At 49.4% G+C, this 284,744-nt stretch overlaps 3 protein-coding genes, 2 long non-coding RNA genes and 1 other non-coding gene across 11 annotated transcripts; 3 read left to right on the plus strand and 3 right to left on the minus strand.

The window, feature by feature from the left end:
- Positions 1-5,147: 5,147 nt before the first annotated feature.
- LOC116596199 lies at positions 5,148-7,911 on the minus strand. The gene is made up of 4 exons (XR_004288055.1): positions 7,814-7,911; positions 6,243-6,336; positions 5,355-5,564; positions 5,148-5,235 (listed from the first exon to the last, which is right to left on the minus strand). It is a non-coding gene; the product is annotated as an uncharacterized LOC116596199 (long non-coding RNA).
- Positions 7,912-17,437: 9,526 nt separating this feature from the next.
- On the plus strand, positions 17,438-37,159 carry PDIA6 (protein disulfide isomerase family A member 6). Its single transcript, XM_032353318.1, has 13 exons — positions 17,438-17,565; positions 22,882-23,023; positions 26,904-26,961; positions 27,406-27,532; positions 29,046-29,152; positions 30,533-30,663; positions 31,043-31,157; positions 31,837-31,977; positions 32,751-32,835; positions 32,964-33,036; positions 33,996-34,154; positions 35,486-35,582; positions 36,172-37,159. Exons 1-13 carry the CDS (start codon positions 17,547-17,549, stop codon positions 36,238-36,240), a joined length of 1,323 nt encoding a protein of 440 aa, XP_032209209.1. The 5' UTR covers positions 17,438-17,546; the 3' UTR covers positions 36,241-37,159.
- Positions 37,100-86,935, minus strand: ATP6V1C2 (ATPase H+ transporting V1 subunit C2). Of its 6 annotated transcripts, none has more exons than XM_032353313.1 (15): positions 86,856-86,935; positions 85,531-85,684; positions 83,272-83,339; positions 62,038-62,123; positions 61,103-61,132; positions 55,163-55,257; positions 50,739-50,830; positions 48,358-48,456; positions 47,739-47,807; positions 45,481-45,573; positions 45,275-45,368; positions 42,797-42,934; positions 41,887-41,984; positions 37,621-37,753; positions 37,100-37,357 (listed from the first exon to the last, which is right to left on the minus strand). In XM_032353313.1, exons 2-15 carry the CDS (start codon positions 85,657-85,659, stop codon positions 37,268-37,270), a joined length of 1,314 nt encoding a protein of 437 aa, XP_032209204.1. In that variant the 5' UTR covers positions 85,660-85,684; positions 86,856-86,935; the 3' UTR covers positions 37,100-37,267. The 6 variants fall into 6 exon arrangements, 5 of the variants coding, with proteins under 5 accessions (XP_032209204.1, XP_032209205.1, XP_032209207.1 ...); XR_004288054.1 differs by lacking the exon at positions 37,100-37,357 and adding an exon at positions 41,390-41,489 and having other exon boundaries at positions 37,667-37,753; XM_032353314.1 differs by lacking the exon at positions 61,103-61,132.
- A 22,746-nt stretch (positions 86,936-109,681) lies between these two features.
- Positions 109,682-196,040, plus strand: NOL10 (nucleolar protein 10). The gene is made up of 21 exons (XM_032353319.1): positions 109,682-109,872; positions 111,878-111,923; positions 113,947-114,045; positions 117,344-117,421; positions 118,556-118,593; positions 119,869-120,005; positions 120,736-120,801; positions 121,876-121,936; positions 125,907-125,992; positions 130,377-130,455; positions 132,121-132,270; positions 134,977-135,043; positions 142,232-142,284; positions 170,197-170,323; positions 172,248-172,327; positions 172,515-172,613; positions 174,416-174,505; positions 182,533-182,706; positions 182,968-183,215; positions 192,068-192,170; positions 195,230-196,040. Exons 1-21 carry the CDS (start codon positions 109,807-109,809, stop codon positions 195,347-195,349), a joined length of 2,067 nt encoding a protein of 688 aa, XP_032209210.1. The 5' UTR covers positions 109,682-109,806; the 3' UTR covers positions 195,350-196,040.
- On the minus strand, positions 112,702-112,851 carry LOC116596710. The gene has a single exon (XR_004288286.1). It is a non-coding gene; the product is annotated as a U12 minor spliceosomal RNA (small nuclear RNA).
- An 82,009-nt stretch (positions 196,041-278,049) lies between the features above and the next one.
- LOC116596584 lies at positions 278,050-281,343 on the plus strand. The gene is made up of 3 exons (XR_004288199.1): positions 278,050-278,078; positions 279,243-279,607; positions 281,180-281,343. It is a non-coding gene; the product is annotated as an uncharacterized LOC116596584 (long non-coding RNA).
- Positions 281,344-284,744: the final 3,401 nt, after the last annotated feature.

The raw sequence follows: 284,744 nt of genomic DNA on the forward strand, positions 1-284,744 counted from the left end.
TTCCTTTTGTAGGGAAAAAAAGATGATTGCTCTACTGCCAAATACAGAAACGTTTGGGTTCAAGAATCTGAGAACTCCCCCTCCGTCTAGGCTAACTTCTCATACAGACATGTCGGTCCTCAATGGAAACTTCCTAAAAGTGGCAGGTGTTTCTCTTCTATCCCTGAGCCCAGAGGGCAAGGTTAGGCCAACAGGGACGAGAGGTGTGGACTCATCCCAGGGACAGCTGGTGTCCGTTTGTCCTCCAGATGCTCTCCCTGAGGGTTGGTTCCTGGGGCCAATGCAGCGAGGTGCCCCAAGTGAGTGGTCTGAACAACAGATTGATGGTCTCCCAGCTCTGGAGGCTAGATGTCTGAGATCGTGGCATCAGCAGACTCGGCTCCTTCAGACGGTCCCTTTTCACAAGGACACCAGTCCTACTGGGTTAGGGGCCCACCTCCTCCTGTGGGGCCTCATCTTCACTAATTACATCGGCAGTGAATGACCCTGTTTCCAGACAGGGTCCTGTCCACAGACGCCTGGGGGTTGGGACTTCAGCATGTGAGTCCAAGGGGAAGGCAATTCAACCCACAACACCCTGCTTGTGAGTTATTTTCAGCCCCAAAATGCGCAGGCCGGCTAGCAGGGCCCCGCCCCGGAGGCCCTCTCTGCCATCAATGAGGGGTGCCTGAAGCCAGCCTCGCCTCCCTGTGGAAGCCAGGGCCAAAAGGGACACCCCGCTCCCATCGTGAGGAAAAGTCTCAGGATTCCTTGTAAGATGAGGAGCTCCCGTGTCGCGTGGCCGGTGCAGACCGTGGAGCATGTGACTCTTGAGCCCAGTCCAGAGTTCAAGCTCCATGGTGGATACAAAGACTAACTAAATCAACTTTTTAAAAAATGGGGCGTTTCCTCTCCAAACCCAGATCTGAGGATGCCGCTTCTTTGATTCTGCCCTATATCGGCGTAAATATTAGACAAGGTACCGTGGAAAGCCAGATTGGGTTGTTATTGTCCCCAAGGACTGACTGACAAATACCCATGATCATTTAATGCAGAACTCTAAGAAGTTCCCAAAATGGGAGGAGTCAGCTCCCCTCCCCCCACCCACCCCACCCCTGGCCTGGGCTCAAGTGACACATTTCTCTCAGTTGGCACCTGAGGGAATGGGGTCATCTCAGGCAGGAGCAGGATTGACGGCTTCCAGGCCACTGCGGACGTGACTTGTTTGAGGGCTGAGCCCCCCAACCATCCCATCTGGCCACCAAGCAAAGGCGAACTTCCGAGGGGAGCCCAGCCAGCGCTCCGCACCAGTTTCCTCCTGGGCCCAAGAGGTCTGCTTCTCATTGATGAAAACATGTTCTTGATTGCACAGGGATGGCTTTCAGCGCGTGTAGGCGCCCTGCTCCCTGTTCCCCTCTCCTTCCCAGCCTCAAGGCCCCCAACGCCGCCTCCTGGGCTCCCTGCAGCGACACCTGGAGGACGTTTCTGGCATTGCAGGTAGTTTCTGGCAGCCAGACCCAGCAAGGGGCTTCTAGGAGGGCTGAGAAAATGTGCTATAAGAAATACACCCAAGAGGGGCGCCTGGGTGGCTCAGTGGGTTAAGCCTCTGCCTTCACTCGGGTCTTGATCTCAGGGTCCTGGGATCAAGCCCCACGTCCGGCTCTCTGCTCAGCAGGGAGCCTGCTTCCCCCTTCTCTCTATGCCTGTCTCTCTGCCTATCTATGATCTCTGTCTGTCAAATAAATAAATAAAATATTTAAAAAAAAAAAGAAAGAAAAGAAATACACCCAAGAGGGGCGCCTGGGTGGCTCAGTGGGTTAAAGACTCTGCCTTCGGCTCAGGTCATGATCGAGCCCCACATCGGGCTTTCTGCTCCGCGGAGAGCCTGCTTCTCCCTCTCTCTCTCTGTCTGCCTCTACCTACTTGTGATCGCTGTCTGTCAAATAAATAAATAAAATCTTAAAAAAAAAAAAATACACCCAAGAATGAGGCCAGACAGTGATATGTCAGGAAACAGAGTCCCATCCATTCACCATGGGTCAGCAGGTCAGCAACACACGCCCCGGAGTCTGATGGCTCGGGTATGACATCAGCTTCACTCCCCTGCCAGCCCTGTGACCTTGAGGGGTTCCTGAACATCTCAGCCATCTCACGTCTACAATAAAAATAACCCTGCTCGGGTCACACACTGCAGATGAGGCTTACATGAGATAATCAGCACAAAATTATCAGTAATTTCTTGTTGCCCCAGGCCAAGACACTCACAAACCTGCGCTATCAAATTAGTTCATCCAACAAACACGTGCTGAATGTCCACTGTATGCCAGACACCAATGTCCAAAGAGAAGGGAAGAGGCACAGACATCTAGAAGGTTCTAGAATATTCCCTAGCCACCGAGCATCTGTTTCTCTCCAAAACTCACTGCTGTGGGCAACATCCATGGCCCACATAGAAATAGAGTTTCCCTTTGATCCAGCTCAAGATTTCCACCTTTCTAATCTCTCCCCAAAGGTAAAGCCTGAATGGACACCGAGTTGCTACCTCCCTTTGAATCATGCAGCCACTGGCACAGAAAACATAAAAATTCATTGGAGATTTTTCTTCAGATCCGCACTTCGCTCGCTGTGTAAGCTGTTGGGATTTTGCAACAGTATTTAGAAAATTTGTAATGCCAGGCTTAAAACTTCTTCAGAAGTTTGGGGGTTGGGGAAGGGAGAGGAATTTATTTTAGAATTCTGTTTCCTTGTGGCATCAACAAATGATAAGCGAAATAGAGAGAGAAGCAGTGGCAAGGACCAGGAAAAGGAGACAGTGTCTGTAATGAGAACCCACAACCTCTAATAAGAGTCCCTGGCTCCCGCTCGGGGACCCTGGTACCCCTTGAGTTGTGCTTCAAGACACTTCATGGCTTCTAGGCTGGGGACGTGCTCAAACCGTCCTGCCTTGACTCCCGTATCCACTCACTTCACAAATACCACTGGCGAGGCTGCTGTGTGCAGAAGCTTTTCCCAGGGAACACATTTGGGCTGGAGCACCCAGGCCGGCCCTGTAGAAGCTCCAATCTGTTATCAGAGTGGGAACAATGTGTCCTAATTTTAAGGGGCTTAAAAGGCCTGTACCAAGTATACTGGCATTTGAGAAACTTCTGGGAAGGGGCTCAGAAAAGTTCTGAGTAGATTGCTGGCCAGGCCAAAGTCAGGGCCCTCTGAGGACCACTCCCCTGGTCTGTGAGGTTCCTTGCTCACCCTGTAGGACTGATTGAAAGGTGGAGGGTGGGGGAGGTGATACATCTAAGGGCAGAGAAATAACAGAGGAAGAGCCCTGAGAAATTGCCTCCAGGACATCCTGGCCCCAGGAATTCCAGAACGAGAGAAGGTGGTGGCAGCTGTGGCCAGCCGTGGGCCCAAAGGAGAAGAGAGTAGGTGGCAGTGGGGAGGGGACCCTGAACCTCAGGCATGAGTTAACCCTGGGGCCAGATTAAATCTGGAGGCCAAGCTGGCATCAGTCCCTTCTGCAGTGGCCTGACCATGGGCACCGGGCTGGGTGTGACCAGAAGGCCACTTAGCAACCTGGATCAGCCGCTGGTGACACATCCCATCCAGGCCAAGGAGAGGCCTGCCGAGGATCCCTCCATGCCCTGTGTATACAGATGTCAGATAAAAGCACGGACTCTGCCGCTGGAAGCTGAGAGGCTGTGGCCGCCATGCCCCAGGAGGCTTCCCATCCAGGAAGAGCTGGCACCCTCTCTGCGGGCAGCACGACTGTGCAGTGTCTTCTTAGCAAGCTGAGTAGCTCTGCAGGTGGGGGAAAGCCCAGTCCAAGGACCCCCACAAGCCAAGTGGGTGCCATTCCCACGGACTACAATACAAGCAGGGTCTCTGGGGCAGGGCAAAGCTGTGGGCCTGGCCAGGTGGAGGGGGCGGGGGAAGGTCCAGGTGGGCACGGGGTGGGGGATCACAGAGCTAATCAATGGGAAGCCTGTCTGTCCCGCTGCAAGTCTAATTCTCATCGTCGTCCTCTGTCGCAGTGAGCTCATCTACGGGCAGCCAGGATCAAGCGCAAAACCTACCCCGGCTACCGCAAGTGCAAGGAGTCCCAGAAAGAAAGAAATCGGTGTGCGGGATGGTTTCAGCAAGGACGGGAAGCACGGTGGTGTCCCCTTCACTTCCAGAAGGACCCCAGGGTGAAGCAAGTTGGGAAGGAGCCCCTCCCCTCCACCACCATAGCTCAGGGACAGCAAGAGGCTAGTGTCTGCGGGGAAGGAGTTGTTACTGACCAGAAGAAATGGGGCCACGAGCTCAGGTCCGGAGCAACAAGATATTCTCCTAGAGAGCTGCTCCGAGTGATCCAGGCCCCTCCCCGCCCTGAGAAGACCAGGCCACCATCCATACCTGTTCGCCTCCTGACGACCAGCCAGCAAGGTAGTGCTGGGTCGTAGCCCTAGGTTCTAGTGTGTTCTGTGAAGGCGGACTTCCTGTGTGCCCAGGGGCCTGGCCACGCCCTCTCGGGGGGCCTTGCGGCTGCAGCAGGGGTGACCGAGGACCCGTTCAGGAGCAGTACAGCTGATACAGCCCTGAGCTCGGGCTGTGCTCTGCACACGTAGACTAATGTTGGACTAGTTTCTGCCTTTGGCTGAATTTAGACATCTTTAACAAAATTTCTTTTCCTCCATGGGCTAGATTTGGGATGTTAGAGTGAGCTCATGGGTACTCCAAGAAAACAACCTAGAAGAATCTTCAGTCTCTTGGAACGTTGGAACAGACTCTCCGGGCCCTGCAGAAGAGGCGGATTGTGACGGTCCCCCACGGGCACTTAGCGCCACCTGGTGGTCCTTCTGGTCACACGCAGGTGAGCGTAATCCCAGGCCGGCAGGAAAGAGGAAAAGGACTTTGGCCTTGGGCCGGAACTATGGCCTCCTCCCAAGTTCACCACGCTCCACCAACTCAAACAAAATCATCTAGGTCAGAACGAACGGAGAACTGATAAGGCACAGAGCCCTGCGGCATTTCATTCATTTTTTACATGTATTCACTGGAACCTTCACTCATTCATCCATTTCCCTGGGCCCCGGCTAGAAGCCGGGACGCAGCCCTGACCAAGTCATGGCCCTTGTCTTCGAGCTGCTCACAGAGCCCTGGCGGGGGTCAGACACAGACTCACCGTGCTGCAGGTCATGGTAAGAAGTCAGCGGCACAGGATACAGGCAGCAGGAGGAGGGTCCCTCAACCTTCTGAGGGGCACACATGGGGACACTCCTGGAAGGGAAAACACATGGTCTTAGACCTTAGAGGCTGAATGGGATCCGGTCAAGGGCAGGATGGCGGTCGGGCATTCTAGGCATAGACAGCCAGAGAGCAAAGTGTTCCCTTAAGACCTGAGGCTCCCCAGGGCGGGCAGGCGCACACAGGGTGGGGCAGGAGGCCTGAGGAAGTCTTCTGGACCTCACAGAGCTGCCACCTCGGCCACTGAAGCTTGTTTTGTGCCTTGGTGGGTGGCCGGAAAGCCCAGCTTCTAGTTCTTGAAGGAATCCACAGTCGGACGTTCAAGGCTATCTTCAAATAGGAGTCAACATTCAAAGGACATACTGGCAAGGGAAAAAAAGGGAGAGAGCTGCTGAAGAAAATAATGTATGTTAATTTAAAAAAAAAGAAAGAAAGAAATGCGTGTTGTACTGTAAAAAAACGGGGGATGGTCATGAAACTACTTTGGACCTGTGTCCTATCACCGGGTCAGACCATTTGGAATATACTATATTATTTTTTAATTCTACAGTTATAACTAGCACAACTGGAAAGCATTACATTTTTCACATTTAAAGCATTAATACTCGGTGCCTGGGTGGCTTCAGTCGATTAAGTGTCTGCCTTCAGCTCAGGTCATGATTCCAGGGTCCTGGGATCGAGCCCCGTGTCTGGCTCCCTGCTCAGCAGGGGTCTGCTTCTCCCTCTCCCTCTGCTTCTCCCCTCCGCTCATGCTCTCTCTCTCTCTCTTTCTCTCAAATAATAAATAAAATCATTTTTCAAAATCATCATTTTTAAAAAAATAAAGCATTAATACTGTGAAAAGCAAACATGTACAATGCATCATAACCTTGTAACCCGACCTTGAAATGTCTTTGGTTTTTAGTACGTCAAAAAATAAACTCAGGAAGGGGCCTGGGCCTCTCTCAACTTATGGAAAGATCTAGAAAGTTCTGGGGAAGGAAGGAATGGAAGAGAACCACAAGAAGGCAGAAGCCGGGGGCTGCTGTGGTAGTTGAGACCTTAGCTGCTGAAACCCGGTCCAGTCTGGGTCCATGCGGAAGGAGAGGGGGAATACTACAGAGGCTTCAAATCTGGCAGGATTTGCTGATGATTCTGTGAAAAGAAAAAAAAAAATGTTAATAATCCCTTGTGCCTGCTAATGAGGGCAGATCCTGGTAACTAGAGGACCTTTTGTTTGGAGAGCAGAAAGTCAACATCCTTGGTCTGCTGGCTTTTGGCCAAATCACAGGCAGTCTCTGGCGTGGGAGGCAAGGCACTGAGAATTTGCAGAAGTAGGAGGGACCAAACTACTCAATCAGGAGGGGACAAGGGATGTGGGACATTCCTGAGGCTGCAGGAGCCAGTGGTCCTGGGGGCCACCACGGAGGGTCTCCAACAGACAGGGGTCCCGGGGACTTCATGGCCCAGAAGGGACCTGGACGACATTTGGATTGGGCAGCCAAGAAGCCCCTTTGCTTTTTTTAGCATCAAACCTGTAACCTCTGAAACCCAAGAAAAACTGAGCAAGGTGACTTGTTCAGACCATCTCTGCTCTGGAGAAGCACTTCACAGCATGCTACCCATCACAGTCTAACCACAGACGGGGTGGACATAAGCCATGCCGAGACCCTGGGGTATTCCAAGATCAGCCCCAACAGGTCATGGGAGGCAGGGCGTAAAAACCGCCCACTGCCTACAGAGCAGCTCCAGCTAGAGACCAGCCACCTGGGCAGGCTGCAGAAGGAGAGCCCTCATCTGTGCCCACGAAGCTCTGCTCACCGTCCGTCTCCTGAGATTTGCTACAAGAGCAACATGTAGGGCACCTGGGTGGCTCAGTTCCTTAAGTGTCCGCCTTCAGCTCAGGTCATGATCTCAGAGTCCTGGGATCGAGTCCTGTATCGGGCTCCTTGTTCAGTGGGGAGCCTGCTTCTCCCCCTGCTCGTCGCCTACCTCCATCTCTCTCTCTCTCACAGAGACAAAAATAAATAAATAAAGATCTTAACTACAACAACAACAACAAAAAGACAGCAAGGTCTAACAAGGAAGGCTTAGGCCATGTCTCACTTGAACAGTGGCCGTGAGGCCCTATAGCTCAAGGGGCTGGGCCTGGTCTCGTAAAGCCCCTCACTCTTTGGCTTTAGCTTTGTCTAGAAGCCTCGCAAATTGTTTACCAAGGGAAAGCCAGGCCCAAACATATAACCAAAGGCCACTGGGTCAGCCGCTGAGCTGCCTGTCTGACTTGTCGGGTGGTATATTGGGTGGAGATCACATTGGTCTCTGAAATGCCTGTTTAGGAAGGCTTCCTGGAGGAGGAACACACCCCCAGTTATCTGTGTTTGCTGAACGACACTAAAGATCACTTATTATTGCCCTCAGCTCGGATCTTTAAGCCACAGAAATACTTATGACCCTGCAGAGGGAAAAGCCCTTGCATTTTCTGGTCGTTGGGGGAACATCGATTCAGATATTGCTGAATAAGAGGTGACACCCACCTGCACAGCCAGAAGCCCTCCCCGCCCCCTCCGTTGGAGACCTGGCCTGCCCTGAGCCCTCCTCCTCTCCTCTCTACCCGCTTCTACCTCTCACTTACATTTGCTTGTCCGGCACTCATTTATCGGGGCGCCTGCCTTGTAAGGGGCATTCCGTCTGGCCTCAGGAGCAGTGAAAATCGATGAAACCAGTCTTGCCTTCCACCTGCTTGCAGGGCCACCGCAGAGACAGGAAGCAAGAGAATTCCAACCTTCAGGAAACAGGTGGGGGTGGGGCGTAAGGCAGATTCCTGCAGGGATGAAAAGTATTCAACAGCACCAAAGGGAGAAAAGAGCGTTCCAGTCTGCGAATCGACTCCCAACTCTTTAATAACATAAACCGCTGCAGGTGCTTTTAAAACTTGGTCATAAAATTCTTTGGTACTCTTGTCGCGGAGACGTGGGTCTGTGTCCCTTCGCCTTGAGTCTGGGTTCTATTGCTGTTCAGCTAATGAGAGATTCTGTCTCTTCCTGAATCGTGGAGTGCTCACTCTTGAACCCAGCTTCCAGAGCAGAAGGGAACCTCCGCCCCCCGCAACATACACACACACAAAAGCCTGTGTAAAGAGCCCACGGGACAGAGTAGGTGTTGTCACCAACCATCCCAGCTGAGGTCCTAGCCAAGTCCCATCCACTTCCCGACGTGCGTGAGCGAGCTCGCAGAAGCTACCCAGACTGTGGCCAGTGTCAGAAAGCCGCAGGCCAGGAAAGGTATTCCTTTAGGAACCTTAGAAGAGAATTGTTGCGAGCACTTTCAAATGCTGCTGATAAAGCTGTAAATTGACTAAGAATAGCTAGGAGATAACTGGGAAATAGAAATCAAGATCTCTAAAAATGATCCTGGGCAGGTGAATAGTTGTAAGAAATGGCAAATCAGTAAATCGTGATTGTAGAACTTGGGGCGGAGGTGGGGGGGGGGGTTGTGAATGTTTACTGAAAAAGTCTTCCGATATTTCTAGGTGTTTGACATTTTTAATAATAACACATGGGGAGGGAGAGGGGCTTGTGAGTCACTAAAAGGGAAGCCTAAGGAAATAGTCAAGAGATGTGATTTTTAAAAACCGAGATGCCCTTGCACTGTTGGTGGGAATGCAAACTGGTCCAGCCACTGTGGAAAAGAGTGTGGAGGTTCCTCAAAAAGTTGAAAATAGAGCTGCCCTATAATCCAGTAATTGCACTATGAGGTTTTTTACCCAAAAAATAAAAAAAAAGAAACCCACAAATGCAAAGGGATACATGCACCCCGATGTTGATAACAGCATTATTTACAATAGCCACATTATAGAAGCAACCCAAGTGTCCATGGACAGATGAGTGACTAAAGAAGGTATGATATAGGGGCGCCTGGGTGGCTTAGTGGGTTAAAGCCTCTGCCTTTGGCCCAGTGGTGGTCCCAGGGTCCTGAGATCGAGCTCCACATCGGGCTCTCTGCTTGGCGGGGAGCAGGCTTCCTCCTCTCTCTCTCTCTCTCTGCCTGCCTCTCTGCCTACTTGTGATCTCTATCTATCATATAAGTAAATAAAATCTTTTTAAAAAATTCTAAAAAGAAAGAAGGCGTGATATATATATTCAATGGAATATTACTCAGCCATAAAAAGAACAAAGTCTTACCACTTGCAACAACATGGATGGCGCTAGAGAGTACTGTGCGAAACAGAATAAATCAACCAGAAAGAGACAAATCCTGTATGATTACACTCATATGTGGAACCGGAGAAACAAAACAAACAAGCCAAGGGAATCAAGGAGAAAGACAAGCCAAGAGACAGACTCTTAACTGCTGAGAACAAACAGACGGTTCCCCGAGGGGAGGTGGGTCAGGGAGGGGGGACGGGACGGGGATGAAGGAGCCCTTGTCCGATGGGCACCGGGTGATGCATGGAGATGCGGGATCCCGATGTTGCGCTCCTGAAACTAATGTAACACTCTATGTTAACTGTATCAGAATAAGAATTAAAACTTAAAAATAAATTTAAAAATAAAAATTAAAAATAAAAAAATAAATTTTTTAATAAAATAAATGGATATTCCAGAATGTCTGCAGTGAACACCAGTGGCCCCTCCTCTTTGTCTGGGCACCACCTATCTCTCTCCATCCCAGGGTGGGGGGCTGGTCGCTTCAGTCCTGTATCGGCAATCCAGTTCCATCCCACAGGCGTCAGGGATGGGACTGGGCACATGACCTGCACCGATCAAGATTCTGTCCCCGCCAAGTTGGGATCTGACATATAAATCTGAGTTTATTCAAATCTTGTCCCCAGGAAAGATATGTTGAAGTCCTAACCCCCAGCTACCTCAGAACATGAACTTATTTGGGAGTAGGGTCTTTGCAGATATGATTAGTTCAGATGAGACCATACTGGGGTACAGTGGGCCCTTAATGCAATACAGCTGGAGTCCTTTCAAGAAAAGGAGATACACAGGGTGTCTGGGTGGCTCAGCCAGTTCAGCGTCTGCCTTTGGCTCAGGTCATGATCTTGGGGTCTTGGGATCGAGCTCCCTGTTCACCAGGAAGTCTGCTTCTCCCTCTTCCTCTCCTCCCCTCTCCTCCCCAGCTCATGCCCTCTTTCTCAAATAAATAATAAATAAAATATTTAAGAAACAAAGGAAGAGGAGATGCACAGACTTGGGGAGAAGGCCGTGTGAGCGGGGAGGCAGAGGTGGGAGTGATGCATGGGCCATGTAGGAGCCCCAGGAAGACTCCAGAAGCCGGAAGAGGCAAGGGAGGATGCGCCTGCAGGTCTCAGAGGGACCACCACCCTCAGCGGCCTTGATTTCAGACCTCTGGTCCCCAGGACTGTGAGACGGTGCGTTTCTGCTGCCTTCTGTGGGGTAGCCCTAGCGACCACTGCGGGGGCCATCTTCCACCGGGAGAACCGAGCAGAAGGAAGAAGAAGGCAGGGCCGCCAAGGGAGTGGCCAAGGGGGTGACCCATGGCTCTCTTCTTCCAGGCTGTCCCGAAGGCCGGCACATCCCCGCCCTCCGGCCACTGGGGCAACGCCTGCGCTCACCCTTCAGTGCCCTACTCCTTTTAAGCCAGATGTGATTCTAAGCAAGTACGAATACCGAGTACCAAGGTCAGGGCAGCCCCTCCTGTAGCAGGGGAAGTAAAAGAGAAGCCAACAAAATGGCCCACCAAGAGGACCAGGGAAATAAGTGGTGGGACATGCACAAGAGAGGCTATTAAGTCGTCCACCCAGAATCACGACATTGAAGCTTACCGACTCCTGTGCTTTATACACATTTCGCCTGGAATAGGAGGCCTTTGCAGATTTGACCCCCGCCACCTGCAGGGGGCGCGCTCATGTCCCTGCCCTCCAGGTTCGGGGGCGGGGGGGCGGGGGGGGGGGCAATGCCTGCCTTCTTTGCCAGGCGGCACCAGCGACCACACAGACCTCTGAAGGCAGGAACAGCGGGGTTTGGGTCGTTCCCACTGGAACGCGGACCAGCCTCGCCAGGCCCTGGGAAGAGGCTCTTCTCAGAACGGCGGCCCTCCAGGACCCGTGGCTCTCTGTCCCAATTTGCCTGATGCTCTTGGAGAAACAGAGGCGAGTGGATACTCCCTGCGAGCACCTGCTGTGCTCCTGGGCTGCCCAATGCACGAGGGCTCCCCAGAGGAGCGCCTAGGGAGAACACTGTGCCTGTGGACGCTTCCAGAAATACACCAGGATGAGGGTCACTCGCTTCTTTTTGCACTAAAATAAAACACGTATCAGAAACCTAATGATGTCAGGTACCGGGCCACACACCATCACTGACCTGGCAGGACTCTCCGCCAGCAGAGCAGCAGAGAACAAAACAGTACATTATACTGATGCAGAGAACCCCCCGACACCTAACGTTCACATGAAATCACATTTACACTTGAACGATTTTCACGTGTTCAAGTCAGTGGCATTAAGCACATTCACACTGTTGTGCCGCCATAACCAGCAGCCACGTCCAGAACTTTCTCATCTTCCCCCAAAAAAAGTCTGTCCCCATTAAACGTCAGTTCCCCATCGCTCCCTCCCCCAGCCTCTGGAAACTTCTATTCTACTTCTTGTCTTTATAGATCTAGGTGTTTCATAGAAGTGGAAGCACATAATATTTGTCCTTTTGTGTCTGGTGTATTTAATACATATACCGTATATATGTTAGCATATATGCTTCTGAGATTCAGCCATATTATAACATGTGTCGGAAATTCATCCCTTTGTAAGGCTGAAAATTACTGCCATGTACGGATATACCACATCTGGTGTAACCACTCATCCACCCGTGGACATGTGGGGAGTTCCCACCTTTTGAGTCCCGAGAATAATGTTGCAATGAACATCAACGTATCTGTGTAAGTCCCAGCTTCCAACTTTTTTTTGGGGGGGGGGGGATTGAGTGAGTGCAGGGAAGGGGCAGAGAGACAGGGAAAGAATCTCAAGCAGTCTCCATGCCCAGCCTGGCTCCTGGCACGGGGCTCAATCTCACAACCCTGAGATCATGACCTGAGCCCCAGTCAAGAGTTAGACACTTCACTGACTGAGCCACCCCGGCACCCCCACCCCAGCTTTCGGTTCTTCAGAGTATCTACTTAGGAAGAGAATTGCTGGGTCATGTGGTATAATATATCTGTAGACAGAACCTCCACTGCTTCCACCAGCAGAGCACGAAGGTTCTAGTTTCTCCCCATCCTTGCCAACTCCAGGTATTTTCCGTTTTTTTAAATTGTTGCCATCCTAATGGGTCTGCAGTGAAGAATAATTTCTGAGCCGAGTTAGTCTGGAGCAATGCATAGAATGGCCAAGCAACAAGGGGAGAAGGAAGCCCCAGCAGAGCCAGCCGTACCTACAATGTCAGGAAGGTGTGAGAGTTCTGGAATGCCAAGGAGAGTGGGAAGAGTGGGGGAGCCAGGGATGAGGCCAGACGGGGTGGGCCATGGAGGCAGTGTCCAGGGGACCAGACTCTCCTAGACCAGCGGGTGGCCTGGGGGAGAGGCAGGGTAGCATGGAGTGTGGCCTGGAGGCAGACAGGACTGCGGGGAAATCTCTACTCTGCTTCTCACCTGTGTGTCCTCAAGGCAAGTCACTCAACCTTCCCGATTCGGTCCCATGACTGAGAACTGGGACCCCACCACTCTTCAGCACAAGACTGCTGCCAGGCTTCACTAGAAGGATCCAGGTGAGCTCTCCACACAGCCTCCGACCTGAGGCTGACGTTCCCTGGGTGGCGGCCATGATGGGCAAGGGGTGCTAATGAAATAATAACGTACACACATCTGAGGAAGACGCTGAGTGTGACAAGGTGTAGGCCACCAAGCAGGCAGCATGGAAGGTTCCAAGAGGAAGGAGGCGAGACTCTCTCCTCAGTGAGCACGTGATCTGTTGCAGGAGAGCCCTGAGGAAGGGCTTCTTGTTGGGACTCTGGCGTGGAGAGGCTGGTTTAGAATCAGGGGAGGGGGAGAGTATATATATTTCTGCAAAATGTTCCACTTCCCATCCCCAAGATATTCTTCCACAAGAGGAAGGGACATGTCGATATTACCAACTAGTGTTCCCTCAAAAGTCACTCAGTAAAGCCCTGACCTCCAGTGTGACTGAATTTAGATATAGGGCCTTTTTGGAGATAATTAAGATCAAAAAGGTCATAAGGTGAGGCCCTAATACAATACAACTATTGTCCTCACAAGGAAAGGGAGAGACAGCAGTGAGGCTCACACAGACCAAAGGCCACGTAAGAACCTGTGAGAAGATGGCCACCTACGAATCTGAGAGAGGCCTCAGGAGAAAGCAACCCCGCTAGCCCGGTGATCTGGAAGTTCCAGCCTCCAGAACTGGGGGACAAGAAATTTCTGTCGTTTAAGTGACCCGGTCTCCGGTATTTTCCTTCATTCCTTTATTGTTGTGAGCCGCTCAGATGAGGGGTCGTGTGTTACTACAGGATAGACTCGTCCATTCTGACGATCACAGATTCTAAGAGCCGAGGCTCTGGGAGCTTGGGTGAGTTGGTTCACCTCTCTGAGGCCTGTCTGCCACAGGGAAGAGTCCCGGAATGCCTGCCATGGAGGGGCCTTCATTCCTTCACTGGACGGTACTCACCGAGTGCCCTGGGGGAGTCACCACTGGATAACGGGCCCCAGAATTCGTTCATGTCCCAACCCCTAGAACTGGTGAACACGCTGCATTACATATCCAAGGGGAATCCTGTTTGCAGGCGGAAGGAAGGGTTGCTGATCAAGTGATCTTAAAATAGGGAGATTATTCTGAATTATTTGGATGGGTCTGTGTAGTCCCAGGGGTCCTTAAAAGTGGGGGAGGGAAGCAGGAGAGAGAAAACAGAGAGATGGGACATGAAGAAGACTCAGCCGGACATAATCCGTGGCTTTGCAGATGGAGCGGGGCCAAGAAGCCAGGGATGTAGGAAGCTAAGGAAACAGGTGCTCTCTCCTGGCCTCCAGGAAGGAGCCCAGCCCAGAGGAACCCCTGAAGGCAGCCCAGGCAGACCCGGGTGGCACTTCTGACCTACAGAACCATGAGATAATAAATTTGCATCACTGAAGCCACTAAGCTAGAGCTAACTTGTCACAATGGCCGTGAGAAAGGAACACAATTGCTGAGAAGGGGAAAACCCAGGGGCGTGCAATAGAAAACTGGGGGGGCCAGAGGTGCAGTACGACTTCTCCCTCCCTGACTGTCAGGGGAGGCGGGGTCGGCTGATAATCCAGTTCCTTCCTTGGGGCTTTCATTTCATTGCATTCACTGCTGAGCAAATATAACGATCATGACAGTCCCCCCAACATATTCCTTCTAACCCAGACCCATCTGCCTTTGTCTCCTCTCCTTTCTGGGTGGAAGGGGTGTTTTCGGAAGTCAGGGTGAGGGACAAGGGGAGACAGGCAGCAGCCACAGTAACCCAGCTGGGGGAGAGCAGAAATGATAGGGAAATAGAAGAAAAAGAAATTTCCACTTTATTCACCAACATCTCCACTCCCGACCCTGCTTTAAAAAATCTGGGGAAGGACGTGCAAAGCTATCATATGTTATTTATTATTATTATTATTAATTATATGAAAGTTAGTGGAAATCTGAGTTACTAATTCTGTTCATTGCCCTGGGGGGGGGGGCAAAAGTCAAGGTCCTGGACTGTCCTTTCCTCCTCCTTAAATCCTCTGGTTTATTCACTTCTGGTTGGTGATCAAGACATTGCAGAGGAGCCTTCAGAAAATATTATGGTTGCCCCATGAGTCTTTTCGGGAACCATAGCCCGGAGCTGGGGCTTGACAGGCTCAGCTTCTGACCAAGGCCAATGGGACTTTCTGCAACTGCCTCAAATCTTGGTCACCCAACTCTGGAACACTCCGTTCTTATTGACTGAGCACCTAAAGAACAATGCTGAATATGCACCCAAAGTTCTAGAATTCAAGAAAGCTAATCATGTAAAATGTTTTTGACATTTTTGTTCTTAAAACCCAGTGTTGCTTTAAAAAAAAATAATAATAACTGACCTGCTGTGTTCACTGTCTCTGTGGCTCAGTATAGCTTTTGAGACTAGTCTCAACAGCCCTGCTACGGACCGCTGCCCGCGAGTGACTGCACACTCGGTACTTTTCTACTTCTGTGCCTTTACTCACGAGCCCGCCCTTGCCTGGCTCATCCCTTCTAGCCTTCCTGCCATGGCAGGAAATCTCTTCAACATCAGACTCCCTCAAAGAGAACACACTGCTTGCTTACTATGTGATCCCATGGAACTTTCTGGATATTCCTTCACGGTAGCTTTTTACTGACCTGCTTCCTTCATTGGACTGTGAGCGTCTGTACCACCAGGAACATCTATTAACATGGAGTAACCCCCAGAACCTGGGACCATGCCTGAAATAAATGGACATTCAGGAAATACTCGTCAAGTGAATGAATGGAATGAGTGAGGGACAGGATCAGTGAATGAGTGAACAGTGAACAGATCTAAGCCTTTGTTTAAGAGACAGAATGTTCTAGATAAATTCATCTTTTGATGGCTGAATCTGTGTTCTCTAAATTCTTATGTTCTCCCCATAGCCTCCAGGATACACGAGGCCTTCGGTGCCTAGCTAGCTTTTTCCCGCTTTGCTCTCCAGTCACTCAACGGGAGAAGAACCAGTCAAGCACTCGAAGGAGGTTCTAGACCTGTGCTGTCCAATATAGAAGCCATTAGCTAGCGGTTGATATTGGCCACTTGAAATGTGGCCAGTCTAACCTGAGACGTGCTCTAAGTATCAAATGTACTCTGGGTTTCAAAGAGTTGGCATGAAAAAACAAGTAAAATAGCTCATTAATCATTTTTATATGATCATATGTTGAAATGATAACATTGGGGGTATTGGGGGTTAAACTCTATTATTAAATTTAATCTATTTTTCTTTTTCCTAATTTTTAATTCCAGTGTGGTTAACATACAGTGTTGTATTGGTTTCAGGTGTTCTTTTTACTTTTCTCATGTGGCTACTAGAGAGTTTTTTTTTTAAAGATCTTCCTAATTTATCAGAGAGAGCGAGCACAAGCAGGGGGAGCAGGCAGACAGAGGCTGAGCAGAGAGCCCGTTGTGAGACTGGATCCCAGGACCCACTGAGCCACCCAGGCATCCTGGCTGCTAGAAATGTTTAAATTTTGTATATGGTCGTGGCTGACATTGTATTTCCGTTGGTGTCAGTTCCCCCTGCTGGGCCTTCTTCACTCCCTTAGCTTCTTATGCCTGGATGACTTTCTCTTCGCCTGGGAAATCTTTCAGACTCAGCTGTAGTTCCACTTCCTCCAGGAAGCCCTACAGGCCCTCACCACTCCTGGACTCCACTTAATGCTAAATGCTTTGGCCAGAATCGGAGCTACCTTAGGCACTCAGCACTACAGAGAAACAAACCAAAATGCTCAAGTCCACTCCAAACACAGGACGGGAAATCAGAGGGGAAAGATACAGCATCTTAGTCTGCTACGCTTAAAATACTTAATTTTGCAAATTTTGCAACTGATGGCATTGCTAAGGCCCCTCACAGGGCAAGGAAGGAACCCCCCCGTACTGCGGAGCTCTGAGCCTGAAGGCCCACGGGCGTCCACAGAGAACCTGATCTATCAGCGACAAGGTTTTGTACTCAGGTGTCCCCGAGATGGCAACTTCTAAAGTAATTCCACAAGATAAGTACATGTTCACTTATGGTGTATACAGTACGTGCTTAGCAAGCGTTTGACTGAATACTCGTCCGGTAGACGAGAAAGATTAGAAAAATATAATTAATATGTTACTTAATTAGCTCCCAGATGTACTGAGGGCTAAAAAAGGTTACCCCCCACCCCCAGACAAAGAGAACAAGGGGTGGGGAGTGGAGGGGCAAGGGATGAGTGACGGGTGGAAAAAGGGGTCGCTAGAGGCCAGGGAGGGAAAGAGAGAATAAAGACCCTTAAGATAACAAGGACCAAACCCCAGACTCTACAGGAGGGACAGGAAGTCCTCAAAACCCAGTTCGGAGTTCGCGCAGGACCAGGGGGCCACCGAGAAAAGAGAGGTTGAGCCGCCCCGCCCCCAGCAAGTCCCTCCTTCCGCCGCTCGCTCCGCCCCCAATAAAAAAATCAAACCGGGAACCTCTACCCGGCCGCCTCCCATTGGCTATGCGAATGACCGAAGCCCGCGAGGACCAATGAGCCGTGGCCACGGCTTGGCGAACGCCTTCCGGCCCTTCCCCTCCGCGCCGCCCGGCGCCTGCCTCACAGGCCGAGGGCGGGACGTGGGGCGGCGGGGGCGCGGCGCGCGGAGCTCAGGCGACGGCGGGACTACACGACGGCCGGGGCGCTCGGCATGGCTCGCCTGGTGCTGGGTAGGCGCCGGCTTCCTGGTGTCGGGAGGCCGCCTGGGAGGTCCCGGCGGGGCGGGCGTGCGGCCTCAGCCGGAGCAGGGGTGGGGGATGGCGGGCCCGGCCGGCGCGAGGGTGCGGGGCCCTGCCGGACTCGGGGCGCGTGCGGAGGGGAGGCGCGTCGGCGGGGGCTCCCGAAGCCCACCCAGGGGAGCGTGGCGCGGCGGGGCGCGGAGCCCCGGGGCTGGGCGCGAACCCGGGGCCGAGGCGCGGCGGCGGGCGGGGACGGGAGCCGAGGCCGGGAGCTGCGTGGGAGCCGCGCGGAGCACCTTGATCCCAGGCGGAGGTTCCGGCCGGGGCGACCTGAGAGGGTCAGGGTCAGGGCTCCCTTGATCCGGGCCGGCTGTCCTCACGCCGGCCTGCGTGCGGCTCGGCCGCGGGGTCACCACCTGTTCTGTGGAATTGCCACTGACGAGGACCGAAATATCAAAACCCAGCCCTGGGATCAGACCGAAGAGTTGCCTGCGAAAGGGAACGGGGCCTTCCAGAAGCCCTTTAAGTGTGGTGGAACTTTCAGAAACTCGGTGGAACGCGGACTTCCACGAATTATGTAAATGCCCGTTTTAGAGACGACGGCGAGGGAGGTTGAGGATGATCCCGACCCTTTTCTGGCGCCCCTTGGTCCCAGCCCAGCCCAGCCCAGGCGCTCTCACCGGCGTTCCCGGGACGCCCTGGGCGCAGACCAGACCCCCGCCCGCCCCCGCTGGTGCTGGCTGTGTGACCCGGAGCGGGCCGCTTGGCCACTCTGGGCCGTTGTCAGGATGCATGAGTTCACTCAGGTCTCGGGGAGGGTCAGCGAGATACAAATACTTGCCGTGGGGCTGCGGAGAGAACACGGAGGAGGCGGGAGGATCCCAGTCTCTGTTTAGTTGCTCCCGGGTGAGTTCAGAGTTCGCTCCCGAAGAGTCCGGGATTCTCTCAGTTACCTCATGATTCGAATAATTGTAGTCAACCCTTCGGGGAGCCCTGCTGGTTTCTAGATGACCGCTTTGGGATCGGGTACTCTTGCTGGCAGGTGCAGGACAGAGATGTTGCTGATGTGGGTTTGTAACATCCCGAACTACTGTGGAGGAATAATGGGGAGCCACAGATGGCAAAACCATCTGCTCACATAGATTCTAGACACTCGGATATGCCAGTTTCCCACTGGTGCTCATTATCGGTGAGTGGAAATGCCATGCGAATTTCAGAAACAGAACGTTCATTAGTGGAGGTTGACCTACTTTATCATCTTAAGGGGTCTGGGGTTTTTTGTTGGTTTTCTTGAGGGTTTTCATAGGGGATAGTGACTCCCTTCTTTCTGCTGTTGGAATTTATGCATCTTTTGAACTGTTTTTTTTTTTTTTTTCTCTGAGTATTTCATTTCATTCTAACCCTACTAGGTTATACTGCCTTTTAAGGAATTTGGGTTTCAAATCTCTGTTATCCAGGTATTTCCCCTGGAGAGCCATTTAAAAGAAAGGGGAGTCCCTTGTGAGAATCAGGCAAAATTTAAAGAAAATAAAAACTCCAACAACATGGTTAGAAGAAAAAAAAAAAGCCTGAGTCCGTGTTACACTGATGTCATGACCATTTTTGTATGGAAAGGAAGCACATTCCCGAGGTAAAAATCATGGCCCATCCCTGAGGTGACTCCAGCCTGCTGTCCCTGATTGATGGAGAAGGGAAAGAAACCAATTCTCCTACCACAATCTACCTAATGACCCTCCTTGGGATTATATGAATGCAGTCTCTAGTCCTTTGGTTAAAAATCTGGATTGCGTAACCATCTTTCTAATGAGGTGGCCTTAGGCAGGTTACCCTTTCTGTGGCTCCGTTTTCTGGTCTAAAAATGGGCATGATGATACATACCACATAGATTTCTCAAAATGAGTTAATATATCTTAGTTGTTTAGACAGTTCTGGTGTGTAATGTCCTTTAAGCATTATTCATAGTTAACATGTCAGTGTCTGGAGAGTAGTTGGACAGATACATACATCAAAATATTAGCTATTCCCCATCCCTCCTGTAAGATTATCTCTTAAGGAAATATTTATATTTATTTGGGGGAGAAGGCAAGTATAAGAATTTTCAGCTTTAGTCTGTTAATTGTGACAAGTTGGAAATAAATTCTGTGGGGGTAGACTGGCAGCGTGATAGAGCCATTAAGAATGGCTATGTAGGGGGTGAAGGTGATCCATAACTACATAGGAAATGTCTTTAACTTATTTGGAGTGAAAAAAAATTATGGAAAAGAATGTGTAGTAAGATCACATGCATATAAATAAAAGTTTTAGACCTCTAGATTACATGGAGATGTCGGTAAGAATAGTCACCAAAATATCGCTCATCCTAGTGGAACTGTTGATGGGTTTCTTTTGCATTTTTGAAAATTCCACAGTGAGCTCAATGTAATGAACAAGTGTCAGTTCGTGTTGATTTTACAAAAAATGATAAACTTTAGAAAGTAGAACTCCATGGAGGATTTTCCAGGACCAGTCTTAAGTTCTAAGCTTGTTCAGAATTAAGATTCTCTCTGCTTAGGTTCTTAATTTACTTGCTTTGTTAAATACGTCAAACTCCTCTTAACCTTTCCTGCAGCAACAGAAAGATTAGTGAGCAATGCAGTCCAGTAGAGATAATAATGCAAACTTTATATCTGATTTTAACTACTCTAACAGCCTCGTTTAAAAAGGTAAAAGGAAACAGGTGAAATTAATTTTAATATATATTTTTCCAGTGTATATAAAATATCATTTTAGCATGTTATATCAAAAATACTAAGAAGATGCTTTTTTCCCCCTACCCAGTCTTCAAAATTTAGTGGGTTTTTTTATACCATCAGTGCCTGTTGGGGCAGCCACATGTGGCGGGTGGCTGCTGTATTGGACAGCAGCAGTTACCAAGAGAACCCCACTTTGGATGGCCTGATCTCCATCCACATGCACCCTTTCCCATCTTGGGAAGTGGGAAAGGAGGTCATCCTGTCCCAGGCTGCTCCCATCACTGGCTCTGGTTCCCTCCCTTCCTGATTCCAGGCATTTTGTTTCATGATTCCTCCACTTTTTCTTAGTCTCTCTCACTCCCCATATTTTTTCCCTTCACGCTCAGATCACTCCCCTTTGAAGAGAAACCTTCCTTCCACCCCACATTTGCTTGCCTTCTTGTGCTCTTCATAATAAGTCTTGTTTTAAAGACTTACCTGTTGTTTCCATCAACTTGTTCCCTCCTACACTCCAGCCTTCTGCAGATTGGCTGCTGCGTATTTTCACTACTCCGCCATAGCTGTCCTGCGGCGGAGGACAAGTCCTGCAGTTAGTTTTCAGTCTCCTACTTGACCTCCCAGTAGCGTGTCTTACTGTTGCGCATTTCAACTTTCCCTGGGTTTGGGTGATACCACTCTCCCACATTGCAGCCAGAAAACTCTCTAGAAAACAAATCTGGTCATACCCCTCTGCATGATAGCCTTTTATGTCACATAGTAAAGTACACAGTTGCAATATTCTTTTTTTTTTTTTTTTTTTTTTTTTTAAAGTAGTCTCCAGGGGCACCTGGGTGGCTCAGTCAGTTAAGGCTCAGGTTATGATCCCAGAGCCCTGGGATCGAGTCCCACATCAGGCTCCTTGCTGAGCAGGAAGCCTGCTTCTCCCCCACTTGCCACTCCTCCCTGCTTGTGTACGCATGTGCTTGCGCTCTCTCTCTCTCTGTGTCAAATAAATAAATAAAATCTTAACAAATAAATAACTAAAGTAGTCTCCATGCCATGTGGGGCTTGAACTCCCATCCCTGGCATTGAGAACAGCGTGCTTTGCTCTGCTGACTGAGGCAGCCAGGCACCCCTGGGACGCAGTCTTCTTAAACAGTATGATTACATTGTTCCTTCATGCCCACGACCTAGTGAACCATTTTCACCTGAGCAGTAAAAAGACAACAGTGGTTTAATGGGAAGAACTTGGAAAAAGAAGTCAGAGGCCACAGATGGGCCACTGGATGTGCCTTTGTTTCCGTATTTATTAAAGAGGGATTATCCCTGCTCTTTAGTTAGTGTTGCTGTGAAAAACCCAGTGACCTACTGTGTTTGAGAGTGATTTGAAGATTCAAAGTGCTGTGTAAGTAGAAGATGGAAGATTTAGCAGTGGAGCAGTTAGCACTGGTGTACGCACCTTCCTGGAGAAACTCTCCGTTGGGTTATTCAGCAAAGCTCGGTTCAGAGTCTTCCAAATTCTGTCCACAAGGCTTAGGAAAATGTGACTAAGATGGTGCGCGCCCATGCTGCCTCAGAGGACAGGTCGGTTTCACAGTTTGGTACATCAGTAGATTAAAAGAAAGAAATTATATGATCATCTTCATAGATCCTAAGAAAAGGTAACAGGAATTTCTCTAATATCATCAAGTTTATTTTTCAACCCAAAGCCAGCAAATGAGAAAATTAAAGTCAAGAATAGTTCATTATTAAGCATTATTAAGCATATTGTATTAGATGCAATGCAGTTGGAAAACAAGGAAGTCCTATATATATATTTAAAAGGAGGAGGTGGACCTGGATAGTACTACCAATTCAGAACTTTTGAGTTCTTAAGATATTTGTAAGTCAGTTCAGAACTTGTTTTCCTATATAATTGTTAAAAATTACATTTCAAGTCCTAGAGTAGCTAGCAAAATGCACAAGGTCCACAATGTGGCTAAACTGTGCTGTTAATAATGCAAGACTCCATGCTCGCTTTATAACATGGATGAGAAAATTCTTTGTAAGCGCATCCAACAACATTTTAAGTGCCTACAGATTGCCATGAATAGTGTTAGCAGAAGTAAAACTGTTTATAAAAGCGGTTATTGCCCTTGATGTCCCAGTTTAGTGGAGGAAGCAAGTGATTTTTCCTCCAAAAGTAGTAAAGGTAGCGTGCTAATATCACAACTGTGTGTCACAAGAAATAAATGCTGTGTGCACTGTCCGGGCTCACAGGGTGGCCTCCCAACTTCTCAGTGTCCTCTCCCATGAAATGGCCGTAGTAGTAGTACCTCCCAGGGTGATTGTGAAGAATGAAGATGTTCGTGTATAATCACGAAGCAAGAAATGTTTTGTCAGTTGCAGCTCGAGAGGTGAAAGTGTGGCCTCTGTGTCCTTGTGTCCTGCGCCAGGGAGAGCGAGATCCCAGGGGCTGCAAGGGCGGCAAGCAGGGGGTGGGGCTGGGGGTCTGAAGGGCCCTGCCCCGGGAGCACCTTGGGCTATTGACTCCCGTTACTGAGTTGGCTGCCAGAGCCTGAACCCTTTCACTCATGTTTGCTTTGTGTCGCCGCAGGTCTGATGAGCTGCACCTTCTTCCTGGCAGCGAATGGTCTCTATTCCTCCAGCGACGATGTGATCGAGCTGACTCCATCAAATTTCAACCGAGAAGTTATTCAGAGTGATAGCTTGTGGCTTGTAGAATTCTATGCTCCCTGGTAAGTAGAAAGTCGTTGTGGGTTATATATGGTACTCCATAAAGTTAGAGAAAATACTATTTGAAAGTGTGGTTTTATTCAGTCATCTAGTTTATCTAGCTTACTGCTTGTTTAAAAGAAGTAGGGAAGTGGGAGACTCCCTAGAGTGGTGTGAGTTAAAGGCCGTGGAGATTGAGTCCACTGAAAAAATACGGTTGAAGCAGCTAACTGTTGCAAAAAAGAAGAAATAAAATCCTTCTGATTTTAAGAAGGTATATTTCAATGATGAGGCAAGTGGGATCTTGATGGGAGGGAAACACGTTTATACTGAAAAGTACTGGGCACAGGAAAGGGAAGATAGATTCCATTCTGTTTCTTGAAGAGTGTTGCTTCCAGAAATAGGTCGTTAAAAACTGGTTTAATTTAAAAATTCTTCTCTTTCCTTACATGCATTGCGGGCGATGGGGACCCTTATGGGGTAAAGATGCAGTTATTGTTGAAATTAATGGTGCATGATTATACGTAGTCAAAATACAGTATTGCACTAATTATTTATGTAGTTCAGTCTATAATGCAAACAAAACAGAAACCCAACAAATAGGCAAGTGTAGAGACAAATGAATGGAAACTGCAAAATGTGCTCAAGGCTGTTACTTCTGTAATCTAGCAGACCGTGAGTACCCTTAGGAGACCTGGGTCCCAGCCAGCTGTGTCCCGCAGATGATCTCAGGAAGTCCTTTTATTTTTTTATTTATTTTTTTTTTTTAAAGATTTTATTTATTTATTTGACAGAAATCACAAATAGATAGAGAGGCAGGCAGAGAGAGAGAGAGGGAAGCAGGCTCTCTGCTGAGCAGAGAGCCCGATGCGGGACTCGATCCCAGGACTCTGAGATCATGACCTGAGCCGAAGGCAGCGGCTTAACCCACTGAGCCACCCAGGCGCCCTCAGGAAGTCCTTTTAGATGTGAGCTGCGCCCCCTATCCTCACATAGATGTAGTCAGTGAAATTCTTACAGATTCTTACTTGGCTTGAGAAGGGTACATTTGAGGATATACCTGATGGAAGGTTTTCCTTTATTGCTGTAATTTTTTCCTTTGCAAGACCATGAAACTGACTTTTGGAAACTCATTACCAGTCCTCATGGACTATTTCAGTTAATGTCCAGTGTAGCAAATTAAGGTAAAAACCCTCTACTTTTATGTTGCCACATTGTGAATACTACTTATCTGAGTGCCTTTATTATTTTTTTTAAAGCCTCTCTTTTTTTGTTAAATCCAAATGAGCATTCTGTATGGGTTAATTCATTTGTATTAGTAAATGTACAGATTGTAATTGTACAAACTGTTCTGTTGTTGAATGCTTTTGTATGCAGTTTTTATGTTAGATTTTTTTTTCTTTTATCATTTATGGCATGAGTAACTGACATTGTTTTGGGGAGCTACTATATAAAGATAATATACCTCATTCCAAAACTAAACCAAAGAGCATCATTGAGAAAGCCGGATCTGGACCCTGTAGTTAATGGTTAACTGTTAGTGGCAGTTTTGCTTCCTAATGTTCTGGAGAACAGGAGGTCTCATTAGAGCAGGTATTTTTTCCCCTCTTCTTGTATTGGAACTTGGCAGCTTGGTGAAGGCTTTGAATTCCTTCCAGAATAAAGATTTTCCTCTTTTGCGTGTAAAATAAAGCATATAGGACTGTGTAGGGAACCTAAAATATCTAAATAACATCAAAATATTAAAATAAATCTTGATGTGGTTATGTGGTACTTGTTCACTGGGACAGTAAATACCAAGATCTGGCAGCAGCTCTAACGCCTAGACACCATCGTCCCGAAGTAGTGATGAGCATAGGCAAGGCTAGAAGAGAAGTGTAGCACTGGGGCAGGGATCTAAGAGTAGGCGTGTGTAATGTTCATCGTTGAAGGAAAGCCTTCATTTCCATTACAAGTTAGCAAAATAGAGGTGTCTCCCCCCCATCAGAAGTTCTTGAAGCCCCTGCATTTTTGTCTACCAACACCTTCAAGGTCTGTGGACCACAAGTGAGGAACCCTTGGGTTAGATATATGCATATCAAAACTGAAGGTAACATACGCTCTTGACAATCTCTGATTTGAGTCCTTTCATAGTATAAGCTGAAATTAAAGAGACGCAAAGTCCTATAAAACTTTGACTCCTGGACTTCTAAGCAGGAGCACGTGGACAGCAGGATATTAGATAGAAGTATGTAGAAGCAGCATTCCAGGACATTTCCCAGAAGATCCTGACATACATTCATTCATTCATTCATTCATTTAAAGATTTTATTTATTTATTTGACAGAGAGACAGTGAGAGAGGGAACATAAGCCAGGGAAGCAGGGGAGGGAGAAGCAGGCTTCCTGCCGAGCAGGAGGCCTGACGTGGGGCTGGATCCCAGGACCCCTGGATCATGACCTGAGGCCAAAGGCAGATGCTTAATGACCAAGCCATGCAGGTGCCCCAAGGTCCTGACTTCTAAAATATTGGATTAAGCTTAGGCCCCTGTGGAAGGTGATAGTACATAGTGATTAAGAACGTGGGACCTGGAGTCAGAGACCTATCCAGCAGGTCTGTCACTGGTCCGCTGTGTGATAGTGGACAGGTTTGTTAATTTCTCCACCTCTGTCTCCTCATCTGGAAGATGAAGATAACAAGGCCTGTCTTCACTATCGTGCCGATGAAATGAAGTTCTGTGTGAAGGGCTCCTCACGGTGCTGGCACATTGTATTTGCTCATTTGGTGTTTAGAAACCTAGATAGGAGACTTGACTTTGTTTTTTCAAAAAAAAAAAAACAAAAAATAATCACCTATGCGTAAACTGGTTATGGTATCTTCATACAATGAATGTTACTCAGCCATAAAAACAATTTAATGTCTGCAGGTTCGATAAAGGGTATAAACATAACAGGTTTGTGTATGTATAACTTTTTAAAAGCACTCATCTGTATGTGTTATGTTTTACAATAATTTATTTCAGATATTGTTCCCTACAAGATTAAAGTTGTTTTTTCTTGTGTTCTCATCTGCCTCTCTCTTGCCCTTTTAACTCCCCACCTTGTGGTATCGAGGACTTTTCAGCTTGCGAGGCTTATAAATTTGGGATTACATGTACATTTTTAGCTCCACATGCTGCTGTGGGAGCCAAAGAGCATTGAGATTTAGGCTCTAATATTGATGGCCTCATCTATAAAATGAAGAGGTTGGATTAGATCAGGGAATATCAAACCTAGTGGGCTTAAGGATCACTAGCTTATCTTACTAAAATGTGGGTTCCTGAACCCCTTCTATAGGCATTCTAATTTTATGGCGCCCAAGAATCTGCATTTCGCCTGGCCTTACAGAACTCAGCCAGCCACACACTGAGGTACACTTGACCAGAAGAATGCTAAAGTTCCTACCCAGGGATAGAGTTACAGGGAACAGTTTAAACTCTTCAAATATAATTTGATTAAACAGTAATTTGAAAACTTTTTAAGTTAATATATAAAAAAGGATTATTGTAAAGTCACTTAAAATGGCTAGTTCCTTCTCGTCACCAATCAGGTTTTATAAGTACATGTATTCCCGGCAAGCACCCGCCCCATGCAAGCCACTCCGTAGACTGCTGGTGGAGTGTTTTTTTTTTTTTTAAGATTTTATTTATTTATTTGACAGCAAGCACAAGCAGGGGGAATGGCTGGCAGAGGGAGAGAGAGAAGCAGGCCCCCGCTGAGGAGGGGGCCTGATGCAGCACTTGATCCCAGGACACCCGAGATCACGACCTGAGCCGAAGGCAGATAGACACTCAATGGACTGAGCCACCCAGATGCCCTGGTGGAGTATTTTTGAATTGGGGATTAAAGACATTAATTGTTGCCATGTGTTTTCATCTCCTAAAAGGTGTGGCCACTGTCAGAGGTTGACACCGGAATGGAAGAAAGCAGCAACTGCATTAAAAGTAAGTTTCTGAGACATCCACGTTCCCCTGTGAATGTGTAAATCAGTATGCAGCTGGGCTTGATGTAGGATTGGAAGGTCATTTGCATATTGAAGCTCAGAGCCTTTGTTCTGGTGCCAGAACCATGTAGGGAGCAAAGGGATAGCATACATTTAATTTTTATGTTGTCTATTTTTGTTAACTCGGTCTTCCAGATGAGTGACATGATGATTCTTCATCATGTTGATTCTGGGAGCTGCCGAGTTCCCTCCAGGGCTGGCTTCTGTCTCACCCATCATTCCATGCAGGAAGGATTGTCCAGGCTAGAGCCCTCATTAATTCCGTTTGTCAGCCTAACCCTGCCCTTTACCATCTTGTCCCTGAGTCTACAAGAATCGAATGGTGGGTTTTGTGGAATCTGCTCCAGCTGAAAGAAAAGTAGCTAACGCTTTTCTGTTTTCACAGGATGTTGTAAAAGTTGGCGCAGTTGATGCAGATAAGCATCAGTCTCTCGGAGGCCAGTACGGCGTTCAGGGCTTTCCTACCATTAAGATTTTTGGCTCCAACAAAAACAGACCAGAAGATTATCAGGGTAAGGACTTTTCCTAACGCCTCCATTCCCCTGGTTGGAATTCTAATTTGAACAGGTAGGTCAGAATTAGGAGCAAGGGCATGTTTGTTTTTGTAAATAAAGTATTTCAAAACACAGTCACACCTGTTAACGTATTGTCTGTAGTTGCTTTCACGCTCAGATGGCGGCATCCAGTAGCTGCTGCTGACAGGGAGGCCTGCCCAGCTGAAAATAAGTTCTTGTTTGGCCCTTCACAAAGAGTTCGCCAGCTCTTGGTCTAGAGTGAGAAAACCCTCTCTTTCTTGGTAGTACCTTTCTTAATTTGGTATATTCCCAGGTAGATTGGAGGAAGGGGTGCTGGTTCAGAGGGTGGAGGCCTCTGGAGATAGAGAAGGAACAGAAGGCTGTGGTCTGTTCAGAGCTTGCCCTTCGGTGTGAGGACCTGTCAGCCAGGGCCATGGAAGGACACACTTGGAACGTGTTCTAAGTGGTGTTATACTGTATTTGTTTTGTGATGTCAGGTCTGAAAGTGTTGTCAGATGTTTTTCTCTCTTCCTTGGCAGTTTGATAAGAAACTGTTTTTTTAAAAAAATGAAATTTTCCAGAGATTTTGTTAGAGTTTTGCCTTTAAACTTTGAAGATAACCTCACGGCCTATATCAACCGCGCACTTCTGAGTCCATTACGAGCCCCCTGACTTTTTCTTGAGTACTGTAGTTTCTTGTTTGTTAGTTTTTTGTTATCTTTTTAAAGATTTTATTTATTTATTTGATAGAGATCACAAGTAGGCAGAAAGAGGAAGGGAAGCAGGCTCCCCAATGAGCAGAGACCCTGATGCCGGGCTCTATCCCAGGACTCTGGGATCATGACCTGAGCTGAAGGCAGAGGCTTAACCCACTGAGCCACCCAGGCGCCCTGAGTAATATAGTTTTTGATGAAATTTCTAAGGGCTGTTGTCATTATTGAGTTTCAGTTACAGGGTTTAATATTTCTTAGATTAGGAGTAAATTCTGCTAGAGAACCTAAAAAAAAGCCCAAGATAACTGTGTCATACACAGGGTAGAACAAAGAGGCCTGGACTGCTTTCTAGTTTCTTGGCTTCACATATTTCATATCCTTTGTCCACATTTTTTTTTCTCTCTGTTATCATAGAACTAGTTTCTTCTATTTTTCTCAGTTGGTAATTTGCTCTCTGCTGTGGCAACTAGATAATAAGTTTCTTACTCATCTGTGTCCATGTTGCACATTATGTAAACATTTGTGAGTTACTTTCCTTTGTAGATGATATTGATAGGTCAACGGGAAGGTGTTCTTATTCACACTAGTAATCTAAAACTGAAGAAGGGGATTAGGTTTTCCCAGTGAAAAGTCTAGTGCAAAAGGCATTAGAGGGAGAACTTGGCCCTTTGTTAAATACACGTTCGTATTGTTGGGTGTGTTCAAACATCCGATAAAGCTGACAGATTGAGGTAGTGTCCTCTAGGCACACAGCTCACCGCCACCTGTCCGTCTGATTGTCCTGTGTCTTCCTGTAGGTGGCAGAACTGGTGAAGCCATCGTAGATGCTGCTCTGGGTGCTCTCCGCCAGCTCGTCAAGGATCGCCTTGGGGGAAGGGGCGGCGGATACAGTTCTGGAAAGCAAGTAAGGCTGTATAGTGTTAGTTTTTGATGTGTGTAATGATTCTGATGCCAGAGTATGGATTCCTTGTAGAGGATAGGTTTTTTTGTTGTTGTTGTTTTACTTTTTTTAAAGTCACTACTACTATTGTAGGTAGTAGAACTTTCGGTTAAAAACAGGTTAGATCAGCTAATGCCAGAGGGAGGCAACCAACCATCCTGTTCGTTTGACCTCCTCAGAGGCAGTCCCAGGGCGGCTTGCCACAACTGTAGGCCAAGAACCAGGCCACAGATGGGCGTCTGTGTCCCCATGCTAAAATGGAACAGTTTGAGCTGTAGACCGAGAAAGAGCTCCAGGCCGGGGGAGCCAGGCTCTGGGGTCCTATGGCCGCTGTAGTTCTAAAGCGGAAAGAGAAGAGACCAGGTGGACTTTGGGCAAAGAGGGGGGAAATTTGAATGATCTCTTGGCCTGTATCTGGCAATCAGCCTGAAATCCTGGAAAACGCGTATGAATGGACAGGAAGAAGACAAAGATGTTCTTGTTCCATGGATTGGTATTTTAGATGTCCGTGTAGGAGATGGGATGTTTAACCATGATGTACTTACGTTCTCGTGAAGAGGCCTTAAATTCTTACAAATAGAGATAAAATGGCCCTTGACTCTTAAAGAGACCAGTACAGCTAGCTCCTTACACAGATGAAGAAGTTACCCAGAGACTCCAAGCTCTTATCCTTTATTTCAATCTCCCAACATTTAATGGGCATAGTTGTCTCCCTACTTCCATGGCTTTTGGCCCAAGCGCCAGTAAGCAGTAAACAGAACTGACTGCTTCTGAGCCTTGGTACTCAAGAAAGTTCTTTGGAGGCACCTGGCTGGTTCAGTTGGAGGAGCGGGTAACTCTTGATCTTGGGGTTGTGAGTTTGAGCCCCACACTGGGTGTAGAGAGGACTTAAATAAATAAAACTTTAAAAAAAGAAAATTCTTCGAAAAAAGGGATTAAATGTTATATTTAGCTTTCTTGAGTGATAGGGATTCTATCTATGGAAAGGTAGCAACTGTGGTGCATTTAACATCCTGGGATGAAGGAGCAGCTGTGCCCGGTCTGAATTAGAGTAGTGTTACTGGGCGGTTCTGTGAGCAGTGTGGGGTTTCCCTTAACAAAACAGCAAGGACAGAACTCAGGTGTGTGCGATAGCTTATACTGTAGGAGCTGGTAATTGACAGTAAACACCTCTTAACACGCGAAAATACTGTTAAGGAATGCCCCCAAACTGAGTAAGTTTTCACTTGAAAGAAAAGCTCCAAACCTCATTAAGATGTGGGTGAGACTGTTAAATCTGTTTGGAGCAGGAATAATGTGCTTTCTGGCCACGCCTAGTTTAATGTTCAGTGTCACCTGTGACAGGGTAGGAGTGAAAGTTCAAGCAAGAAGGATGTGATTGAGCTGACGGACGACAGCTTCGATAAGAATGTCCTTGATAGTGATGATGTTTGGATGGTTGAATTCTATGCTCCTTGGTGTGGACACTGCAAAAAGTAAGCGCTTTGTACCAAGTTCTGTGCGTCACGGTGCTTTCAGTACGGTCACCTCGATTGCTTCGAGGAAGCGGGCCCAGACCTAGGTAATCCCCAGGATCTCCAGAAAAACTCTGGACTCGAAGTGATGGTTACACGTTGGCATTAGAGTCTTCTGTTGTGTTTTCAGAGATGAACAGGGAGCCAGCGTCCCAATTTGGGGAGGGCAGTGACAGAAGGCCCGGGAGGGAAACATGGAAGGGTGGTGGTGCTTCAGGCCACACTCGCGCACAGCGTGTGTCCAAGTGTGCTTTCACAGGCCTGGCCAGACGTGCGCACCTCAGCTAACGTATCTGTGCCAAGAGTTAAAACGCTTTAAGGTGCAAATATTTTTCTGTAGCCTTGAGCCAGAGTGGGCTGCTGCCGCTACGGAGGTCAAAGAGCAAACACAGGGAAAAGTGAAGCTCGCCGCTGTGGATGCCACCGCGAACCAGTTCCTCGCCAGCCGATACGGGGTGAGTGTGTCTGTAAGGCTCGTTTCTCTCAGAAATACACCGTGTTTTCAACTCTTACTTCAGCCAGCGTTCCAAGCCTCCCTGTGTGGTAGGAGGGCATTTGTAATGAAACTAAATGACTTGATTGTTAAAACTATTAAATCTTCAACTCAAGACTATCAATTTTTTTAATTAATTAATTTATTTTCAGCATAACTGTATTCATTAGTTTTTCACCACACCCAGTGCTCCATCCAGTCCGTGCCCTCTGTAATACCCACCACCTGATACCCCAACCTCCCACCCCCTGCCCCTGGAAACCCCTCAGATTGTTTTTCAGAGTCCAAAGACTATCATTTTTTTTTAATCCAGTATCTCACTATTTCTGCTGTGTGCTTTGTGCAAATATTCAGCTTGCCCAGGCTTTTACAAGTCGCTAACATTGCTTTCAAAGTCGGTCCATTTGTTCTAGAACAGATGTGTTGTATGAAGTATATAGGCGAGTTTTGAATGAGCCTTGGCTAAGCCTGGTGGGCAGACTGTTAAAACCACCTGGTTAAGAGACCTTTGTCTCATCCCCGATCACTGATGTAGGCTGGGACATTGTTCTGTTAAATGACCTAGAAGGTAGTTTTAGAATCCATAGAGATTATTTTATTTCTTACTAAATGTTAATTTGATTGTCTTTTTTTTTTCATAGATTAGGGGATTTCCTACCATCAAGATATTTCAGAAGGGAGAGTCTCCTGTGGATTATGATGGAGGGCGAACGCGATCCGACATCGTCTCCCGGGCTCTGGATTTGTTTTCTGAGAATGCGCCACCTCCTGAGCTGCTTGAGGTAAACCACTTCCTTCACTCGAGATAGGAAGCACTTGTCCAGGCTGATGGCGGGGGCTCTGCCTCAGTGATGACTCTGATTTTGTCTTTTCAGATGAGCTCTTTCCCTTCTCTTCTAAAGCGCTCTCTTGGAAGTGATACTGTACTTCCAAGTGGGGAAGATCTGTCTGATAAATTGTTGCGTCTTCATAACTTTCAGCACTAAAATAGTTACACTGCAGGGATAGATGTACCAGGCTGCTTATCAACAGAACGCCTCCAGTCACGCTGTCCTTGTTCTTCAAGTAATAGCTGTTCTGTGCAGCTAAGCATGTAGCGGGCATCGTGTGGGTACGTTGATGTCTGTTCCTCTCAGTTCCCACACGAATGCTTAGAGGTAAATATGCTTTTACCTCCGTTTTACATTTTTAAACAGAGGCACAGAGAGCCTCAAGGGCTTATGCATATATAACACACGTCTCTCTCTGTCTAGCTAATGGTTGTCGGAGCCAGGCCGCACCCAGGCTTTGTCACTCTAGAGACTGTGTGTGCGTGATGTCTGCTGGCACCCCAGAGGGAGGGCTAAGGGACAGATCACAGGAGCCCGTCACAGAGCAGAACTGCCGCTGGTGCCACAGTATTTAATGAGGCTGTCATATTCAGGAGGAGCCACTCGGTCCCGTGAACTGCTTTCCTCTTTAGTGAATGTGACAGGGCCAAGTCTTTGTTGTCACACTGACCTCTGGGTTTCGTGTCAGTGGCCTTCCAACCAGCCTTTGTCTTCTGGGCCCACAGATCATTAGTGAGGACATCGCCAAGAAGACGTGTGAGGAACATCAGCTCTGCGTCGTGGCCGTGCTGCCCCACATTCTGGATACCGGTACGATGAGCAGAGGGTCCCTCACCGTCTCCGCTCCGCGCTCCCGGCTCTGAGAACGCGTGCTCGGTTGATGAATGTGACGGACTCCTTTCTCTTTCCCCTGAAAAAATTCTGTCTGTTTCAATCAGGAGCGGCTGGAAGAAACTCGTACTTAGAAGTTCTTCTAAAGTTGGCAGACAAATACAAAAAGAAAATGTGGGGGTAAGTTGTCATTATCTCAGTAGGATTTGGCTGGAAGAGCTTCATTGCTCCTGAATTTTGGGTTTCCACTGTGTTCTCTGTCAGATGTGTCCTGTTTCTCTCTGGCTTTTTTTTTTTTTTTTTTTTTTAATAGGTAAATAACAATTATCCTCTAGAAGGAAAAGCAATCAGGATTCTTCTTTATATAAAAGACACTCATCTGTGCCACGGTGTACTCTTGCTCAGAGCAGTCATTTTAAATGGTGTTTGGGGTCCCAGCTTGCAAGCAAAAACCCTGTCCCCTAACTGCACTCTGGTACAGCTTTGAGGGCTAGATGAGGCAGAAGTAGAAGGTTGTTTTCTTACCCTTTTCCAAGTGAGGGGGTAGATACAGGCAGATTTCAAGGCACAGTGTGTCTGCCTCCTGCTGGACATTTTTGCTTCTCGTCCTCAATACCTCTTGCCGTCCCCCCGCCTCCTGCCCCTGCTGCCCCGCTCAGGTGCTGAGTTCCCAGGATTGTGGCCCTACAGAAAAGCACTTTCCGGTGCCCCTTAGTCTTCACCGCTGTAGCAGTTGAGTAAAGAAACGCAGTCGAGCATGTTCGTAGGTCTGGAATAACAACATGTCAGTAAATTTTACAAAGAAGTCACACTCCTAGAGAGCATGTGTAACCCTCCCAGTGATCAGTAGGAGTTCAGGTAACACAGACAGAAAATTTACCAGATTTAGTGGATATTTCAGAGGCCGGGAGGAAAATTTTGTAGATTTGAGGGACTTCAGGAGGTACAGGGTAGGGCTTCTAAGAGGGGACTGGAGTTAAGAGCGTGTCTAGAATACATTATTTTGGTAAACTTTTTTATTTCTACCTCCCTTTCATTCCATAAAATAGTTGGAGTGTAATCATTTTTTCAATACCTGCTAATTATATTTCAACTAATTTGAAAGGGATCTTTACCCTGAAACCCGCCTGTCTTTCTAGGTGGCTGTGGACTGAAGCTGGAGCCCAGTCGGAACTTGAAAATGCGTTGGGGATCGGAGGGTTTGGGTACCCTGCCATGGCAGCCATCAATGCACGCAAGATGAAATTTGCTCTTCTAAAAGGGTCTTTCAGCGAGCAAGGCATTAATGAGTTTCTCAGGTAATTTCTTGCTCTCTCGAGTTGTTTTTATTTCGTGGCTTCATTCTGTGGTGGTGTGGGTTCACAACTGGGTTTGCACAGACCAGCCAGTAGCTAGAATTGCTTGGCATCTGGCTTTCCGTCGAATTACATGTTTGCGTGCTAAGTCATCTTCCTGTAAGAGCTGTGTTCTCTTTCCTGTCGAAGGATTCTACAGAGCGTTGGCCACCTTGCCGTTTTGTGCCGCTGGCATTGAACTCTTCCTGATCCTCATAAAAGTCTCACGTGGGCTGGAAGGAGCCCTTTCTCACCCATTCCCACCCTAGCGTGCTCTGCCCCTGACCTCGGGTATGATGGCTTCCGTTTCTGGCCATTAGCTCTAGAAGGTCATACTGTGGAAACGAGCTTACTTCTGCAGTGACTTCAGACAGTTCGGAGCTGTCTGTCGGCCCTGCTCCTCAGCTCATCCCAAAGTTGACTTCATCGCCTTCCAGCAAATAGAAGGCAGCAGCGCTGCACTATTTCGGTGAATGCGTCTCCTTATAACTGTGCCTTTCACAACGGTGAACCTCGTCAGCCCAGACCTTGTCTCTCTCCACTCGTGTAGAGCTGGTACTAAGCTCCGGGTAAAGAGCTGATGAACACGTATCTTGTAGGCTTTATGTATTGTGTACCGGATTCTTACACTGAAGTAAACCCCGGAAGAAGACGCAATTAAGAAAATCAGAGAAAATACTTTGTTACTGTAGTGTGAGAAATCTGTGTAAATGGACTCGCATAGTTTAGCCTGTGTTGTTCCGGGATCAGCTACTTAGAAAAATGTCAACCTTTTTCAGCGGCAGATCCCAGTGTCAAGAACCTTAGGAAATGCATGAGAGCGATAAGTAACAAGATTGAGCCCTTGGACTCACTGACTGGCAATGACCCGTTCTAACCCCAGCTTTGAGTTTATTCGTACTTCTTTTCAACTAGTTTTTCTTTTCTGGTTTGTTGTTGTTTGTTGAGTACAGAGGAGGTAACTAGTCTGGAACTGTCAGGGTTGCGCCCATGTTCTACACCACCTGGGATAGCTTTTGTGTACTTAATTTGTATTTAAGCAAAATAAGTTTTTCTTAATTACTGGTGATAACTGGTTTTACCTGATGCCAAGACCTGAGCAGTTTCACACCTGGTCGCTTTGCTGTCCTTGCTTGCAAAGATAACACCATGCAGGAGCGAGAGGTGAGAAATGCTTCCGCAGGCACCTAGTAGGCAAGTAGCTGTTTTAAAAGCATTGACGTGCTCGCGTGGGCGGCACAGATACTGAAAGCGTTGTTCATGCACGCGCACTCGCTTTGGTCCTTCCCCCGCAGGGAGCTCTCCTTCGGGCGGGGCTCGACCGCACCTGTCGGAGGCGGGGCCTTCCCCCCCATCAGCGCCAGAGAGCCTTGGGACGGCAAGGATGGCGAGGTGAGTCCCCCCGCCAGGGGGCCACGTGCCTGCGGGACTTGTCGTTGGGCTGCTTGTCCAGCTGCTTCTAGCTCTCCCTGTCCGTGTGCCTCTCTGCTGTTTTGTCAGCCGAGTCCTTTCCACCGCGAGGAAGCCTTGGCATGGGGTCACAGACGTCCTGCCCTCCGCAGCCTTTCAGGGCCGCATGGCACTGGGTATTCTTGACGAGACCGAGGTTTCCTTCCTGCGCATCACCCCAAAACTGAGCATTTAGCCTGGAATTCATTTACTCTGTGTCTGAGAAACAGTTACAGCTTTGGGATGAGTGTTTATTCTAGTTCACTTCTGCCCCTTCCTCCTCGGAAGGACCAGCTAAATGGCTGTTGCTGTTAAGGAGGTGGGAATTTGTTAAATTCATGCTCCACCCAAGTTCTCAGATTTTCCAGCTGACATACTAGGCAGTGTTCATGCAGGAGCTGGGTGAGGGAGGAACGGGCTCTCCTATCCGGGGCATCCCTAGAAATGACCGCTCCATGTTGAGCCCAGGCGCTCGGAGCCCCCCCCCCCCCGCCGAGTCCCTGCAGGGCCTCATGTTGTCGTTGTTTTACAGCTTCCCGTGGAAGATGACATTGACCTCAGTGACGTGGAGCTGGATGATTTGGAAAGAGATGAGCTGTGAGAGGCTTGGCACAGACTTCAGTTCGCTTTCCTTGGGAGAGTTCCCCAGCAGTGAAGGAACGTTCTTCACAATCAGATGAGTCTACCAGTGGCCTTTTTAACCAAGAAGTAGCACTTGATTGGTCATGTGAAAACACTGCACCAGTGAACTTTGCATCTCAAGAGAACAGTGAAAAATTCTATGAATTGTTGTAGCCAGTGAATTGGGTTGTATTCTGTCAAGTAATATTTTGAGGAAAACTGATGGGCTGTTGACATATTTTTCCCTCCCTCTGACTGCTGCTTGAATGTTCTTGGAGGCTGTTTCTTACATATTAAGTTTTTTTAATGTGATTCTTTCGTTTGAATATTAATGGCTTTTTTCCATTAAAAAATAAAATAATATTTTGGACAATGCCAATAAATGTATGAAATTAGTGTCCACATCATAAAATCAGAGTCCGATGTTTAGCCAGTAAATTAATATAACGAAGGGAAGACCCTGATGTCTTACCTCCCTATAAACCTGTGACCCAAAGGACACCATCTGGAGGCCGGCCGCAACGCAGATTTCTTATGTGTCCTGCGAGGCCAAGTTCCAGCTGTGAGATGTGACCTGTACAGCGAGTTTGTAGAAAGAAGGGTGAAAAGCAGTGGGCGGTCAGTTGAGAACTGCCCTTCGTGCCCAGGATTTTGTCTTCGGCCCGTCCCCAGTGACCGTGAGGAAATACGGCCGAGGACACAGCTCGGGATCGGACATGCTTCCTTCCTCCGGCCGCACGAGGTGGCCGTGAAGGCCCAACACGGCAGCCGCTGACCAACCGAGGTGGAACCCGTTTCTGTAAAGTGCAGTTCCAGTAATGTTAGAAGATAAGAGACCATTCAAAGGACTGAGCATTTCTTTATTGTAACTTAAAAAAAATAAATACAACTGTAACTAACTTTTGTGAGCAATTTCTCTAAAAGGTGAATTCCGTAGGGTCCTCCGGCGAAGGGAAAGGTGTCTGTAGGAGTCTGGAGACAGGAAAGCATGCTGGGGCCGCGTGGCTCTAGTCGAGGAGACTGAGGTCGATGTGGAAATAGACGTAGGGAAAGTAGTCCTGGGTGCTGAGCTGCAGCCCTGGGATCTCCACGGACGCCTGCAAAAGACGGCACATTGGCGCTCCATCTAGATGCAGACAGCACTCTGCTGTCCCGCCTCGTCTGCCCGTTTCAAGGTGGCTCTCTAGCTCTGACACACACACACACACACACACACACACGGCCTCTTCCCTGTTAGCCTTGCACACTTGTGAAACGTAGGTCTTAGCAAAAGGGTAATGTCCATCTTTGCAAAGTGCCTCCCACGTGGAGAGATGGACGTCTGTGCGGAAAGCCGGCGCTTTCTGGATTCTCTACCTACATCCAGTATGCTTGCGGCTGCTACTTGATCCAGATGTCTGAAGACGGAGTTCAGCACCTCCCGTAAACGTTTGGTGGAGGACTTCTTGTGAGGCTGGAGGAGCACCGCCTGGAAATTCACCGGAAGTCCGTACCTTCCCAGACAGACAAGACATGCGTTAAGTTACCTCAGAAGCAAGTGTGGGTTTAATACTCCCGACAAGAAACAGGAAGTTCTAGTAAGAAAAAGGCCTCAGTCAACATAGCTTAAGAAAATAAAACTCAGCTGAATGAAATATCTAGGGTCAGAGGTGAGACTACTTGGATTCTTCTGGATAGGAACATCGCTAGTAGAACACGCTCCCCAGCCATTTCTGGCCGTTCATGGCGTGGTGTCTGCTGACAGCGAGGTCGCCTGGACTCGCAGGAGGACACGTGAAGGAGGCTGCTTGTAACCACGCGTGCGCTGCTTTCACTGGAAATCAAGCCTACGACCTACTTAGTCCTGTGCCTTCGATGGACTCTGGGCACGCTGAACCCCGGTTTCAGAGGCCCGCCGAGGTCTCCCAGGAGGCAAGTGCCGGAGAAGCTGGCTGGCCCAGCCGATGGCCTTGTCCCTCCTCGGCTCCCTCTTCCCTCCAAAGCTCTGGCATTCGGGGAAAACGAGCACAGGGGCCGCCACCGTTGTACCCGAACGAGCAGTTTCCCTTCACGCCCTACCCCAGCGGCCCGCGCGCTTCGGAAACCTGCTCCAGGCCCGGACTTCACCGAGACCATCCTCTCCCCGCGCCGGCCGTCACTGCCGCCCCCGTCGGACTACACAGTCGCTGCCCCGCTGCTCTGGGAGATGGTTCATCCTCCCTCACGAGGACCGCGGTGCTGAGAGCTCTCCTGCCTTTCCCAGCCTGGGAGCTGCTGCAGGGCAGAGGCACGGGTCCGTGGAGAGCAATAGGCCCTCCACTGCTTCGTGGATGCTGGCGGAATGCAGCCTCTGAGCCCTTGGCCCCTTCCGCAGCCCACTCTTGACTTCAGGGCTTTTCACATTCTTGCCAGACCCTTCCAGTCCTTTCCCTGCGAACCCCGTGGCAGATCAGTTTAAAGGAACGCCTTCTGTTCTGCTCCGAATGTGCCTTCCAGGAACAGCTGGGTCTGCTCTGCTGCTCAGGGCCGCCCCCGCTGCTCCCTCCTGGATCGCTCAGGAGACAACCCTCCTCCCTGATCACTGAGGCCACTTGGTGGGGAGCCCTCACCGGTACCCTCCATACCGAGACCACTGTAGCCACCCCACACCCCCACCCGGCTGCAAGGGCGTCAGCCTTTCTCACCTGCTGCCCCCTTCCCCCGTCACCACTTTGCCCTGCTTAAAATAAACTTCCTCGGCTCCCTACGGCTCTCATTCCAAACCAGAGTATCCAGTGTCCTGTGTCACCCAATCATCCTTCGGCCACCACTCTAGCTGGTCCCACCAATGGCCTCACACAGCCTTTGCAGGGACACGTAGATCCTTCTGCTTCTCTCCCTCCTCCTGCCTCTGACTTCCTCATGGGCTTTTCTGCATCCACCCCTTAAGTGGTGGGGTTCCCCCAACGTGCCCTTTCATGTTGCCTCTATACGACTCTCCCTAAGTGAATGCACACGCACAGACACCAGTAGGGTTCCCTAACATTCCCCACCGGCACCCCTCCCAGGAGCCAGACTGACCAGCGAGCTCCCTGGCCGGCTCCTCCTGCCCGCTGGCCCATCTCATCCCGGATGACTGCGGGCCCCGGTCCCCTCCCTGAGGGGGAGCTAGGTGAGGGCTGGGTCCACTTCACTTTGGTTTTACTGAGCCCACGAACAGTCAGCATCTAGTCCTTGTCCAGCTCTGGGCTGAGTGACAGAGGTGGAGGGCGAGGACGAAGACAGCACCACGTGCCAAGTGGGGAGTCGAAGGAACGGGCCGGCAGGTGAGCCCCACCGTCTTTGCTCTAACAAACTTGCATGCAACACCTGTTTTCTTGGACTATGATCTCTCCACAGAATAGAATATGGAAAAGGCGTTTAAAAGGATCAGGTAGCGCCACACACACGGGTAAGAACTGGAAGCAGGTGAAAGAAGCTGCAGCACAGTGAGGGCGAATGATCCCACCCGGGGGCTGAGAAAAGTCTTGAAACCACGAACCGTGATCATCTCTGGGCCGGGGGACTGTGAGGAACTTTCTTCACGGTATAGATTTCTAAACTTGAATTTTTTTTTTAACAGTGTTCATGTATTACGACTGTATTCAGGAAAAATACAGATACAGTAAGAAAAAGTTCTACGCTGATAGTCTCATAAAGAATCATTCCTACAGCTAAGTGTGAAGTGTTAAGTGTCTGCCTTTGATTCGGGTCGTGATCTCCGGACACAGGGACTGAGCCCCGTGTTGGGCTGCCTGCTCATTACGTAAGGAGCCTGCTTCTCCCTCGGCCTCTGACTGCCACTCCCCACTCCTTGTGCTGTCTGCCAAATAAATAAAATTTTTGAAAAAAGAATTATTTCCACATATACTTTTAGGGGAAACCGTTTGATCCAGCTTAAGATACTGAAGACCTCTACCTCGGCTTCTCGAGCAAACGGGCATCCGCACTATGGGGCCTGAGAACCACTGACTTTGGAGGCAGGTAGGTCAGTGTAGGGCCCCAGACGGCTGGAACACTGCGGGTTAGCCTGCGTACACCCTGCGACCCAGCGCCACAATCCAGGCCATTCCAGGCCTCGGAGACGGGCGGGCGAGGAGCTATCGTGTTTGGACAAAACCACACCTGGCAGCCACCCTATTGTGTTTGGGCAAACCCGTGCCTGGCAGCTACCAGTTTGTTTGAACGAAACCACACTGGCAGCCGTGTGGAGCATGAACCAGAGGCAGAGAACCAAGTGCGAGCCCATGGCAACAGCTGGGCCGGGGAGGCCAGAGGCAGAGGGAAGAGAGAGCAGAGGCAGGAGGATGAACTGTTAAGGGCGCTGGGGGGCCCTGGGAGTGGGGAAGGGAGCGAGAATGCGGGAGCTGAGGGAGCTGAGCCCTCAGGTTTGGGGCCTGGGGACAGGGAGGATGTGAGGCCAGTGGCATTGATGGGGCAGCCAGAGGTTGGAAGGGAAGAGGAGCCAGATGTGCAGAGAAGCGGGTTTCCATTGAGCGGCAGAACCAGGAGATGCAAGAAAGCACAGGCAGGGAAAGGAGAAGCAGGGAACGGGGCCTCCGGCTGGGCGGTCGCCGGGCCGGCGGGTGAAGGGGCTGGGGACAGCACTCCAGAGGCTCGGAAGGCCGGGGGGCCAAGCAGCAGGGGTGGGAGCTTCTGGAAAAAGAGTGTCCAGCCAGCCGTGTCCGGTGCTACCAAGATCTGCCCCCTGAGCTGATGACATGGGGCATCTTCAAAACACAGGAGAAAAGCAGGCTTCGGACAACATTTCCTGGATGTGAGGGCAATCGGGCTGCGACATCTGTCACCCCACGGATCACCAGGGTTGATTTGGCTGATGTGGCTGGCTAGGCGGGTGTCCTCGTCCCCCCTCACGGCTCCACGTGTGTCCCTCCCAAAGCCGCACCCTCCGTCCAAGGGGACAGCCGTCTCGGTAGGGGAGGACTGCTCTTCGGTCAAGGGTATATGAGCAGCTGTGCTCCCCTTCTAGAACCTCCAAACCAGCTCTCAAAAAATATTTCCTATATAATTCCATTTTTGTAAAAATTAAGTAAAAAATGGATCTATCTATAAACTAGGGGAAAAAAGAGCAAAACAAGGACAAAAACTCCTAAAGCGGTTCACGCCCGCACCTGAGCCAGCAGCGCGCGCTCTCGGTGTCAGAGGTAGAGGTCACTCTCGCTCACTGAGCTTCTCTATGGTTGCCTCATTCTCCACAGCGAACCCACTTCGCTTTTGTTAAAAACAAGACAAAATTTTTCTCGTCGTTAATTCACTCTGCTTTAGGTTTTAGTTTTTGGGTTGCCTTGGGCCTCAGAGTCAAGGACGGAGGCGGTGTGGCGTCTCTTCCAGGAGTGGCCAGGCCCCGGCAGGTGCGCAGACCAGCACAGAACCTGCTGGAGAGGGGGCACGACCCCCACCCCGGGGCTGGCAGGAAACGGACGCGGAGCACAGGACCGCAGCGACTTGGGAAATCCTACGCAGGTCGCCAAGAGCCAGGAGCAGCACAGGGAGAGGGCGGGGGGTGGGGGTGCTGGATGGGAGAGGCGGCAGCCCCAGAGGCCCCCCGAGCTGGCTGCTCCCCCCGACCCCCGCAGGACAGCCCGGGCTGGGTGCCCCCTCCACGCACCTGAGCACAGACTCCACAAACACCCTCAGCGCCTTGATGTGGATCCAGGCGATGAAGGCTTCGCTGAAGTTCACTTTGAGCCAGCGCAGCAGTGGGCCCTGCGAAGACAGGGCAGCCTGTGATGCCCGCAGGCAGCGGCACCAGACGCCAGGCCAAGGGCGACACGGATCCCGGCAGAGCGAAGCCTCACGTGGAGAGACGGCTGGCGACCAGCAGAAGCAGCGAGTCAGCCGGCCCCGGCCCACGTTCTCGGGGCACAGGGTGCCCGGCAAGCTCAGCGGGCCGCCACCTGGCACATGCGTGGGGCCACCAGAGACCAGGCTGCGGAGGGCCGGACAGCAGCGGATGGGCTTCCCTGGACACCGGGCCACCAGGGAGCCCACCTCTGAGGAACGCATCGCATCCCCCCGCCCCCAGCCCCGTCCTGGCATCAGCCACCAGCTGCCGCTTCCGGGGGCTCCGCAGAGCCCACCTCCGAGGCCACAACCCCAGTCACCGAGGCTGGAGTGGCCAGTCCTCCAGGGGAGCCCGAGCACCTGGAGCCAAGGCTCCGAGCCCCCACTGATGCCTCCGCTGCCCACAAAGGTCAAGGGTGGGTCCAGCCAGCGCAGCCAGGGGAGGAGAGCTGAGGGGCCTGACCCCCACCAGCCAGCAGGGCCTGCCCCCATCACCAGCGACCGCCACCTCCAGGCAGGGCAGAGGACCCCTGGCCACCAAGCCGGGGGGCGGGGGGCAGCTCCGAAGACGCCTTCCACACGAGGAGGCAGGCAGCGTTCTGGGCTCCTTGATGGAAGCCCTCCCAAGCCACACTGGGGAACAGAAAACGCAAGGCGCCGTTTCCTCCGAAGATGCCTGCACCGGCGGGGACATGCGAGCAGGGGAGCCCCGGGGCTGCAGGGGTGCTGCTTACCTCGCCCTCGCCCTCACTCTCTCTCTCTCTGTCCGTCTGCCCCGCCGCGGGCCTATCGGGGTTACCTAGCGGGGTTACCTTAACCTTGTGGTCCGGGAAGGTGGAAGATCCCTTTTTAAGAGCAACACAGGAAGTTTGCTAAAGGCACAGAAATCATTTATTAATCTTTCAGCAAACACGCATCACAACAAACACACAAAATCCGCATCTCCGGGAAAGCGCATGGGAACGCGGGACCGCCCTCCGCACTTGCAGGCCCGATGGACTGGAGATGGGGCGGGGCGGCGGGGGAGCGGGGCTCAAACCTTCGGGGCCCCTACTGCAGGGACAGAGCCATAATGCCAGCAGCGGGGCGAGCTCCCGCATCGTCGCCCCTGCCTGGCCTTGGTCGGGAGCACCCCTCCACGGGCAGCCAGGACATGGGACCACAGAGCACCCCTCTGCCCTGTCCAGCCACGGCGGCTCCATGGCACTCATGGAGGCTACATGCAGAAAATGAGCCAGGCCCGCTGTTGGGACCTGCCATCCTTTATCCTCTTTTCTCTGCAGACAAGGAGAAAGCCCTGGAAAATCCCACCATGTGCTCTCCAAGGGAGCCGGAACCCCAGGACCTAGCCTGTCCGCTCTGGCTGACAAGTACCAAAGACGGTGCGGGATGCTGGTGAGACCCACCTTCCGACAAGCTAAAGGGGAAAGAGGTGCCTCAGAAGCCAGGGCAGGGCTGCCCCCGGCTGCCCCCTGCTCAATGGCACACAGCCGGAGCCTCGCATGGAGCTAAATGTTTCCGAGTTCGCGTGTCTCCTCTGGAGCTCCATTTCCCCTCCACCGAGACCCTGGCAGGGCTCCCGGGGCAGCCTGGGTGTGCAAAGGCCTCCACTTGCCGCCTTACACCTGCGAGGAAGCGCCAGCTGGCAACCTGAGCCCCAGACGGCAGGCGACAAGCTCTGGTGTGTCACCTTGCTCCTCAGGGGGTCTGTGCCAGCGCCAAGGCTGGTGCCAAAGGCACGATGTGACCACCTGTCCTGTGGGCAGGGCCTCCTGCCTGGACGTTGGTCAAATCTGCCACTGTCTCACCTCCCCCCGCCCCCCGAGACACTGGGTAGGGGGCCCAGGGCCAGGACCCAAGCCAGCAGGGATGAGGCTAGAGAGAGACCACGGGGCGCTCCTGGGCGATCAGGGTTTGGGGCGAGCTAAGGCCAAGGAGCAAAAGTCCCCGCCTGGGTGTGTGGGGTCTGAGGCCTCAGGGCCCAGCACCTCCTCACGGGAACAGCCCTAACCCAAAGCCCGGCAGATCTGGGGTCTGAAACGCGTGCGTTCACTTGGTGTGCACACGCACGTCCGTTCACATGCGCGTCTGCTTGGGGGCGGGTTAAAGCCCCCCACAGGCACCACTATAGGACAAGCTCCTGCCTCGTCCTCAAAGGGGATGGGCCCGTCCAGTAAGGCTTTGAGAAGCCCAGTTTGTGGACCCCATGCTGCTGCTCACTTCCGAGGGGGCGGCTTGTCTGGAGTCCCTGTGAAAAAGCCACTGACCAGAGAGGTCAAACCAGACATGCCGATTCCGCCAGCCCGAAGTCAGAGAAGGCCCGGGGTCAACACGGGGCCGTGAGGGGGGGACTTCCTGCTCTTCGCCTAAGCCCGTACTGGCAGGTTCATGTCTACACAACAGCTTTCTTCCAGAACCTGAAGTACATTCTACTCCTTCTTCGCTCCTCCCTACACCAGAGGCCAAACTGGAAGTTTCTGAGAACAGCACCCAGTGGGGATGGCGGGGAGAGGGGCCCTGAAGACATTCCGCCAGGGGGGACCCCAAAGCCACCCGGCTTAGGTGTCTCCACAGCAGGAGGATGCCACGTGTGGAAGGAGCCCCTCACACAGAGCAGCTGAGTGACCTTCCCAAGGCGACACTGTCACATTCCCAAACTCCAAGCCTGGTTTGCTCCCCCACGAGCTCAGCGGCGCTTGCTCGAGGAAGGTTTCTGCCAGGCTGTTGTCAGAAACTTCAAGGAGAAGCCCCCACTCTTCGCTGAAAGCATCGGGGGAATAAACCCAGGGGCTGACGACAGGGGGTGTCCCATCACGCCTAAGAACCACACTGAGGAGGCCAGCAAGGAGACTAAGGGGACAGGCCTGCCCGCGCTTGGCACAGGGACCCCTGCCTGGATCCCCGCCTGCCCTGCCTGGATCTCGGGGCACAGGAAGGTGAGGGGGGGTTCTCCTCTTGGGGGAAACGCTCTGTGACCTCCCAGAGCCTCAGTTTCTCAGGGGCACGTTGGAGCTCGGAGTCCCTTCCCGGAGGGGCAGGGTCAGGACTCGGGAGCTCTCCTAGGGACGGCGCCCAGCGCCCTAGCTCACAGCTCAGGTGTCCCCTGGGTGCCCCGCCCTGGCAGCCTCAGGGGACACATGTCCCAGGGCGCGTGCCCCCAAGGGAGGGGGACGCTCTAGAAAGTTGCCCGCCTGCCCATGTAGTCTACTCACATACTGTTGCTTCTTATCAGACAGCAACCTGCTCATCTCTTCCCTTTCCCTTTTTATTTCTTTCTCATCATAGTAAAATTCACGGACAGTGAACCTTAAAACAAGCAAACGAGAGGCTTTCACCAGGAAGCTTCCCGACGGAGCAGAGAGACCCGTCCAGTGGAAACAGCCCAAACCCAGAGAAGCCCACTGAGGCCAGCCCTTACTTGTTCTCTTTGGCTTTGGTTTTGAAATCCTCGATCACTTTTCGAAACAGGGTCACCGTGAAGAGGCCGCCCTCGTTGTCCTCAGCAATCAGTCTGGTGGAGAGAAGCATCTGGTCACTGGACGCCTCACCACAGCTGCGGTCGGAGCTGGGCTAGGAGCGGCCTGTTCCCTCTCCCAGGGGAGGTGGGTTCCTGCCAAGGGGCGGCTGGCTTGTGGGCAGGCAGGGCCCCCACCCCACCCCCACCAGCTGAGGGCAGGGAACCAGACGCCCCTCATGACTTCCTGACTCCCGGCCGGGGGGTGCGGGGCTCCACCACCTGCTGCTGCTCCCGCCCACGCCTGCTCCTTCCACCCCCGCACCGAGCTGAAGCCTCTGGGCCTCTGGATGATCTGAAGGCAGACCCTCGAGGGGAGGGAGGGGCAGGGGACTAGCTGCAGAGACCACCAGTTTGGCTCCAGTGTGTGACGTGCTGAGCCATGGAGCTCTTCCCGGGTCTCAGTCACCTGTGTGCGCGTGTTGGGGGGGACGTGCCCAGGCTCGGACGCGCTACGCTCAGAACGAAGCAGGACAGACTCCAGTCGGTGGAAACTGTCCCACCGTGTCCACCTCACGTTCAGTGTCCCCATGTTCCAATCGGCCAGCCTCCAAGGCACGCCTCAACACAGGGCCACAGTGGGCACTGTCCCAAACACAGGGGTCACAGCAGCCAGCGGTCAGCTCCTTTGAGCCGGCCTTGTCGGCCACAAGACCTCAGGGAAGCCCTCCGCCAAGACCGGGCAGGACTCACAGGCATGCTGGCCAGGTCACCTTTCCTGTCTCTGGGCCACCCCAGGCTCCAGAAACTTTTCCAGAATCACCTCTGCAGACCCTCCGGTGGCTCCTGACAATGCAGGGCCGGGGCTTCCAGTCTGAGCAGCCAAATCACCTACCGAGGTAGCCGGAGGGGTCCCCCAGCTCGTGGCCACAGCTCGTGGTCGCAGAGCACTGGCGGCCTCTGCCGAGCTGGCGGGCCTCAAGGACCAGCCCCCCCATCCGGCTGTCTGCCCTCCTCTCCCTGCGGACGGCCCTGGCTTCCTCCTCTGGCCGCCCCTCGTGACCTCAGGCTATGGCTGTCCCGTTCCCTGCACCCCTCAGTGTAGCTCCTGATCGCCGTCTCCTGTGAGCTGTGACCCCGGGAGAGCCACCCCGACCAGAGGAGGCCTCAGAGCGGAGAGGGGCACGGACAGAGCTGTCCTCAACCTACGCTGTGCGCCCAGAAGCAGGTGAATTGGTGTGGCTGGCCGAGACCCACCGCCAAATCTTTTTAAATTACAAACTACTTCAGACATACGAAAAGGAATAGAGACGGGCCCTGGGTGGCTGTTGGTCTGCCGTGGGCTCAGGTCATGATCTCCGGGTCCTGGGATGGAGCCCCACTTCCAGCGCCCGGCTCAGCGGGAGTCTGCTTCACCCTCTCTGCCTCGCCCCCTGCTCATGCACACGCTCTGTCTCTCTGTCTCAAATGAGTAAGTAAAATCTTTTTTTAAAAGAAAGGCATAAAGAATAACAAATACTACATATAGGCAGGCCCCACTTAACACAACTCTCACGTGGCAGAAGCCCCAGGCCACACTCTAGCCACATGTCACTCTCTTCTCTGAGGTCACCACTGCGCTGAGTCTGGCGTTTCCAATCCCCCGAATACCCCCTCAATTCTCCTGTGCACCTGCACGTGCCCAGATCACGTATGGTTTCGTTCCGTCCATTTCCAGGCCTTGAGTGACTGGCTTCACGCTGGGTGTCCTTCTCAGCCACTGGCCTGTCCTGCTCCACCCAGGACGGTGAGACCCACGCCTGCTGCTGCGGGCAGCCCCCTGCTGGGCTGGTTTTCCCCACGTGCGTGGTGATCACGGTTTGAAATATTCCTGTACCTCTTCTCCTGCCACTTTCCCAGCTCTCACCAGCCACTCCTGCTCTGACTCCAGCAGGCCAGATGCTGCTCCAACTGTCCCCACCCCACCCCACCCCTGTGGCCATCAAGGATCAGAGTGCAGTGAAGGGGATCTTCACTGGCATACAGCCAGAGGGGGCTTCCTGGAAGAGGGGGCAGCGAAGCGGCATTCTGAAGGATACAGGGAGCTTGGCGCGTGGCTGGGGGAGCGGCTGCAAAGAACTCCAGGCTGAGGGACTCTGATAAGCTCAAGCGGGGAGGGCTGAGGGTCCCTGTACCCTCACAGCATACTTGGTGCCTAGGTGCCAAGGTGGGGTTTCACTCACTTAGTCGACCGAGGGACCACCATGTCCGAGAGGGATTCATAGGTTTTTTGCCATTGTGCATAGCTTGGTCTGCAAGAATACGGATCATTCAGTGATTTCTGCAGAAAGGCTGGGGGTGTTCAAGTGTTTAGGACACTGGACACTTTTCCCAAGGGACTGAGATCAGCAGGCCTGGGCCAGAGAGCCCCAAGCACCCCAAGGACCTGCCATGGGCAGTGGGGACCCCCTCCCCAGCCTGGTCCTGGACCCAGCCTCCCAAGGGCGCCAGATGCCACAGACGGTTCAGGTGAAGGGTTCAGCTAGATATGTGGGGACCTGTCCTGACCCTGTGTAGCCTCGGAGAAGCCAACTGACCTCTCTGGCTTCTGGACAAGTGGGTCACAGGCGCCCCCGCCCCCTCCCCGGTTTATTGTGAGCAAAATGGGCTCCTGTCTAAGGCTCGTGGCACACGGAAGCTGCTCACTGCTTTACCTGTGGGCACTCACCCTGCTCCCATTCCTGCCGCTGGGGCCCTGGCCATGGAGGGCCCCCCTTTCTCTCCATTGGGCAGGGCCAGTTTCCTTCTGGGATCAGCAACATGGGCTGAGGCCCCCAGTAACCCCCTTCCCAGGCCACTTACTTGGGGACAATGACCAGAAGTGTGACGAGATACTCAGAACCCAACACGAAGTCTTCTTTGCTCACGATATCGCTCAGGGTCCGGGTGAAGAGGTTTCCCCTGAACCCGGGTGGGACAAAGGGGGCGGGATTAGCAGAAAGGCAGAGGGAGGTCGCGTGGGCCCGGGCTTCTGGGACGCATGGTCCCCCGCACACCCTCAACACACAGGCCCTGGGTCAGGAGGGCAGGCAGGAAACATGAAAGCTCAGAGGTCCCTGGGCTGAGTGTGCCCCTTGGTCCCCCAGTTGAGTGGCCAGAGCTGCTGGGGCCAGCGGGGCCAGAGGCCCCCTCAGCAGTCCCCCAAGGGGCGGCAGAACCCAACACCACCATCACCTGCGCTGCCCCTGGGGCTGCCGGGAGGGGACTGTGGGTGTCAGGCAGCTTGAGTTACACTGGTGTTAACACTTGGGCTGTCCTGAGCTGAGACGGGCCCAGAGAGAGGCCCGGGTCACTTTTCACACCTCCCAGGTCCAGCTGCCAGGGGACCTCACCTGCCATTGCTTGCTTCATGCCCAGCAAAACCCGGTCTCCATCGAGATCATGGTATTTTTAGAACATGGTTCAAGGGTATTATAGCAGCAAGCAGGCCAAGGACAGCTACAGAGACTGTAGCCTGGGCACCCGGGCCGTGTCAGCTAATACATTAGGAGCTGACACTTCCCTGGCCAATGGGTCTCAAACACTCCACCAAGGCCAAGGTCTTAGGTAACATGCCACCTCCAGCCTCACCTCTCCCACCTGCGCCTTCACTGCTAAGTCCCTTAGGACCCTCTCCAAAGGCACAGGGCTCGTGTCCCCTACCACACCCCCGTTCTACTCTCAGGTCTGCTCTGTCTCATCGACGCCTGTGCTCCGAGCACACAGCTGATTCTCCGCAGACACTTGTTGGGCGAGTCACTGGGAGCTCCCCGAGGGCAGAAATCCAATTTTCTTCTGCTTTGTTATCTTTAGGGGCTGGCATAAAGCCTGAGAGGATAGCAGGTGCTTACTGCACATTTGTTGGAAGAAGAATGGGCGAAGGCGGCAGAACAGCTTTACCCCTTCCCCTTCCAAGTGCTCTCAACAGATCAGCGCGGCGGTGAATCAGCTGAATGACAAGGCTGGGCCAGATGTCTGCTCAAGTCCCAAATGATTCTCGAGGAGTCCACAAATCCATGATGCGACGAGTAGATGGCCCAGCAGGCAAATGGTCGATGCCATGACGGCTCTAAGCCAAGGTCGCCATTTAGGGCGCTCTCTGCCATCGGCACGCTGCCCTTCTCCCATCTCACGCCTTCGCAGGGCCAAGAACGAGGCGAAACTCAGGGGATGCCCATTTAATTCGGATGCAAAGTCACGCAACCAACGGTGACCATTTCCAGTTGAAGTGCATCTCTCCCTTTTTGGTTTTAAATTCTCCGCTAATGTACCATATGCTTCTTTCACAAAAAGAAGACACCCGGCCCAGGGACCATCCAGAGGGAGAGGCGGGAATGGGAATGCTCAGAGGAGCAGCTGGTTCTGACCTCCCCTGGGCACTGCCCTTCTTTGGAGGCTCTTCAGACAACTGCCAACAGGATCAGATCCAGAACCTGGGACGCCTGGGAGGGTCCTGCATGCCAGCTAGGCCCAACTCAGGAGCACCTTCTTCCAGACTCCGCGGCAGGAGCTCATCTGGCCTTTCCTGACATGCCTCCCACGACAAGGCACTTACTCCCTTACGAGAGAGCTGCAGCCTGCATGACACTGGGTTTCTGCTTTTCTCCAGAAACCTCCCACCATCCGGGTGACTGGTGACCGCTGTCCGCAGGCCACACCGTCTGCTCCCTCTCTCTTGTGGGGGGTCCGTCACTTGAGTGCAGAAGGCTCCTGAGTCCCTGAGGATGGTCTGCTCTGGGCTGCAGCCCCCGCTACCCTGGGGGCCCTCCCAAAGGGCCAGGCTCGGCTAGTCAGGCCCCCCCACCGCCTTTGCAGAGAGGGTCCTCTGTTAAGTTTCCTCCAGGGGAAAGGTCTTAGGGCCCCCCAGGTGTTCTCAGTAACCTGGGGAGGTTGGGAGAGGGAGGGAAGGGGGTGGGAGGCAGCATGGTGTTCCTCTCTGGGCTCAGGCAGGGGGGTGCCATCACCCTGGCTCGGGCCTTCTCACCATGTGCACCAAGGCCCCCCTCCCAGTCCACAGCTCCCAGAGAGGCAGGAGGGCTGCGGCGTCTGCCTGTCTGGCTGGTGCCCTCTCTCTCTCTCTCTCTGACCCAGCATAGACCCCGGTTTACCCAGAGACCTGAAAGGCACACTCCTGGCCCACCCGGCCCCCGCCCAGCCTGGCCCCTGCCCCCGCCCTGCCCCTCAGTGCAGAAACTCAGACTCACATGGATTTCTTCTCCAGGTTCTCCAAGTTTGTCTTCAGAGTGTTGTAGGCGGCTGTTCGGGATTTCAGGTCAGTCTCGATTTGGGCCAATTGCTATTCAGAAAAGCAAAAGACAGGGCCCAACTTCTCAAAATGGCCATAAAGTGAGCACAGCACACTTCGGAGTAAGCAGTAAGTAATCAATGCCGCCCGCTTGTCCGGAACCCTCGTGTTTCCCTCCCCACCGCTCCCGCACACATGCCAGCATTTGGCCCTGTGTAGCCCGTGGGGAGCAGGGGACAGATTCACGTCCCCACTCTGCAAGACCCCACACGGGCACGGCTGTTCCAGAACCCCTCAGTGAGGTGACTCTTCTGATGGCAATCCCTCCTCACCCTGCCAGGCCAGCCCAGGCTGACCCCATCCTGGCTTCTGGGGGGCCCGCGATGGCTTAGCCCCGCTGACCCGCGGCCCCCTCCCACGGGAAGGGGTAGGTAGGCAGGACGGCTCCTTTCAGCTTGCATGCAGGTTACGGGTCTGGCACGCAGGACACCCGTTGTCCAATTTCAGGGAGGGCGTCCCAGACCCCCACCCGCAGCCGGCCCGGGCGGATATGTCGTGGGAGGAGGGAATACAGGCCGAGCCCAAGACCCACGGCCTAGCTCTCCTGCTTTCTGGCTGCCTGACCTCAGAGGCCCACCTGCTCGGCCAGAGGGATGATGTCCTCCCAAAGGCTGGAAACAGAAAAGGCAAATGCCCACCAGGAAGCCCTCAAAACACAGAGGGCTTGTCCAAACTCATGCTCGGACAGCGGAGTCCCATCATCACAGAACTGCTTCAACAAAGGTGGGCGCCCCACGTTATGGGACACGGCGTGGCCTTCCAGATGGTCGCGGGAGATTCCTGCACACGAAGGCCGACCCCCCAGCTCCTGAGGGACCGCATCCCTCCTCCCAACTCAGAGCCCCACGTCCTGAGCCAGCTCCCCGGGGGTACGCAGTCGCACCCCGTGGGACCCCCGCTCCATGCCAACAAACGCTGCTGACGTGGATACCCCTGCGTCGGCACGCGACAGCACGGAGGCCGCCTGAGGGACCGAACAACCCCGAGCTGAAATGTACAGATTTCGTTCGTATAGACACGGTCCACTATATGTATAGACACGTATAGACACGGAAGGATCCACTTCCAAAGGTTAACACGTCGCTCACCTTTTGGGGGAAGAGGAAAGACAGCGGTCTAGTCATGGGAAGCTTTTCCCGTTTTTATCGTTATACCTTGATACGTCTGATTTTTAAAATAAGATAGGTAATTTTTTTTACCATTAAAAAATTATTTTCCTTTAAAATGATGACAGATTTCATGGGAAATTACAAAAAGATGACACAGGGGACACCTTGCTGGCTGTTGGTACGGTATACAGTTCTTGACCCGGGTTCGTGGGTTCAAGTCCCATGTCTGGGGTAGAGATTACTTTAAAAAATGAGTAAATAGAGACACCTGGGTGGTTCAGTCAGTTGAGTGTCTGCCTTCGGCTTGGGTCATGATCTCAGGGTCCTGGGATCGAGTCCCGCATCGGGCTCCCTACTCAGTGGGGAGCCTGCTTCTCCCTCTGCCTGCTGCTCCCCCTGCTTGTGTGCTCTCTCTCTCTCTCACAAATAAATAAAATTTTAAAAAATGAGTAAATAAAATACTTATAAAAATCGGACAGAGATCCCATGTACCGATCTTACATAACAACAGTGTGCAATCATAACCACGAAACGAACTCAGGTACAATCCACAGTCTTAACTTTTAAAATCATATATATATATATATTTTTTTTTTTTTCAATCAAACAATAAGTCCCCGTTCAGCAAGGTGGGGTCCACCTGCCCCAGCCAGAGCTCTTCCAGGGAGCCGGGTGCCCCACCCAGTGTCTGTGACCCCTGTGTCTGTGACCCCCAGGAGGGAAGCTGGCACTGGCCGTGCTGAGGGCGTGCGTTCAGCTGGGCTCCGAGGTGGGGGGCCAGCTGGCCGAAGCCCCAAGAGCCTCGTGGACCCTCCTGCAGCACCCAGAGATGCTTCCAGTGGTGGAGACATCAGCCGCCAGCACCCAGAGGGGTCGGCATGGGCCCCCGACCCTCAGTAGCACTCATGCGTGCTCAGGAGTAAACCTTGTGCCGGGTCACACCGGTGAGGTCTGGGGGCTCTTCTGAACCGGCAGCATAACCCGGCCCGTGGAGACTGACACCACGGTGGGCTGGCACCAGGTGACCGCACGTGCTGCCACATGCAGGGTGGGGAGGGGGCAAAGCCCTCCTCACCCTTGAGCCTCTTCTTTAAGGGACATGTTGGGCTCAGTTCCCAGCAGTCGGGAGGGTCTGGGGCCCGGCCCTGACCACCTCAGCACAGGGCTCTTCCAGGCTGGGAGACCTCCCCGGACACCTGGCAAGTACAACTCGACACCCGGTGATACAGCGACCTCTGTGTCCCCAAGGCTCTCCCCAAGAAGGGCCTCCTGTTGGAGTAACAGACCTGAACCAGGGCTGAGGGCGTCACACACGGGATCCTGATGCAGGTCAGCCTCCAGGGCCAAAACTCAGAGCCTCAAAGAGCTGGTTCCCTGCAGCGGAGCTGGCTCGGGGCCTCCTTGGGAAGCCCTGTCTCTCTCTATGTGCCCCACCCCCCAACCTCTCTCTCTCTCTCTCTCTCTCTCTCTCACACACACACACAGCACAATCAAGACCTGCCAGGTCCTGGAGCAAGCCACTGAACCTCTCTGCCAGCCTCCTCCTCTGAGACCAGAGGAAGGGGTTCCACCTCACGGGGGTGACACGGGAAGGAGACCCTACCTCGCGGGGGTGACACGGGAAACAAGAGCCCAGTGTGGCTGTGGCACACAGGGAATGCTGTCAACCCCGGTGCCCTCCTCCCTGTCCCTGATTGCCTGCCAAAGTCACTCTCTGGGTCCCTGAACTAGAGAGAAGCCAACTTCTGTCCTCTACAACTGCTCTGCTCCCCTCCCGGTAGACATCCTGTCATGTCCCGGGGTCCTCACTGCTAGCCGGCACCCCCGGGACAGCCATGCCAGTGAGCCCCGTCCTGAGAGGACGCAGATCACGCCTGACCGCCTGCCTGGCTCGGCCTGGCCTCACAGAGCCCCGTGGGGTGCGGCCGGCCCCAGCAGCGACGGCGCGACCCCGGGTGGGTGGCAGAGGCACACAGGACCTCAGGGAAGCCACACCTGGCCCAGGTGCGCTGGGCAGCCCCTCCTCAGAGGGCTTTCCAGAATCACTGCCCAATTGTCCCAGGAGGGGCCGGGACCTCTGTGGCGTAAGCAGCGCCGGAGGAGCCGCACCCAGATTCCGGAGCCTTCTGGCCCCACCCGAGTTTCCACAGACACGGGCCGGGCACCAGCCCGCCATGGCGAGCACACAGGGCTGCACTCGGATGGGTCCCAGGGGCCCATCTCCTGCCCCTGACCCGCCCAGACACACCCGGGAGGCTCTGTGGTCTGAGGGGACAACAGGAAGGCTTTGTTCCTGGCCTGGCTGAGTCGCTCCCCGCCACCCGGGCCAGGAGGAGACACGGCCTGTGAGGGGCTCAGTAGATGGTGGAGGGAGGGGCAGTCCTAGGCCACGGGCGCTCACCCTCAGTGAGACAAACAGGAGTCAACAAGGCCACAAGCCCCCACAACGTCCCCAGAGACTTGGGCCACAGTCCTGTTACTTATGAAGAAAAAGGGGGAGGCTGTCGCTTACCGAGATGGTAGCACAGAGCCTGATGCGGGGCTCGATCCCAGGACCCTGAGATCCCACACGACCTGAGTCAAAACCAAGCCAGAGGCTTAACTAACGGTGCCACCTAGGTGCCCCTTCCTGGCCTCACTATCGTCACAGGTGCCTCCAAGCAGGTGCAGGCCCCGCTGCGATGCCTTCCGTAAACGCCTCCCAGGAGTCAGGGCTCCTAAGCCGGACTCTCCATGGAAGCAGATCGTTCTTGTCACTGAGGGATGTGTGGGGGCTTGCGGCTCTCGTGAGGAGGTCAGGATGGGGCTGAGCTGCTCCATCAGCACCTTCCAGAAAGTAACGAGCTGGAGGGAACCCACGGAAGGGGCACCAGGGGAGCATCCTGTGGAGGCCGCCGCCTGGCGGGGGACATGGCCGGAAGAGATGGAGGAAGGGCAGGTGCCCGCCTCAAAACCCCAAAGTCCCTGGCCTTGCCCAGGGCACAGAAGGCCACACCTGAGAAAGGCACCAGGCCTGGTCAGGGCTGGCAAGAAGCAGAGGGGAAGCGGACTCCGCCCAGGGTCACTCGGCAGAGCTGGGACCCACCCAGCCTCCCGACTCTGGCCTTCCAGAAAGTCCCTCTTGGCACCCCCGCCTGGGCCCCCAACACCCTGGTGGTCAGCAGCGCCCGGGCGCCGAGGTTAACTGTCCCCCGAGAGAAGGCCATCTTCTCACCTTTGCCAGAGTGTCCACCACGCTCACCAGCGGCTGCTTCGCGGGGTACTTCGCCATGTCCCACTCAAAGTGGGTCACAAAGGATGTTAAGTCAACTGGAAGGAACACATTTCAGCAAGTGAGTGGGACTCTCCTCGCCTCAGGAGACCAACAAGGTTGCCAAACCTAGAGCCAAGCAGCCCCACTGAACCCAAGGAAGCGATCAGAGAAACGGGGGGACAGAGCTGGGGCTCCGGGAAAGCACATGCTGCCCCCCACCCCCAGTGGAGCACTGGGCCAGCCGTGGGCCTTCCATCAGGACCGTCAGCAGCACCCAAGCCCCTCGGAAGAACCCACCAGTGGCCACACCTGTGCCCTGAACATGCTCAGACAGCTGCCCCCAAGGTCTGCCTTAGGGAGATCCTACTTCCCCATGAGGCAGAAGCAGGACTGGGAGAGATTCTGAGAGCCAGGCTCATTCCCCGCCTTTTCTGGTTGTGCTGGCCGCACTCCCCTGTTGGGTTATTGTTCTGTTCTGAGGGATCTCAGAGACATACCCGAGGGCCTCAAGCCAACCCCAAAGACCACAGAGCCTGGTACAGGCGCCACCTGCTCGCAAGAGGAGCTGAGCTGTCTTTCTACCGTCCTCACCCAAGCACTGGGCGGGGGCGATTTCAAAAAAGGCATTTTAGGGGCGCCTGGGTGGCTCAGGTCGTTGAGCGGGCTCCTCTTGATTTCTGCGTGGGTCGTGATCTCGGGGCCGAGGATCGGGCTCCCCACTGGGCTCTATGCTCAGAGTCGGCTTGAAGAGTCTTTCTCTCCCTCTCCTCGGCTCCTCCCCCTACTCTCTCTCAAATAAATAAATCTTAAAAGAAGAAGAAGACGACGACACAACGATGACAGTGGCAGCATTTTAAAATCTTGGCAAAATACTCGACTCTGCGACTGTGGTTTTTGGTACATGGCGAGGAGATGCATTTTTCAGTCCTTTATATAGAAGTCTATAATGAGTAGACCAAACCAGAGTTTTCTCAACAAAAGTTCCCTTTTCTCCTTGCTTTCTCCAAAGGCAAACCAAAACCCGCTCCCCTTGAGATGTTTCTGGTTCCCTGTTGGCTGCAGGCCGAGGAAGGAGCCCTGGAGTGAAGGCCCATGTGCCACACGACTGAACCGGGCCGATTCAGGACCCTGGGTCTCCAGCATGTAACTGGCCCCTCCGCACCTCAGTCTCCTTACCTGAGAAATGGGTGGGAAAGCAGGCCACACCCCTCTGAGTGCCCCCGATTCCATGCGCCCTGGAGCCCGCTGCTGCTTACACCCTGCCCCTCGCTCCCTGTACTAAGTCAGGTCTGTGCACGCGATGCTGGGGTGGCCCCCACCGTGAACCCGAGCCAGACCAGCCTTCCTCCACTGGGTTCTCACGCCACAACACGTGCACGCCTGCCCTTCCCAGCATGTCCTTGTGCACGGAAAGGGCACAGGTGGCTGCTCATTCAACGGTCGGGCACGTCCACTGAACCCCAGCTTGCCACCATGAGGGGAGCAGAGACCACAGCGCCTGGATTTCAAGGTGCTCAGTCACCTAGGGAGACAACCAGGCAAACCTCACACCCCGGCGAGCAGCAACAGAAGCGTGGCCTGGTGTGAGGGCTGGGAGAGCCGGTGCCCCACTCCCAGGGAGGGCGGGGAGGGCGACAGGCAGGGGCTGGAGGGGACAGGAGTCTGCAGGGGCTGGAGGGGGAGGGCAGTGGGTGTGAGCTGAGGACACCCAGAGGGGGTGTGCGGGGGGCCCAGGAGTCTCTGGGACAAGCCGATGGAACAGGAGGGCTATGGCAGGGTCGTGGAAGGCCGTGTCTACACTTTCTCCTGGGGGGATAAAGACACTAGGCTCACAAATGGAACCCCGCCCCCCATTATATGCCAGCAAGTGGCCATACATCGCTCCAACTCCAACAGCAGGGCTGGGAAGGTCACCAAGCAGGTTAGGATACCAAGCCTCTGGGGGCTGTGTGGTCAGTCAAGGACATTCGTGCACGGAGATTTCTCGGGGGCCAACGGGGGCTTTGCAGGAGAGAAGCTGGCAGGGGAGTGTGGGAGAGAAGGAGCAGCTGAGAGGGGCCCAAGCTCTGGAAACAGAAGGGGAAGGGCAGGCCCACACGGCTGCCCACGGAGGCTGCCCAAGGCACACCTGGATTTCCAGGTGGGGTGAGAGGGTGGGGGGACAAGCACTCGGCTGGGCAGCCACGACGGCAGCAGGAGGGGGCAGAGGGGAGAGGAGACGAGCTCAGCTCGGGACAAGCTGGAGCTCAACAGGGGGGCAGCCGAGTCCCCAGGACCCAGACGGAGATGAAATGGGGCTCAGAGGAGGAAAGCAGGCTGCTGGAGAGGCGGGCGCGCAACAAGCGGGAAGGACCTCAACCGATCAGGCAGGGGACGCGGACTGTTCCCCTTGGCCAGGACCCGGGAATTATTGCATTTCAACCCTACTAAGTGCTATCATCATCTCCATTTTCGAGGTGGGACCGGCACGCAGTGGTGGGGCGTACGGAGTGCCACGCCCCTTCCCTGTCCGCCCACAGACGGTCACGGCTACGGTGTGCACGGTGGCCCGTCTGCCCAAGAACCACGAGCTGACACGTCTGGCTCACCTGCCCTTAGAAGAGGTCCCTCGGGTTCCAGTGGGGCTGGAATTGACAAGAGTCACCAAGGGGAGGGAGCTGATCCGTTAGGATAAGCGTCCTTGTAAGGAGAGACGCCACGGAGCTCTCTCTCTCTCTCCCTCCTCACGTGCTTTCTCCAATAAAAGCCCCTGTGAGGACCCAACGCAGGAACCAGCCTGCGGGCACCTTGACCGTGAACATCCAGTGTCTAGAACTGTGGGAGCTCCGTGTCTGTTACGTCGGCCCCCCAGGCTGGTGTTTCGTTAAGGCACCTCGAGCCAATACAGACTTAGGTATAAATCTGGGATTACGATGGGTTTTTGTATGGCCACCCCTGCAGGGGGAGACTGCAGACCAGGGAGGAACAGAAGGAATGTGTGGATAATGGGGGTGTAGGTGGGGGTAGAGCCGGAGGCAGATCCAGAAGGTGGAGAAGGAGCCCTCCTATGGTGACTGATCCACTCACGGGAGCCCCCCACCTCCCCGCCACCCCCTCGCCCCCACTGCCTGGCCCCAGGCAGGAGATGCTGGCCAGAAGCCCCTCCTCCTCCTCCCCACTCTGCCACTTCCAAGCCTGTTGCCTCCCACCCCTTACTCTCCTGCTGCTTTTGTCCTTCAGCATCAGGACAGGGGCCACCACCTAAAAGCCTGCCAACTGATTGCCCGTCCCACGGTCTTGGATGTTCCCCTGTTCCCTGCCTCTTCCAATGCTGCCTGATCCCCCCCTCCCCCATTCTCTTGGCACTTTCAGGCTCCCGGAGGGCAGATGGCTGTTTCTGTATCCCCAGAGCCTGTCACGGTGCCCAGGACAGAGCAAGGGTCCCATATAAGACCGTCCCTATAACTCCAGGGACTGAAATAACTCGCAGGACATGGGTCGCTTAGAAGAGATACGCTGTACACTGAGCTCGTCCCCAGGCATTGTCACAGATGCTAGGGTCTCTGTGGCATTTAGATCAGAGAGAATGAGCTGGCCCTTTCCTCTAGAAGGGCTCCTGTCATTCCTGACAGACTCTGCTCATCTCCTTGGGGGGATTCCCCAGGCTCCTCTGGCATCACAGCACATGCGGGACCGCAGCGCTCCCCTGGCCAGGAGCGCTTGGAGAGCAGCCCCTCTGCGTGTTCAGCACCCAGCACAGAAGCTTCCTGAGGCCTTTGCTGAGTGACCCTCCCACCCCAGCTCCTGACCCCGACGCTCACCCTCAGCACACATCCAAGGGCAGCATGGCCCTGCCCACGCCCATCACCTTTGGTGACAACATGGCCTAAGGACAGTTCTCCATCTTAGAAAGCAGCAAGCCATTCCCTTGGGCCTGCCTGTCCTTCCAGCCCTGCCGCCTTCTCTCTGCCTGCCCTGGAAAGGACAGGCCTCCCCTCCCTCCCCCAGCTGAAGTCAGAGGAGCCTTGGACGCCTGGCCTGGGAGGTCAGACCATGACCCAGGCAGGCTCACTCAGAATCAAAACATGCAATAAACAGGCAGCTGCCCTGGAGTAACAGGAACCTTGTCTGAGAACCACAACAAGGCCTTCCTGGCCTTATATGGGAGCAGGACAAGGGACCTGCAAACACTCATGGGCCACGGCCCATCTCCCGCTCCACTGAACGTATCTCCAGGTGTTTATGACTTCTGTGCATGATCAAGGGCCCACTCCAAACCGCGGTATGTCTGCCAGGCTTCTGCTACAATCCAAAGCATCCACAGCCTTCCTTCTAGACTCAGAGCTCAGCTGGGGGCAAAGAACAAGCCAAAACAAGAGATGCCTCAGCAAGGCAAGGAGCCTGAAAAGGATAAAGTCCATGGACAGGGGAGAAATGAAGTCCACGGACAGGGGAGAAAACCAGGACCAAGAGAGGTGACCCGCCAAGGTCCAGGACCGGGTCTGACCTAAGGCAGTTGCCGCCACTGGCTGTCCCCATGACATGGCCCTGGGGGAGATAGATTAAATCCCGTCTACTGAGGCCAACCCGGAGCCCTCCAGTTCATTCTGTCCATTGCTAGCTCACTAGTTCCATGGATGCTCTGCAGAAGAAAAAGAAAAAGATTTCCCAAGCCCAATCTTACCAGGGAAGCCCCAGCCAAAGTCAGTATGACCAGGTCTCTGGACTGCAGTACTTTTCAGAGCCTTTATTGTGCTAACACGTATTGTGAATGTCAGGAGTCAGCGGCCACAGCCCTTGACCTCTGTGTGCACAAAGCTGGTTACAGAACAAGCCTTCAAAGCTCTAGTCTCGCCAAAGTCATGGGGCCCCAATTCACAGGGGGCCTGGAGGTAATGAAGCATATTACATAGATAAATACAGCTGAATCTCCTCCTCCCGAGAGGAAGCCGGGCTTCAGAACAGCAGCCATCTGCCCTGGGGATGGAGACCACGGGATGATAAGATAAGTCTAGCTTTAAGTAATGGGAATTTTGAGTAAAAGCAAGCATCCTGTTCGCTATTTTAACATGAGCTCAAATCCTTGTGGCTTAAAGACCAGGTTTTTATATGGCAAAGTAGCTCTCTGCCTTAAGCCAACCCTTCTGTCTAGGGCCCTTACAAATTACGGGCTGGGAAGGAAGATCAGTTGATCAATTTAACAAAATAATTTTTTACTAGCACAGCAAGAAATGTCAATGCCACTAACAGACTGCTTTTGGAAAGGAATTTTGGTTAAGTTCCGATCTGTAAAGACCCATGTTCCTCCTGAAAGGATTTGCTGGGCTTAAGTGTTTGTCCTAGAAGGATCGGCTGGCCTAAATTCCACCAGTTTGAGAAGGTTGGAGAAAACCTAAAGCAAATGGTTCCTCTGAGCCAGCAACAGCCTGTTGAGGCCCAGGGATGGCCCCTCCTCCCCAAGGCTCCTGAGAGAAGAGCCCTTGTGTGAGTGGACCCCAGCAGAGCCACACGATGCTAAGCCTGACATGTAAGCTGCCAGGGTCCACAAAAGCCAGACTCCCAGTGCAGGCAGGAAGAGTGGGCACTGAGGACAAACATCAAAGAGCAAGGAGCAGACCACAGCCGAAAGATACAGAAAGTCCACCTTGAACTCCAGAACCAGAGGATCACCCCACTTCCGGAGGCATGCGGTGCTGGGGGCGGGAAGGTGGGGAGGGAAGCAGGGCAGACATGAGAAAGAGGGAAAAGGAATACAACAGGTGATAGGTCATACGGCTACGGTGACCCAGGTCCCAGGCTGTTCCTCGAGAAATCCACCAGGACCCAATCACCACACCCCAATGACCAGACTGAGAGTCCCCCTTCCCAGGGACACGCAGGCATCACGCCAAGCACACTCACGGCAAACAACATACAACCTACTCTTTAAATATTTCATTTTTTCCTTCAAACCTGCAATGTAATAAGGAAGAGTTATTCCATCGCACAAACCCACAAAGCCAAGTTCAGATCTGGGAGCATGAGCAATACCCTTTTTCCATTTAAACAAGCAAATAAAAAAAAAACCTTCTGTGGTTCCCAAGAGGGAAAAACTATGAACTGACACGTAACGAGTGACAGAAATGTCAGATGCAGAATTTACACTCTCATTTTTGGTCTTGTGTACATGCGGATGGTCACACATTCTGCGACTTCTGCGGGGTTCAAACACCTGATTTGAAGTTTTCCAAGTCTCCAAGTTTGCGCCTTGCACATTTCCAGCACACTCAGATTGTATGTCCGCAGTTAAGGGGCCTGAGAATGTCTCTGGAATCTGGGGTCTCCCCTACCGCCCAGGAGAGACAGAAATTCTAAATGCGAACACAGCACAGAGAGCATTTTTGGTCTCTCTGGATTGACTGGGCACAACCTGAGACGTAAGTCTGAGGCTTTTCTCAGCCCCTGAAGGCGTTTTCCATCTTCTTCTGGGAGAGAGAAAGGAATGAATGGGGCTGGGTGGGGTGGGGATAGGATGGGGGAGGGGAACAGGTGGAATTTTCCAAGCAGGACAGAGCAGAAGCTCACGGGGAAGGCGGGCAGATCCAACAACCCCGAGACCCCACTGACCCCATACTCCCTGCAGGTTTCTATAGGGTAAAAACGTCAGATGCTCTAGAAATGCCACAGCAGGACCCTCCACAGGCCAAGGGGCAGGTCTTCAAACTAGAGGTCCTGCTGAGCTCAAAATGGGGGCTATAGCTCTGCCCAATGTGCCCATCCAGACGCTCTATGGGGCCTGTGCCTGCAGCCTTGACCGGGCGAGCAATGGGCTAGAACCCGCTGAGAGAGGCCTGGGTAAGAACACGCCAGTGACCTACCTCCGTTGGCTAGGAGGTTCTCCGGAACCTTCCCCTTGGCATCTTCCATGACTTCTACCACACTCTGGGCCATCTTCTTTATGAGGCTTTGGGAAAAGAACACAAGGCAGTCAGACTGGGAATGTGCCCTCCAAATCATCTGTGACATTCCATCGGGGGTGGGGGTGGGGAGAGATGGGCACTGCCCTTTGGGGACTGTGGCAATGTGGAGGCCCAGACTTCAAATGTGCAGACCCTTCAAACCAGTATTTCCACTTCTGGGAAACCGTCTTAAGGAAATAGGGTGAACACGAAAACCTCCCTGAATCAAAAGATGTTCTTCGTAGCACTCTTGCTGAGAGCAACACACTGGAAACCATGGGAAGGTTCAACAATAGGGGATTGTTGGAAGCAAATGGGATATCCGACTGAGGGCCTGCTGCACACGCCCCTGGAAGAAAGGTCTCCAAAGAATTCCCGATACTGTGGAACAAGGCATGTATTATCATGTTCCGTGGAAAAAACCCAAGATACAGATTTACAGAGACAGCACGGCTGGAACTACGGGGAGATGTTCTTCCCACTCTTTGTTTTTTCGATTATAATCCATAATGATGGGGCGCCTGGGTGGCTCAGTGGGTTAAGCCGCTGCCTTCAGCTCAGGTCATGACCTCAGGGTCCTGGGATCGAGCCCCACATCGGGCTCTCTGCTCAGCAGGGAGCCTGCTTCCTCCTCTCTCTCTCTGCCTGCCTCTCTGCCTACTTGTGATCTCTCTCTCTCTGTCAAATAAGTAAATAAAATCTTTTTAAAAATCCACAATGATGGGCACCTGGGTGGCTCAGTGGGTTAAGCCGCTGCCTTCGGCTCAGGTCATGATCTCAGGGTCCTGGGATTGAGTCCCACATCGGGCTCTTTGCTCAGCAGGGAGCCTGCTTCCTCCTCTCTCTCTCTCTCTGCCTGCCTCTCTGCCTACTTGTGATCTTTCCCTGTCAAATAAATAAAATCTTAAAAAAAAAAAAAATCCACAATGATGATTCAGTATTGAATTACTATGGAATATAATAATTCAGTATTGCTTTTATTATCAGAAAATCAAACATTTAAGTCTCCAGAAAGGATCCTGAGGGCTTCAGAAAGTATGAGGAAGAAGGGTGCGCTGACGAGCAGACAAAGCCGTCAAATCACGATGTTGTACACCTGAGACTGATGTGACACTGGAAGATCCAGAAAAGAATAAAACAAATAAACCAGAGGTTCCCCCCCCCTCAAAAAAACGAAGTATGAGACAAGAACGGGAAGGGCAGGATTTCAAGGGAGAAGGACTCAAATCCACGCGGCTCCGCCAAGTACCAAAGGTATCATTTTTGTTTATTTTGCTTTTGATTTTTAAGTGGGCTCCACACCCAACCCAGGGCTTGAACTCACCACCCTAAGATCAAGAGTGGCAAGTTCTACCAGCAGAGCCAACCAGGCACCCTTGCAGCATTTTCTTTTCTTTTCTTTTTTTCTTTTTTAAGATTTTATTTATTTATTTATTTATTTATTTATTTGTCAGAAAGAGAGAGAGAGGAAAAGAGCACAGCGCGGGCAGCGGCAGGGGCAGGGGCAGAGGGAGGAGGAGAAGCAGGGAGTCTCATGCAGGACTCGATCCCAGGACCCTGGAGTCCTAACCTGAGCCAAAGGCAGATGCTTAACCAAATGAGGCACCCAGGTGTCCCGCTTTTTTCCTTTTTTTTTAAAGTAATCTCACACCCAAGGTGGGGCTCATACTGATAACCCCGAGATCAAGAGCCAGACACTTCCCACTGAGCCAGCTAGGCGCCCCCAAATGTATGATTTCCGTCAAATCCATTAAACCTCTTTGTGCCTCAGTTCTTTTATCTGTAAGGCACAGATTATGTCCGTTCTGCAGGATTATTATAAATATTAATATAACTGATCAGGGCACCTGGGTGGCTCGGTCAGTTAAGCGTCTGCCTTCAGCTCAGGTCATGATCCCAAGGTCCTAGGATCAAGCCCTGTATCAGGCTCCCTGTTCAGCAGGAAGCCGGCCTCTCCCTCTCCCGCTCCCCCTGCTTAAGTTCCCTCTCTCACTGTGTCTCTCTCTGCCAAATAAATAAATAAAATCATTTTAAAAACATATATGTAACTGATCAGATTCCAAGGGCCTAGCAGCAGACTGTCCGCTCCTGGAGGGTGAGCACTGAGAAGTCCGGCTGGAAAACACGTCAAACCAGGACCAAAGTCGAAAGCTCTCAAGATCCAAATCTTTGCCTTAGGCCCTCTCTCGACCTAACCCTGGCCCCCAGGAAGGAGGCAGTGTTTGCAGGAAGCCTGGATCAGGTCACCGAATTCCAGATGGGAACATGGTCTTCTGCTGTTGTAGGGACCAGCCATACTGGCCACGCAGAGCATGAGGCCAGAGGGCTGGGGACCAACACAGGAAACTGAGGCAGAAGGGCGCTGAAAGGTCCCAGATTAAAGAAAGAGAGGGAGAACAGGACGGAGTCAGGCAGGAAAGGGGACGGAGGAAAGGCAGAGAAAGATACGCAGAGGAAGGAGGGGGGAGGAGAGGGAAGAACCGGTTTCCCATCAGAGTAAAATGCATTCATGACCAAAATTTTAAAAATACCCAAAAATGAAAACCATACTCCTCTGCCCAAAAGAACACACACTTTGCATTCTGCAATATTTCCAAAGCCTTAACACGTCCAGAGCTTATGTGAGTTTTCTTTTGGTAACACCTACCACGTTAGCGGAGTCTACCAGGTACAACATCTGTAAACATTACCCCACGGAATCCTCACAGACGACTTGAAAACAAGTATTAGCCCATTTGACGGATGAGGCCCAGAGAAGGAACTGGACCCCATCCACCCGGTCCATCTGAGGACTCCGAGGCCACGCTGCTGTCTACAGTCGCTAAGACCCAGCCTGGACTTAAATCTCGACAAATGTCCTGTCATTTCTTGGAACAGTAGCTCTGCATCACACTAATTATAATGAGTTATAATTATCCTCATTAGTGACCCAACTGATCTCATTCTGTTTCCTCCACTATCAAACGGAGACGGTCCTGCTCGTCTCCTGGGGTTCTTGGTGGAGTCTGATGCCATGCTCCTGCGGTTCCAGGCACGGAGTTCCAGGCACGCCTCTGATGTGCTCCAGGCAGCCCGGTGGACTGCATCCAGTGCTCGCCTCGCTCACGGGGAGACTTAATGGGAGACCAGGGAGGGTGGGGGACCCTGACTCTGGTTCCTTCTCAGTTCCCAGAAGCTTTCTGCGCTCTTCTGCTCCAACCTGCAGGTGTGATGACACTTCTGCATCTGCCTGGGTTTGCACACCATCCCTATTGTGGGTCACCTACAGCTCACACGCAACTGTCTGTCCCTTTATAAACAGATTCTCCTCATCTGAATAGGTCTTCTGTTAGCTGTTAACAGCTAACAGAAGACTCACTAACTTTATTTATTCATTTGTATGCTCATTCAGTCACCAAAATTCTGTATGTTAAGCAACTGGGTGCCCAGCACGGTTCACAGTGTTGTGAACTAAACAAAGTCCCGGCTCTCGGGAAGCTTCTATTCCGACACCGTCGGCAACTCCTCTTTATCCCTGGTCCGGTGGTGCACCTCCATATCCTCTGTGGTGCTTGCTCTGAGAAAATTACCTGTTTACCTGGAGGTAGCCGTGACTCTCACCCCCACCCCAGTGTCTGATGCACAGCTCAGGAAATGTTTGTTGAGTGAATACACGAATCCCGGCATTCTCTAGCACCTAAATGCCACCCATGCTTGCTTCCTTGTCCACGGCAAAGCAGAACGCACTCATCATCTTGTGAATGACTCTCTGCTGCTCCCGATTCCAGCCCATATGGAGCTTTTAGCCACAACAAGATGGCCGCGCATCCGGCCTCAGGCGTGTCCACCACCGTGGAACAGCGCAGAGTAACACGGTCTGATGAAGTTTAACCACCGGAAAGCTCACTTACTTCACATAACAAAAGGGGCCCGACGTAGCTGTGATGACCAACGACAGTCATCGGCCGACTGTGGTCTTACCGTGTCAGGATATTCTCCTCACCGGAAGGAACCTCAGGGACCACGTGACTCCACAGTTCGCTGGGAACACACTTCCGTGAACGGAGCTTCCTGGTTCCTGGGCTCTGTTGCCCTACTCATGGACATGTGGGTTGTTTCCCCCGTGATGGGATGTTGCAACGGTGCACATGTTTGGCCCACTTACGCAGGCAGAGTCAGCTGTTAAAGGATAACCAGTGGAATAAAGGGAACGAACGCTGATGACTTTTAACAAACAGGCCAAGCAACTCTCCAAACACACAGAGCCGGCGTACAGCCCCACCGGCCCTGGGCAAGAGGGCCTGCTTCCAGAAACCGTCGCCAGCATCAGGTGCCACGAATGTTTCATCTCTGCCGATCTGATACCTGAAAAACGCCATCGCACTGCTGCTCTGATTTGCATCTCTTTGATCCTCACGAAGGCTGGACATCTTTCACAGGCTCATTGACTCCATAAATGGTCTGTTTTCTTCTTCTGCAAATAGCATGCTCATGCCCTTCCCTGTTGGTTTTTCTGCTGGTATTGTTCCTTTTTTTAAAAAAAATTATTGACTTGTAAGGGCTTTTAAGGATCTCAGGAACACAACTCTTGAGATGGTGCTTTGAGCTGGGTCATATCCCCATTTGAAAGGTGAAAACATGAAGACTTACGTTGCTGAAAGTCACCCCGTGCAGGGGGACAAGTGTCAAAGCAGAGACTGATCCAAATCTACAGGACTCCAAAGTCCACGCTCCTCAGTGGTGGTTTAAATGACACGCGGCCCCTTCCTCTGAAGTACTCAGTGAAGATGTATACTGATCCGTAAGGGAGAATGTACAGATCGTATTTTGAGTTAAAAAAGCAAACTGCGAACACCGTGTATTTTGATCGAGGCCTTGGGTCCATCGGTGCCTGTCTCGCTGGTGTAAGGAGAGGAACCCTGGAACCTGCTGAAGGCTTGCAAATGCCGACCGAAGGCTTGCACCATTCACTGCGGTTAATCTGGGCCAATTTCAGTGCTCAGCACGGTAGCAGCGACCCCTTTCACAACCCTCAGACGCATGATGGCAGCTGTGTGCTCCTGGACACGATCTGCAGGAGCCGAGGTGGGTCTAAAGGATGCTGCCCTCGAGACACGGGGAATCTGTGTTCCGACGGCTGCTTCTGATCACGGGGGTACAGAGCCGGGTGGTCAGCGTTGTCATGCCTCCCCCCACCCCCTTAGCTACCCTGACCTCCAAGGGATTTAAAGAGCCTGTGTCTTTCTTCCGCCTTCATTTTTCTTTTTCCGCTTCGGGAGCCACACATGAAGATTAATATTCAAAAACAACTGCGCATACAGGGAAACGTCAGAAAGTGAGCGTTCAGATCCAGGGAAGGGCTGGGAAAAGACCTGAGGAGACTGTAAGTTTATACCTCAGGCTGATCCTTGGCACGGACACAGCCTACAACAATTCAAAATGATAATAATAAGCAACATTAATAACCAAAAACCAGCAAACCCAAAGAAGGAGGAGGATAGGATTTCCAGAATTAACACGTTATTAGATTCAAAGCCCAACGTTCAACAAAAAACTCACACGGCATACAAGAAAACAAGAGAGTATGGCCCATTCAGAGGAAAGAAAGAAAGGAATATAAACTGTCCCTGACAAAGAGATGATGGCAGGACTCCCTAAGACTTTAAAATGACTGTTTTAAAGGCGCTCAAAGAACTAAGGAAATGAAGAGAAAGTTGAGATAATAAACTATGAACAAAATGAAAATATCTATAAAGAGAAAGCCTTGAAAAAATACCCCCCCAAAAAATTCTGGAGCTGAGAAGTATAATAACGGAAATGAAAAATTCACTAAAGGGCTTCCAATGCAGATTTGAGCAGAAAGACCCAGCAAGCTTGAAATCAGGCCTTGGAAATGATCAAGTCTGAGGAACAGAAAGAGAAAAAACTGAAAAAAAAGTGAACAGAGCCTAAAGGACCCATGGGACACAGAAAATGCACCAATATATGCATTGTGGGAGTCCCAAAAGAAGAGAAAGGGACAGGAGAATATTTGTGAAAAAATAAAAACAAACCAAAAGCCAAAAGGACTCATACTTCTTGATTTCAAAACTTACTATAAAACTACAATAATGAAAATAGCGTGGTACTGGCATACAGACAGACATATGGACCAATGGAACAGAATAGAGATCCCAGAAATAAATACTTATATACAGCAAGTGATTTTTGAAAAAGGTGCCAACACGGTTCAGTGGGGGGAAGGACAGCTCTTTCAACCCATGGTGCTGGAAAAGCTGGATATCCACACATGAAAGAATGAAGCTGGCCCCCCACCTCATGCCATATATAAAAATGAACTCAAAATGGATCAAAGACCTAAATGAAAGACCTAAAAGTATAAAACTATAGAATAAAACATAGGGTCAAAACTTCCGCCCCTGGATTAGGCAATGATTTCTTGGATATGACACCAAGAGCACGGGCAAGGAAGAAAAGAAACTGGATCTGACAAAAGTTTTAAAATTCTGTGCATCAAAAATATCAGCAGAATACAAAGGCGCACAGAATGAGAGGGAATGTTTGTTACATACCTGATAAGGGATTCACATCCAGTATATATAGAGAACTCCTAAAATTCAATGACACAAAAACAAACAACTCCACTCAAAAGTGGGCATAGGGCTCAAACAGACATTTCTCCAAAGAAAACAAACAAAAGACCAACAACCACCTGAAGAAATGCTCAAAAATCACTTTTTAGCACTAATCGGGGGAGAGGGAGACTGGTAAAAATGCTTGGAAGGGAAACAACAAATGGCTCATAAACACTTAGGATAAAAGCTCAAACTCACTCGCTATGAAATATTTCTCACTTATCAGATTGGCATATTACAAAGCTTTATGACTTCAGCACTGGCAAGCACCCTGGAAAATTGAAACACCAGTGCCCTGTTGATGCCGTGTCTACTGGTATAGCCTAGTTACTAGAGAGTATTTTCAGAACAACTATCCAAAGTTTTTAACATGTAAGGTATTTCCACCCACAATTTCACTTTCAGGAACTGGTTCTTCTGATAATCCTTGCTCCCGTGCACAAAACTCCTACGCAAAGATGTGTCTCTTACGGATGGCCACGAGAGGCCGTACCTCTTGGAGTAAAGGGGGAAAAGAAAATTGTAAGTAGTATCTGCAGTTATGGTAACATTTTTGTAAAAACAGAAGACATAAAAATACATGCATTATGCATGGAAAAGTCTAGAAAGATTGGCACCATGGTGCTGAAATGGATTTCTTTGGGCAGTAGATTTGCAGAGGGAGAATCTGGATTTTAAAATTAACAGCATGTATTCATAAAAAAAAAAAGAAGAAGAATGGCATTACACATAAAAGAGAGCTATAAGTAAATCAAGTCAAGAGCATGCTACCTGGGCTCAGCTAGTTAGGATTTCTTTCAAATTAACTTTGCCCGTCAAACGGGGAGTCAGGGGGAGAAAGGGAGAAAGATGGAGGCCCCACCTAGGTGTGAGGCAGGGCAGGTAGGGAACTGATCGGAGGGCAGGGCAGGCCTTCGGGAGCTGGGCAGGCTGAATCCAGATGCTAGGAACCTGCGGGGAAAGGGGTCCGGGAAGAAGGGCTGCCTCTGGCCAGGTGTGCAATGACAATGCTGTTCATTCTTCCTGAGAGCCCCACGGGGTACCTCTCAGCACTGCTGGTTTTCGGACCCTGCGCTCCACGAGGGCCATTCCCTGGGGCCCTTGGGACATAGGATGGCTCAAGAGTTGAGAGCCTAGTGGGACAGGGACGCCTGAGATCTCTGTGTCCCTCTTATCCTCCCGCAATCCCACGCTCAGCAGGCCATCTGTCGTGCAGGGCCCCGGGGCTCTTCTAGGCCCAGCCCAGATGGACGACGGGTACACAGCAGAGGGCTCATCTCCATGGGCTCATCTCATGGCAGCGCCCCTGTCCCAGGGCCCCAAGCACAGACAGTTCTTCCTGAAGGGCGGCCCCACTGCAAGCACGCACAGCGAAGCTTCAGGTCTCCTCCGTCCAGTGCACCCCTGTGGACCCAGCTTTCCTCAGGGTACCTCACCCTGGCAGGCGGCCCATCCTCACCTGCCCGACCCCTTGCTTTGTGCAAAGAAGGACTGAGTCTCACACACCCAGTTCTCCATGAAGGGAGCGTGGCTGTCAGGTTCCCAGGCCCCAAGGGCATCCACAGGAAGGGAAACACGGGGCTCCCCACCTTCCCCTGGTTTTTTGGATGATTCAGACCAAAGCAGACGAATGTTGGTCTGGTTTCCAGAAATGACTCCAAGCTGGGGCGGAGAGGACCCACAGAGGCGGGGGGAGGGGGAGGGCAGAGGCCTTCCGTAGGGTCTGGAAGCAAGAGTAGCAACAGCTTTTATCTAGTGAGTTGTCACCAGACCTTGGGCACCTTGTGTACATACGTGTCTATAAATGAATGATAAACAAGGCGAGGCCACAGTGAGCTCAGGAAACTGAGGTTCAGAGAGACCAAGACCCTTGCCTGAGATCCCTTTGCTGGTGACCTTGACATTAATTAGTACCATCCCCATGCCTCGCCCCGGTGCAAGCTTCCTTCCACCACGCCAACCATTCTCAGCACTCCAGTGACCAGTGTGTCTCTCTCTGGCTAACCAAAACCCCAAGCATACCCCACAGATGGAGGGGCTCTGACCACCCCTCCTTCCTCTGCGGCCACACAGGAGCCCAGAGGAGCGAGGCCCAGCAGCCTCCACCTGACTCAAGGAGCCCCTGGGCACCTCACCCCGCTCCATGGTCCCTGCTTCCTCTTCAGCCAAAGGAAAAAGGAATCAACATGCCTTGCAGCAACTGTCAGGAACATGGGACTGGACTGTGATTCTGTGACTTTCTTTTAATAAAAATAAAAGTCCCGGGGCGCCTGGGTGGCTCAGTGGGTTAAAGCCTCTGCCTTCGGCTCAGGTCATGGTCCCAGGGTCCTGGGATGGAGTCCCATGTTGGGCTCTCTGCTCCACAGGGAGCCTGCTTCCTCCTCTCTCTCTGCCCTGCCTCTCTGCCTAGTTGTGATTTCTCTCTGTCAAATAAATAAAAATATTTATAAATAAATAAATAAATAAAGATCCCATGAGGACTCTGAGAAGGTTGCCCTCTCTGGAAGGCTCTGGAGGGTTCTAGAACAGCCTGGGATGACTGGGGAACTCTGGCCTCAGAGGTGCCATGCTTGGAATTCTGGCCTTGCTACTTAGAAGCTTTGGAAGTGGCAGGAATGGACTGATATTTCCGTCTTCAGGGGGATCCCCCTGCATACTGTGTGCAAAGCCATTTAGTAAAATCATCTGTCACTCAAAACAGAATTCACTTTGGCCAAATTGGCCTCCTGTAGCTCGACCTACCCATACCTCGGAGGGTCATCCTTGGTCCTCGTCAAAAGCCCATCTATCCTCAGAGAAAATTTGCCCCCGGAAAGGCTAGGGACGAGGAAGGCCCCTGGTTATTAAGTGTTACTGACATGCTCTGGGGTCCTGCAGGATTTTCTGGGTAACAGGGCAGTCCTCTGAGCATCTGAATTAGAAGGGAGACTAGAATTTAAGTTCTAGAGTGTTTTCCAGAAAAGTCAATCCACCAAGCAGCCTGGGGACTGGGCCCCACAGCAGGGGCCCCACTTGCACCGAGCAGGGCCCAGGGCACCCAAGTGAAGAGTGCCCCCCAGAGTTGTGTGACCTGCAGCCCCGCCCCCAACCCCAAACCAGAGGATGGACAGGCAAAGGCCAGAGCAGGCAGACCACAGAAACAGAATGACAAATGGCTGGTGAGCCTCTGAAAACGTGCTTCCTCTTGCTGCTGAACCAGGAAATCCACATTAAAACAGCACACGTCATTTGCATTCAGCCGGGTAAGCCCGCAGGAGTTTCTAAGGGCACCACACTGACAGGGGATGATGAAACAGCGCGGCCTCCCAACCTCACTGGAAAACAACTTAGCGATATGTACAAACAGTTGAAATGTGCCCGTATCCTCCGAACCAGTCGTTCCACTTTCGGAAATGCCGCTGTAGGACGTGGCCAACTTAAACCAGCTAAAGATTTAAGTGAAGCTATTTCTATAAGAGAATGGAGTGAGAGTTTCATTACCATGAGAAATCAAATGAAAGAAGCCCTCTCGTGTGGAAAGTCCTTGACATTAGAGTCATGCCTGGGAAAGGTGACTAGAATATAAGCCACTTACCCAGAATCACCAGTGGGAAGGGCCTTTAGAGACCCAGGAGAGGTGGGGAACTACCGGAGGTCACACAGCCCTTAGGCAGCAGACCAGGGCCAAAACAAGACCTCAACTTTAGAGTAATAAATTGAATTTTAAAACTTTTTTTTTTAAACCTCTCATTTAAATCCCTTGTCTGTTTGTACTAAGAGATCTTTTTTTTTTTTTAAATAAGAAGAAAGCTAGGGGCACCTGGGTGGCTCAGTGGGTTAGGCATCTGCCTTAAGTTCAGGTCATGATCCCAGAGTCCCGGGATGGAGCCCCATGTCAGGCTCCCCGCGGAATGGAGAGTGTGTTTCTCCCCCTGCCTCTCCCCCTCCTGGCTGGAGCCCTCTCTCTCATTCACTCTCTCTCTCAAATGGAGGAGGAGGAGGAGAAGGAGGAAGAGGAAGACGAGGAGGGGGAGGAGGGGGAGAAGGGGGGGGGAGAAGAAGAAGAAGAAGAAGAAGAAGAAGAAAGCAACAGACCCTACAGGACACGTAGTCACCCACCCTATAGGGGCCCCCGTCAATACACACACTTCAGGGCAAATCTGCAGGGAAGGTGAGTTTCCTCTCTTGCTTTATCTGAAAATATCCAGGCTTTCTATTTGCATGAAAGGCTCCCAACAGGTGAATCTACAGACTTGAATGGCCAATGACCAGAGGCAGGAGGAGTGGAGGGGTCGGGATGAGGCCGGGGGCCAGAGGAAGGAGTGAGTAGTGACTGACAGGCACGGCGTTTCCTTCTGAGATGACGGCCTCGTTCTGGAACCAGGTGGTAGTGAGGTAAATATAATGGAGACGGATGAACAGTGCACATCAAAGGGTGACTATTCCAGTGTGTGAATTCTATCTTAATTTTTAAAAACATGGCCCTGCCTTTCTCCTGGCTTTGAAGGTGAAGACCCAGCCTAGAGGAGAATGCCAAGGACGGATATGGCCCTTCCCACTGGATGTCATCACCTTCTCCAAAGTTCCCTGGCTCCACTCCCTTCTTTTCCATCTCTGCCAGATTCTCTAGTTACCGCAAATCTGTCCGAGCCCTGCCCTGGGTCACGGTCCCAGCCAGGCCGCACCATCTTTCTCCACGTCTCCTTCAATAGCCTCCTCTCTGCTTGTCCTGCCTCTCTTAATCTGGCCCCCTCCTCTCCAACCCGCCCACAGCATCCAGGCAAATCTCCGACACTACACAGCTTAGCAAGTCGTTGTGTTTAAACCAGGTCAGCGGTTTCCCAAGAAGTTCAAATATTGACGGTCTGGCTCCTTGGCAGAGTCTACAAGGAGCACATCTGCCTGTCCAGGCTTCTTGTCTACCCGCCTGCCACGGCCCTTGCCGCATCAGCTTTCCAGACCCACCTGGTGCCGCTCACCATTATAACAGGCCAAGCGCTCCTCCTTGTGCCAAGTCACCCCTAACAAACACAACACAGTGTTGGGTAACACTGCGCCCAACACATGTTGCTTCTTGCACTCAATAAAAAACATATTGTGTCCATGACGTACCAGGCAGAACCATCGGGAGACAGTCGTGAATAAACCATAATCACTTCCCTCGTAGGGCTTACTAGAAACTTCCCTCCACCACATCACTTACTATACTACCGTAGTGCTGGTTTCCTCATCTGGGAACTCCATCAAAACAAACAGATCTCTGAAACATTATTAATTGTACTACCACCAGCTCCTGCAAAAATACAGTGGTTCCCGGCAAATACACAGATGCCCGGCAAATGCTGCCTGGGGGGCATTGAGCCACCCAGGCGCCCCTATTATCAACTTTTTAATATACATTTAGAGACCCCGGCCTGAAGATCGAGTGCCCTGAAGCGCGTCAAGATTAAATGGGGTCATGGCTGGTAACAGTAGCCAGATTCCTCAGCATCTCCAGCCTGCCTGCCCAGAATCACCCTGAGCCCCCCAAAATGCAGGTTCTGAGGGGTGCCTCGGTGGCTCAGTTGGTTAAGCTTCTGACTCTTGATTTCAGCTCAAGGTCATGATCTCAGGGTCATGGGATGGAGCCCCGCTTCAGGCTCAGCACAGAATCTTCGTTAAGTTTCTCTCCCGCTCTGCTCCCTCCCCGTGCTCAGTCTCTCACTCGCTCTCCCTCTGAAATAAATAAATAAATAAATAAAATCTTCAGGAAAAAAATAAAATAAAATAAAATACAACAAAATAAAATGCAGGTTCTGGGACCCCACCCTAGATGTACCCAATCAGAGTCCCCGGGGATTCTGTATTTTTTTTCTAGTTCCCAGGCCATCAGATGGGCTGAAGGAGGCGGCCCATGACCTCCTGACGGGGCAGATGAGGCCCATGTGTTCAGTATGTATTTATTCAACTCCCACTATGAGTCAGGCCCGGTTCCAGAACCTGCTTTCTTGGGGCTTATATTCTAAAGGAAACAGATAAAGACAAAGAAGAAAAGTATTAAATAGTGGCATATGGAATGCAGGTATCAGAACAGGGCGACCCGGCAGGACGAGGCTGACAGCTGGGCCGGAGAAGGCCTCTGAAGGTGACATTGAACCTGAGATGGGGATGACAAGGAGGCACCCGCCCTGCGAGGGTGGGGGGGCTTCCAGGTCAAGGGAAGGTCGAGCGTGACCCAGAGCAGGATGGAGCCAGGGTGCTGGGGGGGGGGGTGCGCATAAAGGAAGGCCTGACTCATTAGGGTTCTGGAAGCCAGGGTCAAGAGCATGGATTCTATACTGAAGGTACTGGAAAGCCACAGAAAGGTTTTAAGCACCAAAGTCACGTGACAGGGCGTTTTGAAAAAGACCACTCTGGCTGCCATGCGGAGAGTGGCGCGGAGTGGGGGGCAGGGTCGGGGGAGGCGGGAGGCGGGAAGAGTGTGTTGCGGGAACACAGGCAAGGGCAGAAGGTGGCTTGCATGCAGATGTGGCGCGGGACACGCCGAGAAGTGATGGACACGGGCCAAGTTTGGAAGGTGGCACCCACAGGACTCTGTCCCTACTGGAGTGGCAAGTGGACCGTGGACCTGGAGGAACACCAGGATGCCTGGGCAGCGCGTCTGTGGGCCCACGAGCCATCGAAGGGCCCCACAGAGACTCCACATACGTACTCGGTCTCCTGAGAATGACATTCACTTAGGACATGAAGCCCATTCTAAAAAAGAGCCATTTAAAGCTGCCCCTTAAGCCCTTGAGAACGAGAAAAGTCAAAGGGGCTGCCGTCCAGCTGAGGTGTGAAGAGTCAGCGAGGGCCGAGTGGCCGTGGTCGGGCTGAGGTCCCGACGGGAATGGAGCCACGAGTCCCAGGAGCTGGTCAAGATCTCAGATGGAAGTAAGTGCCTCCTCCTAAATTTGGCCTCCAAAAGATTATTTCCTGGATTTCACAATGTTGCCTCCGGCTGCCCCTGACCCAGGCCTGATGCATATAAAGCAGCCGGCCCACATTCCTTCCCTCCTGGCCCGACTTCTAGTTGCCAGAGCTGGGCGGTGGGGGGAAGGAGGACTGTCAGGGCCTGTGTCACATCAGGCAAAGCAAAGAGTGTCACAGCAGGGGCTGAAGGAAGGGATGAAGGCGGGGCAGGCAGGCAGAGGGGGGAGCCAACTGCCATCTGCCCCCGGCCTCTGGCTGAGGCAGGGAGAGAAGCAGGCGGACCAGGTTAAGGCCTGACACACGCATCGTCGACACGACTTTGCCAAAGCAGCTTCTCTCGGGGAACAGCGATATTCTCATCTGTAAAGAGCAGATACTCACACGGTTCACAGGATGGTGGCGGAGATTTTGTGAGGAAACAGAGAAATGAGAAGCACCTAATACAGTGCCTGGCACACAACGAGGAATGGGTGAAAGGCCACCGCCAGTGTGGCACTCCGGACAGAAAACAAGACAAACAGGCACACACACCATCAAGTGACAATCCCCCACGGAGGGACAACTGTCATCGCCTTCATGCCTCCAGCCAGAGCAGAAAATACCATCACGTATGAAAGCATGGGTAGAGCAGATACGAAAATCATTGTAACTGTGGTTCCTACAGACACCTACCAGCTCTAGACAACGGGAACAGGAGAAAACACTCATCAGAGGCCCCCATGGGACACTCAGGAGAAGCCGCAGTAGAGGAGGTCCCAATAAATCTTCAAACACCCAAAGACAGAAACAGCACTTACTTCACACTGAAAATGCACATGTTCAGGCCCTGACTCAGCTGGAGGGGAAACCCAGGAATCTATTTTATTTTTAATGGGGGGAGAGAGGCAGAGAGAGAATGTTACACAGGCTCTGTGCCCAGCACGGAGCCCCATGTGGGGCTCAATCTCACGATCCTGAGATCATGACCTAAGCTGAAATCAAGAGTCAGGCCCTTGGGGCACCTGGGTCCAGGCTCAGTGGGTTAAGCTTCTGCTTTCGGCTCAGGCCATGATTTCAGGGTCCTGGGATCAAGCCCCGCATCGGGCTCTCTGCTCGGCAGGGAGCCTGCTTCCTCCTCTCTCTGCCTGCCTCTCTGCCTACTTGTGATCTCTCTGTCAAATAAATAAGTAAACTCTTAAAAAAAAAAAAAAAAGAGTCAGGCGCTTAACTGATTAAGCCACCCAGGCGCCCCTCCCATCATCTATTTCTTAATAAGTCTTCCAGATGATTCCGGGGCACAGTGCGGGTTAAGAGCCACTGATTTAAGTAGGCTGAACGTAGAATGCCAAGTGTGGTCTGTGGACCCGCAGCACAGGATAAGCGTGGAGCTTGTAAGAAACGCAGAGTCCCAGGCTCAGCCCAGACCCACTGAGTCAAAACCCGCATTTTGCCGAGATCCCCAGGCCGGTGTTTGAGAAGCACTGTCTAGAGCGCCAGCCCAGCGCGAAAAGAAATGTAACTGAGCCACATGTCACTTAAAAATTTCTAGTAGCCACAATAGAAAAAATAACAGTGAAATTAATTTCAATAATATATTTTATGTAACTCAAGATCAAAAACATTATTGTTTCAACAGCTATTAGAATTTCCCTTTTTTTTGTTTTTTGTAGTTTTTTTTTTTTTGGTACTGTTTTCGATATCTGAGGTTTCCTACGTTACCATCTCACTTCAAACGAGCCACCAATCAAGTGCTCAAGCCCCATGTGGCCAGTGGACGCCGCGTGAACAATGTGGATAGGATGGAGAACAGAGTGAAACTTCCAAATTCTTCTTACAAAGCTGTCATCATTCTTAAACTAGTATGTCTTTCTAATTTTGTGCTGTCACACAACTGACCCGTCTTAATACTGTGGTTAAAAATGAGGACTCTGAGGGTGCCTAGGTGGCTCAGTGGGTTAAGGACACTGCCTTTGGCTGAGGTCGTGATCTCAGGGTCCTGGGATCCCCGCCTCTCTGCTCAACAGGGAGCCTGCTTCCTCCTCTCTCTCTATCTGCCTCCCCGCCTACTTGTGATCTCCGTCTGTCAAATAAATAAATATCTTTAAAAAAAAAAATGAGGACTCTGGGGGCATGTGGGTGGCTCAGTTAAGCATCTGCTTTCAGTTCAGGTCATAATCCCAGAGTCCTGGGATCGAGCCCTGCATGGGGCTCTCTGCTCGGTGGGAAGCCTGCCTCTCCCTCTCCCATTCCCCTGCTTGTGTTCCCTCTTTCGCTGCGTCTCTGTCAAATAAATAAATAAATTCTTAAAAAAAAAAGAGGACTCTAGAGCCAGACTCCCTCTAACCCTAACCTTAACCCTTAATCCTGACCCTAACCCTAATTCTAGACGCTGGAATCAGACTCCCTGACCTTTCACCTTAGCTTCCATAAGGAAACTCAGTTAAGTTTGTGGGTCACAGAATTAAGACATGGAAATCCCCATTTATAAATAGTAAACATTTCAAGAAAAGATCTCATTTCTACTAGCAACTACATAAAAAATAAAATTTGGGGGGGAAAGAGTCAATGAGATACCGTGCTGGACCTTTGCTGACTGAAACGTGAAAGCGCTCTTTCCAGAGGAACAAGAAAAAGAATTAAGCCAACTGGAAGAGTCACCATGCTCACGACAACACTCAAAACGATAAGGATTTAATCCCCCCTAACTTCACTGTAATCTGCGATGAATTATCTATAGGATCCTTGCACCAACCATGTGATAGGTTCTGTCCTAAGTGTTTGGGATATATCTAAACTTAAAAAAAATCTGTGCTTTTAGATACCTCACAAGAAGGTCTTTCCAGGTTTGTAAATATCAGAGCAGGAATGTACGTGTATTTTTGTTTTGTTTTACCATAAAGGAGATATACAAAACCCTCCTAAGGACTGCCTATGGGGAGAGCTTCTGGAATCAACTGGAACTATTTCTTTTTTTTACCTCTGCATACCATTTGATTGTTATACCATTTAAATCTTTAAATATTTACAAATACTTTGTAAAATGCCAATGTTAATTATCGGAGCAATGAATAAGACAGGATTAAGACATACTAAAACTGTCTGTATTTTAAAAAAAAAAGAAAGAAAGAAAACAACAATGATTGATTGGTGGATCTGGGTCAAGGCTCTATTCTTCCTCTGCTGCCCTGAGCCCATCTAGCTCCTTCTGGGAGGGTCTCTCTGGGCATGTTTGTTTTCTCATCTAGAACACGAAGGGGTTAGATTCGATCTCTAAGGGTCTGTGCAGCCCTAATATTTCAGGATTCTTTCTTCCATTCATTCGTTCAGCTGGTTTTGGAGGGCCTACAATAGTACAGGTGCAAGGGATCAAAGTGGGCCAGTGGCTAACCTCAGGGAACTGACAGTCTAGGTGACAGGCTGGTATTTAAGCAGATGATCCAGCAAGGAAACGCACAAGGGCACTGTGGAAAGTGCAATGAAGGAGAAGCAAACCAGGACGGGGGAGATGAACAGGTCTGAAGGCAGGAGGGTTAGAAGAGTCTGGGGGAGTGGAGCAGCATGAGCAGGTGTTAATGGGGCCTGACAGGGAGGGGGAGGTTGGAAACACCACGGAGAGCAGGAAAACAGCAAACACCTACAGCAGGACCGCCCAGAAGCTTTGAGGAGTCTAGAAAGGCACACAGCATTAAGAGGCATTCAACAAATACCTGTCTAATGAACTGGAGAAATGTCACGCAGCTAGGGGAAGTTGTTAAATCATATTTTGCGTCTCTTCAGAATGCCCTTGGAAGAACCCACCATTAATCAGGCATCCACACTCAGATACATAATCTGTGATCCACATCTTCGAGCTAACCCTCAGTCAACTTCATGGAACCACGGGATAAAGAAAAGCCACCAGCTGTTCCACAAGCCGGGGGCAAGCGACAGTCACCAGTGTACCCCAGGAACCTGTGGGGTGTATCTGAGTGCAGTGTAGTTGAAATGTAGTATTTCAACCTGCATGGCAAAAGAATCGAAGATACTGAGAAGAACTCAAACACTGATAATGGTGTGTGTGTGGGGGGGTGCTTTTTCCCAAGATAAAATCATTTGTTTTCTCCCGTGTTCATGAATTACAGGGTAAGTACAAAGTAAATTAACAAAGGGAGCATGGGGGAATTAAAAAAAAAAAAAAAAGGCAGTAAGCAAAACCTGCCTTCCAGCTACATGGAAAAACACTCCAGTGCCCCGAGTAAATAAATAATAAAAGGATATGGAAACAATACACCTTGAAAACTCTTGTCCCTCCTCTGTGCTCCTGGCCAGAGGCAGTGCTGACAGGTTTGCGCTGCCTGGGCTACAGAACCGGCCAGCATTTCTTTATCTAACAACACTGGAGTCCCCTTTAAAGAATCAGGTAGGGCATTTCAAAGGCATGAAGCCCCTGGGTTAGTGTATCCCATTCCCTCACTCCAAGCCCCAGCATTAACTCTAAGACAAAGTACCCTGGCCCCCGGAAGTAAAGAAATGCTAGAAATAGGGGGAGCTCAGATCACACCATTTTCCTCCCCGCCCCCCACCACGGAAGGTTCTTGAGAATATCTGCCCACAAGGAAAAATAAAACAATGCACAGCAACTGCCATTCTCACCACACCTAGCCCCGGCTTTTGAAAAACACCTCCATTCGTATGGGTTCTGTCTGTTTCACAATGACAGCCTAAACCTGGCCGCACACATTTTTATATTATTCCTTAAACACATGCTATGCCACCAGTGCAAGCAAACTGTGCAACCGCTGGGGAAGGAACAGGACACGCATCAAAACAAGGCAAAACGAAACACAAAGGAAAAAATAAAGGTGGAAATAATAATGCAGGATCACAGAATTTTAGAGCTAGAGGAGGGTTTGGGGAATAAGAAACAGGCTCTCGGACCTGCATTAGAGCAGACAATCGGTAGCAAAGAAAGATCTAGAAGGGCCTAGAAAAGTCTAGGAAGAGAAAATGCTGATTAGCTGTCCTTTCTGCAATAGGCCGGGAAAGCCATCTCCTGCCGAGGGCAGTGGGCTGGCCTCCAGAGAGGCTGTCAGACCCAATTCCCTGTGGAGCAGATCAGCTTAAGAAAGGAGCTGACATTCAGGGATCAGGCCACTTTTTCTTGGACGTTAATTTTTCATAGAATGTGGCCTCGGATTTGGTAACACTTGGGGTAACACGATTTTACTCCCCTTCATTCTTCTGGAAAGCACAGAGATGTTCACTATTATCCCATTTTACAGATAAGAAAGCCAAAGGTTAGTTTTCTTTTTCAAAGACGGTGTGCTGCCCAGGACCTGGTGACCAGGACTGCCTTTCTGTGGTCAGAGCAACATCCCACAGGTAGCAAAATGTCACTAACAAAGCATTCCTTTCATGCCCAGGGAAGGGGGCAGGTGAACAGCAACAGAACCCAGGACACATTTCTAGCTCACAGCCCCAGTCTGCAGATGAAGGGTCCTCCCAGTGTGACCTCGAGGGCTCCCAGGAAATGCGTGAAAAAGGCAACTGACCCATCACATCACCACTGCCCTGAGCGTCCACAGGCCCCATGAATCTGAAACCTTCTACAGAGGCAGCAAGATCAATCCGTCGGCCCCGGGTCTGTGTCCTGGTCATGACCTGGCCTGCTTGGTCTGTTTTCCTCATCTACCCCCACTCTGCATTATGTTTCAATCAAATGGGAACATTGGTTAAACACCGCATTTCTGGATGCACCAAACTAAGGGTTATTTTTTTTTTTTAAACACCCAAATAAACAAATGATGGCAAATCCCTGTGGTGTAACACTTGTGGAACAGTCAACAGTGAGATCCAAAGATATGAAGAGAGGGGGCGCCTGAGTGGCTCAGATGGTTGAGAGAGCATCCAACTCTTGATCTCAGCTCAGGTCATGATCTCAGGGTCGTGAGATGGAGCCCCACGTTGGGCTCTGCACTGGGTATGGAGCCTGCTTAATGTTCTCTCTCTGCCTCTCTCCTCCATTAAAAAAAAATAGATTCCTGGGCTTCCCTTCCAGCTGAGTGGGGCCTGAACATGTGCATTTTCAGTGTGAAGTTTCTATCTTTGTGTGTTTGAAGATTTCTTGGGACCTCCTCTATTACAGCTTTTCCTAAGCATGGACCCTGCTTAGGATTCTCTCTCCCCCTTTCCCCCTACCCCACTCATGTGAGCGTTCTCACTCTCTCTCAAATAAGTAAGTATTCTTAAAAAAAAAAAAAAAGATATGAAGAGAAAGCAAGTTATAAAATATGTATAACATGGTATCACCATTATTAATGTACGCAAGCATATCTGTAGAAAAAATTGGATTTATCTACTGCAAATACAACATAACATCACTTGTAGTAGCATTCTCTAAATGGTGTAATTACTGGGGTTTTGTCTTTTCTTTCTCATGATTTTCTAAGAGCCATCAGTATTTTCCAGTGATTATGCACCAGATGGGTAACAATTTTTTAAAAATGATTTTAAGACTTTAAACGATCCTCATACGCACACTTTTTGTGGGACTGGGAATGGGAGTAATTCCTTGGAGAGGTGATGCGGGCATATCTGCACAGTTCACATCCAAATACTCTTTGACCCAGCATTTCAGTGTCTAATTATCCCACTCCAGGGCGTGTACAAAGAAATAGAAAAAAAGATCATCACTGCAGCATTGTTTGGAACAGCAGAAGACAGAAAACTTAAATGTCCATCAACAGGGAAATACTAGTAAATCAGGACACCTCCAGTCGAGCTAATACAGCCCAACAGAAAAATCCAGTTATGTGGGGTGCCTGGGTGGCTCAGTGGGTTGAGCCGCTGCCTTCAGCTTGGGTCAAGATCTCAGGGTCCTGGGATACAGTCCCACATCAGACTCTCTGCTCAGCAGGGAGCCTGCTTCTCTCTCTCTCTCTCTCTGCCTGCCTCTCCATCTAGTTGTGATTTCTCTCTGTCAAATAAATAAATAAAATCTTTAAAATGCAAACTATTTAAAAAAAAATCCAGTTATGGACTGACACCAGACTATGTCTAAGATACGTGATTAGGAGAGAAAAGCAAGGTGGGGGACAGATGCTATTATTTGTTCTCAACCTGCTTTCCAGAATATACTCATATTGGTGGTACACGTACAGGCTGTCTCCAGAAGGTGCCCCCCAAGTTGATAACAGTGTTGCCACCTAAGAGGGGAAGTTGGGGAACAGGAGAGAAGAAACCAGACGAGAGGGAAACTTCTTGTCATTCGATAGCCTTCCGTCTGTCCTTCGAATCTTTTATGATGTGCTTATATGACTACGAACACAAAACCAAACCAAGAACCTTAAAATACAAAAGCCTGGAGGGAAATGGCTCAATTATTTTCTAGAAGTTTCAGTACCTTATGCCACACAGTGTTCTTCATTCTGAAGGTGGCCCCCAGAAAAACGCTGCCTCCAGCCAAAAAAACAAAAAACAAAAAACAAAAAAACTACTCAAGGGCCCCCAAGTGCTGCTGTTGACCCGATGCCCTTATGTGACTTTTAGGACTGGGTGTGGACAAGATTGGCTCGGCCAAAGCAAGAGCACTGTGTCCCTTGACAACACTGTCCAATTCTCACTTGTATGCAGTAAATAAGAAATAGTTTACCTTTCAGCAAAGGTATCGAGTTTCCCCAGCTCGTCGGAGAGGCCAACAAGGGAATCCAAGGTCCCCACCTAAAAAGATCGTAAAGAAGTTAGAGGCTCACGCTTTAAGGCAGGGGAAAGTTAGGTCACTTTCAGCAACAGCAAAGAGTTCTCTAACCTCCATCTCCCCTTAGTTATTCTTGGTCAGTGGCCGAACTGGAAACTGGGAAGGGCTGTTAAGAGAAGCAATGAATTGGGGAATTTTTAAATTATTATTACTGTTGTTGTTATTATTATTTCTGCCAATAGGATAAACTATCTTATTTCTGCCAGAGGAAGGAGTGACCACTAGGTCACTGTGAGACCCCAGCTCATTTTCTTCTTAGAATGGCCGTCTGCTAGTCATGGGATTCATCCCCATAGTTGAGGAGATGGACCAGAAAGCAAGTTAAAGCTGCCGCCATTTCTGGGGCGCCTGGGGGGCTCAGTCAGTTAAGTATCTGTCTTTGGCTCAGGTCATGATTCTACAGTCCTGGGATGAGCCCTGCACGGGTTCCCTGCTCAGTAAGAAGCCAAAAAGCCTGCTTCTCCCTCTTCCTCTGCCTCCTGACCCCAGTGTGTTCTCTCTCTCTCTCAAATAAATAAAACTCTTTAAAAAAGAAAGAAAGAAATTGCTGTTTCTAAAGCCTTTCTTCTTCAAGATGTCCAACCAACCCCCGTCTCTGTTCTTCTCTGCTATTACTAATGACGATCTTGGGGGCGCAGAAAACCAACTCCCCCTCCCACCTACTCATTCATGCAAGTCCTTTTCTTTTCCCGTTACTCATAACACTCCGCTTCTTAAAGTGACAGTTATTAGAGTCCAAAACTGTATTTAAAGGTCTAGTCCACAGAACCAGAAGGAAAGGCTTTGTTTTCAGGTCATCAACCACCAGTCAGACATTAAAAAGCAATCAGGATTAACGCTGTGTGGGAGCTATCCTTTCATAAAAGAATATTTTTACAAAAAAATACTTTAAGAAAGGAAATTAGGAAATAAGAAGGCCCGGACATCTCTCGTAAATGAAGCTGCTTCTTTTCAAGCAACCTGACGTTAAGCATCTTTGGGGAGGGTCCTGTCTCTTTTCTTTGCTCCTTCCCGTCTGACACGCTGCCTTACACAAAGTGCTGAGTGCTCGCTGATTCCCTAACCTTCACAGCGGGGGTCACGGGACAAACAGGGCAGGTTTGACACAGGCAGCGACACATGGGTTCAGAAACAGCTGCTGCCAATTACCAGATCTGCAGCCCTGGTCTCCTTTCTCCGCCCTTCCTGATCTATCCCTGGGACTGGAAGGTTCCCGACGATGCGTTTAAAGTGGCTGGGCCCCAACCATAGTGCTCAGTAAACACCAGCAAATACAGCGGCATCCCCAATGTCTACGGTGCTGACGGTGTAGCTCCCAGCGCAGAGGGCAGACTGCGGTCTGAAAGATTATATGGCAGTTTTCGAGAAGAGCTGCCCCTGGTCAGTTGGGGCCATCCCTCCAGCAGCCACAGCACATTTGCACAGGTGTCATCGAGAAATGCCTCAAGCGCCTTCCTTTCGGAAACGTACAGTCTTGGGAAGCACGGCAACAATTCCACTCTTCTGAAGCAAAAGGACTGTGCTCGCCTCTGTCACATCTCTCTGCCGTCTGCCCACCGATCATTAAATTCCCTTCCTGCCTCCCCACCAGAACCAGAAGGATCCTTTTCTTTTTTTTTTTTTTTTTTTTAAATATTTTATTTATTTATTTGACAGAGAGATCACAAGTAGGCAGAGAGGCAGGCAGAGTGAGAGGGAGGAAGCAGGCTCCCCACCAAGCAGAGAGCCCGATGCGGGACTCGATCCCAGGACCCTGAGACCTTGACCCGAGCTGAAGGCAGAGGCTTAACCCACTGAGCCACCCAGGTGCCCCAAGAACCAGAAGGATCCTGAAGCTTCCCTCCCTGCTCCAGGGCGGGAGCACTACCACGGCGGAAGCTCTCCAAGCCTGCACGTTTAAACTGTACTGGCGGTCCTCCCCACCACACCCATCTCTCCCTGCTCCTTTCCTCCTGGGTCTGGAAGTCCACACAAACCACAACCAACTTCGGACGGTGGCATAAAGTCCCATCCAGACCACTGACGTGCCCAGTTCATCTTCAGCCCCAGGTTGAGGATCTGCGTCATTGTCTTTACCCTGTGATGTCTCCTTGGCTTCCCAGAAGCCACCCACCCCCAACCCACCACCTCCTTCCTCCCCTCCAGGAATTTTACCTTGAAGTCAGGAATTGAGAATTTGGTGTTATAAGACAGGTTGGACTTGGCGGTTACGGTGTTCATCCTCTCCAGAGCTTGTAAATTTTCCTGGTCGCCAGGGGCAGAAATTAACCAAAACTCCGACATGCTTCAGCCTTCTTTTACCCAGTTACTGACCAGAACCACAGCAACACACACAGAAACAGGAGAAGACAAGCGTCAAATATCTCTATTCCTTCACCACTCCCTTCCATAAGAATTAATCCTCTCCAGGATGTGTTGCGTTTACCAGTTTCCCATTCTTTCCCATACTTTGCCCCTTCGACCTTCCAAATTAGATTCTCCAGTTCCAAGGACACCATAGGCACAAAGCAACATGCAGTTTCTTATCGCCAACTCTGAAAGCCCTCAGGGCTCCATCCCTAGGGTGGTTCTGACTGGTTTTTAAGGGTTGGGGGACAGGGATGGGGAGAAGAGATGGGGAAAGGTGGCTACCCCTTCCTCAGTTTCCCCCTCTTCTCACACTATAATGCAAACGGGGGAGGGCCTGCACAGCGAGCCCCTGCGTGGGGCCCTCTAAAATACTTTCCTCCTCTCCACGTTGTACTTTCCGCGACGCAGAGAAGGATGGGGTAAAGGCGGGAATGAGACAAGGAGGGAATTTCACAACAGCTCGGACAAACCCCAGATCTTAACTGAGCAACCTTGAGAATGGTGCTAGCTTTAAAAACACTTCAGAAAAACTCCTCTTTTTCCCAAATAAGAAGGGTGGGGGGAAGCTGGTGGGGGAACTACTGAAGTTGTTTTTCCCTAAGAACAGGCGTCCACTCTGCGGAGGTGCGTTACGTGCGGGGCCTGGCAGTTTCTGTCCAGTGCCTGCAGCTTCCAAAGGCGATTAATTCTGCTCATTCAAACGTGCACGCGGCCGCACCGCTCTCCCCTCGGCCCGCTCCTCCCGACCCAGCGCCTCGCTAGGCGCTACCGAGGGCTCCGGGGAAAACAGGCAAAAACAGGTCAGAGACCCGTCCTGGAAGCTCTCTGGTTGCCCCCCACCTCCCTCCACGCAGAGACCCCCTTAGTCCCTCCTGACCCCGCGCACTGCCAACGCAGCTCCTCTGGGTCTCGCCTGCTGATGGCCTCGCGACAAACCGGCCGCACGCGCAGAAGCTGCGGGGATGCCACCTGCCCGGCCCCGGGAGGGCGCCGCGGAGGCGCGGGTTCCCTGGTCCCCACGGAGAAAACGCGGCCGGGGACAGCGCAAGTAGGCAGAGGCGAGCCGGGGAGCCGGGCCTGCGGGGCGGCTCGGGTGGCCCCGCGTCCCCCACCCCGCTGCGCGTCCTTACCGGGCGCCGGTGGCCGCGGGCGTGCAGCAGGCAGGTGCGGGGACGGAACGCTCGGCCGGCTCCCGGGAGGCAGCGGCTTCGGCGCGGCGCCCCGCCCCGGGCTTTTATCCGCAGCGGGGAGGCGGCCCCCGCCCGCCCCTCGGGTATTTGCATACGGGGCCGGGCTGTGGCCGCCCGCGAGCCCCGGGTGCACCCGCGGCGGGGTGGGGAGGTGGGTCCCGGCGGGATTCTGAGGACCATAGGGCGGGGCTGGGGGGGCGGGGTGGGTCTCCAGCCCACAACGTTGCAGAGTGCACGGGGCCAGCACGACCGAGAGGCACGGGCGAGGCGAAGTCCTCGGGCCGGGGACGCCCGGTCCCCGCGGCCACCGCCTCGCTCTCCACCCCCACCCGGCGGTGACCCGGCACGGGGGCTCGGGAATCTTTGGGCGAGAGCACTGATCTGTGGGAAGAAGCGCAACAGGTCCACCTATGTTTTTGGAATGCACCTGGGCAGAGGACCAAGCCTTCCTGTCCGTGTGGGCGTGAGCGTGCCCGGGTCGCCAAGGAAACTCCCGGTCCCACGCGCCCACCGCACCTTACCCCCCTGCGAAACGGCCCTGGATGTAGGAGGGATTTAAAAGGCAGGGTCTCACTACCGCGGTGTGCGATCCGTCCTGTTTGAAAAAAGAGGACGAACCCGCAGAAATTAACCTGGGAATGTTGGAAAAACAAAAGCTCTAAGAATTCATTTTCTCTGGAGTAAGAGGAGGAAGCGCGAGCATATCCTTCCCTGTGGACAATGTTTTCAGTGGTTTCTGGGAAAGATAAAAATCTCAGGATTATCTTTGGTGGAGGGTGTTGAAGAATTCCTTGAGAAATGAGATCCCCCTTACTAGATAAAACTGGTGAGACTATCAACCTACTGCCCAGAATGCTTTCAGATCTTTGGAAGGAAAGGTAAGGCGGAACTCTAGATGCTGGGATGAGAAGGCTCAGACGCAGCCCAGACAGGAGGCTTGTAAAGGTCACATGTCACACCGCAATCCTGTTGTGGGCTCGGAATTAGCAGTTTGGAACTCCCAGCACCTGCACGGTGCCTCATCGGTATTGGGACACTCGTGTGCATTATTAGTCAGTCCTTGCAACATCTTCCTGAGGGAGGACACCTGAAACCAAGGGATGAGGAAACTTGGTGTGTACAGGGAGGTAAAAATGGTAATTCCAGAGAAGGAGTGGCCGTCTTGGACCTTCAACCCAGGGTCTCCAATCTTGTACTTGACCCAATAATGACATTTCTTTCCAGCTAGGCAAAACGGAACTGTAGAGCTGGGCACAAACTCAATTACAAATGTGGGTAGGGAAGCCCCCAGAAGTTACACAAATTGCTGGGTGTCATGTCTCTGGGGAATGACGTGGGATCCAAGGGTCCTTTGTCCTGCTCTCAGCCAGCCTGCGGGAGAATGGGTGCTTTCCATTTCAGACAACATTTTTCTTCAATATTCTGAGCCATCGCCCTGGCTTCTCAGATGTTGGGCAACACATTTATTTATTTATTTATTTATTTATTTATTTATTTATTTATTTATTTATTTTGGGCAACACATTTAGAAGTGTCCCCAACTTTGCTTATGGCACCATTCTTTCCATAAATATGGCTTCCTCTAACACACTTGTTCCATGAAATAAAAGAAGAGTTCGACACAGAATAACATCTGGCTATCCGATTTAGAAGTTATTGAGGACCTACACTGTTCCTTGTCTTACTTAAAATCTTCCCACTCTGAATCTAAAATCTTTCTGATTATTGTACATCGTGAGCTTCTTGTTACCTGTTGGAATGTGTGATCGTTGATGGCTACTGCTGTAGAGGTAACTTGGCTGTTTCCAACTAACATTTTTCTGCTTATAAATGTAATTCTATGCTGCCTATAGAGAATTTGGAAAACACAGAAAAGTGTAAAGGAGAAAGTCAAAAAATCACCTGTATTTCCACAGTCTGAAAATAACCACAGTTAATAACTCTCTTTGTTACTTTTTAATACATATTCATATATACATACACAGACTTGGGCTTTGGGGCAGGACTGAGATTAGAAACTATTCATAAGGTTTGGCATCCTTCTGTTGCCTGTTTTTTCAAGATCAATAAATTATCAAGCCTATCTTATCAGTGAAGGATAATCCAAAGTCATCAGCAATTTCCTACAGCTCAGAACCGGAATCAGATACATTTGATTTCAAAGGCAAATAAAGAGATCTTGTTGGACAACCTACATCTTAAAGAAAAGGGGGGAGAAAAAAAAACACCCAGAGAAAGAGAGAGGGAGATGAAAATAGCACTGTCTTGCCCCGAGGGTCTTTCGATTTGCAGTGTTCAAAGGCAACATCTGTACTCATCAGTTTGGAACGGGCTTGTGTTATTCTTTCAAGTTTCCCTATAATCAATCAGCCTTTAACACAGAGAAATGAGAAATCCACCCAAAGTCATGGAGCCTCGTCCATTGGTAGATCTGGAGAATACAAAACATCATTCCCACCCTGTAAGGGAAGTGGTTCCTTTTCATATACCAGCCGGAAGCAGCATTTAACAACCCAGGTTCAGTTCCTCCAATTGTTCCCATCCTGCCAAAGTCTGAAATCTATACCTAAATGACCAAAAGTTTACGTGCCCTGACCACTGCTTTGAAAATACCCACAGGTTATGGAAAGTGCTTCATAGACACGACCTGGGTTATAAAGAATACTACCTCTTCCTGGGACTGAAGGTGAGGGAGGAAATGCTATCGGCCTGGAATCATCTCCAGCTTACTATGAATTTGGCTTTGACTGAAGAGTCCAGAAATGTTTCTGCAGTTGGCACTGGTTATGTATGGAGCCAGCTGGAGTCTGTGCAAGACGGAACAGTCCCGTCAAGTTTGGGAACCAGAAGGACCAGGCTGGCCTACTTGGTCTGCTGTTCTGCGGCCTCTCCCAGATAGTGCCCTTTGAATCTCTTTGTTACTTCGTGGAAAGAACCATTCACTTAGCACAGACACAGAATTCCACCTGTCAGTGGCTCAAGTACATTTTTCAAGGCTTCTCTGAGAAGAACCCAGGGAAGTTTCTCTATAAGGACAGCTCGCGCGGGGGGAGATGAGTATAAGTGGCGTTGTCCGCTGAGTCAGCAGGGTGTTGGAGAAACAGAGTAGGCTTTGGTATCGGGCGATTGGCTGAGCTGCTTCGCCTTGCTGAGCCGCGGGGTTCCCATCTGAAAACGGGGGACAATCAAGCCCATCTTTTAGGCTTGTCTTGCAGGTGAGAGAGAATAGCGTTGGAGGCTTCCAAGACAGTACTTGGAAGCTGCGGCGAGCTTGTCAGCGTTCCCTTCACTTCCTTCTCTTGGATGCTCTGTAGAAAAGCTTTATGCCCCAACCGTGCACCATTGTAATAATGCCGCCGTGATGCCAGCATCTTTCTCCATGAGCCCGACGTCCCGTGATCTACGTTTTCCCATTCAGCCAATACCCTTGTGATTTAAGGACAACCATCACGATGGCTTCTCCTCTGGTTGGACAAACCAAGGCCGTAAAGTCTCATGATTTTTTGATCAAGTTAAGGAGAAGGCTCATTTAAGGAGGGATTGTTGGTTTGTTTGTTTGGTTTTTTTTTTCAGTATCTGCAAGGCAGTGGGGGGGTGGGGGAGGGGGCGCAAAAATAAATCCGTTTTCAATCTAGTGATTGAGGAAAGCGAGTGTGGTCAACAGAATTTTAAGGTGTCCTAGCTCACTAAGGTATGAACACAGACCCGGGAGCAGGACGGGAGATGCATAAAATGAGGTGTAAATGATCAAGAATGCCCTGGTCCTTGTTTCACAGATGAAGAAGCAGCCCGAGGAGATTAAGTGATCGAATCGGGAGCGCAGTTAATGGTAGACCTGGAACTTGAACTTCATTCTTCTACCTCCGTGTGCGTATTGCTCAATCAGATCTAAGCTCCTCTCCACTGCCCTGTCCAAAGAACGAGTTAGCAGCCCTCCACTGCCCTGTCCAAAGAACGAGTTAGCAGCCCTCCGTCCGTGACTCTTATATTCATTCACCGAGTGAAACTGAACAAGTGACTTGACTTTTGGGGGGCTCTAAAAGAGAATGTAAAATGTACCTGTCTTCTACGATTTTTCTGGGGATTCCTTGATAAACGGCACAGTGACCCGCCCCTATTAAGTACCCGGTCCAGGTGTGCTCGGAGAATGAGCTTCCTTGGGTACTCTTGGCTTCTTTTCCTCCCTTTGTCTCTCTGTTCCAGGTGCCTTTTTCCCCTCAGAGGGTTCTTTTGGAAGACACTGATTCTGCCCTGGCTGGGGCTCATTTGTCACTCACACATTCAGTCACTTCAAACACGTCTTTGATGTACTTAGCCCTGGACAAAGGAGAGCACAGCAAGTGCCTCGGGGAGAAGCTGTAGAGAAGAGCCACACGGGGCTTTGGGTTCTGGCTTTGGAACGAAGAGGATCTGACCTCCTGTCCCGTTTCTGGCGTTTATTAACTTGACCTCCCGTCCCATTTCTGGCATTTATTGACTTGCCACATACCCAAACTCCTTGGACTCCACTTTCCTCGCCTGGAAAATGGGGACTTTGAGGTCTACTTAGAGAATTATGATAAAAATGGAAAGAGAGGGGCACCTCGGTGGCTCAGTCAGTTGGGCGTCTGCCTTCAGCTCAGGTTGTGATCCGAGGGTCCTGGGATCGAGCCCCACATTGGGCTCTCTGCTCAGCGGGGAGTCTGCGTCTCGTTCCCCATCTGCTTCTCCCCCCAGCTCATGCTCTCTTTCTGTCTCTCTCTCTCTCTCTCTCAAATAAATAAAATCTTTAAAAAAAAAATGGAAAGAGAGGATGTGTGCAAATATTCCAATGTGCCCAACCCCAGTGTGCTTGTGTTTTTACTCTAGATCAGGGGTTTCTGCCCTACTCACTGTCACGTTCTTGGTGTTGAGTTCCTGCTCAGGGAATATTTTTGGATCACCTAAAGCAAGGAGCTTAAATGCTGAGACTTCTTGGAGAATCAGGGGAAGCTAAGTGAGAATTCTTTTGCTCTTCTTAAATCGACTCTGTTTTAGAAATTTTACATGGCTTGACAAGGTCATGAAGATAGACTTCTGTGTGTGAATAGCGGCTCTGTATGTTAAACATTGGTGACATCCACAGTCATTTCATTATATTTATGAGACTGAAAATTAGAGACACCATACATGACCAACAAAGGGGAGTTGGGCAAACTAATAATGGTATAATCATGCTGCCACTGAAAATGTTTTAGAGGAGGGATGCCTGGGTGGCTCAGTTATTTAAGCAGTTGCTTTCAGCTCAGGGCATGATTCCAGGATCCTGGGATTAAGTCCCACGTGGGGGCTCCTTGCTCAGCGGGGAGCCTGCTTCTCCCTCTGCCTGCCACTCCCCCTGCTTGTGCTGTCTCTCTCTCTGACAAATAAATAAAATCTTAAAAAAAAAAAAAAGAAAGAAAAAGTTTTAGAGGAATATTAAATGACATTGTTAAGATTCCAACTGTGTAAGAAATAATATGTAAATGTAACAATACATGTGTCTATATCCCTCTTAAAAGGATATAAATCAAGATGTTAGAAGAGGTTATTGCTGGAAAGTGGCATGATAGGTGTGTCTTTCCCTTTGTTTGATCTTTGTGTTTTCAACTTTTTAAATAATAAACAAGTCATTTTTTAAAAGATTGTATTTATCTATTTAGAGAGAGACAGAGAGACAGCACGTGTGCACACACGCGTATGGGGAGGGGAAGAAGGAATCTCAAGCAGATCCCCTGCTGATCACGGGGCCCGACGCAGGGCTGGATGTCACGACTCTGAGATCAGGACCTGAGCCAAAATCAAGAATCAGATGCCTAAGTGACTGAGCCCCCCGGGTGCCTCTATAATAATTCATTCTTAAATTCCAGAAAAGTACTGAGCGATAGTAAAATCCACAGCCATCTAGACCACCAGGTGGCAGCCACTAAAATGCAATAATGCGCTACACATTCCACCTCCTCTTCCAAGCTCTGAAATCCACCGTCTTCCACTCGTCCTGCTCTACCCAACTCTTAATCTCAAATAGTCAAGGAGAGACGGAGAAATGGGAGAAATAGGTAGTTCCAGAGCTGGAATAGGGGGCGGGTAAAGAGACATAATGTCTTCAAATTACTCTTGAATTGTTCTAAATAATAATAATAATGTGTATATTACATATAAAGATATATGTATTTCTCACTTTTTACATAGGGTCTCCCCATATGTCTATATCTATGGAAATTCCTTGCGCTATTCTCGTTACTTTCCTGTCATTTTTAAATTATATTTAAATAAAAAGAAAATCTCCCTTCACAGGCCTGCCAGAAGTGGCAGTGAAGAGAGAGGTCCTGTTCCCCACCTCCGCTCACAGCCTGGCCCCACTCTGGGCCTCGAGGCCGATATATGTCTGTCCCTGTTCACTCAGTCTCCACAGGAAACCATAGCAGTCCCAGGTCACCGGTCCCATCTCACTCCTTCTGTCCATCTTCCTATCCCTGCTCAAGCCCTCAGCCCCTGTACCTGTGCCCTCGGCAACTCACAACCCTCAACGGCACATGCCTGGCGTTCCAACTTCTTTCACTCTCCCTCACCTTTTTGCGCTGACCTCAACCTGGCTTTCCCTGAGGCGGCCATTTTGCTCCCAGCTCTCTCTCAAGTGGAGGCTGCTTTTCACCCCCACACCTACTAGCACTGGGGCTCCAGTGGGAAATACCCTCCTTGCTCCCTCTTGCCACTTCCAGGTTCTTCTTCCTCCAACCCCCTAACACCTCTCCCCAGATTTGAATTTCTGCGGTCTCGTCCAGTGGAACTCCGCTGCATCCAGTGGAAAGGAAACATTTTCTAACTGTGCTGCCTTCCCTGTGTGGCAGACACTGGCCTTGTGTCTATCAAGCACTTATGGCTAGTGACCCTAAGGAGTGGAATTTTACATTTTATTTAATTTGTATTAATTTAAATTTGACTAGTCACACACGGAGGGTGGCCACCATATTGGACAGCACAGCTTAGACATACCATCTGCTTCCGCTTCGTATGGTGCTCCACAGACCCCCAAAGCTCAAAGAGTTTAGTTCCCCACACATCCTTTCTCTTAACACTAGGTGATGGCACCATATACTGAAATGATTCCGGCCATACCCTGGTCTCTTACTTCTTTGAACCGTTCTCCTTCAGGGATGGTGTCCAGCTGTCTTTTACTCCTGCGGTCTTAGCCTTCAATATTACCACTGACTGGGACCCCTCACTGGTCTCGGTACCCAGAGTCTGCTCTCTGACTACTGCCACATCCAAAAATAAAGGGACTGATCTTCCCCTATTGCCCCAAAAGAACGACATCTTCCCTGCCTCCCTTTCCTTTTAGTAGAACATTTGCTGGAGAAAAGAATGTTTGTAAATCCTACCTGTATGCTTTTGACGTGTCTATAAATCTTTTTTAAAACCACAGAAGCCTCTGGCTGATATTACAACCCAGAGAGGTCTTCCTTAAGGCTCCAGGAACCACCCCTTTGAAATGTAAACATCAAGGACCAAACCTTCCTGTTACTGCTTGTCATAGAAATACGAAAAGTTTTCTTTTTTTCTTTAGATAAAGGCAGTTAGCCAACACAGATGGCTAGCTCAGTAACCAGGGATGGATTATTTTCCCCCCAACAACACCCCCTTACTTTCCTAGTGCCCTCCCTGTGCATCCCCTGGGACCAACATCCATCGTCTCCTCATTGGCCATCACCCTGCCACGCCCTCACTTCCCTTCTTAAACTTTACTAGCCTTACTGATTCTGCCGCTTTGCCCGCCCTTTCAGCTCTCTTGACCCTTACTTGTTTTGCTTTCCTTGATGGCCAGAAAAATCCAGCCCTGGGGAAACCCACCTGTCGGCCTGTGATGTGCCTGTGTCACGCAGCTGTGTGTAGTCGGAGCAAACACAGGACCACGCTGATGGTCTTGAAGGAAACAGAGAATGTGTCAGGCTGAGATGCGCGGCTGGTGAATCCCGTCAAGTGAAAGTGTGGGGAGGAAAATTCTCCTCCAGCCTGGTTCACTCTCCGGCTGGACCCAATAATCAGAAGGGCATAAAACAGATTAATGGGAGAAAAGCACAGAAATTTTATTAAATGTTTACCTGGGAGCCTTCACAAGACAACGAAGACCAGAAGACCAGAGCAGAGCGGGAAGCTTTTATTCTCTTAGGCATAGAATAATCCATTTGTGAATTGATCAGACAAAGAGGTTTGGACTAGGTGTAGGAGGTAGAGAAGAAGTAACTAGGAAGATAAAGGCTAGTATAAGTAGGCTTGTTTGTACAGATTTCTTGACTCTACACTCCCCTCCAGTTTCCCTTGGCACTCATGACCGGGACCCTACATCGCACCTTTGATACAGTCAGTAATGTCTTCTGTTTCCCTCTTCCATTTTACCTTCCACTCTTCTGGACAAGTATTTCCAAACTCTCCTCTCCCCTTGTATGTTCAATTTCTCTTCTCCCAGCTCTGTCCTCGGCAGAGAACTTCGGTAATTCTCTGAGAAGAGGAAAACAATCAAAGGAGACGCCCAACACCATCTACAAAGATTAAGTTATAATCGATCACAGACCTCAGTGAACGAGTGGAAGCTATAAAGTCCTTAGAAGAAAGCAGAGCAGTCAGTCTTTGCGATCTTGGGCTGAGGAAAACTTTCTTAGGTGTGACACCAAGATGACAAATAGCAAAAGAAAACAAAATTGAATAAATAAAAACAAAAATAAAAAATAAATGACTTCTGGGACGCCTGGGTGGCTCAGTGGGTTAAGCCTCTGCCTTTGGCTCAGGTCATGATCCCAAGGTCCTGGGATCGAGCCCCGCATCGGGCTTTCTGCTCCGCAGGGAGCCTGCTTCCTCCTCTCTCTGCATGCCTGTCTGCTTACCTGTGATCTCTGTCTGTCAAATAAATAAATAAAGTCTTCAAAAATAAATAAATAAATAACTTCTGTGCTTCAAAAAGACTGCGTTAGAAACTGGAAAGACAACCCGCAGAAGGGCAGAAGATATTTGCAAATCGTATGCCCGATGAGGAACTTGTATCTAGAATTTATAAAGAACTCTGATGAACTGAATAATAGAAAGACAACTCAGTTAAAAATGGGCAATGGATCTGAATAGACAGTCTCCAAAGATGATATATAGAAGGCCAGTAAGCATATGAAAATGTACTCAATGTCATCCGTCTTTAAAGAAATTTAAAAAAACACTATGAGACACCACTTCATACATACTAAGATGGCTATTATTTAAAAAAAAAAAGGAAGAAAGGGGAAGGGGACAGAAGGGAAGGCAAGGCAAGTGTTGACAAAGACGTGGGCGTGTTGGAACCCTCATACACGGCTGGCAGGAATGCAAAATGGTGCAGCCACTTTGGAAAACAATTCGGCAATTCCTTAAATGTTATCCAGTGACCAGATGGCTCAGCAATTCCACTCCTAGGTACATACCAAAGAAATGAAAACAATGTCCACACGAAAACCTGGGCTCATGTGTTAATAACAGTATTATTCACAATAGCCCAAGACTGGAAACCACCCAAATGCTCATCAGCCAGCGAAGAGGTAAAGAGCCCGTGCTATGTCCATCCAGGGGACTCTTATCGGCCATGACAAGGAATGGGGTGTTGACGCAGGCTTTGCCGTGGACGATCCTTGCAAACATGGTGCTAGGTGAAGGGGCTAGGTGACGGGCTCGTCACAAAAGACCGTGTTATTATAAGATTCCTTTATATAAAATATCTAGAATAGTCCAGTCACTGAGGCAGAAAGTAGATGAGTAGTTGCCTAGAGTTGGGGGAGGGGAGGGAAGGGGAGGAGAGGGAAGGGTTCGGGGAAAAATGGAATGTGACTCTTCATGGATGTGGAGTTTCTTTCTGGGGTCGCAAAAAGGTAAACCAGTTGAGGTGATGACAGCACGATCTATGAACATACTGAAAAGCATATGGAATGTGAATTACATTTCAATAAAGCTACTGAAAAAAGGAAAGCACCTGCCAAGACCATGTACTTAAAAAAGGTCGCCTAAAAACAAACAAGTCCGCTCAAGCATGACCCGCCTGTGACACCCTTCCAGGTCCTTGTCTGGATCTACACCTTCTGATGTCTCCCATCCCTCTCTGCACGGCATGCAGTGTGTGAGGCTGTGGTCCTTGGTCTTGGTGACCCAACAAGGCGTCCCCACGACTGGGCTGTGAGGCAGCAGAGGCCACGAATCACACCTCACTCTTCCCTGTGTCGCCAACACCCCGCACAGCGCCTGGAACAAAGCAGGTTGCTGGGAAATGTTGGTTTAATAAGTGGATTCTCATAATTATCTTGAAAAATATTACATTTAATAAGGATACCAATCAGATATTTGATTATTCAAGAAACATATACTGTTCATTGCTGTGAATAACGTATCCTTGATTCATAAACTGTGGATAAACCTTGCCGAAGCCGAGAGCGTAAGCCCCTCGCTGCTCCCAGTAACTTCAGAGGTCAGGAATGCCAGTCTCTTAACACTTGACCTCCACCTTGACCTCAACCCTGCACAGCCAGCATTTTTGGGGAGCAAGCCACTGTGCAGATGGCTGGAGTGGCAAGCCTTGCCCGGACCCCTGCTGTGGTCAGCTCTGGGGATGACCCATGTCCTCTTTGTCTGAACCATCTCTGTGCCCCTGGTCCCCTCTCTATGGCAGTCGGCTGAACCTGTGCACTAAGTGAAGTAGTTCACACAGACTTACAAAGCGGGGCTTTCGAGGTGTTAGTAAAACCAGGGGTGAGATCTCTAGGCAGAGTCCTTGCGGTCCAGCTGGGTACGAGCCTGAGCCTTATGTCCTGTGTCCATGGGTTTGAAGAGGCCCTTAGGGACCCTCATTTTTCTATGACTAGCCCGTCCTACCCTGCAAACTTCCTGGTCATCCCAACTGCCCCCCCCCGCCACCCCCGTTCTCCTCTCTCTGTTCTTTCCAGAAAACTCTGTGTCCTCCCACTGGTCCTGAAGCCTCGGGGAGCCTGGGAACCATCTTCCAGGGCAAGCTGCCCAGCTGCGTGTCAACCTTCCTCTGCCTCCCACCGGGACCCTCCCATAAGGACACCTTTGGGGAGACTCGTGCTGCTGCCCCAGATGCCTCCAAGAGGGTGACTGGGGAGAGGCCCCTCCCCCTCGAGGCTCCTGACAGCCAGCTGACCGCCACCTTCAGCCCCTCCTAGGAACGGAGGAGAGAAAGGAGAGACATGTGTCCATGATGGTAGGTCCCCAGAGACTACAAGACCCACCAGGAAAAGACCTGTGGCTGGCTGCTTGGCTGCAGGGAAAACTAATCAGCAGGACTTCCTGAATGAATGAATGAGTGGATGGATGAATGAATGAATGAAATGTGACGAGTGATGCAAATGTCATCATCTGGTCCTTCCTCAGTGAAAATATCTCTCCAGCCGAAGACGGCATAGCTTGAGGGTCTGCATGGACAACGTCCAGCGCCTGCCTCCACGGTCCCCAGGTCCTCCACTCGGAGAAGCTTCCCGTCTTGCGTTGTGGCTCCGCTCCTGTGACCACTCCCCGCGCCTCGTCATCACCTGAAACCGCTGCCCCTCTGAGAGCTCAGCTGTCCCCAGCCCCCGAGCACAGCCTGCTGTCCTCCCTGCCGCCGCCTAACTCCCACTGCAGGGCACACAGCACACGCACACATGTGCCCACACGCACACACATGCCCACACGCACACGCGTGTCCACACACACATGAGCTCACACGCACGTAACACACACGCATGTGCGTGCACACATGTACGCGCACACACACGCACGCCTGCCACCTCGTGTTTGTCACCTCCTCCTGGTCTCACTTCTTTCCCTGCCAGGACCGATGGTCTGTACGTCTGTCTCAGTTGCGCGCTGGTTCTCTGCTGCTCCTGACGCATGCGAGACCCCAGTCCTTTGTGGTCTACGTGTGGCGAGCATTTTCTCCCAGCCTATTCAGCTTATTCATTTTAACCATGTTTCCTGATGGTCAGAAGTTTGTAATTTTGATGACCTCTAAGTCGTCAGTTCTACTTACATGATTACAGCTCTTTCTGTGTGTGCGGCCCAAGACCCTACCTTTCCCCCAAGTCACAAGATACTCTCCTGGGTTGCCTTTTTAACATCTTAATGGTCTAACATTGATGTTCAGATCTATGACCTAGTTTGAATTCATATTTTTCTGTAGGGTGTGGAGTAGGACTCAAAGTTTATTTTTCCCCATCTGGAGATCCAGCTGCCCTAACACCTTTTTTTGAAAAGAATTTCCTCTCCTCACTGGATTGCTTAGGTGCCATTGTTGGAAATCAGATGATTACATAAATTAGGGTTTACTAGTGGGCCTTCTATTTTCTTCTAAGGTCTGTTTGCCGATTCTTACTCTGGAAGCTGTCTTGATTACCATAACTTTATGGTATGTCTTGGAATCGGTAGTGCAGGTCCTCTAACTTTTTTTTTTCCCCAAAAGTGCTTTGGAAAAAAAACCTTTGTATTTCTACACATTTTCAGCTTGTCAATTTCTACCATAAAAAAAAAAAAGCCCACTGGGATTTTGATTAGGATTGCCTTGAGTCTATAGATTAATGTGATGAGAGCTGACATCTTAACTATAAATCTCATCTTGAATTATTTATCTCTCACACCCCTCCGCAGTCTGCTCTTACGCGATGTGCTATCATGCCTGCCCCTGAAGCCGGGAGGCACCCTGAATTTGGCCCTCTACCTTAGCCTTAACAACAATCACTGAGGCCTGCTGATTCTTCTCCCTGAACATTTGCTTGATCTATTTTTACCTCTCCCTACTGCTTTGCAGAATGCGGGCTTTCCTCAAAGCTAGCTGGCACAGCAGCCTCAGAGAGAATCTTTTGAAGATCTGGCCATGGATCTCTGGCTCAAAGCTCATTAGCCCCAGGGTGAAGTCCCAACTGCCTTAGCTTGAAATGCACCATGTTCCTGAACTGTCTCTTCCGCAGCTTTTCAGCCCCATTTCCTGATCTCCCCCATACCTTCCTCTTTCTGAAAGCCTCCCCATCCCCCAAATAAATTAGGGGACCCTCCTTGATGTGCCCATTATGCCCTATGCATAAGAAAGAGTATCCAGGGGCACCTGGGTGGCTCAGTAGGTCAAGCCTCTGCCTTCGGCTCAGGTCATGGTCTCAGGGTCCTGGGATCGAATCTCGCATCAGGCTCTCTGCTTAGTGGGTGTCTGCCTCCCCCTCTCTCTCAGCCTGCCTCTCTGCCTACTTGTGATCTCTCTCTCTCCATCAAATAAATAAATAAAGTCTTTAAAAAAGAAAAAAGAAAGGGTATCTAATGTGGGGGCTCTTGTTGAAAAATTACTAAGAATTTCATGATGGTGACAGCAGAGTGTTAAGCCAAGTATAAGGCTTTTCTGAGCACAGGGCCCTGTGTGACTGCATGGGTCCTTTGTACATCTCACACATGTAACTGTCTCTGTTTCTATAGAGCCGGAAGCCCTACAGCTCTGGAAGGCCCAGGCAAGTCATCCTGAAAATGAGTTGCTTTTTCCTAGAATCAGTGGCTTTTGTCTTTTGGTATAACCTGATCATTTTCAACACTCTTCAAAGGCAGAACATCATATTGTAGTATTGTAGTCAGGTTACTCGGGCCTCAAGACTAAGTCAACAAATAACTACGCATGAGACCCACTGAGATCAGAACATTGTGAGCTCTGACGGAATGAATTTGCTTGTGGCCATAATGCCAGCCGGCAACTCCGTCATAAGGAGAGGTCGTGAAAAGCTTTCAGGCACAGAAATCACCCGTTTGTATTTTGTGCAGTGTAATTAGCCTGAGTTCACTCTCAGTAAAGAGTTGTTCTTATTCAAAGAAGTCCATGCATTAAACACTCCAGCTATCCCCTTCCAAACAGGCTGGAAATACATGCACATTCGTATTTGCTATTCTTTATGCAAACTGTAAGTGATCGGGGAGGAAATATCTACTGAGATAGCTTCTCAGTCTCGGACTGGGCGCGGGGGATGACTGTGGTCTGGTTTGGGGCATAGTCCTAGTGAAGGTGTCTGCGATCAAGTGTAAGAAGTCTTCCCAGTCTGTTTTACTGCTCAGCAGCCCTGCTTTGATTTCTTCCTCTCCTGGTTTCCTTAGCAGTGTGGGCTCTCTCCTACGTAGGCTTTTATTCCTAACACACACAAGGTCCAATAAATATTTGGCTGATGAATGCCTGAGCAGGAGGAGGGAGAAAGGGGAAGGAAACGGGGAGACTTCAAGCCAGGATCCTATTGTCTCGTGGAAATAAGATAACTTCCTCCCCACCCCCATCACCCAAATCCAACAAGCAAACAAAACAACCTGACTTAATCTAAAGTCCAGCTTAATTTTGTGCTTAATGTAGGTAATAAATTATTCTGGTCCACTGGAGACCATGAAATGCCGTATTAATAATACTAATGAAAACAGTAATAAATTTACATCAATAACGTTTATGAAATGTTATTTTATTAATAATATGCATATAATAGAGCTTTCATCATTTTTTTAGTTTGGCTATTCATTTTTTTATTTATTCAACAGACGTCGAGTGCCTATTATGTGTCATAACCACGGAATAAATTTCCATGATCAAACATTCTGTAGTTTATTTTACCATTGGACATTTGTGGATTTAAACATTAAAAAAAAAAACCCACCAGGCACCGGGGTGGCTCCTTTGGTTGAGCCTTTGACTTGTTTCCAGCTCCAGTCATGATCTCATGCACTGTGGGACTGAGCACCGAGTGGGGCTCCACGCTCAGCAAGCAGTCTGCTTGGGATTCTCTTTCTTCTTCTCCTTCTGGCCCTCTCCCTGCTCTCTCTTTCTCTCTCTCAAAATAAATAAATAAATAAATAAATCTTATTTTTAAAAAGATTTTATTTATTTATTTGACAGAGTAGGTGAGTAGGCAGAGAGGCAGGCAGAGAGAGAGGAGGAAGCAGGCTCCCTGCTGAGCAAAAAGCCCGATGCGGGGCTCGATCCCAGGACCCTGAGATCATGACCTGAGCTGAAGGCAGAGGCTTAACTCACTGAGCCACCCAGACACCCTAAATAAGTAAATCTTTAAAAAACATTTAAAAAGTGAATCTTTCTAATGGTGAAAAAGTTAACTGTATATTCTTTTTTCTTTCTTGTCCAACCCATATGAAATGGCCAAAAGGCCTAACACAGGGTCATATAAAAATAAAGAAAAAAAATAAAGAACCACTGTGCATTCTCATTCCAGAAAATGTCACCATTATCCAGTATGCACTCTGCAATCTCTATCCCAGTTCAGCTCACAGAGAAAGTAATAGTCATGACCAAGTTTTGCATAATAATGTCATCTATAGGGCATTTTCTTATATTTAATTTCACTTGAAACCTGCCTTCTGGAAGCTTACAGCCTAGAGCAGACATATTGACAAATGTCTGAGCTGTGCCTGATGTGCAGTAACCACTCCATAAATATTTGCTGAATAAATGTAGGAATGAGTATGGTCATGGTACATGGGAACAAGGGTAAAGAAGTGTGAAGATAACACAAAACTACAAGAAATTTACAGCAAGTCCTCAAGGCACTTCAATTCAGTTCCAACATGGTGTTTACACATCGTAGCAGCTGAACACATGGTGTGCTTAACCGGATGGGGTTTGTCAAATCCTGGCTGTGTGCCAGGACTCAGTTGCACGGAGGGAGGAGTGACTGTCTCCTCCCTCGGCAGAAAAGACAGCTTGTGCCGGGTGGTGGCATTGATGGCAGTGGTGATGACTCTTCAGGTGTGGTCGGCGGTGATCTCAAATGACCCAGTGACCCTCACCTTTCTGTGATTCCTTCCCCTGTGCATTCGATAGGATATTATGGTATGTTACACCGCAACAGAGATTTTTGCAGGTGTAATTAAGGTTATTAATCAGTTGATCTTGCGATAGGACCTAACTTACTCACACAAGCCCTTTAGAAGAAGAGTTTTCTCTGTGGGACACAGGGGAGGAGATCAGAGAGACCTGCTCTGAATAGCCTGAAAGAGCACAAGCGACCATATAGTGAGCTGCCTCCGGGGGCCTCAGAGGAAGGACCTAAGACTGGCCTCTGGGAGCTCTGAATGGCCCCCAGCTGATAGCCAGCCAGGAAAACAAGGGATCTCAGTCCTTCAACTGCAGAAAAATGGATTCTGCTGACAAGAATAAACTTGGAAGCTGATTTTCCCCCGGAGCTTCCGGCCCAGAACTCAGCCTGGCCACCACCTTTGTTTCTGCCTTATTCTAAGTACAGTCATTCTGTGCCAGACTTCTGACCTACAGAGCTGTTGAGCCAATGTTTATGCGGTTTTTTTGTTTGTTTGTTTTAAAAAATATATTTATTTTTAATTAGTAAAAGGAAGTTCAATACTGATAGAAAGATGCAAAATTGTCCTTTCATGCATTTGTGGAGCTTTAACTTAGTGACTGTGATCCACTACCCACTCCCACTCCCCAACAGTTGAGTCTCTCCATGACAAGGCTGACCCTAAAAACTTAGTCTTCCTGTTCAAATTTCCCATCAAGGAACAAGTGGAATGTTTGAAGTCTTTCTTACAATTCTAAACCAAAGCTCAGCATCAGTGACCTAGCTGTTGGAAAACTATTACTTGGAACTGCCTTACTTTCATCATCCTGAATTAAGATTTCTTAATAACCTTACTGGAGATGTACCAGAAAGCCACTCGGTTGTGGTAGTTTGTTATAGAGCAAGAGAAAACTAATAGCATTTTTAAGATATGGAAATTTGTTCCAACCCTAAGTGATGATGCAGAGAAGCACGGAGATGGGCACGGGTGGGACCCCAGGCTCCCGGGTGGGGAAGGGCTCTGCTAGGAGGAAGAGGGGGCGGTCCACAGTCACTCACGCAAGGTCTGCCTCCTGTCTCTCATGCAAGTTGGGGCAAAATTTGTTTTAAACTTTCAAACCTACAGAAAAGTTGAGAAAACAGTATTTTTAACATATCACATACCCCTTTACATAAATGGAACAATTATTAACATCTTTTTTAATATTGGAAAATTAACTCTGCCTCCTGCACCGGTCTTGGTGAAGATTAAGAGAGGAGACTTATATAAGGCATTAAATTAGAATGCTTACCTTCCACACAGTGAAGTTGGTGACTTTATTCTTTTTTTTTTTTAAGATTTTATTTATTTATTTTGACAGAGAGACATCACAAGTAGGCAGAGAGGCAGGCAGAGAGAGAAGCGGAAGCAGGCTCACCGCCGAGCAGAGAGCCTGACTCGAGGCCTGATCCCAGGACCCTGAGACCATGACCCAAGCTGAAGGCAGAGGCTTAACCCATTGAGCCACCCAGGTGCCCTGATTTTATTCTTATTAATTCTTGCAACACACACTTAGCAGCGTCTGCACGGGGCAAGTCACTTTCAATTCAGCAGAGATCGGACGACATATCTCGCAGTTTAGGAATCCATGGAAATGTGGATAAGTAAATAAAAAGTTACAAATTTTTCAACCTTAAGTAATGAGCATTCAAGTAAGGGGATAAGAAATCTCACCCTCTGGGGCACCTGGGTGGCTCAGTGGGTTAGGTCTCTGCCTTTGGCCTCAGGGTCCTGGGATCAAGCCCTACATCGGGCTCTTTGCTCTTCGGGGAGCCTGCTTCCCCCCTCTCTCTCTGCCTACATGTGATCTCTCTCTCTGTCAAATAAGTAAAATCTTTAAAAAAATAAAAAAAAAAGAAATCTCACCCTCAGTATTGGCTTAGCTTATTTTTTAAAAATATTTTATTTTGAAACAATCTTCAACATGCAGAGAAGTTGTAAATGCACCACAGAAGGTTCCCACACCCCCCTCATCCAGCTCCCCGACACTTGTCGTCTTCCAAAACCACGGCACACTTACCAAGGCTCCGAAATTAACACTGAAGCAGTACGATTAACTAAACCACAGATTTTATTCAGATTTCCCTAATTCTTCCATTAACGTCCTCTTTCTGTTCCAGGATCCAATACAGGACACTGCCTTGCAGTTAGGACTTAATTTTTTTTTTAATGTTTGACTTGAAAGTGTAGAAATATACACTCAGCTCAAGTTATCTGTGGTTTTAGCTCTCGCGTTCCTATACACCAAAGTAAATCTATACGTTCTTTTCAAGCAAAGCATTAAAAGTCCAAACCAATGTAATTCAAATTAATCTGATTAATCTAATATAATACTGTTTTGATGAAAACCATTTGCCACTTTACTACAGGAATATATAGCACCTCATGAATTCTTTTGCAATCCCTGCCCCTCCCTGATCAAGTTGATTTCCTTCTTCCCATTGCTGTTCTCCATTTGAGAAACTGTAAAACCTTCTTTCACACAGTGGGCCATGACATCACTGGACTTTCACTTGGTTCAAACTTGTCCCTATCACGTTACTTCATACCATCCGCCTCTCCTTCTAATCACTGAGCCAAGACAATAAAAGTAGTGACACGTGGCACCAGTGAACTGTAAACGAAATGCAAACCTGGCGTTGACACTGAACTTCTTTCAGAAGATGGCCAGCCAGATAATCAGAGATGCTCATATCCCATTGATAAAAAGACTATCACTGAAATAAGAAAAAAACCCTAAAGACTCTTTTTGAGAATATAGTTGTAAACCCCAGTTTAAAAAAACAGTGTAATAAGATTATATACAATGTTGATGAGAACTTAGATATTTTAAGACTTCGGGAGATGAAGAAGGATGAATGGGAGTGACCGAGGTTTGCAGATAGAGGGAGTTGAAAAAAGTCAGGAAAGGCCAGAGAGGGAAGCAAAAGCAGGCAGGTATGTTCTTCCAGGTTTGGGGAAAACTGTGGAGTTTTGGGTTAGAGTCTGATGAGATCAAATTTTTCCATTAGAGATGATTTTTGTCTCCTTTGGGAAACAGAGACCAGGATTACAACGGGTCAGGCGAGAGAGGAAGAAGATTTGAACTCCTGCGGCAGTGGGAACAGAGAAGAATGAATCTGATATCTGAAAAGTAGAACCAGAAGGGTTTAGAGACCAGTTGGCGGTAGAAGGAGAGAATTCAAAGAGGAATCTTGGATAGTACTTGAAAGTTTTTGAAATGGCATCCCATAACAGAACATTTAAGTTATTTGGAGCCTACATTTAGCTCTTTTTTTCTTAAGCAGTTTAAAATATTTTGGTTCCTAGGGCTAAACAATAGCAATAACACATAATGCTCACCATGTCAGGCCCTGCTCTGAGCGCTCCAGCTCTGCTGTATTTTATTGAATCTAAAAGCCCAAGGGAGCATCTTGCTGGCCCAGTTGGTAGAGCACGTGACTCTTGGTCTCAGGGTTGTGAATCTGAGCCCCGCATTGGGCACAGAACTTATTTAAAAATAAATAAATAAATAAATAAATAAAAGCTCGTTAACTATAAGATACACCATTACCTCAAGTACCACTAGAGGAAAAAACTAGAGGCATGACACACAAGACACACCCTCATTTCAGGAATGTTAAAAATAGATGTCAGGACTGAATGATTTATGGCATATGCTCATTTTATCTTTACAACAGTCTCTGAAGTAGGTACTCATATTATCCTCATTTTTCAAATAAGGAAACAAATTAGATTAACTCACTGTATCTAGGTTCTCTCTGGGTAGCCAGTAGTAGAACCAGGATTGGGCCCCAGGCGATCTGGCTCTAGAGTCTGTTCTCCAAGCAGAGGCATTTAATAAGCACTACACTCAAAGTTCAGTATAACCTTGGGACTGTTTGTGTTATACACGATACTAGGAACACTGGGGAAACTGCGCCATGCTTTGCGGTTCTTTTTTTTTAAAATTTTTAGAAAAGATCTTTATTTATTTACTTGAAAGAGAGAGAGAGAACAAGCAGAAGGAGTGGGAGAGGGAGAGAGAAGACACCCCACTGAGCAGAGTGCCCAATGTGGGGCTCCATCCCATATGACCTGAGCTGAAGGCAGATGCTTAATGGACTGAGCCACCCAGACGCCCCGCTTTGCAATTCTGTCCTCAATGGAAAGCAACCCTAGAGAGCGGTAGGCCAAACCCTCAGGCCAGTGACTGTGGGGAGGGAGCTGTCTTGAGACTGAGGAACCAAGAACACCTTGTTTCATCTCGCAGAAAACACTGTGTTCCCTTGTGTATGTTTCCTGACTCAAAGCTCTGACATTTATCGTTGCAGACACAAGATGTAGAAATGGACATGTTTGAAACAATAATCATCTGGCATAGAGACATGCTGTTTTTAATATTACTGAAGGCCAAGATGTATGGACCAAAGAATTAGGACTTTGGGTCAAGATGAGCAGAGATAAATTAACTGATTCATTTTTATTAAGAAATACTTACCGAAAATGTGCTACATACTCGGCACTGTGTCGGCCCAGGGAACCCAGAGATGAATTAAGACCCAGTGCTCAGCCTTCAAAACAAGGGTTTGTTAAAAAAAAAAAAGAAGAAGAAGAAGAAGAAGAATCAAATACAAAAATAAAAGGCCCAGTGTTGCCACAGTGTCTCGATGGAGGGGATAGTCAGACAAGTACATTACAACCCACAAAGATAGTTGCCGCAGATTTACTTCAAAATCATTCAAAATAACCCAAGGATGAGAGAGTGGTGAGGGTATAACAGAAGCATGATGGGTCACTTGTAAGCTGTGGAAGTTGGGTGATACGCACATGAGTTTAATACCTTCAATACCTTAATACTTCAAATATATAGTAATAAGAAAGAGGAAGAAGGTAAAAGAGTGAAGGCCATGTACACAAGGAGACTGTCCCAAGTTTATGGGCTCTTGGAAAATGACATTTTAGTAAGCCTTGAGAGGTTGTGGTGATTTAAGGAAACCAGAGCACCTGAAGGAAACCTCTAAGCCTCGACTTTCAGGACAGCATTATATCCAAGTTCATTATTATTATTATTATCTTAGTAGGGTGTGTTAAATTACCGAATCTGTTGCTAACAAAAATCTACTAAAAAGATATAATTGCCATAAAGGTACTTATACAGTACAGTGAAAGCATAGGAGAATGAACAAGATATTCAAAAGATAAGTTTTGAAAAGTTGGTAGAATTTGGATATAAGGAGAAAGGGAGGGCATTCCAGAATCCAGATTAGTATGAGCAAAGATTCGAAACCACCATAACGAAACCAATGCTAACAAAAGAAAAGGCAAATTTAGGGGTTGGTGGGAAATAGGATTGAATAAAGTAGAGTGAAATGGCCTAGGGCCCTTAATTATCAAAATCAGTAGGATAGAGCTGCTTGGGTGGCTCAGTCGGCTGAAAGATTGACTTTGGCTCAGTTCCTGATGTCAGGGTCCTGGGATGGAACTCTGCCTCAGGCTCTCTACTCAGCCAGGAGTCTGCTTGTCCCTCTGCCACTCCCCTGCTGGTGTTCTTTCTCTCTCAAATAAATACATAAAATCTTAAAAAAAAAAAAATTAGGTCTACGTATCTATCTAACACAGAGCACTTAGTGACAGATACTTTTGTTTTACAAAGGGCTTTTACAATGCATTTGTGGAAATAATAAAATCAGCATTATTTGTATAATGGAAGGTTTCTTGGAAATCATCCTGCATATTTTGGAAAAAGTTTTCTATTTTTATGACTTGTTTAAAAGGTCTATTTTATTATTGCTAGGAAGCCCATGATCTTTCTACTGCCGCACACTGCCTCCCCAAGGAGGATGACGGTCCTGCATACTTGCTCAAAGAAGGTAGTATCTGGACTGGAACTCTGAGGACACTTACAACAAAAAGAAAATTGCTAAGCCCAGAAGTCCTCACCTTGCCATAAACTAATATAGCCTGTGCTCAAAATGACCCACCTCAGTTACATGTAAGGGACGTGGCACTATCTCACAATTTCAAAGGGACCCGTTTGAGTGCTGTTGACCTACACTTTCCCCTTAACTTTTCTTCTAGCCGGAAATTCTCCAGTCCTCACATCTGGGTAACAGTAAAGGCTGTTCTCTGTATAACTGGACAATCAGCAGAATCTGCGGACTTTCTGAAAACGATGTGTGGGACTTTCTGTCCCACACCCGTCTCAAAAGACATCAGCTGCAAAAGAACTTCGTCCTTGATCTCCACTCTTTTTACCACTTTCCTTAGTATGCTTTTTCTTTTCTTTCCCTCTTTAGTGGAGGAATGACAAATCCAGACGAAAGTAACTTTTTTTTTTTTTAAGGTTTTATTTGACAGACGGAGATCACAATTTGGCAGAGAGGCAGGCACAGAGAGAGGAAGGGAAGCAGACTCTTTGCTGAGCAGCCCGATGCGGGGCTCGATCCCAGGGATCCTGGGGATCCTGGGATCCAGGCACCCTGGGATCCCGAACTGAGCCGAAGGCAGAGGCTTTAACCCACTGAACCGCTGAGCCACCCAGGCGCCCCGAAAGTAACATTTTTAATACACTAGCTTTAAAGGGCATTCGTCTGTGATGTATTCTTACTGAAACACCGGAGAGAAAATAATACAACTCCACCCTGATTCGTGGCCGCCTCCTCCGCCGGCGTTCCCTGGACCCAGCCCCCAAGCTGTCCGTTCGTCCGGCCAGCGCCGCCTGCCCCACTCGGGACCGCGACACCTCGGCCAGGACAGCGACCCTCGGGGGTTCCTAATGTTCGGGGCGTGGGGGGATGGGGAGAAAGAACGGCTCCTGGCCCTTCCTGCCGTGAGCTCTCCTCGTCAGACGCCCACGCGTTTTCCTCCCAGCCTCTCTACTTCCCTCTTCCGGAAACTGGCGCGGTTCCGGCGCGGGGGCGACGTCATCAGCCGGCGCCGGCGCCGCACGCCGCCCAGTCGCGCGGGGGACACGCTGAGTTTCTGATGCTCGCGTGCGGCGCGGGGAGAGGGACCCGGGGAGGAACGCGGGTCGCCGCTGCTCTGCGCCGCCATGCAGGTGTCCAGCCTCAACGAGGTGAAGATTTACAGTCTCAGCTGCGGCAAGTCTCTGCCCGAGGTGAGGCACTTCGGGGTCCCCCTCCTGGCAAGGCAGCCGCCCTGTCCTCGGCCCTGGCTGCTGTGTCAGCCTCGTCCTGGCCGGCCCCTGGCTCGGGGAGGCCCGGAGGCTAGTGACGGTGCCCCGTGGAAGCTGGTCGGTGGTGGTGGACGAGGACACTGCTGTTCCCGCGCCAGAAGCGAGGCGGAGGGCGACGGGGGTCGATGAGCTTCGCTGGAACTTTTGTCACGTTCCCTAGAACAGAGGGCGCGTCTTTGGGGGCTTCTAGGGATGTTCCCAGCTACTCCACACAGGGGGAAAGCTTGGACAGATGGGTTACAGACATTTCTCCCCCGTTCATCGGCTGTTTGTTGGATGCCTACCGTATGCCGAGCTCTGGAGATACAGCCGTGAGCAACAAAACGCATCTGCAGAGTTTCTGGTGTGCAGGGCAGTATTTCTGAACCTTTCTGACCTTACCTTGACTTCATCCAGTCTTCGGACCTCAGAGTCGGAAGGGGCTGGGAAAATAGTGATCCCTTTACAGTCTTCTCTTATTTAAAATACGTAACGGTTCCAGTGATGTGAAGGATGGTTTATCCAAGCGCAGCCTTGGTTTGGTTTTTCATTTCTTGTAAGTCTTGTTCAAGCCTCTGTCCAAGCTCTTCCAGTAAGAGGAAACTTTTAGCAGGAGCTTATTTCCATTTTTAGATTACTGGTTGGATAGTGGTTTTAAAACTTGTCGTTTTATAGCATGCTGCTGTTGGTTTGACTCTTGCCCTCAGAAATCAGAATAAATGTAGCTCTTCATTGTCTGCCCCTGAAATATTTGGAGTCAGTGATTAGATTGTTCCTTTTCAGAATTCAGGCTAGATAATTCCTCATCAACCAGTTATTCTTCACACAGCGTGATCGTTCTCATTGTGTCCAGTGTGCGCATTTGTTGAGAGGTGACTGTATGCCGGCAGCCCTGTTCTGAGATTGGGATGTATGGTGAACACGTCCGATCAGGTTCCTTGTTGGGAAAAAGGATGAGTGAACAGACAAGAAGACACTTCAGATAATGATAAGTGCTTTGAGTGGTGTGTGACTAGAAGTGAGCATTGGGGCCAAAATGTTTAGAGAGAGAGTGTTTTGGATAAAGCCTTCAGGGAAGGCCTTTCTGCAAGAGGTGGTAGGAGCAGAAGCTTGGATAATGGAAAGGAGCCCATCATGTGAAGCTGGGGGAACAGTTTTCAGTGCTGAGAGAACAGAAGGTATACATGTTTCCAGGTAGGTGTGCACTTGGCATGTTGGAGAAGCAGAAGAGGCACAGGTGTGACTATATCCTCAGGAGAGAGAGTGGGGGTGGGTAAGGCTGGAGAGAGGGGCCCTGAAGGCTCAGGCAGGAGGTTAGGGTATTATCGTTAGTGCTTCTGGAAGCCATTGTTGGACTTTAATCTGGGCTGCTGTGTGCAAAGGACTGTAGCTGGGGAGAGAATGAGTGGGGATGAGGTAGCTAGGCCACCTGAGAGACTTGGGTTTTGGAATTACGCTGCCTGCTACGCTGAGCTACATTGATTTCAGAAGAATATTTGCTGTCAGGGAGTATGACTTAAAAGTGTCATTTCTGCATTATCCAGTATCAGCTATCTGGTTGGTTAATGATCTAGTTTTGTTCTTTCTAAAAAAAAAATAAGTTTACAAAACTTTCTCCTTTTAATGTTTTACTTAGTAATATTTCCCTTGAGTAAAGAAAGTTATTCCATACATTAATTGTAACCCATAACATTTGAGGATTAGTGCCTTCTGGATGAATTCATTTTCTTTTGTGTAAAACTTAGCGATTCTAAAACTTACTGTCTAATGTATAAATATATACCAGAAAAAAATCCAGAGGCTATGTTAACAGGATTGGATTACAAAATACTTTCACTTCCTATGTTAATATGTCCTATAAGGTTTTGATTTTTTAGTGTGAGCGTTTTTGTAAGCAGAGAAACAAAGTAAATATGATTTGAAGTAAAGTCTCTTCATTTTCTCTAAGTGGCTTTCTGACAGGAAGAAGAGAGCACTACAGAAGAAAGATGTTGGTGAGTATTATTTTTTCCCTCTTTGGCGACATTCATGATCCATATTACATGCTTTCGCACATTTGTTGTTATATTTAAGTGGAGGTTTACAAAACAGTGCAGTTAATATGCTGGAAAATATACTTTTTGCCCTTTTCCTTCCCAAGAAACCTTCTGTTGTGTTTGATGTGTTCCTGGTGAATGTGGGGTTTAATTCTACATACTTGGAAACCAAAAAGGTAGCCGGTTAGTATTTCATGGCTAATAGCAGAAGACATACTCTCCTGGGTCGGAGGTGAGGCACAGCAGATGGTTATGAGTGTCAGCAGATTACTGTCAGGTTCCCATGCCCTGAGTCCCCCAGGGGCACTCAGCAGGGCCCGGAGGGCTGCTGGGCACTCGGGGGCTTGCGTTGCGGCTAAGGACCACCACGCTTGGGAAAGTCCACTGCTTTTGTAGCAAGCAGGTAGCAAGCCTGCCCTTTGCCCAGAGGAGACCTGTCATCTTAGCCGTCAAGGTTCTCGGCTGCGCAGATAATGCTGACAAATAGTTCGGGTGAAGGCATGGCCACGGCGTTGTAGTCTTGCTGTACCTAGCAAGATGTACAGGAATGCAGGAGACGTGAGGAAGATCATCTCTCCTGGCTATGCCATAACTGCTTTGTTCTCTTTTGTGTCAAAATCTTTTTACTAAAAGATCACTGCAGAAGATACTGATTTTTTTTTTTTTTTTATGTCAGCTGGGAAAAATGTAAGATCAGTCTTTTTTTTTTTTTTTTTAAATTTTTTTTAAAAGGGGGCAGGCAGATCATGACTCCCAAGTATCCTACAAAATAGGCCAGTCACCTTAGGGGCAACCTTTACCTGCTAAATGATTCATCTCACATTAACAGTGAGGTTTTGGGTGTCACACCAAATTGTTACTTTCCTTCTGCATAAGTTTAAGGCATTGATCAGTTTTTCTTAAACAAATTTTCACTGAATATTCTCCATCACAGCTTGCCATATGTGAAAGATGATTTATCTTTCCTTATATGTTATTTAAATTCATTCCTAAAAATCAAAGACGAAGATGTTGGAGAGGTTTCTTCTGGGTGTGAGAGAAAGAGCCCAAGGCAAGCATCTTGGAAGAGAAGCCTACAAATAGATAGTACTGAAGTTAGATGAGAGAACTTTGAATCAAGGAAAACCAGAACTGCTGCCTTAGTAATGTTCGCTGATTCAGATTTCTTCAGAGTTCCCTGTCCACTCCAGCATCCTAGTGTGTAGGAAAACAGATCTGGATCACTTAGAGGAAAAAACTGTTCTCCGCTCTTTCTCTCGACCTGTCTCAAAACGATCCTGTGTCTTCCATATTGAGTGGGCCATTCCTACTGTGTTTGAATCTTATTTTTGGGTCTAATATAATGAACCAGGCAGTAATGTGCTATAGAGTCATAAATGATCGTTGCAGCAGACCCGTTGTTATGATAGCAACTAGCGGGAATGCACATGTTCTTACAGAAGTGAACCAGGTTTTGTGAGAGTCAGTTTTGATCCAGAGAAATTGCTCTAAATCTTACTCTAGCTGGGTCCTCTTGGCTCACACCAGCAGAGGCAAAAGTCAGCTTGGTACCAGTTTTTTTATATAAACTTTAGATTTTAAGCTTTTATTGAAGAGGAGGAAAAAAATGGTAAGATTTTTGTCTTAGCTGTGATTGAGCAGTGATAGTGCTGTAATGTTTGTTCTATTCGCCCTTCATCCAGGTCTTGAAACTTGGTGTTTGATACACCATTGCAAACACTTTTTTTTCAATTAGTGATGATACTTTTACTTTTTTCTTTATAAAAAGTAAAAATGAAATACTAATGTATAAAAATAATGTATGCGCTAAGAAAACCCCGCTGTGTGATGGGTGGGTCTGTACATTTGTGCTTTCCCAAGGCTCGGAAGCACAGGGACATTGTTAACATGTTCGTAGTGACTGCTCTGTGTGCCTTGTCTTTTTAGGAAATAAAATAAGCACTTGGTAGTTAAATCCGTTACTTATTTCCTCTCTTTGTAGATGTCCGCAGGAGAATCGAACTTATTCAGGATTTTGAAATGCCTACTGTTTGCACCACTATTAAGGTGTCAAAAGATGGACAGTATATCTTAGCAACTGGTAAGCATCTTTTTGGTTAATGATGTCCATGCATTTCATAGCAGGAAGTGCTAGGATGGGAAAAGTCGCTCTTTAAAATTACCTTAACATTTTACTATAAAAAAGTTCAAACATACAGAAATACTGAAAAAATTTTGCAATGAACTTTCCTTTGCCCCCCACCTAGATTCTCAGTAGTCTTTTGCTTGGTCTTATCTGTCCATCTCCAACCAGTCATCAGTCTGTCCTATTTTTTGATACATCTCAGAGCAGGTAGCAGATACCACTGTACTTTTCCCTTAAGTATCTCGGTGTGTATACCGTTATCTAGAGTTTACTTTTATTTGTGGTTTTTCTTTTAGGTAAATTTACATATGGTGAAATGCACAGCTCTTTTGAAGGAGTATTGACAGATGTATACACCTGTGTAGGCCAAACCGTAGTCAAAATCCAGAACATTCCTTTCATCCAGAAACGTCTTTCATGTTCCTCACAGTCAGTCCTGCTCTCACCCATGCGCAGGCAACCATTGCTCAGTGGTTTTTGTGTGTGTGTGTGTGTGTGGGTGTGTGTGTTTGTACCCGTGACAAGTTTAGCCTGTTTTGGAACTTTATGTAAATGTAGTCATACACTATGGATTTTTTTTCTGTGAGCCTTCTTTTCTTAGGACTTTAAGATTCATACATGTTGGGGGCGCCTGGGTGGCTCAGTGGATTAAGCCTCTGCCTTCAGCTCAGGTCATGATCTCAGGGTCCTGGGATCGAGCCCGCATCGGGCTCTCTGCTCAGCGGGGAGCCTGCTTCCCTTTCTCTGCCTGCCTCTCTGCCTACTTACGATCTCTGTCAAATAAATACATAAAATCTTTAAACAAACAAAAAAAAGATTCTTACATGTTGTTCTGTGTGTCAGTAGGTTTTTTTGTTTTGTTTTGTTTTGTTTTTTATTACCAAGCAGTATTTTCCTGTAAGAATATACTGGAGTTTATTTATCCGTTCTTCATATGATAGACACCTGGACTCTTTTCATTTTTTGGCTATTACTGATAAAGCACAACGAACAATCTTACCCAGGCTTGTTTTGAGGACATTGCTGGGTCGGAAGGTAGGTGTCTCTTTAGTTTCCTAGGAAGCTGCCAGACATTTTCCAAAGTGGTCAGATCATTTTATATTCCTACCATTAAGGAATGAGTTCTGAAAGGGTCACTTTTAACATAATTTTCTGTATAATGATATAATGGACTAATATTTTTTATGTCACGAAGATTTTATATGAGTTGATGTATCAGTTCCAAAAAGCCATAAAATATAGGAAACTTTTTTTTTTTTTTAAAGATTTTATTTATTTATTTGACAGAGAGAGATCACAAGTAGGTGGAGAGGCAGGCACAGAGAGATGGGGAAGCAGGCTCCCCGCTGAGCAGAGAGCCCGATGTGGGGCTCCATCCCAGGACCCTCGGATCATGACCTGAGCCGAAGGCAGAGGCTTTAACCCACTGAGCCACCCAGGCACCCATATAGGAAACTTTTTGAAGAGCATTACCCAGTGTGTGGTTTGGCTGAGATTTGGGCGCATCTGTCCTGTGTATTGTCCACATACTTTTTTTTTATTTTGCTGGATTAACATTATCCTTCTATATCTCTTTTCCAAATGCTTTCTTATTTGACAGCTTTATCCATCAACATGCCAGTCTCTTCTGTTTTATGTTAATGCTTGTCCTAGTGCTAACACTATCCACATTTTTTAGCCCACAGTTCATATGTAAGAACTACTTATGCTGTATATAGTTTTTTTTTTTTTAAGACTTTATTTATTTGAGAGAGAGAGATAGCTAGAGATAGAGCACAAGCAGGAGAGAGAGGGAGAAGCCGGTTCCCCACTCGATCCCAGGATCATGACCTGAGCCGAAGGCAGAGGCTTTAGCCCACTGAGCCACCCAGGCGCCCCTTAATACTGTTTTTAAATGAGTTCTCATTACTTTAAAAAAAAAAAATGCATTGTTTTTAAAAACCAGTCTTTTGGGGCACTGGGTGACTCAGTGGGTTAAGCCCCAGCCTTGGGCTCAGGTCACGATCTCAGGGTCCTGGGATCCAGCCCTGCATTGGGCTCTCTGCTCAGCAGGGAGCCTGCTTCTCCCCCACCCCCCTCTGCCTGCTTCTGCCTACTTGTGATCTCTCTCACTGTCAAAAAATAAATAAAATCTTAAAAAAAAAAAACAAACACAGTCTTTTTGGGGGCGCCTGGGTGGCTCACTCGTTAAGTGTCTGCGTTCAGCTCAGGTCATGATCCCATGGTTCTGGGATTGAATCCTGTAGTGGGCTCCCTGCTCAGTGGGGCGTCTGCTTCTCCCTCTCCCTCTGCTGCTCCCTCTGCTGTGCCCTGTCTCTTTCTCTATCTCTGTCAGTAAATAAGTAAAATCTTAAAAACAAAAAACAGTCTTTTTCTTTTCTTGATTGCAAACATGATACACTTGTAAAAAATGCAAACATTACAGAAATGCCTAAGATAAAATGTGAAAGGTCCTAAACTTGCCTTTCACAGAGATAAGCAGTTAGTGTGCTTGTTCTTCCAAGCTTTTCTGTACACAGTGCCTACATGACCAGTGTTCGGTTTATAAATACGCAGCTGTAGGCATCGCTCTGCAGCACTCACCCGCCTCTCTGTACTCTCTTTTACTTGGTAGTATGTTTTGGGGGCTTTCCCCGTCAGTTCAGGTCTGCATCCTCTTTATGAGCTACATGATGGTGTGCCATCATCTATTTCATCGTTTCCGTGTCCGCGGACATCTTACTTGCTTTCAGTTTGGGCCGTTTGTGAACTGCTGCAGTGAACACCCCTCACGTCTTTGGTACACTTGTGAGTGTGTTTCTCTAGGATAAATTTGTATAAGTCGGAGTACAGATTCAGGCTGTATAAACATCACATATTTTACAGATATTGCCGGACTGTCCTTCAGAGAAGTTGTAACAATTTATACTAATCACCAAGTGTGTGATTTTAGCTGCCCCTCCCCCGCATCTACACATCTGCACATCTGTCTTAATCTTTGCCATTCCAATGAACAATAACTGTTTTCATCTACTTTGTTAGATTATTTGTGAAGTTTATTCCTTTTTTGTATTTCATTTTCTGTGACTTGCTTGTTTGTATCCTTTGCCGGTTTTCTTCTTGGCATGTTGGGGACGGCTGCTTTTTCTTCCATGTGGTTGTAATGAATCCTGTTTGCCTCTGAACAAAAAGTATACTTAATATATCTTCAGGATATTGACAATGAAAAAAATGTCCTTTAGGTTTTATGTCACATTAATTTTTTTTAATATAGGAACATATAAACCTCGGGTTCGATGTTATGACACCTACCAGTTATCCTTGAAGTTCGAAAGGTGTTTAGATTCAGAAGGTAAGTAAGAGATGAAATTTGAAATCGTGAAAGTAGCTTTAATGTATGGCTACTTTTCTGCTTTTTTAAAATGGGAATGTGTCGTGTATAAGTTCTCTTTGCTGTGTAACAAATTACCATGAATGTGGCAGTTCAAAACATGCATTTATTAGCCAGTAGCTCTGTAGGTGAAGTTCATCCTGCTGTGTTCTGCGCTCAGGACCCTCCAGCTTTTATTCTGGGGCTTTGGGCAAGAATCTGCTTCGAAGCTTTCCGGGTGTTGGCAGAATGCAGTTTGTTGTGCTTGTGGGACCAGAGTTCCTGTTTCTTGCCAGCTGTCAGCCTGGGCCACTCAGCTTCCGGAGGCTGCCCACACCCCTTGTCACCTGGTCTTCGTCTGTGAGCCAGCACCTACTCACTGGGTCCTCCTCCTGGTTTGAATCTCTCATTTGAGAAAACCCTGATTTTAAAGATGTGATTCTAGATCTTCCCTTCCCCATCTGATGTGATAGGGTTACAGGAGCGTCCCATCAGCATTCATAGGCTCCGCCCACTCCGCGGGGAAGGCCGCTACCAGGAAGGTCAGGGAGGTGGAGGTCTTTCCGTCAGGGGCCTGGTGTTTGGGGTTGACCGAAAAGCAGTTAATGGGCTAAGTCTTCTTCAGGGGGTTTTACCCTTTCCTTTTTACAAACAAGTCAAACTCCACATGCTGCTACAACTGTTTTCACTCTAATGTGTAGCAGATGTATGATGAATGAGTCAAAAGCTACTATTGTCTTTTTAAAATGAGTAATTAAAAAAAGTTTTGAATGTTCTTTAATGTCTGTTTTATTTTGAGCTTCTCAGAAAAACGGAGAGTTTAGAAGTCATTATGTTTTGTGAGTTTATCTATTTAATTTGCTTCAGTTCTGGTTCTGCAGCAAATCTGTTTGATCTGTGTTGAGAAATTAAAAAGCTTTTAATCTTCCATTGGGTGTTTTGTGCCCAATTTAATATGGCAACTTTATTCTTGTCTCATGGAAGGACAAGAAAGGGGAAAAAAACCCATATTTGTATGTAATTTTTGTGTTGAGCCGAATCTTTGCATCAAGTTTGCATTGTTAGAAGAACATGGGTTAATAACTGTAGTTTTTCTTACTATTTCTTGTTTTTCAGTTGTCACCTTCGAAACTCTGTCTGATGATTATTCAAAGGTATGCTTGATAGTGTTGGTTGGTACTGGCCATCCTTAGGAAGTCATGATAAGTATTTTTATGATGTTCCCAGTGTTACATTGAAAATGGCTGCATAATAAAACAAAACCTATCATCTTCTATTAATATATTTTTAGTTTGACACATGTATGATACACAGAGTATCTTTTATTTTCTCTTTAATTTAAAAAAAATTTTTAAATTTTTTTTTTTCAGAGTATCTTTTAAAACAATAGTGATAGCCTTTGGCCAGTTTAATATCAAAATACGTTTTCTGTATCCTATATAAAACCTTATCTATATTGTCAAGAAATTGGTGGCAGCCATCCTTTTTAATCCATATTAGATTATAGATTTGTGATTTTTAATTATTTTGTTTAAATTTGTGTTATTTGCCATGTTGCTTTCATATGTGAAAAGTATAATAGCATTATTGTATGATTAGTTTTCTTAACTCTGCAAATAGTCGTGGAATGGTTCTGAAACAGTTTGAAACACAGCTATACATATTTTTTCTTTTCTTTTTCTGGTGCCATTAGTCCATCTTTCAACTCATGTCATTTTCAGTAGTTACAAAATTGTTAGTAAATTACTTTATTTTTTAGTGATGTCACCTTGAAGGAAAATTGAATTTTCTTTCTTTTTTTTTTTTTTTTTGAAAATTGAATTTTCTGAGCTGACATGGCTTTATATATTGTCTCAGTTCTGGAAACAATGGAATATAGTTTATTCTTTTGCCTAGAGTGGTCATTAATCGTGTGTTGGGGGACATGTAATTTTACAAGGTATTTTCTCTAGATATTGATAAATTTGCTGTTAAATACCATTTGCAGATTTTTAAGCTACTTTTGAAATACTTTAATGTTAAATTGGTACAGGGGGTTTATCAAACCTTGAATGGCAATTGTGAGATTATTAAAACATGTTCTTAAGTAAAATAGGAAATTACTTGTGGTTGCTGAGCAGAGCTCCATGTTGTCAAGTGCTGGTGCTAGATGAATGTAGGGCATTTGCTTTAAGTCTCTGTTCGAAGGCAAGAAGGACTCTTTTGGGTTCAGGAAGGTGTTAAGAAAGCAGGTGAGAGGGTTGACTCTTAGTCGCGATAGAGAGCTGTGTGTGCTTACGTGTGTGCTTACGTGTGTGCTTACGTGTGTGCTCCCAGAGAGAAGGAGGCCGGGAGGGGTCAGCCTGTTCTTGCTCCGTCCGTTCTAGTGGTGATGAAGTGAATGCTTTTCCTAGACACCTCAGCCAACTCATGTTCTTTTTCATTTCCAGATTGTTTTCTTACATAATGATAGATACATCGAGTTTCACTCACAATCAGGTTTTTACTACAAAACCAGAATACCCAAGTTCGGGAGAGATTTCTCCTACCACTACCCTTCCTGTGACTTGTACTTTGTTGGCGCAAGGTATTGGGTCTGATCGTTTGTTTTCTCCTTTCCGCCCCCCAGACAGCGTCTGTTGAAAGCAAGGAGAGGGATTAAAAGAAGAGTAAGATGTGATCCCTACCTTTCGGTTGCTCGAAGGGTATAATATAGTTCCAGAGTAACTAACTGCTCATTGAGGAATTGCATCCTTGACTTTAATTAGCATGGGACTCAGAATCTAGCACAGCAAGCGTAACCTGTGGGGTCATATTGGGGGCGAAGGTGTTTCCTTAGCCCCATTGCGTGGCATTTGAAAACTTTTCATTTTTAAAAGCTACCTTCTATGTGATGATAGAAATAATACATATCGATTTTAGAAAATTGGGAAAATATTAAAAAGTATTTGAAAAAACACCCACGGTCATGCCACCTAGAGGAAATCCTTATGGTATTTTGTTGTATTTCGTTCTAGTCTTTTTCTTCTATATACATATAGATCCATTTTGGATCTCGTATTCTCCGTGTTATTTGTAAATAATATTCTGCCTAGTAACTTCATAATATTTCCTTGGTTTAAATCACTTCTATACATGAACAGACTCATGAGGTGATTGTTTTTTAGATTGAAAATACATTTTGGTGTTCAGTTTTACAAAGAACAGTCATGCCCTGGAAGCAAGTGATATATGTATATATATCTGAAAGTTATACTTAATTGAAGTGAAGTTCATTGCAGTTTACCAGATTTCTAACTTTATTCATTACTTTGTAGCTCTGAAGTTTATCGACTAAACTTGGAACAAGGCCGGTACTTGAATCCTCTACAGACCGATGCCGCGTGAGTATCGGTCAGGATCGATTGTGGGAACGCTGCTGTATTTCTCTTGGCCAGGAGATGGAGCCTGACGCTCAGGTTATCAGATGGAGGGTGCATTTAAACAGAGCTTGGGGAAATTTAGTTCAAAAGAGTATCCTTAAGTTTTTTCTTAAACGTAAAATTCACTGAAAGACCTGGTGATTTCTTTAAAAATTTATTTTTTTAAAATATACTCAGAAATTTTATAACTCACTAGAAAGTTGTTTATTATTTTTTGCCCCGTTCTTTAAATTTTCATTTGGATTAACTTGGAGTGTTACTTTTTAAATTTTACTTTTTATGTTTTTGCTGGCAGACATTTAAGGGGTGAAAGCTAAGTTACTTCTCATCTTAAGTGTATAAGGAACTCGTTGGATTTGCCTTATTGCTTTGAACGGGTTTTTAAAGGTTGGAAGAACGTGTAGTGATAGAGACCAGATAAACTCTCAGTAATTTTTTCTCACATGTCCTTGAAATGCTCTTATTTTCTTTACAAAGACTAGAGGGGCTTCATGACGTATTGTTGGGGAATAAAGAGTTATCTGCCCTTTTGCTGCATCCGTTCCTGTCTGTATTAGCTCTTATGTGTTGTCTCGTAAGCTCTAGATGCCAGGCTGAATGTTTTGTCGTTTTTGTTTCCTCCTTACAACAACCGAAAGAGTTGGAAGTGTCCATTTGACAGGAAGAGAAGGTGAAGCTCTGACGAGTACCCCCATCTCAAGCTTGTCCGCTCTCAGGACTGGCTTAGTTAGAGCTTGTGTTCTTTCTGCCGTGGGCCAAGATTTACGGAGAAAGTAGAATAAACCTTTATTCTCAAGCTGGTAGGGTAGTATTTCAGAAGGAACGCCTTTCTGGTGTCATCCGCTGGCAGGCTGAGTGTCCGTCTGGGGATTCTTTCGTTTCTGGTGCTTTTCATACGCGGAGGAGTAGGGAAGAACCTGCCTGTCTGCTTTCTCCATGGGATTGGGTTGACTGTTCATTTAGAAAGTTCACCGAGTATCCCTCCTGCCTAAGGTAGATAATAATACTTTCTCCCTTACTGCTTTACTGTTTCAGCGAGAATAACGTGTGTGACATCAACTCAGTACATGGCTTGTTTGCCACAGGAACGATAGAGGTAAGCAAACGTTGCCTTTATTTTTAACTTACTTATTTTACATTTGAGAATATTGGTAAAGACAGAGTCGCTTGTTCCTAAGAGCAGAGAGCTAAAGAAGCAAAAAGCCACTGGTTTGCTTTTTGTGGGAACGCTGGTAATGCTGCACACGCGGACAGAGCCCTTTTGTTGCTTCAGACTGCCCCGTGGTGCCACTGGCCTGGCACGCTTTGACACGGATCATCTTTGACATTGATCATCAGGGGCTAGATGAGCGTCGCTGGCCTCCAGGGAGCAGTGGCAGCACGACAGCCAGTACTGTTCCTAACAGGAGGCCCTGTGTCACGCGTTCCCAGCTCTCTGATACTTACCAGCTTTACAACTGAATTACTGTCCCTGAGGCTTGGTTTCCTCATCCGTGACATGGAGGTGATGACAGCCTGCCAGCTTACAGAGGTGCTGGTGAGAGTCACACGGACAAGGGCACAGGGATCATGATCTAATGTCCTATATAGCACGATTCGAGAAATACAGAATGGTTCCCTTTTAAACTGCAGGACTCTTTTGTTTCCCTCCAAAGATTTTATTTATTTATTTGACAGAGAGAGAGAGAGAGTGAGAGAGGGAGCATAAGCAGAGAGTGGAAAAGGGAGAAGCAGGCCGCCTGCCGAGCACGGAGCCTCATGCGGCGCTCAATCCCAGAACCCTGGGGTCATGGCCTGAGCCGAAGGCAGACGTCTAATGACTGAGCCCCAGGTGCCCCTAAACTGCAGTGCTTTTGAATCCCTGTTTTTTTATACTTGTCGAGAATTATTCTAGATTTGTGGTTTTTTAATTACAATAAATACTCATAGTAAAAAATAGTTAGAAATGTATTACTGAAAAAGTGTTCTCTTGTGCCTTCCAGTCACCAAATCCTACAGCCAGGAGTTTTAACTCTGTAATTTTTGGGGGGTATATGCAAATATGCATATGTGTTAGTCATCTCCTTTTTTAAAGTGTTATATGAAAGTAAAATTATACTTCTTCATTTGCTTTTTTTAAACATGATGGTATATAATATGCACCTTTATACATTGGTACTTTTAATTACTTATAATGCTAAACTAATTTTTTAAAACTGATGGGTAGGATTCCATTTTGTGAATGTACTGTAGTTTATTAAACCAATCCCAGAGGAATGAAATTTAGGTCTCTACTCACATTATTTTTGTTAGGAGGTTAGGATTTGAAATGAGACACAAAATTGGTTTAATGAAAATATATAAAGCTGTTGAATGTATTATAATACTGTTGTGCCTAAATTGGTCCAATGAAGCATTTTCTTGGTAAGTACTTTTCTTGACATTACCAAGGGGAAGTTTTAAAACAGTTTCCTTGGGTGACTGGATGGCTTAGGTGGTTGGGTGTCTGCCTTTGGCTCAGGTCATGATCTCCAGGTCCTGGGATCAAGCCTCACACCAGGCTCCTGGCTGGCTCAGCGGGGAATCTGCTTCTGCCTCTCCCTCTCTCTCTCCCCCTGCTTGTGTGCTCTCTCTCAAATGAATAGGTAAAATGTTTTTTAAAATTAAAAAAAAAATAATATAGAACAGTTCCCCTGGAAAAGTAGTTTTGAAGTAGAATCCTTCTGGAGCAGTCTAACCCTTACAGGCGCATGCTCTGTCAGAGCTGTACTGTACCCGAGCAGGCTGTTCTCGCCCTAGCTGATTGAAGGCCAGCTCTGAGGGGAGACTAGACCCTTCTTGCATAAAGGTTGGGGTTCCTAAAATTCCTGGATTACTGGGAGCTTGATATTTGATAGATATAGTGAGACCAGACTGTAAAAATTCACTTCTACAATAATTTTTATAATATGTGTTGGATTTTGATTTTGTCTGTGACAGTTCTTATAATCAGTACTCATTATTATTGTCAAACCGTAAGGGCTTACATTTTGTGCTTTTTGAAGTACAAAAGCGTGCAGGCTTTAGCAATAGAAATATTCAAATTGCAGTCACAAAAAATCACTGTGGTTATAAAAAAGACTATTTTTATTTACTCTGGAATTTATCTGCATACCTATTTTTTGTTTTTGAAATGTGACTTTTCTTTTTTATGTCCATAAAGTCTTTTAACTCGTTTTGGAGACATGAAGACCAGACCATTTGGAATTACTTCCTCCTGGATTTCTTTCTTTTTTTTTTTTTTTTAAAGATTTTATTTATTTATTTGACAGACAGAGATTACAAGTAGGCAAGAGAGGCAGGCAGAGAGAGAGGAGGAAGCAGGCTCTCGGCGGAGCCGAGAGCCCGATGTGGGGCTCGATCCCAGGACCCTGAGATCATGACCTGAGCCGAAGGCAGAGGCTTTAACCCACTGAGCCACCCAGGCGCCCCTCCTCCTGGATTTCTAAGATTTCTTTTATTTATCTTTATGACAGACACATTTGTAATAATACTAAATGATAGATGAGGTTAAGCCTTCTAAGTATATTTGAGGTCTTACTTTTAAGGTGGTTAATACAGTAAACAATTTTTTAAAAAAATCTTTGCGTATTTTTTTTTTATCATAAGTTGAGTGATTCAGAAGAGTAAAAGTGAGAAGTGTAGTCCCTTCTTGTCCTGTCCTAGTCCTGTTTCCTTACATTTCCTGAACGCTGCTAATAATTTGTTCTGTGTCCTGTCGGGGTTTTCTATGTTGGCACAAATTTTTTTTTTTTTAAATAGACAGTGGGATCATACTTTTTTTTTTTTATACAAACTGCGTTTTACCTAGCAGGTTGTGGGCATATGTCTAGTACGTGTATGTCTAAGTCATTCTTTTTAATGATTGCAGAGTATTCTTCTTAAATGGGTTATGCCAGTCTCTCCCTTGCTCTTTTGCATGCAGTTTTTTTTTTTTTTTTGCTTTATTTTCTACCAGCTCTTTATTTTTATTTAATTAATTTATTTATTAAGATTTTTATTTATTTATTTGACAGAGAGAGAGAGAGTGAGCACAAGCAGGCAGAGGACAGGCAGAGGGAGAGGGAGAAGCAGGCTCCCTACTGAGCAGGGAGCCCGATGCGGGGCTCCATCCTGGGCCCCCGGGATCATGACCTGAGCTGAAGGCAGCCGCTTGACCAACTGAGCCACCCAGGCATCCCTCAGCATTTTTTTTTTTAAATTCTGAAAAGTTATAAATTTCACTTTCTGAAAAGTTGAAAACACAGTTCACTCATCATTTATATACATTTTGCACATTTGCTTTCTTCTTCTATGAAAATGTATATGTGTATGTAGAAAATGTTTTTTGCACCATTTGAAAATCAGTTGCAGATATTATGACATTTTAGCCCTCAATACTTCTGAGTGTTTTTCTTAAAAACATTTTCTTAAAAACAAGGACTTTCTTGTATAAAATAATTATACTCTTATCATCCTGAAGAAATTTAACACTGATACAGTAATGTTATATATTAAATACTTAACATTGTTATAGTAATATTTAAATATTCTCAGTTCTACCAAAATGTCTTTCTTTAAAAAAAAACATTATTTTTTAGATTTATTTATTTATTTGACAGAGGGAAACCCAGCGAGACAGGGAACACAAGCAGGGGGAGTGGGAGTGGGAGAGGGAGAAGCAGACCTCCCGCGAAGCAGGGAGCCCTATGTGGGGCTCGACCCCAGGACCCTGGGATCATGACGAGCCGAAGGCAGACACTTAACGACTGAGCCACGGAGGCACCCCGCAAATGTCTTTCATAGCTCCTCCCATTCCGCTCCACCATCCAAACCAAAGTCCAGTCAAGGATCAGGCATTGCATTTTGGGCTTCTTTTCCTAACCTGTGTTTTTTTCCTTTTAAAAACAAATTCATCTTATAGTAAAACATTTGACAGAATTAAAAAAAGGTATAAGGTAAAAACTTAAATTCTTACCCCCCCGTGAGATAATCCGTGTTACTAAGGTATTTGTCTGAAAATTTTCTAGCAGCAGCTATTATATAAAACCACCACGTTCTGTGTTTAGGGTCGTGTGGAGTGCTGGGACCCGCGCACTCGCGGGAGGGTCGGCCTGCTGGACTGTGCATTAAGTAGCGTCACGGCAGATTCCGAGTAAGTGGGAATTAATGTGCCTTTTATGTACCCATCTGCTGTGACTGAAACACCTATCAATAGTGGGTTAAAAATCAATTGCTAAAGGATGAAACCCCTTAGACTTGTATCTGAGGTTGTGGTTTTGTGATTTATGTAAAAATCCTTTTTGGGGAAAGGCCACCAAGTGGGAAAGCCAGGCAGAATTCGTCTCTAAGGTGCTCTAAGGTTGCTGTGGAATTTTATTAAAACAGGAATCCTGCAGGAATTTGTAGTTTCAGTTCTGTAGCGTCTCGTGCTAGAACCACTCCAGTTAACAAGCAAAGAGATGTACTTTGAATTTTACAGTGGAGGGAGGCAAGTGCTTCTGTTATCTTCTTGTTCCTGTTTGCCACTTCTTGGATTTAAAACAGTCCAAGAAGAATACACTCGGGGATGAAGACCTCTCATGCCCGAGTTAGGGAAGAAATACAGACCCCCTGTCCTCTACTCACCAGAGCGGTTACTGTTGCACCGGGCGGTGCGTAGGTTGTCAGACATTTTTGTGCTCATATTAGTACATATGCAGCAGCCTTACCTACACTCTCTTGGTCAGACTCTGTTTTTTTTTTTTTTAAAGATTTTAATTACTTATTTGTCAGAGAGTGCACGCACAAGTAGGCAGAGAGGCAGAGAGAGGGAGAGGGAGAAGCAGGCTCCCTGCTGAGCAAGGAGCCCGATGCAGGACTCGATCCCAGGGTCCTAGGATCATGACCTGAGCCAAAAGCAGCAGCTTAACCAGCTGAGCCACCCAGGCGTCCCTCTTGGTCAGATTCTTGACATGGGATTGTTTGCTGTAATCAGTTCAGAAACATCTTTTCCCCGGGCTCTTGATCTGTGTAGTAACGTGACTTCACTGGCATTTACTCATTTCAGTTGGCCAAACATGTACTTGTAGGTGTATCATGTGGGAGGGGGCTGTGTGATGGGTGGACTACAGAGAGAGTGTGAACCCTCTAAGTAATTGCTGATTTTATGTGATTTGCATTTTTTCTGGGGGATAAAAGAATTTATGTAGTTCTTTCTTTGGAAAAATCAGCTTATGTAAAGCATCCTTGACATAGAGAAAAGTTAAGAATGGCTGAATTGGTAGGACTTTTTTCCTCATGTATACATTTTTCCCTCTATGGTAAGTGAAGAGTAAGTTAATTTTTTTCATCCTTTAATTATGATGTTTAACAGGCACGAAGGGGGTGGGAGATGGGGTAGCTGGCGGACGAGCATTAAGGAGGGCACATGATATAATGAGCACTGAGTGTTGCATGCAACTGATGAGTCACTGACCTCTACCTCTGAAACTAATAATATGTTAATTGAATGTAAGTAAAATTAAATTTTAAAAAATGCAGGGAGCGTAGGAGATTTTTTTCCCTATTATTGAGCTTTACTAAAATAATACCAACGAACTTTACTACTCATCGTGTGGAGTATGTGGAAAATTTACTCATTCTACATTCATTTTGTTCTTAGAATTAGACATTTTTATTGTGAAATATAATATACATACAGAAAATCTCAAAGCACTAATGTGCAGATTACTGAATTATTGTGAAGCTCTATCTTTGTCAATAGAAGAAACCATTAGAAAATTCTTCTCAACATTTTATTATCTTGGTATGCAGGGAACCAAATCAGAGAAGTCTGCTTATTTTTAGAAACTAGGAAATCAGTTGTTAGTGGAAACTATCTTCCCACTCCCTAGGAAGCAGAAAAGTTAATTTTCTCTTACTTGTAAACGTTAACTGGTTTTTGAATTAAAGTAGAGAGACTTGGGTTCCACAATAATCTGTCCTTAGCAGTTTCTTCTTAGAAAAGTCATTTGAGAAGGCAGGCCAGCAGGAGTTCTTTGTATTATGTCTTATGGTTATTTTTATAGTAAATTTAATGTCTATAATAGATGCAACACTGTAGGAAATTTAAGGAAGGGGCGTGAAAAGATAATCTTTACTGTGGTCTTTAGAAATATGGGAGTATTTATTCTGTTTTTTTTTTTTTCTTTACAATGAATATTGGTTCACAGACACCCAGGCGCCCTGCGCTTTTTTGTTTGTTTTAAGAAATAATTTCATTTTGCGAAACTGACTTATACTTAGTATGAAAAGATACTACCAAGCAGTTTCAAAAATACATGTAAGAAAGTAAAAATGGCCTCAGCACGCACACGGGCTGGTGTAATTCAAGTAGCTAGGCCACTCTTGGTTTGGGAGGGCTGTTTACAGATTTTCATGTTGTGCATCCACTTGTAGTTAGTTCCATGACTATTTCCTGAGGGGACATTGAAAACCTAGATTTTTGGGTGAAATTGCTTCTGTACCCACTGCTAAAGTGCTTAGCAGAAAAGGTGACGTTGGTGTGAGGGACTTCTTGCCTGTACAGACCACATGTTCTCCTGCCCTCTGTCACCTAAGGTGTCCGTCCTGTTCCGATATTACTGAAAAGTCAGAAATAGCCCAAGCATGTTGGTTAAATACAGCTTGGTAAAAATCGTAGCTAACAAATAGTGCTTTCTGTTTGCCAGCTGGTGCCTTTAGTTCTTTACCTTTACTGACTTCATACTCAGGGCAGCCTTGGAGGCACGTACTCTAACTACTTATTTTACAGATGGGGACGATACCGACCAATGGCATACATAAGCTTTGAAGAATTCTGTTGCACAAGTACATTTATTACTAGGGGAAGATGTTCCAAATATACCATTAAGTGGAAAAGCAAATCATGTGGTTGCCTATAGATCTTTACCACATTTTCCTAAGAAAAGTAGTGGACATACTTTTGAGTTGTGGGGAAAAAATCTGGATGTCTACCCAAATGGTACAGCTAGTTTTACTTGCTGTTTCCATTTCGGGTGATTAATTTGCTAATTTTTGTCTGCTTAGCTTCATTATTTTCTGTGCAGGCACTGTAAGCTGTCACCTTTATCTGACAGAGGCAGTGTCTTGGAAGGTGGAGCCAATATAATAAAGAGAAAGAAGCATGTGTGATTATCGGTTGAGGGACAAGCTGTCTTTATTTGTAGACGCTAACAATTGTCTGCCTGAAAAACTCAGAATCCACTGGAAGATCATAAGAACTAATAAGGGAGTTAAATAAGTTGGTGATGAAATAAATGGATAAACTCAGTGGTTTTGAGGTTTATCAGCAAAACCCATTTAGAAAGATAAAATGGAAAACAGTTCTCTCTCTTATAACAACAAAAACTGAAATCCTGAGGGATAAACTTAGGACCTACCTGAAAAAAATGACAGTTTTGTTAAGAATCAAAAAAGTTTGAGTGAGTAAAGAAAATTAACATCCCGCTGCACTGACACATGCTCCCAGAGTTTGTTTTGAAGCGTAAATGACTAAAAGGATGGGCGTGGGAGGCCTCCAGGTTCCAGACTTGGGCATCAGCACGGTTATGGCTTGAGGCTTGAGGAGGCCTGAGAGCCTTGAGGGTGCCGACAGTTCACGGCCTGGGCTGGGGGGCCTGGTCCCGAGGACACGGAGATAGTAGGGACCGTAGTCAGGGCTGCTGTCCTCTTCTGACTCGTCTGGCAGCCTTCCCACCGCAGATCAGTGCTCGTGGTGCTGATCCTTTTCTCAGTTTCTAATTGAGAAGCGTGTTCTAGATTTGTGGCTGTAACCATTCATCATACCGTCTCTGTACTTTCTCAGGTTCCAGTCCCCATCTGAGGATTAGTCTTTTTGATTTTAGCTTGACAACGGCAGTTTTAAAAATGGACATGAGTATAACCTGCCTGAATATCAACTCCTTTCCTCTTAAGCAAAAGAGGGGATATTTTTGTAAATGCCTTATCTCAGCTTAATCACAATGAAAGATTGTGTCATACTGATCCTTTTCAATTGGTTTTATAGTTTTATAAACTTTTTTTTGTAGATCTTTGAGAGTATTTCTTACAGTTTTAAAGAAGATAATCTACAGATTTTGAAAAGCAGATTACATTTACATGTAAAGCTTACTTTTTATATGGTTAAGAAAGTTTGGATACGATTACCTTTAATTTTTTTTAAAGATTTTATTTATTAGAGAGAGAGCGCACACACACAAACGGGGAACGGCAGGCAGAGGGAGAAACAGGCTCCCCAATGAGCAGGGACTTTAACCCACTGAGCCACCCACTTAGCCCACCCCTAAAACCCACTGAGCAGGGAGCCCGATATAGGGCTCAGTCCCAGGACCTTGGGATCATGCCATGAGCTGAAGGCAGATGCTTAACCAAATCAGCCACCCAGGTGCCCCACAATAACCTTTTAAACATAAGGCTAGATATACGATTTTCCGTACTACAGTTAAAGATTTGTAATGAATTTGTTATTTAGAAGGTTTGGTCGTATATACATGGGACATGAATATTTTGCCTTTCAGGATAAACAGTTTACCAACAATCTCTGCTTTGAAATTTAATGGTGCCTTGACCATGGCAGTTGGAACTTCTACAGGGCAGGTGAGTGTGTTTAAGTTGGGAACGTCACACTTAAGTTAGTATCTCAGAGGCATGTATTTATTGTGGGAAATGTCCATGTGTCTGTTCACTGTGGGAACAGAAAATGAGGCATTATTGTTTTGGCTAGAGTGGAGGGGTACTCCAGAGGCTATAATCTTTTAGTACCTCGAGAAATTCCAATTCTGGCCTTCCGGGTTGGTCTGAGAGGTTCTTGAGCTGGGGGTATTACAGCTCAGGCATTCTCTCTCTTTTTTTTTTTTTTTTTTTTAAATATTTTATTTATTTATTTGACAGAGAGAGAGAGAGAGATCATAAGTAGGCAGAGCAGCAGGCAGAGAGAAGGGGGAAGCAGGCTCCCTGCTGAGCAGAGAGCCTGATGTGGGGCTTGATCCCAGGACCCTGAGATCATGACCTGAGCTGAAGGCAGAGGCTTAACCCACTGAGCCACCCAGGTGTCCCCTCAGGCATTCTCTTAACTGTGGTTTAGTACAACATTTTCCAGAATGTGTAGAACAGAATTCAATGGTCAGCTAAGTTTGGAATTCTGCCAGATCTCTCTCTCTCTTTTTTTTTTTTTAATTTAAATATTTTATTTATTTGATAGAGATCACAAGCAGGTAGAGAGGCAGGCAGAGAGAGGGGGGAATCAGGCTTCTCCCTACTGAGCAGAGAGTCCAATTCGGGGCTCGATCCCAGGACCCTGAGATCATGACCCAAGCTGAAGGCAGAGGCTTAACCCACTGAGCCACCCAGGCGCCCCTGGAGTTCTCCAGATTTCAACTCTTGCGGGATCATGGTACATTTAAATATATATGAGGGCTCTGAGAATTCCTCTAGACAAGAAATGTATTTAAAATTATTTCCAAAATTTATTTGTCCTAAGAACCTTTTTTTTTTTTTTTTAAACTGAGGATCATTGACCACATGCCCTGCAGTAACATACCTTAGCAATGCTGGTCTGACAAGGATGGATGGAGTAGCTACAGAGGGTGACTTTCATCTTTTCTTTCTTCCCTTCTTTCCTTCAGGGCAGAGTCCCCCCACTTGTAAGTTTGTTCTCTTTTAGAACAGTCTGAGAGCCTGCTTCTGGTGGAGTTACCGCTTCTGTCATCATGGTGTGCAGACGCTCTGTCCCCAGGGACCGAGATCTAGTTTCTCCAGCCACTTGCCCCTAGTGACAGGGCTCAGGAGAAACCCCCCCCAGCTGTCGCCCGCCCCCACCCAGCGGTCATAGCCTTGCCCCACTGTCTGCTCAGATCTGCCCGATTATCTTCATTACCTTCTCTGCTTGTTCTGCTGGTCGCTGTGACACTGCCTGGTACTCAGTAGATCCTCAGTCTATATGTTCTAGTTTACAAATGACACCAACTCTCACAGTTTTTGTTTTGTTCCCTTTTTAGTGTAACTCAGTCGTTCTCAGTCTTAGCCTAAAAAATTATTCTTCGGTTAGCTCATAAAACTGTGTACTCTAAGGGTAATTTAAGAGATTCTTCTGGAGTGTTTTCTGTCAGACTTTAGAATCTCTGTGCCCTGAGTGAGGTGTTCATTATGCTTGTAAAGAGGCAGTAAAACAAATGGTAGCCATTACTCTAAGTTTTCAAAGTTGCTTTTTAAGATAAAATATTTAATTTGCTTAAACAGAAATAATTTGTTTTCTTTCATTAGGTTTTATTATATGACCTTCGATCGGATAAGCCATTGCTGGTTAAGGATCACCAGTATGGGCTGCCCATTAAGTCAGTTCATTTCCAGGATTCGCTAGATTTGATTTTGTCTGCAGACTCGCGCATCATCAAAATGTGGAATAAGAACTCAGTACGTACTTTCTTGTTGAAATTACCAACTGGTGTGTTTTCCTAATGTTCCTTTTCTTTCTGTTGCCTTTTTTGCATCATGTGGGCTTTTGGGAAAGTGGCTAAGTACCCAGCTGAGAGCTTAGTTGGAAGTCAGTTACTTCGGCAGAGAGAATACTCGTATGTAGGCAAGTAGTCTAGACTTCTTTCTTCCTGTGGAGAAGGTGGCCTGTTTGCTAGAACCGGCATGCCTTTTTACATGTTCAGGTAGGTAGAGAGTAAATCGTGTTTTAAAAACACTGCTCCATGAGAACCTCCTAGATCCTGAGGCTCTCTCACAGTCTTGGGAAAGTTTTTATGAGCTACTAATTATCTTTCCATGTCAACGTTATTATGTATCTCAATTTCATACTTTTAAAACCCATCTCAGATAATTGGCTTCTGTGTATGACCCCTTTCAGTAATTTCTTAGTGCTTTTCTTTTTTCTTTTTTTAATTATTTTTTAAGATTTTTATTTATTTGTTAGAGAGAGAGAGCATGCACAAGCCAGGGGAGCCACAGGCGGTGGGAGAAGCAGGCTCCCTGCCGAGCAAGAAACCTGATGCGGAACTCGGTGAGCTGAAGGCAGCTGCTTGACCAGCTGAGCCACCCAGGCAGCCCTCTTAGTGTTTTTCTTAAAAAACATTATTTTCTTAACAATATTTGATGTGGGGGTGCCTGGGTGGCTCAGTCGGTTAAATGTCCAGCTTGACTTGGGCTCACATCAGGATCTCAGGGTCATGAGATTGAGCCCTGCATCAGGCTCCATGCGCATCACGGCATCTGCTTCTCTCTCTCTCTCTCCTGCTCTCCCCACCCCACTCATGTGCTTTCTCTCTTTCTCTCTCTCAAAAAAAAAGAATATTAGATGTTCTTCTCAATGCCAAGTGTCATTTAAAAAGTAAAAGTAACAAAAGCCTGCATTTCTGGTTTTCATCTACCCTATGTTTTTCATTTTTGTTTTGTTTTTTTTTTTTTAATTTGACACAGAGATCACAAATAGGCAGAGACGCAGGCAGAGAGAGAGAGAGAGGGGGAAGCAGACTCCCTGCTGAGCAGAGAGCCCGATGCGGGGCTCGATCCCAGGACCCTGAGATCATGACCTGAGCCGAAGGCAGAGGCTTAACCCACTGAGCCACCCAGGCGCCCCTCATTTTTTGTTTTGAAACTCTAAGGTATTTTGAGAGAGTAAAGATCAGTCTGTCAACAAAATGGGAGAAGATTCAGTATAGCAAGTGCTTCTTTTTCTTTTAAAGATTTTTATTTATGTAGAGAGAAAATGCAAGTGGTGTGAGGTCCCGAGGGACAGCTGCAGCGGAACCTGTGCCGAGCGCAGAGCCCGATGGAGAGCTCGATCTCACGACCCTGAGATCGTGATCTGAGCCGAAACCAAGAGTCAGACGCTCAACTGACTGAGCCACCTAGGCGCCCCAGTATAGTAATTGCTTAGACGAGTTCTTTATATTTAATTATATTTAATTAATTACAAACGTCAGTGTCTTAGGTAAAAAGTGTTACTTCCTTTTTTTTTTTTAATTATTTTGGAGGTAGAGGGGGTGGAAGGTCGAGTGGCCTCAGCAGTAGTAGCCAGAGGGCAAGTGTCAGTCTTTCTGGGCTGCATGTACTCCGGACCCAGGTCTGCTGCAGCCCCGTCACACTCCAGCTGCGTCCCAGAGTCCCTGGCTGCTTGGACCATAACTTCTGTTTTTAATTTTCTTTTGGTTAACTTGCAAAGTATGGGCCTTTTGTTGTTGGGTCTTGAATTAGAAATTGAGCTGCAGCTTTTCACTGAGCGAGCAGGAAGCACCTTCCGCGGGCCTCCTGCCCCACTCCTTCACCTCGGGAGCCTCTGACATGAGTTAATAAATGCAAGAGCTGGCGGACATTTTCAGCATCAGTTCTTGAATTCTCTTGCTCTAGTTGCTGCAGTGCGTTTTATTTTGGCACTGCTGTTATGACTGAATGCGCCCTCAGCCAACACCCGCATCGCTTGGTTTTGCTTGACCTGCTCTCCCTGTTTACCTTTCGCATCACCTTTCTCTCCGCCCGTCTTCTTACCTTCTGCCTCTTGTTTCTTTTACTGTCTCAATTTTTAAAAATGCAGCACCTTTCTCCCCCTACCTGCACACTGAATATGAAAGTGTGTTAGCCATTCCTGGTAACTAACAAGTTACATGTTTATAGGATTTTGTTTTATAACTTCTTTTCTACCTGCACTCTGACTCGATCCTCCTCAGAGCTGTACACATCTGTCTGATGGAGACTTCTTCATCGGACCCTGCTGACCGTGTCCCATCCTTCAATTTCTTGGAGTACAGGTTTAACTGGGATGTGCCTTCAGATGAGGAGAGTTTTGCTAAGCTGATGTACAGCTGTTTCTTAAACCTGACCCTGTGCTACTGTGTGAATATTATTGATGAAACTTTATGTATTTCCTTGGATAAGTCACCTTTTTCCCATAGGCCTCGGGTCCCCCATCTCTGAGGTGAAAGCATTTGTTGGTAGATTGATAAAATGAATTCTCTACCATTTTTGAAACTTAAATGCTGTGCTTCATCTAGGTGATGTATTTCTTTACTTAGCAATGCGTGGTTATGTCAGATCTCTGGTTTATTGTCTTTACTGAACATTGCTAAAAGTTGTCTTCCTGTAACTGTTTTCAAAATTCCTTTTTGCTTATTCTTTTAGGGAAAAATATTTACTTCCTTGGAGCCAGAACATGACATTAATGATGTCTGCCTCTATCCCAACTCAGGTATGCGGTAGGTAGCAGTAGACCATGCAGGGGGATAAATCTGGGCTGTGCTTTATGGGGTTTTAAACTCATTCCATTTCTTCAGACGCAGTTTGGCTTGGTCAGGACAATTCTTGGATGTTATATTTACTGGAAGAATCAAGAGCAGGAAGTGGTGTGGATGATTCAGAAAAGGGCCCTCTCGGTGACTCAGTCCTTAGCCAGCCTAGCTATTAGTAGACACCAGCACTACCTAGGCAGGCGGTAGGTGAGATGCTATTTTAGTGCGCTCTTCACTCTTTTATATGAATAGCAGTAGTGTGGAAATTGAGGTCAAGGCTTTGGAGAAGGCTGGGGTTGCCGGATAACCCACAAGGTTCAGGAAGCCGTGGGTTTTGGTGTCATCTGTGTTGTATGCTGTCCGGCTTGCATCATGGATTTCAAGACTTAACGATACCTCCAGGACAGATCTGTGAAGACTTTTGGGGTGCGAAAGTACAGAATAGTCCCCACTCTCAAGCAGTGTTGTATTCTGAGGACAGATGTACACAGATAATTTTGATGGAGGGATACAAGGCAAAGCAGGAAAAATTCTGTCTAGTGCAAACAGCCCTTGGACAGCACGTTAGAGCGAAGGGTTTCAGCCAGTGCCCCTGGGGAGACTGCGGGGTGTGTTTGGAGTGATGAGTGAGATCCGGCAGGCGGGCTGCGGCGATCACGTGATCCTCGTGAGGGAGCCGTGCAGGAAGGGCAAGGAGGCCCAGGCACAGTCTGAACCGTAGGGTACCATAGCAGGTTGTTTGGGAAAGGGGTGGAGCCTTATGTGCTTGTGCCCTGATGGCTTCCGCAGGAACGAAGTGGGCGCGGGTCCGGGAATCACGTGCTGAGTGGTTTGGGCTCAGTCATAGTCAGGACCTGCTTAGACCATGCTTTCAGAGGGCGGTTCTGTCTGGCGTGTAAAGGGTAGATTGGTGTTGAACTGAAATAAGTCGGAAGGGATACCCCGGGCTGATAGGGAACGGAAGTGACTGAGCAAGTTGAGAGAGATTGTGCTCTTGTTTAAACGTTCAAACATCAGGAGGCGATAGGTCGGTGACGGTGTCCGGCCGAGGGTCTCACCCCTGGCGGCTTGTCAACATCACCCAAGGAGCCTTTGCACAGATGCCTTGGCCCGGTCCCCGGGGTACCGACGGGGGTGTCTGGGGGAGGGCCCGGAAGTGTGAGTTTGTGACGCGCTTGCCCGGCGCTTGGGAGGCCGTGCCGCGACCCCCCACCTTGCCCTGGCAGCCAGGCCTGGTGCTGGGGAGGAGCTGTGGTCCCAGCGTTGGCAGCCGTGCGAGCCGTGCGAGATCGCCAGGGGAGGGTAGAGGGCAGCGCCGAAGTCTGTTTAGAGGCCGGTGAGCAGAAAGAGGAGCCAGCTGAGAGACTTAACGGGAAGGGACAGAACGCGGGCAAAAGTGACCACGTTTGAAATGGAGCAGAGGCTCTGGTATGGGAGGGCGGCCGGGCCGCTCAGCACGGGTGAGGCCCGCGGAGGCTGAGGCGGGAAGGAAGGAACCAGCTCTGCTCCCTGCTTTGGGGCACGGTGATACCCATGGATCGCTTGTCTTTTCAGAACCCTGTGCAGTTAGTGGCGTGCATGGTTTTTCCTTTCTGCCTGTCTGTCCGCTGGTCTTCCGTCGTGGAAGTGGAGAATGGCTGGGTGACCGGGCTGGAGTTGGTCACCAGCTGGTGCACGGCCGGTCCTCGGCTAGAGCCAGCCTGTCCCGGTTCTGGAGCCCTTGCCCCTTCTGGTTCCACGCTGCTCTCCCAAGAAAGCAGGGAAGCAGTAGTTTTGTGATCAGCTGTGTCTCTGTGATGACCGTAGTGGGGCTGAGGTCAAATTCTGACGGGTTCAGAAATAGACAGCAGATGAGGGTGGTGGGGTCCTCCTCGGAGAGTCTCAGACGGTCCGGAATGGGGTCTGAGCTGCATGGGAAGACGAGTAAAACCAGGTGGAATTGAAATCAGAACAAGGGTGGCGAGCAGGTTTCGGTGGGTTGAGGGGGAGAGTTTGCAGGGGCAGCTGGTGCCCAGAGCAGGAAGCCATGTGGCCCTTGAAAGCTGGCAGTGCGCCTCCGCCGAGCTGAGATGTGCTCTCTGTGGTGCTCACCGGATTCCAGAGACACTGTGCAGGAGAAAGCTAATGTGAGACAAGGTGCCTAGGGACTCCATCGCTGAAGCCTCCACCTCTTGATTTCGGCTCAGGTCATGATCTCAGGGTGGTGAGGTCCAAGCTCCGCACTGTGCAGTGTGCTGGGCGTGGAGCCTGCTTGTGATTTTCTCTCTGCCCCTCCCTCTGCCCCTCCTGGCCCTCCCCCTGCTTGTATGCATGCCCACATACACATGTGGGCATGCTCTCTTTCTTAACAAAAAAAAGGTGAAATCTTTAATTTTTTATGTGAAAATATTCTGGACACACTGGGTTAATAAGATATATTAAAATTCATTGTATTCGTTAAAAAAATTTTTTTTTTATGTGTGTCTACTAGAAAATGTGAGAGATCCCATGTGTGGCTTGCATGATATTTCTGTTGCACGGTGCTGGCCCAGACTTGGGATTGTTCCCGGTGCAGGATGCTGCTGCGGTGCGAGGTATTGAAGTCGGCTGTGGGCGTGCAGTGTCCAGCTCTCTCGTGGGAGTAGGGAGTCTGCGTACCGCCAGCCCATTTGACTCTAGTTCCCTCGTGTACATCCGGGCCATTCTCGCATTCCCCGTTGTCCCCCACATGCCTTTTGTAGCCTGTTGTTTGGAACCAGGCTGTGATCAGGGCTGTGTGTTACTGCGAGGTGTGGCCATGTTTGGTTTCTTTCCATGGTAATAGCCGTGTCCTCTTGCTGCCCGTCTTTTTTTTTTTTTTTTTTTTTTTTTTTGCCTTTTCCATGACATTGACTTTTCCAGGATCCGCTCAGTTGCCTCAGAGAATGTCCTTCACCCTTGATTTGTGTGGCTGGTTTTCATAATGTTGTTTACCGTGTGCCTCCAGCCTGTGTCGTTTTTCTCAAGTACAGGTTCAATCTGACTCTGATGGACTTCCCACTAAATATCCTGGATAAGGGAGATGCTCGCTTCTCCGTGTCCGACCCCCTCCCAAAGCCCTCCAGGGCAGGCGAGGGGCAGTGTGATCCCTGGGTTAAGGACACCACCGGGTCTCTTCCTTTGTAAAGCACGCTTTTCTGAGAGGTAAAAAGGTTGAGAGTGATGTTTTAGACAGAAGAACAAGTTGACTGTCAAATAACTTATGAAAAGTGAATCAAACATAAAAAATAGCCAAATAATTGATTTCCTGAGCTGGCAAGCAGAGTAGCGCCAGGGGCTTCGGAGGTGAGCAGGCTTGGTCCGCGCCCTTCACACCGCCGCGCTCTGTCGTCTCCCTTCAGCCCGCTCTCGCTGCTTTGTGCTTAATCATCACGAGCTTAATCATATTGTAGAAAAGCTAAAACGTTCTTCTTTCTTTATCTTCTCACTTACTCATTTGGAAGTAATTAAAGCCGCATCACGATTGCAGCATTGTCCTGTTCTTCTCTAACCGGAGGTGGCTCAGAATATTGAGAAATGGTCCCGCCTTCCTGGCTCCTTTCTCCGTCTTGCTGGCGTTGCTCATTCAGCCCGATTCCGGCATCGCCGCGGCGCCAGGCAGCTGTGTGCAGGCTGGCGGCGCCGGGCAGGCTGCGTGGCACTTTGAGGCCTTGTGACCACACGTCAGCTCTGTGACAGTGTGGCAGCTCTGTGGGCACCGGTGGCTGAGTCTGGCCACAACCGGGAGTCAGGATCGCTGGGGTCCAGTTGTGGGGATAGAGAAGAGAAGATGCGCTTTGCGCCCAGAAAGCCTGAACTGAGGCCGAGGGTTCATGTCGGGTAGCCAGCGGGGGTCTCCTTGGTCTCTTCTGGGCTCCCAGACCCCGCCTTCATTGGGAGGGGGTGGTGGCCTCCCCTTCTGTGTCGTGCCCACTCCCAGCATCGGCAGGAGTGGGTCGGGACATCTGTATGTACCCTCAGTGCCTCTGGGAAAAGCGCACGCTCCGCGCCTACGTCGGGAGTTGAGCCCTCGGGGAGAGATGCCCCGGCCTCTCCTCTCAGGCACAGCCCCGCACCCACCGTCTGCCCCACGCTGTCCCTGCGGGGACCGCCGCCAGCCTCGGGCACGTGAGTGTCTGAAAGACCTAGAGTTTGCCATTCCTTTGTAACTTTACATCCATGGCAGCCCGATACTTTCCTAAATGTAGTAAGAATGAATGACAAGAAGACAGTGTCACAAGGCTGCACGGGTTTCTAGATTCTTCCCTTCCGTTCCTACACTTCCTGCCCGGCCGGAGCCCCACTTGCACACTGGCCCTGGGAGCAGACGGAGCAGCACTGGCAGAGAGCACGGTTTTGAATTTTGAACTCTGAGCCCCGGTGGATCCTTCAGCCCTGAAGCACATGCAGGGGAGAGTCGATGTGTGCGCGCTTCCTGGGAGGGGCTGCTGTTCCGGCCGCTTCTCTGGATCCCTGGATTCTCTGTGGCTCCCAGTGAGGCCGCACAGCACGCCGGGTAGCGTTCGCGCGGCTCGTGTCAGACTTGAGGCGGGTTCTTTTGACTGTAGGCGCTAGTGAGCATCTCCCTCTCTTTCCAAATTGATGCCATCATTGTTGAAACTGTAACTGTCACTACAGAGAAAACTGGGGAGGGAGAACCATTCAGAATTCCACCATCTCTTCCCAAGTACCGCTATTGCTTCCATGAGAGAAATTCTTACATTTGTCTCATGTTCATGTGGTTTTAGTCACGGTCCTCACGCTGTGTGTGGAGTTGCCTTTTGCTTTCTGGTTGACATGACATTAACGTTTTTCCTGGTGCTGTGTGGTGTTTATATTTACACTTCGAATTTTTTTTTTAAATAAAGATTTTATTTATTTGACAGAGATCACAAGTAGGCAGAGGGGGAAGCAGGCTCCCCGCTGAGCAGAGAGCCCGATTGCGGGGCTCGATCCGCGGATCCTGGGGTCGTGACCTAACTCGAAGGCAGAGGCTTGAACCCACTGAACCACCCAGGCGCCCCGACACTTCGAAGTTTTTTATTGTTTTTAATTATAAAAGATTTTTATTTAACGCACACAGAGAGAGATCACAAGTAGAGAGGCAGGCAGAGAGAGAGGAGGAAGCAGGCTCCCCGCTGAGCAGAGAGCCCGATGCCGGGCTCGATCCCAGGACCCTGAGACCATGACCCGAGCTGAAGGCAGAGGCTCAACCCTCTGAGCCACCTGGGCGCCACCAAATTTTTTTATTATTTGACCATGCAAGAATTCTTTTCATTTTTTTCTTAGTTGTGACTGTGGTTGGAGAGTCCTGCATTCCGCAGGCTTTGGAGTTGGTAGAATATCAGCTTCTGTCCTTCCTAGCTGTGTGGCGACCTTGAGCAAGTCATCTAACTCTCTGAGGCCATGTTGTTATCTGGAAGTAAAGTTCCTGACACAGTGCCTCACACTTTTCTCCTCTCTTGCCTGTGATCATCTTAATTTCTGCTGAACTAACTTTCCTTTGCTGATTTGGGGTCTTTTTTCTTCTCAACTTTTTGTTCTTGAGCTTTGTGAGGCTTCCTGTTTGTCTTATTCGTAAGTGGCTTCAGTCCCTTCCCCACTTTAGTCTGGTGGGAGGTCAGCTGTGTCATTGTCCGTGTATGGTCAGGTGAGATCCTGTTCCATTGTGAAGAGAACCTGCCGTGTCTAGTCTGGGTTTTTTGGGGGTAGTTAGATTAGAGCCTTTTCTCTGCTGTGCTGGGTAGGTGTGATTACGTTTCCTTCAGGAATGCTCACTGTTGAATGATCTGTGTTCAGAGTCGAGCCAGTGAAGCCAGTGAAGGCTTAGAGAATATCTTTGGCAAGAACCTTCCTTTTGGTTGTAATCTGTCTCCTCAGTCCCCAGAAAGCCTCTTTCGTCGGGTCTAAAGGGTATAGGAAAAGGTTTGGCTCTAAAATTCTCTAGGTTGGGACAGGGCACTCGGTGCCTTTGAACTTTTTTTTTTTTTTTCTCATTTGTAAAATGAGAATGCTGCTCTTTCTTTCTTTCTTTTTTAAGATTTTATTTATTTATTTGACAGGCAGAGATCACAAGTAGGCAGAGAGGCAGGCAGAGAGAGAGGAGGAAGCAGGCTCCCTGCTGAGCAGAGAGCCCGATGTGGGACTCAATCCCAGGACCCTGGGATCATGACCTGAGCCGAAGGCAGAGGCTTTAACCCACTGAGCCACCCAGGTGCCCCTGTTATTTCTTATTTCAGAGGGTCGTTGAGTGTCCACCAGCGTAATCTCTACGAAGGCACTTAGCTGAGTTGGAAAGAATTTCCAGACGGTTGCTAGTTTCAGTTGTACGGAAAGCAAATCATTCTGGAGCGGGGCCAGGAGGACGGGCGCTGGGTCGGGGCTTGTGGGCACGAGCAGGTTACAGGTGTGGCAGAGAGCGGAGAACAGAACCAGAGCAGAATCGGGGTCAGTGGGTGCTGCTGCTCCTGCGGTTTAGGGGGATGCCTTCACCAGGGGCTGGGAACTTCTCCCACTTCAGTTCTGCTCTCTTAAAATGCGGATCTGTTAGTTGAGTCTGTTCAAACTCCCTTGCGAGTGAAATGACTGGGTAGAGTAAGGGCTGTTAGGTGCTGTGTAGGTCTTTCCTGGTGTGGCTACAGCTGTAGCGTTCCCCTTGAGTCATTTTGTTTGCAGTTCAGGTGCGAAGCTTAATGCAAACCTCAGGAGCTACTTTGCTGTGACATTTTGTGGGAGATGCTTTGCCTTTGTTCTTTGATTCCTGATTAATGGAAAGAAGCCTTTTTTCATAACTTCATCGTTATTATTATTATAAATAGTGCACCTGAACTGCATTTTGTCTGTGTGTCTGAAGTGTCAAACTCCCCCTTAAAAACGATGGCAGACTTGATGTGGACCTGAGCGCATAGCAGCAGAAAGAGCTTACTTACTTGGCTAGTACGGCCTGAGCATTTTACAGATGGGGAAGCTGGTCTGCAGGATACTTAGGCGCCCGTGTAGGAGGATCAGAGACTGAAGCCCATGACCTGATTCCTAGGCGCCAGGCCGAGCTCTTCTGCTGTGAGCTGGAACATTTCCAAGTGTTAAACAAATGGAAGAGGGCACCTCTTTCTTCCCCATGTGTTTACCTTTCTCATTGTGTTTGTTTTTAGGGATGCTTCTTACTGCCAACGAAACCCCCAAGATGGGCATCTATTACATTCCGGTAAGTAACACGAATTGTAGTTACGGTAAAAATAGGATAAGCAAAGACAGTTTATTTTTAAACTGGTCATATTGGAGGCCTTTGGGTCTGCATGTGGTCGTGCAAGTTAAACCCTGTGGACTCACTTGTAGTTTCACTTTGTTTCCTGGAACCAGTAAAATAACGCTTCACCGTGCTTTTAGGGGAAACCACTTCCCAGTGTGCAGAGATAGACATTCAGAAGTCGTCTTCATTCTTCAGATTTACATTCAGTTTTTGTTTCCAAGTATTTTAGAACTGTGAACTTTAAGCTGTCAGTGATCAGGAGGTCTGATTCTAAACCAGCAGCCTGGTACTCTCCAGTCATCTTATTTCTCTTACAAGTAAGTTCTGCCTAAGGAAACTGTCCAGGTGGGCCCGGTCTGTGGCAGCCTGCAGGCCCAGGCCTGGCCTTGTGTTCTGCCTTCAAGAATTCTCTTGCATAGGACAGAGGCTTCCCTATCTTTACCTTTCAGATTATAGGAAGACGGAGACGTGGGGAGGTAGGATCTCCTAAATAGAAAACCACATAGGACGAGTTGGCACTAGATTACTTTTTGGCTGGCAAACAGCTCCCTTTCCGAGATTTGGGGAGAAGAGGGTGGGGGTGAGGAGTGTTGCAGAGCAGGACTCTGGGAGGTAAACTCCGTAACCGCTGTCAGCCTCCAGTCGGGAAAGTTCTTTGTATTGATCACGGTCCTTCTGAAATAGCTTCATGGTGTGTTTCCCCGAGAAAGTATTCTGGTGAATGTTGACTTCTGTGGTTTCAGGAAACTCGTAAATTGTTGAAAACACTTTGAGATATTTCTTTTGGTTGTTAGTGAAATGAAGGCCATTCAAGCAGCAGACGTGTGTTTTTCTAAGCTGTCACTTGTTCCATTTTCCCCGGCCTCTCCGATACTGTTTCTGTATTCTTGTCAGTTTGTCTGTTTTTCCTCGTCCTCACTGTGAATACATTTCTTGATCGCATCAGCTGTGGGCCGGGCCCAGTACCGGATGCTGGCCGGGTGATGGAGTGAAGAAGGGACCCAGTTTGAGTCCAGAGTGAGGAGGGCTTCATGGGAGGAAGTTGGGGGGGGCTCCGGAGCATTCAGCAGGGGAGATGCACCACCCGGCGTGGGGCTGGGACCTGCGGGGAGGTGCAGAGGGAACTCAGAAACCTGCCGATGGGAGTGGACTGTCTAGGAGAGACCAGGAGGATGGTTGTGTGCGCCGGATGGAGAGGGTGGGGTGCGGGTGGGAGAGAGATCTGAGAAGTAGAAGGACCGGGGTGCAGACATCAGGGAGAAAGTAATCCACGTGGCAGAGGCGCAGAGAGAGAGGGATGGGGGTCAAGAGCCAGATGGCAGAGGTCTTGTAAGCCCGGTGGGCCTGTCGGTAGGGAGGCCTGGATAGCTCTAAGCGGGGGAGTGATACGATTAGATTTGCATTTCGGAAGGATTATTTTGGCTGCCACAAGGAGAATGGCTTAGACAGGATAAGAATATGCCATGGCCACGCGCAGGAGAGATGAGGGTGCACGTGCCCCCATGCTTTCCTTTTTAGTGGTTGTGGCCTTTTGAGTTCTGATTTGAGACAAGGTTGAACTGGCAGGCGGTAATTCCAGAGTTTTGTTACCCTTGCATTGCCACATGGTGTGTCTCACAGGTGTTTACTGATGCAGGCGTGTACAGATTATGAGAAATGCCGTGCCTCGGTCAGCGTGACCTGGTATTCAAGAGAGATCACCTCCTAAGTGTTACTTCTCGTCCTGAGAGAGGTTTCTCCTCCTCTTCCTCTTCGGAGTGCTTACTGTGTGTTGGTCTTTCGCGCTTGCCCATAGGGTGTCGATGGCCTGGGTTGGGGCAGCTTTCCCAGGTCGGATGTATGGGGCATCCACCAGTGAAGGGGTGGAGGTCTGCGGGCACGGAGGGCCGCATCAGGAGGGCCGCTGAGTGGATAAGGAATCACAGGCCTCAGAGCCCTGAGCCGCCGCTGGCTGTGGAGGCAGGAGGGGCTGTCCCGAGAGCTTGGGCGCTAAGACCACCTCACCCATCCGTGCTCCGCAGGCGGCAGTGGGGGCAGGATTGGGAGAGAGGCTGGCCGCGGGTGAGGGAGAGGAGAGACCAGAGACTGCAGCCGTGTTTCTGCTCGGGAGTGGGGGCAAAGGGAGGGAGAGGGAGAGGGAGAGTAAAACTTGTTCTCCCTTTGGTATCTTCTCCATTTTATAAAAAGATCTTTAAAAGGAACACACAACTTTTTTGATTAGACGAACAACGTATGTATGTTTCTATTTATTCCAATTGTTTTACAAGGTATGAGGAAATAAAAACCACCCGTTCCCTCTTGATTGTATTATAAACACTGTTAATACTGGGATGTAATATTTTTCAGTTGTGATATTATTGCTGTGAAATCATATTTTTTATACAGATTTCTGTCTGGGTCGTTCAGTTAACTTCAGAAATGTTAATTCCAAGGCATTAAATCACCTAACACGTTTTTATTGTATCTGTTGTTTTTGCCTTCGTTGTAATTGCAGTGTCCTTAGCGCACAGCGTGACAATAGTCGCAGGCGTGTGCCGGGCTCCGCTTCTGTCCTCTGCTCCGTGCTCCGCACCGGTGCACTCCTGGTCCCCTTCCCCTCCGTCACCCGCTGCCCCGGTTCTCCGCCTTCGTTGTCATTGCCGGGCTTGGGACGCTTGTATCATCTCAGACCTGCGGGAGACCCGTTCTTCTCACCCCGTCTGTCCATCCCTTGGGCTGATTCCACGTAATAGGGACTTCCATGAACATGTGATAGGGGTCCGTGCTAGCCAGGTGGTGAGAAACTGCTTTCTTGACAGACCTTAGCCTTAGACCTTCTTAGTTTCTCCTTTGTAGCTCGGAGGCAGCCGGGGCTGTGCAGAGAGCCCACAGGGGACACTCCCGGGTGGCCGCATGTGGCGGAGCGGGAGCGCAGCGTCCGTGCCGGGCTCGACACTGCGCAGGGACTTGTACTCAGCGCTCCTTCCTGACCTGCCTTTCCCTGCGCTGCATGAGCTTTTGTAGTGCCCTTGCCTTTACCTGGATCCTATTCTTTTGTAAGACTCCTTCAGAGCAAGGAGAGAGCCCAGGGGTCTGAAAGCCTGCCATTTTTCATGAGATTTTATCAAACTTACCAAGCTGATATTTGGCACAACGATTTGTTTGACGCCTATAAAACCAGGGAAGTGTGTTTTTAATATACAATTCGTGCCAAATTTAGGAGGTTTGCATTGTGATTTGTTTTAACATCTTATAAATCAGGTATGAAAGCTCTTCCCCCCGCCCCCTGCTTTGGGCCTCTACTAAAAAAGGAAGACCGCTTAATGTTCTTTTAGTTTAAGTTTTGTGTCTCTCTCTGATACCATTTCTTTTGAACACTTGAAATCTTTAGAAATTAAGTACAATTCTTGACTGTACACTCTGCCGCATACGGAACCCCATAATTGGTCTTTCATGGCCACATGGGTTTTCTCGAGCCCTTACCCTGTTTTTTTTCAGTACACTCCTTTTTTTCCCCTCTCAGAGACCAGGAAGTGTTATTTTGCCTGTTTGTTCGCATTTTAAATTCCACGCTCTAATTCAACTGCAGCTCCTGAGACCAATGCCCGGAATCGTTTTTTAGGTTTGGTTTTCCTCTGTAATGTAACTTAATTTTCGGGTAGTTCTTTATAATTAAACCTTTGGCAACTGTGTGGATTCTAGAGGGAGTCCAAGGGTCCTGTGGCACCCAGCTCAAAACCCAGCCGGTGGTTAATGTTGTTTTTGTTGGAGGTGACCCTGAATTCCACGCCCCCGGCATGTCAGGACCTCCCGAAACCCCTCACAGCCGGGTAGTTGATTGCTTGCACGCTTGACAAGATGTATGGATGTATAACTTTGAGGAAAAATGTAAAAGGAAAATGCATCATTATTTGTTTAGGAAGCTATTTGATTTAGAAGAATAAAAGTTAAAGTTTTATTTTTAGAATACGTAGGGGCGCCTGTGACACAGTGGTTAAAGTATCTGATTCTTGATTTTGGCTCAGGTCATGCTCTCCCGGTCGTGAAATCCGAGCCCCACATTGGGCTCCACACTGGGTGTAGAGACTGCTTGAGATTCTCTTTCCCCGATTCCCCGTCAGATCCCCTCAAAAAAAAAAAAAACCAAACCCCCCAAGAACAAAAAAAAAAGTGTAAGTTTAACTCACTACAAAGATTATATGCAGTGTCACTGAACCCAGTAATCAATATTGGTAGTTAAGTATTTTATTTTAAAACACTTATTTTTAGAAAAAAGATAACTATGTTGTTTTTATTGAAGTGTTTTTATTATTTGTAAAAAATCAGCCAAGAATTAAATATTTTAACATTCACTATTAAAAGGTATGTTTTAAATTTGGAAAGTATTTTTGGAGCCAAAGTACCTGAAAATGGGACGGGATTTCAAATATTATAAGTCCATGATTTCAAATATTACAAATAAAAACAGCACTCAAATAAAAACGTAAAGGATTATATTTAGCCTGCACTAGTACTTTTGTTTCTGTTGGGAAATAGCCCTGGAACTTAGCCAGCGTCATGCATAAGTCCCACAAAACTCTGTCTTTGCAAATAGAGTTAACTAGGGTGTTAAGAAGCGTAAACGCTCAAGAATACTTGCTTCATTTAATTATAAAACACACACACACACACACATCCTCACAGAGGCATGTAAAGCCAAAGGAAATAAACGCTTTTTAGTTGCAAAATGTAATAAAAGGGCTCAGACTAAAGAATGAGTATAAGTCTCTTCACTTTAGTGAGTTATCACAAATCTAGAAAAAGGCCTGTGTTAGAACCAAGGGCTTCTGACACCGTCACTGGGTTCATGTGCTCCAGCCTTCATAGGGCCTTAATCACTGGTTTGGGTCAAACGTCTGTGCTCTGGTCCTTAGGGAGACACACTGTCAGTAAGTATTGCCTGTTTTTTTTGGGGGGGGGGGTGTCAGTGCTTTTGAAATCACTCAGTTGTAACATTTGGAAGTCACCCTTAGGAAGTGGTGGGGAAACTTTCTAGTCACCGTATGGATGCTTGCCTTTGGACACACTGGCTTTTTGCTTCAGCAAAGGATTAAAAATGGGTACTGGAATTTTCTTCTCAGTGTTTTCTATTTGATAGACTTTTGTGACCAAAGCAGAGAAATTTCAACATGAAGGATTTTGCCTGCTCTGTCTGTGGCAGATTGAATTTGTTAGTCTAGTTCTGAACTCAACCACTCTGTCAAATTGGTATTTCCGGATACGTGGTGGTCATTGCTGTGTGGCCACTCACAGATGTAGCGTCTTTTATTTTCAATTTTTCCTGCTCTGGGGTGCTTTGGCGTAGTTTTGGAAGTCTTACGAACATAGCCGTAGAGTGATTTTTAACAATAACTCCTTACCTCCATCTCTTGAGAAGTCAACATATCTTTATCAGCTATCCAAACTGCAGGTAAGTTATATTACGTTAGACTTGACAGGATCTGAAAAGTAAGTGCTTAAAATTTTTAGGTGGGTGACTCCTTTGCTCTTTTGTCTCTTGGCCTTTTTGTCTTTTCCTGTGCTATAAAAGTCAGTGGAGGAGACTGACCAGTGCTTCTGTTTGTTCAGCAAGAACATACTGAGCATGTGCTTGGACGCAGGACTGTGTCCCTGAGTGCAGCTGTCTTCCCTCCTGCCTTTGTGAGTTCACAGTCCAGGGGAGGGTGATGGTAGACCGGTGTGTAGCTAAGTGCTGTGGAGGGAGGGACCGGGTGCAGTGACGGAGGAATATCATGGGGGGACCAGGCCCCAATGACCACTCTCCATCTTACATAGACATTTTAGGTCTCTTCTCTATATAGACGTTATCTTACCAGTTTTAATCTTAACGTTCAGGGTTAAGGACTTGGTCTTCTTCCTGTCTTACGATTGCAGCATATACTTGGGGGCAAAATGGTGATTGATGGATTTGTTCCGTAATTTATAATCTCTAGAAACAAAGCAAAGAGCAGAGAGCATTTTAGCCAATGAGAAAAGTGCTGCTCTTCCTGGAGAGTCGTGTGTGCGTAGAGTCAAGTGCCCTTGCTTTCTTAACATGGTTCTCACATATAGATCACTTAACTTTAAGTAGCACATGACACAGCCAACCACACCTTTTTGAAACACTGTCTTGGCTTCTAGAACAGCATTTGCTCTTGGTTTTCCTCCTGTCGTCCAGTTGGCCCTTCTCAGTCTCCTCTGGTGGCTCCTTCTGAGTGTGGTCCGGGGATTGGGCCTCCCCTCTCTCCTCTTGACTTTCAGGGCCTTGTCCCTTCTGTTTATATGCTTTCCCTCAGGAGCTCGTCTGTCCCTAGGCTTTCTGTGACCCCTGAATGCCGATAACTTCCAAATTTCTGTCTCTGGTCTTTCCTTCTCTGAGCTACAGTCATGTATCCACTGATGTGTTTGGGTTCTCCACTGGGAGATCTAACAGTCACTTTGTCTCGGGTGAGTCCACAGTGGAATTCTTGATCCCAGCCCCCCATGCTTACCCCACACCCGCCCTGTGTTCCTGCTTCAGCAGGACTCGCCATCCACCCAGTTACCTAGGCCCAGAGCCTGGAAGCCAGCTTCGTGCCCCTCGCCCTTGCATGTCATGCCTCCTTCTTCCTCTGTCAGCAGGTCACGTTGCCTCCATTTCCGGTTTGGTTCAGACCCTGCCGTGTTCCCGTGCTGCAGCCCCCGCCCCTCACCCGGATTGCCAGGATGGCCTCATCACTGCTCGCTCTTCTTTCTCCGTTAGCTCTCTTGCAGTCAGTTCTCCACAGCAACTCAGAGTGGTGTAAAATAGAAAAACGAAACAAGATTATATCACTTACTGCTTAAAACCTTTCAGAAGCTTATCACTTTGCTTAGCGTATCTCCTTTCATAGTTTAAAATGCCCTATAAGCCGAAAAAGGCCCCAAATCCAAAGTCTCCATTTGCTCTCACCTGTTGGCGCATAGAGCTCTATGACCCATTAATCCATCTACAGGGATCACCAGAGCATGAAACCAAATCCCCGGCCATTGCTGCCACCAAGGGGGAATAACGTGAATGAACCCAACCAGCGCATGAAGTTAGTAGACAGGAGAATTAAAAGCAAAATCAGAAAAACAGCAGAGTTTGCCACCCGCCCCCCGCCCCCATTCACCACAGGGAGCCACCAGGAAAGCTGGGCTTGGGCCTGAGCAGCTTGCGTGAGGCCTGCTCCTCAGGTGGGCTTTACCTGCCGCTGTGGGGAGTCCGTCGTCCATCTTGGTGAGACCTCCAAAACTGAGATAATTGTAGAAAATGGTTAAATCATGACTCTCACATCAATATCAAGTAAATGTGCTAAAATTATTTACCTTAGATTGAGAGTGGGAGTGGGGGTGGGAGGGGCACAGAGGGAGAGAATCTCAAGCGGGCTCCGTGTCCGGCACAGAGCCTGACGTGGGCCTGGATCTCACGACCCTGACATCATAACCTGAACCGAAATCGGGAGTTGGATGCTTAACCAACTGAGCCACCCAGGCGCCCCGAACGTGTTAAGATTTTTATTTAGCCCGTTAATTAAGTGAGGGAACCAGACACAGCTATACCAGATCAAAGGGGAAGTCTAAGAAGGCACACATTTACATGCAGTAAAGTTATGTTGAATTGGGCGTGTGCAGATGGCACAAATCAGCCTTTTCAAAGGTCTGGAGGGTTATTTGTGCAGGACAGAATTCTCGTGTGTGTTGGTAGACAGTATTTTGCTTTGCTACCCGTCGCCGACATTTAGAGCTGTAAAATAAATTCCATAGATCAGAATCCGAATCTCAAAGGGTGTGCTCTAGATCAAGGGTTTGGCAAACTAAACACCACCACCTGTTTTTATAAATAGTTGTATTAGAACATAGCATACCCATTCATGTCTGCATTGTCCTTGGCAGCTTGTGACTAAAATGGCAGAGTTGAGTAGTTGCCATGGAGACCCGATGCCCCCAGAACCTGGAATGTGTACTGGCCCTTTAAGAAAAAGTTGGCCAACCTCTGCCCTGAACCATGCATAGTTTTCCATGGTTTTCCCTACACTTACTTATGTACTTAAAAAGTTACACATTTCCTCATCACGGTATAAGTAATACAAAAATAAAACACATAAATATTAAACATGGATTTGGGATCATGTTTTGGCTTTCACTGTTAAACCTCTAGCACCAGAAGCGAGGCATTCAAGTAATACAGGTGTGGAAAAATTAATAAAACAAGTACGTGTGAGAGGGTTGACGGTGATTTGGAGAATCTTAAGTAACGACTGTCAGCCTCCATGATGGCTGGTTGGCAGTGTTAATTTTTAGCTATTATACCAAGTTAGAGTTTTGCATTTGCCTTTTCCTGCTACCACTACTGAATCACAGGAGTGGAGAATGGGGCTCGTAAGGGCCGGAGTGTGATTTTTATACGGTAGGATAAGGATCAGTTCTTCGCCCTGACGATACATTCTAATCAGCCAGATCAGAACATCTTGGAGTGATGCAATCTCTGTATTTGGGAGGTGCTGACAGATTTATAAGAGTAATACCTTGTCCAGAAGATTTAATAGCGATGCTGGTAAGAGGATAAACTCTTTCCTAGAAGAATGCAAAAGGAAAATACGGAAGTACAGGCATTTAGCTTTTGTTGGACCCTTTTTGAAACTTGTGCAAAAGTCGGCTTTTCTTCCAGGTAATGCAGACTTGATTTGTTTTAAAAAATGGAAAAGAACTCCTTCATTTTTCTCCTTGTGCTGGAAGTGCTGTGTGTGCTCCTGAGGTGCGGGCTCGAATCTAGACCGTGAGTCGTCCAGGGGATCCAGTGCGATCCCGAGCCGGTACTGAGAGGCCTCTAGCGTCTGCTCATCTGGTATTTGGAGATTCCCAGATGGGAGATCTCTCTGAATGGCCCTGAGTACGCTAGTGTCCATGTTCACTCCTAAAAGTGACAAGACACATTTTCTGCTGGAGTGCTCGTTTAGGCAGAAGGCTGTTAGGGGGACAAAAGTTATTTTGTTACAAATCCCTGTTGCTTAACGCCAGTAGCAGTATATTCTCTTGGTTTAGGGAGGCAGTGCCTGATACAAAGAAAACTGTCCCCCTGGGGAATTTGCCAGCATACAAAGGATATACAAGACCACATGAACTGGTGTGCTGTAGGGGCATGGGGGAGCCTTTTGAAGCACACAGCCATAGAGAAGGAAGGGAACTTAAAGGTCAGCTCGTCCAACTCCTTCATTTAGAGCTCAGGAATTAAGTTATTTATTCAAAGTCAGATGACAAGCTGGTGGGCAGAGCCGGATCTAGAATGCATTTCTTCAGTCCACGTTGCAGAGCGGAAACATCTGAGATTTGGTCATTAGTCTAACCTGAGTTTAAAAACCAGCTTTTTCACTTACAAATTTTGAGACCTTGAGTGGGTGAGTGGGTCACTTACCCTGCCTGAGCCTTGGTTTCTTGAACTGTGGGACAGGAGTGCTGTTGTCAGGCAGTTGTGGGGAACAGATGTATTTATTTGATCATGTATCGTGGTGCCAGGCACATTGGGGATGGTCAGCTGGTTATGACTCTTACGCTTCCTTATGGTAGCAAAATTCAGGGAGGCCGGGGGCAGAGAATATTAGGCATTACGTGGCCATGGGCCTTTATGTAGCTTTTGGAAGGAATGTGCTTTGAGCAAAACAGATATTCTGAAAAGTTTGTGGTAAAGTCATAAGTATGAACTAAGTTAAGAAAATGATTTGGGAAATAGGACTTGGTATTGTTTGATCTGTAACAGAGCATATAAAGTGCAGGTTGAGAAGGAGCAGTCGAATGCCATTCATTTTGCGATTAATTATTGAAACAGAAAGCAGTGATGAAATTTGGTTGCTAAAATAAGAAATCTGATTTTTAAAACTTTTTAAAAATCTGATTTTAAAATGCATTTAAAAATGCATTTCCCTCCATTGTACCATCAGAGCCTGCTCTTTTAGAGAAAATGGCAAATAAAGAGAAGCAGGAGAAAACTCCAGCCTCTCTCCACCACCCAAAGACAAACGCATTAATATTTTGCTGTTCTTTTTTTCCATTGTTTTAATCTGAAACATTGCTATGTGGTTTCATACCTTGCTTTTTCCCCAGTTAATTAGTATTTCCCAGGGTCATTATAGACTCTTGGAGATTAGTTAAAAAGTGGGTTTTGTGTATGAACAGAAAGGTAACATATAGCTGAGGCACCTGGATGGCTCAGTCAGTTGAGTGTGTGGCTGTGGTTTTGGCTCAGCTCTGATCTCAAGGTTGTGGGAACGAACCCCATGTTGGCGTCTGTGTTCAGCGGGGCGTCTGCTTGTCCCTCTTCCTCTGCCTGTGCATGCGCATATGCTCCCCCCAATAAATAAATAAAATCTTTTTAAAAAGACTAATATATAGCTATTTAAAAAAATTTTTAAATATCAGAAAAAAGATGGAAAAAAATCACAGAGATATTTTTGCTAATATTTTGTTAAATTTTCTTTGCATTTGGGAATAGCTTAGTGGCCATTGACTAAATTTATGGCACAATCCCGTAATAAGTTCACGTAGCTTACATAAATATAAGTAGAAGTCCTTCAGGGCGCTGGGGGCTAGTGGGATGGAGCACACGGTGGCTGTTATGTGGTGGCCCTTCCACGTGGTGGGCCCGTGTCTTGGACTGAACTGGGTGGGAGAGAGCCTTTCTCAACTAGGAGAATTCGGTCCTAATTCCAAAGTGTCCACTGTACATGATTGGTTATCTTCTCTCCTCTGCGTGGAGGAAGTTATTAGATATGTGTCATTCTGAGAGACTAGAGACAGTAGTCCATTAGTTTTTGTGTTATATAATTGAGACGAGGAACACCACTAGAAAAAGGCTGCTTGGATCTGTTATTTTCTTCCAAAGCTGTTTCCCCTTGTATCTCTCATAGCATCACCACACCGAGTGTGATCCTGACCATTTAAGAGGTGGGTTTTTTGTTTTGTTTTGTTTTTTTGTGACAAGGCCACTAGATGCAAGTCCCCCAGTGTATCTGCCCTGTTCCAACATCGAGGGAAATGTACTCTTTCACCTCCTGAAGGCTATCCCAAAGGGATTTTTTTTTTTAAGATTTTATTTATTTATTTGACAGAGAGAAATCACAAGTAGATGGAGAGGCAGGCAGAGAGAGAGAGAGAGGGAAGCAGGCTCCCTGCTGAGCAGAGAACCCGATGCGGGACTCGATCCCAGGACCCTGAGATCATGACCTGAGCCGAAGGCAGCGGCTTAACCCACTGAGCCACCCAGGCGCCCCCCAAAGGGATTTTCAAATTTAATTTTGGTGAAGCTCCATTTCGTCTTACCTGCTTGACTTTAGAGCCTGATCTCTATGTAAGAGGTTAAATCCATGAAATTGAACTTCAGGAGCATTACATGGAATGGATGGAGTAGGAAACAGGAAAAGATTTTAAAAACACAGTTAGCAAGTTCAGAATGGGCAGGAGGGCTTAACCGCAGCTTCTGTGAAAAAAAGATCTGGGAGTTCTCTCACTGTAAATCAAAGGCGTTAAGTGTCTGGTAGAATGTTGGCCGTGACGCTGCCTGTGCATGGGGTAGAGAACAAGGTGATCCAGTGAAGGGGTGATCGGAATGTGGGAACGGTCACTGAGAAATAATTTATAGGCTGAGGGTCGGAGCAAGCTCAGAAGAGAGTTCAGGAGTTGTGCTGTCATGCACATCTAGAGAAGGCATGTTTTAAGGGTGTAGGGAAAGAGTTAGATTATGCAGGAAAGGCACCTGCATGAGGCAGAGGACATGGTGGGGTGTTGGGCTGACTACAGGGGACAGTGCTGGGACTGAGAGTCTAGGAGAAGCTGTTGGAATACGGGGGCGATGGGGAGGATGGAACTTTCAGAGCTTCTGCAAGGAAGAAAAAGAAGAAACACAATTCACTGTAAACTGAGTTCAGTTTTCAGACCAAAGTTACATCTTTTTCAGATGTCTTGATTTGTAATAGTGCAAGTGGGACATATGCTTAATTTTGTTCTCTAAGAAAAACGTTTTAGAGATAAAGCTAATAAGCCTGTAAGATCTAGAAGGATAAGGTATCTTATAAAAAGTAAAAGACTTAATTTTATGGAGAAAAAAAATGTGAGGCACTTAGTGGAACAGTTAGATCCAAAGCCTGTGTATTTTCTGATGAACAAAAGGAAAGGGATGCAGAGCAGATGCCCTTTGTGTGTGTGTGTGTGTGTGTGTGTGTGTTTCCTTTCCAACCGAAGTTCACAGCAAACCTGTTGTAACTGAATTTTATTTTATGCATGAAATTGTTTTGTAATGCGTGGGATGCTGTTTGTAATCTGTCTTACATATTCATCACTGTGAAATGGGAAGTGAAGGCGGAAGTCAGGTAGCTAATAAGCTAATAAGTGTTCTGTCCCTATATGGACAAGTTGTTTGTGTCTTTACCAAGGGGAGATGTGGGCTTCCTATTTTAATCTGAACACTTTCAGGCAGCAACACGGTATGTGAGGCATTTTCCCGGCAGTGGAAATCCTGCCCGTTTCCATTTCTGACGACAACTTACTGGTCATATAAGAACAGCAGACCTACAGAACGCATTCCCCTGCGACACTCAGGACGCAACTTTCTGAGCATCCTGTCACAGTTTCAGAAGTTAATTTCCCTTCTGGCTAGATCAGATGCATGTCATTTTTGTGTGGAAATGTTTGATGCACATGTGACATGTGCTTTATTATGTTAATACATCAGATGGTGTTTGGTTTTTGCTTAAACGGTTACCTGTCTGGCATGCCTATTTTCTTGAAAATAAATGACAGCTTCCTCTTCAGGTGCTAGTTGCTCTGAATCAGATAGTGACCAGAAGACTTGTGTCCCAGCTGTCTGGCTGTTAGGTCATCTTGGTGTTTACCGGTTTGATGTCTTTACAAAGTGGACAAAATGGAGTTGGAAGTAAATTGAATTACTCCCGTGTCCTGTTGCTGTGGTCACGGAGGTGGTGGTGGTAGGAGAGAGTGGCCACAGCCAGGGCTGGTTTTAGCTTCTGAATATGCCTGACCGCTCAAATCACGGGGCAGTTTCTTTCGTTAGTTTGCTCATGACCTACTCGTCTGTTCTCCTTACAAACAGAAAGTAGGTTATACACACAGGCAAGAATTTGGAGCTACATTCGTTCAAAAGGCTTGACGTATACAAAACAATAGAAAAGTTCTGGGACTCACACAGTCTTTGCTTTGACTTGGTGTTCTCAAATCCCAAGAAAGTTTATCTGTCTTCTGATGCCGTGTTCTTGGGGGTGAGCTCTGCAAGGGCAGGACTGTTGTCTGTGTATTTTTTTTTATCTTTTAATTTTTTTAGATTTTATATATTTGACAGAGAGAGAGAGCACAAGCAGGGGGAGCGGCTGGCAGAGCAGTTAGATAGGCAGAGGAGAGCAGGCTTCCCCACTGAGCAGGGAGCCCAGTGCGGGACTCGATCCCAGGACCCTGGGATCATGACCTGAGCCGAAGGCAGACACTTAACCGACGGAGCCCCCCAGGCGTCCCATGTTGTGCGTTTCCTTTATGTTGTGGTATGTGCTGGTTCCCAGGCTCTCACAGAACACATGCGGACACGAAGGAGTAGGTAGTACTGATACTTCGTTTTGAAAATTTCATTATGGCAAAATCTCAATTATGCATAAAAGAGGAGAGAGCTAGAGTGAACCCGCATCTACTTATCTCTTTGCTTCCGTATTTTCAGTTGTGGGGGGAAGCGGAGGTAGGATCGGTTTGTGTTTCCAGCACTTTAAATTGCTCCAGAAGGTGGTGGTTAGAAACGGTTACATGGAAATGAGTTTTTGACCTTCACCGTGCCTCTTATCTTTAGGCTGTGTATCGACCTGCTTGAAGAATAGAACATTATTCTCAGTTGGAAACAAATCACGTGTAAACAGTGGTGAGGCTTATTGAAAGAAAGGCTGGAGCCTTGTCTCTGTGTTTCTTGTGTATCTGCATGTGGTTGTATCATTCATTCATAACTGACTTGACTTTTTAGAACAGTGTTAAGTTCACAGCCAAATTGAGTGGAAAGTACAGAGAGTTCCCACTCACACCGTACACACACTCACACACAGTGCGCTCATCCATTGTCAGCGTCCTGTACCAGACTGCTGCGTTCGTTACGGTGGGTAAGCCCGCCCTGATGCGTCATTTTTATCCAAAGTTGTTTGGGTTTGCTTTTGTGTTTTCCATTCTGTGGGTTTTGACACGTGTCTAATGACATATACCCACTATTACGTTATCATACAGAATAGTTTCGCTGCCCAAAAAGTCCTCCTGTATTCCAGGCTGAAGCTCCAGAGTTTTAGCTCGTACGTACGGCAGAAAGAGCTTCAAGACAGCGTGACCTTTCTAGTACTGAAGTTAGCATCCACCCCTGTTCCACAGCTCTTACCTTTGCGAGTGGTACTTCTGCCCTTCGGTTCCCCTGCCTCCCTTAGTCTCTGCTCCCAAGGATCCCCAAGCTCTGAGGATGTCCCGACTTCGTATCGCTTATGTATGTCTCCTCCTTCACCACCCACTGCCACAGGCTTTGATGGAGCCCTTGTGACTTTTCCTACTTAATCACAAGCTGTCCCAGTCTTTGTTTCCAAAGCCACTCCCCCCCCACACCCCGCGCCTTTTAAAATATTTTATTTATTTATTTGCCAGAGAGAGAGATCACAAGTAGGCAGAGAGGCAGGCAGAGAGTGAGAGGGAAACAGGCTCCCTGCTGAGCAGAGAGCCCGATGCGATGCAGGGCTGGATCCCAGGACCTTGAGATCGTGACCTGCCGAAGGCAGAAGCTTAACCCACTGAGCCACCCAGGTGCCCCAAGCCACTCCCTTTTAAAAGCTGAATAATCTGATACACAAATGACTGATCCCATTCCCTTGAATAAAACCCTTTAAAGGCATGCCGCTGTACTTAAAATCAAAAGCAAAGACTTTAGCGTGTTCTGAAAGGGTTAGATTTAAGCCCCAGTACCTCCCTGGTTTCTCTGTCTCTTGCCCCTAGGAAACCTAAGCTCTTCGCAGTTCTCTGCGCTAGAAGGAGCTCCCTGATGCCATCCACCTTCCTTCTTTCCTTCTGCCTTTACACTGACTAAATCCTACAAGTCCTTCAGAATTCAGCTCCGACACCAGGACGGCCTCTGAGCCTCCCGCCTCTACAAAAGTGACTTCTCTGTGTGCTCCTCCAAGGTCCTGTACGCACGTCTCGTAGCACCTGTGCTGTCTGTTCCTTTATGTAACAGTAAGCTCAGAAGCAACCATGCCCTTGTCTGAAAATGTCTTTGATCCCTCAGGCTTTAAGGCAGGCACATGAAAAATGCCTACTGAGTATTTGTTTAATAACACAGTCCCCCCAAAATACTCAGACTAAAACCCAGCCCACGGAGACTGTGTAGTCAAGCCCACAAAGACAATAAACATGGGGTGCCGTTTTACCTCTCCTCTCTCCCCCTACCAAACCTCATGGCTTTCCTTTCATTTTGAGTCTAAAGATTTCATTATGTATAGGGCTTTTCTTAAAAAGTTCTCTCCTTTTTGCACATAGCTAGGTTGTATATGAAGTTTTTAGAAATCTGTCCTGACTTCAGTAAAAAAAGATTCGTGCTGTACACGCGCTGCTTCCCTCCCACCGCAGCCCAGATCTCGAGAGGACGTTTAACATTGTCGTGTGTGTGGGACTCCCGTTTATCATCTCAGTAAGAAGTACACGTTCTTAAACTCCAAAATAAACTTTCCACCTAGGGCGGTAGAAAGTTACGTACATACTCGGTGCTTGGTCACATGCTGCTCCGTTACGAGTCCGTACCGGGTTCTCTCACTCTCCCTTGCCCTGCCGGTATCATGTTCTCCTTCGGCTTTTTTTGAGGGATATATGGGAAATCTCATTTTGCTTAAAGTGGAAATGTCCTCTTCAGGATTTCCTAGTTCCATGTGTGGCACTCTGTAGATAAACAGTAACTGCTAAGCGGTGGCAAAATATTTTTTTGATCCTCTTGGAATAACAGTGTTGAGGTGTATAACCTTGAGGAAAAGCGCACATGATTTTAAAACATTTACTCTTCCTTTGTTTCTGCCAAGTTTCCATCCCTGGCTATTTTTAAATATTAACAAGCCGTTCGTTTTTACACAGACTCCAGAATTAAGAATTGGAAAGTGTAAGAATGTGCTGAGAAATTAAAAATAAATTCTTTTGCCTGCAAGGAAGTGGGATGGAACCAGGAAGCTACTGATGTGGTAACCAGGATAACACATGTCAGCCGTCTGTGTGACCCTTGGCAGGACTCGAGTGACAAAACAAGGTCTGGGAGAGTGCTCCTGACCAGGTGTGGGACCCGAAAGATAAATACATTCTCATATGGTGAAGTTGGCCTCGTGCCGTCAGCACCCATGGGGCATGTGTGTGCACGTGTGTGTGCAGACGGAGCCGTCAGGGCTGAGCATTCTTAGCGTGGTGAGGAAGTTAGGAGAGGAGGTGGAAGTGCAGGACATTGACGCCGACATTGACACGGCTTGCTTGCCCTCACTGTTGCCGCAGACTCTGGACGTGAGCTCCAGGAAGCCGACCTAGGATTTCCAGCGTAGCATGGCTGTAAACATAAAATGGTGACATGGGTGCAAGGCCGGGCTGTCCTGGGACAGGTGCAGGGGCGGGGGGTTGGGGGAAGCGGGGGAGGCGGACGGTGCTAAAACAAGCAGATGCTCCTATTTAACTAGCAGTGGACTTGGAAGAAGTCAGGGACCAGATTAAGATATTTTTTCCTTTCTCTTGAGAATTTCGGGCATCATTTATCATTTCATTAGAAGGAGAAATAAGTGTAAAGCTTTTCATTCTACCTTAAATTGGAATCGCTTAGATTAGATATAATGCAGTTTTGGGTTTTTTTGTTTTGTTCTGTTTTTCTTGAAGATTTTATCTATTTATTTGACGCAGAGTGAAATCACAAGTAGGCAGAGAGGCAGGCAGAGAGGGGGGAAGCAGGCTCCTTGCTGAGCAGAGAGCCCGATGCAGGGCTGGATCCCAGGATCCTGAGATCATGACCCGAGCCGAAGGCAGAGGCTTAACCCAGTGAGCCACCCAGGCACCCCAATGCAGTTTTGAATGCTTAAGAGAGAAATTTAAGATATTTGTCTTCTGAAAAATAAGGAATTTCATGCTTTGGAATAAAATGTTTGCTGTTTTCAATTGCAGTGGTTCATTTGAGTGAAATTCTGTTCTTAAATTTAGCAGAACTATTTGGTTTTCACTAAGCTTACATGTTCTAAATGCTGCCAAGCTCAAAGTCTGTACACCTCCAGGGGATATATGTGTCTGGTTTTTTTGTTTGTTTGTTTTTTGTTTTTTTTTTTTAAAGATTTTATTTATTTATTTGACGGAGAGAGAGAGATCACAAGTAGGCAGAGAGGCAGGCAGAGAGTGAGAGGGAAGCAGGTTCCCTTCTGAGCAGAGAGCCCGATGCGGGGCTCGATCCCAGGACCCTGAGATCATGACCTGAGCCGAAGGCAGAGGCTTAACCCACTGAGCCACCCAGGCGCCCCATGTGTCTGGTTTTTAAAAACTCCTCGCTCTGGTGTCCCAGAAGCTTTCTTGATATTCTGGCATCTCAAATCAATACAAAACATTTTTAAAAAGACAAGGAGTGGAATGCTTTTGTACGTTTTTTCATTTGGTAAAATCAGGAGACAGGATAGTCTGTCTGTAAGCAAGGTCTTTTTGCCAACGTTTGCCAAAGGATAATTTTATGGTACCAGCTCCTTGTGAAAAGAACTGAAGCGTGTCCCTTCTTCAGTTTTACTCGTCTCTCCAATTTAGTTCTGTATGTGTGGTAGGGACGAGGGTGAGGGAGTGTGGCAAGTATTCCTTGCATCTTCCTGGTCTCTCCTTCTGAAACCCAGTGTACCCTTGTTGGCTCCTGGAATATGGTCCCCAAATCCTTATTGGGCCCTCTTTCCTGGAAACTCATGTTATACCCCAAAGCCAAAAAACAAAGAAGTGGTGTAAAAATACATGAAAACAAATACTGTAGGCACACGACATTACAAATATTAAACATACAAAGCCAAATGCTTGATGCAGAAACAGCATGAAGAGTTGTTTGGGGGCTCCTGGGTGGCCCATTCGGAAGCGTCTGACACTTGATTTTGGCTCAGGTCATGATCTCACAGTTGTGAGGGCAAGTCCCATGCTGGGCTCCGTGCTCTGGGTGTGGAGCCTGCTTGAGATTCTCTCTCTTTCCCTCTGCCCTTCTCCACCCCCTCCTCTTTCTGTCTCTTAAAAAAAAAAATTGGTTTGGCACACATCACCTATGCATTCTTGTTAGAAATGTTTAACTGGATCTAATTCTGAGAAACAGCCTGTAAGATGTCAAGACCTCTGCACATCAGCCGGCCTGAGCACGGGAAGAATAAACATCCTGAATGGCAGGGGAACTCTTCTAGATTAAAGGGAACTAAAGAGGCATAGTAACTTAATGCAGTGTGTGATCCTTCTTTAGATTTTTAAAATAACAGCTTTTTCGAGATACAAACTTAAAACCCTTCTAAAGTATACGATTCAATAGTTTTTAGTGTATTCAGAGTTTTGTGTAGTAAACACCACTACCTAATTCCACTTTTTATCACACCAAAAGGAAGCCCCATACCAGTCACTCCCCAGCCTCCCAGTTCCCCACCCACAGTGGCAGCCACTAACTTACTTCTGTTTCTCTGGATTTGCCCGTTCTGGAAATTTCACAAAAATGGAGTCGTATAATATATGGCTTTTTGTGTTTGACTTTTTTACTTAATAATGTTTCAAGGTTCGTCCATGTTATGTTATGAATTGGTACTTCATTCTTTTCTGTCGCTGAATGACATTCCCTTGTACGATTGGACCAGATCTTGTTACTTCATTCCTCAGTGGATGTATGGTGGAGTCGCTTTCGCTTTGGAGATGAATACTGCTGCTAGTATAAATGACGCTGCTCTAAACCTTGTGGACATGTGTTTTCGATTCTCTGGGGGATGTTCGAAAGGGTGTGTACACATATACACACACACTTAGGATTAGAATTTCTGGATCATATGACAACTCTATGCTTAACTCTTTGAAGAAGCGCCAAGCCGGTCTCCACTGCAGCTGCCCTAGTGTACGTTCCCACCAGCAACAGCTGAGGGTTCCAGTTTCTCTACATTCTCAGCAGTACCCGTCGATTTCCATTTTTCTGAGCATAGCTGATCAGGTGACTGTGATGCGACACCTTGTCTTGGTTGCGATTAGCATTTCCTAGTGGCTCATGACGTGGAACGTCTTTTCATATACTGGCTGGCCATTTCTACCTCTTTGGGGAGATTCGTCAAATCCTTTGCCAAGTTTTAAATTACGGTACTTACCTTCTGTTGTTGAGTTGTAAGACTTCTTTATAAATTCTTTCTTTTTTATTGTTTTCCTTTCTGGAATGTAAGCTTTTTAAAGGTGGGCATTCTTGTTTGTTTTATTCACTGCTGTATCCATGGCCGACAGGATCTCTGTGTTGAACAAGCGAGTGGTGGTCTTTGGCCGTCTGTTCATGCTTAAGAGTGAGGCACTAAGACACCAGCTGGAAGGGCTCTGTGCGTGCGCGGTAGTTTTCATCTGACTGCTCATGGGGGATTCTCTGAGATCAGCATCTTCCTTTCGGGGGATCTTTCATTTCCTGCAAAGAAGACACCCCCCCGCCCCTGCTCCTTATGGAAACACTGGGGTTTTGGGCTGGCCAGAGTGAAGGACAGCAACATGTCCGTGGCTTTGGGTGTTTCGGAAGATGAGAAAAGGAAGGGGTTGTGGGGCGTGGGGTCCCGCCTCTGGACGTGCAGACCGCCATTCAGTGAGCTGATGTCAGCCCCACAGTGCAAGTCCCCTGTGACAGGTGTTCTCTCTCTTGGCCTGATCACTTTCTCCGGAGAGTTATCCTCTGGTCTCCTCAGCGGTGGTGGGAACTTAGGTGTACATCGTCTCTGTCACTTCCCCTCCATTCAGGCCTGGTTTCCCAGATGAACAGAGCCTGGAAGTTGTGGGTCTTAGGGGCTCCAGGGAAGAACCCGCCCTCCTTTTTTTTGTCACCTACCTCTGCAGGCCCCTGATGTGCCCCGTGTTAAATCCCGCAAATGCCGGCCGCATTTTCTTCTTTTGTTCTTTTTGTCCTTGAACGTTAATACCTTTTTATATTGGTGGACTGTGTATTTTGAGTAGGCTTAGGAGGGTGAGGAGATAAAAGCATATAGTTAGTGTGCCATGATTAACTGAAATCGGTGTGCTTGTTACTGTCTGTTTTAATTTTGTGTTTAGATGTTTGCTTGCAGGGTCCTGTCTCCCCAGCCCTGGAGTACAGGCATTCCATCTTGCGCTTATCTGTGCTCACAGAGCCTTGTGCGGTTTGATTGGCTCATGGTGAGACAGTGACTTGAGCATTTTTTCTGCTTATCATTTCATTTCAGTGTCTAAACTGCTTTTTCAAAAACCAAATCAAAATTGAAATCATGGCCGATAGTAATGTCTCTCCTTTTTGAAATAAACCTTTTAAAATGTTGAAATTAAATTGCTCCCTTGCTAATCTGATTTTTAGGAATGAGAGAACAAAGCGCTCAGAGTACCTTTAAATGACTCACAATTACTCACGCAAATGCATGTGAACTTGGGTGTGCAATTAGGCAGCTCATCATGTTGCAGATGCAATTACACGCCCAAGTGCAGGGCCACTCCCTCGGCTCACCCAGCTGCCTCTCTTGTTCCGGGCCGGGCCGTGATCGGTTCTTATTAAGCCCCAGCTGTCAGAATTTGAAGGTACATGCTGGTGCTCGTGGTGCCTTTCAGCCAATAAGGGAGGAAAAGTTTGAAAGGAAATTCTCCTTTGGGTATATGTATGGTGCAGCTGGTCTTAGTTGGCAGAATCCCATTCAGCCACTAGAGATACAGACTATGTAGTGAGAAAAATTAATAATCGTAACAGTGGTCAGTGGTGTTGACAGTATAACATACTTCCATTATCTCTGATCTGCAATTCTGAAATCCAGAAAGCCCTGACATTTTTTTAGTAATTCATTGGTGGGAAAACCTGACTTGACTTGCTTCATTGAGACTCAAACCTGCCCCGTAATGATGAAGCTCTTTTCAGGCTTTATTTATCCCAAATCACTGGTGCGAATATGTGTAGGATTTTGCTGCAGAGATAGTAACATGTTTGAATGTGGACCGCTGGAGATTTTATATAATATATGGTGTGCATACTCTATTACCTTTATAAAAATGCATTAAAAAATCTGAATTTCAAGTTCTTTCTGGGCCCAGTAGTTTCTGATAAAGCGTTATGGCCCCATACTAAAAATAACAGATTTTTGGTTAGATGTGACTTAAAATTCTTCAGGAGCATGAAACTCCCTCCCTACCTCTTAGGGTCTGGTTTGCTATTGCGATGATCACTTTTGCTGCTCTTGATGCTGTTTTTATTACTGCTCGAGTTCCAGAAATAGATATTTATACCTACTTTAGAATGTCCGGAAACAGTTTTGCAACAGGATAATATATAATATACTTGGTTGCTAGATAATAAAATTATTATATATTCACAGTTTCCATCGTTGCTTATAAGTGTGGTTCTTATCTCTTTGGTGTTGTCATTATAACGTCAGTATAAATTGAGTTTCAGGGATTAAAAGGGTATGATAATTCTTCTAACCAAGCATTATCTATAGAATTAATAATGAGTAAAATATATATTAATTTTGCTAGCATTAAATTCTAAATATTTAGTATGGCAATGAAGTTTTACCGAATATAGAATGATAACCTCTTTGAATTTTTCAAGGCCTAATGCAGATGTCTTCTTACAGGCTGTTTTGGCTGCCTGGCACCATTTTAGAGTCTCTCTGCTATGACACCAATCACATTGATATTGTAGTTCCTTGTTTTCCAAACTTGTTTTACATATTTTAGACATTTGGCACCAGCTTTTGATAAATGCTCGGTTAACTTTTTGAATGAATGAATGAAGCTGAGGAAGTTAGGAATCATCTAGTCCATTCCCAGAAGTATCGTTATATCTGAAGCTCTTTTCCTGTTGGGTTTCATTTTGCTATTTGTTTTTATAAAGTGGGACATAATAAGCCTGGAACTCAGTAAATACTTGATGACTGAAAATTGAATTAATCTCTGCCTCCTGACATTTGTTGGAGCTAGTTTTAGTCCCTGAACTTAACGGAATATACTTAAGTCATTTTCACATGCGATGATATGCTCGCTTATACTGTGATGGTTCTTTCTCCAGTGATCATTAAAAGATACCCTACTTCAGGGGCACCTGGGTGGCTCAGTGGGTTGGGCCGCTGCCTTCGGCTCGGGTCATGATCTCAGGGTCCTGGGATCGAGTCCCGCATCGGGCTCTCTGCTCAGCAGGGAGCCTGCTTCCCTCTCTCTCTCTCTGCCTGCCTCTCTGTCTACTGTGATCTCTCTCTGTCAAGTAAATAAATAAAATCTTTAAAAAAAAAAAAAAAAGATACCCTACTTCACACTACGCGGCAGTGCATTCTGAAAATTTTATAAGTGAATATTTTTAAAAGTCAGAGTACTTGGATACTTTATATACTTCTGTGTGTGCTAGTATCAGTTGAGGTTTCCCAGCTTATAAGCCCATTTTTCCTTCAGAGTTATTTACTGATAGAGTTCTACCAAATGGAGTAATTAAGAATTTTCTTCATTGCTCAAGTTTTTTTAAGTGATTAAAAATTGAAGATAATAATTTCAGGGAAATACAGATCAAAACTAAAATGAGATAGTACCTCACACCTGTCAGAATGGCTAAAATTAACAACACCGAGGACAGCAGGTGTTGGCAGGGATGTGGAGAAAGGGGAGCTCTCTTACGTGTCGGTGCGAATGCAAGCTGGTGCAGCCATTCTGGAGAACAGTATGGAGGTGCCTCAAAAAATTAAAAAATAGAGCTACCCTAGGACCCAGCAATCAAACTTACCCATAGGATGCAGAGATACTGATTTGGAGGGACTCATGCACTCTGATGCTTATAGCAGCGTTGTCCACAATAGTCAGTTACGGAAAGAGCTCAAATGTCCACGGACTGGGGCGCCTGGATGGCTCAATGGGTTAAGCCTCTGCCTTTGGCTCGGGTCATGATCTTAGGGTCCTGGGATCGAGCCCCCACATGAGGCTCTCTGCTCAGCAGGGAGCCTGCTTCCCAGTCTCTCTCTGCCTGCTGCTCTGCCTACTTGTGATCTCTCTCCCTCTGTTAAGTAATTAAATAAAATCTTAAAAAAAAAAAAAAGTCCATGGACTGATGAATGGATAAAGAAGGTGTGGTGTACATATGTTTACATGGAATATTATTACTTAGGCATCAAAAAGAATGAATCTTGTCATTTGGGACAGCATAGATGACTAGAGTGTATTATGGGAAGCAAAATGTCAGTCACAAAGACAATACCATAGGATTTCATATGTGGAATTTAAGAAACAAAACAGGTGAACATGGGGCAGGGGAAAGAGAGAGGCAAACCAAGAAACAGACTCTCAACTATAGAGAACATAGGATGGTTACAGGCGGGGGAGGTGGACTAGACGGGTGTCGGGGGTTAACGAGTGAGGGCCCTTGTGGTGAGCACAGGGGGTATCTGGAAGTGCTGAATTGCCATATTGTGAACATGAAACTAATAGTACACTTTATGTTAAGTAACTGGAATTTAAATAAGAAGTTGAAATAAAAAAGATCATTTTAAATTTAATCGCTGTTTTATGTAATTGGTTATTTTCTTATACTAATGGTAGGAAGATGATGAAATTATTTGGCTGTGTTCAGTAGCATTATAAGTAATGGAAGAAATGATGAGACTTGTACCAATTCAGTGGTTTGGTTCTTTGTCTCTAATAATAGGAATAATATGCCGTTGTTGCTGTTTTATCTGTTAGAAACCATCCCTCCAGTAAATCTTGTCTTTCTCTCTGCCCCAGCCCAGCTCCGGCTGCAGCACGGTGGCTTCCCGTAGAGGGTGGGGCGGCTCCTCTCTTCTGTGGGCTCCGGAAGGGTTTTAACTTCGTCCTCTCCTCTCCCCACTCTGTCATTCCTGTCCACGGCCGCCATACAGAGAACTTTGGGTCTTACAATTAAGGCTGTATAAGTAACATCTTAAAGGCAGTTTGTAACTGGAGAGGCAGGTGAGCTCAGGCACACAGCATGTATTTTCATGTACTTTAAAATCGGTTCTTCTGCTCAGATGGCTTAGACAAGCAGATACTTGGCTGCAGCGGAGCCCTTCCCCGGGCACCGGGATAAAGATTCTTTCCCATCTGGGAGGACACGTACTTCCGTCTAGATTGGGTGGTGTGATGGTCATTAAAGTTGCCAAGGGGCCCACAGCGTCCCCTCGTAGCTGTTGGTTGAATTAGTTTCCAGTTCGCTGCTGTGCTGACCTGTAACTTCAGGAAATTCTTATAACTTAAAAGTAGAAGTTCATTAATAGATAATAGAAGTTTAAAACAGAACAATCTCCACTAATTTTCTGAAACAAACAAACAAACAAAAAAACCTGTTAAGGTACATAAAAAAATGCAGCTAAAGGAACAATACTCACTTGTGGCTGAGGTATAGAATATACCAATATAATGACAGTACAGAAAACCTCAAAGCTTTTGATACAATAATAGTATTCCAGTGGTTAGAGAAAAGATGTTTTCTTCAAGTTGCAAAACCTGAAATTTAGGAAGTAAATTAACATATTTTTAAGGACTAATCCAAGGCTTAACATATTTTATGAGGACAACAAGGACTTTTTACACATTAATACTGTGGTCATTATAGAGCTGTGCGTGGGGTTATGCCCTCCTTGTTGGTTAAACCCACCACTGCTTTTGCCACCTAATGGTAGACCTTTGAGGAAAGCTGGAATGTAGATAAACCTGCAGTTTAATGCCAGCTAAATCAGTAGTTTCAACTCTGTTATGGTTGTTCTGATGTTTCTTTTTTTTTTTTTCCCCCCTCCGGAAGAGGAACTACGGAAATGTGATTAATAAAATCAGCCCACTAGATTTCATTTTGTTTTTGATGGAAATATTTCCTCCTGTAAAATTTAATGGCCGTGAATGTGACTGTAGAGTTTATTTACCATAACCAGACCTGTCCCCTGAGAGGCGGTTTAAAACAATTCCATTAGAATCCAGTTAGCTAATCAAGGTAAATGTTGTGGAACATTCTAAAAAAGGACTTTTGTGAAAATCAGTTCAGATCTGGCCAGATATTTTGATATTCCTGCTCTTTACTCCCCAAGGAAAGTCAGTAAACATAGTATAATCTTATTACTGTCTTTCAGGCCAGTGGTTTATCACTGCTTGAAGGTTTTTTTTTTTTTCAAGATTTTATTTATTTATTTGACAGAGAGACACAGAGAGAGAGGGAACACAAGCAGGGGGGAGCAGGTGAGGGAGAAGCAGGCTTACCATCGAGCAGGGAGCCCGATGTGGGCCTCGATCCCAGGACCCTGGGATCATGATGTGACTGAAGGCAGCCGCTTAGTGACTGAGCCACCCAGGCATCCTGCTTGAAGGTTTTTAAAAGTAAAACTCCCGAGGCACCTGGGTGGCTCAGTGGGTTAAGGCCTCTGCCTTCCCGCTCAGGTCATGATCCTGGAGTCCTAGGATTGAGCCCCGCATCAGGCTCTCTGCTCCGCCCCCGCCCCCCACCGGCTGCTTCTCTGCCAACTTGTGATCTCTGTCAAATAAATAAATAAAATCTTTTTTAAAAAAATAAAAGTGAAACTGCCTTATTATGAGGTCTTTTGATTGCAGTTGCCACCTTGCCTAGGAGGCAAAATGGTCTTTCACCAAAAAGTGTTATATCTATTAGTTTTATGGAGAGTTATTTGAGTGTTTTTATCTGAATAAGAAAAATAAACAATTTAAAGAGTACTTTTGCCAAACAGGATCCCTTAAGTCTTCGTACTGTGCGGCATGGAATGCCCGAAAGCAGGCGTACAGTCCGTACCCCCACAGGTATTCGGGAAAGGTGTATTGAACACACTCGGCCGGCAGGCAGTGTTCTGGGTCCTAGAGACGCAGCATTTAGAACAGCTAGGGTTCCTGCCCTCGCACGAGGACAGCGTCTTGGATACTACATTCCAGAAAGGTGAGCACTGTGTGCTTCCATTCTGTCTAGAAGAGGAGAAGGTTGCTGCCCCAGGTCCTGCACCACGGGCTTTGCGTTTTGCTTTATGACCGATGGGGAGCAGATATGTCATGATTCCAAGTGCCCGAGCCGTCGCTCAGAAGGAACCCTGTGATTTTCCCCGCCGGCTCAAGGGTTCACTCCATCCCTGAGACCCTGCGTATGTGCTTTTCGATGTCCCTGCCGTTGGTTCCTGGCCTCGCCCGTCTTCCTCGTGGACTCGCTGCAGTCTCCGTCTCTTGCTGGAGCAACTGCGTGAGTGTGCGCCTGTGCCCCCTACATTTCCTGTCCCCGTGAGATTTTAAACTCCTTCAGGGAGGTCATGGCCAGTGACTCTGGTTCCGTGCAGTGCTTTAGCTGTAGTAGCATTATTATTAGCATTCGTTGACATCAAGCTGCTTGCCTAAAATGGCTTAAAATCACAGCAGCTTCTTTAGAAAGCATTCTACGTTGAATTTTGTTTAATGCCTTACATTTCTTTAAAGTTAATCTTTCACAGTTAGAGCCAAACCACTTGGTGCATTAAAACCTTTACTTAAAAAAAAAATTGCATAGGTGATGCACGTATGAAACTTCTTGCTAGGACTCCTTTTTGCTCATTAGCATGGTTTTGAGACCATGAGAGCCATAGCCTTTGCGGTCCGGGGGATCACCCTTGCTCATCAGGCTCAGTAATACTGCCCAGGTATGGCCGCCTCTGACATCTTCCTGTTTCTGATTGGAGATGGCGTCAGGTGCTGTTTTTCATTGTCACAACACTCTTCCTCCTACCTTTCCCAGAAAGTTTAAGCTCAACTTAAAAATTTCCATTATGATTTTTGTTTTTCTCCTGTTTCATTGATTACCATCACAATAGACGGGGAGGTAGTCATGGGACTTTCCATTTTGTCAGAGCCCAGGGTTGTTCCTTGTGAAAGCCTGCGTTCACTGAGGCTGCCCCATGGCCTGCCCACCGAGCCACGCTGCTTCCTTGGGGATAAGCTTTGACCTCGGTGGGTGAGGCATTGTGCTGGGGAGAGATGTGTATCAACAGCAAAAAAGTCAAAAGCAGTCACGGTATTTTATGGAAGTAGTTGGATTACAGAATGAACTATTCCTGTTTCATTAATTATAAATTCTCAGCTTTTATTTCTCACTAACTTGTGGGCCCTGGCAGACCTTTTAGGTCAAGTCGGAAGGATTCTTTACAGAACTTTAATTTGTAATGAATTCAGTGAAGTGGACCACACAAGAACAAATATAATTATCAAGTAATTAGTTGAAAACCCCCCAAGAAGAAGGTAATTCTCATTTTAGACTTCTGTTTGTCACAAATGGCAAACTTTAAAAAGTCTTTTATACCAAAAAGGCTTTTGTAGATTTTAGTAATCTTTTGGATAAAAGAGGTGATAGATTAAATGGATGTTATTTTAAGTATCTGAATTATTTGTATTTTGATAGTGCTAATGTAAGAATATTCATTACTATCTTTGCATCCCAGAGATTTTTCCTTTACAGGCCTAAATTTTCCCTACTCTATTTTCTTCCATGATAAACTTGTTGATTATGCATATTAGAGTTATTTTTCAATACTTCTGATAGGAATAAGGATTTTAAAATTACAGTTAAGAAAATCTGGTGTAAAATAACTAACTCTTAGTTACGTGGTGAGAATGTGCATGTGCTGACCTTTCGATCAACACCGATAGGTTCTGGGTCCTGCGCCCAGGTGGTGTTCGTTCCTGGATAACCTGACAGAAGAGTTAGAAGAGAATCCTGAAAGCACGGTGTACGACGATTACAAATTTGTCACCAAGAAAGACCTTGAAAATTTAGGTAAAAAAAATTATAAAATTTTTTTAAAAATTATTCATGGGGTGAGTTTTGAATGTTAGAGGAAGAGTCACATTTATGTGATTTTCCAAATCTTCTCTTTCTGCCAAATCAGATATTAAACTTGCTATGTATATTGTCAAGTTTGTAATCTCTGCTTAGAGAAAAGGTCCAGATAAATTCAACCTGCTGAAGCTTTTCTGTGTCTTAAGTGAGGAATAATTTTCTTTAGCATACTAGCTATGTATAGAAAAAAATGTCAAGAAGGCAGTAATTTTCTTTAAGTACTGTTTGCATATAAGGTTTTGCAAAAATCTCAGAGACTGCACATAAATGGTTTCCAGCTCCCTTTTAAGTTTGCTGGTAGAAGACCCCGTCTAAACCTGAGGAACCCAGCTGAACCCTCAGATGTGTAGAACCTTATAGTTAACTTTAGTTTAAGGTCACAGACCAAGAAATGCCTTTTACCAGCCCCCAACATCGTGGGACTTATCATGTGCGAGGTAGTACTCTGCCGGTTTACATACAGCTCTTAATGCTCCCCACTCCATGGAGTGGATATGGTTATGGTGCCATTTTATAGATAAGGAAACTGAGGCACTAGAAGGTGAGACCAGCTAGCCAGAGGCTTCAGTCCTGAACACGAGGGTTGGGGTTTACACCTAGAGCGCATGCACTCCGCCTCAGGCACACCGCCCCGTGGGAAGCATGCAGTGTCTCAGGTGACCGGTGCTGCTTCGCGGGCTGGGGAGGGGAGATTTTGCTGATCTAATTCTGTCATTGGAGAAAGACTGCACAGGAAATGATGAAGAGTGAGAGTGGGCAAACCCTGACGATCCCTTCTGTGCAAGGAGGCAGCTTAGTTGTCTGTGGGACAGATATATGTATGGCAGCAATTAAATGTTAAAAGAAAATAGAATCCTGTCCTAATTAAACTGAGAGGTTTTTAAACTTTATTTCGTAACACAGTTAATCCAGGCAGAATTCATTTTTTACCACTTACCACCGAAACAGCTCTTTACATTTGAATGTTTAAAGGCGAAAGACTTGTAGTCAGCCTTTTAAAAATGAAGGCAGGATGAGTTACGGTCAAGTGGGATCTTCCTACTGATACACCTTCCTGAAGATCTCCAGGGTAACTTTTACACTGTGCTGTGTCACACTCACCTCCATTCTTAAATCGGAGGGAAAAAGTCATTGCTAGTTTGCAAGGTCTTTAAGAATGCTGGGTTTAGTTCATTTGGGGTGCTTGTTTAGTCTCTTTTACTTTTTGGGTGAGGAAGGTGGTTATAATGCATGGTATTTCCCAAAACACGTTTCGTGGAATGTTACTCGTTCTGGAATGCTGGACGGTACGCACCGTGGCTAACAGCACGGGCATCAGAGGGAGACTGACGGGCGCGCCCCACATCTCCTTCGTGTCTGCCTGACAGGGCCAGGTCACCGAACCTCATTAAGCCTTGGTTCCCCCATCTATAAAATGAGAGTGATAATGGGAAAGAACATGCCCTTCCTACTTAGTGTGCTTTGTGTTTGGAAATTATGGGAGATAATGCTCCCCCCACCATTCCTACTTCGTGGTGTGAAGTTGGCAAGTCAGTGTTGATGCCAGGATTATTTTTTAAATTGAACTGGTTCACGGAGTCCAAAAATCTGAGAACCACTAGTATACAGAATCCTTCTTTGCCAGTCTTTCGTAGTTCATAAAGACTTTTTCATCATTTTTATGCTTAATATGATATATAAAATAAATAAGGTGATGCTGCTTAAAGTAGATTAAATTTCCTCCATAGTTTGTGAAGATTAACAGTTCTGGTCTGTATAGTTTTACTCCAAAGTGAAATCTTACCATAGTCCAAGGAAAAAATGGTTTAATTTTAATCAAGATTTCATAAGGACCCGCTCTCTTCTGATTAACTCCCTCCAGGGCTCATGCATCTCATTGGATCACCTTTCCTCCGGGCGTATATGCATGGATTTTTCATGGATATAAGACTCTATCACAAGGTAAATAGGAGAGTATACTTACTTTATGTGATTAATGAGCCATTTCATTGCTGTTTACTTGCATTTTGTAGAACATGCTTATGATTTGTAAGTGGTCTGCCTGTTCTTCGGCAAAATAGTCTTGATGTTGATAAAGCATGCTATTAAATATGACTTTAATTTTGAACTTTTTTTCTACTTTGAAAAGGTGAAATTGATGGTAAACCCATTTGCTTATGAAGAATACAGGAAAGATAAGATCCGACAGAAGATAGAAGAAACACGCGCACAGAGAGTCCAATTAAAGGTGAGTATTGTGTTCTCCTCATTGACGAGTTTACCAGAAAAGTACAAGTTCATTTTGCGTGTTATTGCAGGGAAACTTGCCATCTGTTTCTTCATTTTCCCATTTTTAGTTTACATCTTTCCGTAATAGTGTTAATCTTCTTTATTGGTCATAAGGGTGGCTACTCTTTACAGTTTGAACACGATGGATTCTGTGGCCGTGATATTGTGGAAGATAACGCCAGAGGGACTGATGTTGTCAGCCCGTCTAAGAAAATGTGATGGAATTTTTAGACAGGTCTCTGTCAGTGTTTGGAGCATTGGGGCTTTGATAACCCGCATTTCTTTCTGGCATTTGGCACTCTCTAAGGCTCTCTGCTTGGGTCACGGTCATCGGACTCTGTCAGGGTCCAGACAGGAATCAGATCATCTGGTTCCAGTACTAGAATTTTTTTTTTTTTTTTTAAGATTATTTATTTATTTATTTACTTGACAGACAGAGGTCACAAGCAGGCAGAGTGGCAGGCAGAGAGAGAGGAGGAAGCAGCTCCCCACGGAGTAGAGAGCCCGATGTGGGGCTCGATCCCAGGACCCTGGGATCGTGACCTGAGCCAAAGGCAGAGGCTTTAACCCACTGAGCCACGCAGGCACCCCCCAGTACTAGAATTTAATGTGAGCAGTTGTTAGCCAAGTGTTAGAGAACTGAGGCAAAAACCAGAAGGACGGCACTAGGGGAGGCGTGCTTGCAGGAAGCAGGTGGCACCTTGGGGCTGGGCGGTGGGGCGGCAGCGGCTGCTCCTGAAACCCGGCCTCCGAGGAGGCTGTGGCCAGTTAGAGCCAGTCCACCCCTGCGAGTGTCCGAAAACCACCCGCTGGAACCCCACAACCCGCTGGAACCCCATCTGCGGCCGGGGTGAAGAACTGTTGACTTGCGCTGCCGGCCCCATGACAGGCCGCTGGCAGTAAGTAAATCCACACATACATAAATACATATGTACACACACAAACATACACACACACACGAACATACGTCTACACACACACACACACACACACTCAGTACCAAAGACTGCTTCCCTTTTTGCAGGTTGTTTGTAAAGTTTTCTAGGAGTGTTGAACGTGTGTGTGTTGGCAAGGGGGAGGCTAGGATGGGCAGTACTTTTGCCCCATCTCTGCATTACTTGTCAGAGTTGTAGCTTACAGTGGGACATAAAGCACTGAGTGGAAAAGGACAATAGAGAGTTCACAGCTTTTTCCAGAGAGTTGTCAGTCTCACATCTAGAACTCCGCTGAGAAATGTGCTGTTTCAGGAGCCACCAATAGTGCATTTAGTACTCTCCATGGTGTTTCAGGGCTTCCCTGCACCCCAGCCAGAAGCTGCAGTAGCAGGCCTGCTGGCCTCCAGTTCGTCAGCGACGGGCCTGGCCCTCTGCGGCCCACCTCGGCCAAACACCGCTTCCCCCAGCTCACTTCTCCGTGCGCCAGGAAAGAGGCCGCGGGAGGGCAAGTGCTCCCACCTGATTAGATCACATGTGTCCACGTTATTTCCTCCTCTGGGGATAATGAAATTTTAAAAATAAGAATTGGAGGGGTGCCTGAGTGGCTCAGTCAGTTAAGTGTCTGACTCTTGATCTCTGCTTGGGTCTTGATCTTGGGGTCATGGGTTCAGGCCCCACACTGGGCCCCACACTGGGCATGGGGCCTACTTAAAAAATAAATAAATAAGAAGTGTCCTATTTGTGAAATTATACTCCTTACAGAACTATTAACTTTTACAGCTAGAATGCAGGTATTTAATACACCTTTTTTTTTCCCTTCTCCTAGAAATTGCCCAAAGTTAACAAAGAGCTGGCACTTAAATTGATTGAGGAAGAGGAGGAAAAGCAAAGATCTACCTGGAAAAAGAAAGTTAAGGTAAGATTTTATAAAGCAGTGAAGACATTGATAAATTGTTTCTGTATTTTCTTAGTGGTTACTTATAATATGTGTTCTCTTTCTTCTTGAAGCTTTTTCTCCCCTGCTTATGGGATAGTATGTGCTCAATATGGGAAATTTGGAAAATAGAAAAGAACAATAAAGAGTGTCACTTATGTAATTCTACCTAGAGAAAGGCCTCATTAGTGTGTTGGTCAATTTCCTTTCTCTCTTATTTCTCTTAAAATTATAAGCTATAATAGTGAGATAATATTGTATATATAAAATGTTTATCCTTGTTGTATAAAATAACATAAGTGGTTTCCCATTTCATTAACAGTTCTTCATAAATACTTTTGAGAGCTGCGTATACTCTCTGAAGGATGTATAATTTATTTAATCCTTTTATTGTTAAATATTTAAATTTATTGTTTTTCCTCATTCTGACTAGATCTGTTTGTAATTCCAGAAGTAATTAATTTTTTAGACTTGGTGTTTTCAGGAGCATGCCCGCGTGTGTGTGACTGCACCTTCCTTTACTGATGTAAAAACGATGGAGGTCGGTCATGAAATAAGTGAGGGTTAGTGTTTCATGTTGCAGATACGATCAGGACAGGGGACAGTTTTCTGATTTTCCCATATATGTGAGGACTTCTCATCATCCGCTTAGACGAGCAGGAAGGCAGGTCAGTCAGGCTTGGCTCTTGGCTAGAATGAGTTTTAAAGACCCAATCTCTTGGGAGCCCGCTGGCACCCAACTCTGCATGAAGGGCCTGACCTTGGAACTTCGGGCCAGCTGTGTCACCCTCGCAGGAGATTTTCATTTGCTTGTTTGCTCTTTCTCTGTCCTCCTGCTCGTTTCTAACCAGGTAAGCGACTGGGAGATAAGCCAGCTCTTTTTGTGTTTGTTTTTGTTCTACTTGTTTCCCTAACGCCCGCGGACTTCAGCCTAAGGAGCTTCTCACTGGCTTCTCTCTCAGTGACCCCGGGCTTTACTGGGGCACAGTTTTTTCTTCTGTCACATACAAAGATAGGACCAGAGAAGGGTGTTCTTGGAGTGCTGTGATTTCTAAGTGGAGTACACACTCACGGCTCATCTTCTGCCTCCTTGCCCTGGCTGCATCTTTCCATTCTGGTCTAGTAGGGTTTTTTTAATATATTATTTAAAATTTGATTTTTGGAAGCTTCTCTTAAGTAAATCCATAGATGACTTTTTTGTTTCCATTTTCCTTATGGGAATAATTGACCCTCATTGAAATAGTTACTTAGACCTGCTGTATACATTTCTGTCCACGTGCTGTGTCTGTGGACCCTCCTAATTAATTCACATCAGGGCATTAAGTGTGTGCTCGGATCTCCAAGCACTAGCAGTGGAAGTGCGTCCTGCGGTGTTGACTCTGTCCTCCGGGTGTTCACCTTGATTTTCTTGTTAGCCCAGCCTGAGGGTGATTGGGAAGGTAACTTTTCAACTTGAGAATGCCATTTTACAGGCTAAATGGAAATGATCTTTGCATTATGTGCCCTAAAGCGTCAGGAGGAAGAGTGTGGGCCTGGTGTGGGGTGCAGATGTAGTCCTACTGTGTTTTATGCTAATGAGTCCATATCAATAAAGATACATATCTTAATATTACAGAGAGTAAAACACTTAAATTATAACTTTGATATGCGTGCAGTATGGTGTATTCAGTTTAGGAGCCTTTTAAAAAGGCCCTGATGATTTTGAAGATGTGGGGAAAGTATCCTGTCCTCGCCTCCCACCGTCTCTCTTTTGCAGACTTTCACTGGGGTTAGGGACAGTCAGAGAAGGTTTCTAACACAGATGGTCCTCCGTGTGCACAAGCTGCAGGCTAATAAAGACAACTGTGTGAGCTGAAAACACACACTTTATGTGTTTTCACACACAAAGGGGAAACATCATGATTGTGCATTTGAAAATTTTTGTCGGAACGTTGATCGGGTCGCCCTGTCAAGAATCCTCCATCAAGCCACGTCCTGCTTCTTCGGTACCAGGAGGAACAACTTTCAAAATTCTTATCTTCTCTCATCAGACGGTGTTGTCTCTCTAGCTCCTGGAAGCTGGAAGTCCTATCTTTGTAAAAGCTATGTCCCCTGATAAAAATTCTGCTACAAAGTGGTGTTTGTAAAATGTGCCCCTGATTTGCTTTTGGGTGGCTTGCTGACCTGGTTCTGGGCCTATCATCAAAGCTTGGTTCCTTTCCGCAAATACTTAGAGTTTTTTTAGAAATCTCAGACTGTTATGAGACAAAGTTTATATGATTTGTTGTTTAACGTGCTTGTCTAATTAAAATGAAGCCCTTAAAAACTAGGAAAGAGCCCCTCATAGTATCAGTGCTTGAGAGAGTTGTTCCGTCTCTCAGCAGTTCGTTAGTCTTGCTTTGAACTGAGTTCTGCAAACTGTCAAGAGCTTTAATAGCTCTGATGACTTCTGATGTGAAAGCCAGTGTGGTTTAGTTCTGCTTTGGCCCCAGCGGGAATTTCTCACAGGCAGACCGTGAAATCTGTTCCCGAGCATGGCAGCCGCTGCTAGCATCACTGGCGCGGGCAGTAAGGAGGGTGCGGTTCAGTCCTAGTGCTGGGCCCGCGGTGCGCAAGGACCCACTGGGTCAAGAAGCATTATCTGGGCCTTATCCCAGCTTAGCCACTGATTTGGGGGTATTAGTTCTCACTAAGAGTCAGTTCACCCTCGCACTGAATCTGCATTGGGCTCCCTGTGTGCGCAGGCATCTGGGAGAGGCCCGGCACCCTGGGGATTCACTGGCTGTGAAAGGGTCTCAGCCGTTTTTCTTTCAAGTGTCGTTTCCCGGCTGTTGGCTCTCCTGCCAGTCTTCACTGTTGCCTTAGAGTCTTGTACGAACGTCCTTCTCTTGGATTCTGGGGCAGCTCAGTCCTGTGTGGTGCAGCATGACATCTCCAGGCCGAGCGCGCTCCCGCCTGGGCCGTGTGCGGGGCAGTGTCTTAGCCTGCAGGTTTGCTGCGTACCATTCAGGGTACATTTTAAAGTAATAACTCGTCTAGGGAAAAGATAGAGCCATGCATAGACACTGGGTTGGATCAGATCCGTTTAAACATGCCAAATACTCTTTTTAATGTTTTTTTTAGTACCAATTAAAGATTGATTTTGGCTTTTATTACAGTTTTAAGCACATGGTTTTCAAGACTAACTGTTTCTCCAGGGTTGGTTAGGAACAAACCTGACTGTCCCTCCGTCCTTCTCTCCCCGCCCCCCCCCGACCTTCTCCCCCGTTTGCACCTGTCCTGAGACAAACACTTCGGCCCTTTTAGCAGATTATTTTCGTGTAAAGTTCCAAGTCTCTTAATATTGCCCCAAGTGCTCCTTCTTGGCTTTTAAAGGTCAGGCCAGTTATTGTTCATCTTTCAGTGACCTGCCCTCCCGATAGGGTCTGCTGCAGCTTGTTCAGCGCTCGGCGCTTACCTCGTCGGGGCCGTGCACGCTCTCGTCCCCGTGCAGGCAGAGTCAGGTGGCTGTCCGGAATCACGTCACCCGTCCAGCCTCCGTCTTCCGTGATTGAGTGGTTGGCCTTTTGTTTGTTTTCTATACGTTGATCACTGGTTAGCCCTCAGTCCTTTGTTTGTTGTCTGACTCTCATCTCAAGGTGTTTCTATGAATATTGGTTGTTCCATTACTTTTTCTTTTCCTGACGGAGTCTCTTCTGCTGTGTCGGCCTCTCTGTTCTGGACTAGCCATCTCCCGAGTACTGGTTCACAGTCAGCGTCCTGGGGTGCACTCCACCTCCGCCCTGTGTGGGAGGCAGAACCAGAAGGACCTTTAGTTTTCCGAAGGAGTAGATTTCCAGCCCAGACAAGCAGGCCGTCAGTGTAAGGGTCAAGTGAAGAGATTTTCAAACATGTAGGTTCTCAGCAACAGCCAGACATTACATTTCTGTGCGTGTTTTCCTCAGGAAGTTCCTTAAGATTCTCTCCTCCCAAGTAAGAGAGTAAGACAAGGAGTAGGAGTCCAGAGAAGCCCCTGCGAATGGCTTAGAGCAGGGGTGGGGCTCATCTTCCCTCCATTAATCCAGCCCACAGTGCTGGCTGCCATGGGGCCTGTTCAGTCCAAAAACTTGGGCTCTTCAGTGCTGGGGGATTCTCTTGGGGAAAAAATTTTTTTTAAGTAGTTTAAGTAGATTTTCAAATCTCAGGTCATTTGTTTATATTTAAGAGTGAAGGACCTAAAACAGCTTAATGGAAACACTGAGGTGGGGAGACAGGACTCACCACTCAGTATGTGGTGACACAGCCAAGCTGTTTACTTGGGGACACTTCAGATTGCAGCATCTTTTTGGCCTTTCTCTTGGCCGGTCAGATTCTCCTGCTTGGAGGTTGATGGCCGGGCTCCCAGCATCCTGAGAACTTTTGTCTTAAGGGCATGAGGTGTGGGACCGGGGCAGCATTGCAGCCCCTTTGTACCAAATGCTTCTCTTGCCCTCAGGGTGCTGCTACCCCAGCGGGCACCTCTTTCCCTCCAGGGAAGAAGCCTCTCCTGGGACAGGGAGGGATTGAGGCCTGCCTTTCTTCTTCCCAGAATCACTGCTCCTGGTTCTTTCTTGTCCTCCTTACCCTTAAGGGTCGTGTCTTTTTAAAGCTCATTTTCTATTGCCTTACTGGGGTTTTAGCAGAGATTAGAAGGAGATGCCTGTGTTCAGAACATCATCTTTACCCAGAAGTCTGCACCACAGACATCATAGCATTAAATTTCATAGACAGCATTGAAGGACTTGACTTGTTTCAAATGTTAAGGATTCCTCGTATGTTACGATGTTGAGACAAAATATTCATAGGAAGCATCCTACTCAAATCTACAGCTAATAATTCTTTGAAGTAGCGCTGTGGTAGGAACAGTGCTTTGAGATGTTTTTCAAATTTGAATGGCAGGTGTTTAGCCCATGTGCGTGTGTATTTCCAGGATAGATAGCTAGCCAGACGCTTAGAAACCACTATAGTGCATCGCGAACTACATCTGAGACTACTCCTTTAAGTCAGCTGTGAAAACAAACAATTAGACTAGGAAGAATCTCCAAGGGAAGTATTTTTATAGCTAGGTCAGAAGAGTTATTATTTTATAGTTGTTCATCCAAAACATACTTGTCTTTAGGCAGTACAATTTATTTGTTTAAAATTAAGAAAAAAGGGGCATCTGGGTGGCTCAGTGGGTTAAGCCCCTGTCTTTGGCTCAGGTCATGATCCTCAGGGTTCTGGGATTGAGTCCTGCATCGGGCTCTCTGCCCGGGGAGCCTGCTTCTCCCTCTCTCTCTGCCGCCTCTCTGCCTATTTGTGATCTCTCTCTCTTTCAAATAAATAAAGAAAATATTTTAAAAAAATTAAAATTAAGAAAAAAACTTAATACCAGCAGCATATTTTTTGTAACATGTTTCTCTATTACTGAATGTGATTATTTAATGAATAAAGTAAGAATTCATGCAGTTTAGCCTCCTTCTCTTCCTAGAGACCTGGCGTGTTCCTCCCAGGCATCTAACAGTGTTCATCAGAATCCAGATGACATTCTCCCTAAACATTTAAATTCTTTAGAGCAGTTGTAGGTTCACAGCAGAACTTAGGGGAGGTCGTAGATCTCTCCTGTGTGCCCCACTGCGCCCACCCATGCACAGCCTGTACCCCTGACCACATCCCCCACCAGAGGGGACATTGGTTAACTTGGTGAATCATCGCCCAAAGTCCATAGCTTACATTAGATTTGATGTACGTTCTGTAGATTTGGACAAATGTGTAATGACACGTATCCACCATTAGAATGTCATACAGAGTATTCTCACTGCCCTAAAAATCGCCTGTGCCCTGCCTGTTACTCCTTCTTTCACCCTGGCCCCTGGCAACTACGGGTCTTTGTGCTTTGTTCACAGTGTTACCTTTTCCAGAATGCTGTAGCGTTGGGATCATACACACGAAGTCTTTTCATATTGGTTTCCCTCACTTGGTATCCTGCAGTTAAGGTTCCTCCATGTCTTTCCATGACTTGTTGGCTCGTTTCTTTCTAGCACGGAATCCTCTGGCGTTGTCTGAACGTGCCACGGTTTCTCCGTGCCCTTGCTGGAGGTCATCTTGGTTTTTTGGAACTTCTTGTCCTTTGTCCCACCCTCTGCCTCTTTTCCTGGCACTCTTCAGTGCCGGGGCCTAACTCCTCGTTAGCACCAGCCCTCCAGTCCCTGACGCTGGACTTCACACACTGCTTCTCAGTCCCCTCCGGCCAGCTCCTGTGTAGCCGCAGTTGTCAGTCCGAACGTGGAAGTGTGTCTCACGGTCACGCTTTCTTCAAACCGTGTTTGTTCCTGGCCTAAGTCAGGCCCTGCCTCTTCTCTTGGTCTTCCTCATGCCTGATTTCTCCCTCGGCGGTCCCTCAGCTCCTGTCTGCCGAGGACTCGCACAGCAGAGTTCTCTCCTTGTCATCCGAGAGCCCCGGAGCACACCTCGAGCTGTCACCTGTCCCTTCCTCATCCTCCTCTTCCCTAGGAGTGCCCCCTCACCTGTAGAATAAAGGGCCTGGTGTTACGATGTTGATTTCCTTTACACTCTGGCCAGATCAAAAAATGCATTTTCAGATTTTGTCATTCTTGTGTCATCAGACTGTTCACCACTCCTCGATGGGCTGGAGATGCCTTCAGCTTGGTCCGTTGGAACCCAGTCACCTGTCCTCCCAGGTGCCACATCCCCCAGTGAGCCCTTCTGACGTGTCTCTGGTTGGAGGTACATTTTACCTCTGCTCTTAGGGCACTTTCAGCTTCGCTCAGCGTCCTTCGTCTGGTACCTTAGAGCCTCCAGTCTTTTTTGTTTGTTTCTTCTTTTTTCGTTCTCGTTAGATTCTGAGCTAGCACCTTGGGATCAGGAACTAGATCGTCTCTCTGTTTCTCCCTTGAACCTAAATCTGTCTTGGAAATGATATTTAATCAGGGAAGGCTTGTTCAGTGTATCTTCAATATATATTTAGTATGTCATAGAATTTCAGGTTAAGGGTTTATCAGATTTGGGGTACATACCTCTAATACACAGCCCCAGTTCCTTAATGTCTTACGACTCACCAAAATTTTGTGTAGCTGTATTCCAAGGACCACGCTCAGAAATCCACTGTTTACAAGCAAGCATGAACAGCTTAGCTTTTCCAGTGCGCATTCAAGCGGTTTAATTTACAAACCCTGTGAAATAGGTTGATTTACCTGATTTCCAAGTCTGCAGCAGATAAGAAACCGTAGGAGAGCCCTGAGTGTACAAGACTGTCATGTGTCTATGTGAGCAGCTAAGCTTATGATGCTGTCTAGAAAACTTTCTGTTCAAGAATGGTACAGTTAGAAAGGAACTTAATGTTGGCCCCAACCTATTCAAATGGGTCTCATTATCAGTTTTATTGTGTCAAAAAGTTTACACTGTATCCTTTGTGAACAATAAATGGCCTACGGAAAAAAATTGATGAGGCCTTCCTGTAAGAGATGGAAGCTTCCCTTATGTTTCCAGAGAACTCACTTAGGGTCAGGAAGCTTCCACCAGCAGCTCCCACCATGTTAATTCTTGCCTTATTATTGTTCTGTATTTCCTTTCCCAGTTTTGGCATATGAACTTGGAAAACTCACTGATTTTGTTTCTACATGTGTAATAGCTATGCTTAAAAAGCCATGTTTCAAAAATACATATTTCCTTAAGAAGTGTTTTTTTCATGAGAAATGTTAATTGAAGAAAATTCTTTCCAATGTAGTAAGCGTAAATTTAAGTCAAAAATGTTCTTTCTCTGCTCATTATGTGTAATGGTCAAGTAATACGTATTGTCTGTGAAATAGATTAATAGAATCTATTTGCAGGTAGGAGACAAAACCCAAGGGTAGTTTGAAAGTTCTGGAAACTAGTTCTAAAGAAGTTTCCTAATAATTTAATGTGCCTTGTACAGCTTATTAATTTAGAATTGGCTGAAATGTTTTTAGGACATCTTTCTGGTCAGATTTTATTCATACTAACTTTGAATTTCTACATTCTTTTTGTCATAGAGCCTTCCTAATATTCTCACTGATGATCGGTTTAAAGTTATGTTTGAGAACCCTGACTTCCAAGTGGACGAAGAGAGTGAAGAATTTAGGCTTTTGAACCCACTTGTTTCGAAAATAAGTGAAAAACGGAAGAAGAAACTAAGACTCTTAGAGCAACAAGAACTTCGTGAACAAGTAACGTCCTCCTTACCATGTTATATCTGCTGCTGTTTCTTTAACGTAAAGTTTTCTGTGTAAGTCAGAGGAGCCTTCAGGACACTGGGGGTGTAAGTGGTTTGCACTTCAGCTTGGAAGTAGATCTTCCTTAATCAAAGGGACCCCCCGCCCCGACGCGTGCAGTGTCACGTACCCCGCGGGTGACGGCGAGTTGGAAGAGAATAACAGGTCGCTGTTCGGTGGGGGAACGGAGCTACTGCTTACTATTTTTATTTTCAGGAAGAGGAGGAAGAACCGGAAGGAAAACCAAGTGATGCAGAGAGTTCTGAGAGTTCAGATGATGAGAAGGACTGGGTCGAAGAGGTCAGGAAGCAGCGCCGGCTGCTGCAGCGGGAGGAGAAGGTGAAGCGGCAGGAGCGGCTCCGGGAGGACCAGCAGACGGTCCTCAAGCCCCAGTTTTACGAGATCAAAGCAGGCGAGGAATTCAGGAGCTTCAAAGATTCTGCCACCAAGCAGAAGCTGCTCAAGTGAGTAACCCTGCTCTCGGGGCCTCACCGGGCTGTGGGGGCCTCGCTCTTCCTCGCGGCCGCGTGGCCCTCAGGAGGACATTTTGGTCTTTGGAGTTAAAGCACCACAGGCTTCAGGGGAAGTACACTGGTTTCTGTGGTGAGGACTGTTAATAACCCTCCGAGCTGGTTTCCATAAAGTCAGGCCCGGGGCCCGGCCCTGGGAGTATTGGCCAGTTACGTAAGAACACGTGTGTGCCGCGCTGGTCACACGCGTGTGTCGTCCTTGTTTCCCTCCGTCCGCTGCGCCGGCCCGCAGGTGCCCGTTTGGTTCTATGCCCTACGATCAGCGCTTCTCCGTACGGTGGTAATTGGGAGGCAGCAGATTCTTGGCATCTTAGCAGAAAGCTATTTTTCTTAATTAGAATTTCAGTTACGTTTATCCATATCTCAGCTTGCCTGATTACTTGGTTACTTGGAAAATCTGCCAGATGTTTTAAGCCTTGTGCGAGAATATTGAGAGATGAGAAAGTGGTAGTCTGGACTAGTCCGATACATAAACGTAGAAAGTGGGGTGGTGGTTCCCCGGGGCTGGGGTCAGGGAGATGCCACTTAATGAGGTACAGAGTTTCAGTTTTAGATGAAGAAGTTCTGGAAACGGATAGTGGTGGTGGTTGCACAGCAACGTGAATATATTTCACCTCAGTAAAAAAGTCAACACTAAAAATATTATTTTGACACTTAGAGTTGTAGGCGGCTAAGTCAGGAACAAACTAGGTCCTCACCGCCAGATCGTGTACAAGCCGTAGGTTAGGTAAGTCTCTGCTCTGAGAATTCCGGGGCTGAGTATTAATGTGACAGGCGGTCCTGGTGGAGAATCTTACGAGAAGAGCCGGAAGGTCTGGGGAGCCCAGGGGAGGAGGAGAGGGAGGAGGGGTCTGGCGGGTGGATGAGGTACGGGGTCGGGGGCAGTACCAGTTCCCTACCCCACTTCTCCAGCTCTGGGCTTCCTGTTTGGAAGGTAGGCTTTTCCGGATGCAGGAAGTGGGGAAAGGGTGGAGAGGACATCGGTGGACAGGCTGAATTGCTTCCGGAACGGAGAAACGGCTAGTCCTCGTCAGCTCACCAGCTTCTAGCAAGTAACTGGGATACCCAATGTTGAGTGAATCCTTCAACTTGGAATCCAGGAGCATCTCACAGTTCTGGTTCTAATGAATAAAAGATCGGCTGGTGAACAAGGAATCTAGTAGTAGGGTCCATATCTTTGGAAGGTATCTTTACCACTCTTTTCTTTTAATAGCAACTTCCTGGAGGTCACTTACATAACATACAGGTCAGCTGCTTACAGCGTGCAGTCCGTCCTCTCTGGTGTATTCACAGAGCTGTGCGGCTGTCACCACGACGCATCTCTCCCAGATGAGGCCCTGTGCCCCATAGCGTTCGCCGCTGTCTGCCCCCAGCCCACCCATCCCCAGGCGGCCACCAGTCTTTCTGTCTCTGTGGATTTGCCTGTTCTGCATTTCCTGTCAGTGGAACCATACACTGTGCGCTGCTCGCACTGGCTTCCATCTGGTTCATGTTCGTCTGCGCTGGAGCATCTGTCGGCCCTGCCTTCGTTTCTGTTGCCGAGAGCGCTTCTGGTGTGTGGGTGGACCCTGTGTCCTTCATCCATTGCCAGCGGATGGACCTGTGGGTTGCTCCACCTTTCGGCTGTTGTGAATAATGCTGTTGTGAACGTTTGTGCGTGCGATCTTACCGATCACTTCATCTCTCCGGGCTGCACACCTAGGAATGGAGTGGCGTACGTAGCATGATGTACATACGTAGCGTGATGCTTAACCTTTTGAGAAGCTGCCCGCCTGCCTCCCAGAGAGGCTGCTCCATTTCACGTTCCTGCCAGCAGCGCGGGCAAGCTCACTTTTTGTGTACCCGTTAGTCTCGAAGGTTCAGCTAGGAGTCCTGCTCAGAGGCAGAGGGAACACCGGTTGTTTGCAGGTTTCCGATTCTGTGGAGTGTTTCTTTGTTAGGTTGTCGGCTGGTTCTGTCTGGCTTTATTTACTTGGCTGCTGGCTCCTGACTCGGTACTAGACCCAAGTGGGGACTTGATAGAATTGTGACTCTCTTGTGCCTTGGCTGCATGTCAGGCAACTCCGGAAGTTCCCTTTCAAGCTGGGCTGAGAGAGGACCCATTTGCTCCCAGCCCACTGGCCAGGAAAACCTGGGGACTGTTGTCTTCAGGTAAGCACGGTAACGTGGTGATTTGGGGGTGGGAAGTTGCCTCCCATCGTTTTTGTTCTGCCCGTGGGTTGTAGCAGGACATTAATAAGAGAAACAAAAGGATGGAAATTTAGTATTTAGTGGATAAATAATAGCCAAGTTAATACACTACAGTTCAACATTTTTACTCTGTTAACCTTTTTTTTTTTTTTGAGAGGAGGAACTGTGTAAGTGATAGTGCTTCATGAGCTGAAAAGGAGAGTCAGTCCTGCTGCTTAAAGTAATAAGCCTTTGGTATGAACAGCCTACAGTTTGCTGGCCTTTTGGCACCAACTGCTCACTGAGTTCTAGTCTTGACTAGATTATTTTGGCAAACCCTGAACTTGCAGTATCTTTGTGTTGTTTAATGAAGCATTGAACCATTATCCTTCAGAGAACCAAAGTGACGCCTTTTGCTTACTTATTCTTTGAGTTACCACGAGGCAGTCAATAAAACAGAGGATCAAAACGGAGTGTATTAGGTTTTAAAGGTTCACCTGGACTTGCCCAACTTTAAAACGTTTTCTGCAAAGGGAGCAGTGAATTACGAACCCGAACTCCGCACTTGAGTGAGTCGTCCTCTTTGCTTGGCCTGGTGACATGACGTCAGACCCACACCTCCATGTGTCAGCGCGTGTTTGCGTCCTGACGGCACTGGGCTTTGTGAGTGTCTTCAGCCGCCCGGCGGCCTCGCTGGCTGCCCATTCATCTGTCAGACCGTCGCCGAGTGCCCGCCCGGGGTGAGCGGTGCCGTCCGGAGCCGGGGCTGGAAAGGCGAGCGCAGCCCCCAGGACTGCAGCCTCCCCGCCCCCGCCGCTGCTCTGGACGGCGCAGGGCCACGCGGACAGTGCACGAGAAAGGAAGGGGTTTAAGTTTTGGAGACTGAAGGAAGTTTTTACAAGAGGTCGTACTGACACTGGTCGAAGACAAAGACAAAAGGTTGAGCACCCACAGCAGGCGGGGGGAGACGGCGGGCGAACAGGGAGCACTGCATGAAGCCATGGGATGTGGTCGTGGCGCTGCGGGGGCGTGTCGAGTGACCGGGGAGCGGCCCACACACGGCTAAGCCACTGAGATTACCAGCAGCAAATCTCTTTCCAACCCCATCCCCAAATCATGTGAATACCTACATAATAGCAGTGCATGTTTGTTACAGAAAATAAAAACAAAAACTTAGAGGCATAAAAGTCCCTCTTTCCCAGAAACTGGTCATGAAATATCTCAGTTTGAGAGAGAAACTGCAGGGAGGGGCCCCTGAGCTTAGCTAACAAGACTGTTCAGTCAGAAGTAAATGATAAAAGCCTGAACTGTGGGGCAGGGGGGACCAGGCAGCTTAGCGCCAAATTATCCACAAGACTGTCTAAGAATAAGAGAGGAAAATGGGCTTACAGCTCAAGGTTGTTTGATTACTAACTTAATAGCAAAGGAGAAAGAAATGGTCAGGCAGTGTTGAACTGTCCGGCCGTGTTGCCACCAAGGTCAAGGAGATGGAGTGAAAATCAGGTTTAAGGTTGCAAGCACAGGAAGTGTGCAGTGCCTCGTGTCTTGGTGACGTTCAGTAGGGAATCCGAGACCCAGGGGATGGGCCAGAGACCTGGGGGTGAGCAAGCAGTCCCGCGTGCTGTGGCCCACTCGAAGTGTGCAGAGTGCGGTGAGGGTGAAGAGGGGAGCCCCTGGCGAGCAGCAGGTATTTTTTGAGTCTGTGGTAAAAAGCGCACACCTGTCCTTAGAACGATACACCTGCACGCAGAGCACTGCTGCCTGTTTTATAGGTGTCGCCAGTGAAATTGACCGCCAAGGGCTAAGGGTTCCAGTTGGAAGACAAGCGGAGGAGAAGGAGGTAGTAAAGATCACTGAGGAGTTTTCAGAGTTGGAGGCGGAAAGCTGGAAAGAGCCAAGCAGGGAGAAAGCAGGGAAAAAGGGTGTGGCACAAATGTCAGAGGGAGCCCCGAGGGCCACGGGACAGAGCAAAGCCACGCTCGTCTTGCCGGGACCAGCTTCTTCAGGCATCAGCCCAAGTGTTGGAGGGCAGCGGACGGATGAATGAATAGAGATGATAAATTGTGAGTGGTTAATGTGGATGATTCTTCCAAGGGGTTTGGCAGAAAAAGGAAGGCATCAAAGCCAACAGGTTGATGGGGAAGGTCTTGTAGGCTTAGGAGAGCTAGAATGTGTCAGTGGGCGGGGAGGGGTTACCTGTGGCGAGCAGAGAGTGATGCAGGAGACCGAAGGGACAGCTGAATTCAGTAAGCGGTCGGGAGGAGATGGGCCCGGGGTAAGGAGGGGGCCTCAGAAAGGATGGGGGTACACCCTCAGCCCGAGGGGAGGCCGTCAGGATGGATGGGTAGAAAGTGGGGCAGCTCATGCCGCAGGCCTGTCAGGAGCCTGGGCAGTGGGCCTCTCCAGTACCCGGGGCAGCGGCCGGCGGGGGAGGCTCTGGTGGGGACGTGCTAGGGAGCCTGGAGGAGAGGTCTAGAAGGACACGGCTTCCAGGCGCCCAGGAGCTGGGGCCGCCTCCCCTCCCCGCCCTGCCAGGTGGCCCTTAGGTGGGAAGGCCTTCTTTGCAGCACCTAGCCTGTGGTCTGTCTTGGACATTCAGAGATTTCAGAGCCATTTCCTGCCTTGGAGGAGCTCATCTTCTTCCCCAGGTGACTTTAGTACCCCTTGGGTCACTGCTTATCGTGCCTGCAAATTTATCCCTTTGTGGACAAGCTGTGGCCCGATTTACTCTTCAGCTGATTTTCCTCACTGCCGGTGGGTGAGAGCTGAAGGAACATGTTCTTATTTTTTTTTTTTTTTTAAGATTTTACTTATTTATTTGACAGATAGAGATCACAAGTAGGCAGAGAGAGAGGGGAGGAAGCAGGCTCCCTGCTGAGCAGAGAGCCCGATGTGGGGCTCGATCCCAGGACCCTGAGATCATGACCTAAACCGAAGGCAGAGGCTTTAACCCACGAGCCACCCAGGCTCCCCGAACATGGTCTTACTTTAACAGAAGCATTTTTAAATCTAATTTTGAAAGCAGTTTAATTCCAAAGTTGCACTTAGAAAACCAAATCTCTTCTTATTCAAGTTGATACGCACTCAGGTGACCTGTAAGCCTCTTCCACTGTAATACATTAAGAATGTAGAATAACAGGTGAAAGTCTCCCTTTTACCCACACACTCTCTCCCGGAGGTCACTGCTGTGTGTACCTTTCTAGAATTCAGGGGCTCCTGTGGGTGCACGCTCACACGTGCACAGTGCTGGCTGTCCTCTCCTGGTTGTGAATGTCCTTGCCGATCCCGTTGCCAGCGAGCCACTCCATCCACGCAGCGATGAGCGTGGAAAAGTTTTCTTTGCAAGTGCGTGTGGGCCTCCCAGTAGCTGCACTGCTGGTTCATAAGGCGGACGGGCCATAACGTGTGTCAGCGTTCCCTCGGTTGGGAGGTTCAGGTTGTTCCTAGTTTTCCTCTTCCCCTTTTCCGGTTAGGAATCCGTACACCTGTGCAGGGATTTCTTCAGTGCCAGAACTTGCTGGATCACAAGGGGTCACATCGCCCTGGAGAGAGGCTTCAAGCTCTCTGCACTCTTACCCACATGCCTGTTCCCCACACTCACGGCAGCAGGGGCCGGCAGGCATCTTTGTGACTCCGAGCAGAGCTGATCGATGCCAAACGCAGATAGGCTGGTCACTTTCGTCCACATCTCCCAACATGGGCGCTTCGAGGAACGTGCAGACAGACAGGAGGCATTGAGATGGAGTTTTCGGTGACCTGCGCGGTCTCTGTAAATACCTGTCGAAGGTACTCGGCTCCGAACAGAGTGTTTCACATTTGCTCTTTCGCTGTAGGTTCCGCTTGTCCACTGCCTGTCTGTTCCCTTTGGTGTGGACTGTGGAGGAGCGCGTCCTTTCTTTTGGGTTAAGTCCTCTGAATGCTGAACTAATGCACCTGCCTCCACACAGTGCTTTTAAAAAACGCGGTTGAGTAGCATTATTTCCTGGGGCATAAAATAAATATCTAATTTGATGTTTCTCCTTTTACTTCATGCCTATTTTTTTTTTAAGATAGCCTTTCTGAGAACTCTGGTTCTTCCCTCCCCCCTTTAGCCCTGTCCTTTGTCCTCTGCTAGAAAATTCTATCCTTTCAACCTTTGGAAAGTTGACAAAGGTTGGAAGCCCACATCTGTCTTCTTAGCAGTCCCCATAAAATGGTGGGGGGGTTGGTCCTCATGTGACTGTAGCATTTTTTTCTCTAAAGTTCTTAACCTTCCTTATCGATGTCGCACCGGGTGGATTTCTGCATTTTGTTCTTCTGTTACAGCAGACCGTTTTCAGGTGTCTGTCTGCTGCTTAAATCGGCTCTGGCTGGATTCATTCTCGAGTAGCTGGCTTAGGACCTGCTGGTTAGCAGCCACATACCGTAAACCGACTTTCAAAGGGAGGGAAGTGGAACTCGCTTTAATGTAGAAATCTCCACACTCAGTGCCTGTGTCTGATCTTCTGCCATGGCTCGTTCTAAAACTCTGCTCGTCTTTCCAAGCAGCCCAGACAGAACAAGTTTTTACAAGTGCACATTGAAAGTACATTGAGAGAAAACCAGAATTCATATACCCTATCATGGAGGAAATAAGGTCATTCTTAAAAGAGTAGTAATTGCCCACAATTTACTTGAAAAGTCACTTTCTTCCCAAATGAGTGTTTGCTGTGTGCCACCCTGTCTCAGTGGCTCCGTGGCTGTCCGGAAGCCAGGAGAGGAAAGAGCGAGAAGGGCACGGACAGGCTCAGGAATGCGCTTAGGTGGACATACTTCCCTCTGCGTGGGAGCCGCTGACACTTGACGTCTGCGTTCTCGCTAAAAAGCCAAACCAAACCAGAGCTTCGTTCCATTCCGGCTGTCGTGTGGAAGCTTGTCATTTGGAAGGCTTTGTGGACGCATTTCCTGCACAAAACGGTATAAATCAAGTTTGGTCTGACACACTCCTGGAAACCAGAAATGCTTAAATTGGAATCCTGGTTTTAGACTCGGAGTCCTCACGTGGCCCGGGGCAAGTCATTTAGCGCCTGGCCTCCCTTCTCGCCATCTATAAAGGATAAATACTTGTGTCTCAGGGATGTTGAAAGGATTAATTAGTTCGTCTGTAAAGCACTTTGAAGATGAAAAGTACTTTAAAAGTGCTTCTTAATAACATTATTGCTTAGAAAAGAGTGCCACTTTCATGCTAACCACTTCACGTCTCAAGTTAGGTAAAGAAGGCGTGTTCGGGACGTTACTGCTCGTCGTAAACCGGAGATAAGTCTCCCCTGGTGCGGACATCAAACATTTCCTGCGGAATTTCAAAGGGGCATCGCTTTATCTTGCAGGCCGTTTAGGAGAAGGCTTCTGCTCAGTAATTAGTTATGAAGATCGTATTTCAGGCAAAAGCAAACCCTTCGCCCAATTCAGCCATTTCTAAATTCAGTCAGGTGTTTTTACAGGGTCGCTCGAGAAGGGCACACTCAACTCTGGTCGGTACAAGGAGGATCAGAATGGGAAGCGTTAACCTTTCTTTGGAAGAGGGGACAGCAGACAAGAGAGAACCGTATTCTCTTCCTCTGGCTTCCTGGGCCCCCTCCTCCCGTTTCCATCACGGGCACCCATGGGTGTGGCCGCCTTGGCCGGTTCTCCAAGCGTCAGAGCTGCCATGGGAAGTCACCGTTTTTTCCCCTCCGAGCCCAGTTCACAGAAAGGGCCACATTCTGATTTTCTGCTAGAACATGAGTACTGTGACATGCAAGGAACAGTCACGTGTGCCAGGTACAAACTAGACGTCTTGATTGCAAAGCCGGTAGGGTGGTGGTTCTGGTGCGGATGGCACCCAGGCCACCGGGGGGGGCCTAGAGACCCTAGAAATGTGTGGAAAACGTGATCAAGAAACGCGATGAAATTTCCACTGGGGGAAGCGTAATTCAAGTAAGAAAGTGGAAGGAAAAGGCACTGAGAAAAGTAGCAGTGAAGTGAACAGACCGAATGGAATTTACCCACGGAGCTTTCGTTTGCCGTCTGTGGTCAGAAGGATTCATGGCCCGGGGTCCGTACGGTGGGTGGTGAGTGTCGCCCCGGGAGCTGAGAGCAGGTGAAGGGCGCCTCCGGACCCGCATGGCGCTTCTCCCTGGCTTCACCTGGAAGACCTGCCCGGAGTCTTCCCTCGGAGAGGTGGCTGGGCGGCGGGAGCGTGAAGCGCTCGGCAGTCTGCCTGGTGCGGGGCCTCTATACAGAACACTCCAGAAATGTCCGTGCCACTGACCGTTCCAGTCCATCACGGGCTTCAGAAATAGCTTTCCTCCCATGGCGGCTTCAGAAATGTGATTTAGCGAGATTAGGAGCTGCTCTTGAAAATCTATTTGGAACCACCATTTGAAATACTAAACGAGCGGGTGTTTCGGCAGCTGCTGTTTCTACTGTGTAGCTGCTGAGCCTGAGCGATGACGGTCCGCCCCTGTTCTTCCCGCGGTCGCGGTCCGGGAATGCCATTTTCGGTCTCTCCCATAAGTGTAACAGATTTTCTTCATGTCATTTGTTCTAATTAAAACTTGTTTCAAATGCCAAATCAAAATAATGCTAATTAATGTGTCATTCTCTTAAATCTCCTCCAGTAAGACACTTGAAGATCGTTTGAAACTCGAAGCAAAAAATGGCACGTTGAGCGTAGCAGACACCACAGTCGGCAGCAAACAGCTGACATTCACATTAAAGAGGGTAAGTTTTCCGACGTGATTTTGTTAATTCAGGATAGGAACATGGGCTTCCAGTAGCGCCATGCATGTGTCTGACCTTAGCATGGCCTTCTCAGGCTCGTCCCCTGTTGAGGTAGCCATGTTCCTGTTCTAGCACTTTTCCTGCAGCCGGAGCCCCTCCGGGACTGGGAGCGAGCCCACAGCTTGGTGGAGGCTGAGCCCAAGCGGGGCCCCTGCTGTCCCGCCGGAGGTGGGCCCTCAGCGACCCAGAGCTGGCAGTGCTGGTGTGGAGCGGGCTGTGGGGTTTCTGGGTCGCTGGGCCACCTCAGTGAAGCCTTGTAAAGTGAAAGCCCTGACTGTCCAGGGCTTAGAATTTGGGGTAAAATGAAAATAAGATGCCTCTAAAATTAGTGTTTTGCAAAAAACCAAAGAAGCACTAATAGGTGCTTGGCCCCAGGGTGGGGTCCGTCAGAGACTGTGAACCTGTGTGGGGAACTATAGCAATTTATGTTTGATTTTACCTGTTTGTATCATTAGAGCAACAAAATTGTAACCATCAAACCTCATGTTTAGGAATAATTAGGGATTTGTTTAGTGTCTAGTAAAAATCTTCTTTGATACTAGGTGTGTGATTGATTTAGGTGAAATCTCAGGTTTTCCCAGGATTTTTGTGTATACTTTTTTTTTTAAGTAAACTCTACTACCAACATGGAATTTGAACTCACAACCCCACTGTCAAGAGTCACATGATCTACCGACTGAGCCAGCCAGGCACCCCTTGTGTATACTTTCTAATGCTTGACTGGATGTAAGGGGAAAGTTCGTACTTTAGTATTATTTACAGTTGTTCGGTGGCAAAACTAGGATTAAGGCCCAAATCCGGTTTTCAGGTTTCCTGTACTGCAGTTTCTCACCAGACCATCGGCCAGGCTGCTTCTAATAAGGCGTAGGGCTGACACATGTCCGCAACCCCCCTTCTCTGGGCCAGCCTGCTGGCGACTGTGGGCGAGCAGCTGGGGCAGGATGGCAAAGCAGAGGGAAAGGAAACTTGGTTGATGAGCTACCTGCCCTCTCGGTCATACGGGACTGGGCACGTAGCGCGGATGTCGTCTGGTGTGGCCTGCCAGAGAGAGGCTGGTGAGCGTCCCTTTCCGCATGGGGCTTTGTCTGTGGACAGTCACTGCTGCTTCCAGGCTCCTCTGGAGGCTCCTGCCTTTGTGGGGAATGCCTGGCAGGACTCTGCAAAACATGCTGCTGCAGACGGAGAGGGGCTCCCGGGAGACTGCTCCCCCAGCAGACCCGCGGGGACACGCCCGGGACGGCTGTCCACGCCGACGGACGAGCTCCCGCACCTGTTCATCTTTATTCGGCCTGTCGCTTTCCAAAATTATGTGGACAGGAGACCCTTTGGGGGATACTTCATAACGTGACGAAACCAAATATTAAGTCACCAGTGCAGGTTGATCCTACAAGGGCCCTGATACCATAGTTCGGTGAGCTCGTGTGCAGGCTCCTCCGGGTTTCTGGGTGTCCCATCAACAAGTGTGTGCTGTGGAGTGTGTGCTGGGGTGTGTGCTGTGGAGACTCAGGGCGAGACAGACGGGGCCCTTGCTCCTCAGCTGTCCGTCTGCTGAAAGAAGGACACGCCCGGCTGTGTCCTTACGGTGTGGCAGGTGCTCCAGCAGAGGACGCGGCGCTGCGAGGGCGTCTGGTGGGGCCGGACCCAGACCGTAGGGCCAGGGACGGGGAGGTGCTGTGAGGTCGGGTCTCTAAGCTGCATGGGAACCCTGAGGGGTCAGGCACGGTGCCAGGCAGCGGGTGGCACTGAGGCAGCCTTGCTTGAGGATCTGAACGAGAGCCCGTGTGTGTAGGACGAGGTCAAAGGGAAGAGGGTCAGACAGAGCGGAGACCGCGCGGCTCCAGCCCGGAGGGCCGTGTGAGGTGCTTACCGGAAGTCCAAGTGGGACTGTGGGAAGCTGTTGAAGAGTTGGAGTTAGCAGAAGACTGACGCCTTTTACTTCTGAAAACTGACCAGCTGTTGCCCAGGGGGTGGAGCCAAGCGGCGGCTCTGGGGATATGCCAGGAGGAGCCGACGGGGTGGGATTTATTAGGACTCTTGAAGAATAGTAATACTCAGAAAAAGCACTTAAGGCATTTTTCAGAGCCCCAGTCTCGCAGATCGCTCTCCATCCCCACCTGCTCCCTTATCTCTCAGCATTTTATTTTAAAATATGAAATAATGCCCGCTGAAGGTGAACGGGGACATCTCCTTCAAGAGCAAAATATGAAGGAGGATTTTAGGTGCGCAGAGTAACACAGGTCAGCGTAAAACAGTCTCATAAGGGGACTAAAAGGCAAACTTTCCAGGTTTTAGAACTTATACCCCACCAGTGCTTTCTCAGTTTACCTTTTGTGCAGTTCCAGCGGCTGGAAATATCTTTCTGAGCTTTGCATTCAAAAGTTGGTACCCTCAGAACCGTCAAATGTGCTTTTAAAACCAGGCGGCTCTGACCTCCATTGTGGGTTCTGCACTGGCTCTCTTCTCTCTGAGAGCTGCTGCTGACAGCCACGGGCCTCCTTGGGGTGGACGGGGCTACCTGCTCGGCCAGCACGAGCGTCCCCACGGGAGGCATGCCCTTGGATCAGTCAGCCCGCGAGCCCGTGTGCCCACGCCGGGGACCTGCAGGCGACTTGTCTGCTGAGCCCTTGTCCAGGCTTAACAACAGCAAATCTCGGGCTTCCCAGGGGAGTTGGACTTTTTGAAAACAGCCAACGATTCTTGGGAATCTGTTCTGGTGATTGATCCTTAATTGTGGTGGCTTATAATACGCCTTCTGTAAATGCAACTGTTTGTGTGTGTGTGTTTGGGGCAACGTAAATAAACTATTGGTCCTGGCTAATGCCCGGCTCGGCCCGGCGGGAGCAGAGTCTGGGGGCCAGTCTACGTGCCCTGAGACCCCCGGGCAGCTTTGCTCCCTCTGCCCGGCTGTGTTGGTGGTGTGACGGGGGTATTCTCATGGTTACAGAAGGGGTTGTCGGTGTTTTCTTTCTCTTTCTCTCTCATGTAATTTTCTCCCTTAGTCCGAACAGCAGAAGAAGCAGCAGGAGGCTGAGAAGCTGCACCGACAAGAAAGGAAAACCCTCCGTCGTTCAGCTGGTCACCTGAAGTCCAGACACAGACGTGGCCGGCCGTTCCACTGACTCCGTTCCACTGACTCAGTCCTGCCCACGGCTCGGGAAGAGCGCCCAGACTGACCGTCGTGGCAGCGCGCGGAACAGTTTATGTAAACTGTTGGTACCTGAGCACGGTAAAGGTTTGGCACCTGTCCCCATGCCTTCTACAGCAGACTTGGAGACCGCCCAGTCACCCGCACTGGGCGGTGCGTCGCCCCATGACCTCGGGGCACTGTCTGTATGTCCTTGTTCCCTGTAAACACTGTCTGTTTTCCCTCTGGTTTAATCAAGTGAGGCCAGTGGTGGTTTTCTGACATTGTGAAATGTGTACCATGAAATGGAAGGTTATCCTGTTGTAAAAATGCAGATCGGCCTTGTTGTAGGTGCATTTTCCTTGCGGGGCCTGCTGCCCTTCGGGGTTGACCCCCAGGAACCTGTTCCTGTCTCACCGGAGCTGTCGTGCAGGCCATGTTTGCATTTCTGTATTGGTATTTTGTGACTTGTTTGTGTTGAGGGGGGGGTTAAAACATTTTTATAAAAAGAATATAATTTAGTAAATACCTAAAAAATGGAAGCTACTGGTCTTTCTCTTAACTTTTTACAAGATTAAATACAGATTTTCTTTCTTTTTTTTTTTTTTCTGTTTTTTAAAGTGCAATTTGAGATAAACTGGCTGGAGAAAACATTTATAAAAATAAATACCTTCATTTGAATAGCTTCTTTGAGAAAGAGCCATTTTTGAGTTAATTTGAAAATTGAATTCGGTTTCCCTAGTTCTCAGGAATCAATGTGATTTGGGAGGTGTGTTTCTTTACGTACAGCTGGGACGGGGGCTCTTTGGCCTCTAAATGATGGAATCTGGCTGGAAATGCGCTCCGCGCAGAGGGAGAGAGTGCCGGCGGGGCCAGGCTGCAGGCTGTGCGACCGGCCTCACCGCAGCCGGCTCGCGGCGCCAGGCTCTGCCGGATCGCGCTCCTCTTTTGCCCCTCCTGTTGCAGCGCTGCTCCTTAGGCCTTCAGGTCTCCCCCACTCTCTTTCCTTGGCGTCCTTCTGTCCCTGTCGTATCTCTGTTGCTTCGGTACAGACATATGCCCACTTCTGAGAGGTGCAGTCTGTTCACAGACTGGCTGTGGTGTGTGTGTGTGTTTGTGTGAGATGTGTGTGATGTGTCTGTGACGTGCTGTGTCTGGCGTGTGTGTGGCTTCTGTGTATGGACAGACACCGTCACCAGAGTCTAGTTACCTGGGCACCCACCAGCTTGTGGTCCGGGACCAGAGGCTTCACCTGTTGCCACTCTCTGCTCCTTTGGCCTCCCGTCCCCTGCCTCCTCCCAAAGGAAGGGCCTCAGCTCTTGCTTGTCTCTGTGTGCACGCTGATGGCTTCCTTAGAGGGAAGGATTTCGGAAGGTGGGGGAGGCTGCCGCTGGCCGGAGTGTGTCCCCAGGGCTGGGCGGTTGTGCTGCAGACCTGTATCCCGGGGTCGGGGCCTTCCGCATACCTGCCTGGCCTTTCCGGGGCGTCTCTCTCCCTTTCCTTCCTTCTCGGCGGGGGCCGTGGGGGGGCCTCCCTGTGGCGTGGGGAGCCGGTAGGCCATGGCGCTGAGTCCCAGGCGCAGTGGCACGAGCTCGCGGGGCGTGATCGTGTGCTCTGTGACACGGGGCTGTGTGTCCAGGTGTGGCCGGGGCGAGGGCCTGGGACGCTGGCAGCGGAACCACCCAGCCCAGGGTGCGATCCCGGCCCTGCTGCCCACCAGCTCTGGAATCTTGACTGTTGAGCCTCCTTGAGCATCCGTTCCTCCTGTGAGATGAGCCCAGGCCTCACTGTCATGAGAGTGAGGGGACCGGCTCCGTGGGGAGAGCACCGAGCGCGGCGTGTGGCCAGCACACGGCCCTCCGAGTCCGAGGATTTCTTACTACCGAGGCTTTTCCAGGGCGGGGTGCCTCTCAGCTTTTGTCCTAGGGCGTTCCTGAAAGGGCCGGTGGAGGACCTGAGCTGCATCCGTGTTGGCCGTTCAGGGGAAGCGCAGGGAACAGACTTGCACAGAAACCGGCCCCAGCCCCCGGGCTCCCTCACCAGTGCCGTGCACCGGCCCCGCCTCTCGGGCGCCGACATTGTCCAGGTGCCTGCGACAATCCTCACCTTCCTCTGCAGGACACGTCGCGTGCTCTGGAACGTGTTTGTTCGTAACAGATGACCAGCCCTCGGTTGCGAGTCTCTGCCAGGAACCCACACGCGGGCCGCTCACGGCCCGGCCCAGGGGTGGGGGCTTGGTTTTCACAAGACGGTCCCGGGCGCTCCAGAGTGGTGGCCTCTCCCCTGGTCCTGCTCCGGATCCCCCTCATTCTCTAATATCCCTGGCCTGATGCCTCAATATATTTTTAAGCAACTATTTTCAAAAAAGTTGTTTTCAGCAGTCGGGGCAGGGAGTGGGGAAAGTGGCTGGGGCGTGCTGGGGCACCGTGGGACATCTGGGCCCTGGCTGGTTCTGCCTCTCAACCTGGGCGGTGAGCTACTCCCAACTTGGACACCTTTCTGTACGCATGTTATACTTCAGTGAAAAACTCCTCTTAGAAAGGAATTATTTTAGCAAAGTCACCTGTACCCATTATAACAACTTATTCCCATCAACCCGCCGAGATATATTTGTTCCAGTACTTTTCTGTTCTATAAACGAGGATATACACACGTGTTAGTCATCTAGTAGGGCCATACTGTTCATGCTCTTCCTCGCCTGGAGTTTTATAACTAATTTTCCCAAGTGTGGACAGAGCGATGTCCTTCATTCTTCTGTATAAACTTCAGAGTATTTTATCGCGTGGTTCATCCATAAGCTAACTCTTTATTGGTGATCATGCTTAAAAATCCACAGAGGGAACCTTTTAAAAAAGTCATATCTATAGTAAATATAACCCAACTTACTTTTTTCTTCTTTTTTTAAAAAAAGATGTGTTTATTTATTTTAGAAAGAGTACGCGTGAGTGGGGGTGGGACAGAGGGAAAGGAAGAGAGAAAATACCCAGGCTGCCTACTGAATGCAGAGCCCAGCACAGGACCCAGTCCCAGGACCCCGAGATTACAACCTGAGCTGAAATCAAGAGTCAGACGTTAGACCGACTGAGCCACACAGGTGCCCCATCACCCAGCTTGTTTTTTAAACGGACATAGTAACTTCATGAAACACCTGTATGTAACGAAGCAATCTAAATGTCATTTCCATTTTTTCTTCTTTTTTTGTATATGGGATTTGAGAGAATTTCAGTTCTCTGGTTATGATATAGTTTTAGCTTTATCCACCGTTTGTCGAAAGAGCAGAGGCAAATACCTTGCCACATAATCAGACTTATCTTAATGACATTCTCTTCAGTACCATTTATGGAGTGTTATTACACCTACAACTCTGATTATTAAGAATTTCCTGGACGCCGGGGGGGCTCAGTTGGTTGAGCATCTGCCTTCAGCTCAGGTCTTGACTGCATGGGGCTCCTTGCTCGGCAGGGAGCCTGCGTCTCGCTCTGCCTGCTGCTCCCCTGCTTGTGCTCTCAGGCTCTCTCTCTGACAGATCCAGAAATAAAATCGTCATCACTGCCCTGACCTTGGAGCTTCTAGAACACTCTGGGCGTTCTCTTAAGCCAGGGCCTTGCAGATCCATTTCCTCTGCTTGCAGTGCTCTCCGCCGCCGTTGGTACGTCTGTGTCACACTTCAGGGCACAACCACCCTGTGTAAAACAGTCCTGCCCCTGCCCGCGGCGCTCTCCCCATGCCTTTACTGCAGTGGGTACCCAATACAGTGAGCTCGTAGAAGACTTCTTCTTATGGAGAATTTCAGACATACCACAGAATAGAAAAACAGCTTCATGATCTCCCGTGTGCCCATCACCCACCTCAGTAATTAACGAGTCTTTTTTCATCGTTATGCTTACCTACTGGCCCCATTACTTTTAAATATTTTGATTCCAGGCATAGTATTTTATCCCTTCATACTCATAGTGCCTTTTTTATTTATTGTTTTTGTCCCCCACCCCGCACCAAAATGCAAATTCAGTAAGTGTAGGGATTTTTTTGGTCTGTATTGTTCACTGCTGTACACCCAGCCCCATGGCTGGCACGTAGTTGCTGTCTAATAAATTTGTATGAAATGACTAGTTAAATGGAACTTTGGATTCAGTGCCAGAGGGGCAGTTCTCCCTCGACAAGAGCCGTTTCCGGGCTGGAAGGCCTCCCTGGAGTAGCTCAGGACAGTAGGGAAAGGGGAATCGGAAGGAGGGATGGTTGACAACACTTGGCAGTTGTTGGATATAAGGGAGCCGAGGATGGGCCCTGTGAGATCAAGACCGGGTTTTCCTTAAAACAGGAGAAGCCCCAGCATGTCTGTGTGTTTCTGGGAATCATCCAGGAAAAGCAAGAAGTGTTGACATCAGAGAAGACAGTTACTAGAGTGACACCGTAAGTAAGGGCAGTAGGTCTCTATCGCTGTGTAACAAATTACCCCAGACCTAGTGGCTTGAAAGAACAGAGTTACCCAACCGTGTCCGCGGGTCAGGAATTCAGGAGCAGGCTGGCTGGGTGGCTGGGATGCAGGGTCTCTCACGAGGGTACAATCAAGACGTCAGCCAAGGCTGCCTGGGCTGGAGGACGCCCTTCCTCGCTCGGATGCCCAGCTTCAGGTCTGGGGGGCTCAATTTGTTGCCCCGTGGACCTCTCCATGCGGCTGCCGGAGCCTCCTTGCGACACAGCAGCCCACTTCCCGCAGAGGAGTCCGAGGACGTGAGGGACCAGGATGGAAGCCACCGTGCTTTTATCACCTGTACCAGAGGTCAGACGTCATCACTTACTCTTTTTCCCATTTATTAGGAGACAGTCACCAAGTATAAGTATAGCCCATGTTCAGCGGGAGAGGAATTAAATGCCATCTTCTGAGTGCCAGGGGCATCAGGCCCCATTATTTAAATGAAGTGAATATGGTACACCTGGTGAGATTTGAATTTCAGATGAACACGTGACTTACCAGAGTGAGTTCCATATATCACATGGGCCATACATTAAAGAATTATTTCCTATTTATCCAAAATTCAAATTTAATGGACGACCTGTATTTGTGTTGGCTAGCTCGGGGAGCCCTAGAAAGGATCTGTAGACGTAGTTTAGAATCAGCACAGTAGCGGAGGAGGGAGGGGGTTTAGGACACAGGTCGAGGCAGTGACCTTCCATAGACACAGGCGCAGGTTGTAGGGAGAGAAGAGGCAGGGTACTCGGGCGTGTTCGGGGAGGTCGGTGGTGGGTAGGCAGATAAGGAGCAGGAGGCAGGTGGACATTCGCTTCCAATTGCTTCTGTTTCCTCCTGAAATAAGAAGCAAGATTTGAACCAAAGTGAACTACCCCCACCGGCCTTGTTCTGAATGTCTGTGCTGACATACCGAGCTCACTCTTGATTCAGAGCCTTCCTTCTGCCTGAATCTCTTAATCCCCAGTGGCCGGGCCTGATCCTTCTCTCCGTCCTACCTCCCCACCCCACCATCATTTTTGGAGAACACCCGACTGCTTCCTCAAAGTAATGAAACACAGGACATGGAGTTGAGAAGTGCGGGCTCTGCTTTTTCTCTTCCCCTGGTTTTATTGCCTCCAAAATTCTATCTCAGTGTTTTCATGTGTTGTACTTTGTCCCACGGTAAGAAATACATTTGACATTGTGACGCAAAACACATGTATATCCAAAGTGTTATACACCGTAACCCATAAAGCACGCTGGGATTGTTCTAGTCTCTCCTGCAGCAGCTCCCTCAACCTCCCTCACCTCTGCCCGTGTGAAAGGCTCACACCCATTCGACTGACTTCACAACCCACTGATGACGGATCCAGCCCCAAGCTGAGAATCCCTGCAGACCCTAAAACCTGGGTTGTGTTCTGGCATCCCAGGAGCGCAGGGCAGAGCCCGCGAGATTTGTTTCTCAGGTGTGTGCTTGCGTGTAATCGTGATGCACTGTGTAGTGAGCCATTTTGCTGGACCTTCCATGATTTTTTTTTTCTTTTACTAAATGCACAAGATGAATATTTAACTCTTTTTCAAAGCTCTATCATCAGCATCATTTAAATGCAAAACAGATTTGTTTTAATGTTTATTTGAAATAGCCTCACACATGGGCAAAGGAAGGGACTAGCAGAGGGAGAGGGAGAGAGACTCCAGCAGACTCCCGTGCTGAGCGCAGAGCCAGACACGGGGCTGGATCTCAGGACCCTGACCTCATGACCTGAGCGGAAACCAAAAGTCTGGAGGTTCAACAGACGGAGCCACCCAGGTGCCCCATAAATGCAAAACAGATTTTATACAAGAAAAGCTCTTGTGGTTTTATAAGAAAATGTGAAAGTGTTTATAGTTCTTGGGCAAATTTTCAATGCATTAAAAACTTGGGGATTTTACTTGATTGATTTTGGTTTTGAAATGATTTTCAAACTTCATTTTTCCTATGTAGCCATGAGACTGAAGCAGAATTATGGAGTTGACACTCTTACTGCTTTTGAGAGAATGTAGAGGGCAGGGTTCACAGAACCATTTAACGCTTGGTAAGAGAGACCTATTTCCATGTTACAGATTCAGTAGGAAACTTGCCTCTTTGACATTTGAGAATACCAAAAGTAATGTATTTTAGTCCAAGAAAGTCCACAGTAAATGAATATGTTGAGTCTTAGAGTGACTGAATTGTATTCATACTTTGAAAGAGAAGAACAAAGTACTAGAAAACAGTGTATATATGTAAAAATAAATAACTAGATGCTTGATTATTTTTATCAACATCCCTAGGAAAGTTGGCATAATTTATTTTCTCCCCCTGGGGAACATACAGGATTGTCTTATATTTGGAATTACCTTCTATTTAGGCACAGCTAATAACTTGATTTAGGATACCATACCTCTTCTTGAACATGCATGGAAAATTCCAGTCCTAGTAATTTTTATTCTTGAAAGTCAGTTTTTATGTCCATGTGAATTTTCCTAAATTAATTAGTGCCATACAAAGATCTAACAGTTATTCCGAATGGGCTATTTTGGGAATTAGGGTGTGTCCCCTACTCAGAACAGGTACCTTTCCTCATGCCTGAGCACGTACTGGGTGGAGAAATTTATTGGAAGATACGCTTGCTTCTGCCCGGCTCTCCTGATGGGGAGTGGGAGCCCCTGATGGTGGTGGGTGCCTACAGGGGGAACTTGAAAGTCGTAGGGCCACATGCCTTCCTGTTGTGGGGGAGGGGGAGGCCACCTGTATTTTTCTAGAAGATTTGGGTTTCCTTCAGACCAGGACAGGCTCATGAGTCTGAGAGTCAAGATTTGAAGGAAACTTCGCGTTTAGCCACAGCACCTGCCTGCTCGGAGTCCCACCATCCCACCGGTGAACTCCCTGTCCCGTCCGTTCCCGCTCACACACCCGGCTGATGAGCATCTCTCTCCCGTTTCAGATCCTCCAAGTGTGAGTTCGAAACTGGGGAGTTGAAACCTTCCTCCCCACCCACCCCTTCCCACCCCTGCTGGTTCTGGCTCCCACGGTTCTACTCAGCGAGTTGAGGTCTTCCCCCCGCCCACGTCCCGAGGCCTCGTCTGCATCCCTGCACAGTCCCTCCTTCCGGCCAGAGCCCACCTTCCGGGCTCTGCTCCATGACCAAGGACCGGAGTCTCGGGCCAGAAGCTCGTCTCCTCGTCTTGCCAGATCTAAGACCGGACTTCTCGGACTGTGCTTGACTCCTTTGTCATGTTGGACACTGTCAGGCCCTTGGTCTCACGCCGGGTCCTGTCCTCACCACCCACCCAGGTGCTGATGTGCTCCAGGATTTCTTCTAGCCCCCCTCGATGTCAGCTCCCCTGGATCACTGATCACCCGGTCCGGGTGTCACCCAGCCACCCACCACAGCTGTCCCCCTTGTCTGTGTGGGCCACTGGGACCTCAGGCTCAACGTGCCCAAAACCAGACCCGCGGGCACCATGCCCCTCGACCCAAATACATGTCCCTCCCGTCCCTCCTCCTGGGTCACAAACTGAGGTTTGTGTGGCTATTGACTGGCCACTCCCTGCCAGTGACCGGGCGGGAGGCCCTGGTGTGGAACCCGCGTGGTCCGGCCGTGGGGGGACGGGCGCTGCCCACCGAGCATCCTGAAGGGGAGGCCCACGACCAGGCCCGGGAGGGGGCCTGCTGCTGTGTTAGGGAGGCGGTGTCAGGACCGGCCTGTGAAGACGGGGGATCAGGGAAGAGGCTTGAAGGACATCTCGGGGAGGAACATTCCAGGCTGAGATCCCGGAGAAGCCCCCAGAGGCCGGACAGCTTGTGAAACAGTTTCTGAATCTGCTGATTTGGAAAATGGCAAATGCCACGGATCTGGGCCGTGCTCTGAGCCACAGCAGAGACCCCCGGGGGGCCACGCAGAGGGGCAGACCCTCATGACCGAGCAGGAGCAGGCTGGTGTCAGTCAGCCACCAAGGCCTGGCTCTGCCACATGACGCCAGGGTTGCTGCACGTCCTGTGCACCCCCCCACCGCCTTCTGGCAGCCCCACCTCCCCTTTCCCCCGCTCCGCCCGCTCCTTCCACCCTGCGGCCTCCCCACCAGGGCCTCCTCTGCACATGGAGGGCAGCGGACCACGCTGTGGGAACCCGAGCCTTTCGTGAAGAAGGGCTGTCAAACCCGAGAATGGAGTCTGCTGAGTGGAGGCAGCAGAAGGGGAGGCCCAGGTCGGGCCCAGACTCGCTCGCAGCACGGCTGCCCGTCCGTGGCCAAGTCACTTAACCCGTCCGTGCCTTGGTGTCTGTGTCTGTAAAATGGGTTTAATAGTATCTGTCCCCTAAAGACTTCAGAGGCTGTTTGTGAAGCTTAATGAGTGAGGTCCATTAAACCCCTCAGAAGAAAGGTGTAACTAAACACAAAGCACTATTGTAATTAGCTCTCAGGCTCTTTAAACCAGGTCGCATCTTGTTTTAAGAGAGTTGCCACGACGACGGGTTTGTTTGAAAAACACATAAAAAAGGTGTGGCCATAAATCTCACAATAATAACTAAATTTACTTTGCTGGTTTCTATCATAATAAAGAACCGTCTAGCTCCTGACCGAGAGTCACGCTGGCGGCAGCCGTCACTGCGACTAGGGACGCCGGCAAACTGTCACCACAGCATGGATGGCACCAGCTTCCCTCTGGGGCACACGGCAGCCACTTCATAACTGATTTGGGGTTAATGAGCTCACAGCGCCTGACACTCCGTAGGCTCTGGAGTGGAGACATGTTCATGGCACCGGTAATGCGGGTCCTGTTAGCGTTCTCCAGAGAACAAACGCACAGGACAGAAGAGATACGTACAGATTTGCTGTGGGGGCCTGGCTGACATGGTGATGGAGGCCAAGTCCCCAGATCTTCCGTCAGCAGGCTGGGGCCCCTGGGCAGCCAGCATGGCTCCATCCATGTCCAAAGGCCTGAGAAGTCGAAGAGGCTGTTGCCGTCAGGAAGCCAGCGGGCTGGAGACTCGGGAAGACCTGTGCCCTGGTGGTGCCGTCAGGCAGGAGTTCCCTCTTGCTCTGCTTTTCTGTTCTATTCGGGTCTTCGACTGACTGGGTGAGGCCCACCTTCATCGGGGAGGGCCATCGGCTTTACTCAGTCAACCAACTGAAATGTGATTTCATCCAGAGACTCTCACAGACACCCCCGGGATGATGTCTGACCAAACGTCTGGGCATCTGTCCACAGGCATTCACAGAGCCTCAATAAGTGCCTGGCATGGAATTCAGCACACAGGAGCTCTGGGTCCAACCTTGTTGGATGGATCAGCGGATCAATGGACACATGGGTGTGGGGAAGCTGCTGGACTCGACCTCGTGCTTTATGGACCCTGCGCTGTAGTTGGGGGCCCCAGCGAAGGTTTGGGAGCAGATGTTAATAAATTACTGAAGTTTCAGATCAAAAGGTGAGGCTAGGAAGATAAGGAAGAAAGCGGAGAGCACAGCTCCTAATTCACCCACAACGGGAGCATGAGGAGGGCTGGGTTTGAGGCACAGACACCCTAGTTCCGAGGATTGGCTCCCTGGCAGCTGGGTTCTTCCCTCTTGGGAAAGCAAATCCCGTCCGAGGCCCGAAGGCCTCGCTGGCTCCAGCAGTCCACTTCGAGCTGCTGGACCGCCAGGCTTGGAGCTCGGCGTGTGCCCCCACTCAGCCTCCTCCCGTGCACTCCTGGGAAGGGGGTGCCCGGCATCCCCAACGGGGCTCAGCGCGGCGGAACGTGAAACTGCAGGTGCGCGATGAGGGCGAAGACTTGATTCCCTCACTGGGACTAAACTGACCGGAGGGGGCGCCTGGGGCGCTCAGTGGGTGAAGCCTCTGCCTTTGTCTCAGGTCATGATCCCAGGACGCTGGGATCAAGTCCCGCATCGGGCTCTCTGCTCAGCGGGGAGCCTGCTTTCCTCTCTCTCCGCCTGCCTCTCTGCCTACTTGTGATCTCTGTCAAATAAATAGATAAAATCTTAAAAAAAAATAAAAATAAAAAATAAACTGACCAAACACACTAGCTCTTGGGGATGTGCCGCAGATGGTCAGATAGGAATGGCTTCAGGAAAAGCAGGCTTTGAGATGGAGAATAAGGAAGAACGTGCTGGAGACGTGGGAGGAGGGACAGGGCTGCGAAGGCAGGTGAGCTGGAGCTCCAGGCGACTCTGCCTCGTGGCCTCCCAGAGCCAGCACCAACCCGGGAACCTTGCTGTCATAGGGACATGGATCTCAGTGGGGGTTGGGACAGGGAGACCAGGGGACAGACCCGGCTGAGAGCTACAGACGCCCGCTGGTTTCCTCGCAGAGGTTTCCTGCTGGTGAGAAACCGCCGGGGCAGCCGCAGGAGGCAGCAGACGGGGAGTGAGGAGAGACGGGCCCGCGGGCCAGGGGAGGAGGGCAGGTCCCCGGAGGCGAACAGCGAGGGAGGCCTCGTCCCTAGGCTGGGCTCCAGGCAGCAGGGCCCGGCTGAGAGGCCGCTGTCCTGAACGGCAGATTGTTCCAGGCCTGTGGGCTTCTCTGCACCTGGGAGGGGCCCCCCCTCGGCAGAGGGCGGATGGAAGGTGGATCTTTGAAGAATCCTTTAAGAAATGTCTGCTGCGAAGTAATTATTTGCCCTCGGGGTTTGGCCCAGCAAGCGGGGTCCCTGCCTTTCATGTAGTCAAGGGCAGCCCCGCAGGAAGAACACGCAACGTGTTCTTTCTTCCTGGAGAGTCGGAGGCAGGCGCTGTGTGCAATCAGATGAAAAGACTCGGGTTTTGGGGCGGACACCGGCCCGCTCGCCCTCGGCCTGGGGAGTGTCCGGGGGCCGCACCACCCAGGAGCTCCGTCCCTACCTCCCGGCTCTCTGTTCTTCAGTTTTCATTACTACTTTCTAGACCTTAGCTAGTCCGTGCCCGAGGCCATCCATCCGCGTTAGCCTTAACCTTCAAATGAACCACTGGAAGCCCCAGCAGGCAGGTCCCAGGAGGTCGGCTGTTGTCTGCTGGTTCTCAGCCCATACAGACGCGGGGAGGGGAATGGGGGGGGGGGGGTAAAACCATGCACCTCTGCCCACTTCTGGTTCCTGGCCGGGACCTGGTGACCAAGGTGACATCTGGCAAGGTCAGGAGGTAGGGACAGAACTCTCCCCATTCTGGAACTGAGCATGCCCTTTCAAAAAGGCCTGGGTGCTCTGCCCCTTTGTGAATTTTAGCAAACAAGTGAAACAAGTTTCTTCCGGTTGCTGGTAACCATAGCAACGTCCTTGACAGGGACCATTCTCCCCACCCCCACTGGGCCTCCCACCGGCATACGCTCAGCCGCAAGGACCAGATCTACCCTTTACCATAGCTGCAAACTTGGAAATCTTACTAAAACATGCTGGATTTCTTCATCTGTAACATGGGCATGATTATTTCTACCTCACAAGGCTGTGGGGGCATTTAATGAGGTAAGGTGTGCAAAGAACCCAAGAGTGCCTATTAGATGGTAGGTTCCTGGTGGGTGTTCAACATCACCACCTCTTCACCAGCATGGACCAGCTTCACCACAGGGTGGCCCTGCAGGGCGCCATTCTGCCCGAGGGACAGTTGCCTGACTACATGACAAGATGGCGCCCGGGGAGCTCCTGCTCCAAATGAGGTCCCAGGCCCTATGTCGGGGACATGGGCTCCACACTTGGGCCACAGACACCGAAATCATGGAAATAGGGTTCCTGGAGTCCTGGGGTCCCCTCCCCACTGCCTGGCCCTATTTGTGCCACCACCTGTTCATCAGCTGAAGCCAGAATCTCCAGTAGATTGTCCCTCCCCCTTCCTGATACCACCAGCCAGGTACATTCTGTCTTTCCAGAGTCATCCCTTTGGACCAAGAACACAGGAGACTTCCTTTCTGGCTCAGGCTGCCTGGTGGTCTGCCGACACCTACCTTCCCTTCTCTCGGGACGTTACCAAGACCCCAGGTGGATGGGGATGGGGTCCCGTTTTCTGGACGGGAACGAACCCCAACCTTTGAATGAATTTCGAGTGTTTCACCGCCTCCATCCTCCCCAGCCTGTCTCCCTTTGGTTTCAGAATCCCGATCTCCTGGGTTTCAAACAGTTGCCTTTTTTCAAATTCAGATCTGTGGTTTAAATCACTACACAGGGCACCTGGGTGGCTCAGTCGTTAAGCGTTGGCTCTGGTCAGGATCCTGGAGTCCCGGGGTCGAGCCCCACACTGGGTGCCCTGCTCAGCGGGGAGTCTGCTTCTCCCTTTGCTCCCTACCTCGTGCTTTCTCTCTCTCTCTTCTCAAATAAAATAAAATCTTCTAAAAAATTTTTTAAAAATCACAACACAATACATGAATCTGGCTTATAACTCGGGAGTTATTATGAAATATTTCCAGCATTTCTGGCTTCAGAATCTCTGGTGGCAAAATCTCACGGTGGGGGCCTGCGCGTTGCGTGGCTGGTGTGTTTCTGGAGGGCCGGCGTGTCGCGTGACCCCCGGAAGACGTGCGGGTGCCGGGAGGGGGTCACCGGCATGACAACTAAAGGCGGGAGCCAGGCGGGGCGCCAGGAGTGACGGGGCGGAGGGACGGCAAATGCCTCAGAGGAAGGCCCCAAACTGCCGCCTTCAGCTCTGAGGGGCCTCAGGCCCTGCAGCCCCGGACCGTGTTCCCCGCGCTCGCCTGACCGCATCCCCAGCTTCCCCCATCCTAATGGATGTTCTTCAGACTCTGTGGGGAAGCCTTTCCCTGAGCGCCCCTGGGAGCCCTTTGCCCTCGGGCAGGGAGGGGGGCAGGGGTGGGACTCCTAGGAGACACTAAGACCAGGCGCCTCCCTCCAGCTCAGCCTAGAAAGGCCTAGCAGGCCGCACAGTGACAGGGTGGGGTGCGCCTAAACCTCCAGGCACAGGGCCCAGCCCCGGAGGGGGCAGCGGGCTTCGTGTGAGCCCCGAGGGCCTGGGCCTCCGTCCTGGAGCAGAGGCTCCGGGCAGCTTCTTGAGCCCAAGGATGACTTGGCCCGTTTAACCCGCCTGCGGCCCCGATCACCTCACGTCCAGGGAAGGGCGGCTGATCCTCCGGTTCTTTTCAGAGGCGGGGCTGGGGGGCCCGAAATGCTGTAGGAGGAAGCGGGTGGTTTGCTGTGCGTTGGATGGCATTTACACCAAAAGCTTAGGAGCCCTTGCCTGTTCTGACTTCTTGTGTGTGTGAGGACAGGAAGGAGCCAGGAAACCCATGCTCCGGGCCCATGTCGCGCGCTGGTCATCTTAGGTGGGCACCAGCCTCTTGCCTGCGGGGTGGGGGAGGGGGAGGGGGGATGCAAGCCGGCAGGCCTCACCCCACGGCTGGACCTTATTTTCTGTTGCTAATCGGAAGAGAAAGACATGCTGATTATTTTATAAGACTTATTAAACATCACAGAAGTGTAACCAGGAAAGCCAAGTCCACCGCCCTCCGACCCCCTTCCCCAGCCCTGACTCTCCAGAGACCGTACTGTCGAATCAGCAGACCTCACAGAGTTGACTTGGGTTTTGCTGGGCAGAGGGGCAAGTTCAGGGGCTGGCACCTTCCTTTCGGCCCCGGCCGACCCTGGAGACCTCAGGGCTGGGGGTGGGTGGGCGGTGCAAAGCGCTGCTCTGGGCACTGTGAGGGTTTCCGGTGTAACAAGGTAGGACCACCGTCCACACCAGGTGTTGGGTCCATGGTCAAAGGAGCGAGACTGATAGAAAGCGAAGGTCAAGCAAAGCTTTATTTCGCACCAAGCACCGAGAATCAAACTGACCGGCCAGGGCCGTCTCTTGGAAAGGGGCGACCTCTCTCTGCCTTACAGACGAGCTTTTAAGGGCAAAGGCCATGTGGTTGGGCCTGGCCACGCACAGGGGGCCAATGAGATTGTGACACACAGAGAAAGCTGCACAGTCCTGCTAGGTCACACACCGGTGGCCAATTGAATTACAATTTACCCTAGTAGACATTTGAACCAGCCTATCACCTAGTTCAGAATTGGCGCCCAAAAGGTGCCCAAAGGGCGGGGCCCATACTCCTTGGTAGCTCGGAGACAGTATGTGCCCCCCGCTGACTGGATACCTCCACCTGGCCGGACCCACCCTTGCATTTGGCCTTTGTTACCTGGGACTGGTTTCTGGGACTTGTTTTTAAGGAAGTCCCTTGGGGGGAGGGGGGAGAGGGACAGTTTAAGTTTTACGGCATAAACAACAAAATCACGGTTTAACCGGATGGCGTTGCTCTGGCTAAATAGGCCCTTACACAGGGAGCCCAGAAGACTGAACATTATTGGTATTCTAGGTAGGATCCTGGGACCCGAAAAGGACAGCGGGCAAAACCAAGGACATCCGTGCGAAGCATGAACTTGATATCCGCGTACCGGCCTTGGTTCAGGAATTGAACGACACGTTCCTAACAGACCCAAGATGGTGATGACAGGTGATGGACCCTGGTGCTGGGTCGACAGGGGACACCCTGCCCTATAGTCTGTTTTTCTGTAAATCTGTTTGAGAAAACGAAGTCTACATTTCAAGACTTGAGTCAAAAGAAAACAAGACCCCCCCCAGAACGAGATAAAGCAAAACGGTAAATGGCTCATCAAGGCGGAGGGAGCCGAGGCTCTGTCTGAGCGCCCTCCCTCCTCTGGCCCGAAGCCGTAGAGCTCACACTCCCAGGCCCTGTAGGGCGCCCCCCACCCCGCCCCACCCGGCAGCCAGCCTCCCGGTAATGCAAAGGAGCCGAAGCTGGGATTTGGGGAGAGAGCGGTGAGGGGCTCCGTCTGCACCCCTGTTCACAACCCTCCCTGGTGGGGCCCAGTCAGGCAAGCAGCACCCTTAGCCCCGCAAATAGCCCACAAGGAGGGGGACAACTCATGGGTATTCCAAGGGCGGAGGCCGGGCCTCCCTGCTCTGGCTTTAAGCCCCCGCTGCCAGCTTCTGGGAAGGGCCCCGCGGATGCCCACTGAGCACGGGAGTCCTCGAATGAGCCATGTGTTGGTTTCCAGATCTTGCTGGAAGGGCTGCATGGAGGCCTAAAGCCAGGGCCTGCGCAGGTAGGGGGCCCTGACTGCCACTCCCTGCGCCTGGAGGCCTGAGGTGGAGGCCCAGAGGCTCATAAGCCTCCTTGACCCACTTCCCATGTTACTGTTTTTCAGGGACGGGAGGTCAGATCCAGAAAGCGCTTCTGCGCCCCACAGCTTCCTGCCCCCGGGTGTCCCCACACTGCCTTCCTGTCCAACACCTGAGCGGAGTCACGAGCCCAGGGAATTGACCGGCCGGCCTGGAGAAGCCGCGTTCCTTCAGGTTGCTTCCCCTGGACGTGTGTTTGTGAAGGTCTCCGCAAACACAACTGTTTGGAAAAGGCTTGAAATAGGAAACAGAGTCCCAGTTGAGTATCTAGGTTACAGGAGAGTCTAAAAAAAAGAGAGAAAAGAAAAAATTAAAATCATTTCCTTCGAGGTTGCCAAGCGTGGAGGTCCTGTCCGGATCCGCATATCCTGCAGATGAGTCAACTTGAATTTCCCTCCCCGGCCTCCAGTCTGGCCCCGTCCGCTCACCCGGGGGGCCCCTGAAGGAGCGGGTGGCCCCGGGTTGGGGGGTCCCGGGCCAGCTCCTGCTCTGTCCCAACGTTGCCCTTCCTCTGCTATTTCCGGGTGCGTGGCACAGTGGGGCTCGGTGTGTTCCCGCGGCCGTGCTGCCCTCATCACCCTCTTCACCCCCCCAGACAGAAACCCTGTGCCCACGAAGCACTCGCGCCCCCCTCCCCCAACAGCCCCTGGAAAACTCCATCCTACTCTCCATCCCTCTGACGCTGACAGTTCTCGCTGCCTCACGGAGGGGGAGTCCTACAGTCTTTGTCCTTTTATGTCTGACTTCACTTCATTTACCACAATGTTTTCAAGGTTTACCTGTATGGTGGTAGCATGTATCCAGATTTCATCTTAATGGCTGGATAATACCCCCTCGCCTGCATATACGCATTTTGCTTATCCATCCATCCCTTGACGGGCACTCACGTTGCTTCCGTATTTTGGCTGTTGTGGATAATACCGCTATGAACACGGGGACACAGTATCTGTTTGAGTCCCTGCTTTTAGCTCCTTTGAAGTGAATCGAGGGTAGCTCCAGCCCCTGCTGCCCGAGGACAGTCCGTCCCTGTTCTGTCCGGTGTGCTCATGTGTCAGGCTCCCTGCTCAAGGACACCCCCAGCTCCCTCCCTGCCGGCCCAGCTTGATCAGCCCCTTCCTGCATCCCGCACTCCTCCCCGCATGCTCATCAGTGCCCATCAGCTCTGCGTGCAGGGATTTTGTCTTCCTGGTGCATCTCTGGGAGCAGTTTCATCATCCAGGGAAGCAATGAGCACAGATAGTAAATAATAGTTATGAATAAAGGAGAGCAAAACCCACGCCGGTATTACACAAGGTGTGATGCATTGGAAGGACGGGGTACACTTACCCATCTGAGTCACATCCAATTTATTTGTCAGATTCCTCAAATTGTGCAAACGGCCCATTCCTCATCTAATGGGTGTTTGCCACCCACAGCCAGGCTCCAAGGATTCGTGCCTTCCTTGTCACTGCTTGGGTGTGAGCTCTTCTGGGAGTGAACCCCAGCTCCACGGGAGCCAGCAAGTGAGAGGTAGTGAGTAGCCTGTCAGAGGGAAGATGCAATCTGTCTGAACAACTCTCCTGCCATTATCCCTGGTGGACTGTTGGTACACAAGAGAAAAATCTGGGTTTTTCCAGAATACCAGTGTTCTCCATTTTCCCTCCAATCATGTCAGTAGAGAAATCTCTTGAGCACCAGCGGGCCGCGGCCACACCGGCTGCCTCCCAGCCGGGCACCCGCTGGGTGTGTGTGGAAGCCCCGGGCGGGCCTCCCAGGTGCAGGCTGGGCATCCTCGGGCGTAGTCCGGCCTCCAGCCTCGCAATACGGGGCTGAGGCTCCCAGCCTCTCACCTGACGGAAGGAGGTGTGCACTTGCCCGAGGGGACCTGCACCCGGGCTAGACTTGGGGACTTCTTCAGCACCTGCTTCCCCCAAACATCCCTGCACCTGCCCCCCCACCCCCAAATACCCCTCACCTCACTTACCTGCCTCTGTCCCTTCGGTCTCTCCATCCCCTTCGGTCTCTCCATCCCCTTACGGCCCAGCCGGGCAGCTTCGTTAGCTTTGTTCTTCCTCTTGCCTTAAGTGGAGAACACGGATGTCCCAGCCGTCCCAGGCTCAGGAGGGAAGCTGTCGCCCTGTGCCATGTGGTGGGCCTGGGTGGGGGGCACAGGGGCTGCCACAGAGTTGAGGGGCAGCAAGGGACAAGGGAGGCTCATGCACAGTCTGAGGCTCAGAGGGCAGGGGACCTCCTGGTCAGAGACGGTCCCAGGACGGGGCCTTAGACGTGGGTCTCCCGCTCACACACCCCGCCCCCTCACCCCCCGTCACCGCCCCAGCTTGTCCCCGACACGTGCACACCCGAGAGTGCAAACCAGCAAGAATCCCGCCTCTGTTCTTCCCCCCATGCTGACCCCCATCCCAGCCTCAGATGTGGGACAGACACAGGGTTTCTGCCCCGTCTGCACAGAGACTGGTCCTTACTGCAACTGCCTAATGTCTCCAGAGGAATTTGCTATTTAATGGCATCCTATGATCATTTTATAAAGAAAAGAATCAGCCCACTTTTCTGTTGAGAATATCTGAATTGTCATAGGTAGGGTTTGCTTAAGGTAGGATTGCTTGTTGAAAGAGAGACAGAGAGAGAGAGAGTGGGGAAGAAAAGTACCAGGTTGCTTAGTGAAAACTGAATTTCAGATAAACAACAAATAATGTTTGAGTTTAAGTACGTCCCAACTCCTGCACGGGACCCGCTGAAATTCCCATGTGCCTGGGGACCTGTAGGTGGTCTTCTGTTATGGGATGAGTGTATCCCCCAAGATCCACATGTTGGAGTCTTAACCTCCCATACCTATGAGTGTGACCTTCTTTGGAAATATGGTCATTCAGATGATCAGGTTAAAATGAGGTCATTAAGATGGGCCCCCATGTCCTCATAAAACGGGGAGACTGGGACGCAGACACATAGCTGGGAGAGTGTGTGTGAAGATGAAGGCAGGCGTCCCCATGATGCTCCTACGAGCCGAGGACCACCAAGGATTGCCAGCAAACCACTAGGAGCAGAAGGAGAGGCTGGACCAGATGCCCCCTCGCAGCCTTGGAAGGCACTAACACCACCAACGCCTTGACCTTGGACTTCCGGCCTCCAGAACTAGGACGTAAATGTCTGTCGTTGAAGCTTCCCAGCGTGTGGTGCTGTGCCCCGGCAGCCTTGGCGAGCCGACACGGTGGGCAGCCCCGGCCGGAGCCCTCGGTCCTGCCCTTCTCACTCTTCCCGGTCAGGCCCCGGGGGCTGCCGATGACGGACGCAGGTTCCCGCGGCTCCTGTGATCTGTCCCGTGGCGCTCGGGTGGGGGGGGGGAGTGGAAGGAAAGGTCCCGCGTGGCCGAGGGAGGCCTGCCCGAGGAGCGCCAGGCTGGGCGGTGAGCAAGGCCTCGCGCGCCCTCGAAGGGCAGTCGGTGCCGCCGAGCCTCGCTGGCCCGGCTCCGCTGGGGACGGCCGCCAGTCCGTGCTAGAGGAAGGATGCGGGCAGCGCCTCTCTGTCATGGCCTGAAGACTGAAGCGGCCGTGAAATCAGTGATACCACATTATTGCTTCCTGGCCGTGCGGGGTGGGCTTCCTTCCCGTGGCCAGCGGCCCCCGAGCGGCGGCTCCTGCTCTGGAAAAAGGCTGCAGACACGTGTATCCTGGACAGCTGGGGTGGGGAGTGTTTCCTCTTCATTGTTTGAAGGAGCACTCAGGGGAAAATATGGAAAAAGCCGGAGAGTACACGCAGGTCGCCTGATCCAGGTGGTGTGGCCAGGCCTTGGGGGACACGGCCAGCCTGCCGCAGGCCCCGGGCACGGCCTCCAGCTCCCAAACGCCTGGCGCACGGCGTCCCACCCGCCTGGCCCTTTTCGTCCCGGCGGCCTGTAGAGCTGTTGTTCCTCACAGAACAAGGGCAGTGTCATTTCGGGGGACCTGGGGGCTCCCACTGCCCATAGTAATGTGGGGGCCTGGGGAACCATGCTGGGGGGCACCCCCCACACACACTGCCCTCACAAGGGAGCTGCCATGTGGGGCTTTCCCTCAGCTTCCTCCGGGGCTGGGGCTACTGCTGATGGTGGTGGGTTCTCAGCTCTCAGGGCACCTGTCCCGCTTGCCCACAGGGCATACTCCCACACCCGCCGGGTCCAGCACCACCGTGCACACACCGGGAGCTACGTCAGAGTCCCCTGTGCCCCCCACACCTCATGGAACCTGCACCCCATCAGGTTGCTGCATTAATTGTTATTGCGTGGAAGTTTCCAGAAGGTTTAAGTCCAAGCTAGAGAAGAACCAGGTGAATCAAAGAAATGCAGACTGCCTTAGCAGGCGATGAGTGACTGCCCAGCAAGCGGTGGGCTCCAACAGAAGAGGGGCAACCGCACCGTAAGAAGCAGCGTTAGCCATTACTGGGGCCAAAGGTATGGGAACAAGTGGTCCTCCACGGCCTTTCGACTGGAGCTTCTAAGAATCTTTATAACTGACCGGAGCACCAAGGCCCTGTAGCCCAGCTTCTCCCTGATGCCACTGCCCTCCAAAACACCACTGTTTCCTTCAGGCTTTGGGATTGTAGAATACGATATCCCCAACACTTCTTCTCCCTTCTTCCAGCAGAAACCCCAAATGTTAGCACAGGACCCCCATGAACAAAGACTACACTTCCCAGCCTCCCTGGAGCTAGGTGTGACCGTGCCAGTAAGTTCTGGACCAGGGGGTATGACAGAAGCGGTAAGTACCATCTCTGGGAGTCAGGTTCCTTCAGGAGGGAGCAGCCCTCCTAATCTCCTGCCTCCTCCCCAGGGGCTGGGATTCCAGCACAGTGGCCAGATTTCAGCAGCCATTTTGGGCTCTGAGGGCAAAGGTTACACCCGTGGGGTGAGTCTCTGAAAGCCGGGAGGACCCCAGAGATCCTGGTGATCTTGTGGAGCTCCTGTACGGTCTGACCTTCTCGAACACCGGAGGGTGCTGCTTTGGATCCTTCTGCGCCGGATAGAACGACTAATATATTCAGTTGACAGTGATATCCACAATTTCCAATTTCCTTGAAGGGAGGAACGGTGTTTTACATTTCTTTGTATTCTTTTCAGCATCTGGCCCATAGTGACTGTTTTGATTTGATTTGATCTTTTAAAGGATGGGTTAGCCAGGGAGTCACACAATATACACAGCAACTTCCTGCTCTGTCCGCTGACACTTCCCTCTTGCGTTCTAAAAATTACCTCTTTTAGGTTGCACACAGGCCCTTTGTAAGAGATGCCAAGCTCACTTTGGACCCAAGTGAGGCTGATGACGGGCCTGGCTGACCTCGCTTCTTAGATCCAGTTCTTTCCAGATGGGAAGTTCCCTCCAGCTGCTGAGAAGGAAGCCTCTGATGGAGCCCATGGGTGAGCCGAAGGCCAGGGGAGGAGAGGCCTCCGGGAAGGAAGGGCTGGGGTCAGGGGACCGGTGCAGGGCAGCCCCTGGCCGTGAGGCAGGCTTTCTGGTGTGTCCTGGGGCCACAAGCACAGGGGACCCCTGGAGCTGGGGCCCCGCAGCAGCCCCAACCGCTTCACTGAGAAGGTGTGCGCTGCTAGGAATGGCAGGACACAGAATGTTGGGTGCCGGGGCCCAGCTCCCCTGGGTGGGCTCTGGATGTGGACAAGCTGTGGTTCTTTTCCTGACAGCAACAGTTTCTTCCCAGCTTGGGGGGGATGGGACCTCTTTATATCTTCCTTTATACACATCTGCATTGTTTTTCTGTTTTTGAAGCCTATTTGCTTTTGAAGGACTCCTGTCGTTCAAGAGGAAATATTTAAAATCAATTCTTTAAAAAAGGAGCCATTAGCACGGAAAGATAAAAACCCAGGAATGCCTCTCCACAGCCTTCTCTGGGAATGGAACTCGTTTCCAACTGTGGGGTCAGCCAGACTCGGGGTCACGGGTGAGAAAAGCTTTGGGAATTCCAGACGCGGCTCTGGGCGGGGGTTGGGGGATGTCAGGTAGTCACAAGGGTCAAGGAGCCTGGGACGAGTTATGTGCATGTCTGCCAGTGAAAGGACTCAGGAGAGTATCTCTATTTCCATACTGTTTGTTCCTGCAGCCACCGAGTTGGGCTCCATAAGACAAGGCTAAAACCGCACGGTTTCGGGGCTTGGCTTCATGGGAAGGGCCCGGAGTTAGGGCGGGTATGGGAAGCGTGCCCCTGGCCATAGACAGCATCTGGGTACTCTCTCAGGGTGCACTTTGCACCCCTAGGAGCTAGATACCATGTAAGATGCTACTCGTTGTGTCCAACTGCGGCTCACACTGACCCCGGGGGGCCCCATAGTGTCTGCCCATTTCATAGATGAAGAAACTGACTCTGACCAAGGTTCCCACAGCCCGTGAGTTGCCCAGTTAGAACGGGTCCCTCTCAGTCTTCCAGGCTGAGCTGTGTCTACTCAGACTGGACGGGCAGGCACAGTCTGTGCCCACTGAATCGATCCAAATGTGTGGGAGATGCTTAGTACAAATTATACTAGGGTGCACACATTTTCGTTTGCTTATCAGGCACCTGCTGTGTGTGTGGCCTCATGTGGAGGTTGTCAGAGGTATGGGGGCAACATGATGTTGAGTGTTTCTTCAAGTGGCTGAGAAGCAAGGTGCACACAGAGGACAATGCCCAGTGTGAAGGGTCGGGATCAGGAGCCCCGTGGGACACAGAACCCAGCCCCTTCTGGATTAAAGGTATCATCTGAGAGGCCTTCCCAAACAAAGTCCGGTTTGGGCTGAGCTCCAAGGCATGCGCAGGGCAGGAGTAGGTAAGAACAAAGAAAGAACTTTCCAGAAGGGAGAAATGGCATGTGCAAAGAAAGGGTCGGAGACAGGCACGTGTTGGGCTAACGGGGAGACGATAATCCAGGCTGGCGGTACAGCAAAGGTCCTGCTGGGGTCTGGAGGAACCTCAACTTGGAAGGCACCCTTGTGACCCATGCCCAGCGAAGATGAACACTGAAGACATTATTTCTTCACTGAGCAGTGAAGTAAAGAAATAACAAAAAAACAGATCAATAAATGAATCCAGAGCCTCATCGTTTACTTGGGTTAAATCATGTTTCTCTTTCAAACCTACCAATTACACAAAGATTTTTGTTGGCTGCTAAAATCTGGCTAATAGCTTTCCATCTTCCCTGTTGTCATCTGCGGTTTGTGTAAACTAACTGGAAGGTTTTAGAGTTTTAATAAATGTGTTCGGAGTTCACCAAATCTCTTCATCGTGACGGCTTGTAAGCCGGCGGGCGAATGACGTGCTCAGGGTTTTGAAGTGTGCAAGTGTGCAGATACGGAATCTCTTTGGTTGATGCACTGCCAGTGGTCCCACCACCAAAAAAAACCACAAAAAACCACACACAACAGTAGCATTTTCAAATGTATTTTCCCAATGCTCAATTGTACAAGATAAAGCGATTTCTTGGCATTACCAGAATGTCATTTCCGTCGGAAGGGACAGACTTTGCGTGTGCGCGCCTGAGGCATCTGCCAGGTGATAGTCCCGTGACTCAGAGAAAGGGTCACTAAGTTGGGACACTTGAGTTTCATTTGTCTTCAGCTCCGTGGGCCTTTTCACTGTCCTATCACAGATCACGTTTGGACCTTTGTGGAACAAAGGATGTTCTTTTCCCTCTGTCATCACAAAAAATGGAGAAGGTTTTTTCTCTAGTATCAGAAAGATAAGAAAAGATATCAGAAAGAAAGATAAGAAACAACAAGTGTTTCTACAAGTGGCAAGGGCAGGGACGAAAGGGAATCCACATGCACTGTTGGGGGAAATGTAAATTGGTGCAGCCACTATGGAAAAGAATACGGAAACCCAAAATGATAAAAAAAAAAAAATACAATTATCACACAATCCGATAATTCCACCACTGGGTATAGAAAACAAAAACACTATCTTGAAAAGATATATATACCTCAATTTTTTTTCGTTATGTTGTACATGTGAAACTAATATAACAGTGTATGTCAACTATACCTCAATTAAAAACATAGTAAACAATTTATTTCATCAAAAAAAGGAATTTTTTCCTATGATTTTAATTATCCATTCAACAGAGGGCATGAGAGAGAGAGAAAGAGTGTGCGAGCGCACAAGCAGGGGGGAGGGGCAGAGGGAGAAGCAGACTCCCCGCTAAGCAGGGAGCCAGACCCCCGCCACGGGACTCGATCCCCTGACCCTGAGACCATGACCTGAGCCGAAGGCAGACGCTTAACCAACTGAGCCACCCAGGCGCCGCAAGGGTTTTTTTTTTTTTTTTTTTAAAGATTTTATTTATTTATTTTACAGAGAGAGATCACAAGTAGGCAGAGAAGCAGGCAGAGAGAGAGAGAGGAGGAAGCAGGCTCCCCGCCAAGCAGAGAGCCCGATGCAGGACTCGATCCCAGGACCCTGAGATCATGACCTGAGCCAAAGGCAGCGGCTCAACCCACTGAGCCACCGAGGCGCCCCAAGGTTTTGTTTTGATGAAAGTACCCACTGGTATTTGCATGCGGTTGTTTCATGTGGATTGCCTTGACTTCCTCAACAATGAAAGGAACGAATCCCCTGCTTCCCTATCTTTGTAACCGGATCCGGAATTCTTTCCTTAAAAAAAAATTCCAAGTGAACATGCCACTTTGGTAGCTTGCAGAGCTTCTCAATAACACATTGTTTTAAAGAGGTCATTTACAGTTGAGAAAATACCTTCTTTGAGTGGCTCATAAAGGGAAAAAGAAAAGTAGCTCTTTGTGCGTTTCATTTAGTGACAAATAATCTTTTCCAGATACAGTCGCAGGATCTGTAGTTTTATGCAATGGCTGAGCACACTTGCCGCTGAGTAAGTGCTTTCACGATTGCTCGGGGTCTCCCTGCTGTTCTCCAGCATTTGCAGCAGCGTTTGCGGTGGAGGGAACGACGGGCGTCTGCTGTCACCTGCTAGTCCGTTCTTGGACCCACGCAAGTGTTTGCCTGCCAGTGACGCCTCTTAGACTTTTTCCATTAAAACTGAACTCAAAAGAAGCTTCTAAACACGTTTCATCCAATGTGCCAGGGTTGGCGCAGAACCGGAGGGGGCAGCGACATCCCGGAGGGTGTGGAGACGCCCCTGGGGCTCCGGGTGCTGGGTTTCCCAACGTGTTGCTGAGCGATGGGGCGTCACCCTGGTCAGGGCCCGAGAGACCCAGAGGCAGGGGTCTGGTCAGCAATTGCAACGGATACCGACCTCCGCTCCCAAGAGCCTCAGTGGGTTTTCAGATTCGACCTGCGTTGTTTTTATGGGGTGTTCGTCAGCTCCGCGCCCTACTGTGCAGTGTGCACTGATGTCACTGCGGGCACAAAATGCACGCTGCTTTTGCACACCCGCGACCAATTCTGCATCTCCTTGACACCTGCCGGTGACCAGCTATTCAATTCCCTACTGACGCCATCCACCCGAAGCTCATGTCAGACACCCCCAAGTTAAAGGTCCCTAAGACCAGCTCCGCTTCTGGCTCGCGCCCCAGTGGGGTGTCCAGGGCGCCCACACGTCTGCTCAGCCACCTCCAAATTCAGGGCTTCCCGCTCTGCGATAACTCACAAGAATGGCTCCCAGAGCCCAGAACACTGCCTTCTTGATTGTCACAGTTTATTATCCCAGGGACACAAACAGGCAGCACAGGGCCAGGTCTGGAAGGGTTGGAAGCAGGTGAGCCTTGGTCCCTTGGAACTCAGTGTGCCAACCTCCCAGAACGTGAATGCGCTCATCAGATCCCATCATTTCTGGGGTTTTGATGGAGGCTTCATGACTTTGGTACAATTGATTAGATGGTTGGCTGCTGCGGACGGAACTCAATCTCCAGACCCTCCCTCCTCTCTGGAGGGACTGAAAGTTCAAACACCCTGATTTTGGTGGGGTCTTTCTGTGGACCAGCACCCACTCTGGAACTTTCTAACACCCTTTGGGTCATCTCGTTAGCATATATACAAAACACTCTGGAGATTCCCGGGGCTTTAAGAGCTCTGTGCCAGGGACTGGGGACAAAACCATATCCACTGTTATTATTTTCAGTTTATTGAAAATAAATTGATTTTTTTTTCGATTTTAGGAACTTTTTTTTCTCCTGAACCATTTTGAAGCCACGTTTCCATTTGAAGACAGTCACTGTAGTTAAAATCAGATGACATATAATCCATAGATCCCTCGTGACTGTTCTGGGGACAAGTGATCTGTAAAGATCACATGATGCTAAAAAGAGACAAAACATTGGGCAGAATGTGGGGGAGGGCTCCCTGAATTCTGCACGCAGGAGCAACCTTCTGATGGTGTCAGTCTGAGGAACAAATATTTGTAAATCTTACTCTCTTAAGATAACTAAGTCAGCGAAGATTCTTGGGGCTGAGTGATTCATGCACAGTTTCGTCCCACAAACACATACGGGGAGCCTCTTGGCTTTCAGATGCTGTGGGGATTTGGAAGATACGGTTGCTTTGAGAAGCACATAGTACAGTCATCGACCCAGAAGGGCAAGCCAACAATCCCACTATCAAGTATCAGAATCACAGGCGATGACAGGTGCCCAGGAGCAAGGCAGGAGTCCCTTGTATCAGCCTTGAGTCATAGGAAAAGGGTCAAAGATAGACTTCCAGAAGGAAAGGATACACCAGCTGAGTTTTGAAGGTCAAAATAGAGATGACTGATGTCAGGAGAATAAGATTCAGGAAAATAGAAGGAGTGGGGTGAGGCCCAGAAAGAAATTTCCTGAGGTCAAGCTGGGCAGAGGAGAGGTCAGCGAGAGGCCAGGTTCTAGGTCTTCGTGTGAGGGGCCACGGAGTTTCGACTCTCCCCCCGCCCCAGGGTAACAGGAGCCAGTGACGGCTCAAGGGGAATGTCAGGGAATATGTGAGTTTTAGGAAATCCTCTCTGAGAGCAGATTGGAGGACGATCCAGAGAGAAGGAGACACAAGAAGCAGGCAGCCAGCGAGGGGGCACTGTACCAGCGGGTGGTGCCTTGGGAAGGGGAGCTCCCTGGGGCTAGCCAAACTCAAGGTCAAGGGCCATCCTCCACAAGCGAGACCTCACTATGGACATCCACCCCAAGCTCAGGGGGCCCCAGGACCACCTTCATTTTGGAGCTGCTGGCTATGAATTTGGAGGTCCCCATAGACTCTCTCAGGCTTGATAATTCCCTGGAAGGGCACACAGAACCCAGAAAAGTGCTATTCTTGATGGTTACAGCTGTATTATAGCCAAAAATCCGAATTAGAACTGAGCAGAGGAAGAGATACACAGAAGAACTCGGGAATGCAGAGCCCGCACCATCACGAGGGTCATTCTCTTGGCATTGAGTGTGACAATACTCAAAGGCTATTGTCCTCTAGGGGTGCTCACTCGAGCTCGGCATCCAGCATTTTTATTGGCATTTAATTACATAGGCACAACTGATTGAATCATTGGCTGTGGGATTGACCTCGACCTCTAGCTCCTCATCCTGCCCCTCAGGTCGGGTCTGGGAGTGTGTGGCTTCAGTCCCAACCCTAGAGTCACACAGCTGGTCATTCCGGTTGCGGCCGGCCCCCCATCCTGAGTCGTCTGCTCCCATAAAGTATCCGGACTCCCCCCATCACCTCGAAAAACAAGACACTCTGTCACTCAGAATCCTGAGGGCTGAGAGGCTTGTCCCAAGAAGTGGGACACAACCACTGGTCACAGGTCACCGTGGGAACGTGTGGAGTCTGGGACCTGGAGATGGGACATGCCGGAAGGAAGGTGTCTGAGCCTTGGGGGTGGGAAGGATGGCTGTGGTCTGGACAGGGGGCGGGGCTTGTGAAGCAGAGTCCGTATCTTTTTTATTCCCTCCCATAGTGTGTGCATTTGGGGTCTTGTACAGAAAGCGTTTTCCAGTCTCTGGGTTACACAGATTCTCTATCATAGTTTCCTCCTACAGGCACAGCCCAGAAGTATTGCGTGTTCAGTTCCAGACCATTGCAATACAGCAGATATTGCAATAAAGCATGTCAAATGAAGTATTTGTTCTCCCAGGGCATAGGAAAGTTCTGTTTACACTACACCGCAGTCTCTTAAGTGTGCGATCACACTGTGTCTGTAAGTGTCCGTACCTTAATCAAAAAGTACTTTATTGCCAGACTATGCTCGCCATCATGTGAGCGTTCAGTGAGTCACAATCGCTGACCACGTAACAGATCACAGGTCACCAAAGCAACTGAAATCATGATGAGAAAATTTGACGTATTTACCAAATATTTCATTACCAAATTGTGGCGCAAAGACACAAAGTGAGGGGCGCCTGGGTGACTCAGTCGGGAGTCTACGGCTTGAGTTATGATCCCAGAGTCCCCGGATCGAGTCCCCCATCGGGCTTCCTGCTCAGCGGGGAGTCTGCTTCTCCCTCTCTTTCTGCCCCTCCCCCTGCTCATGCTTTCGCTCGCTCGTTCACTTTCTGTCAAATAAATAAATAATCTTTAAAATACAAAACAAAACAACAACCAACCAAAGACACAAAGCGAGCCCCTGTTGTGGGGAAACTGGTGCCAGGAGACTTGCTCCATGGGGGTTAACGCAAACCTCCAGTGTGTAAGGGACACGGCGTCTGCGAGGGCACAAGCCGAGGTATGGCTGTGTCATGTTTGCGATTGAAGTTATTATCCCGTCTGGAGTCCACCATTCAAGATGTGCCACAAGGTAGAGGAGTCCAGCTTAATTTCGCACAAACAAGGGCCAGTTTCCTCAACCCCACTTTCCGATGAGCCCCTCTCCCTCGATGCTGGCTAGCAGGTGCCTGCGTACGTCTGGAGACATTTATGAACGGTCTATCCTGTTGGTCACTTTACTTGTCTACCCCTGGCCTAGAGCTAAACTGATTTTATTTCTGACTTTCCACTTGCAGACTAACAGCCCTGGCTTGGGGAGACTGGGGCCTCGAGCTGCCTTTGCCCAGGAGGGCCGGGCAGGAGAGGAGGAAAAGCCTCCGAGCCCTGCTCTCTGGGGAAACCCCCCCACACACTCTGATGACCCCGAGTCCCCCTCTGTGGACCATAGGCCTGGCGTGACTGGGGGACTTTCATGCTAAAACAGACCTGGGAAAACCAGCAACGACTCAACCCAGAAATGAAGAGACAAGGCTTCTCTTCTCAAATACCCTGCCTGAGCTACCCTCAGCCTGACCAGTCTCAGAAATAAAGGTTTTCCAGACACGAGATTGAAACTAAAAGCCAGAAGAGTATTAAGTTCCAGGGCAAAGAATTTCCAAACAACCAGGCTCCATTGTTGGTGTGTCTGGGAAGGCTGAGATAGGGAAGACCCTGTTCTTTTGGGGTCTGGACTGTCTGGTCTGCCCCTGGAAACAGAGCTAAGCAGACAGCCACGGCTCGGAGCAGCCGGAAGAAGTGGATTTGTTAACAAGGCATGGCCGGGGCAGCACCGGGGAGGTGGGAAACAGCGGCTCTGCCTTTAACAGCCAAGGAGAGGGTGGACAGGAGGTGCCTCTCTATCTGAGTGCCAGGGTGCAGCCGTGCCAATACGGGATGCTGGCCCAGACAGGAGACAGCACGGGCGGGTGTGCTAGGAGGCCTGGCCACGGCGGTGTCGCCCAGCCTCACCCACACCTGGGGAAGATCCCACGTGCAAGATGACACTTGTGAAGACCAAGAGTCAGGTGATCAGGCCTGCTCTGGGTCTGAACCTGGGCAGGGGGTCCATGTATGCCCCTGAGACCTGGCTGTCATCACTCCCCCTGGGCGCCCCATGGCGGTCTCTCGATGCACCGCCAGATGCAACTGAGGTCCTTCGACAGAGGCTCCGGGTGCCAGGAACGGCATTGCAGGTGGCCAGGTGTCTCCGACCCGGAGCACGTCCTCCCGGTGGAAGGGGCAGCAAAACCCTGTGCAGCCCTGCAGCGGCTCTGATGTTCCATCGGCCTCCTCCCCCAGCAACCAGCCACCAGCCTCGGTGCCCCCCTCAGGGTCACCCTAGACAAGCCCGAATCTTCTTTTCTCGGCTGGTCCCCCAGACGTTCGCTCATCATTTCCTGCTCCGTGACCCTCCCACGCTCTCCGAGGTAGGACACCCAGCCCCGCAGCGGGGTGCAGGCTTCCCGAGGCGCCTAGCCACCCCGGCTGGGCCTGGCTACGGAATTTGTAGAAACATTGAATAATTTAGCAAAGCCCCCTTGTTCCTCCTGTGTCATGATGCTGCTGCCATGCTTGACAATTCAGACACCAGAGGCAGGGGGTGGGGGGTGGGGGCGGGGGGCTTTCCCTGGATTGGGCGAGTCCTTGACCCCGACTGGCTGTCCCAGCATTGAGCTTGCTTCTGACGCCATCCACCTGGAGAGAGCGTCAGGGCCCACGGGCTCGTAGCTCCGGCCTCCAAGACTGTGCCCCCACCTTGGGCCAGCAGCGGCGAGTCCAGATTGTCACCCGCGCTTCTGACCTCCTGACTGCCAGCTGTAGACGCTCGCAAGCTCCTCCTTCGATTAATTTGCTAGAGCAGCTCTCAGAACTCACCAAAACGGCTTGTTTACTGTTCACTGTCCCTTCTAAGAATATACAACAAAGGACACAGGTGAACATCCGGCTGGAGGAGATGGGTCGGGTGAGGTGGGTGGGAAGGGGCTTCCCTCCATGCTCGGCGTCCCCCCACCCCCACCCCAGCACTTCCGCGTGCCCCCAGCCGGGAAGCTCTGCGAGCCACGCCGCGGTGGGATTTCATCACACAGACACGATGGATCATTAACTCCACCCCAGCCTCTCTCCCTTCCCTGGAGAACGGAAGGTGAGGCTGGAAATTCCAACCTTGTCATCGCGGCGGGGTCTTCCGGTGACCGGACCGGTCCCATCCAGCAGCGCGCCCAGGCTCACCGTAGAACAAAGACAGGGCTATCATCCAGGAAATCCCAAGGGATTTAGGAGCTCTGTGTCAGACCCGGGTCAAAGACCAACCATTCCAACAAAGGATGGTTCTGGGGCTCTTATCACTTAAGACCTCGCAAAGGTTTTCGGAGCTCTGTGCCAAGAACCGGGGACAGAGATAACCTATGTATTTTCTATCATCTGCCCACAGTACGGAAGAAAACTGTGGGGCCCTGGTTCAGAAATCAGAGCACATTACAAAACAGCAACTGTGGAGGGTTGCACGGACCCAGGGCCCTATGTGACCGCACAGATCACACACCCAGGAAGACAGCCCCATCACGGTCACTCCCTCCTGGGTACCCCCTGGCCTATCGGGGGTCCTCCTCAAAGGCCAAGGGTCAGGCTCCCCGGGCCTGCTCAGAGCGGCCATCAGAGCCGGTCGCGTCTTCCTTCCTTGCCCGGTGTTGCAGCCTGTGGTCAGAGAGGAGCCACTGGCCTCTGAACCCCAGCAGGGCTGGCCAGGAATGCAGATTCCAGGCCCCCCAACACCCCCAGACCCCTGGATCAGCATCTCTGGGTGTGAGCTGGGGCCTCTGCCGGTCCTCAGCTCGCACTGCTGCAGGAGGGAAGCCGGCCCCGGGGCTGATTCTGCAGCCTCTGGGGGAGAAGGCTGGGCTGTTCATGGAGCTGATTGTGACCTAAGTGTCTCCTTTTCCTGAGGGCTGCTGGTCAGCCTCATTGCCCCATCTTTGGCGCAAGCGAGTTCCTTCTGACCTTCTCCCCGCGAGAGCAGGCCTGAGCCTACATCAGACGTGGCAGGCCTGAGGGCTGCCCAGTTGGCCGAGGTGGACGGCTGAGGGGTCCTGGGGCCCATTCGGAGCTCCTGCCACATGTCCCAGAGGCCAGATGAACGAGCAGGGCCACTGGGGTCGAGGGCAGCTGGGAAGGAGCCATGAAGGTCGGAACTTACTCTGGATGGGGGGACAAAACACAGGACTCCTGTTGGCCGCCACAGCCACGAAGCTCAGCAGGGCCCCCAGTGGACCGGGACCCGCGGCTGAATCCGTGGCCCTCATGTCAGGCCCTTCTCTTTTCTGGGAGTCCCAACCTGGTTTTCCTTCTTAGTCCCCAGGCCAGCTTTCCTTGCGGCTTCAGAAGCTCAGGGCATGAGTTGTGTCTCCTGGGGCCTCCCAGCCGGTCAGAGCCCAGGGCTCAGAGTTGAACAAAGGTCTGTCTGGGGCCAAAACCCAGAGTCAGAGGTGAGAGAGGTGCCACGTGTGGGCCCAGGTGCTGACCTGCACCTGCCTTGTTGGGAACGTTTGAGAAAGGAAGCTGGTGGCCTCCCCCCAACCCCCCACCCCCATTCCTACCTTTGGAGGATGCTTTCCCAACACGATGTCATCACACCCTCGGGCTAGGGGGCGTGGTCTCTGTTTCTGAGCCGCAGAAACTGAGTCTTCACATAGCAGGTGGGAAAGGGTTCAGGAGGCAGGAGAGTCCACCCCCAGATTTCTGGGAGGAACGTTACTATGTACCCTGTGAGCACTGCAGAGCAAACCTTTAGGGACAGAGGTTCGCCCTAGGAGGGTGGTGGCTCCAGGGACCAAGCCAGGAGATCTGTGCCCCTGAGGGGCTCTGCCGGGGCAGTGGGAAATGTGCATGTTTCTGGGCTGTCCTTGGGACCAGGCGTCTACACCCAGCACTTCAACCCCGGCTCCGGTGACTGGTCCAGGTTGGGTCTCCTTTCCGGAGCCCGGGAGGCTGGGGTTGGCAGAAGGGGAAGCAGGGAGTGACCCCGGCAGAGTGACACAGCTCTGCACACTGTGCAAACCACTGAGCCCACGGGTTTTCTCCACGACTGCGGCAGTGGCCTGGGCACAGCTCGGGGGCTGTCACTGTGTGGACCCCAGGAGGAGAGTCCAGTGGCGACAAACTGCGTGAACCCCGCCAGGTGGGTGGGGGCCTGGGCAGGCAGCAGGGGCTCAGGGACCCTCCCGGGCTTGACATTCATTCACGGTGTGCGAAGGCGGCCCTGGCATCGGTCAGCCAGGAGCAGGGCAGGGAGAGGCGCTCCAGAACCTGAACTCTCCCGGGGCCGCTGCCGGGGCACACGCGCGCTCAGCGGGCTTAGTCCTGCATGCTCTGCTCTTTTGTCTTTCTTTCTTTCTTTTTTGCTGGTTATTTTTTATGTAAATATCACAGTTCTTTTCAAAGCCCTACATGCTTATGTGTCTTGTCTTGCTCAGACGTTTCTGAGCTGGTTAGAGTCCCATGTCCCCAGATGAACTCAGGATTTCAAAACGATCTCCGGCCCTGATTGATCCCCAGTCTTTCCAGAACCATGCTCCACATGCACAATCACCGGGGACTGAAAAGCAACCCCAATGCCTGGCCCCATTCCAGAGCCCCGGATTTAGTGGGACGAGAGTCTGCTCCCCCAGTGACTCCAGCACCAGGCCCAGGCAGGACCCAGGCGAGCTTGCAGGGAAGCTCGCCGGGTAGCGCTGCTGGATGCCCGCCGACCAGCGAGAGGCAGGAAGGGCCCTTGGTTCTTACCAGGTGTGTGACTTCGGCAAAGGCTCCGAGCCCCCGGGGTCCTAGGTTCCCCTCTATGAGTCGGGAGAACAGCCCTGCCTTCTGTGTCTCCCAGAACCATGGAGAACATCAGGTGATTTCGAGGATGGGCCGAGAGCAGGCTGGCAACCAGGAAATGCTCTGCCTCTTCCAAGGTCTGGCTCCTTGGGAAGGGCTCCGAGCCCGTGTGTAGCTGGAGACTCGAGTACAGGGCAAAGCCCCGCGGGTCCGCCCTCCTGAGGGTTGTACGACTATGCGGAGGGTCCGCCAGGAGGTGGTTCCTGCCACGGGGGTTCCTGCCACGGGCTTCTGTGTGAGCAAGGCGACCTGCGACAGACAAGATGACCACCAGGCGCTGTGTCCTGCCGCCGGGAGCCGAGAGGACTGCAGAGCGTTGCAACAGACCGCGGGGTGAGGAGGACCTGCGCCCTGGCCGGCAGGGTGCTCCCCGCCACGGAGAGGCCCCGGGAGCACCCAGCCCTCACGCCGGCGCCAGGCCCGGGCCTACGACCTCTGCGGGGCTGAGCCCTCCGCGTCGAATGTGGCTCCCCGGGCCGGTTCGCAGCCTTCTCTGGGACCCCCGGCCGGAGGGGCTCTGCCCTCCAGGCTGCCACAGCCGTCGGGCCCGCAGCCGGACACCCGCACCGCCTTCTGTGTGGGCCTCTCGGCTCGTCCCCTGATAAGACCAGAAAGGCAGCTTGAGGAGCAGAGAGAGCAGCCGGGGCTGGCCTGGGTCTCCAGCACGGGGACCCCAGCGCTGGGCGGGTGACCTGTCCTGTGCCTACACGGCAGGAACGGGGGTGACCGGCAGGCCAGCCGTGGGGGTTTTTCTCTGGAAACCCTTCAGGGTTTCTCCCACGGGGGCTCGTCCCGGTGACGGCATCCAGCCCAGTCGTCTGTCGCTCTCCGAGGCTCTGAGCCTCACAAGCTTGGCTGCAGCGGGCTCTCTTCCGCACCCCGAGACCCTCCGGAAATGGGGATCTGGCCTCGCTTAGAGCTGCAGGCCGAGTGGCCCCGTTGCCATTAGAAGGGGGACGCGTGGCCTATGGTGGAGAAGCGGTCACCTCGCTTACAGCCCGTGCTCTGGAACAAAGGCCTGCGGAGCCCAGGGGTGGCCAGCCATGTGGTTGCAGGGGGAACCACTTTGTAGACTTTATTGATTTGAGAGAGAGAGAGAGAGAGAGAGAGAACACAAGCGCACAAGAGCAGGGGCAGGGGCCCAAGGAGAGGGAGAAGCAGAGAAGCAGCCTCCTCGCTGACTCGGGGCTCTATCCCAGGACCCTGATCACGACCTGAGCCCAAGGCAGACGCTTAACCGACTGACCGCCCCCCCCAGGCGCCCTGGGGCGAACCGCTGTGAAGGCTGTGAGGTGAGCAAGGCCGCTGCTCTTAATCATGTGGTGGGTTTGAAGAAAGAAATGACAGGCTCAGGACATGCTAACGGAATCACAGAGCTTGTCTTCGCAGTCTGGGCTAATGAGACTCAAAACAGAGCAGAGAGGCGCCTGGCTGGCTCGGTTGGTTAAGCGTCCGACTCTTGATTTCCGCTCAGGTCATGAGCTCAGGGTCCGGGGATGGAGCCCCGTGTGGGGCTTCACATTCAGCAGGGAGTCCGCTTCTCTGCCTCTCCCTCTGTCCCTCTGCCCCTCCCCCTGCTCACTTCCTAATATGAATAAATAAATCTTAAAAAAAAAAAAAGATTCACTTGTCATTTCATTATTAAGAGAAACAAAACAAAACTGAGCAGAGTCTGACTTTAACACCACGTGCATTGGTAGCCCCTCTGGGTCTTTTAAAGGAAAGTGCCAGAGCCTTGGGGATTGTTGGGACTCTTTGGGAATGTTTGCTTTGCTGGGATCCCCAAACCCGTGGAGCCCACAAAGCAGCTCGTCCCTCCCAACTGATAAAGCTCGACCTTTCTGTTTCCTCCTCACCCGCCAGCCTTGGCTGCCCATAGATGAGGGAGACCACCTTCCCCCACCAAAACCCCCAAACTTGCCAATTCATTGAATCCCAAACGCGGGGAATATATGTGAGAATGGATTTGAGAATATTAGACTGGGAAGAAAGAAATTGAATATTAAACTGGGCTGATATCATGGATAGCTGCTCTTAGCAAAAATCTGGAGTCGCTGGGTGAGCTGGGAGCAGTGTCGCGGGCCAGTCACGGGCTGGAACCTGGGCTCTGGGGGCCTAAGAGAAAGGAAGGGCTGCTTGCACGACCATGGAGCAAAGAACCAGTACATGTCTGGAGAATAACAGTGGGAGGAGCTACGCAGCCCCTCCCCCACCCCTGCTGTCCCGCTGTGGACACCGTCCCTTTACCTGAGACCAGCTGTCAAGGTTATCTCTGGCTTCTTCCTTTCTTTTTTTTTTTTTAAGGATTTCACCTATTTATTAGGGAGAGAGCAGAGCAAGACAGAGAGCGTGGTAGGTGGAGCAGGAGGGAGGGGCAGAGGGAGAGGGAGAAGCAGGCTCCCTGCTGAGCAGAGAGCCCCATGCCAGGACCCTGGCTCCATCCCAGGACCCTGAGACTGTGACCTCAGCAGAAGGCCGACACTTAACCCACTGAGCCACCCAGGTGCCTCTCACCAGCGTCTTTGAAGACAGATGAAGTGGCTATCCCTGTCCTTCCCCGGGGCTGCCGGGACCACCTAGGATTTGCTGCCCCTGAGATGGGCTCTGATTCAGAGAGAACGAAGGGATCCCTGAGGGGCCTGGGGCCGTGTTCCTGAGATGGGCGGCAGGACCCAAGTGGCCTGCGGACATCTCCCATGGATCGCAGGATTCCCGGGACAGAAACAGAACAGCCGCTGAGGTCCTCCTTGACTCTACGACCGAAGAAACTTCCAGCCTGGCAAGCAGAGACCAGGCTTGAGTCATCGTGGTGGAGCGTCACGGTGCTCAGCCATACCACAGACCTCAGAGCCCCTGGGATTCCTGAGAGAGGTTCCCCGAGGTAACACCACAGGCACGAGCTCTGCAGGTCAGCGCTGCCAAGGCCTCCCGAGCTGCCTATGGCCATCGTGGGGACTCTGGGCTGGGCAAAGAGGAACCGAGACATTGCAGGGACAATCTGACATTGATCCTGAGTTCTGACGACCTAGGATGAGTTAGTAGGGTCTTATGACTGTAGCCCCCCAGTCCCCACACCGGTTTATGGGAGTCAGTGATAAAACACCTTCTTGGATGCTTCCATGCATAGAAGCCCATGGCGCCAAGACCTGGTGCCATGGGGGAGTTTCCTGACTGTGTGGCTGGAATCCCCACACCGGCTTCCCCCTCACAGAATGGGGACCGTCACAGTGGAAACCAGCTATGCAGGGGTCTCCAAATCTCCCTCTCCTTATAAAAAGTATCAAAGCACTACACACTCCGGCTGACATCAGAGATACTGTGTTTACCATCAAGCCTCAAAAGATGGAGAGACCGTGGTCAAAAGCCTATCAGTTTGGGCCTTGCGGGGACATACGGGTCCTGGAGAATGGCAGTGGAGTCACTGCAGCTTAATCGGCGGAGGAGGAGGGGATTCTACCTGCAGTTGCTGCTCTCCCCGGGGCCCCTTTGCTGGAGCAAATATGGGCAGCGGTCCCCCGTCTGGGCAGCAATGGATGTGGGACGGGCCCCTGGGCAGTCTACCATGCAATCGGCGTGGGGTTGTTTACCTGCAATGTTCTGGGTCTCCAGGGCTGCTCTCCGGCTCCTAGCTACAATGTCGTCCACAGGGACGTGAACCCTTCATTGTTTCAGAAGACATCGGGCTGGACCATGACACGGATAATGCCATGCCGCAGGCACCTGCTGAGCGGGAAGTTCTAGGTATCATCTCAACGCATCTTCGAGACTTCCGTGTGCCCAAGGACAAGATAACCCTCCAGCCCGAGCCAAGTTCCTGGGACTGTTGGGCGTCTCCCCTGACAAGTGAACCTTGTAGTCCACACTGAGAAAGAGGTGCAAAGCACGGTGAGTCCCTGCGGATTTGGGAGACAACAGACATGATGTCTCTGTGGGCTGCCCGGTCCCCTGTACTGAATGGGTATACCACAGGCTCTCTGCTTCATGGCGAGGGCGGGTGGAGGCTTTCTAGCTGATTCAGGCCTCTGTGCGGGGATCTGGGCCCCTGAGAGCAGAGCATGCAGAGCCAGCATGCCCTAAGTGTCTAGCGAGACCAGAAGGTGGTAGACCAGAGGACCCGGTCAGCCCCGATGGAGGGACAACTCTGCAGATGCCCAGCTCCGGGAGCAAAGCCACACTTTCAACAGCAAGTAACGGCCCTTCATTTGAGAAACAGCTCCTAGGCTGAATGTCGGCCATGGAAGATATCAAGTAACTGTGACCTTGAGCGAGGCATGTGGGGCTGGGTGTGGTCCGAGCCATCCAGCCAGAGGCCGGCTGTGTCCAGCAGCCGCTAATCACCAGGGCGCTTGTTCCCTCTGAAACCTGGAGGAGGAGCCTGCCTTGCCTCTAGCGGCTCCTGGTGATTTGCTGGTGATCCCTGGCTTTCCTCGGCTTCTAGAAGCATCCATCACTCCAAACTCTGCCTGTGGTCACGTGATGTTCTCACCTTGTGTGCCTTTCTCTTGCCCTCCTCTTACAAGGACACCGGTCATACTGGATCATGGGCCTACCTACACCTCTTCTTAACTAACTACATCGGGAAGGACTGCGTTTCCAAGTAAGGTCCCGTTCTGAAGCTCGGGAGGTTAGCACATCCGTGTATCTTGGCGGGGAGGGCACACAATTCAGCGCACGGCCCCAGTGGACTGAGGAGAAGTCTGCGTGGGTTAAGGATGGTTCGGCAGGACCCGCCCCAGGGGAGGCCTCCCGCACTGCTGACCCCTGGGGGCCTCCCCCTGAAGGCGGCGAGCGGCGGGCCTGACCACACTCATCCACAGCGGGAGGCTAGACCCAGCCAAGCCTGTCTCCCTGGCGGTCACGCAGGGCACCAGAACCTAGCTGGGCTATTGCTCAACGGAACCCTCTCCGAACCATGCTTCTCGAAAGTTGCCCATGTGGGGGTGGGCAGATCGGTGTTGCACTGCCTGGAACTCACTCCGTTTAAGAACAAGGACGCAGGATTATGAGTGTCAGATTGCGGGCTTTGGGAGCCTCCTGGAATATGACACAGTCAGGGGCCGTTCTGGGACTCAGAGAAGCACAGGGGGACACCGTGGGGAGGAGACCCACAGGGGCATGTGGGACCCACCGGTGGGGCTCTGGGCAGCTGGTGACCAGCGGGAGTCGTGGGGTGGGGGCGGGGCATCTGGGGACCTGGGACAAGGCAGAGGGCCCCGTGGAAGGAGCCGGACTGGGGGCTGCCAGGGAGAGCAGGACGGGGTCCAGACCCCGCGTCTGGGGAGCCGGCCTGTCGGGTGAGTGTAAGAGAAAATGAGTCGGCAGGGGGTCTTGAGTAAATTAAAGGGAACAGAGGCAGGGAAGCTGGGAGCTGGAGAGGGACGTTCCTGGCGGCACAGGGTTGGCGACGAGGAGGCCAGCGCAGGTAGAGCCCGCATAATGCAGGCTTTATATCACGGGAGGAGCAGGGCCTGGCAGCCAGCCCCGGGGTTCAGGGCTGGAAAGGGAGGGTAGGAGGGAATTTGACCTGAGGGGGTTGCTGGGGGCGCCGGGAATCTGCGGGAGGAGAGGCCAGAAAGGGGGCAGGGGGAGGGGGAGAAGAGTCCAGAAGACGGAGGACGGGGAGCCAGTGGGCACCGGGTGTGCGGAGACTCAGGCCCTGAGAGTGGGCTGTGGGGAAGGAAGCGTGTCCTTTGCAGTTGGAGAAAAGTCAGTAAGAAGTGGCCCAGGAGGGTGACCAGACAGCTCTTCTGAGGAAAGGAAGGTGAGTGGCCAGCCTGGAGCGAACCCACCAGGGATCCGTCTCCGAATCTAGTGACGCCGATTCCAGTACCAGGTCAACCTGTCTCAGCAGGAAGAACCCGGGAAGCACAGCCCTGGCCCTCCATTATACAGGTGGGGAGACTGAGGCCTGAGCCGGAACCAGAACCCACAGCCCCTCTGGCCACCACCCCTGGCCCCCGGTGTCAGGCCGCGCAGCAGGACCCCCCGTAGCTTGCCCCCGAGGCCCTGTACCCAGCGGAAATGAGAACCACACGGCTCAGGGAGAGAGCAGAGCCCAGCCCTCAGAAGTGCGGCTCTGGCCCCACAGTCTCAAAAGATCGAGAAATCCCTCACCACAACGTTTTGCTTACTCAGGGTCTAATCTAAGAGCTTTGAGACTTCCGCTGGCTTGCAGGTGCATAGCCCAAGCGTAGGGCTCGGGCGTGAGAACCTGGTAGAGGGGCGCTCTCCCTGCGAGTGGCCTCCGGTGACCCAGAGCCGCTGTGTTCACTGTCCAACTGGCACAAGGCATTGTAGGGTCCCCCGGGGTTTGTCCCAAACCTGAAAATCAGCGCAGGGCAGAGAAGTACTCCTCCTGCCCATCCTCCTGCCCCGGCTGCCCCACCTGACCACGGCCTCGACACCATTAGCTAATGTACGTTTATAATGTGAATCGCTTTTTATGATTAGGAAAGATCCATGCTTGTGAGAAGCTGGGAAAATAGAGGAAAGTAAACGAAGACGGAAATCCTGAGGGGTTTGGGGGTCTGTTTTTTCTAGGCTTTTCTCAGTGTCTAAATGTAATTTTCAAAGGTCATCATAACGGGGTCATACCGCCTGCTGTTTCATATGCTGGTTTTGTTTTTTTTTAACTGAGTATAATAGTCTGTGGGTTCTCCTACACTGATAAGCATTATCCAAAAGCAAAACATGAATTCACTTTATTCAAGCCTAAATTTTTAGAGAGGTTAAATTATCCATGCTGCCCGGCACACTGTAAATCCCCACCGACAAATAAATACCTAAATAAAAATGCCACTTTGTCCCTCCGTTCCACAGCTTCCGCCTCGAGCTGGTCGGCCCACGGGCGGACTTGGGCCAAGCAAGTCAGGCCTAAGAGATTTGGAGGCACTGACGTATAATGGAGAAGAGACCCTTCCAGAAGACAAGTCCGTTTTCTAGCAGAGAGAGGGGGTGAGACCTGGCTCTGCCCTGACACGGTGAAGACACTGTTCGAAGATTGAGGTACATTATTCTATCGACCTACATGACAATCCGTCAGATGTGCAACTGGCAGGGATGTCCTGTTTTCTCCCAATGTTCCTCCCCCTTCTTCCTGAGCATAAAGACCCTACTTTTATCGGGACACATGGGTGCTGGAATAAAAACTACGTTCCTTGGAATGCCTGGTTGCTGGGTGGGACCATATGACAAATTCTGTCTAAAGGCCTAGAAGCTAACGTGTTGTGTGTGACTTCAAGAAGTGCCCTTTAAAGAGAGGCATTTTAAGATTTTATTTATTTATTTGACAGAGAGAGAGATCACAAGTAGGCAGAGAAGCAGGTAGAGAGAGGGGGAAGCTGGCAGAGAGAGGGGAAAGCAGTCTCCCTGCCAAGCAAAGAGCAAGACGTGAGGCCCAATCCCAGGACCCTGAGATCATGACCTGAGCCAAAGGCAGAGGCTTAAACCACTGAGCCACCCTGGAGCCTTAAGAGATGCACTTTAAAGAGAGGCACTCCTTACTCCTTTTTGCTAGCTGGAAATAAGACGTAGTGGCTGGAGCTTGGCAGCCACATTGGGCCGGGAGGTGAGAGCTTCCTACAAGAGTGGCAGAAAGAGAAAGAAAGAGGGGGACTATATCCCTGCAGATTGTGAAATCACCCTGTCAGCCCAAGACTGCTTACCTGTGGAACTTCACATGACAGAAGAATAAACTTTTATCTTATTAAAAAAAGAAAAAAGCCTTGGCAGGACTGTTAGAGCCCTGGGCTCTTTCCATAGATAGCTCACTACTATTAGGGAAGATTGTTAACATTTATTGAGTGCCTACCACTTGCCAGATGTATTATATACTGTATTTAATTAAATGTAATGTAATTTAGCTTAATTTAATTTCCTCAACAACCCTGCAGTGTTAGTATTATTATCCCATCCTAGAGATGAAGAACCTAAGGCTCAAAGAGTCTGAGAAACTGGTCATGTCACACAGCTAGTAAATGGTAGAGTGTAACTACCCAATTTCTGTCCTCCCGGCTTCCCCCACCCTCCCAGACTCGGCTGGGTTCCTTGTCCTGCACTTCTGACAAGATGAGCTCCCACCAGAGAAAGTTAAGCTGCTAAAGGTAGCTTTGCCTCTTTTTCTGCCGGCCTCACAGTTGAGCTGAAGTTCCAGAAACCACTCCATTTCCCAGGGGTGTGAAGGAAAACTTAAATCATGTTTTAATATCATAAAATTATTTTCTTCACTTAAGGGGGGGAGAAAAGCCCATCGTCAGCTATAATAAATCCAACTCAATTACACTTATTACCGTGATGACTGTTCATGCCACTCTAATTGGCTTCTCTCGGCGTTTTCATTAAGAACCTGCATCTTCAAAGGTTTATAACTCAGACAGTTCTTTACTTGGAGCTGAAATTTGGTGTTAACAGCCAGATGGGGAACCCAGGCGCCACAAGAAGGAAGAAAGCCCAGCCCCCACCCCTGGAGCCAGTGCTCAGTGCTTTGGATGGTGCTAGAAGGTTCATTGGGGGACTGGTCACTGCACAGTTGTCCCCACACAGACCAGAGTCTTGTCGGGATGGGTCCCCGGGCTTGTCAGATGGTAGTGGGGCCACAGCCTGGCCAAGCCTGGGCTCCAGCAGGGATTCTGGAACTCATTTCGCTTTGAAACAACTCCCCAGGGACCAGCTCCCCCGGGAGTTGTGGGGTTTGGTGGAGGGAGGCCAGTACAAGAAGTCAGACCTGGGTCACGGTCCTTCTTGCTGTCCCACGGTTTGGGGCAAGGTGCTTGGCCTTCTGAATGCCTCATCGTCAAGGTGGGTAATAGTTACCATGAGGCTCAGTGAGATCAACCCTGCAAAGCAGTTATGGAAAGTGCTAGATAGATGGGAGTCTCTATTATGCCCCCCTCCCCAGGACACCCACTGACTTCTCTCTTAAGTAGAAAGCTTGGACAGACTGGTTTTCTGGACCAGTGAGACTCAGACTCAAGTCACTTCTGCCTGTGTATGTCAAGCCAGTGAGAGTCACAACGTGCCCCTTTGGTGGACGGGCTCCTGGGTGGCTGAGGGGCTCCTGCGTGGCAAGGGGAAGGGTGCTTTCTTTAGACGGCCCTGGGTTCCAGTCCTGCCCGCTCCCCTTATTCTTCAGGTGACTCTGGGCAAGTCAATTAGCTTCCCCGAGCCCCGGTTGTCACTAATCTAGAAGGCAGGTAATCATTGTGTGAGGTACAGGCCAGCACAGGCCGGCCTTCTGCACAGCGGACCTATTGTTATTAGCAGTGGGTGACCTCGCACAATTCAGAGGAACTGGTGCGTGGCGGGGAGCCGGCCGGCCCTCGTGACTGCTGGTGAAGGAAAAATAAAAACTCTCCAGCTCAGGGGGACCAGGCCCCATCAAGAGTGGCTTTGGGGGAGTTCATCTGGAGACCTCTGCCTGGGGATCCCCCACTGGGACTCCCAGCTCTCCCCTCGGCCAGCCCCACCTGCTGCATTCCCGCCGCTCATCTGCCTCAGTTTACTTCCTGGAGGAAGACAGAGCCAGCCTTGATTCAAGAGGTGTGCAGGGACAGGGAGAAGGGGGTGGCCCCTGCAGAAGTGCCAAGGAAATGTCTAGGAAGGGCTCCTTCATGTGGCCGTGATGCAGGGTGGCTGTGGGAACAGGGAAGCTTGAACTCACTCTTGGCTCCCCCTCTGGCCCCATCCACCGGCCCTGGGGCGTCTCTCCGTGTGACTGTTTCTCCTACATGCTGAGGCCTGACCACCAGTAACTGTACACTGGAGTGTGGGACCTGGACTCAGCCACTCGCTTGTCAGCTGGAGCCGCTTTCTGGGCCTCAGTTTCCTCATCTGCAAAATGGGGTAACAGTGCATACCTGGCAGGATTGTGGTCAAGGTTAAATGAGACAGTGCACTCCGGGGGCCGCACTGGGCCCAGCATGCAGCAGGCTTTCAACAAACAGGGCAGAAGCAACAAGTCAAGAGCCTCCCGGAGCCTCTGGTGACCAACCAGTCCCGCCCCATCATCTAACACACCGACGGTCCAGGCATCTGGGGGTGAGGGCAGAAGCCTGCAGCTTGCTCCCTCTCACCCCTCCCATCGGGCCGGCTATACGCACCCCTCCCCATCAGTCTCTCTGCCTCCAGCCTCTCCCTTTCCCGTCCCTTCTATGGCCCACCGCCTGGGCTGCCCTCCTGAAGTCTCTCCATTCAGAAGTGCTCAATGGTACTACTGTGCGAGTCCAAGTACATGACATTCTGGAAAAGGCAGAACTGTGGAGACAGTAAAAAGTTCAGTGGGGGCCAAGGGGAGGGACAAAGGCAGCACAGAGGGGTTTTAGGGAAGAGAGTACTCTGTGTGACGCCGTTGTGGGGCAAACACGACATCACACGCTTGTCCGGGCGCCTAGAAGGTACCACAGCGAGAGTGACTTTAGACTATGCACTCCGGGCAATAATGCATCTACACGAGCCCGTCAGTTGTAACAAACGCACCGCACCGCTGCCCTGTATTAACACTGGGAGAAATCCGTGGGAGGCGAGGGGGAGTATGGGAATTGTAGTTTTTGCACAGTTTTCCATATACCTAAGACCGCTCCAAAAAACAAAAACAAAAACAAAAAGACACCCTATTACATTTTCTTTAAGCCTCAATTGTTGTAAACCTCTCGATTTCAACCCCTCGGTTTGGCACTGAGGCCTTCTAGGAACGGACTTCACCTCCACCCCGGGCTCCCACTCCAGACAGGGACACCCACTCGCGGGAGGGGGCCGTCTGGCATCCCCAGAGCCCTGGGCCCCGGCTCTACCTGCGGGCCAGAGGCCAGCCTGCATGGGATCAGCACACTGGAACCTCCCCTGCTCTGCGGGGGCGGTGGGGGTCCTCACAGCCACCCAACAGCACCTTGGGCTCATCTGAGCGGCTTGGCCTCTCCCTGAACCCCCATGTGCAGTGTTGGGTGACAGTCTCGGGGTGCCTAGGGGTGCTGCAGGGAGGGGCCATCATCACGGCTGCACTGGATCCCATGTCCCCAAGGGCAGGAAGTGCAGGGCAGCACGAGGGCATGGTGGCTGGTCACCCGGTCCATCCCGTGCCAGCAGTTCTAAATGTCCTGTTTGTGATTCCCTGGAGCCTCACGACGACCCAGATTTACTCCCCCTTCTCCCCCTGACCCAGGTTTTAGACGGAAGGTGTGGTCAGCTGAGTAGTGGCCCCTGGACGCCTGCGCATCCTAATCCCCAGAGTGTGGCTTATGTGTCCCCAGGGATACATGCGGGGCCGTGCGGATGGGACAGGGCAGAGGCTCTGGAGAAGGGGGGAGGCCCCCAAAGTGACCGCCACGGGCCCTCCAGGGAGCAGAGGGAGCGCTGACGGCAGAGTTGGAGGGACCGGCACAGACCAGGTCCTCCCACCGTGGAAGTAAGCAGCTCTGAGGTCACCCAGCTTCAGCCCCAAGACACTCAGCTCAAAGTTCTGGCCTCCAAGAGCTGGAAGAATAAATCAGGTTACAAGCTACTAAGTCATGACTTGTTACAGCAGCAACAAGGAAGCTAATGCAAAGGGGAAGCGACTCACCCAAGACCACGCAGCCACCTGGCATGGTGGGATCAGGCCTGCGTCCCCATGACCTTGGGTGCAGGTGGAACTCTGCCACCCGCGCAGTAAGGCCCAGGGACCGCAGCGGACCAGGGGTGCGCCACACAGCCTGGGCGGGCTGGACCTGACGGGATGGGCCACTGCGAGGCTGTCCTGGCCACTTCCCTCCCTTCCAGCTTGGCACCTGCGACCTTGACCTCAGTGCCAGCGCATGTGGCCACCGCACCGGCCTCCTTCCCTCTGCCGGCCTCACCCCCGCCCCCCCATCCCCCGGTCCCTCCAGAGCACTGATGCCCACTGCTCAGGGCGGAGGCCCACTAGCTCACTCATGACTCGTTGCTTCACTGGTTCTTCATTCAACAAACGTCCGTCAAATCCCCACAGGTGCCAGCCGCATCTGGGTGCTGGGGACACATCATGAACCAGACAGAAAACTCCTTGCCTTGGTGGGTTCCATTCCAGGGGACAGGCCCCCATAAAATATTGTAGGCCCCTCCAGCCAAAGGTCAGGATGGGGTAGGGAACAATGCTGCCCCCGACCCCCACTGGGCATTCGGGGTGGGAGGGGGAATCATAAACATGGGAGATGGAGGACCCGCCAAGAGGAAGGGATGCAGTCAGCAGAACTGGGGGGCTCAAGGGTGCTGCCAGGTTCTAGGCCCAGCTCCTGGGTCCCCAGAGGCAGGCCGGCAGCTGCCGGGACATCGCGGACCTCATGGAGCCCAGTGGGAAATAGGCAGGAGGTCCCTCCCCTCCACCTTCCAGGCCCCATCGGCGGAGCTAGCCACAGTGAGTGTGGACGAGGCTGTCTGCAGGGTCCCCCTCCTGCATCCCCAGAGCCCAACAGGGAAGGGCGGGGCTGGGGCCGGGGGAAGACAGAGCCATCCCTGACGTCAGTACAGATCACTGAGGTCTGAGAGCCGCTCAGAGAGGCGCAGCAGCACGCCAGACACCGCCCCCCACCCCCAGGCTCCATCTTGGGTCATCACCTGCTCCTCCCAGTTCGGCTTCTAAATTTGGGGGATGGGGGGATCTTTTCCTCTCCCTTTCTCACCTCTGGCTTCTCTTATCCAAGTAATTGCAACAGCCTCGACTCAGGCTTCCTGCCTGTGCTGCCTCCACACCACGGCGCCGGGGGCCTACCCACATCAGAAACACACCAGCATGGACCCCTCTGGAATGCCCCCTTGACCCCAGTGCCCCAGCGCCACCGAGACAAAGACCCTGCTCCTTGGGGTTTGCACAGCTGCCTGATGGGGGGCCCTGCCTGGCCCTCAGCCTCGGCTCTGGCCTCCCCCCAACAAGAACACTTGCTCCTGGCTGCACCTCTCCATCACTGTTCTCACACCTTGACCTTGGTTCAAGCAGCCCCTTGATGCCAGGTTCTTCACCTCCCCACCTTGCTCAGCTCACACCTACACTGCTTGAAAGACTTGGACTGGATGTGGCCCTCCAGCAGGGCCGGAGCTCCCCCCACCCTTCCTGGGTGTTGCCCAGGTGTGCCCTTTGAACCGGAAGCAGGGTGTGAACAGGATGCAGCCTTGACCAGGGACCTTGACTGGGTACCTTGACCGGGGCAGGCATCTGTGGTACTACACAGGAGGGCCCCGGGTGAAACTTGCTCTCCTCAGCTCCGCTGAGCACCCACGGCAGGTCAGGCGTTGTGGGGTGCTGGGTTTAAACTCTCACTGGAGAGTCTGACTGACATGCAGAACAGCCCAAAGAGCTGGGTAACCCCTACAATCCCAAGACCTCTCGTGGGTGTCCTGGTCTCCAGCCTCCCCTTCTCCAGCCCTCCCTTCTCTAGGCTCCCAGATGGCTCTTTTCAAACAAGGAACAGCCACTTGATCCGGAGAGTCTATGAGGAACTGATGTCAAAACTGAGATCTGAAGACTTGGCAGAAGTATCTAAATCTAGCTGTGGCTGGGAGATAACGTTTCTTGCAGAGGTCCTGGGTCCCCCGAAGTGTATGAACCATAAGAGAAATAACAAGAAAAATGTGGCTAGCTCAGAAAAAGCCTGCTCTTTCCTTCCCAGAATATCCCTGCAGGGGTGGATTTCTCCTTTCCACACCCTCCCCGTGCGACTCACCCACTCCCGGAAGCCCTATCACTCACCAGCCTTCTAAGACTGAAGACCAAAGATATTTTGCCCCTGGTAGGAATATGGAAATGGGAGGCCCTTGCAGTTGTTTCCCCAGTGGGATCCAGATTTAGGTCTCCAAGGATAGGCCCAGCCATAAATCCTGTAAAAACCAGGCCAGGTGCTCCTTTAACTACCCAAAAGAGGAAGACAGCTACTGATGCCTACAGACCTCAGCTTCGAAGTACAACGGGTGCACCCTATCTGATGTTTATGTGCAGAGAGAAAATGCTTGGGTGTAACTTGCCAGAGGGATTGTGAAAAGTGGGAAGCTCCTCTGGTTCCAGTATCACCATCTATACCTCTTTCTGGCACCGAGAAGACAAACCCTCATGAGTTTGGTCACCCGGAGGCCTGGCCTGGAGACTGCCTGCTTTCTCTACTTTGACAACATCTGGACTCCCCACCCTCCCCTGCCTTCATCTGCATCCATTCGGATGCTTTTTCAAGGGCAGTCATCGCTCCCAGGCATTTGGGGGATTTAAAAACAACAGCTGATTAGGAGAACTGTCCTCCTGCTGAGAAGCCCATTTCTGGAGGCTCCCCTACACAGCAGGCTCTCAGCTCCGTGACTTGGCTTTGTGCTGCTTTACTGGAAGGGGGCAGTGAGCACAGTGAGTACCGAGCATGTCAGGCCCTAGATTGCCTCTCTAACATGGTCTTGGCTGTCTTTAGAGCAAGAGTGTGCGGAGTCCAAGGGAAGGACCAAGACTGGTTTAGTCATGACAAGCTGATTCCTTTTGCTGGATACTTGGTTTCTTAGGGTTCCTCATAGCTAGGACTAGTCATGAAACCACATATTGGACAGTGAGATGCCAGGGAGGGGTCTGCTGGGGAAGCTTTGGTTTTCCTGATAAAACAGACAGATGGGACTCTAATTCCTTCCTCTTTTCTTGCCCTCAAACAGGGTATGATGTCTTGAGTTATGGCAGCCATTTTGTAACAATGAGATGATCAACATGAAGAAAAGTCAACACATATGAAGGGACGTGTAGAAAGAGTCTGGACTGCCCCCCCCCCCGCATTCTTGAGCATCTGAGTCAACACCCCTAGTTGTCTACCTCTAGACTTCTATTATATAAGAAAAATAAGCCCCTATCTCTTAGGTCTCTACTATTTGTAGTTGAAAGCATTCCTCCCTGATTCATCTTGTACCTCTAATAACCCTAAAATTCTCTAAAGTTGGTTCTGTAGCATTTATAGTTCCAGAATCTTTAATATAAGAAAATACCATGTCTGGTGCAGCAGAAAGAATGCCATCAGTTTCATTACAAGGAGCCTTGTCTCCTTTCTTAATTTTCTGAGATTTAGCACACATCTATAGATTCATCACTATGCTTAGAAGAAGAAAATTAACCTAGGATTCAAAATCAAAGCCCAGGACGCATGTAAGGTGGAGACACTACTAGAAGATCTTGAACCCATTATGCTAGAACTCTAAAGGGACACACACCCAGGATTAGTGCAGACCAGAAATCAATCTTCCCTTCTTCCAGCACTGTACAGACTACAAAGAACAGTTTCTTGGCCCTGAGGAGATGGGGGGGGGCGGGGAATCTCAGCTCTGGGAAGTTTTGACCCCATATTAACCCTTGTGCAGATGGGCGGCCCAAATATACATTACCTGAAGCATCCAAAAAACTTCAAGAAGCAGGTGTACATTACGGTAATTCAGGAGTGGAAATGTTCCTAGTCCATGGCAGAAGCAAGGGCAGATCCTTTCTAGAAGAAGTCACATCCATCCCATCCTCAAAAAATTCCCACTAAGTAATTTTTCAAGGATAGTAATCACACTCAGTAAAATATAAAAAGCCCAAAGGGAAATAAGGCGACAAAAGCAAGAATAAGCAGGAAAAAAAAAAAAAATAGCTAAACTGACACTCAAATGCTTCTTATATTGGAATAATAGGAAGCGAGCCATAAAGGTGTTTAGTATGCCAAAAGAAATAAAATACAAACTTAAAAATATCTGCAGGAAACAGAACTATAAAAAAGTGACCTGGCAGATTTTTTTTTAAAGAATCAAACAAATGTTTTTTTTAATAGAAATGAAAGCTACAATAACTGGAATTTGAAATTCAGTAAGTGGATTTCATAGATTAAATATAGACAAAGAGAGAATCAGTGAACTGGAATACAGGTCAGAAGAAATCATCAAATGATAGTGCAGAGAAATCAAAAGGTGAAAACCATGAAAAAGAGGTTCAGGGATGGGCAGGAGGGAGTGAGAATGTCCAAAAACATTCAGTTGCAATTCCAAAAGGAAGAGCAAGACCGAATGGGGTCAGACTATTATTTGAAAAGATAATGTTTCAGAATTTTCCAGAACTGATGAAAGAGGTCGATTCATAGATTTGAGGAGCCCAACACATGCCAAAGATGAACAATCAAAAGTGAAAAGGATGTTCAGACTCTGAGGGCGCATCACAGCCCTGTCTCTTATGAGCAGGGTAGACTGGTGACATGTCCCAAGGACAGATTTACTCAGCCCATCCTGAAATGCGGAGCTCCTGCAGGGGCATGAACAAAGCAAGTACAAGTGTGATAACTGTCTCTGCAAAGTCCATTCCTTCTTCCTCACCTAGGGCTGCAGCAGGCCATGATCAGAATGACAGCTGAGGTGCCAGTATGTCCTGACCCTCCTTCTGTTTATTATGTATAGCCCAAGAGAGAGGGAGGAAAAGATGGGAACCCCATTCCTCCAAGGCTGGATTAACTTATTATTGAGAAGTCTAACATAAATTCATTGTTGACCCCACCTGGCCCTTTAACTTAGTCTCCATGCCCACCTTTGTAGTGCCATGCACTTAGGATTTGATAGCAAATGCTCTGGGATCTATTGTCTAGCAAAACTCTTAGAGGAAAGTTCAATCCTGTAAATTTTGGAATATCGAAGCTTACATCTCATTTTCAGGTGGAAAAACTGAGGCCAGAGAAGGTCAGGAACCCATAAGGGAGGTCTGAGATCAAGTCAACCTGCGCCGATGCATGATTCAGGGTACTCTCCACCATTTGCCTGCCCACTTCTTGAAGCATAAGGAGGCGGGCCATTTCATTCTTAAGGATGGCTTTCAACAAGTGGTCATGACAGCATGTAACAGAGTGAGTGATAAAGAAGATTCCAAGCTCGCCAAGTGTGACATGGAAGCATAGATACACGCGCACCCCAACTCCAAACAGCCCAGTTACATAACAGCAACAGCGAATGCTGAATCACTGCCGTGTAATGGAAAAATCAGATTGGCTGCTAGGAAAAGTAAAAGGATCACTGTGGTGAGTCACGGGGCCCACCCTCACGTTGAGTCTCCGAAACGCTACACCTACCGGTTGATTCAGAGTCTGGGCTTTGTCTTCCTTTCTTCCACATCAATGTTTCAGATATTTCACAATGGAGCTTTCCAAGTGATGCGAATTTCTAAAGAAGGCTGGGGCAAAGCCGCACATGTTGTCTCTGAACTGTTCTAATGGGTGGGCTCTGCACCTACACCCAGTGGAGGTGACGGCTTAAAATGAAATAGGAACTAATATTAGTGAGTGCTTACCATATTCCAAAAAGACGCTTGAACTCCTGAAACTCATTATACTGATTCATACTCATCACACCTCTATGAGATCGGCACTGTCCCCATTTCACAGATAAAAGAGCTGAGGCTAAGAAGGATTAAGAACATGCCCAGAGTCTCACAGTTAGCAGGAAATGACAGAGGAAAGAATCATCCCAGGAAAATCCATCTTAAGGCCTACCCATTTTCTACCAGAATAGAAGACCTCCTAGGATTTTGTGACCTAAGAGAAAGACAGACCCAGGTGGTGGTTGTCATGAGGGGAGAGGAGAGAGTGAATGGAGAGGGCCCCACTCTCCTGGTGCCCGTGGTGACTGTGCAGTAGGTATGATTTCCCCCTTTTTAGGAGATTGTAAGAGTTGAAGTAAAGTGGGACAAGAAAGGCAAACGCAGCCCTTGGAATAGGCCTTTTTGTTCAATGGAGGGCAAGGCTTAAATTTCTCTGTTACTCCCTTGGTAGACCATGTGGAAAGTTCTGGAAGGCAACCTTTTACTCAACACTGATGAGGAGCACTGACCCATACTGCGTAGTGGAAACTCACCCAGAATAACATTTTCCAAAGCAGCTGTTCACATGATAGGCTGGGTGTGGAGAGTGCCTCTCCCGCAGGAAGTTCCAGCTGAGCACAAGTAAACATGCTATTTTGATGGCCTGAAGAGTAATTCACTTATTTATATACATTACTGGTGTGATCCATGTCCTCAGCCACTTCTCCTTGTTGTATTCAAATGAGTCAGCTGAACCATTGCCCCAGAGCCTCAGGTACTTAGTTCAAAAAAGCCAGACCCTCTGTCTCCAGTTGTAGAGAAGCTGACTCAGTTTCCCTCTGCAGTGGTTTCATTGTGGACATGAAAGATCATTGCCACGCACAGGTCCATCTTGGTGTCTTCCCCACCTTGGTCTCAAGGACATCCCAACTGGTCTGGAGGTGGCTCCTGGGGGTACCAGCAAGGAGGCATGGTCTCTGCCTGCATCAGCTCCACTCCAGCTGCCCCTGGACAATCCCTCAGCTGTGCATCAGACCGAGGATGCTTGTGCCCAAGCTCACCTGTGCCCTCTGGGTCCCAGCCCTTAGTACACTGAACCTCTATCCCGGGGGGCAGCAGCCAGGCCAGCTGTGTGTGTATTCTGGTTGGAGGCCTGGGGAGAGCTCAACCAGCTCCTACCTGGTCACATACTCCAAAGTCCCCTCCCTCCTAGGGCCTTGTCTCTCCCACCTCAGAGGTTCTGATGATGCTGAACCTTACTGGTCTCACTCCACGTAAGTATTTACTGAATCAACTCCAGGTGGACTGGAGACCTAACTGTGAAAGGAGAAACAACCAAGCCTCTAGAAGAGAAAATAGGAACAAATCCTCATGGACTTGGGGTGAGCGAAGTGTTCTTAAACAAAACACCGAAAGTGCTAACCATAAAGGAAGACACTAGAAAGTCAGACTTGACTAAAATTGAGAACTTTCAGTCATCACTGAAGATGTCATCATCATGAAGACAGTGGAAAGGCCAGCCACAGACTAGGAGTGACCTGCCATACATATTTGTGACAAAGGACGTGTACCGGGTACATGTTTTTAAATATTTTCACGAACCGCTAATAATCAGACAAGCCAACAGAAAAATGGGCAAACAACTTGAACAGGCTCTTCACCAGAGACGAAATCCAATGGCCAGGAAGAGACGAAATCCAACGGCCAGGAAGAGACGAAATCCAACGGCCAGGAAGCAAAGGAAATTGTAGTCTCCTTCATCCACCACTGGGGTCGGCACCTGGAACTGTCATCACTGCTGCTGGGAGGTGAAAATGGGGGCAACTGTTTCGGGAAGCTGTTCGGCCCCCTCGACTGGACCTGAACAGAAGTTCCCTGCCAGTCCCAGCACCCCCAGCGGCCATGTACACACACGTGCACGGAAGTGTGTGAGGGACTACTCACGGGAAATCAATCAGTCTCCCAGAACTGAGGTAATGAAATAGGACATGACCAAGGCCATGGTGCTGATTCTCTGAGCAGCCTGTGTAGGCGCCAGCCGACCGCTGAGCTGCGGAGAGCACGCTGCAGGCTTTCAGCCATGAACTTCTGAAACAGGACAGAGGAGGGTCTGCGGTGGAAGAAGTCAGAAAAAAGGTTACCCTTGGGTGGGGGCCTAGTGACTGCAAGGGGCACAAGGTGGCTTCTGGAATATTCTGTCTCTTGCGCTGGGCACCAGGTTCGGCTTGTGAGAAGTCACCAAGTTGTTCACTTAGAATGTGTGTGCTTTTCTGAGGCAGGTTCTAATCAATGAAAATTTTTCTTCAAAAATGTGAAAGGAAAGAGTTCAAGGTGTCTTGCTCTTTTCCTCCAGGAAGTGGCTCCTACTGTTTGTGAATTTACCCACCTCTGCTATGATCCTTGAACTCTGTGTTTCGAGGATTATATCCAGGAAGGGACTGCGACTCTTCCATGCGTGTAACTGACTCCGGGACCTCTGCCAGAATGCGGGGCACCAGCTGCGCTTTTCCTGCTGGAGAAGCCTCTGGCAATCGCGCCACGACAGCTTCTCTCACCAAAGCAAACAAGTAAGCTTTGCCTCACATCCTGCCACACACACACACGCACACACACACCCACTCTCTTTCTCTGATTATGCAAGAGCCGCAGGCCCATTGTCAGACATCTAGAAAACACAGAAAACAATAAGGAGAAAAGGAAAGTCATCCACAATCCTTTTTGCCCCAAAACAAAAGAACTTCTCATTTTGACATGTTTTCATCCAGTCTTTCTTTCCACATATATATATGAATACATTTATTTAACGACTTCCTTGAGGTATAATTTACACACAGGGGAAGTCACCTGCTTCAAGGGCACAATTCCACACCTTCCAGGAAAGTTACACAGTTGTACAACCACCAGCACGACCCAGCCGTAGGACATTTCCCCCACGTCGAAGGATCCCTGGAGCCCATCTGCTCCCCCTCCCTGTCCCCCCCCACCCTCAGGCAGCCGCGATCTGCTTACAGCAAATTTGTCCTTTCTGGACATTTCATATAAATGGAATCATACAATAGGAAATCTTCCTCATTTGGTCTGTCGCATTTACCGTAATTATTCTGAGGGGCATCGCATGGTGGCACAAACCAGCTGTTTGTTCCTTTTTATGGTTGAGTATCACCCCGTGCAGGGAGATGCTGTATTTCATTTATCCATTTATCAGTTGAAGAGCATTTGGATTTTCTCCATTTTGGCCACGAGTAATGTTGCTGTGAAGATTTGTGTACAACCCTTTGTCCAGCCCTCTCTTTTCATTTCTCTTGGGTGTGTGCTCTCAGGAGCAATCTTGGGGTGTATGGTAAACTTACGTGTAACTATTTAAGAAACTGACACACTGTTCTTTTTGGGGGGGCTAGCCTGTTCCATGTACCCAGCAGCCATGGGGACCCGTGTTACTGCAAGTTCTTAAAAATGATAGCCATTCTGGTCAGTGTGAAGTGGTTTTAATTTGCATTTCCCTAATGACTAATGAGCCATTTGAGTATTTGTTTGATGAAGTGTCTTTTCAAATATTTTGCCTATTTTAAAATTAGGGTTTTTTTATTGAGTTGTCAGGGTTCTTTATATATTCTGTTACATGTCCTTTGTCAAATATATGGTGGACAAATATTTTCTCTCAGTCTGTGGCTTGTTTTTTCATTTTCTTCAGGGAGTCTATTGAAGCACAAACATTTTTAATGTTGATGAAGTCAATTTATCCATTCTTTTTTCTTTTACTACTTTCGGTTTTCGGTGTTGTATCTAAGAACTGTTTGCCCAGCTCAAGATCACAAAGGTTTTACCTTATGTTTATTCCTAAAAATCTTATAGTTTAAGCTCTTATACTTATGTCTAGGATTTATTTTGAATTAATTTCTGTGTACGGTGTGAATTCAGGACCTAAATTCATCTTTTGGCACGTGGGTGTATAATTATTTCATTTGTTGAAAAACCATTCTTTACCATCCTTGAATTCCTTTGGCATCTTTGTTGAAAATCAATTGACTGGGGGCACCTGGGTGGTTCAGTGAGTTAAAGCCTCTGCCTTCAGCTCAGGTCATGATCCCAGGTTCCTGGGATCAAGCCCCACATCAGGCTCTCTGCTCAGCTGGGAGTCTGCCTCCCCCCCTCTCTCTCTGCCTGCCTCTCTGCCTACTTGTGACCTCTTGTCTGTCAAATAAATAAATAAAAAAACTTAAAAAAAAAAAGAAAATCAATTGATCACAGTGTAAGAATTTATTTCTGGGTTCCTGATTCTGTTCCCTTGATCTAAGAGTGTGTGTGTGTGTGTGTGTGTGTGTGTGTGTGTGTGTGTGTGTGTTAAGTCAGTATTATACTGTCTTAATTATTGTAACTTATTTGTAATAAATTTTAAAATCAGGAAACATGAATCTTCCAACTTTGTTTTTCTTTTTCAAAATTGTTGTGGCTAGTCTGGGCTCTTTGCATTTCCATATAAATTTTAGGATTAGCTTGTCAATTTCTGAAAAAAATGCCTGCTGGGATTTCGATAGGGACTGTACTGTATGTACATTCCCTTTGGAGAGAATTGCCATCTCCCCAATATGGAGTTCTCCAATCTATGAATCTATGAACATAGAACATTTTCCCATTTATTTCAATCTTTAGTTTCTTTCAGAGATGTTATTGGTGTACAAGACTTGTGTTTCTTTTTGTTTACCTTATTCCCAAGTATTTTATACTTTCTGGTGCCATCATGAGTGAAATTGCCTTTGTAATTTCATTGTTGGATTGTTAATCGATACCTGTAATCGAACTTTAAACTGTGACCTTGAGGAGTTCGTTCATTACGTCTAGCAGTGTGTGAGTGTGAGTGTTCCTTAGGATTTGCTATATATAGGCTCATGTTGTCTGCTAATAAAGACAGTTTTGCTTTTCTCTTTCCCAATATAGATGCCTTTTGTTCCTTTTTCTTGCTTGATTGCACCGGCCAGAATCTCCAGTAGAGAGATGAATAGAAACGGTGAGACTGATCGTTCTTGTCTTGTTACCAGTCTTAGGGAGAAAGCATTTAGCCTTTGGCCATGAATTATCACGTTAGCTGTAGGTTTTTGGTAAAGTAGGTTGAGAAAATTTGCTTCTATTACTGATTTGTTGTGTTTTTATCATGAATATTAGATTTTTTTCAAACGCATGTTTTTGTGCTATGCGATTTTATTTTTTATCCTATTTATACGATGTATCACATTGATTCATTTTTCTTGCATTCCTGCAGTAAATCTGAGTGGGTCATGGTGTCTAATTCTTTTTATACGTTGTTTGGTTCAGTTTACTAGTATTTTTTTTCTTTTGAGAATTTTTGTATTTGTACGTATAAGAAATATTGGTCCGCAGTTTTATTTTCTCATGCTGTCCTTGCCTAGTTTTGGCATCAGGGTAATTTTAGCTTCAAAGAGTTAAGCGTTCCCTCCTCTTCTAGTTTCTGGAAGAGTCTGTGGCAGGTTGGTGTTATTTCTCCTTTAAATGTGAAGTCATCTGGGCCCAGACTTTTCTTTGTGGGAGGTATTTATATTATAACTCCACTTTCCTTACCTGTTAAAAGTCTATTTAGATGATCTCTTTCTTTCTGAGCCTGTTTGGGTCATCTGTGTCCTTTCCATCTTATTTGTCTGTTGGCGTAGAGTTTCCCATGGGATTCCCGTACGATTCTTTTAATTTCAGTTGAGTCGGCAGAGATGTTCACTCCTTCATTCCCGACTTTGGTACGTGGTGACATCTTTCCTTTTTTCTTGGTCAGTTCAGTGAAAGGTTGGTCATCGTTGCTGATCATTTCAAAGAACAGGTGTTGGTTTCATTGCCTTCCTTTTTGTTTTATTCTATAGAGTCCACTTTCATCTTTATTTGATATACACACACATAAATGTGTACATATCATAAATGTGTGTGCACATACACATCTGTGTACATATCACATGGGTATGCATGTCATAGATGTGTGTGCATATCACATATATATGTGCATATAACGTATATGTACACATCGTGTGTGCATACCATGGGTGTGTACATATACGCATGTGTGTACATATCACACGTGTGCACATTTGTGTATGCATGTCGTACACGTGTGCTTGTCATATACATGTGCGTATATTCACACATAACATATATGTACACATCATTCCTATCACGTGTGCATGTCATGTGTGTAAACCATGTGTGTACATATACATATGTGTGTGTGCATATGTATTTTTTAAAGTAGGCTCCACACCCAGCATGGAGCCCAGTGCAGGTTCCGAACCCATGGCCCTGAGCTCAAGACCCAAGATCCAAGATCAAGAGTTGGACACTTAACAGACTAGCCACCCAGGTGCCCTGATATAAATATTTTTTAATGAAATTTGAGTCACACAGCTTTATATCCTGTTTTTTTCTTTAAAATTTTTCTTAAAAAATTTTTCTTAAAATTGTCACAAATCTATTCCCATCATTAAACATTCCTTGAAACTCAGTTTTTGTGGACGCTAAATGTTAAATTATGCTTGTTATTGATTGCCCTAAATGCTGAACATTTGAGCGGTTTTCTGATTTCTCCTGATCAGAAGCAATTCAACTTACCTCTATTTCTGGAGAGCAGTTTCTCAGATGCAGGTTCCCTGGGTCGAAGAAATTCCTGTCTGGAAGGTCTTCACCAAGTTCCCTGTCTCCACTGGGACGCGAGCATTTATTTGACAGCATTTCCATTAAAAATGTTAAAGGAGGAGTCCTGGCCCAAGTTTTCTGGGGCTCAGTGACAGTGGGGACCCTGAGGGCTGCGGCAGGGCTGAATCTGAGCATAGGCTCCCCGAGCTGCGTCAGGCTGGGGACAAGCAGAGGGAAAGCGGACGAGTCCTCTCGCGGGTCTGATCTCAGCGCCTGTTGACCGGCGCCTATTGGCAATGGCGGTTCAGCACCGCAAGGGCCGAGATTAAGCCTCCTCAGCCTCTGCGATGGGGACCTGGAGCCTGGTTCAGGGCCCCCTAAGAGCCACGTGGTTCCCTCGGGGTCAAGGGACCTTCGGCTCAGCACAGACTTTGGTAGGCACCACACATCAGCCACCAGGATGGTTTGAGCGTGATGACATTGGCTCCCCCCATACCCAGAAACCTGCCATCGGTCTTCAGGGAATGAAGTTCAAGTTCTTTAGTTCCGTATTCCACACTTTCCTAGAGACGGGCCCAACTTCATTTCCCGGCTTTGTTCATTTTTTCATTCATGTGTGTAACAAATGGGTGTGCCTACTCTCTGCCGGGCACTTTTCTAAGGCCTGGGACCCAGCCGTGGTGAACACGGGAGGCCTGTCTTTGGGGAGCTTCCGGGGTGCGTGGGCTTCCCAGCCCCCCGGCTCTCCCCACACACACCTGTGGGGTCACCATGCCAGTCTCCTGCTCCTACAGGACACGGAGAAGCATTCTCTCACCATAGTTCTGTCCCGCCTTTCTAGAAAGTCTGTTGCCACCATGGGGATCTGGGCCACTGCTCTGTAAGACAAAGGATTTGGCAAGATGCAAAGTCACCAGAAAGTAGGAACCCCAACAGTCCCCCTCTGGGAATTTTGCTACAGGTCAGAGTCCTCCTGGTCCCAGCTTCAGAGGGTCTGACCCAGGGGGCTGTGGCAGGTTCCAGGAAATGGCATCTTCGATGACTGGCCATCCTCGGCTTGGCAAAGACTGGACGAGGGGAATTGTGAGGTCTCCCGGTTCCTGTGTTCCTTGGATCTAAAGGCGGTAACTCAACCTAGAAGTTCTGGGGAGTAGCTAATGAAATCGGCTCCTTAGGATTTCTGCCATGTTTCTCCCTTTGAAGACAGGGACCGCTGGCTCGTCCAGGTTTGGGGGAGTCACGTCAGCTGAAAGCTGTGTGTAGCCCTCGGCTTCCAGTCGTGCTGTGGCCCGAGTCCCAGCCTGGGAACCCCGTTTGCAGCGGCCCCTCTGCTCTCCGAGTGATCTGCCCGCCACGGGCACCCTGCAGGGGAGGGTGTCGGGGACCCACACCTGGAGAGTCGCCGCCTCACTGAGCCTCGCCTTCCTCTTCTGTTCCGTGGGGGCCCCTCCAGCCTGCCACAGAGGAGGTCCTAATGTGAGGGTCTGAGCCCCCTACCCCGGCAGGGCGCCGTGCTCCACTTCAGCCCTCGTGCTGAGCCCGGGGAGAGGGAAGTGAGAGGAGCAGGGGCAGGACTCCGACAGGGACAAGCAGCAGCTGGACCCCCAGACACTCGTCGGGCAAAGACCCAAGCCAGGAGCCCGACCCAGTGGCAGGCGTTCAGGAGTGGGGCAGAGAGCGGCGGCCTTCGGTGCCCGGCGCTGGCCCCCGGCCCCGGGAGACACTGCTGTCCCCACAGCTCCTAGAGGCCCAGGGCCCGCCCAGGGCAGCTGCTCCTCGAGGTTGGGTTTCCTTCCTCTTCTGCAGCCACAGAGAATCTAGGGACCCACCTGGGAACGCCGCATCTCAGAAAACCTGCATGGGCAGGACGCGGGCTCAGAGTGGGCCTCGCCGAGCCCGGACTCCGGCCAGCTTCGTCTGTCTCAGCTGCAGGTTCATGCGAACTACAACTGGGGCCCACACGCCCATTTCACAGATAGGCAAGCGGAGGCCAATCAGCAGAGTACGGGCTCGGGGTTCCCCAGTCGGAGAAACATTCCTACTCCACGGTCCTCTGCTGCTTTCCGCCCTTCCTGGGCTGGCGCAGGACAGCGGCGTCCTGGGCGTTTTCCTCGAGAAATACCCGGTGAGTCCCGACCCGCCTGAAGGGGCTTTGGTGGAGATGGGGCGTGAGAGGGTTTCTCTTGTCTCTGCTGGCCCTCCCCTTAGCCGCTGACCTTGGCTGGCCTTGAGGGGAGGAAAACAAACAAGAAACACCGGCTTATCTGCCGTGAGGCCGACTTTGGACTGAGGGCTGCTGGCGGGGGACAGCGAGGCAGGGGTGGGGCGTAGGAATTCTTGTCTCTTCCTCACGAAGCTGGAAGAGCCCAGGCTCAGAGCTGTCGGTGCAGCCCGGGAGGTGAACCCTGGCCCTGCGACTCCGGGACAGAGCGCCCGAAAGAGAAGAGAGAACTCTGAAATGGCGCCAGGATTTCAAGCTCAAAGGACGAGACCGCGAGCAACCCCCCTGCACCCCAGCTTTGCCCGCGCTCCTGTATCTGATTTTCATTTCTTGGCCACAACAGTCCTGTGAGGGGGACATGACTCTCCCCACATGGCAGACGAGGACCCTGAGGCTCTGCGGAGCACATGTCCTGTGTGGGGCCATCCAGCTGGCGAAGTGGTAGGCAGAGCTGGAGCCTGTGCTGTCCGACCCCATATCTGCTGATTCCATCCAGAACCTCTAGTAGGGTAGGGGCAAGGGTAGTGCCAGGGCTGGAGCTGCCCGTGCTGTCCCACTTCACGCGCAGGGAAACTGAGGCTCGGAGGGCCATGCCAAAGCTCACATCACACACAAGAGGCTCCAACCAGCCCAGCAGCCCTTCCTAGGTGTGAGACCCCCTTCAATTCCCGAGTTCCCCAGCAATTCCCAGACCTGTTGCGGATAGGCTGGACCTGAGGCCGTCCGGGGAGGCTGCCCGCCAGCCCAGCCAGGGACCGGGTCTGCGGCTGGGACTCGAGGAGGCAGGGAAGGTGTCCGCGGAGCCTGGCACAACGCTCAGCCATCTGGTACTTTCAGCTCTTCGCAAATCCTGAAGTATCACCTTCTAATTGCTTAATTTTCTGCATTCTTCATTTATTTAGACTAGCCTGGGGCTCTCCCGCCTGGCGTATTAGAGAGCTTTTTACTTTTTAATAATACTTAGCATTTATATCGCGCGTTTCACGTTCAAAGTGCTTTACCGAGTTCCCTAATTAATCAGAACGCTAACTGCCGCCCTGGGCAGGTTTGACCAAGTTCTCGGGCTCCTAATTGTGAGGGGCTAATTGTGAGGGGTGGATTCCCTGCTGCTGCCCGACCCCTGGCTCCCCCACCCCATGGACCCCCATTTCCCTCTGCAGCCGAGATTCTGGCCACTGCTCACAGCTCGGCCCCTGCCCTGGGCCAGGCCTGGGCTGGGGACATGGAGGCAGGACAGACAGACTGCCACCACTAGGCGCCCCTGGGGACAGAGGGAAACTGACTGTGTGCAGGTGACCCTAGGGCTGGGGTCAATGCCAGAGGGGAGAGAACCAAGAGACCCACGGCGGAGCATAGCGTGGCTCCCGGAAGGATGGAGATCAGAGGACTGACCAGGAGACCTCCCTACAGGGGAGGCAGGAAGGGCATCGGAGGCAGAGGGAACAGCCTGTGCAAAGAGGTGGCATTGAGAAGCATGAGTTCATTTTGACGCAGGAGGTGGGGGGCAGACAGGCACGGAGGCCAGGGCCCAGGCTGCAGGTGCAGAAGGGCCCGCAGAGGAAGGGAGGTCTCCTGCACAGACCACGGGCTGTCAGTGCGGATCTGCTCTTTCCAGGAGAGCAGGGAGGCTGAGTCAGGCACAGGAGAAGGATGGGGGCCTGAGCCGGGACAAACCCAAAAGTGAGATGGGGACTATGAGCAGGACAGGTGACCTGTTATGTGGGCATGGAGGGGCATGTGGCCGTGGGGCAGGCTGGGGTTCCCAGCTCATTGTGGAAGGGTCCAGGAAGGGGGTGCCTGCAGACCTTGTCCCAGCCTAGCTACGAGGAGACGGGCTGTGTGTGAATCTGTGCATCTAGGGCTCGGAGGAGATTGGGGAGAGTCCAGAAGAAGCCAGACTTGGAAGTCATCGGGCGCAGGTGGCATCTGAGACCTGGGAGTGTCTGGGTCTCGGGAAACATCAGCCTGTCGGGCGTGGGTTGAGGAAAGGGACTGACATGGGCAGCCGAGGCAAGGTGGGCAGAGCGGAGCAAGGTCGGCTGGACAGGGCGGTGCCAGCAAAGTCGGAGGTGGGCTTGGGGGGGATTCAGGACAGCAGTGGTGTGGCAAAGCCGGGAAAGCAGCCCTGGGGAAGCACAGGAGCGCTGGGTCAGAGAGAGCGGGCCGGTGTGTGCCGGGGGTGCGGGAAGGGTGGCTGGGCAGTGGCCGATGGGAGAAAGGGCAAAGGAGAAACTTGGGGGGGCACCCAGAAAAGAGGAAGGAGACTGGCTGAAGGGGAGAGAGCCCAGAGGGGCGTCTGTCTTCACCTCGATGGGCCGTGTGAGGACACACGTTGGGCGGGCTGGCGGGAGTCGAGGGGCTTTCCTGCCTCTGCATGCTGGTCCTGTCGGTGGAGAAGGAGACGAATCTTTCCATAGGGCCGGGAATACTGGGCCCTGGTGTCCGAGGCTGTGACCCCGTCCCGGACCTGCCCCGTAGCTGGGCCTGCAGAGCTGGAGGGAGCTTAACGGCCATTAGGACAGTGGGCAGGTTTGTGGTTTACATCGTGGGCACCTGCTGTGCCCACGGAGGGCTCCAGGGGGCCACCTGCGGGTCCCTGCCTTCCCCAGAGGCTCCCAGGAGGATGGGGCCCAGCTGTTTGCTCACGCTCCATCCCAGCCTGGCCCAGTGCCAGGGCCTGCTCCATCAGGAGTCTTTTTTGGATGAAGTGGACTCGGCCCTCCTTTTGGTCAACTCTTGGAGTGTGGCAAGCAATGGGGGTCAGGTGGTCTGCCCTGATTCTCAAATCCCTATCCAACCTCCAGCATGAGGGTCGGAGACGAGGCTTGAACCCCAAATCTGTGGGCCCAAAGGGGCATAGAGCCTCAGAGCCCACTTCCCACTCATCATGATGCACCCACAGCTGGATACACCCACACCTGAAGCAGTCCTCTAATCCGAGAAGACCAGGGAGAGAGTGGAGAAGCCTGAGGGCCAGCCAGACGGCAGGGCCCAGGAGCTGGAGGCCAGAGAATCAGCAGCAGCAGCCTCCCGTGGCCACAGGCGTCCAGGCCGTGGGAAGACAAGGGTGGGGAGGGGGCGGACGGAGAGAAGTGGTACCTGGGGGGAGCAGGGAGAAGGGCAAAGCCCGGCCCATGCCCCGGTGTCTCTCTGATCATCTGATTGTCTGATTGTCTTCCCAACAACAAAACCAGGCCAGGCCGGGAGGGAGGCGGCGCTGACGCTTGCTGGCTGGGGCCCTGCCAGGTCTGCGGCAGCCCAGAGACGTTGTTGCCCCGGAGGGAGGGAGGGGCGCGCCAGTTCTTAGTCTCCAGCGGGGCTTCTGACTAAGGGGGTGCTCAGCGCCCAGGCCCAGCAGCCTCCTGGGTCCGCAAGTCCTCGGGGCTGGGAAGGAGAGGAAAGTTAATTGAACAGCTAATAGGGAACAGGCCCCGTGCCAAATACTAATGATTAGCTTTTACCGAGCGCGGTGCTTGGCTCTCCCCACGGCCCTTCACACGGATTACCTCAGGGAAGGTTCACTGCAGCCCTCAGAGGGAGCGGTGTCCCGCGTTACAGATGGGGAAACTGAGGCAGGCTGCCAGGCAGGGGCATGTGAAGAAGTCACAGCAGCAGGAGCCAAGCCAGCCCCGAGCTCTGTGCCGTCGCCCACCGAGGCTCGGGATGCCCAGAGGATATGGTGTGTATGTGGTGTGCGGGTGTGTGGAGTGTGGGCTGTGTGGGTGTATGTGTTGTGTGCGTGCATGTGTGGTGTGGGCGTAGGGTGTGCGTATGGTGTGTGTGTGTGTGTGTGTGGTATGGGACGGGTGTGTAGCTTGTGGACAGACAACTTCCTCCTCCCACGGTCACGGGCTCGGCTCCTTCACGGATGAAACGAGCACTTTGGGCCAGAAGTCGTCCAGCCTTTTTAACCACAAACTCTTTCTCAATGGCAATTTGACATGAGATCGTCGAGATCGAAAAGAGATTTATAAAAAAAAAAGAGAGTTTCCAGGGGTAGCCCCAGCTGACCCGACTTCTTTCCTGGCCCCTGCGGTCCGGCTCCCACCCCCACTGGTGCAGGAGACGTCCGCGGTGAGCCTGGCCATTGGGGGTGCCTTTGGGATTGAGGAGTCCAAGGGCACAGCCGTGCTGTGCGCATTGTTCATTCATTCATTCATTCCTGCATTCATTCCTGTTATTTATGCATGTGAAATCAGTCCACATCTAGTGGGTGCTTTCTGCCCAGCCGGGTTGGGGGCTCCGAATCCTGGAGGCCGGAGAGGTCACACCTCCGGTGTAGAAGAGTATCCCTATTGCAATGGCCAGTGTAGATAGGCTGGGGTGCTTGGGCCTCACGTGGGCACCTGATCTTCCGCTTCTGCCCCCACTTCCTGGGCCGGGGTGTTGGGGGAAGCCACTGGGAGATGGGCCGGCAGTGCGAGGACCGGCCCGGACCCCCAGAGAAACCCACAAATGAGCCAGCTTGGGGTGACAGCTGGGAGGGGCTGTCCCAGCACTCTGGCTTCCCCAGACACAGCCCTGGACACAACCCTCCAGCCCTCCTTCGCTTCCTTCTTCAGGGGCCTGGCCCCGATGGCCGGGATTCTCACTTGCATGGTAAGGAATTCTGGCACAATGACCTGAGGCAGTCACCTAAATGGGTTTGCCAAACAAATCAGAATCCTTGAGTTTCGCCATTGGAAAGTCCCCTTGACATTATGCAATCCATACGAATGTGGCCTGAACAGGAGGCTAGCCTGCCCTTGCTTGAATACTTCCCACGACGGGGACCTCACTACGTATAAGGCAGCTCCTTCCTTTTCTTGATGGCTATTAGAAATGTATGAAGTTTTCTCCTTGGTGGTTGACACACGTATCCTTACAGCAGCCCAGGCCAACCTTTATCCTTTCCCACAGAACATTTCAGCTGCTAGAAAACAGGGCTCACGGGGGCCAACCAAAGCTGTAGTCACGTCTGCAGGGGGTACCACTCATGCCCACCCCCTTCAGGGGCGCAGGACCCGGCATTGACTCCTGTCCCTTCCACAGAGCATGCTCAGCCCCTGGCTCCAGCCCCCAGCCTTCCTGGGCTCACGGCTGCTCGCTGTTCCACAAGAGACCTTCTGTCTCCTATTTAAACCAGAAACATCTATGTCAGCTTATAGATTTTGCCAGAGGGTCCATTGAGGTGATCACCACTGTGAGTCCTTTGGAGGCAGAGGGAGGTGGTGTGGCTCAGGATAGGGTGTATGGCAGGATCTCGGGGGACCAGGTTCCACTGCCCACTGGCCACGGGATCTGCGGGGCAGAGCTGGGGCTTCCTGGTTAAGGGGTTCACTCGCCAAGCCGAGTGCCTGGTGGGGGCTGTATCTTCTAGAGATGTTCCCCCTTCTGGAGCACAGGAACGCGGCTCTCAGCACCAGCCACAGGCTGGCCTGGGGAGTCAGAGCATCTCTGAGCCTCAGTTTCCTTATCTGTAAAACCATGTGAGTACTGACACTTGGGGGGTTCTCAGAAATATTGGAAGGAAGGAAGGAAAGGAGGCAGGGAGGCAGGCAGGCAAGCCCCCTTACTGGGCAGTTGTAAAGATTTAGTAGGATAAAGGGCGCTTACGCCCACTTGGCACCCAGCAGGTACACCATATATGAGCATTTCCTTATTTTACCTCCTTCTCTAGGTCAAAAGAAGAAAACCTTGCTGCATATTCGCTCCTTTGTACACGAAGGCCCCGCTTTGGGGGCCTGCCTTGCATTTCGTTCTCTTCCTACGCTGCGTTCTCGGCTGGGATGGACCCAGCTGAGCATCTGGCCCGGGGCTAAGGGGAGCCTTGGCGGCCCACAGAGGTTGCCTGGTGGCGTGGCTGCTGTTCCGTGCCGGGCCCCGGGCCGGCTGTATCGGCTGCAGGCCCTGCCACACCCACCCCCTCTCTCGGGGGAGGCAATCCCAGGCCGTTGACAGAGGAGGCAAGTTAGTCCGTGGCCCTGGCAGCCTGCAGCGGCCACGGCCTCTTACATCACAGCCCGCACGCCCGGCCGCGGTCACCCACCCAGCACACAGGACAACGCCCCAGCCCCGGTCCCGGCCCGTGATGCATCATGCCGGGAACTCCCTACGGCCTACGTCGCCAGCTGGCGGGCCCCGTCTTGCCTCGGCTCCCCGGCTCCTGTTCTTGCCCGGATCATTACGGGGAGTGTGTCGTGAGCAGCCTCTCTGTCTCCTGGGGTGAGGTGGCTTAGAATGCCCGCCCGGGGCTCCGTGGGACCTGGGGTTGTCTCCCAGTGGGCCTCTATGACCAGCCACCAGCAGCCCGGGGATAGCTTCCGTCATCAGGGTCAGTGATGCACATGGAGCCTGCTGGGGCGGCGGGTCAGTGTGGGGGCGAGGGCCGCCCCCCGGCCGGCTGGGACCCTGGGAGCCATTCTAGCATCTCTGAGCTGTTCCGCCAGCCGGAAACCTGGGATGTGACGGCACCTGCTTCTCCCGGCGTCTCAAGTTCAATGCGATGATGCCCCGTGGAACCCACGCCCCACGTGCGCAACGCAGAATCCGCGCGCGTCCCTGAGCGGCGCATCCGGTGCAGCCGGAACGACACTCGATGGCTCTTTTCCTCTCCTCTCCATCAAATGGCCCGATGCAAATGCTCTTTTCAATGCAAGAAAAATCCTGAATTATAGAAAATCCCTCAGGCTGCGGGGCCGTGGGTGGCAGAAGGATAGAACAAAGATGGTACCTGTTCAGGCGAGGCCAGGAGCACACGGGGTCCTTACGCTCTTCTGTCGACATTGGCCAGGTCTGGTGTTTTTCGTAATAAAACGGTTAAATGAAAATCATTGTCTGTGGGTCAGGCCAACACTAGGGTTGGTTCGGGACACTCCCATTGACTGACACGGGACAGATTTAGCAACGATTTTTACTGAGGCTGAGTCTACGGCAGGCTGGGGAGTCGAAGTCGAGGAGCGGAGGGCCGGCTCCCAGCGCTTGCAGCGGACTCGGGGAGGGAGCCATCAACAGCTCATCTGCTGGAGACGAGCCCAAAAGGAGCCCTTCCTAAGGAGATGAGGTCTGTTCGAGGTCTGCAGCCGAGCTCGAGGCGGGGAAGAGCGTTTCAGCAGTGAGGACAGCCTGAACGAACACGCAGGGCGCACGGCGGGCCCCAGGCAGTTCTGGACGAGGGTGTCTTGTGACACCACGTGTGGGAGATAACAAAGCTGGGCAGGTGGCCAGCCGGCGGTAGCGGTGGCTGCCTGCATCACTGGGCCTCCATCTGGAGACAGGAAGAGCCCTGGGAGTTGCACCAGGTAGAAGGGCTTACAGCGAGATGATTTTCAGAAAGTTTCACTCATAGCCCTGGGGAGAAGATTGGAGGTAGCCAAGGACCAGCTGGGGCGCCCCTGCAAAGGGGCTGGTATCATTGCAGAGAAAAGTCAGCAGGCCTAGGCTTTGATCAGATGGAGGCGGGGGCAGGGCTCTGGGCGCCCCCCACCCTGATACCTGGCTGGGATGACTTGTGGAATCTGAAGAGTGGAGAGGAAGGCATGTGGGAGGGACCCCAAGGCTGAACGTGGCTCCCATTGAAACTCTCCGGGAAGTGAGTGAGTCCTCCTCAGCCATGGGTGGAAACCGAGGGTTGGCATTGTGAGCGGAGAGGTGACAGCCGAAGCTGTTGGGTCCCTCAAGTGGATCCTTGAAAGTGAGAAGGGGGGGTCAGGTTAAGGGTATCTCTACCTAAAGGGTGAGCAGGGCAGGAAGGAGGGAGCAGTCATAGGAACCAAGATGGAAAGAGGATCTGGGAACAGTCTTAATGTCAGATGGGGGCTGGCCAAACACGGCATTTGTTCATTGGATTGACAGCACAACCATTGCTGGAGAGTTCTACCAGGATGGACCAGCACTACAGCCAAAACCCCATGGGTTGCGTAGTGCACAAGAGGCTGGGTCATGGGTGCCCTGATGGAGTAAGTGAATCCTGCAGAGGAGGAGGAAGGGGACAGGGCTATGCAGCAGGTGCGCCCACGGCGGGGTTTGTTTGGGGTGGGATACATTTCTCAGAGACGGCCCCACCTTTCTGCAGGGAACTCTAAGCCTCTCGTCCTGACCACAGGCACACCAATGCCAGCTGGACCCAGTCACACAGCATCGGACCGTTTGCACCACGGAAACCCAGTGATGGGGAACCACGGGTCCTAGAAGGAGGTCACAGAAAGCGTCTGTGACCTCGATTCTTGTTGCAGCTCTACCCATCCTCAGTGTTCTCTTTGGTGAAATGGACATAAACACATTGGGTCATTGCCAAGCTTGGGCAAGGTCGCACGCGTGGACGTCCTGTGCGGATGGTATTGTGTAAGGGGAACGTGATTCTTCCCAGACAGTACTGGCCTCAGTACTCAGGGAATCTCATGTGTCAAGGGTCAGTCTCCATGATCCCACTGTGGAAAGCCACAGTGGTCTTCTTTGAGTTTGTAGCTCCCCACCGACTTCAGGGACCTCATCGGGCACAGGGTGTCTCCAGAGCTCACCCGAGTCCACAGCATTGTCCCATGTTCTGCTAAAATAAACACGGCTTAGCCTTGATGGCTCCCTGAATGGTTTCCGGGTGAATCAATGAGAGAGTGTACATGTCCTGTTAAGTAATCGTCTTCTCTCCTGGGAGTTCCCCTCTTTCCAGGATGTGATCTATAGAAAGCTTGTTGTCTCCACATGGGCTCTGACCCAGCGTCATGGCCTGAGTTGTGCAAATAGCCCGTGAAGAGTGCAAACAAAGGCCAGCTGCCAAGGTAGACGCTTCCAGTGAAAGGTGACGTAGGGCCCAGTGCAGGGAGATCACAGGTTCCTGAAACCGCCACTGGTGGTTCTGGCCCCTGTTCTTCTTATGTTGTCTGGATCTCAAGGTGCCAGCCCAGAGGACAGGCAGACCCTGCCTCCGAACCTACAAAGCCAAGTCATCTCTAGGGTGAGACACCTGGCTTCCTTGTGGTATAAGGTTCAATACCTTGAAGGCAGCTCAAGCCTTAGGGCCTCGAAGGGTAATTCATGAGCAGCTGAACCCAGCAAACATCCCTCTAGACACCTACTGTATACTCATGAGAGCTCCTCTTACCCTGTCATGAAATTACAGTGTTTTACGGTCAGAAAGGACGTGCACGGTCATCCAGTCCAACCCTGCCTTCCTAAACTACGCTTGAGTAATCCCTCCAGCCAGACGGATCAATCCCTGCTTTGTTGAATCCTTCAGTGCCAAGGAACTCACTGCCTTACGAAGTGGTTAGGGCCGTCTTATAGCACCTTACACTGGTAGATTTTCTTAAAAATGAGGATTTTAGTAAATCCTTAGCAAATCATCCAGGATTTAGTAAATCACCCCAGAAGCTCGGATTGGATTTACACAGACTCTGGAGCCAGGGGCCCTCACCCACCCTGCCAGCCCTCCAGGTGTTTTAAACACAAACCTGTTGGCTGTTTCTGCTTCTCATAATTTCTCTCCAATACTTGTTATTGTCTGTTTTTTTAAATTACAGCCATCCTAACTGATGTGTGGTGGCATCTCATTGTGGTTTCATTTCCACTTTCCTAATGGCTAACGATGTTGAGCATCTTTTCATGTGCTTACTGGACAGTCGTATGTCTTCTTGAGAGTCACGTCTATTCAAAACCTTGGCTCAGTTTTAAAATTGGATTCTTTGTCTTTCTTTGTTGAGTTTAAGAGCTCTTTATATATTCTGGGTACTAAACTCTTTTAAAATATATGATTTGCAAATAGTTTCTGTCATTGGTTTTTTTTTTTTTTTTTTACTTTCTTGATAATATCCTTTGACACACAAACATTTAAAAAAAAATTTTCCAGCTCTATTGATGTATGATTGACAGTTAAATTGTAAGATATTTAAAGTGTACAACATGATGATTTGAAAAACATTTAAAATTTTTAAGGTCTTGTTTTTTAAAAGTAATCTCTGTGCCCAAGGTGGGGCTCAAATTCACAACCTGGAGATCAAGAGATACATGGTCCACCCACTGAACCAGCCAGCCACACCCCCAAAATTTTAATTTTGATAAGGTTTAATCTAGCAATTTTTTTTTGTCTCTTGTGCTTTGGATGTTACATTTAAGAAGTCATTGCTTCATTTAAGCTCACAAAGATTCATAGGTAAGTGTTTTTTTTTCTAAGAGTTTTATAGTTTTAGCTTTTTTTTTAAAAAAAGAGTTTATTTATTTATTTGACAGAAAGAGATCACAAGTAGGCAGAGAGACAGGCAGAGAAAGAGGGGGAAGCAGGTCAAGACCTGAGCTGAAGACAGAGGCCTAACCCACTGAGCCACCCACGCACCCCAGTTTTAGCTCTTATATTTAAAAATCTTTGATCCATTTTGGGTTATTTTCTGTATATGGTGTGAGGTAGGGGTCCACCTTCATGCTTTCACAGGTCACTATCCATCTGTCTCAGCACATTTGTTGAGAAGACTATTCTCTCCCCCATTGAACTGTCCTGGAACCACTATTGAAAATCAATTGTTCATATGTGTATGGGCTTATTTCTAGGTTCTCAAATTTATCCCATTGATATGTCTGTCCTTACACTAGTACCCAATTAGTAACTTTGTAGTAAGCTTTGAAAGTGGCAAATGTAAGTCCTCCAACTCTGTATTTCCTTATCAATATTGTTTTGGCCATTCTGCATCCCTTGTATTTCCAGATGAATTTAAGGATCAGCTTGTCACTCTCTAAAAACAAACAAACCAAAAAACCACTCATCTGGCATTTTGCTAAGGATTGCATTGAATCTATAAATGAATTTGGGAAGTATTGTCTTCTTAACAATATGAGCTCTTCCAATCCATAAACTGGGAATGTCCTTCTATTTATTTAGGTTTGCTTTACTATCTTTCAACAATGTTCTCCCCCTCTCTTTGGGTCCACTTAAACTTTTTTCGTACCTCAAAACCTATAGTCCTTCCGGTTACACCCAGGACATGGGTATAAGTCCCTTGGCCTCCTGGCTGGTCCTCTGAACGTGTTCCTGTTTGTCCGAAGAACCCCTAAGCACCATGCTTCCAGTCTGGCCTGCATCTCAGGTGAAGAGGACTGCTCCTTGGGACCCCCTCTGCTCCCTAGGATGCCATGCTGACCTCCAGTAACCCACTTGCTCCTAGATGCCAGCATGCTGGTCCTCGGTGTTCACTCATCTGCTTCCCCCAGGACGCTGTGAACTGGCCAGAGGCAGTAACCCAGGCTCAGCCAGCTCTGTGTCTCCAGGGACTGACTCCAGAGCTTTCGTGAATGTTTGCAGAACAAGGGGGTTTCCTTGTTCTGGATCTAGAGAGCTGTGAATTCCACCAAAGAGAACACCTTGGGATGCTCCCAGAAACCAGTGATCTCATGGCATATCTGAACGTTAAAATCTCTCTTTGGAAACCAAGCGTTCTGACCACCATTGGAAATTCCCATCCTACTTCTCTCATTCCATAGCCTGCTTCAAACTGACGACTCAGGACATTTAGCTCTAGCTTGGGTGCTTAAATAGGACCATTGTTCACTTTATGAGAACCCAGAGGCTCAGAGATGGAACACTTTAAATGTGATAAATAATAATAATAATAATAATAATAATAATAATAATAATACTCCTCTCCTCTCCTGGGGCCTAAGTCTTTAAATTAAATGTTTGGTTTGGGTGGCGCCTTCCAATGCCTGCAGGCAACATGCAGCACGTTCAGATAGGAATTGCAAATAGTGAGAACCATGACTCAGGTTCACAAGAGACGCTCAGGAGTGTGTGAAGAGGCTGTTCTTGAGGTACAACGTTTTAGGGGACAGAAATAGTTGGAAGTTTCCCCGGTAGGGCAGAAACAAGACCAGTCAGAACAGAAGACACTGGATATGAGCCTGAGAGTTTCCTCCAGGAATCAAGCTGTGAATTGCCAGACATTCTGCCCACGCTCCTCACTCCGGAGGGTCTCACTGAGTTAGGCTACTTAGAGAAACCCCACCAGCCGGGTCGCTGACACCCTGCTGCTGCCCAGATACCAGGTGGGTATAGTACATTCTCTTTTGACTAACAGAACATTCTGGATCCTCACCCCAAGCAGCCAGGGTGATTCTGCTCACCCAACGGAAATTCCAAAGTAGGTGCCATTGGTATTCCTTGGTCTGGTCCTACATTCTGGGGGCATCGTTCTTTCTCAGAGCACTATAGAAATGTGAGTTTTATGAACTGATCCTGTTTTGTGGGAATCTGTTCTCAAATGCTTATTGATGGATTGGCTGGGGGTCACCCAGCCTTGCCTCTCAACCACAGCGGGTTCTGCTTTGTGTCTTTCAGATCCTGAGACTCAAAGCCTTCCATCCTGAGGTGGAGTATTGGACTCAGTGAGCTCCTGCCCCTCAGGCCCTGATGCCCCAGGTTCTCTTCTGCCCCCATGTTTGAGCCACAGCTGAACCTTGGGAAACCAGGAGCCTCTCCGCAGCGCCCCTCGGCAAGGGGCAAGCACTGGGCTTCAGCCCCGCAGTCTGAACCCTCAGGCTTCTCTCAGAGTTGGCAAATCTGAGAAAACCTAACAAGTTTCTCATTGGATTCTCTGTTCAAAATATAAGAATCATCACACAACAACATTTAAGGTTTAAACAAGTTCTAAAACACCAGCCCTACCTTTCTCTCTCTTCTTGACCTGTGGGCTTCTCTGTGTTCTGTTCGGCCCAACTGTTGAATCTGAATTTATCACGAGAACCTTTTACCCCAACACTCAAGGTCTTGGTCAGCTTGATGCTAAAAGTTCCTCCCGAACTTGCCTTTTCTCTGCCCCAGTCACAAGCAGGCTGGGTGGCCTGGCCGGCCCTCCACCGCATGGGGCGAAGCCAACCTGAGCCCAGAGCCTTCGGCCGAGTCCCCACAGAGGCTGGCAGGAGCAAGACAGCGTCGAGGCTAGAAGGTACCTTGAAGAGGTGGAAGAACCAGGTGGGCTGGGGAAGGGGGTCTGGCAGCAGGAGCAGGGAGGCCCGTGAGGGGAGGGGTGAGCACTTTCTCCTGGCCAGAGGGGGACCCTGGGTAAGCATTGCCAGAGGCACCTGAAGAAGGCCTCCCAACGTAAGCCCAGAGTACAGGCCCCCAAACACTGACTTGGAACAACATAAGCCAGGGGCGTTGGAGCCTCAGACTGGCTGGGCCACCAGGCTTCCAAGTCTTCCAGGCTTCCTACTATCCTATAGGGCCACCACCTACAGGACAAGTCCTGCTGTCCCTTGTGTCTCCCTCACTGGACAGTGTGGCCCTGTGGTCGTGCTCTTAAACGAAAGAGGTTAGCAAATAACCCCCAACTGTATCTTCATACTCTGTTGCCTTTTGGAATTTCCACCAGCACAAAAATAAAAACTCAAGGATATGCACATGGTTGTCCCTCCCCCAAAAAAGTCCACAGACAATGACCATACAGCCCTGTCTACATGCCTGTCTACATTGCCGTTTCAGCACCTCAGACAACCAAGGACCCAGGACCTAGACATACAGAGACCTAAACAAATAAGCCAGAAGAAATAGTTTGTGCAGAGGAAAGAAAAAAAAAAAATCATTCTTATTAAAATCCTGAAAGAACTATTAATTCCACTCATGAAGGAAGCAATAATAAAATTCTTGATAGAAAGACAAGAAAATTAAGGAACTCTCCCAGGAAGTAAAGCGAAAAGGTAAGTGAAGATGTAGGAGAAGAGAAACAGGAAAACTAATGGTCTAGTGCAAAAGACCCACTTACAGTAGAGTAGAAGGGAATACATTCTGGAAAGAGAAGCCAAGAAAAGAGGAGAGGAAGTAACAACAAAATAATTCAGGAAAAAGTTTCCCAACCTAAAGACCCGAGGGTCGAGAATGGCACTGAGTTACAGTACGGTGGAGGCAGATGGACCAATGACCAAGGCTTCCCTGGGAAGCTGGCTTGATTTTTATTTCTCTGAAAAGTTGTAAAATGTGAAGGGAGGCCCCTGGTTCTGGTGGGTGAGAAGGCTTTGCAGGGGAGGCTTTGCGTGCTGGCCGCTCAGACAGAGCGCCAGGGCCTGTGCCCTGTGGGTCCCCACCACTGCTTGAAACATGCTCCCTCCTTCCACCCTTGGGAACCACCTGAGACTTTTCTTGTGTCCAAATGTCACAGGAGGAAATGTAGGACAAGCAGGGTCTCATCAGTGGAGAAGCTTACCGAAGGGAAGTGAGGTCGAGCCTGAGTGTAGGAACTCCATTAGAGGTCCAGGCGCCCTCAACACCAAACCCCCCAATGCCTGCTGACTCCCTGGGGAGCTGGAGAAAAGAACTAGGGTCTGGAACAGGGGCATCAGGAACAGGGATCCTTGAAGGCTCCACGGGGTGAATCTGTGATGGGTGAGGGAGGGGTGCTTTAAATGCATTTTGGCAGAAAGAACAGACGATACCATGACACCCCCCCTACCCCCTTGGGGTAAACCTTCATCTGCTGTCATACCTGTATGTGAGGCAGTGACAACATGTGTTTCGAAGCAGGTTGAGCAATCCTCTCATATTTACTTTGTGGTCGGGTGTGAAGAGACCAAGGCAAGGATGACAAGGCTGAGGGCCTTTCTCCAAGCGCAGGATTGATCTGTGATTCCTGAGTCACAAGCAGGCGAATGGGAGAGGCTTTCAAATCGGGGCGTTGGAGAGAAGCTTGGGTTATGTAATAGAAGCATGGTGAGTTGTTCTTGATATGATTACCACTCTCAGTAATTATTATTATTATTGTTTGACCTACTCAGATAAATCCAATTAAATAGAATTATTTTGCAATCAGCTGTTCCGACGACGGCAAGGAGCTCTCTCTGTGGAAGCATGAACAATCCCTTAGGGTTATACTACATGGGCTGGTTAAGAAGACAGCCCCACCAGTATGGTCTCTTTTTGATTTTTGATCCATACAACCAGAAGAAGAGGAAGAAGAAGACCAGATACGATTCTCCCATTTTATGAGCAAGGAGTAATTTTATGGCTCAGAGATGCCAAGTGACTTTCCCAAAGTCACACAGCAGGAAAAAGACAGAGCCAAGACTGGGCTGGTCTCCCGGACCCCATTTCAGACTTGGCTCTACCACTGCAGGCTAGGTTGCAGAGAACCTCTATCGCGTGGCCCTCATCAGTGCTGGAAAGAGCAGGAACTTTGGATTAAATAAAATACTGCAATGTGGGTTCCTATAATGAAACTATTGTGTGGTATTGAGGCATGGCGGGAACCGAGCACAATCTGTGAGCCTCAGTCCTTCACTGGGCTCCGACCAGGCTGTACTGGGAGAGCCCTGGGTGCTGTTTGCCTCTGAAGGACATAAAAATCTTGCCATGGCCATCTCAAAATGAAAATGTTGTTTTTCCTCCTGATTTTAACAGCATGACAAATTGATTGTAGAAAATCTAGAAAATCCAGAGAACTATGAGGAACAATATAAAAAGCATCCATATTTCTACTAACCTTATGTATTTCCTTCCTGACATTCTTCTTGTATAGATAGCTATTTCTTTGTTAAGGACTTGGAATCATGCTGTATAAGGTTTTGCATCCTAGTTTGGTTTTTTTTATCCCCACTTTAACTTAACTTTAACTTTAACTTACCCCATGACTTTTGTCTTTAAAAGTAAAATTTTTCCGGGGCGCCTGGGTGGCTCAGTGGGTTAAAGCCTCTGCCTTCAGCTCAGGTCATGATCTCAGGGTCCTGGGATCGAGCCCCGCCCTGGGAGGGAGCCTGCTTCCCTTCCTCTCTCTCTGCCTGCCTCTCTGCCTACTTGTGATCTCTGTCAAATAAATAAATAAAATCTTAAAAAAAAAATAAAAATGTTCCTTGATTTTTGTCTCTGTTAAACTATAGAAATGAATTAAAACAGAAAGAATGAGAAACAGGATAGATGCCTGTATAAATTTCCAAGCTTGAAAGTCTGTTCTTGGAAAACAAATTCTGAGCAATGAAAAGAAAAGAAAATCACACACATGCACACACACAGAGATTGATTAAGCCTAAAAAACATTTGACAAGCATTTGTATCTTTTCCTAAAAAATTCTAAATTATAGATCATGGAAACTTTAGAAAAAAGACCATTCACCAGGAACTAACAGGGAGTAGTTTTCTAAATGGTGAAACTTTAGAACAATGAAATCAGTGAAATCAAGAACTAAACAATGATGATACTATAAACAATGATGATACTACCACCATTATTATTATTGAACTTGGTCTTGGTGCTTCCAGCAAATGCAATAAGATAAAAATACTATAAAACTAATTTGAACCTTGGAAAATAAGAAATTTATTTTTCTTGATAATATAACTATATACTCAGAAACCCCCAATTAGCAAAGTGACCAAAATTAAAAAGTATTTGCTAACATGGCTAGATACAAGATAAATAAGCAAATATTGACAGTTTCTTTTCTAGCCTTAAGTAATTAGAAATGAAAAAATATATATTCACAATAGCAAATAAAATTATCAAGTACTTGGGAATACAATATACAAAAAAGAAAAACATTTGCCTAAAAACAATAAAATACTGGGGCACCTGGGTGGCTCAGTGAGTTAAAGCCTCTGCCTTCAGCTTAGGTCATGATCCCAGGGTTCTGGGATGGAGCCCTGCATCGGGCTCTCTGCTCAGCGGGGAGCCTGCTTCCTCCTCTCTCTCTCTCTCTCTCTGCCTACTTGTAATCTCTCTGTGTCAAATAAATAAATAAAATCTTTAAAAAATAAAATAAAATAGGGCGCCTGGGTGGCTCAGTGGGTTAAGCCACTGCCTTCGGCTCAGGTCGTGATCTCAGGGTCCTGGGATCGAGTCCCGCATCGGGCTCTCTGCTCACCGGGGAGCCTGCTTCCTCCTCTCTTTCTCTGCCTGCCTCTCTGCCTACTTGTGATCTCTCTCTGTCAAATAAATAAAATCTTTTAAAAAAATAAAATATTATCAAATTACATAAACCAAGACATGAATAAAAGGAAAACCATATCCTATTCTTGGATGAGAAGACATAACATATATTTAAATTTTCCCCTCCAGAATTAATATATGTATTTAATTCAATTTGAAATAGACTCCTAACAGAGTTTTGTGTGTATGTGTGTGTTTTAGGACAGATAATTGGACAAAATGATTATGAGGTTTATTTGGGAAAATAAATTCTTAAGAATATCAATTTTTTGAGGGGCACCTGGTTGGTTCAGTCAATTGAGCATCGACTGTTAATTTCAGCTCAGGTCATGATCTCAGGGTTACGAAACTGAGCCCACATTGGGCTATGTGCCGAGTGTGGAACCTGCTTAAGATTCTCTCTCTCCCTCCCCTTCTGTCGTTTCCCTGCCCTGTGCACACATATGTGTGCGCTCGCTCGCTCGCTCTCTCAAAAAAACAAAACAAAAAAACCACTTTTTCTAAAAAGAATAATTAGAGAAATTTGCATTTCCCAACCACGACATACCAGAAATCCACTCTACGTGAATAAATATGGTATGGATATAGGAAGAGAACATTATATCTAAAACAAAATGAGAAAGTAGAAATAGAAAGCAAAAAGCAGTATGTTTAAAAACATAATACATGAAAATGATGGTCTTTAGTAATGGGAAAAGATAAACTGGTCTTCAAGATTACAACTTTACAATGATCAATTTCAGATAAAACTTCAATAGAAAAAGAGAGACAATAAAAATCTCAGAAGAGGGATTTCATTTCTTTTCTTTTTTAGGAAGCTATGTAACAATTTAGCAATAAGAAAATCTTTTCCTAGAAACTCAGAAGCTATTAAAAGGGAAAAAAAAAGATAGGCTTGTTTATCAATATTGAACCACTTAGAACTGTTCACGGCAGAAGATACCTTAAACAAGCTGCCAATTATATATACTTGCAATTCAGAGACAAACAGTGGCTTAGTATCTATTACACAGAAATTGATGAGAGACAATCACCCAGTTAAAAAATGGAAATCAAGGATATGGAGAAATAATTCATAAAAGAGCAAATCCAAGTGACTAACAAATTATTTTAATGATTCTCAAAACTCTAATGGTATAGGAAAGGTAGTTCATATTAACTGAGGTAACTCTTCAAAATGATAAAATTAGTGAAATTTAAAAACAACAATAATACCTTTTACTCTTGGGGATATGGGCGAATCAGTACTGTTACTGGTTACAGCTTAATTGAGAGGCAATCTGGTAACATCTATTGAAATAATGCGTATATATCCTTCAACCCAACAATAATTCCATGCCTGGGAATCATAGAAATAAAAACATCAGGATATAAGCCTTTATCTTCGAGAATTGTGGCCCTGGACAACTGTGGAAACAGAGGAAATACCTACCTGTCAAAAGAGGTTGAAAAAGAGCATAGTAATTCTCACCTTAGAATATAATAGAACCGTTAGGAAGGGTAAATTAGGGCTGTAACTGTTGACATCTTCGAGAAAACGGCAAAATGGTGATGCAAAAACCTGTATGAAGTATGACCTTGTTTTCGCAAACAATAGGATTAAAACCCTCTCTGTGCTTGTATGTTGTTATGTGAGCAAGGCGAATATGTATTGGGTTGTTAGCACAGACATCCTGGAGAGTTGCTGGGAGGGGGTCGAGGGCTGGCAGAAAAAAGGAGAAGGAAAAAACTAGACCCAAAAGAAAAACCCACCAAAGGATGGGGATGGTGTGTTCTGATTCGCCGTATCTTGATAGAAAGACCCAGCATGGAGGCTTTTCCTCTAGTATTTAGGAAGTGGAAACTGGGAGACATGAGCTTATCAGTTTTTGCTTAATGGGACTCTGAGCTGATCAGTATATTCTTACTGCAGCTTCTTTAGCAAGAAAGCAGTAATGGATATTCTCACCTCATCCGTCCCTCATATGGGTGGTGAGACGCAGTATCTGCCCCACCACAAACACTTTCCGGGACAACCTCACTCCCCACAGTGCCTACAGCCCGTACGGGCCACCTGACTCGGGTAGCTTGTGCACTGGCAGCTGAGGCAGGCCAGCCGGAGTCAGGGGGAAAGTGGGAGCTGAGAAGACACCAGGACAGTCATTGGTCAGTCATTTGGTGCCTGCAAGCTTTTGCACTGGGAGGTCATACCGAGCTGGGGTTGGGGTGACCACTGGGGCTGAGGAAGCAGGATTGCCGAGAGTGATGATGAGGACACCTGACTCCATCGGGGGGTTCTGGAAGACCAAGGGCCCTGTGCCTCTGCTGGCTCCTTCCTCAAAGAGTATCGATGGGGAGCAGATTCCTCCTGGTGCTGAACACAGCAACAGCCTGTGTCCCACGTTCCCCTGGCATGCGACACTCAGAGATACGGGCCGCCCTGTTGCCATCTCAGCTTGGTGGCGTACGAGATCTGCACCCTAGGCAGTGTTTCGTTCCACTTTCTCATCTGTTCGGTGGTGATGGTGACACGCCCATCAGCGGGATCCGCCGAGGTGGGTATCTCGGGTGCTCAGCACAGGGTCTGGCACTTGGCAAGTACTCCGTGAGCATTGTAGTTAGCGGAAACTAAGTCAGTGCTCATTCGCTGCCCAGACCAAGTGACGAATTGGTTTCCATAACACAGCACAGGGGCACCTGGGTGGCTCAGTGGGTTGAAGCCTCTGCCTTCAACTCGGGTCATGATCCCAGGGTCCTGGGATGGAGCCCATCGGGCTCTCTGCTCAGCCGGGAGCCTGCTTCCCGCCCCCCAACCTTTCTGCCTGCCTCTCTGCCTACTTGTGATCTCTGCCTGTCAAATAAATAAAATCTTATAAAAAAAAAAAATCATGACACAGCGCATTCGTGTTTCTCTCTTTCTCTGCTCTCTGATAACCTTCAAGGAACTAATAAGACTTTAGATCACTTTAGGCTACTAAAGAGTATCGTGATTTGCCACAGGCAAATCTGTGGCTCATTCTGCAATTGCATTGCTAGGTATTTACCCCAAAGATACAAATGTAGTGACCTCAAGGGGCACCTGCACCCCATAGCAGCAGTGTCCACAATAGCCCAACTATGGAAAGAGCCCAGAAGTCCATCAACAGATGAATGGATAAAGAAGATGTGGTACAGATATGTACACACATAGTGGAGTGCTATGCAGCGATCAAAAAAATGAAATCTTACCATTTGCAGTGACATGGATGGAACTAGAGGTATTATGTAAGCAAAATAAGTCAATCAGAGAAGGACAATTATCATACGATTTTACTCATATGTGGAATTTAAGAAACAAAACAGAGGAGCAGAGGGGAAGGGATAGAAAAATAAAATAAAAAAAGACAAAATCAGAGAGGGAGACAAACTATTAGAGACTCTTAATCAAACTGAGGGTTGCTGGAGGGGAGGAGTGGGGGGATGGGTCAGTGGGGGATGGGCATTAAGGAGGGCACGGGATGGAATGACCACCGTGTTAAATAAAACTAATGAATCGCTAACCTTTTCCTCTAAATCTAGTAATACACTATATGTTAATTAATTGAATTTAAAGAAAATACAATAAAATTTTAAAAAATTGTGGGTCATTTCACCATCTTGAAACTGCTGATAAATGTTTTCAGGTGAGCACATCTACTCATGCTGCACTGAGTGGCGTGACGGCCCCCAGAACAACTTAATGGTGGTTACTCTTCAAAAATTCAAATATCAACTTTAAGAGGTGGCTTAAATTCTGCGTGACAGAGTTTATACGACCACCACTGTTAGATCTAAATCCAATTCGCACAAAAGCAGAGAAATTTATTTCTACTACCTTGAAGGGAAGAGAAACTTCATAAAAATTAGTGATTTTTTTTAAAATGGAAACTTCCAGAGGAAAATTCCATAGGCACAAAGTTCATGACCTTTGCAGAGGGGCAACATTTCCCTGCCATTTCTCCTCTCTGATTTCCCACCTCTTCTTCTTTTCCCCGCCATTACAGGGTGGCAAGGTCAGACGGGGGTCAACGACCATCATGAGAGAGGAGAGCTAAACCCTCCTCATCTCTTGCTGACAGGAAGACACAGGCAAACACATTATGGTTTCTGCTGGGGTTGATGTGTGGGGCACACACCCACACACTGCTGTGTGGACTTGTTCCCACGAAATGAGTCTTTCATGGTGGGAAAGGAATATTAATTTATTTGATTGGATGCTTGTCAGCATTGTTCTGGAGGGAAAATACCAGAACCGCACCAGCAGACATAGTGATGACAAAGCATCAGCTGAAAAGTTTTCCTTGATTTACTTTAGCCTTTCTTCACCACAACTCCTGGCTGCCCTTGTGCCTTGCATACACCAACTGAATTCATTCCATTGTTCATTCCACAGGTATCTGGTATCTTCCACGTGTTGAGGATACACAAAGAACCGAGGATCCCACCTTAAGGAGCTCCCACTTGGGGGTCAGAAGAGGAAACACACAAAGGACCAGTGCCCAGTGCCCTGCAGAGAGCAGCTCCGGGCAGTTGGGTGGACGGGCAGACCACTGGCTTCACTCGGGATAGAGGCGGCTCCCTCACGGGGTCTGGAAGGATGAGTAGACCAGGAAAAGAACCAGCAGGTAGGTACAAATGTTCAGAAGAGGGAAAGGCAGTGACCTCGGACTCCTCCAGCAGCGGGGTGGGAGGGCAGCCCGTAGACACACCAAAGTACCATCCTTTTTTGTTGGGCTGCGCATCTTGCCCAGTGGACTGTGAAGGTAAGCGCACAGATGGCATTTCCTTCCTTTGTGGGAGCCCCGGCACCCCACAATGGGCTTGATACAGGTGGGGCTACTCATGAGTAGACAGTGATTCAGAGGCCATCACCTGGCGAGCCCGCCGTGGGCTCCGTCCTGTCCCGGCCCAGGCGGCACTTGGCACCCTTCCTCCTTCGGCAGAACCTCAGACTTGGGATTCTGATCTGAGAGCTTCATGGGTCCCTCAAAACCCCAAGATTCTTCCTCTCTCTGCACCCGTTTACAGAAAGAACACTAACGCCATCCCCCAAAACCAGGATTTTTTTTATCCTCCTTTTTGGTCTATCAATTAATGTCAAAGAAAGACAAATGGGTAGAAGATCATACCCTTTAAAAAAAAAATTAATTCTTGGATCAAAGAAGAATGTTTGGTAAACTTGCCCAGAGTTAAACTAATTGGTTTGGGAGCTGACAGAACCTTCCTGAGGTGTTCTGTTGCTAAATTAGTATTGGTCAAGGTGTTTGAAGTTCAGAGGAGAGCGGATTCTCAGAGGAGAAGCCATTTGAATAATTGGCGTCACGTGGTGCTCGCAAGCCCCCGTCTTCCAGCACCCAACCCTCCTGGAGAGATGAAAGAGACGCTTCCTCTCCCGCTGACCTGGCTCCCATGCCCATGGAGATGTTCTGGAAGCTTTAAAGAGCGAGTGGCTTCTGGAACACTCACGAACAGAACGAGAAACACAGGGAGGGCCCCCTGCCCCCACCCAGGGTCTAGACCACAGCGAGTTTCCCAACCTTAGCGGTGCTGTTGACCTCAGGACCCAATCACTCTCCATCGTGGGGGCTGCTAGGGGCTTTGTGACGCCGGTGGCAGCATCCCTGGCCTCCCCCCACCAACCCCCAAGATGGCAGGGGCACACACACCCCCCATTGTGACAACCAGGTGTCTCCAGACATTGCTGAATGTCCCCTGGGAGGCCCAGATCACCCCAGTTGAGAACTCCTGGGCTAGACGTGTAGCGTCTGTTCTTCTATTCTTGGCTCTAAACAAAATGTGGTACCTGTAGCCTCAACTCAGAGACTTCCTTGGTCAGAGAGTGAGTGCATCTTCCTCTAGCTTGTGGCCATCCTCTGCCTAGCCTGCGGTGTTAAGACAGAGATTGACATCATAGGGGTGCCCAGGTAGCTCAATCAGTTAAGCATCTGCCTTTGGCTCAGGTCTGTGATCCCAGGATTCTGGGATCGAGCCCCGGATCAGGCTTCTTGCTCAGTGGAGAGCCTGCTTCTCCCTCTCCATCTCCCTCTTCCTCTGCCATTCCCCCTGCTGGCTACTAAGTCCTCTCTCTGTCGGCTTAACTGTTGGCTTAACTCATTCTTACACATTTGGAAAGAGCCGGGAGACTATGCTCTCTGGGACAGGTGCTCGGGGCAGAGCGCTGGCCTTGGGCTCAGTCGGGCTGCACCCGGGGCCTGGCTGTACTGTGGCACCCCTGCGGCCAGGGCTGGGTCACAGCCGCCTCACGCTGCTCTCACCTTCTCTGAGCAAATGGAGTCAAGAATCTCTCCTTCACAAGGTCTTGGCGAGGAGGAAGTGGGGAGACAGATGGAAAAGTTCCGGGCGCAGAGCAGGTTCACGAACATGGTAAATGGTCCCGTCTGGCTCCGTCCGAGTGAGGAGGCCAAGCTGCGACGGCACAGCGCAGAGCGTGACAGCAGTGCTGTCGGCGGGGGGCGACCAGGCAGCTCTCTGCTGGAAGGTGCTGGAGCCGTTTCACTCGGCAGGGGCCTCTGGGCTACGTTAAACCAGGCGCAAGCTCCGTGGAAGCCTGGCGGCTGAGCACCCTTAGGTTCTAGAACCATGAGACCTCAGCGCCGAGGGGACCGTTCATGACCACCTCCTTCAGGGCTTCCCGGCTGTCGGTTTTAAGTAAGAAACTCAGTTCCTCCGAACTGGGTCCCTGGTTCCCCTGAGACCATAAAACTGTCCCAGGCAGTGAAGAAGAGCTAGGGGCAGGTGGGGCGTGGTGGGGGGTGGGGGGAGGAGGAGATGTCAACTCCTCTGGCGTCTCCCCAGGGGACCTTCAAGGTCAGAGACACACAGGTCCAGAAGCACTTCCTTCACGGTCTTCGATGTGGCACGCAGTTTGCTTCCCCTTTTTCTTACTCTGAGACCCTTGGTTCTCAACGGCACCACCGTGGGTCCTGCTGTCGGTGCTCACACACGCCGGGCGTCTGCCTTAGCAGGGTGAGGACGGCCACCGAATGCAGTGTAGACCTCCTGGTGGGTCCTTCGGGCGATTGTCTTCGCCAGCATCGCAGTGCCAACGGAAACCACTTTTCCATGGACGTTTATGTCACCAGGTTGATAGACAACCTGGTCTATCAGCGTGTTTTCTTTTGTATGGATGGCTTTGTTGTTCTGTTACTAACCTTTGTTTTCTTTAATTTTGTCAGTATGTGCAGTTTCCAAAATTAGCCCGGGAACATAAGACACATCTGAAGGCGTCTGGTTTCCATGCCCATGTCCCCTCTGGCCCTGCTCTTGCCCTTTGCTGACGGGCTACCTTTCAAATGAGGGCACCCGGGGCGGCGGGGGGGATCAGTCAAGCAAGTCAGTTAAGCATCTGCCTTCCGCTCAGGTCATGATCCCAAGATCCCAGGAAAGAGTCCCACATCGAGCTCCTTGCTTAGCAGGGAGCCTGCTTCTCCCTCTCCCTCTGTCCCTCCTCCTGCTCTCTCTCTCTCTCTCTCTCAAATAAATAAATAAAATCTTCAAAAATATAAATTAAAAAAAATTTTTTCAATCAATCAATCGTCATTCACTCATTGATTTTTTTGTGAAAAATGAGTGAATATATCTCGCATCTACATTTTGAATGTGGCTCTGCATCATGTCCTGTATATATACATGTTATATCACCTAATATACACACAACTTTTATTTTTTTATATTTATAATTTCTAAGTTCGCATACTATATATGCACCATGCTTCTATGTCTCAATTCATCTTGAAGATCTCTCTCTCAGCAGAGTATGAAAGCTTTTTTCCATTCCTAAAATCTGTACCTCCACCCCTCTCGCTCTGACAGGTAAGGACACCGAGGCACAGAGACTGCTGTCTGCCCGCTGAGCCCCGCGCGGGGAGGTCCGGGAGACCGCAGCTCCCGCCCGGGACTCCTCGCATTAACCACAGATGGACCGAGAGTCCTGGGCCCAGCAAGATGACGGGCCGGGTCCCACGCATGCCGCCCTCCACTGTACCTCAGGCAGAGGGCCAGAGCCTCCCGGGGACCCCCTCCAGACCTCATCCAGACCACAGGCCCCAGAAAGGTGGCTAGAAAAGGCTTAGGCTACGGTCAGCCCCCTGTATCTCCCCCTGCACAGGCCAGAGGCTGGGCGAGTACGTGCACAGAGGTGGCCCTCCCCATAGCCTCCCCATGCTCTGGGGCCTCGGGTGAGTCCCCTGACAGCGCTGAGCTCCAGTGCCCTCATCTGTGGAACAGGGATGCCCCCACGGCTTCCACTGCAGGATGGGGTGAGGTGGCCACACAAGGGGGTGAGCCTTTCCCGCACCCCCTGGCCAGGCGGGCTACGCACGGCAGCCTGATGTCTTCAGAGACGGCCACCCAGTGACAGCCGTCCGGAGCACCAGCCAGTGGAAAGCCGGTGTGGGGGGCCGGTGGGGAGCAGTCCTGGTCAGGGAGCAGGGTGCCCTCCCCAGCCTGCTTCCTCATCAAACAGGGCCTGTGTCGGCCCAGAGCTGGGGCGCGCCTGGATTCAGCGCAGGGAATGAACATAGAGAGCCTTCAGCAGAGGCTGGGAGAGAAGCGTGGCAAGGTCCTGACGAAGCCATTTCTCCAAAAGCAGGCCCAGAAACACCAGAGCCCCAAAGCCCGGCCTCCAGCCCCCTCTCCCGGTTCATAGATAATGGCCCGCGGCCCTCGCCACCCCCAGGAGGCCTTGCCAGCCATAGTTTCCATTCTCGTGACCGCTCAGGCCGCCCCACAGCCCTGTGGGGCAGGCCCAGGAGCAGCTGTTAGCCCAGCTTTGCAGATCGGGAAACCGAGGCCCGGGAGGTCCCCAAAATGTTAGAGTCTGTGAGAAATGTAGTAAGGGGACCCTGGTCTTCCCCACCCAGGAAGAGCATGTCCTCTACTTTGGTACCATAGGAAAGTCCCCGGGCCGCTCTGAGTCGCAGCTTCCTTATCTATAAATTCGATTCTCTCAAAAGTCCCCTCACCGCTTAGTTAACTCCTCAAATTCCAAGAATCGGGGAAAAGGATTTCCTTCCTCCGGCCCATCTGTGCCCAACCCTGCCTGGGAGGTCTGAGGCAGCAGAGCCCGGGGCCCCGTCTGGGTGCCCATATTTGGTGGGATCGCAGCCCCTTTGGCTTGATCTCCAGGTGTTGGACTCTCCCTGGCTCTTAGTCACCTGCCCAGGAATGCGGGCACTTGCAGGAGATGACAGAGTGTCTCCCAGCTCCCGCCTGCCAGGTGCTCTCCAAGCCCGAGGCTTCCTGTTCAAATCCTTCCCGGAAGGCTGCTGCGTGCGCCCTGGAGACCGAGAGAAGGCTCTCGTGCCTGCCCTATGATGTCTCAGATTTTATCTTGCTCCCTTTGTTTCCGAAGAAGGAGATTTTTTCTGGAAGGTAAAATTAAGATGCTAACACTTCACCTCATAGATCGCTTGGAGGGAACTGATGAAGTGAGACTTTTTAAAAGCACCTTCAACAAGGAACTAGCCCAGACGGGGCACCAGGATCCTGAAGGTGGGCAGTTCCCCAGGTGCGGAGGGGCCACGGCCTCGCCGTGGGGAGGGCATCCCTGTCTTCCAGATAAGGAAATGCCCAGAGAAATGAAAATACTCCCGGAGTCACAGAAAACGAGTGGTAAAGCTGAGATTTGAGGAAAGGGAAGTTATTGGCCCTTCCCCATTTGGGGCTCAGAGCAAGCAGCTGGACTGGGCTGTGACCCGATGGTGCTTTCGGCATTGCTTCTATGTACCCCCCGCCTTGTCCTTTCTCAGACAGCTTCCCCCCGCCAGCACAGACCTCTCCCCAGACGTCCGGGATCCTGCAATGAGCAAAGCGGATACACCCTTTTCTTTTCTATGGATACCCATTCATTTTATAATTTTCAAGTCTCAGTGTATTATTTTTTTAATTTGCCAGAGAAGCGATGAAATTATATGACTCTTCTGCCTACCTTGCATTCTCTTGTTTCTCGGGGCATCTGATCTACAACACAATAGCACTGTCTTTCTCGGGTTCGGTTGCTTTATAAGCATGACTAATACAAAACAGGGGCTTAACTTTCACCCCCAAATCTCTCAGCGATTGGGGGCCGCACTAGAATTGATCCAGGTCTCCTCGGACCCCAGGCCCGTGGCTACCCTACTCTTCCCCCAGGAGAGAACCCGCCCCAGGGCCTGGGTCTGCCTGCCCACCTGCCCCAGGACTCCCTAGTCTCGGGCTTCGTTGCGCACAGGGCAAGTCTTCCGCTTGGAGATGAAAGAAGCAAGAATATAGTCTTTTCCACACACGGGCTTCTCATCTGGAAGCCCTATCTATCTATTTATCGTCTATTAATGTTTTTAAAAGAAGGTAATTGACTCTCCCGACACAGCTCAGAGGCAGGAGGAGACGGGGTTGCCTTTTTTTTTCTCAGGAAGAAAGAAGCCTAGAGGTGCGGGCTGGGCAGCTTTCTGCAGGGCTGGGCCTTTGAACATGAGCTAGAAAGCAGAATGGCAACAGCTCCGCTTTCCCATCAGACAACTTGACCCCCACCTGTCTCCGTTTCCCTTCGTGGTCGTGTCTCGGGCCTGCTTAAAGACCACCCGCCCAGGGAGATCAGCGTGTCATCCAGCCCTCCTCCCAGCTCAAGCATCAAGAGCAGTGACCAAGGCCAGGAGAAGATTCTAGACTTTGTCCTGGAGTCCTCTCCTAGGGAGATGACCTTCATCTCGTGGGGTTGTCACGGGATTCCAGGAGATAGCTCGCAGAGAATCCTTAACCCAAAGCTCCGCACATGTATTAGACACTTACTGTCACGATTTGCTGGCCTCTGGCTGAGATCTGTAATTATCATGCTGCATTGATTATTGGCAGGGAGCGAACACAGTATAATTTTTAAAAATTATATAAATTATCTTCTAGAGTTTTTTTAAACTTTCTATGACTATATCTGCCTTTGTTTCTGCTTGTATGGAAATTAAAATTTTGCCTTTTCCTGCAAAATTATCTTTTATAGCCTGCTAGATTATGATAATAATACTTTATACTTTTGTCGGGCCTTTTATCCAGGAATCTCAAAGCACTTCATAAACTTTAATTAATTCTTGCAGCAAGCCCCGTGAGGTAGGTAAGCATTATTAACCCCATTTTACAGATAAGGAGAGCGAGACATTGAGAAGTTAAGTAATTTGCCAAAGGCCCCAAAGCATTTAGTAGCTAAGTCTGAACAAGACCGCAAAACGCCTGTCTCAGGCCCTTCTTGGCCTGCCGGGGCTGCCCCGCTGGTCTCCCCGGGGGCCCCCGGGCGTGATTGATGGGGAGGCCTCAACTGATCGCAGCGCCCATGGTTAAGTACATGTTGTTGGCCTTACAGGCGTTATGGGGAATTAATGAGGCTGACTCACGTTTCGCCCCCGGGTACTGGCCTATCTTCAGGAGAGCTGGGCAAAGCCTGCGAACCCACTTCTCAGATCGGAGCGCTCCTCGGCTACAAAACTGTCTCAGCCGGTAGACACCCTTTTCCCTCCTATCTGGACTCGAGCAAGCATCTGCTGTGAGCCAGGCACGGGCACAGGGACACTTTACCTGTGTCACCTCCTCTAAATTAATTCTTGTGGTCATCCTTGGGGTGATGTCATGACCTCTCCCTTGCAGGTGAGGACACTGGAGGCTAAGAAAGTGGAGTGACATGTCCGAGGTCCCATGGTAGGACCAGAACGCCAACCAGGTTCTACCTCCAAGACAGGTGATCTCGTCACTTGGCCAGCTGAAAACTGGCAGCCGGCTGTGTCCCAGGAAAGGCTGTGGCTTTTGAATGGGCCAACAGCAGGAGAGTAAGGGATTTCTATTGTCGTTGGAAGCCAGGTCAAGCTCATAGCTTCTCTTCTTGGATGCATGAATTAACCGGGAACTCTCCTCGGAAGGTCTCGCTCTATGTAACATTTCAGGAAGGGACATGGTTCCTCCAGAACCTTTCCTCTTTCCAAAGAGCGCCAACAGACGGCTTTAACGGCCTGTCCACACCACTCCGTCCTTCCTTACTCAACGGCCTCTTACCACGGGCAGCAAAACTCCTTCCCTGGGGCTTGAGACACTGGGATGGCTCGGGATGCTTCACTTTCCCCCAACATTACTGTTGGAGTTGGACAAGCCTGGATTTGAATTCTGGTTCTGTACTGACTTATGGTTAATCTTGGGCAAGTCCCAACCTCTGCACACCCCAGTCTCCTCATCAGTAGAGGGACTGGTTGCCAGGATTAAATGAGCTGATGAACACAAAAGGCTCATGGCACAGGGTCTGCACTCAGTAGGCGCTCATTAATGTCCTCTCCCCCCTCGTGGTCTTGCCTGGTCATTGCCTACACGCTACCGTCATGGAGCTGAACGACTCATACCAGTGCTACCTTGTTCTTTGGTTTCCTTGTTGGCTTTGCCAACAGCCGGGCTCAGACTCGTGAGATCCTGCCACACCTCCCCCAGGTCATTGTCACACCCACCAGTGGTCACCAGAGCCCTCCCCAGCAGTCCCCTGTGACCACTGGGCCTTGGCTGGGGGTCCCCCAGCCCTGCCCCCCACCCTGGTGGGTGCTGCTTTTGCCTCTTTTGGATCCTGAGCCTTAGACCCTCGTCCCTGAGTTGGAGTGTTGGACTCAATGAACTTAGTGGCCCAGGACCATGAAGATGTGTCCTGATGTCCCAGGATCCCCTCTGCCCCCATGTTTGTTTGAACCACAAGCAGAATCTTGGGAAACCAGGAGCCTTCCCCTTGCCAGCACCCCCTCAGCAAGGGGCAGGCATAAGAGTTCAGTCCTACGGCTTGAACACTCAATGGCATTTGCGTTTTGAAGACCATCCAAACCTACTGAGCAGCTCATGTTTGAAATGCTACACACCAGTCAGTAAAAAAAAAAAAAAAAAAATACTAGACTCTAATGGCCCTAGAACCCATGAGATCCTGGTTGTCCTAATCTCATTCACCTAGGGGTGCGGGCAGGTCCAGAAAAAGTGTATCCAAGACCTTCAGTAGCCCTCCCCACAACTGCTCACACAGGACCAGCCCCCTAAGAGCCATCCCATGTCCTGTGTCTGTCTCTTGCAGACCCTTGCTGTGGGTGCTGAGCCACCAGCATATTGCGGGGGAGAGCCCTTGAGCAGCCTTGCCTTGGTACTACTGCCATCTTGAGTCTCGAGGGCCTTTAGTCACTAAAGCCTCACCCAGGGCCTTTAGGGGAGCTGGGAAGCGGGCAGGGCAGCAAAGCCCCTTTACAGCTCACTCCAGCAGACTCCAGTCAGATCTGAGCAGCCCACACTTACCGACTGGGGTGGATACAGTTGGGTGTCACTGGAGGCAAATGATGA

This window comes from Mustela erminea, chromosome 7, assembly GCF_009829155.1.
Source record: "Mustela erminea isolate mMusErm1 chromosome 7, mMusErm1.Pri, whole genome shotgun sequence".
In the NCBI taxonomy this organism is placed as follows: Eukaryota; Metazoa; Chordata; class Mammalia; order Carnivora; family Mustelidae; genus Mustela; species Mustela erminea.

Coding starts and splice junctions, on each gene's coding strand:
- NOL10 (XM_032353319.1), top strand. CDS start 109,807: ATGCAGGTGTCCAGCCTCAACGAGGTGAAGATTTACAGTCTCAGCTGC. Junction 117,422..118,555: donor AAGGTGTTTAGATTCAGAAG/GTAAGTAAGAGA, acceptor CTTGTTTTTCAG/TTGTCACCTTCGAAACTCTG. Junction 174,506..182,532: donor CCTGGAAAAAGAAAGTTAAG/GTAAGATTTTAT, acceptor TTTTTGTCATAG/AGCCTTCCTAATATTCTCAC.
- ATP6V1C2 (XM_032353313.1), bottom strand. CDS start 85,659: ATGTCGGAGTTTTGGTTAATTTCTGCCCCTGGCGACCAGGAAAATTTA. Junction 45,369..45,480: donor ACCAAAGCCAAAGAGAACAA/GTAAGGGCTGGC, acceptor GCTTGTTTTAAG/GTTCACTGTCCGTGAATTTT. Junction 37,754..41,886: donor TTTGTGGAGTCTGTGCTCAG/GTGCGTGGAGGG, acceptor CTGTCTGGGAAG/GTACGGACTTCCGGTGAATT.
- PDIA6 (XM_032353318.1), top strand. Junction 31,978..32,750: donor CACCTCCTGAGCTGCTTGAG/GTAAACCACTTC, acceptor CTGGGCCCACAG/ATCATTAGTGAGGACATCGC. Junction 34,155..35,485: donor GGCATTAATGAGTTTCTCAG/GTAATTTCTTGC, acceptor CTTCCCCCGCAG/GGAGCTCTCCTTCGGGCGGG.